The sequence below is a fragment of the Dipodomys merriami genome, unplaced genomic scaffold (assembly GCF_024711535.1).
Source record: "Dipodomys merriami isolate MVZ:Mamm:240054 unplaced genomic scaffold, mDipMer1.0.p SCAF_10, whole genome shotgun sequence".
NCBI lineage: Eukaryota > Metazoa > Chordata > Mammalia > Rodentia > Heteromyidae > Dipodomys > Dipodomys merriami.
In genome coordinates, this window is record NW_027202271.1 from 16539218 (window position 1) to 16818029 (window position 278812).

The 278812-nt window shown below is 48.5% G+C and overlaps 13 protein-coding genes, 1 long non-coding RNA gene, 1 other non-coding gene and 1 pseudogene across 16 annotated transcripts; 5 read left to right on the forward strand and 11 right to left on the reverse strand.

Moving 5' to 3' along the window:
- Nucleotides 1-7589: 7589 nt before the first annotated feature.
- On the reverse strand, nucleotides 7590-32603 carry Krt80 (keratin 80). Its single transcript, XM_070041466.1, has 9 exons — nucleotides 32197-32603; nucleotides 24912-25120; nucleotides 20169-20229; nucleotides 19476-19571; nucleotides 11569-11733; nucleotides 11006-11131; nucleotides 10171-10391; nucleotides 9625-9689; nucleotides 7590-9497 (listed from the first exon to the last, which is right to left on the reverse strand). Exons 1-9 carry the CDS (start codon nucleotides 32494-32496, stop codon nucleotides 9373-9375), a joined length of 1368 nt encoding a protein of 455 aa, XP_069897567.1. The 5' UTR covers nucleotides 32497-32603; the 3' UTR covers nucleotides 7590-9372.
- On the forward strand, nucleotides 19504-38988 carry LOC138841034 (uncharacterized). Its single transcript, XR_011376305.1, has 3 exons — nucleotides 19504-19589; nucleotides 33568-33786; nucleotides 38918-38988. It is a non-coding gene; the product is annotated as an uncharacterized lncRNA (long non-coding RNA).
- A 29167-nt stretch (nucleotides 38989-68155) lies between these two features.
- On the reverse strand, nucleotides 68156-68644 carry LOC138838193 (thiol S-methyltransferase TMT1A-like; annotated as a pseudogene).
- Nucleotides 68645-76813: 8169 nt separating this feature from the next.
- Nucleotides 76814-94520, forward strand: Krt7 (keratin 7). The gene is made up of 9 exons (XM_070041482.1): nucleotides 76814-77219; nucleotides 78923-79134; nucleotides 80707-80767; nucleotides 82158-82253; nucleotides 83806-83970; nucleotides 85348-85473; nucleotides 88607-88827; nucleotides 93845-93879; nucleotides 94217-94520. The coding sequence occupies exons 1-9, from the start codon at nucleotides 76896-76898 to the stop codon at nucleotides 94372-94374; spliced, it is 1398 nt and encodes a 465-aa protein (XP_069897583.1). The 5' UTR covers nucleotides 76814-76895; the 3' UTR covers nucleotides 94375-94520.
- Nucleotides 94521-95704: 1184 nt separating this feature from the next.
- On the reverse strand, nucleotides 95705-102360 carry LOC138836868 (keratin, type II cuticular Hb1-like). The gene is made up of 9 exons (XM_070035492.1): nucleotides 101986-102360; nucleotides 100417-100625; nucleotides 99745-99805; nucleotides 98848-98943; nucleotides 98205-98369; nucleotides 97892-98017; nucleotides 96994-97214; nucleotides 96801-96832; nucleotides 95705-96345 (listed from the first exon to the last, which is right to left on the reverse strand). The coding sequence occupies exons 1-9, from the start codon at nucleotides 102358-102360 to the stop codon at nucleotides 96170-96172; spliced, it is 1461 nt and encodes a 486-aa protein (XP_069891593.1). The 3' UTR covers nucleotides 95705-96169.
- Nucleotides 102361-113239: 10879 nt separating this feature from the next.
- LOC138841046 (keratin, type II cuticular Hb1-like) lies at nucleotides 113240-118413 on the forward strand. Of its 2 annotated transcripts, none has more exons than XM_070041497.1 (5): nucleotides 113240-113325; nucleotides 114303-114428; nucleotides 115670-115890; nucleotides 117604-117638; nucleotides 117980-118413. In XM_070041497.1, exons 1-5 carry the CDS (start codon nucleotides 113323-113325, stop codon nucleotides 118153-118155), a joined length of 561 nt encoding a protein of 186 aa, XP_069897598.1. In that variant the 5' UTR covers nucleotides 113240-113322; the 3' UTR covers nucleotides 118156-118413. The 2 variants fall into 2 exon arrangements, with proteins under 2 accessions (XP_069897598.1, XP_069897607.1); XM_070041506.1 differs by having other exon boundaries at nucleotides 117607-117638.
- Nucleotides 117248-117354, reverse strand: LOC138806488 (U6 spliceosomal RNA). The gene has a single exon (XR_011365900.1). It is a non-coding gene; the product is annotated as a U6 spliceosomal RNA (small nuclear RNA).
- A 6735-nt stretch (nucleotides 118414-125148) lies between the features above and the next one.
- On the reverse strand, nucleotides 125149-130615 carry Krt81 (keratin 81). The gene is made up of 9 exons (XM_070035507.1): nucleotides 130256-130615; nucleotides 128970-129178; nucleotides 128251-128311; nucleotides 127410-127505; nucleotides 127020-127184; nucleotides 126690-126815; nucleotides 126193-126413; nucleotides 125856-125887; nucleotides 125149-125354 (listed from the first exon to the last, which is right to left on the reverse strand). Exons 1-9 carry the CDS (start codon nucleotides 130613-130615, stop codon nucleotides 125149-125151), a joined length of 1476 nt encoding a protein of 491 aa, XP_069891608.1.
- A 9816-nt stretch (nucleotides 130616-140431) lies between these two features.
- On the forward strand, nucleotides 140432-147103 carry Krt86 (keratin 86). The gene is made up of 9 exons (XM_070035520.1): nucleotides 140432-140791; nucleotides 141506-141714; nucleotides 142369-142429; nucleotides 142956-143051; nucleotides 143277-143441; nucleotides 143629-143754; nucleotides 144032-144252; nucleotides 146302-146333; nucleotides 146480-147103. The coding sequence occupies exons 1-9, from the start codon at nucleotides 140432-140434 to the stop codon at nucleotides 146662-146664; spliced, it is 1455 nt and encodes a 484-aa protein (XP_069891621.1). The 3' UTR covers nucleotides 146665-147103.
- Nucleotides 147104-154684: 7581 nt separating this feature from the next.
- On the reverse strand, nucleotides 154685-161175 carry LOC138836882 (keratin, type II cuticular Hb3). The gene is made up of 9 exons (XM_070035532.1): nucleotides 160813-161175; nucleotides 158581-158789; nucleotides 157891-157951; nucleotides 157047-157142; nucleotides 156658-156822; nucleotides 156345-156470; nucleotides 155910-156130; nucleotides 155319-155350; nucleotides 154685-154851 (listed from the first exon to the last, which is right to left on the reverse strand). The coding sequence occupies exons 1-9, from the start codon at nucleotides 161173-161175 to the stop codon at nucleotides 154685-154687; spliced, it is 1440 nt and encodes a 479-aa protein (XP_069891633.1).
- Nucleotides 161176-170963: 9788 nt separating this feature from the next.
- LOC138838199 (keratin, type II cuticular Hb5-like) lies at nucleotides 170964-182393 on the forward strand. Its single transcript, XM_070037427.1, has 9 exons — nucleotides 170964-171389; nucleotides 174110-174318; nucleotides 175725-175785; nucleotides 176346-176441; nucleotides 176924-177088; nucleotides 178261-178386; nucleotides 180435-180655; nucleotides 180857-180888; nucleotides 182242-182393. Exons 1-9 carry the CDS (start codon nucleotides 170964-170966, stop codon nucleotides 182391-182393), a joined length of 1488 nt encoding a protein of 495 aa, XP_069893528.1.
- Nucleotides 182394-188835: 6442 nt separating this feature from the next.
- LOC138836891 (keratin, type II cuticular Hb5) lies at nucleotides 188836-196886 on the reverse strand. Its single transcript, XM_070035542.1, has 9 exons — nucleotides 196414-196886; nucleotides 194167-194375; nucleotides 193552-193612; nucleotides 193106-193201; nucleotides 191988-192152; nucleotides 191614-191739; nucleotides 190891-191111; nucleotides 190150-190181; nucleotides 188836-189786 (listed from the first exon to the last, which is right to left on the reverse strand). The coding sequence occupies exons 1-9, from the start codon at nucleotides 196831-196833 to the stop codon at nucleotides 189593-189595; spliced, it is 1524 nt and encodes a 507-aa protein (XP_069891643.1). The 5' UTR covers nucleotides 196834-196886; the 3' UTR covers nucleotides 188836-189592.
- A 12365-nt stretch (nucleotides 196887-209251) lies between these two features.
- On the reverse strand, nucleotides 209252-216992 carry Krt84 (keratin 84). The gene is made up of 9 exons (XM_070035556.1): nucleotides 216441-216992; nucleotides 214669-214877; nucleotides 214013-214073; nucleotides 213431-213526; nucleotides 212439-212603; nucleotides 212182-212307; nucleotides 211498-211718; nucleotides 210646-210677; nucleotides 209252-209592 (listed from the first exon to the last, which is right to left on the reverse strand). The coding sequence occupies exons 1-9, from the start codon at nucleotides 216990-216992 to the stop codon at nucleotides 209252-209254; spliced, it is 1803 nt and encodes a 600-aa protein (XP_069891657.1).
- An 8242-nt stretch (nucleotides 216993-225234) lies between these two features.
- Nucleotides 225235-238014, reverse strand: Krt82 (keratin 82). The gene is made up of 9 exons (XM_070035569.1): nucleotides 237609-238014; nucleotides 235279-235487; nucleotides 232721-232781; nucleotides 231985-232080; nucleotides 231488-231652; nucleotides 228163-228288; nucleotides 226742-226962; nucleotides 226507-226538; nucleotides 225235-225480 (listed from the first exon to the last, which is right to left on the reverse strand). Exons 1-9 carry the CDS (start codon nucleotides 238011-238013, stop codon nucleotides 225245-225247), a joined length of 1551 nt encoding a protein of 516 aa, XP_069891670.1. The 5' UTR covers nucleotide 238014; the 3' UTR covers nucleotides 225235-225244.
- Nucleotides 238015-242825: 4811 nt separating this feature from the next.
- Nucleotides 242826-257755, reverse strand: LOC138836905 (keratin, type II cytoskeletal 5-like). Its single transcript, XM_070035585.1, has 9 exons — nucleotides 257158-257755; nucleotides 254072-254280; nucleotides 251260-251320; nucleotides 249749-249844; nucleotides 247597-247761; nucleotides 246823-246948; nucleotides 245143-245363; nucleotides 244326-244360; nucleotides 242826-243034 (listed from the first exon to the last, which is right to left on the reverse strand). The coding sequence occupies exons 1-9, from the start codon at nucleotides 257629-257631 to the stop codon at nucleotides 242826-242828; spliced, it is 1596 nt and encodes a 531-aa protein (XP_069891686.1). The 5' UTR covers nucleotides 257632-257755.
- Nucleotides 257756-260151: 2396 nt separating this feature from the next.
- On the reverse strand, nucleotides 260152-272846 carry LOC138836909 (keratin, type II cytoskeletal 75). Its single transcript, XM_070035599.1, has 9 exons — nucleotides 272349-272846; nucleotides 271297-271511; nucleotides 269881-269941; nucleotides 268530-268625; nucleotides 267558-267722; nucleotides 264396-264521; nucleotides 264034-264254; nucleotides 262229-262263; nucleotides 260152-260446 (listed from the first exon to the last, which is right to left on the reverse strand). The coding sequence occupies exons 1-9, from the start codon at nucleotides 272844-272846 to the stop codon at nucleotides 260214-260216; spliced, it is 1650 nt and encodes a 549-aa protein (XP_069891700.1). The 3' UTR covers nucleotides 260152-260213.
- Nucleotides 272847-278812: the final 5966 nt, after the last annotated feature.

The following is a 278812-nucleotide window of genomic DNA, read 5'->3' on the forward strand; positions in this document are numbered from 1 at the left end:
CAGGAACAGCTCCCACTAAAGTACCTTCCACTACAGCCAGGCAAAGCCTATCTGTGGTCGCCTGGGGGGGGGGTCGCAAAGGTACACCTCAAATGGAGGAACTGATCAGGCAGCAGGAATGCAGGCCCTGTCCCAACAGGCACTGGGAGGGCTGAGCTCTGGGTGGCCACGTGTTCTGAGCTCAGCTTACAGCTAAGCAGCCTTGGCAAACAAACAGTGGAGACACATCGGGGTGTGTGTGTGTGTGTGTGTGTGCACGCACATGCATACACGTGTGAGCATCTGTGCCAAGGTTCTCTAGGCTCAGGGGCTTCATTGCTTCATTTGCAGATGAGGATCTACTTACTCTTTAGTCAGTCACACACAGGCGCCGCCAGTGTGGCCCACTGACACCACTGAGGGCCTGCCACAGGCGCTCACTGCTTTCGTCCTCAAGACCTTGCAGACAAGCATCCTTATTCCCATTTTCAGACTCTGAAAATTGCACAAAGTCACGGAGCAAGGAATTGGGAAGGCCAAACCAGGGCTCAAAACAGGTCGGCCTGACTTCAATCTTGCTTTACCCAGGCACCCGTAGATGTATGAGCATGTGAGCACTGACCAAGAGATGTATGTGACAGTGGACCTATAGCTTCATGTGTCTTCAGGATACCTGCACAGACATGCCCACAGACGTGCAGGCACTTATGTGACCCACACATGAATGTGTGTGTATACACATGCATCCATGCAAGAACACATCTGGGCAGATGTATGCACAGGGTGCATGCATGTAAGTGCCAGAGCCACACAGCCACGCCCCCGTGTCATGTGGTCCGATCCATAGGCTGAGCTCCCTCTTGGCTCACCCACCCTCTCCTTTTCCCAGGATGTATGTGGAACCTGTATGTCAGGGCCAGTATCATGTGGTTGTATGACAACCTTGGGTACTGCACAGAGATTTCTGAGAGCCTGAAAGAAGAGCACTTGGTAGGAACAGTACTTAAGCAAAAAATGGGTGATGGAGCTGGGTTATAGTGGCTCATATCTGTAATCCTTGCTACTCACAAGGCTGATATCTGAGGATCTTGGTTCAGGTTCAAAGCCAGCCTAGGCAGGAAGGTCTGTGAATTAAGCACCAAGAAAAAGCCAAAAGTGGAGCTGTGGCTCAAATGGAAAAGAGTCCTGAGCAAAAAGGCTCAGGGACAATGCCCAAGCCCTGAGTTCAAGCCCCAGGACTGGTGCAAAAAGAGGAGATATGAGAGGAAGGGGGTTAAGACTAGGGATAAAGCAGATGTGGATTTCTTCAGCTCCCCACCGGGACTGGACAAGGGAGCCCCAAATCCTGACCCCCCTCTACCTGCATCTTTCAAGATTCAGTCTCTAGTAGGAACTACTCAGAGAGCCCATATGGGGGAGAGGAGGCTGGGAGGACAAATCTGTGCTATGCCAGCATATCTATATGCCAATCAGTCCTCAAAGGAGGGTGTCCTAGGTGGGAATGCTAAGCCTCCCATGTGTTCATAAGAATTAGACTGAAAGGCTGAGGTCTTCCTGGGTCTAGCCCTAGGAACTTCCCAGGACTTGACAGGTTATAGCGCCAAAGTTTTGAAGCCTAAGATTCTGCCTGGGACTGTCCAGAGAGAGCCCAGGCCACAGGCTATTATAAAATGCAGGTGTAGATGGAGAAGGGGACAGCAGGGGGCGCTCTTGACCTGCAGATGATGGGGAGCTACTGAGAGGTGGGCGGGGCTGAAACTGGTAGATACCTACAGAGAAAGGGGGCAGGGAGGGAGGAGGAGAGGGAGAAGGGGGAGGGAAGGGAGAGAGACAGAGAGACAGGGATTGATATGCCTGGCTCCCCACCTTCCTTGGAGAAGCATCCCCTCTCCCTCTTAGAGGGCTGTGAGTTGGTGGAATGAGGCCCTGGTGAGCCCTGTGGAGGCCAGAGTGACCCACTGGCCAGCACATCCTTCTAGTGAGGCAGAGTGAACTGTCTGTGAGTGAGGAGGATGGGTGTGAAGCCAAGGACTTGAGTCTGACTCCAGGTGACCCTAAACAAGTCACTCGACCTCTCTGGAAATGTGGTGACATCTACCAGGTATCCTACTTAGTCCTTAACATACAAGGTCACCCTGTAGGTTGTGGACAGCTGAGCCTTTCACTGGTGCATCTGTGTGTTTCCTCCACAGATGTGTAATGAGCACCTACAATCCTGTCTCAGGGAGATACCATTCTAATGCACATGTGGCGGTGTCCTATAAAGCTTAGTACTTTGAAAACTACACCTTCCCTTGATTCTGGGATGGGAATTACAGGATAAAAGAGACACGGGCCAAGAAGGCCCTTTCATTACATTATTAGTAATCCAATGAAGGCAGAGAACATTCCAGATGCTGCTGCTCTGCTCTGGCTTCTTCACAGTTCTATATGCAGTAGAACCACATAGCTACTCTGGCTCACTGCCCCTTCCTAACATAGTGGATCCAGCCCCCCGCCCCACTGCCCCCAAACATTCATCCCATTCAATAGGTGAAGCCCATAAATTCCCTAGGAGGCCAGGTGCATCCAGAGATGCAGTCCCTGGGGAGCCGTTGCTGCCCTGACTGCTTTCTTTCCTCTTTCCCTCTTCCCTCCTTAGAGGCCTCAGCCCTGTGAGGTGACCTGCCTGGGTCTGAGCCTTGGCTTCTCTGCTAGGCTGGCTCTTTCCCTGTTGCTGGTGTTTGCTGACCTGTCCCCTGATCTTCCTATGAGATGACTCCTCTACCCCATTCCTTTTTCCCCTAGTACTTTGTTTGTGCTACTCCTGGGGCTTGAACTCTGGGTCTGGGTGCTGCCTCTTTAGCTTTTACACTCAAGGTTGGCACTCTACCACTTGAGCCACAGCTCCACTTCAGGCTTTTGGGTGATTGGTTGGTGATACAAGTCTCAGAGACTTTCCTACCTGGGCTGGTTTCAAGCAGAGATCCTCAGATTGCAGCAGCCTAAGTAGCTGAGTGGCTCGTGCTGGCTTCTTTCCAGAACTTCTTGCCATCTGGTCTGCTCCATCTTTTACACCACTACCTTTCTTTCCTGTCTTCTCTTTCATTGGTTCACTGCTGCCTTCCCAGTACATTGCAGGTATCAATGAGTGTTTACCATTTGAGTCTGGGGTGTGTTCAGGAGGGTCACCACTCTTCATGGTCGGAACTTCACATGGGGGGGGGGGTGTTGACTTCAGTGCAGCTGTGTGGTGCTGGTATTTCCTGTGGGGCCTGGCTGGGAGGGAGGATAAGTGTTCAAGCACCATTTTGCTAATAGAATGGAAGTTGAGTGGCTCTGGTGACATCTACCAAATCCACATGCCCTAGTGGGAATGTGAAAGGCTAAGTTTCTCCTTGAAAAAAATAAAAATGTGAGATGGCAGACCAATCACCTGTCATCCTAGCTACTCAGGAGGCTGAGATGTGAGGATCATGGTTCAAAGCCAGCCCAGGGAGGAAAGTCCATGAGACTCTTATCTCCAATTAACCACCAAAAAGCAAGAAGTGGAGCTATGGCTCCACTAGCCTTGAGCAAAAATGCTCAGGGACAGTGCCTAGGTCCTAAGTTCAAGCCCCAGGACTGTCATACACATGTGCACACACACACACAAACACACACACACACGTGCATGGACACAAGAAGGCCAGCAGATGAGGGAAGGCACCTATTGGTTTTGTTTTGTTTGGGCCTGGAGCTCCTTAGGCAGGTACTGTACCTCCAAGTCCAGCACCTATTGTTTCTGAACAGAGACTGGGGCAAGGGACTGGCAGCGTCACATATGTCTGTCTGGGGCACCTGTGCCAACCTCCTGGAGACCATGAGAACTTGGCCACGGGGCTAGAGCAATTGCCCAAAGGTTCCCAGTGGAAGAAGAGTCTCCCCCAGCTCCTGGCCCCTGCCTTCAAATACAAGAACCAGGGCCCTGGGTCCTGACTGGCTCCTGGCCTGAAGACTGGTCTTATTGCCTGTGCAATAAGGCCCTAGTGTGGTTTCTCTTTCTCTGATTACATGTCCACTCACACACCAGGAAAAGGAGAACTGGGGTCACACAGCATGCACCCTGATAGGGATAAGCTACTGGAAGTATGATTCCCATTAGACAGACGTTCAGAAAAGGCTTCTGTGGGTCCTGCCGTGGATTTAGAGTTGACCGATGAGAAGGAAGCAGTGGGGGGGGGGGGAGCAATGAGAGTGGGGATGGGGTGAGGGCTGTGGGCTGTGGTGTCCCCTCAGTGGAAGGTGGCTAGGGTAGGGGCAAGGGGAGGAGAGGGAGGACTTAGTACCAAGGCTCAGCTCTGGGGGTCTCTGAAGGTTGAGGCTTGAGAATCAGAGGAATCAGAGACCTGAGTTCAGCACTAAGAACAGCTTCTACCAGCTTTCCATCTTCCTACTTCTCCTCCTTCCCCACCATGGAAATTGCTGGTCCTGCTGTGGCCAGCAGAGGGCAGTGGTGGCTGTGGTGCAGGCTGGTAGGGCAGCACTGAGCTTTCCCCAGTGGAATGGGGTCTGGGCGGTCAATCAGTACTGAAAAGGAAGTAGAAAGGCTGGGCCACATACTTGCCTTCTTTAATCCTCAGCTGTCTATCACAGATTCCCAAGCTTGGGCTACAGCAGGGGAGGAGGGAGAAGGTGAGACTGATGGGTGGGGCTTAACCACTCCCAAAGTGAGGCTACCTGTGCTTGGTGCCTTTCCTTTCAATGCCACTGAGGAGGATGAGGAGTGTGTTTGCTGTTATCTATATTCAGCACTCACTTTGTGCCTGGCATGGTGTTAAATTCTTTCTTCTTCTTCTTCTTCTATTTCTTCTTCTTCTTCTTCTTCTTCTTCTTCTTCTTCTTCTTCTTCTTCTTCTTCTTATTATTATTATTATTATTATTATTATTATTATTTTGATCATGCATTATCTCTGAAAAGCCTCCCCACAAAGGGTGCCTGAGATCACTCAGAGCCAGGGTTTTCCATGAGTCCCAGTGGCTATTTCTGCTGCCTCCTGAGGAGCCCAATAAATTCACAGGGTGGGAGACTAGAGTTAAGGACTTCGTGTTCCCAAATGTCCTAGCCTGCAACACTTAGGACTTCAAGCATGAGAAGATTCGAGCCTGGGAAGGGCTCTGGGAACCACCCTTTCCTAGCCTAGGTTCTAGCAAACTCTAAAACATTGCCTTCCTTGGACCCATGACAGCTAGCTCCCACTAGCTTGCAGTCTTCTGTGTATCTCCTGGTCCTGCCTAACCCTCTGTCTCAGCAGGTCAGAAGTTCTTCTGCTTTTTTTTTCATTTCCCTTCCTCACTTTTGTTTTGTCTGTGTGACAGTATTAGGCTTGAACTCTAGTCTCCTGAATAGCTAGGATTACAGGTTTAAGCTACTGGCGCTGGCTTCTGATTGCTTGTGAGGATCCTGCGTAGGTGTAAAGTTAACAAGATCTCTGTGATTTCCCTGTTGAATCTGCCTGGGTCAATGGGGTTCCAGGCCCCAATTGAAGATTCTGCTCAAGGACACAGATAGGTCTTGGCCTCTTTACCCTCCCTGTGTGGTCTGGAAGCATCTCCAGGGTGATTAGAACTCCCATAGGTGCATCAGCCAATCACAACTAAAGGATTTGGGACCAACAGGGACCATGAGCTGGGGTAGCACTAGGCCAGCACCCCTTGAAGGTAAGGACCCATTTTGCCCTTTACTGCCCCTCATCGGGCCCTTCCCCCCACTGTCCCCATCTCAGGAAACAGCACAGAGCAGAGGCTCAGAACATACTCTAAGATGGTTGTACCTTACGCCCTTTCGTCTTTTCACTCATTTATCCAGCACCTAGCAACTACTGACCACACACAGGGCACCTGCTGGGCCTGGTCCCTGTGATGCATTGGTTTATATCCAGCCCATGCAAGGCCTGCTTCAGTAGGGAGCTGAACTCTGAAGTGAGAGGTTGGTTGAGTATGGTATGTGCAAGTATGTGCTCAATAAATGCTTGTCAAAGGGATGCCCCACATGTGGGTTACAAATTTCTCAAGAACTTATGAGTCAAAAGCAGGAGGAGAGGGATAAAAAAAGTAATAGAGGGGGTGAGTTTGATCAAAGTAGATTATATGTATGTATGGAAATGTCATGGTAATCCCCTTTGTACAGTTAATATGGTAATTTAAAAGAACTACGAGTCAAATAATAGCATCATTTTAACCACATAATAAAAGTGCTACAAGTGATAGAAAGCAGTCAAAATGATACTTATATGATCTCCAAAGAAATTTACATTGGAAAAGAGGAGCAGAATGGAAGCATTCAACTCAAGAATTGAGAAATGAGTGAGTGTTGTGGCTCATGCCTGCAAAGCCAGATTCTCAGGAGGTAGCGATAAGAGGATCAAAAGGCCATCCCAGGTATCAAGACTATTTTCAGAAGCAAAATCCAAAAACTAAAGGACTGGGCTTGTGGTTCAAGTGGCACAGCAGTTACCTAGCCTGGGCATAGCCCTAGGAGTCAGTACCTGTACAGCGAAAAACAATAGTAAAGTTGGAAAACTATTTAATTCAAAGACTCAAGGAAAGTAGAAGGAAGGAATAACAAATGCAGAACAAAGTGTTTTAACTATGAACATATGCTTCAGAAAATCAGATACTCAGAAGTTAATAAAATAGAAAAGAAAGGTAACAAATTTCTCTATGTTGCAGCTCTCTGGGGTGGGCATGTGGCTTATCAGGCCTTCTGTCCTGCATTTTGAGGACAGAGGTCAGGATCCCCAGGAGAAGGGACAAATGGGAGGCTGTGAACTTCAGTGGGGCTTGGTTGTGCTGTGCCCTTAGTAATCCAGCCTGGAGCTATCTCCGGTGCTTGAACCACATGACTAGTAAATTGTCTGCAATCCTGAACATCTAAGAGTAATGACATCATCTGCATACTGGTTGAGCTGGGCAGAATGCCAGTAGCCAGAGATGTGGCATTCCTGATAAGGATGACCACAGCTCTCTCATCAGATCCCCAGATACCTCTGAGGCAGGTGGGAGGGCTGCATGCTCTATCCATAGCCCCCGAGGAGGCTCTGTAGGCCCCAGATCTCATAGTGCTAGGTAGCTATGCCAAACCCAGCCCTATCAGGTTTCCCTTCTCCAACCTGTCACCCATCCATCTGTGAGAGCTCTCCAATCTCAGATCCTCACTTTGGGTTCCTGCAGTGGGGGGTGGGCACAGGGCAGGGCTTGCAGAAGGCCTTTGATCCTTATTTATTGATGTTGAGTTTGATTGGACAGGATTAGGCCTGTACCTATCCAAATACATGCTGGGCTTTGCCAACCCCAAGGCTGGGCAGAATGCTGGGGAGAAAAACCCTGTCACCGGCCGGGAAATCCCCCTGTGTGTGCCACTGAAATGGCCTATGTGCAGCCTGCACATGTCAGGAGGCCCCAGGAACTCGGATCAAGGTTGTTTGAATCTGTCTGGAGCCTGGTAAGATGTTCTAGCTGTACTGGACTGAAGACACAGACAGGTCTCTGCACTTCTTTCCCCTCAAAATGGACAGTTCGTCATGTGCAGTGACCAACTTGACTGGACCCACCCCAAGAGAGATGAAGATGGACACACAACTTTATCCATAGACAAATCACAACACTTTATTTGCCCCTTGGCAGGGAGAAGGGGCACTACTTCCCCGAGGGGTCAGCCTGTCATGCACGACGTGGCTGGGGTATGTGTTCTCTAGAATCCAGATATTACATACAGCATGGATCATGCAGAAACAGGAAGGGAAGCAATAAGTTAAAAGCCATATACGTTATGAAAAAATAACATATACTTTCTATATTTCATATTCCCACTGAGGATTTGCTCCCATGGAAACCAATAAATAGCCCCAAGAGATAGAGAGATAGAGAGAGATAGAGAGAGGGGGGAGGGAGAGGTAAGAGTGAAAGCAGCAATTAAGTACCCTTTTGGGGGGACTTCAAGGATGAGTCATATGGAGTTATAGGGCTGTGTCGACAGCCCATTAGCGCCCCCTGCAGGTCTGGAGGGCTAAGGCCTTAGGATACCCTGTCCTAGAAAATGAGATGAAAGGATCAGACAGGTAGTGGAGGAGACAGGAGAGGAGGTGGCTTGTGGGGTGGGAGGCTGGCGCTGTTAGGTCACTCTTAAAAGCTCAGAGGTGAGGGCCAAGAGGAAAAAAAACAACAGGAACTTGGCTGCCAGATTTTCTTGTTGGATGCAGTTTGTCTTTGTGGGATTGAGTCCCTTTAAGACTGTCCTGGGGCTCCCTAGCCCAGCTCAGGGGCTCAGAAGCTCTCAGACCTGCCTGGACTGCGCCTTCTTCATGGCCTCCTGGAGCCTGGGAGGGCGGAAGGGGCCAGAAGGGGAAGAAAAGAGGGAGCAGGAAGTCTACAGGATAAGATGTCCTGGGTCTCTAGGGTATGTGAAGAAAGGCCCTGGAAAATGGGGTGCAAGGGCAATGGGCCTGGGGTTTCCTGGCAGGGTGGGCTAAGGGATGGCCAGGGCCTGCAGCACCAGGCCAAGGATGAGAGAGGCCTAGGCTGGAGACATGGCACCCAGAACCCCAGCTGGGACTTGACCCCCAGAATGGCAAGGTCATGAAGGGAAGGCCAGTTCTCCTGCTTGTTCTCAGACTGCCATCTGGCTTCCCATGCTCGTGAGCATATAGAAACCAGAGTAGCTTCTAAAAGGTTCTGAGGAGCTGGTTGGGGTGGGGAGGGGACCTTTCCAGTTCTGACTGAGATCTCCTGGGAGGGGCCCACAGGAGGAGAGCAGGGTGCAGGTGGGTGTCTGGGTTGACCTGAGGTCTATGCGCAGGCCTCAGATACCCAGGCCTCTTTTCTCCTGACCCCCTAATACTGTCAGATATCTGGAGGGCCCAAGTTCAGGAAAGCTAGGGAGTCCTCAGCCCCCAGATCCCCAAGAATTCTAGGTATGAGATAGACTCTGAGTGTTTGCTTCAGCTCAGCTCATGGCCTGGGTGGGAATTGAGGGCTTCGGCCTCAGACCACTGGGCAGAGGCAGAGTGAGGCTTAAGATAGTAGATCAGGGCAAGCATTGGGCAAAAGAGTCAAAGCACCTCGGTCAGAGCCCTGTGTGGGAGGAGGAGGCCGGGAGGAGGTGGACAGAGACTGACCCCCAGTCCCCGTTTATCTAGCCAGGAACACCTCTTGCCAGAAAGTTGAAAGGAGAGATCGAGACACTGACTGGGAGTGAAGCTGGTGGTGCTCCCTACTTCTGGCCACCTACGAATAGGGGGTCTCCAGTTAGAACCCTTCTTTAGTTTAGCATCAGATTTCGTCTCCCTACCCAACCTGGAAGCTCAGAGCCATTTTCTGGAGTCTAGCTTAAGTCCCTCCTGCTGCAGTGGGGTTCCTGGGGGTCCAGCTGCCTTATCATTCGGAGGCCTCCGACTCCTGTGAGAGGTACTTCTCTGACATTTCTGTAATTTGGATCACGGGGCCTCTGTGGGTCTTCTTCTTCCTGGATGGGGATCTGGAGAAGCTGGACTTGGAGGCAGCTACAGGGGACACAAGAGGTGGGGAAGAGGTGTTACAGTATTGACAGCCACTTAAATGCTTTGAGGTCATGAGCCCCTATGAACCCCAGGCCCCTCCCTAGCACGAGTTCCTGGGCAGGTAACTCACCGGATGTGGCTCTGGACTGTACAGACTGCACGGTGCTGATCACAGTGGCTGATGGCAGGTCCATCCTGGGGGAGGGGGGAACATGGACAATGTATAGGGAGCCTGTGACTTTAGCAACTTTGGGATGGGGGTTTGTGGGAGTCTAGCGAGTGACAGGTGATTCTTGGTCATCAGTTCTAGCCCTGCAGTGGTACTACAGTGTGGCCAAGGCTATAGGCAGCTTTCTTTGCCTCTGTCCCTTCTTATCTCTGCAGAAAGGAACTAACATTATTCAGGACTTGTTTCAGGCAGGTGTGTGTATATATATATGGCTTTCCTACCACAGGTGAGCCGTATTTACAATCAGCCCCTCTTCCAGATGCTGAAACTGAGACTATAAAAACAAAAGCCAAAACTCCAGTAAGTGGCTGAGCCACATCTGGCAGGAAGGTGTGCCAGGTTCACTGTGTTGTACCCCCCAGACAGAAGGCAGACTCTGGGTGAGCTTGGACCTCCAACCCTTCCGCTCTCTCCGCGCCGCCCTCCCTTCATCTCCCGCCCCCTTACCGGCTCTCCTCGCCCTCCACCAGCTTGCGGTAGGTGGCGATCTCGATGTCCAGCGCCAGCTTGGTGTTCATGAGCTCCTGGTACTCGCGCAGCTGCCGTGCCATGTCCTGCTTGTTCCGCTGCAGGGCGGCCTCCAGCTCAGCCAGCTTGCCCTTGGCATCCTGGAAGGCCAGCTCACCCTGCTCCTCTGCTGCCTTGATATTCTCCTCCAGCTTCAGACACTGTAGTCAGAGGGTCAAAGGGATGGAGGTCATGGAAGAAGGGAGGGAAGAAGGGAGAGTGGGAGGGAGGGAGGGAGGAGGAGACCAGGCCAGGGCCAGCAGTTTGTACCTGGTAGTGTATGTTTGTGTGGAGGAGAGGTGGGTGTGATAATGGATTGCCATGCAGCAAGAGGGAGTTCAGTTAGACCTAAAGGGACACTTTTCCAAGGTCTAGTTGTGCTCCTAAAGCAGCCCTTGTTCTGAAGTCTTGACTTGGCTGGGACTTAGTTCTCCACTTCCTTCTCTCTTGTAGCTGGGCAGGGGGATGGGCAGTGTGTGGAGGGTTAGACCGGAGGCCAGGCCTCTGAGTGTGCCTGGTGTGTGTATATATGTGTGTGTGTGTGTGTGTGTGTGTAAGAAAGAGAGAGATTCCAGCAACCCTGGAATCTCACACAATCCTTGTTCCCCACAGTCTCGGCCAGCTCTGCTTTTCTGCCATGTGGTGGTTCAGGAAACTGAGGCACAGGAGCCTTGGGGTGTTCAGCACCCTGGACCAGGTGTGTATACTCGTGTGTGCAGGTGTGAGCTCTCTGCCTGCCCCCATGGCTGCCCCCGTGGCTGCTGTGGTCACTCACGTGGCTCTTAATGGAGAGGATCTGGGAGCGCAGCTTCTGGATCCGCACGTTGAGATCGGCGATCTCGCAGCGGCTGCTCTGGAGGCTGTTCCCGAACTCCGCGGAGCGGGCCACCCGCTCCTCCAGCTGGAGGATTGTGGAGGAGGCCATGGTGAGGGGTGGCTCATGGCAGCCCTTCCAGCAGCTCCTGACCCTCTTCCCAGCCCCTTCTTTCCACAAACTCTTCCTATCTCCTTTGCAGTCCCACCTGGATCTTCCTCCCTCTCCCCATTGCCCGCTCTGTCCCTCTGGATAGCAGCCACGGGCAAGCCCCATATCTCTGCCCACATCTGGCCTCGGTGACAGCACTATGGGAATCTCAAGGAGGCACAGACTGTGGCTTCCCTTTAGCCATCAGGTGCTCACTTTCCTCAAGGTCACCTGAAGGTCAACGGCTGTGGTCCCTTCCTTGTCCCATGCCTCCCCAGTCCCCCACTGATGAATCTCACAACAGTGAACTGCAGTCTCTCCAGTTGTTCTGTGGCCACCGCCAGGGCCATCCACGCTCCCAGCCAGCCCTGTACCTGGCTCCGGGAGTACGCCTCGGCCTCCTCCAGGCTGCGAGCCGCGATGGCGTCGTACTGGGCCTTCACCTCCTCCACGATGCCGCTCAGGTCGATGTGGCAGCGGCTGTCCAGGTCGACAGTCACCGATACGTCCTTCACTTGGGTTGCCAGGTCCTTTAGCTCCTGAGCCAAGCACAGACACACAGACAGGCTCAGGGTGGCTGGGAGGCCTCTTAGCCCCACCATTTTCCCTTCATCCCTCAGGCTGTGAAGTGTGAAGCTGCTCCTCTCTCTATCCTGGCAGAGGGGTCACGGTCTCTGTGGTGACCCTTCTGCTCCTCCCTACCCATTGTGCCTCTCTCCGAGAGAGGGGAGAAGGCTGGGAGATGTACCACAGGCATCAACCTTATCCCCCCGTTTTCTCTGCCCCTCCCAGGCCTGGCCCCCTCCTCCTCCTGGCTCATGGAGGGACCTGGCAGACAGCTCCATTCTTCTCTGGCTCAGTATAACCAATACATGTTGGAATGGAGCACCAAGAATGGCAAATGGCAGGATGGGAGCTGAGGCTGGCTAGCCAGCCTCCCTGCCCGACACCGCCCTGACTCGTTGAACATGGGGTACAGCCCGCAGAAACTCATGGCCCGCTTCTCTCCAACTGGGCCAGCTTGCTTGAAATCCTCTCCATGAAGCCTCCTGCTGGCCTGCTCATCCTCCCCGAGTGGTGGAGGGGACACTGAGGCACAGGTGTAGGCGGAGACCGTTGGAAGGGGCAGAGCTCGACCTGAGATCCTGTCCCCTTTGCTCTGGCTCAGCTGCTGACATGGGTGCAGATAGGACAGGAGCTGAAGGCTTCTTCTCCATCTTTCTATCCCAGGGCAGCCTGCCAGTTTTCCCACCCATGAAGGCCAAGGGGTGTGGAGGGAGGGAGATGGAAACAGTGTTTCCAGTGTGGCCCCAACCAAGGCTGCTTGCCTTGAATGGGCACAAACAAACACCAGGCAGGGTAGTGTGTGTGTGAGTGTGTGTGTGTGTACATGTGTGCATGCACTCGTGCCAGCATTGTGCAGTGTGATTGAATTGGCCAGGCCACCTCTGCTAGGTAGGCAGAAGGTGGGATGGCGCTGAGCTGTGGCTTGTCCTGCGGGTGTGGGGTGTGAACTGCACAGGGCTCACTGGCATTCACGAACCACCTTTTGCCTGTATGTCAATCATCGCGTGTCAGTCAGTGTTCCCAGGTGCTGACGGCCTTGTCACTGTTTACAACTCTGAACCAACTCTGATCGTCTAAAATAATGTTTATCAAAATGCACTCCAGGAAATGGAAACAAGAGGGTTTTTCCCCTTTGTGTTTCTTTTTGTCATATTTGTTCATTTAATCTGTCTTTGGGAGGATAAAAGGGGGCACAGAAATGAAGGGACAAAGGGTGAACAAATGCAGCAGTGGTGCTCACTAGACACTAGGTTGAGGTGAGGTGGGTGAGGATGGGAGGGAAAAACGGAGACAGCAAGAGAAAGAGTGGCACTTCCCAAAAAGAAATGTACTCTTTACCTGATTTATGTAACTCTAAACCCTCTGCACATCACCTTTATAATAGCAATTAAAAATTAAAAAAATAGAAATAAGTAAATAAAAAGAAATAAATGTTTGAGGGGCTAGATATGTTTAGAATGGTTGAAATGTCTGTGTGCTGTATTGTGTAATGTAAAATACCATAATAATGTGTATTTTTAGATTTTTATGTGTCAGTTAAAAACACAGCTAAAAATTAGAATAAGAAAGCCATTATGGGGAAGAAAAACAAAAGGAGCCAGGATCCAAATGGAATCTGTACATTGCAAGGGTCCATATGACTTGTGTATGTGCATGTGCATGTGTGCGTGCTGGTACTGGGCTTGAACTCAGGGTCTGGCTCTGTCCCTTAGCTTTTGAACTCAAGACTAGTGCTCTACCACTTGAGCCACAACTCCACTTTTGGCTTATTGATTGTTGACTAGAAGGTAAGTGTTTCAAAGATTTTCTTGCTGGGGAGTTGACTTTGAACAATAATCCTCAGATCTTAGCTTCCTGTGTAGGTATGAACCACCAGTACCCAACTCCTTATGACTCTTTTCATTGGTCAACACCCTCTATTTCTCTGTCTTGTGCTCCATTTTTCCTTACAGGTTTTTCTTATTGAAATCACAGCCTTGTCTGGCTTGCAGGATTCCTCATACTTTGAACTTTACCTGCTGAGACCCATCAGTGGGTGCTGTTATAGCTTATGCCTGGAGCTGTAGAATATGGGGCTCAGGTGACATCAGATGTGCTGCATGGACAGAGCGGAAGGGCACCCTTCCTGACCGCTCATCTGCCAGACCCTCTTTGCCCAGCAGCACTTCCTGGGAGAGAGTGGCAGGCACTCTGAAAACACTTCTTGGGCAGTTACTGCTGCCATGAACCTGGCAGGACCCCAACCTTAGTGGCCAGCTGTCCTGGAAGGAGGGGCTCCTGTTGAGGGGGGATTATTGATCTTCAAATGAACTGAACATCCCTTGGCTCACACCTGTAATCCTAGGCTACTCAGGAGGCTGAGTTCTGAGGGTCACGGTTCAAAGCCAGTCCCAAACAGGGAAGTCCATGAGACGCTTACCTCTAATTACCCAGACGTAGAGATATGGTTCAAGTGGTAGAGCACCACCAGCCTTGAGTGAAAAGGCTCAGGGCAGCACCCAGGTCCTAAGCTCAAAACCCAGGCTAAGTAGGAGTGTAATAAACAGAAGAAGGAAATGGGTGTTCAGAACATCCATAGATCTGTCCAGACACGCCGTTCCCCACTGGGAACAGACCACATAACAAGGCTTGCCTGAGTGGTGTAGAGGTGTTAGGTAGGAGTGGGCCCTCAGCACCCCAAGGCTGACAAGAATGACACTGTAGTCCAGCTTCCCTTGGATGCCAGGGTCCCAAGAGGCTGCTGGGTGTAGACATAGCTGGCAGGTAGACATAGCCTGGTCAGGAATAACTCAGTGCGGCTTAGTAAATAGCACTTCAGGGCACTTGACTCCAAATACCACCACTGCGTATTTGTTAAGCAAGAAGATCGGGCAGAGCCCTGCTCCAGAGCTTCTCCACAGTGTTCAGGCTGGGTGTTTTGCCCTAAGGGACTCCATTTTACAAAATAGTAATTTGCTACTTTTCTATGGTAAAAAGCTGAAGCAGAGTAACTCTTGGTCTTCTTTGTGCATGTAAACAACTACCATTTGTCCAGCACAAAGCATGGGACAGATTGCTCAGTAACTTAATTATGCAAATAAAATTACCATCTATGAACTTATCAAATGACATCAAGAAAATATGCATGCATGGTATATCAAACCCACATCAGAAAGACCAGGCTCAGAAGTTTACCTGACACATGAGATCAAGCAATGATTCACTTCTCTCCACTAGATCATATAAAAGCAAGATCCCCAACCTCAAATTGCCATTCATCCAGACCCAGTAATCTAGGAACCAGCCCTGTACCTTGAACAAGCTTCTCCTACAGCCACTGTTTTGGTAAGACCAGGCCTACCACAGTGGTAAGTTCCTTAGGTTAATAATATCTTATCTAACTACCTGCAGTGTCTTTCTTTGCAACTATGTAAACCTTTGGTTATTTCCTTGTTAAGACCTCCTGGAACCCTACAGTTGCTTTAACCCATTCTGTTACCTATCTATTGTTGGGAAGTATAATGTGTGATCTGGGAGCTAGTGTTAGTAATTAAGATTGGAATAAAAATCGCTATTTGCCAATGGATGATGACTATCAAGTGAAAGCAGGAGTCTTTAGTGAACCAATGACAATAAAATTGGTGTGGCTCTGAATTGAATGCTATTCAATAAATTGTGACACTGCAGAAAGGCCCAGGTGTGTCCCTCTATGTTTCTGACATAGCTTGCTCATGACATTAGGTAACTGTGGTCAAGTGTTTAAAAATCTCAATTTTCTCATTGGCAAAATAGATGTGATTACAGAACTGAAACCAGCTAATGTTTATTAAATGTTTACCACTCTGACTGATACTTTTCTAAGTGCTAGCGGACCTATTAAGAAATAAATCCTCACAGTAGTAGGTGAAGTAGAGCTATTATTTTTTCCCTTTTTATAGGTGGAGAAATTGCGGCATGGAGAGATGAAAGTAACCTGTCCAATTCACATAGTACTGAGCCAGGACTCAGATCCAACCTGCTCTAAAGTCAGTGCTCCTAAATTTAATCCTAATCCCTAATTCACAGGGTTGTTGTGGGGATTAGTTGAGATTAGTTCTGGAAAGACTTTAACTCAGTGCCTGGACTACAATAAATACTTAATACATAGTAGTGAAGGATATTATTGTAATTGGTAACAATGATGACACCAGGACTTAGGGTCAGAGCAGCTGGTTGCTGGCATGAGCTCCCTGCCAAAGCGGTTTTGGCAGCTGGGGCTTGGGCAGCAGGACCAGCCTCCCAGAGGGTGGGCTTGGCTGCAGGAGGTCACCAGCAGAGTTAGCAGTTAATCCCTGCAACCAGAGCTTATGGGTGGGGCAGGCTGAGTTCCGGATGGATGCACAGCATCTGGGCTCCACGTGTTCCCCTACGGGGTTGGCTTATGGCCATGGGTCCTGCCCAGATGGCTAGAAAGGGCTGTGTGCTGGGAAGGTTCACCCTGCTGTGTGCTTGTGTGTATCAGGGAGAGAGGAGGGCTGCTTTCTGGGACACAGAATGGGTTTACATAACTAGGCTTTTAAATTTTGAATCTAGTGTCCATCGCTGGTGTCTCCGTGAGACAGCTGTAGTTGGTAGCAGCCTTTGCTCTGAGCTGCTCTGTCCAGTGAGGTGGCTACCAGCAAAGTGGGCTAATGAGCACTTGGAATGTGACTAGTCTCAATTAAGAACCTGGAAGAATGAAATCCACTTCAGCCGTGTGAAGCCGACCAGGCAGGAAAGTCTGTGAGACTCTTATCTCCAATCAGTCACCCAAAAAAGCCACAACTGGAGCTGTGGATCAAGTGGTAGAGCAGATTGTGAAGATTTAATATGAGGAAAAAGTAAAATAGCTCATGCCTGTAACCCTGGCTTCTCAGGAAGCTGAGATCTGGGGATTGCAATTTGAAGCCAGCCTGGGCAGAAAAGTCCCCATGAGACTCTTATCTCCAATTAACCACTCAAAAACTGGAAGTGGTGCTGTGACTCAAAGTGATAGGGTGCTAGCCTTGAGTAAAAAGAAGCTCAGGGATAGTACCACGACTGACAAAAATAAGATAAAATAGCCTTTTAAATTTTAAGTATGATTATACGAGATAATCATAGTTTGGATATATTGGGTTGAAATAAAAGACTGTTAAATTTTATATATAAATATAAGATATAAGCAAATATAACAACTCTATAAATTATATATATAATTATCTTTTTTTAGTGTTAGAACCCAGAGTCTCATATATGCTAGGGAAGGACTCTTCCACTTAGCCACAAACCCAGACCTGCTTCTGTTGTAAAATATAAAATATGGCTGTTATGAAACTTATGAATGACATATGTGACTGATATTTGCAGTGAATTTGTGTGTATATGTCAGTATTGGGGCTTGAGCTTGGGGGTCTGAGCACTGTTCCTGAGCTTTTTTTTTTTTTAAATCAAGGCTGGACTCTAGCACTTGAGCCACATTTCCACTATTGGTGGTTAATTGGAGAGTAGAGTCTTACAGACTTTTCTGCCTGGGCTGACTTTGAACAATGATCTTCAGATCTCAGCCTCTTGAGTAGCTAAAATTACAAGGCGTGAGCCACAGTTATCCGGCCTGTGCTAAATCTTTATAGCAAAGAGTCTAGAGTTGTCTTCTCAGCCACCAGAGGCAACTGGAGAGAAATAAAACATATCCCACGGACTTCCACACCGCTGCTTGCAAAATCAGTCACTGTTAAAGTACTTGCTCATCTGCCTGCTTTTTCTTGTCATTATCCCCCTAGACAATTCAGTGTTGCTACTACTCTTTCTATAGCATTTGCACTGCATTAGTTGTTACCAGCAATCTAGGGATGATATAAAGTATTTGGAGGAGGCACATAGATCCTCTGTGAAAATCGTGCCAGTCTGCTGAACATGAGGAGCTCTGCATCTGAGGATCTGAGTGTCTGCAGGGCTCTGGGAACCAATCCCCAGGGTCTGGCCCTGCCTTCCTTTATTGCTGTCTCTTCCCAGTGGTCATTAGAGCACAAACTGTAGCCAGAGTCCCCTGTGCTCTGCCCCTGGCCAGCAGCCCCTCAGTGCCCATCGCCTTTAACTGAGGTCAAGTTCTTACCTCAGAGCCCAAGACCACACTGGATCTCCCTACAGCACAGCTCCCACCCTGTTCTGTCTGCTCTGAGCACCGTGGCTTCCTCATTTTCCTTCTGCCACCAAGCTTACTCCTGCTCAGAGGCTTTGGGTAGCTCTTTGGGCTGGGCCTCTGCTTGCTTGTACCTTCTTGGAAAAGTACCTGGACCCTCGCTTTAAAATGTCCACTTCCTCCAGCAAGATCACATCGCTGATTTATTTGTGACCTGGCTCTTATCTCCCTCTGTCCTGGCTCTGCCAGCTCTGCTAGCTTTCAGGTTTCCATGAGCATAGACTCTGAAGCACTGGCCTTCTGGTATGTGCCTACCTGGCCTCTACCAGTTCTCTGAGAACTTAGGCAGAGTAGCACCTAACTACTTCTCAAGCCCTGGGCAGTACCCCAGCCTGGCTAGGCTGCGTCAGGGCAGGATGCTTGGCAGGTCTGCTGGCATGGGTGGCCAGGAGGCTGCCTGCTGGCTGCTCCAAGGTGTGGGGCTATTCTCTCTGCTGTGCCAGATTGCATGGCTACAATCAGGTCTCAGCCACACAGACACCCCAGGAGTGCTCAGACTGCCAAAAGGTGCATGGTCCATACACAGCCACAAAACTTAGGCTCCCTTTCCACAGGATGAGGCTCTGAAGGGCAGCCCGCAATGCCATAGCACAGCTTGTTGATGGTGGTGGTCACTTTGCTCTTTGGTTGGGATTTGTGGAAGGGTCCTTTCTGTGTGTGTGTGTGTGCACGTACCTGGTACTGGGGCTTAAACTCAGGGCCTCTTGACTTTTCTTCTTTTTGCTCAAGGCTGGTGCTCTACCCCTGGAGCCACATCTCTGCTTCTACCTTTTTGCTGGTTAATTGAAATTAGAGTTTCACAGACATTTCTGCCCCAGCTTCCGCACACAGTGGGGTGGGGAGTCGAGTGGAGGGCCCAGCAGAGGGCTTGCTTGAGGGTAGTACTTACTGCACCACAGGGCTTGTCAGGCCATTGTTCACCCAGGCTCAGTAAAGGATTCAGGAGGTAGGTGAATACATGTTTTGGGGCTTTGCTGTCTGCATTTCCTGAATCATTTGGAGGGACAGAAGATGGGCTGGAGGTCTCTGCCTAAGCTTGCAGTGGGGAGGGGCAAAGATTTGAGGGTCACGGATCAAAGCCAGCCCAGGCAGCAAAGCCCATGAGCCTCTTATTTCCAATTATCCACCAGAAAACCAGAAGTGGCACTGAGGCTCAAAGTGGTAGAGCACTAGCCTTGAGCGAAAAAGCTCAGTGACAGCACCCAGACCCTGAGTTCAAGCCCTATGACTGACCAATAATAATAATAATAATAATAATAATAATAATAATAATAATAGTGGTTCAAGGAACCTGGGTAGAGTCCAGCTTCCTGATGTTTGCCTGATGCCCCTTGTCCCTTGTGTCCCCCCTCAGTAATTCTTCCAGAGAGAGCGGCCTATGAGCTCCTGCCCATGTTTCAGGAAATGAATAACAAGGTGTAGAATATCAGGACAGGGAGGGGCTTAGGAGGTTGTGGCCATAACCACAGCTCCCTTCCCTTCCCTGTGCCTCTTGTTGGTCAGCTCCGGCGCAGTGGGGTGCTGACCCCAACTCACCTGCTCATAGATAGTTTTCATCAGCTCCACAAAACTCTGCAGGCCTTTTAGCTTGGTTTCCAGTTCAGTCCGTCGAAGACACTCAGCATCCAGATCCTGAGGTTGGGAGCAGAGGTGAGAGACCGGCAGGGAATGGCCAAGTCCCAGGGTAGGAGAGGGAGTGAATGAAAGTAGGGACCAAGGGGAGGGTTCCTGGAGGCCATCTGGCTCAGGACCTGGGAAAAGGGGCAGGATGGGGATAGGCCGAGCTCTGTCTGTGCCCATTTCTTGTTCCTGGGACTTAAGCTTTTTCTAAAAGTTTCTTTTTTGAGGTGAAGTGATTACATACATTTCACAGTAATGCGGGATAGTGGTACTTAGCTAAAGTCACAAACACATTTTAACCTTCACAAGGTGATTTGTCGTGATCATGGTCCATAAAGCTTAGGAACTCTACAAACTTTGACAATACAATCATTTCTTCCAAATCAGGTGATAGGCACATTTCTTTCCTTTTGCTTAGTGTAAACTGTTCCCTCTTTCTCTCTCATTCCCTCCCTCCCATCGCTGCCCTTGAGTTGCTTAGTTCACTTTCCTCAATGGCACTTAAGCTTTTAGAGGACTGGGTGTGGGCCCAAGAGGAAGCAGGCACTCCTAAGGGAAAGAGGGTGAGGGAGCTTAGAGGAGGGCCCTGGGGTGGGCTGGCCAAGCTACCTTCTTCAGCTGGACAAAGGTGAACTCCAGGTCTGTGCGCTTGGAGATCTCTTCCTCATACCTGCGGGTGGGGGGGAGATGAGGAAAAAGGTTGCTCAGCAAAAGTGGCAGGAGCTTGGGGTTTGATTTGTTCTCTTTGCATGGCTTAGGCCTCTGCTTACCCAATCAGGGCCTGTGCCAGGTAGACACTGATCTTCCATGACAAATCCCCTCTCTCCAGTGACACTGGTTCTCATTCTCCCTCCCTCCCAGTAGTCCCCACCTACTCCCTGGCTCCAAGCCTATCTGTGTCCTCTTGGAAGCCTCTCTGATAGCAGCCCTTCCTTTCACGCTAGCTCCCTGTTCTCTTCTCTCTCCCTACCTCTTTCTGGAGAATCTCAGGTTCTGCATGGGTCAGATCCTCTCCAAAAATCCGGTTCACACCTTCCCTTCTCTCAGCCCCCTTTCTCACAGACCCACCTCCTCCCTCTGCTCCTCTAGACAGGAGAGGGCATCACATCATGCAAAGGAGGGTAGGTTAGGAAGAGACAAGTATGATCATCCCTCTTTGCTTGGCTTCCTTGTCTCTAAGAGTTCTCTTGGAATAAGGGAGAAGTATCTATCATCCAGGCAGGCAGACATGATACACTGTGTGTAGTCAACACTACAAGTACTACTCCCCCTCAGCTTGCTCTCCTCCTTACTCAAGGCCCTCTGTATTTCATCTTAGGCTTCCCACAAGGCCCCCCCCCATGGGTGGGGAACAGGCTCCTTGGGTCCCTGACTTTAGCTTTCTTCCTCCAATCAAAGTATTTGTTTTGCCAAGGCAGGCTGTGGCGACTCACACCTGTAATCCTAGCTACTCAAAAAGCTGAGGTCTGAGGATCAAGGTTTGAGGCCAGCCTGGGCAGAGAAATCCATAAGACCCTTATTTCCAATTAACCAGCTAAAAGCTTGAAGTGGAGGGGTGGATCAAGTGGTAGAATGCCAGTTTTGAGTGAAAAGTCAAGTGAGAGTATGAGGTCCTGAGTTTAAACCCTCATACACACACTGCTAGAGACACAGACACAGACACAGACACAGACACAGACACACACACACACACACACACACACACACACACACACACACACACACAGAGATGTTTGTTTTGGACCCTCAGGTGGGAGAGCATCTACCAGCCTCAGGCTTCCTACCCTAGCCCTCTGTGGTTCTTCCAGCGTGGGATTTGCCTCTTCCTTCCTCTTTAGGGAATGCCTGAGTCACTGGTGCTAATTACAGCCCCTGCCTGCCTAACCCAGTCCCTGACCTCACAGCAGGGACTTGGCCCAGTCAGTTGACTAGACACACTCCCTCAGGCCATCTTGTCCCCCAGTCCACCAAGGGGCTAAAGGCAGGGTACCTACGGGCAGTGAGGGTTTATAGATACTTGGGTCCCTGAATCACAGGGTGCCAGCTGCTCATACTACCTCTTGCTTCTAATATGGGCTACAAGGGTGAAAATCATAGTGGCTGGATGGGGCGGGGGGAGGAAGAGGGGAGCAGGGAGAACAAAATGTCCCTGAAGTCCTAACCAGAGGGGAATGTGACAGGGAGTATGCTGGTGCTCGCCTGTATCCTCTCCTGGGAACCTCACAGTCCCCTGGCAGGTCCCACGGGTTCCTTTCCACAGATGAGGAAGTGGAGGTTCCGAGAAATTCTTGAGGGTGTCTGTGATGTGCTGGTGAAGCAGGGGGCTCAAGTCTTGGTGTCCTGGGGAACTAGTCATGTGGCTTTGGGTTAAGTTACTGATGTGTGTGCCTCAGACAATGGCGATGTGTGAGAATCTGCTGCCCATAGCAGCCTCAGAGAAGGGTTGGAGGGCAGCTCCCTGCACACCCCTCCCCAGTCCTCAGAGATGGGCTGAGCTGAACAGGCTTCCCAGGGCACTCTGGGGGCTAAGGAACTCCTTGGTCAGGGAACCGGGCTGGAGACCCACTGGCTGCCTGTCACACAAAAATGGTAGATGGGTGGGTGAGCCTGCTCCTGTCTTCCCCTCCCCTCCTCCTCTGGGTTGCATAGTCCTGGCCAGCCTGGGGGGTGGGGGAGGCAGCCAGGGGGGGACTCCCAGGTGCTCAGCCCCTCTGCATCTTCTTACTGGCCCTCCCATCCTCTAGGTAGCCTTCTTGCCTCCCTTTCCCTCAGATAGCTCTGTTACTTGGCCCACTGAGTAATTTCTAATTGCATGGTGCCTGTTCCCTGATTTCTGTTTAGCTTGGGCATCTGAACAGCTTTAGGAGAGGTACTAGGCCTTGGTGGAGTAGCTGCCCACCCCATGAATATGTCCTCCATTGGGGGAAAGAAACCTATGTTTCTAGAGTGTTCCTTGTAGACCCACCCAGAAGAATCCCCCGAGAGATCTGAGGAAGAATGCAGGAGTGGGAAGGGGAGTCAGAAGGTACACCCAGGAGTGTGAGGACTGAAGGAAACCTCCTCATGTTGTCTTGTCCAGGGCTGGATCTGCCCTGGCAGGGCCTGGGCCCTCTAGGTGGGCCAAAGCCTGAGCCACAGGCTGGTGCATAGCAGGACTTCTGGGCTGAGGCCTGATGTTGGGTTCCACTCTGGGCTGGTCTGTGACTTACTGCTGTCCATTCATAGCCTTTTGTGTGACTTAGAAAGCCCCTTCCTGGGGGGGTGTGGGACCTGCCTCAGCCCTCGCAGCACTCAATTGGATTTCATCCCCTTTCACCCTTCCGCCTCAGGTGCCCGTCTACCACCCAGCTTGCACACATGTGTGGGTCGCTATGTGGGCTTGGGCACCTTGCTTCCTTTCGTCGGGCCTCTGCATGGACGAGACAGATCATGGACATCCCTGATCTCTCCACGCCCTTGGAAGCCTCCATCCTCACAGGCGACACCTTAGTCTCTCTGTCTCCTCCTCAATCCTCTGCCAGCTCCCAAACCCCACCTCAGGCCCCTTTCAGCCCGGGACTCCTGCGCCCCTTCCACTACCACTTGTTTATTTCAGGGAGCAAGGCTGATCTCATCCCCTTGCAGAGGCAGGGCATAGCAGCTCCTCCCCATCGGGGCTCCACCCAGTTTCTACAGCTCCCTCCTGGGGGCCCCCAGGCTTTGCACACCCAGGCTGCAGCTCTCTGGTGGCCTGCAGACCTAGGACTCTTGCCATTAGTTCCAGTCCTCTGCTGTGCGGACTCCCGATGCACAGACGCAAGAGAAGCCCAGAGCCTAACCCAGCAAGTCAGGCAGCGAGTGGACAGAAACCAGGCAGCAGGCCAGGTGAAAACAACAAGCCGCGATTGCACAGAACTCTTGCTGAACATGGACGCCGTCTAGCTGGGCTGGTGAGCAGCCTTACCTGGTGAGAATGGGTTTAGCATGCATGGCTGTGTGCCTGCAGCCAAGCCCCACCCTCTCTGGGCCTCGGTTTATTGCCATAAAAGGACCCAGGACCCCCCACCCCCACCCCCAAACACACACCCACACCCAGTTCTGCCATTATCTGATCCTCAGAGGGCCAAAGACCTACCAAGAGTTAGTGAACCGAGCTGGGGATTCTTGTGAACCATGGTCAGGTGGTCAGCCCCAAATGAGAGATTAGACACCCTGTGTGTTTCCTAGAACCCTAGAGGGCAGCACTTGGGGAAAGGTCCTAAGATTCTTGGACAAGCAGTCCCCATCCTCAGGCTGGCCTGGCTGTACCGTAGAATATAGGCCTCACTCTCAGTTGCCAGGGCTTGGGGCTAGGCTGTACCACAAAAAGGGGACAAGCAGGCAATCTGCTTAGTCCTCCCCTCCCCCTAGCTGGGGGTTTCTCAGAAGACCAGATCCAAGAAGAGGACACAGGGGCATAGCTTCTCTGCTCTGTCTCAGTCTCCTGGTCCCAGAAGCCCTGCCTGCTGCCTGTTCACAGAGAGACACCCCCTTCTCTGAGCCACCCAAGGGCCTTTTCTGTCCTTCAAAACTGACCAGTTCTGTCCCCTTCTAGGGGACAGGAAACTGCTGTTTACTGCAGCTGGACCCCACTTGCTAAACTCCCCATTTCCTCCTCCTGCTAGCCGGGGTGTGTGTCATTCCATTTCACACAGGAGGGAACAGAGGTGCAGCAAGGAAGCAACTAACTCCCTTGTCCCAGTTTACAGAGCTAGTGAGGGTGGAGGGAGGACCAACACCTGTTTCTAAATGTCCAGGCCAGGACCCAGAGCCACTGGGCAGTACTGCCCACCTGCTGTCTGCTCAGCATCTTCCAGGTAGAGGCTGTGTTCCTTTATCTCCTTGCTTTCTAGGTGACTCCAATGCCTAACACATAGTCCCCCGTAAGGAACTATATGCATCTTTATTCAAATACCCCAGCCCCTGTCCATTCCTGGCCTGGCTGCTTCTCTCTCTAGGTAGCTGAGATCAAAACACAAAGTCATAGCAACGCAGAAGCCCATCTGTAGCTCTTCGAATGACATGAAGTTCCATCCCAGTCAGTGTGGCCACAAGCAGGCTGCTTCCAGGCTCCAGAGGGAGACTACTCGACTCAGGTCTGTGGGCTTGAACGGTGCCTAAGAACCAGCAGGGTTTAACTGGGAGCCAGTCTCAGATTGTTGTAAGGGTCACTCCCTGGAAGGGAGCAGCTATAACTCAGTATTTAGGATAGCGTCTGGTTTATGTGACACCTTCCATAAATCTGTCTCGAGATGACAAATGTCCCATGACTTCTTTTCCTTTGCTCTATCTTGACGGAGTCCCTGCCCATGGCACCCACAGGGTGCGACCTACCGGATTCGAAACTCCTCCACCTTCTCCAGCACCTGAAGCAGATTGGCCTCCAGCTGTCCCCGCTCCTGGCTCACTTTGCGCAGTTCGTCCTGTAGCCGGCCTTGGAACGCCTCGTAGTGGTGGCCCAGGTCAAAGGTGGCCGAGTCCTGGCTCTGGAGGAAGCTCCAGCGGGTCTCCAGCAGCTGGTTGCGCTGCTCCAGGGCTTGTACCTGCGAGAGCAGGAGGGTGTGGAGTGAGTCAGGGGTGGCCCCATCATCAGCATCAGCATCAGGGGGCCCAGGCAGATTACTGCACCCCCAGGGGCTTGTCTCTGGGACGTGGTGGCTCATCTGTGTACATCCACCTGGGCTCACTGCATGCAGCGCGCAGCACACACCTCCAGTTACTGATTGAGCCGGAGATGTTGAGATAAGGAGGGAATGGAGGAGGGGCAAAGGCTTCCCAAGGAGGGCAGGGCTGCCCAATGAGGGAGGGGGAGCCAGATGTGAACCATGTGGCAGCCAAACGGTGGCTGGCTGCCTGGTGCTGCCCTGGGAGACCCCTAAGAACATGAGGTATCAGAGGCCTGCTGGGCCCTGCCCTCTACAGCAAGCTTGGTTTCTGCAAACACTCCACAACTCAGCCAGCTGGAACCTACTTGGGACCTTCATGCTAATCTTCTGGACAATCCCAGACTTGCAGCCTCTCTACGCCTCAGTTTCCCTAGCTAGAAAATGGGAGTGACAGCACCTGCCTGCCTGTGAAGGCTGTTGGGGGCAGAAGCTAAGCTGTACTTGGAATAGTTAAGTGCCCACAGCTGCGTGATGTCTCAGGCATGCCAGGCCTGGTTCTGAGTGCTTGTCTTTAACTCATTAGATGCCGGCCACGCCCCAAGGTGTAAGGTGTTCTCCTGAGCACATTTTACAGATGAGGGAACAGAGGCAGACAGCTGGAAGAAATGCCCAAGGACACAAAATTAGCAAGTCCCCAGGCCAGACCTGAATCTACCCGGTTTGCCTCGAGGTCTTTGAACTAATACAGCACATACGTCGCTGGTGCTTTGCTATACCCCTGGGGTCCTGGGACCCAACTGCCCTGTCTGGGTGAGTTCTGCCTCCAGGGCCAGGATTGGGAGGGCTCCAATTTCTTCTGTTCTCCCCCAAATTCTGCTTCCTACATGCCTCCTGCCGGACCCAAGACTGGCCACCAGCAGGCAGTCAAGGTCCCTTTTTCTGTGGTTGGTTTTGGTTTTGGTGAACATTCCTGGGTCTTGAACTCATGGCTTGCATACTGTCCCTGAGCTTTTGTGCTCAAGGCTATTGCTCTACCACTTGAGCCGCAGCACCAGTTTTGGCTTTTGGGTGGTTAATTGGACATAAAGAGTTTCATAGATTTTCCTGCCTGGGTTGGCTTTGAACTGTGATCCCTAGACCTCTTTCCTGAGTAGCTAGAATCCTACCTACCAGTATCCATCCAGGGTCCCATCCTTCCCTCAACTAACCCAGTCCAGCCCAGCTTACCCTCTTCCCTCTTCCACATCCAGCCTACCTTGGCACACTCTTTCCCTCCATCCAGTCCTATCTGCTTCCTTGCTGAAGGAAGCTCTAGGAAAATCAGCCTTCCTTCTGGTACCAAGGCTCAAGGCTGGCCTGCTCCTCTGACCTTCACCCTCCTCATTAGACTGGGACCCATCTACCCCTATCCTGGAGTCCCAGGACATGGGGAGGCCCCTAAGATCGAAGGAGTGCTAAGCCTATTCCTGCTCCTGAATGGCCAGGAATGTTCTTGTCCTACGGATGCTGTGATTTTTGGCCAGTGATGCTCCATATGGTCTCAGACAAATAGACAGGCCACCCCAGCACAATTGCTAGCACCATTTTGACTCCCTTTATAGAGGGTGATGAAGGGTGGGACAAAAGTTGAGGGTCAAGTGATGTCCAGGCAGGTCCATGCAGCAACCTGTGGCTACACTCCCCATGCAGGCCCCACTGATGCCTACCATGTACCCTGTGCCCTCATGGGGCCTTCCCCCTTTACTCTTTATATTTATTTATTTATTTTTGTACCAGTACTGGGGCTTGAACTCAGGGCCGGGGCCTGGTTTCTGTTCCTTAGCTATTTCGCTCAAGGCTGGTGCTCTATCACTTGAATCACAGCTACATTCTTGGCCTTGTTTTTTTTTTTTTTCCAATTAAGTATAATTGGAAATAAGAGTTGCGTGGACTTTCCTGCCTGGCCTGGCTTTGATCGCCATCGTCAGATCTCAGCCTCCTGAGTAGTTAGGATTGTAGGCATGAGCCACTGACGACTGGCTCTTTCTCTAATCTTGAGGGACCCCACCAGCACCTGCAGTTTCCTTTTATTATGCAGGCCCTGGGGCTTGAAATCAGGACCTGGCCACTATCCCTGGGCTTTTGTGCTCAAGACTAGCACTCTACCCCATTTGAGGGAGCCACAGCTCCACTTCTGGCTTTTTGGTGGTTAACTGGAGATAAGAGTCTCACGGAGATAAGAGTCTCACGGACTTTGCTGCCTGGGCTGGCTTCAAACCACAATCCTGAGATCTCAGTATCCGGCTGGCTCACAGTTTCCATTTTGTTCTGAGACACTCTGGCAACCTTGGCAAACTTCCACTGGGCATCTAGGGTCACTCAGCGCAGCGGGAACACTAGATGGCAGTGACATTGGTGCCTTGTCACTCTCATCTGTACACGTTCCGTGCTCTGCTCGAAGTTGCCTTAAACCTCCTGGTTGGTTGGTCGGTCGGTCTGCTGTTGTCACAGCCAAACAGGTTCAGCTAGGATGGAGCTCAGGAGGGGTTCTGCTCTGCTTTTGTGTGTGTGTGAGACAGAGCGTGGGGGGGTGGGGGGGAGGCATCTGCTCACTCCACCTTCCCTCTGTTCTGACAAGCAGGAGCTCTCTTCTGTGTTTATACTGAGGGTGGGGTGAGAGCAGAGACATGAGGCTCTTTCCTCCACCCATGAGCAACAGGAAAACCTTCACACCAGGAAGTTCTTCCTGTAGTCTTAGCATTCCATGTATTGGCCTTGGCCTGCTGGGAAGTGATGTGCATTTGGTTTGTTACTTCAACCTGAGGGCCCTTGTGGCCTAGGGGTCAGGGAGGGCTAAAGGTAGCCCCCTATCTCCCACTGCAGTTGGGGGGCAGTCTCTTGTCTCAGTGGGTGGTGATGGAAACTTGTCCCTCACCCAGTTCCTTTCCTGCACAAAGGCTCCTCCCTCTTGGAACAAAGACTTAGGGAGGGCCCATAATCCCAGCACTGAGAGGTGCCAGGCAGTGGCCCTCAGCCCATGGAGGCGGCTGAGCTCTGCCCTCCCACCCCTCCTCTCTGGTTTGTCTGATCCCTGTCTTTCAGCTCTCGGAGAGATCTGGAGATCATACACCTGATCCACTGGCCTTCCCATTTCATAGATGAGGAAACTGAGGTCCAGAAGATTGTAGGGCAAATGGAGTAGCCAGAGCTGGAACTCCTGGCTGGAGTTGGGGATTGCCTTGGGAAGGCAAGTTCTACCCAGGGCTGGGATGTTGTTCCAGGCTTGTGGCTTTCCCTCCATCCTCTCCTTGGGTTCCCACCTGGGGGCTTTGGCCCCCAAGACAAGCAGGGTCCAGTCTTTGGGAAGGACATCCGATTCCTTGCCTTCAACCAAGGCTTTGAGTCCCTTGGAGGGCTCCAGAGGGGTCAACTTGAGAGCCGTCCAGAAGTGACAGCCTAGAGGAAGGCATTATCTCTACCTCTCTGTTCCCAGGCATTCCTACCGTTCTCTGCTTCCCTCTCCACAGCCTCTTGAGTCAGATCTTGGACACTATCTGTCCACCTCCTCTGCCTCTGTTGTGTAGGTAGTGAGAAGCTGGAAGAGCGCCCCTGCTGGGTGATGTGGGTACCGCCTTCCCCCACCTCCCTTCCCTTTCCTGCTGCCACTTCTCAGTTCCAGTCTTGCCATTGGCAGGAGTTCAAGGCCACCCACAGAGCAGAGCACACATAGAATCAGCACAGAGGTGGTTAGTGTCCGAGCAAACACAGCTAACAAGTAAAGAAACAATACTGCTTCAAAGCCTGTCTACTCACATGGAAGACATTCCATGGAATCTTCTGTTGTTGTTGGTTGTGGGGCTTGAACTCAGGGCCTGGGTGCTGTCCCTGAGCTTTTTCACTCAAGCCTAGTGCTCTGCCACTTTGAGCCACAGCACCACTTCTGGTTTTCTAGTGTTTAATTGGAGATCAGAGGCTCATAGACTTTCCTGCCTGGGCTGGCTTTGAACTGTGATCCTCAGCTCTCAGCCTCCTGAGTAGCTGGGATTACAGGTGTGAGCCACCAGCACCCAGCTTCCCCTGCATTTTCTTTCCCTGCCCTTCTCCCCCAAGCTGATTTCTCTCTAAGACTTGGAGGGCCCACAAGGGAATGGGGAACCGGAGGCCCTGCCTCTGTCTTTACTTGGAGTCGCACCCCTATACTAGTCACGGCATCTTGTCCCCGAGCCTTCCCCCAGATGGCACACCTGCTCACCAAGTACCTCCCCTTTTCCCTTTGCATGGCCTGTCCCCTCCATTCCCTCCTTCCCAGAGTTGTGCCTGGGAAGGGCTAGCTGGAGTCTAGGAACTTCCCGGGCCAAGCGCATTTGTTTTATTTTGTCCTGTGCAGTTATAAAGCACTTACTATATGCTGGGTGTGTTCTAGCTACTTTCCAAAAATCATCCTATTTGATGGAGGGTCCCATTTCACCTCTGTGCATGGAGGCACAGAGAAATAAAGTCATTTGCCTGAGATCACACAGCCATCTAGCAGCAGAGCCAGCTTTGAAGCTCAGCAATGGTGTTGAACAGCTTGCTCTTATGACTGCTGTTTTATGTCTGCCTGGCCTTTCTAGCCTTCCCTAGGAGCCAGGGCTCCTTGGGGACAGACCCTCAGCAATTAAAGATATACCCTTGACACCCCTACTTAATGGATCACACTGCAAAGGGCACCCCATCTCCCAGCCAAAACTGAGGGTTTGGAGGTTCCAGTTCTGTTAAGATTCTTCTAGGACATCACCGTGGCTCTGTGCATAAGACCCCATCCTTAGGTGACCCCTCCCTGTGCCCACACCCACTGGCTGCCACCCCTTGCCCACGGCAGAGGCACAGGTGACATCAACACTGGCAATTCGAGGAGAAAAGCCACCCATCTGAGCCAAATTACATAGCTCAGTGAAGCATTCCTTTTAAGGAATTAACCAGGTTTGGCGGGTGAGGAGGCACCTCTGCAGAGCCCTGCCTCCCAAGGGTAGGAAGACCAACCCAGCAGTGGGACTCTGCACCTCCCACTGTGGGAAAAGATGCTCTGTCTGGATTGCCATCTTCTCACCTCCCTGCAGGTCTCTGTCTGGGCCCCTCAGCTGTGGGCCAGGAAGCTCCGGTCTCAGCACACGAACGGTGGAGGGAAAGACAAGATTCCTGCTTCAGGAAGGATACCAGTGGCTCATACCTAGCTACTCAGGAGGCTGAGATCTGAGGGTCTTAGTTTGAAGCCAGCCTGGGCAGAAAAGTCCCAGTGAGACCCTTATCTCTAATTATCCACTCAAAAACCGGAAGTGGAGCTGTGGCTGAAAGAGCTAGAGCACTAGCCTTGAGCAAAAGAGCTCAGGGACAGTGCCCAGGTCCCAAGTTCAAGCTCCATTACTGACCAAAAAGATAAAAAAAAAGTCCTGATTCAGAGACCACTGGTTTGTGTCTAATCTAAACTGCTCTGTGTGTGTGTGTGTGTGTGTGTGTGTGTGTGTGTGTGTGTGTGTGTGTGTGTGTGTGTGTGTGTGTGTGTGTGTGTGTGTGTGTGTGTGTGTGTGTGTGTGTGTGTGTGTGTGTGCTTGAACAAGGCCTGTAGCCTCTCTGGAACTCAGTTTTCCCATCTGCATACTCTGGAAAACAATAGCTTTGCAGAAATGCTATCCAAGCTACCTTCATCCAACTTTCCAACTGAGACCCTGAGGCACAGAGTGCCAGGGCGTTGGGCCCAGCTGGGCCTGGCCAGGGCTGCAGGGCAAACTGAGCAGTCTCAGCTAGAACTCCTGGCTGGAGTGGAGAATGCCTTGGGAAGGCACTTCCCACCTGGGGCCTGCATGCTGCTTTCCCCCATCCTCTCTGTGAGCTCCTGAGCTCCTGTCTCCGGGGGAGGCCAGTAACAACCAGAGGAATGTAGACTCTGAGGTGAAGATACAACAAGGACTGAGTCAGGATGGAAGGCTGGGCTTCTGTTTACAGGGAGGACGAGGAAGGTAAAGTTTCCTTTATCTGTAAAAAGGGTGCTAATTGTCTTTTTTTTTCCTTCTGGTACTGGGGTTTGAACTCAGGGCTTTTTGCTTGCTATGCAGACACTCTACCACTTGAGCCATACTTCCTGCCCTCAAATGTCTTCTTTTATAAGGCTCTTGAGAGAATTAGAGATAATAACAAACAATCAATGCAGAAGTCAGTCTCCTGATTCTCACTGTTGGGCAGGACAGGACACGGTGGACCTGAGAGGATCACATGGAACCTTGGGCAGGCTGGACCCAAGGAATTTCTTAGAGGAGGTAAATGGAGAGGAGGTTTGAGAGGAAATCAGGACTTTCTTTGGAGCTCTCTTACCCTGGGGCTAGAGATAGAAGAGCCCCAGACAAACTGGCATTGATGGGCAGCAGAGTCTAGAAAGTATGGGGACCAAGGAACTAGGGACTTCTTGATCTACTCAGTCAGGTTACAAGGAGACCCCGCTGGCTACTTGGTTCTACCTAGAAGCCTCCATCCCTTGCATTCCTATCTTCTGACACCAAGGCATCTTTACCTACCACAGCCTCAACAAGTCTCCTTTCGGCAGCCCCAAACCCACTCCTCCATAGTCCTGCCTGCTCTGCTTGCTGCCTTGGGAAGCTGGGCCAGGGGCTTGAGAAACCAACAGGAGGATAAGGCTCCATGTCATCTCCTTCATTCCACTGCCCTGGAGATAGGAGAGCCCTCCACAAGCCCTTCTTGTAGGAAGCATTCCCTTGCCTTCTTCCATCCTACTTTGGAAGTAGGATGCCCACAGGCCATGAAGCAGATTCATAGCTAAACACTCTTGGGAGTCCATTTAGGGGTCTCTTTCTCCTCAGACACCAGGGGCATCCCTCTCCATCTCTTTATTCAGGGTTTGCTTGCTGGCTTTGTCATGCTGTCTCCCCATTGGCTGGCTCTAGGGGTGGGGCTTGATGAGTGATGCTCAGAGAGTGATGCTCAGCCACCTGCCCTGGCCTGGCAGCCCTTCTGTTTTGGCACCTCTCTGTTCCCCTGCTTACCTTGCCAATCAAGGAGGCAAATTTATCATTGAGGACCTTCATCTCTTCCTTCTCCTGGTTCTTCTGCTGTTGGATGGCTGGGTCCACCTTGAGATCCAGGGGTACCAGGAGGCTGGGGTTGACCGTCACCTGGGGTATAGTGCCAGCTGGCCGGCAGCCTGTGAGGCTGCGGGAACTGAAGCTGGGTCCACAGGCCCCCAAACTGCTCCATCCTGAGGCCCCAGGCCGGGGGCTGCCTGCAGGAGTCACCTCACAGCCACTGAGGCTGCTGAAGCCAACGACGCAGGAGCGGCAGGCCATGGTGGCCCCCCCGGCCTGGGAGCGGGAGGGCCCTGGGGTGAACAAGCAAGCCTTGGAGAGGTGGCGGGCAGCTACCTCCTGTCGCAGCCAGGACAAGCTGGGGACTGAGGCACAAACACCTGTTGTACAGTGCTCATTAGCTGCAGGAGGGCGGGACGCCTCCCAGCCCGACCAACCTGTTAGATGACGTGAGGCTCCTGCCCCTCCCCCAGCACCACACACCTTCTGCCTCCCTGGTGCGTGTGTGTGTGTGTGGGGGGGGGGGGAATCTGCCTTGCTGAGGGGGCCATAGCCTCCTTCCTCACCCCCTAATCCAAGCCAAACCTTAATCTCAGAGAAGGGGACCAAAGCTGCCTTGGCTGAGTGGGGCAGGGATGGGAGACAACAAGAAAGCAGACTTAAAAGCAAGGAAAGAGAGAGCTTGTGGCTTCAGACCTCACCACATACCTGACCGGTGACGTATCAGGCTCACATACTTCTTCTGGAACAGATGAGGCAAGCGCAGCCCTGAGCTCCTCAGTGCAGGGCAGCTGTCCTGGGCACCGCGCCAACCGGGCGCAGGAAAACAACATTTTTATTACTTTTTTTCTTGTAGCCAAAGAGTCTCTTTGGCTTATCTTCCTTCCTTCCTTCCTTCCTTCCTTCCTTCCTTCCTTCCTTCCTTCCTTCCTTCTTTTCTTCCTTCTTTCCTTCCTTCCTTCCTTCCTTGTCTCATTATTGAAGACTGGCTATATGTACCCTATTCTCTCAGGAGCTACACAAAATAGATGGTCAAAACCAAGAGTCCTGTCCCCACCTTCCCTCCCCACACACTTTGGAAAAACAAGGTTGGGTTCAAGACCCAGGTTGGCAGCTCATCACTGCAGGGACCTGGAGCAGGTTACTAAACTCAGCAAGGAACTTACTGGAAGGAGCCTACCATGGTCTGAGGCATTTTCCTGAGCAGAGATGGCAAGAGCTGGGTAAATGGAGCTTTGCTCTTTGGGTAGAAAAACACTTCCTGCTACCTGGCTTGGCCCGGTGCCAACCCGTCCCCCCTGATTTCTCTAGTTCATTTAACTTCTTTTATAGGAAGTATGCAGAGGAAGTAGAAGATGGACTCCTGGACTGACGAAGGTCCCCCAGCCTGTCCTTCTGCACCTGTCATCCCACCCTTGAGCAGAGAGGAGAGCTTGTCCTGGAGAGACGCATAGGGTCCAAGATGGAAGCTGGAACTCCTGAAAGGGGGCCGCTTTCTCAGTCGTATCATCCACCGTGGGCCTGGGTCCTCAATCTACCAGTTTCCCACATGTGAGCACTTCTAGTTCACGAGGACACATTCTGGGGGTTCTGTGGTCCATCCTGATACTGAATCCCAGGACCTGCTGCTGGAGTGGGTGGCCAGGTCCTTTTGGCTTACTCTAATTCTGCCATGTACTGCCTCCTCAACCCAGTGGCCACCGCCACCTCTCCCCTGGCCTGGTATCCCCAATGGCATGTGGTCTGATAGAGCAACCAGATAGAGCTCCCCTCCCCTGGTTACCCTTGAATGTTTCATGAGGAGAGGAGAGGAGAGAGCAGGCAATGGCATTTGGGCTCTGCTGGTGTCAAAACAACTACCTACGTCAGGTATGCCCTGAATGTTCCCCCTGTCCCCACTACAACTGCTTATTTGAGGGAGACTCTGAATGTGTCGCCCTCACCTTTAGAGGAGGTGCTGGGAGGGTGGCATTCTTCACCTCAGGGTACCGTCGTTCAGGGATGGATGGATGCCCACAACTGGAGTAGGAGTTCTTATACTGGCTTTTGAATTCTGAGATTTCCCCAGGAAAGACTGGGGATAGAATAAGAAGCTTCCTGCTTCTTATGGTTGGGCCTCACCCATGGGTCCTCTGCCTCTGAGCTGGCTACCTAACTCTCACTTCTGCCAGGCTTCCATCTGCCCTTTGCCATTTCTTCCTTGCTTCTGCAATTCCCAAGTCTCTGGTTCCTAGGCTGGCATTTTGGGGTTTATTTCTAGGGCTTGAACACTTAGAGACTTTCTTTAGGTGGGGTGTCATGGTTTCCATGGTAGAATCGAGGGTGGGCCACCTGGGCCTGGCAGAGATATGGGGCCTTCCTGCTGCTTCTTCTCCTGCCCAGCAGTGCAGTCGTAAAGACGTCCTTGACCTTCTTAGCTCTGGCTGCTAAACAGGAAGAGCAGCAAAAAAGCCCAAAATAAACAAAACTCTGTGGACTGCCCAGCCCTGCCTCCATCTCCCTTCTCCTTATTTGTCCATGTCCGCTTCCCTTCCCCAGAGCCTCCCATGTGGGCCTCTTCCCCTTGGGGGTGGAGGTGTGACTTCTGATCCAGGCTACTATCTCTGACAGCAAGTTCCTCTTCCCCACTCGTGAGGACATCCACCCTCACTGAACACCCCAAGTGTGACTCTCTCCTGGCCTTAGTGAGCAGCTGCACCCCCTAGGGTACTGCACCTAAAGCAGGAAGTTTGTGGGAGTAAAGGATGGGGGATGGGAGATGAGAAGGTGTGTGTGTGTGTGTGTGTGTGTGTGTGTGTGTGTGTGTGTGTGTGTGTGTGTGTTTGTGTGTGTGAGAGATTTTCAGTCTCTCTGGGATGTTTGAGAACCTACATTATTGTCCAGCTCCCTCCTGCTTGTACTAACACTCACCTGGAGCTTCAGGTGAGACCAGCCTGTGTGGCATTTTGTGTGTCTCTGGATTGCTGAAGACCTGTTCTGATTGGTCCTTCCTTGATTTAGAGACAGAAATGGCAGTCTCCTTTCCCTTACCCCACATCTCTCCTTGATGTTCCCAGTCCCCAGGTCACTGAGAGAGAACAAGACATCATCCCATTCACCTAGGAGGCAAAGAGGGCAGAGAGTGGAGAGCTGGCCAGAGATGAGGGGTGGGGGAGGAAGAGGCCTGAGTGGACGCCCGGAATCTCCTAGAATTAGTGGTCAACACAGGGGGGCTTTCTCCTTTCTTTTTCCCCTTTGTCCTCCCATTTCTGCCTCCAAATTCCTCCTCCTGGACCTCTGACTCTGTCTCCCCTTGCTTCCATTCATCTCTTTGTTCCTGGGGTTGTGGGCTCTCTGTCTTGCCTCTTGTCTGCCCGTCCTTCTCAGTCTCCTGCTACTCAGAGGCCTGGTTGGGCTGTCCTGTTCCTTGGCCCTGAGGGAAGAGAAGCATCTGGGCTGAACCCCCACCTGGATGGCTGATGGGAATGGCATCCTTGTGTCATAGTTTCACTGCCTCCTCTGCCCTGCTCCCTGAGGCCTGGTCTGTGGAGCGGCAGACTTCATAAGGCAGGACGGCAAGACACACCTGCTGGATGAATGTTCCAGTGAGAACATGCTGGTCTGCTCTGGCTCTGGACATGATAGAGTTATGGAGAGCCAGGTCTGGGCTTGAAGTCTGCAGGGGACAATCTTAGCCTCACTGTAGGGCACCATGAGAAGATGAGCTTCTTCTCCAGGAAGTCTTCCCAGATGATGCCCTCAAGTTCTGTCCACTCCTCACTACTACTTCTCCCGAATGTGTCTGTGTTGTCCACGCCTATGATCATTGGCTGGTCCATGTCTGGCTTCCTTTCTCGCAGATCTTCCCTTGAGTAGGGCTGTCCCAAAGCTGCAGAACTCCTGCCCTGATCCCCAATCCTGGGAATGGGGTCTATGGGCCTTTGAACAACCTGAGGCTGGGTTATAGGACTTTCTGAGGATCCAGAGCTGGGAACTGGAGAGCTAAATATAGATTTGGGAAGCACCGAGGCCTAGAATGAGGAAATTGTCAGCAACAGGGAGACGAGGACTTCTCTTTGCACCAGGCCAAACAGGTTCCAGACACATGAAGGAGGCACCAACCCAGGTGGAGATGGCTAAGACACCTTGCCAGAGGGGACAAAGGGCAGAGGCCTAGGGAGGAGGAAGAGCTGACAGGCCGGGAGAGGGAGAGGTGCTCCAAGCCCAGAGTAGCCTCATGTTTGTGTGGGATGGTGATAATGGTGAGAGACAGCATTGCAGGAGTGTTAGGAAGCGCTGTAAAGCTCAGGGACCCGTGGCTTCCTTTGCAGCCCACGGAGGCTTCGATGAAACCTTTTGAGCCAGGCACTGGTGGCTCATACCTGTAATCCTAGCTACTCAGGAGGCTAAGATCTGAGGATGATTGTTTGAAGCCAGCCTGGGCAGGAAAGTCTGTGAGACTCTTATCCTCAATTAACCACCAGAAAACCCAGAAGAGGAGCGATGGCTCAAGTGGTAGATCAGCAGCCTTGAGCAAAAATAAAAGCTAAAGGATAGCACCCATGCCCTGAGTTCAAGTCCCAGTCCCACCATGTAAAAAAAAAAAAAAGACCTTTTGTCCTTCGGTGTCTCTCCATGGTTTTTGACACTAAAGGTTCCCCCCCCCCCAGCATGTCAAACCCTATTCTGAGGCCCTGCTGTGATTCTTCCCTTCCAGTCCCAGCTCTGCCCTGACTTCTCACTGCTTCTCTGAAGCCCCCTCAGACTTCCTCTCCCTCTGTTAACAGCCATATCTCCCTGACAGTGGAATGGGACACATGTCTGTGTTGTACAGCACAAATGCAGAACATGGCGATCATCATGTACAGCTGGCTTTTGTGAACGGCTCTGGTCTGCAAAGGAGGGAGGCATCTGAGCTGGGTCAGGAGATGGTAGACCCCTGGAGGCTAGGACCTGATTCAGAACAGGTTTGGAAGGCAACATGGGGTGGTGGTGGGGACAGGGGAGATTTGGTTTCTGGTCTAGTGCCCTACCACTCACCAGCTGTGTGGTTTGCGGGGGTGGGGGGCTGTGCTTGGTCTCTAGGACTTGACAGCTGGTAAAAGGAGGTCACAGTGGATGATATTTGTTATTTAAATTTAAACAATATTGGCCAGGTACTGGTAGCTCATGCCTATAATCCTAGCTATTCAGGAGGCTGAGATCTGAGGATCCCCAGTTTGACACCAGCTTAGGCAGAAAAGCCCAGGAATCTCTTATTCCCAATTAATTAGCAAGAAGCTAGAAGTGAAGGTATGGCTCAAGTGATAGAGTGCAAGCCTTGAGCAAAAATAAAAGCTAAAGATAGTACCCAGGCCCTGAGTTCAAGACCCAGTACACACACACACACACACACACACACACACACACACACACACACACACACACACACACACACACTTGAGTGCTATTGGATAATCATTATTTTCCTTTTTTCTAGTTTGTTTCAATCCATGTGCCTCAACTTCAATACTTGTCCCCCACTGTACTTGGCCTCCAGCGTGAACCCTGGCCCTTGGTGCTCAGCCAAGCAGCTGAGGCGCTCAGGCCATGCAGGTGTTCTGTAATGAGGGCAGGCCTTGAGGGCCGGGGGAGGCATGCACAGGCTAATTACACTTTCCCATCTTCAGAGCACTTAGCCCAATTTGTAATTATTTATTGTTGGTTGTTGACGTGTTTGTGTCTGCCTCTCTGGCTGAGCTCTGTGAGCACTGGGACAAAGTTGGGATCAGGGTGATCCAGTGTCTTGTACATAGAAGGGGCTGATGACTAGTTCCTTCTGAGACAAGTTCAGGCTATCCCTGCACACAGGACTCTGACCCTACTGAGTTCCAATGAAGGATGTGCCACCAAGCGCTTTCTGGTGCTGTGGAGGGTTAGGATGTGGGGTGTCCATCTTGTGATGGGGTGGGATGGGGTTTTCCATTTGGGGTGTCATGTAGACCACCACCAGCAAATTTCTAGAGGCTGTATCTTCCTGTGTCCCACACCTTTGGTTTCCCTCCCCTGTCTGGGGGTGAGGGGTGGTGCTGACAAATCCCTTCATAGGTTAAAAAAATGGAGCCCTACCTCCTGCAAAAGAGAGAGAAACTGATGCAGTCTCCCCACAGTGGCGAAGGCCCCTCCACTGCGGGGTGTAGACAGGTGAGCACCCAGGCAGGCAGGGACCAAGCCAGAGGCCCCCAGGTTCTGTCTTTTTGAGGCAGGACCCAGGTATCAAGCATTTAGTTCAACATCTCCTGGTCCAGGCTGCCTCTGGCCCTGCCTGTTCAGGGAACCCAGCCCATGGCTAGTTGTGTGGGTGCTGGGCCCATGCCAGTGGCTTCCTAGGCCTGCCTCTGGGTGGAGAGGAGCAGGAAGAATTGCGCATAGGGAAGCCAGCAGGAGGGCAGGCTGTTGATGCTCCTCTAGGGGGGGCCTAGAACAGCCTGGGCTGCCTGGCTTCCTGGGAAAATACCACATTCTCTCATCTACTGTTTCTCCTAGGAGGCAATGTGGGTTCCAGAGAGCCCTCTATGCCCATGCTCTGTGCCCGCTCATGTCCACTATCAGATAGTGAGGATGGTTCCTACAGCCTTGATTGCTCAGACTTCACTCTGTGCCTCTGAGCCTCCACATTGGCCCACAGCAATGACCCATATTGACTCTCTGATTCTCCCTACAGGAAGTCTCCCCAGGAGTCCCTTGCCTTGCCTTATGAGTGAGAGAGCTGTCACTAGCAACCTCTGTGATGACAAAGACTATGGCTTGTCATAGTTCGACTGTCACTGGCAGAGGAAGGATGCAATAAATAGTTGTTGAATGAACAGTGTTACTCTATTACTTAACCTTTCTTGGCCTTCTCCCATTAGGCAATCTGAAGCACTGTTTCCCCCTGTCCCCCAATCTCATTTAAGCCTCCATGTCTGAACTAGGGTCCCTGGAAAATCCAGTAACTCCACTCATCCCATCCTCTGATCTGATTATCCACTCAGGAAATCTTTCCAGGGTCTCTCTTGAGCACCAGCCTCGTGCCAAGCAATGGGGCAAATACAAAGATGGGGAAGATGGGGCTGTGACAGAGGTTTTCATCCTCTAGTCTCAGGGGCTGGGCCTGCCTCTCACTGCCCTCGACACCAGTGATTTCTGAGCTCTGGAATCTCACTCCAGCCAGCCCCAGCCTCCAGCCACCCCTGCCCAGCTAGTTCCAGCCTCCTCACCCTTTCCTTCCTGGCACAGCACACAGCTATTTAGGATTTGCTCCCGCCCCCAGGGCTGCTTTCAGAGAGGAACAAAGAGCTACTGGAAGATGGACAGCTGACAAAGGAGGCTGGGGGAGTGGTAGGGCATGTAGGATGTTTATTTGGGAGCTCAAATCATTCCATGGAGCTCTAGCTACTGCCTTTATCTGGCTTGATAATAGACCGAAACCACATTCGGTTCCCTGCTGAAAGGCCTGTGCACCTGCCAGGGTGGCAGTAGCTGGTACTGCTCTAGGTGACAGGCCAGCCAGCCCTGGGAAGTCTGGGAGCTAGGAGTCTTCAAATGGGCCATCATGCAGGGACATTGTCAGGGCCGGTAAGGAAGGCTCCCAGGACACATGTAGAGAGCTGGGGCTTCATCTGCCCCATGCTTCATCCGTCTCTGTACTCCAAATGCTGACCACAGTGCCTGCCATACAGAAGAAGCTTGATGGTTGAATTCTATGCATTCAGCAGCTGCTTTTCAGGGACCTACTGGGTCTTTTGAATTCCTTCTTTCCCCCAATGCAGCAAGTTAGAGCAGCCTGGGGCCAGCCTTGTCTACCATGTCTCAGGGAGAAAGAGGAGGAAGACTTTTCCTGTGCCCCCATAACTTACATAAGTATCCAGTGCTATGGATGCAGTCTCAGTGGCATTGCCAAGCAGGTCAATGCACTGTTGTTGTATGCCACTACAGTTCATACCCATAATTCAGTACCCAGCCCCAAGTCACATTTCCCCCTTGTGTTGTCTAAGAGCTTGGTCCTGTGCTGAGTTCTGAGTTCTGGAGGAACTGACATGAGCCAGGAGAGGTGGTAAGGGGAGATGGAGTGAAAAGCAGATGGACAATGCCTGTACTCTGAGCCATGCAGAAGACTCAGATCAGAAGAAGACCATGGTTCACAGACAGCCTGAGCAGAAGGTCCAGGAGATTTTTTAATCTCCAGTTAACCATTCCCAAACTGGAGGTGGAGTTGTGATTCAAGTGGTAGAGTGCCAACCTTGAGTGAAAAAGATAAAGGACATCCCTGAATTCAAACCCCGTACTGGCACAGGAAAACATAGCTAGCAGATGTAGGCTGGGGGTCCTGGACAATGGGTGCAGGCGGACTCAGACCAGGCATCCCAGAAGGGCTATGCTGGTTGGAGCAGGACTGGATGATGGGGATCTGATGACCTCAGCTCCTCCCTCCCTGAGTTGCCTCTGGCTGCCACTTGAGTGGGAAAACAGTACAGGGCAGGACTTGGGACTAATGACTGCTTTCTATCAAGTAGATTCCTCTATGTAGAGAATATCTTCCTGGGTCATCGCTCTACAGTCGGCACTTACCCAAGTAATAGCAGGCTGATCTGGGGCCTCCTGCCCACCCTAGGCCCCAAGGCCCTCCAAGCTGATGGCAGTAGATGAGGAAGAGGAAGGCAAGAATAAACAGAAGCGCCCCACCACCCCTCCATCTCATGTCACTGCAGGTATGTGTATCTTCCTAGTCAGGACAACTTCTGATATAGATAGGCCTCGGCACAGCCCAACCCCAAGGAACCCTAACCCCTTGTCACAGTCCTGACTTCCTGCCCAAACCCAGTGGGTCCTCTCCTTAGTCTCTGAGATCTTTCTTCCTATCTCCTTCTGAACACTATTCCTCATCCATCCTCAGGAAGCCTAAGGAAGAGACGAATCGATGGAGGCCAGGTGGGTGTGAGGACCACTTGTGTCATTGGATCATTGGCGCTATTTCCAGTGGACCATTGTTGCTGAGGTTTTTTTTCCTTATTTTTGGTACTGGTACTAGGGCTTGAACTCAGGACTTAGTGCTGATCCCTAACTGTGTTTTGTTTTTGTTTTGTACTCTACCCCTTGAGGTACACTTCCACTTCTGGATTTTTGTTGATAAATTGGAAATAAGAGTCTCAAACTACCCTGCCTGTGCTGGCTTCCAACTGCAAACCTTCAGGTCTCAACCCCACCCCTACCCTCCTCCACCAGTAGCTAAGATTACAGGTGTGACCTATTGGTGTTCAGAGTGTTTTTGTTTGTTTGTTTTTGGGGTTTCCTTTTTTTGTTAGATAAGGTTCCACTTTGTAATCAAGGCAGATCTGCCTACCTTTGCCTCCTGAGTGCTTGGATTAGATGCGTGCTCCGTGAACCTCTGTATCTTGTAACTTGTCCAAGGTCACCCATTGTGCTAGGCAGAGAAACAGCACCCAAAGATGTCTGAGGCTGGCCAGGGCAAAAGATACTTTGCAGATTTGATTAAGGGAGAATCTAGAGATAGGGAGATTATCCCAGATTATCTGGGTGAACCCAATGTTATTACCTTTAAATGTGAAAAAAGGAAACAGAGACAGATGTGTCCATGCTGGCCTTGAAGATAGAAGGAGAGCTGGTAGCTTTAAGAAGCGAGAAAATCCAAGGAGACAGAGTATCTCTTAGAGTCCCAGGAGGAGCAAGAAGTACAGCCCTGTAGACCCCTTGACTTTAGCGAGTGAGACCTTGGCTTCCAGTGCACGTCCTTTAACAGCTGCAGTGAAAAACAGCATGTAAATAAATAGCAAGTAAATAAAATGGTACTGTGTATCTGTGCCTGTGTGTGCCCATATTGAGTCTTGAATTTAGGCCTGGCACTCTTGCCTTACTATTTTGCTCAAGCTTGTGCTATCTATTGCTTGAACTATAACCTCCACTTCTGGCTTTCTGCTGGTTAATCGGAGATAAGAGTCCAGGCCGGCTTCAAACCATCATCCTCAGATCTCAGCCTCCTGAGTGGCAAGGATTACAGTTGAGAGACACCAGTGTGCAGACAAACAATGGGGTTTGAAGCCTCTGATTTCACGATGATGTGTTACTGCATCATCAGGAGACAAATAGACCCAGCTGATGAACACAAGCAAGAGGATTCAGCCTCCAGTGGCTGCCAGCCGCCTTTCCAGTCTGGTGATAAGCTCTGCCTACTCCTTGTTTGCCTGACTTCCCACCCCCAGCCTGCAGCTGGCCAGACTGCAGTCTATGGGGGTGGAGGATGGGAGAGAAAAAGCCAAACTGGGACAGAGTCTGAGGTTCAGTTGCTTCTCAACCTCCAATCCCCAGCCTCTCCACCATGGAGGTCAGGAATGCATAAATACTTGAACACAGCAGCCCATCCTTGTGGGGTTTCAAGAGAGGGGTGGTTGGAGCTGGCTTTTGAGCTGCCAATGTGAAGGGGTTGCAATGTACAACCTGTGCTTTGCTTGGTTTGTCTAGCTTGGTTATGAGGTCCTTTGAAGTAGGGGTAAAAGGATGGGGTGCATGAAGGCCCTCAAGTGTCTATCTCATGGTAGGGAGAGATAAGTGTGTTGGACTGCCTGGTTGTAGAAGGATCCAAGGGGGTCTCAGATCCCATGTACTTCCTGGACATTGTATCTGTTCAGCCCGTGTGTGTGTGTGTGTGTGTGTGTGTGTGTGTGTGTGTGTGTGTGTGTGTGTGTGTGTGACAGAGAGAGAGAGAGAGAGACAGAGAGAGAGAGACAGAGAGAGACAGAGAGACAGAGAGACAGAGACAGAGAGAAACAGAGAGACGAGAGAGACAGAGAGACAGAGAGACAGAGGAGACAGAGACAGAGACAGATGGAGACAGAAAAACAGAGAGAGAGAAAGGGAAAGCATGTGTTTGCGTCGATTCATGGCTCTGTTGTGGGTAGCTAAGTATAAGCATGTGTCTTTCATGCCCTTGTGTGTGCATCCACCCTCACCTGTGTGGGTGTGTGGCACATGTGTGTGTGTGTCCACTCATATTCTCTGTGAACGAATGCACGAGGGTGAGAGTGTGCACATGTGTGTCTAATCCCATGCTTGTGTGTGGATGTGGATGTGCGTGAATGTGTGCACACGTCATGGCCAAACACATCTATTCTCATCTCCAGCTGTGGAGCTGTGTGTGTCTACTCATGTGTTTGGTGAGTATGTGAATGTGAGTGAGTATGTGAATGTGAGTGAGTATGTTTATTTCCTCCCGTGTGTGTGTATGTGTGAGAGAGACAGAGACAGACAGACAGAGACAGACAGAGACAGAGATAGTCTGGGTGATGGGTGTGAGGATACTCAGGCTCTCTGCCCCAGTACCATCCCTGCCCCCAGCTGGCACCGCCTCACCCTGTGACACAGCCGCTAATGACTGTTTGCCATTGTCTGTGCGTGGTGGCATCACCTGCTCTAATGACAGTCTCCTTGCCTAATGACCTGGCTCCTGCCCCGTCATTTGGCAGGCACAGGGGCACTGGCCCCCGTGGTCAGAAAGATGTTGATGAGCTCAACACATTTCCTGCTGGCTGTCAGTGGGGGTGGGGGAAGCACCCATCCCACCCCTCCTCCACGGCCTTGGGGTACCCGCGTGGGCAGGAATTTCAGCTGGCAGGTGGCATTCCTGGGCGGGAAGCCCCGCGTCTGGGCCCTGCCCTGTCTCAGCAGGGTTGGATGGCAGCTGAGGAGTTTCTCAGCTGCCCTTCCTTACAAGGTGCTCTGGGCCCTGGTAGGTAACACAGATGAACATGGGCGCCTCAGACAGGGGTCTGCCTTCCCCTCAGCACACCCTCGGGCCCTCTGGCCACTGTGAGCTGAGATATGCCTTTTGAAAAGGCTTCTCTGTGTCCGAGACGCTCTGGAAATACCAGCGGGGTCTAAAACTGCTGGAGTTCATGGCCCCTGTGTGCAGTGGGAAAACCTCACTTGCACCCCAGTGCTAAAGTTTAGTTACAAGGGCCTCTGGCCTGTGAAGGACTAGCTGGGGGAGGGTCGTTGCCTCTCTGTGAGCTCACAGACCTTTGTTCTTATTCTCTTACAACTTTGCCTTGCACCCTTCCCTAGCTGTCCCCCCGCCCCCCGCCAACCTCCAGTCCTCCTATGGAAGTTTACCTTGATGGGCAGAGGCGTCCAGTATGCTGCCTAGTTCAGAGGTATCTGCTAACGGCTTTGCAAGCTCCAGGAGCTAGCTGTGAGACTTTGAGCCAGTGGTCTATGATGTCCCTTGCAGAGGGAGGATGTGTTAACACTTGCTGCTGGGCACAGAGGAAACACTCAGAATATGGCTGGGCTCAGAGCAACTCCCCAAGCCATCTTTTCAAAGTTTTGGTGGTCCTTCACTATGTGTCTATGAAGTGGCATGGCTGATGTGTCTTGGATTCTGGGCGGATGGAGAACATGTGTGGTGAGTTCCTGCTGCACAGGAGGAAGGCAAGCTCACTGCCTCTTCCTGCGTCCTCAGCGGTGGCTCTTGTCTCCCCACCCATGAGGGGTGGAGGGAGGGAAAAAAGAGTGAATGTACCAGCTGTCCTGCCTGCTGACTCAGTGTCCCTGTCCTGGTGGGAGAAGTCATTCTGTTGCCAGCTTAGGGCTGCAGTCCATCTATATCACTTAGAACAGGATTTCTTCTCTCTCTCTCTCTCTCTCTCTCTCTCTCTCTCTCTCTCTCTCTCTCTCTCTCTCTCTGTATGTGTGTGTGTGTGTGTGTGTGTGTGTGTGTGTGTGTGTGTGTGTGTGTGTGTGTGCTGGTTTTAGGGCTTGAACTCAAGATCTGGGCACTGTCCTTGAGCTCCTTTTGCCCAAGGCTAGTGCACTACCACTTGAACCACAGCACCACTTCCAGCCTTTTATGAGTAGTATGACTCTTATCAGAGATAAGAGTCTCGTGGATTTTTCTGCCCAGGCTAGCTTTGAACTGTGATCCCCAGATACCAGCTTCCTGAGTAGTTAGGATTATAGGCATGAGCCACTAGTTCCCAGCATAATAGGATTTCTTGGACTGTCACTTGTAACTGGTTAGAGGGTCATGTGGATAGAAAACTATCCCTGATGTATTACCAAGTCCTATTTGATTGAGGCATGTATATAGGTCTCTGTGTAAACATGTACTTTGTAATAGGAGCTGAGATTTCAGACCAGGAGATAGCTGACTTGTGGTTTCTGGGCAGTGGTAGGACAGCACCTTTCTTCTCTGCTTCATCATGGAACCTGTGCCCATATGTGCCATCCTGGAGTAGCTGGATTCCCAAAAGAGAAGGAAGTGGATCCAGCCAGAGGTATATCCTTTCCTGTCGCACTCATCTTCAGTGGTTCCTGGACAAGGCCTGAGCTTGGCATCCAGGAGTAACAAGAAGGGTAGGGAGTAGACCTGCACCTGGAGGGCTACAAGGCCTCCCAGCCACCACCCTCCCGTGGACCTGTGCCTGGACCAATGACCTGTCCTTTCCTCATGACCCTGGACCAGACAAACTATGGGTGAATGAGGGCATCAGAAAACACTGTACAAAAGTAGACCTTAGCTGGCCACCAGTAACTCATGCCCTGAAATCCTAGCTACTCAGGAGGCTGAGATCCAAGGATCACAGTTCAAAGTTAGCCTTGGCAGACAAATCCAAGAGACCCTTATCTCTAACTAGCCAGCAAAAAGCCAGAAGTTGAAAAGGCTCAAGTGGTAGAGCACTAGCCTTGAGCAAAATAGCCAAATGAGTGCTCAAGGTTCTGAGTTTAAGCCCCAGTATTGGGGCTTATTTTGCGCTGGCATACACACACACACACACACACACACACACACACACACACACACACACACACACACACACAGACCTTGAAAGCCAGGGTAGTCTCTTCCTCCCCTCCCTCACAGTCTCTTCCAGTAGCACACTAGGTATAGGCTTTACTGGGGCTAAAGGCGAGCTGGAGATGAGAGATATTGGGCCCCTGAGACAGCAAACAATAGTCTACCTCCTGAGTGAGGAGTGTGTCAGGAATGGCACAGGCCACTGCATTTATCAGCTCCAAACTTCACCATGCTCTCATGGGGTTCTTATTATTATGCTCATTTTTACAGGCAGTGAAATTGGGGTACAGAATAGTTACTCATATGCCATCACGAAGCAACAGAGCTGAGATTGCACTGCAGGCCAGTCTCTTTCCCTAGCCCTGTGAATGTTGCTGGGGTGCAGCATTGACAAACAGGCTAGTTCTCAAAGCTGAGAAGAGTGAGCCTGGTCTTGGGAGGGTTGGCCATACACCAAAGGTTCCCTTTGAGAAGAAGTTGATCTCCTTCTGATACCCCCCCCCCTAGAGATTCCTGCCCTGACAAGACCTGATCCAGGGCCTCCCTGACAGTCAAAGCGAGAGCGGCAGCTATTCATTGTGGGAAGTTTCACCTGTGAGTGAGATTGCTTGATTATCAAGAGGGGAAAATGTGCAGCAAGAGAGATGGGGCTGAGATTCCAGAGTCTTCCTTGGCACTCCTCAAGGGCAGGGACTAATCCTCTAGCAAAATGGGTTTAATTAACACTGGGGACTCTCACAAGGAGCAAAGTGGTAGTTTTGTGAGAACATTTGCAAAGTCACACATAAACAAGGGCAAATGAGCACAGGGTAGCTTTGGATCTGAGTGCCGCGGAGGGGACGCGGAGGAAGCCGTGGTAAGAGTTGGGTGGGGTCTGTTGGAGAAGGCTTCTGGAAGCAGAGGAGGGTGGAAAGGGTTAGGGAGAACCAGGCTTTCCCCAGCACGGGGGCTGCAAGGGGAGGGGCAGACAGGTGGTATCACGATAGCATCCATTTTTTGTAGTTTTTTTTTTTTTTTTTGGAAGCTGCCAGTCCCTAGGGGCCCATCCTAGAAGCCTGTCTCTGTGACCTGCTACCCTGGGCATTTGCCCTTTGTTTTTTTGGCTTTTTGGGTGGGGTGGGGCTTGCCCATCCACTTGCTTGCCCAGTCCACTTCGGTACCTCTTGAGATATAGCTGTCCTTTCTAAGGATTTTTTTTTTGAGATGTGAGCCATCCAGTGTCTTCTCTGTAGGATGTCGTGAGAAAGAAAGTGGAGGGGGGCAGGGTGGAGAGAAACTTCCCTGAGGCAGGGCTGAGGGAAGGGCTCAAGGATGCTCATATAGCCCATGGCCTCCTCCCCAGGGGTTGGAGGGTTCCCCCCAGTGGCCCATCTCTGTGCTAGGCTGCTTCCAGCACTTTAGCCTGAGTACGTGAACATCTGGGTAGGATTCCTCCCAGGTGGGGGTCGAGGTGGCTCTCAGCACTACAGCTGGGGAGTTTGAAGGGGGCAGGAGAGGTAGACAGAGCCCCCACCCCGTGGCCTATGGGAGAGGTGGACCATAAGGCAGTTCCGAGCTGGAAGGGGCAGGGCATGGGCAGAGATTACCTATGGGCAGAGCTCCCAGGCGGCTGAGGCCTTTGCTTGAGGAAGGAAGCCCCTGACAGTTTAACATTGGATTTAGAGGGTTAATAGGAGAATCATTTGGCAGGGGGGAGGGGGTGGTAGGAATATCTGGGAATTGCTTAGCAAAGGTCAAGATGCAGAAGTCTGGTGTGGAACTTTGAGGCTGGGGTTGACTCCTGGTTTGTCATACCTTTAGGACGCCCCATAACTGGGGCAGAGGCACCTATTTGGAGATTTGTAGTCATTTTATAACTGGCATTTATGTACATGCTTGCAGAAACCTCAGGAATGACAGCCTTTGCCCATCCATCATCTGCCCAACATCTGTCAGTGCCCGAACACAGAGGCATCTGTCCAGGGTCTGCAGGGAGACACAGAAGGAGATGGGAAAGAAGCATGAACTCTCTGTCTCATCCATCATCTCCGCAGAGGGTTCAGCCATGAGGCCATGGGCAGCACCAAGGGGCTGGGAGAGGGGCACAGGTGTGTCTGGGCCATTGCTACGGGTCATGGGTTTAGGTCAGAGGACCGCCATACCTGAACCCCTGGGGATGGTTCTGTGGCTGGATCTCAGCAGCTTTCCCGCCTTCCTGTCCCCTGGGTCCATGCCCAGGCCCTGTTGTCAGCACCAGCTCTCTGAGCCAGGGCTTGGCAGATGCAACCATGAGATCATGGGGCGGGGTAAGTTGGCAGGTCCCCGATCTCCCTGGAGCCGTGGCAGGTGCATGTCACAGCCCTGGGCCCGGCGCCTCTGTAATCTCCCTCCTGGCGGCCCTGTCTTCTTGCAGGAGGTGTCTCTTCCAACCAGCCAACTCAGCTTCCTCCTCCTCCTCTTCTTCCTCAGTCCCCAAACTCCAGTTAAGATGGCATAAAGCCTTGAGATTAGACTCCAAGAAGAACTTGAAAAACAGATGGTGATAAAGGGAAGGGGATGGTGGTTAACATCAAGGATGTGTATTAATAAGCACAACACTTGTCATTGGGGATTTAACACTTTCTCTGCTGTGTGCTTAGGGTTCTGCAAGCCATTCTTAGGTAGTCTTTGCACTGGCCTCGGAGGACACAGAAGCTCAGCCAGCCTTTTACAGACAGGGCATGGAAGGGCTGGTATCACACTTGAGCTGCTGGCTCAGGGAGAAATCTTGGGATTCCAAAAAGCTGGTGACTCCTGAGCTCTGGGGCTGTAGAGATAGGTCTCTAGAGCTCCAGCAGAGTAGTGTTTATGCTGGGCACTGGTGGCTCACACCTGCAATTCTCACTACTCAGGAGGCTGAGATCTGAGGATCACAGTTTGAAGCCAGCCCAGGCAGGAAAGACTGCACAACTCTTATTTCCCATTAGGCAGCAAAAAGCTGGAAGTGAAGCTGTGGCTCAGGTGGTAGAATGGAAGACTTGATAGAAAAGCTAAATGCAAGAGTTTAGGCCCTGAGTTCAAACCCTAGTACTCACACAGAAGCACATGTATGTGCACATGTGTGTCCGTGGACATGTATGAGCATGTGTGTGCACACACAGGGCAGTGTTCATATTGCAGAAGGCGTCAGGAGCCACGTGGAGCAGATGGTCCTATTTCTGCCTGATACACCTCCTCTTGGGGTTGAAAGGAAATCGTCACATCAGAACTATACCAAGAGAAAGCAAGGTGAGATAGCAAGTCATTCTGATTTCCATAGCTACGTGGCATTATTGGAGATGGAGGACCTAGTTCCTGCAGAGACCGCAGCTAAATACATAGTCTGTGTGTCCAGACACACCTATCTGCTTTCTGCTCCTGCTGACTCTAAGCTGTCCACAGTGTCTGTATTTTACCTTGGCAGGCCTTTGAGGGATGATTGTCCTCTTTGCTGATGGTCTGGTTTGCATTCATATTCAGGTACAGTGATGTCTTGATTGAGGACCATTTTTCAACTCTTTTCCAGTTGATCAGACTATTTTTTTCTGTTTTTAAAGCCCCTACCTAACTTCCCCCTAGGCAGTTTCCCCTGCATTTTCTTTACGAACCCCACTTCCTTCTCCTTTGCCTGAGGATAGGTTTTAGCTGATGGCACCTGCATTTCCTTCTGTCCCTGGAAGCTCACATCCCACCCTGACTCATTCGCCATCATGTTCCAGCTTCCACAAACTGGACGGGGCATGGCGAGCCCACACAAGACCACGGTGTCAGAAAAGCACAGAGGGGAGGGATGCATGACTGGATCTAATCTCCAGATTCCTTGTGCGACTCGTCTCCTGTTGACTTTGGGCTCCTGTCTGCCCCTGGTGATTCAACCTGTCCCCTTTGCCAGGGGTCTGGTATTAGAGTTCTAATGAGAGTTCTAGGAGATCAGAATCAAGAGAGATCCCAGAGACCAACCACCCAGGCTCATCTGCTCCTCACTGACAGACAAGGCATCAAGAGAAGGAAGGACCTTGCCCAAGGTCACATAGGTCAGCAGGTCCAAGGGGACACAGCTCTTCCTGTGGTGTCCCATTATCTCTCTAATTTTGGCAAGCCCCTCTTCCCCTCCCTCTTTGTGCTCATATTTTTCCCATGCTTCCCCTTCTCAAGTTCACTAGGCAGACCTGGCCCATTTTCTACATCCCAGTTGCCTTTGTCTATTCTGGAACCTGCTAGATTTCTCTCCTTTGCACTATTAGCAGCCTGCCCTATTAATTCCCATTCCCTAATTGTCTGTAACACAAATTAACGCTTTATTATTTGATGCGTTAATGACTGGGGTTCTAATCAAGCTCAATTGCTTCCCAGCTGTGTGACCTTGGGCTAGTTACTTAACATTCTTAACCCTCTGTTTTCTTATCTGCGAAATGGGGCAGGCCGTGGCATCTTGGGGAACAGCACTGGGCAAGGATCAGAGAAGTCAACTTGGGAAAGGCAAGGCTAATACCTAGGGTGTGGTGGGTGTCAGTGGGAGGGGATCTCAGCTGGGAGGGGTTATGTGGTTGGCAGTGGGGGCTTTTGGGGGGAAGAGAAATAACAACTCCCCACCTAGGGTTTGAGGGGCAACCATGACGTGGGAAAGAAAGACCATGGGCTTTGGAAACGGAGGAACTGGATTTTAATTCCAACTCTAGCAAGCTGTGTGATAATGCACAAAGGGCTGGAGCTCTCAGAGTCTCTATTTTCAGTATGTAGAATAAAGATCAACCCTATTCCCAGAGGTACAGCAAGGATTAAAGGCAGAACATCTATCAGATGCTTGGCGTGGAGTCTTAACATTGAATAATGTTGAAGGAGACCCAGCCAGCAACACAGTTGGGGGTTTCATCCCCCAATGGTGACTGCCAACCAGTGTCTGGGCCTGGCTTTGTGCTTTTGTCTTCTCAGCCCTGGGTGTCAGGCTCTCTCCTCATTTCCCAATCTGGAAGTTTCCCAAGGGCAGGGCTCATTAGACTCTTGCTACTGTTGAGAAGAGGTGATGTCATCCCTTGGGCCCTCTGAATGGCTCTGTAGAAGCCCCAGGGATCAGCAAGCAGGTGGAGGTATATCAGGCCCTCTTGGCCACCCATTGTCCTGGTACTGTCCTAGGAGATAGGGGACCCAGGGACCTTGGCATGAACATACTCTCCCCTGAGCTCTGTAGCCAGCTGTCATAGAGATAATCCTTGGGGCCATGACCTAAGGTGGGCCTGGGCTCTCAGAGTGAACTCCAGGAAGGAGGCAGGCCCTGTGATGAGAGAGGGTCCCTGGGTGGGGGCCTGGGAAGCACTGACCTGACTGCCAACTCCACCTCCCCCAGTGAGCTACTCCTTCACCTTGGGAGATGGAGAGGGGAGCCAGAAATCATTAGAGCCTAATAACCATTAAACAATAGGTATGAAACACCTCCTGAGTGTTGAGTGGTGTGTGTGGTGCGAAGGATAATCATTTGGCTGAGATCAGCTGCAGAGAGGTTATAGGCTAGGCAGAATTTAAAAAAAAAAAAGGTTCAGAGTTTATACACCCCAGGAAGAGGGCATAGGTCCTCAAGCCTCCTCCTGCTCCTGTCTGTGGCATGAAGACTTTTACACTCTCCCAGCAACTCTGATCCACAATGCTGTGAGGAAGGCCAGAGCACCCACCTCAGTGGTCACGCTGTGGTGTGGGTGAGAGGCGCTTACCCTCTGGTGTCTCTCCGTCTCCCCAACCTGTCTGCCTGGTACATGGTAAAAGCGGAGCCTGCATGGGTGTTAGAAAGATGGCGAGCCAGGCTGACAAGGGGCTCACACAGGGGGCCCCATGGGTATTCTTGCCAATAGAGTCTAGTGGAGGGGTTCTGCCAACCCCAAGAGAAGAAAAAGGGCCACTCCAGACAACCAGAGGCTCTCTCCAACAGGCTCAGTTGCTAGTCACTAGTACTTGTCTTTCCCTATGGGGTAGGTGAGACCCCCCTTCCCACTTGCAGGCTCCCCACAGTGCAGGGACCTGGGACTAGAGAAAAACAGGGCTCAGAGAAGCAGAATCTTGGCCATGTCTGTCCTGACTAGGGGCTGAGATGGCAGGACATGAGAGCTGAGTGGGTGGCGGGGTGTAGTGAGTGGTTCCCCACTTCCCCCATGCCTGTGAGGGTGCCTTCCCCTCTGCCTCCCTCCCTATACCCACCCTGTGCTGCAGGGTCCCTGCCTGACCCCTCTACTCTCCCATACTTTCCCTTCTTCCTTCTCATCTCATCTCTACTTGCTTCCTGGCATCATTCTATCTCCCTCACTCCAAGTCTTCCTTCTGTCTCTTGCTCCTCACTGCCTCCCACCTTCCCCTTCCCCCTTCATCCTGGTGTCCTCCAGTTCTCTTTACCTTATTCCCCTGCTCTCTTCGCTGGTCAGACTTCCCTCTCATGTGGGTAGGTGGTCATCCTTCACCCTGCAGGAATCCAGGGCCCCCAGGATGTCCTGCTCCTCCTTCCTCAAGGGGCATGCAGTCCTCTAGTGTCTCCCGCAGACCACCTGATTCCTCAGGCAGGGATGGAGGAGGAGGGTACGGACCATGTCATAGGCTACTTCTGTCCACCTTAGGAATCCGGCCTGGGACAGTAGATGTGGCAGCAGCCTCTAGAGGCGAGTCTGGGGATTGCAGCTTCTTAACAGGGGCATCCTGTCTCCCCCGCCCCCCAGCCCCCAGCCCCCACCCCCTACTTGCACTCTGGTTTGTGAAGATCTTTGACTTGTGAATGTCTAGGAGTGAGCACAAGCGTGTGTGGAAACCTAGGCATAGTTAGTGTCTGGAGTATGTGATTGGAGTGTGTCAAGGCAGCAGGACATGTCTATGTAAATGTGGAGTATACCTAGGAGTGCAGATGGTGTGGGTGGCATACAGGTTCCTGCAGACATGGTACACTTGTAAGTGTGTACACTTGTTGGTGAGGAACCTGAGATCCTTTGTCCCTAGGCATTGGGGGAGCACTCAAACAGCATGAAGAAACGTGAGGAGGGGATTGTGAGTCCTTGCAGAGGGGTACACTGGCACATACCCATGAGGGCTTGGCCACTGGCCTGGGTTAACTACATGCCTGTGCTTTCATGACATGGGTGAGACTCTCAAGAGGATCTGTGGTGCCACAGAGGCCACTGTGAGTTGTCACAAGGGCTCCAGAAGCTGTCTGTGTGTGTCTGTGAAGAGCATTCTTGGGGGCCGAGGTAGGGCCATGTGAAAGGTGAAGTACTTATGATTTGTAAGCTTTTAAAGATACACAAAATCAGGCCTCAGATATCACACGTGCCCCAACTCAGGCCTGACTCAGCAGGCATCTGAAACCACAGGAATGAAGAGGCTGTGTTGACCCTGGCCTCACCTGCCCACCTGCAGGGCCAAAGCCTGGGGAGAGAAAGGACACCTCTCCTGAAGTACCTGCTGGGCACAGGCCTGGCTGCCAAGGAGATCTGAGGCCATTCAAACCCTGCCCTCTAGCTGTGATGGGGTCACAGTGGAGGAGAGATTCCATTTGGGAGCCAAGAAGTAGAGGGGAGAAGCCCTCAATAATGTTGAATGAAGAAATGGTGGTACTGGCTGGCTCTAGGGAGTGTGCAGAGAGTAGGCGAGTAGCTTAGTGCCTGCAGGTTGGCCTCCAGACTCACTTTGTGCTTGATCTTTTCTCCTTTCTTCCTTTCTTGGAAAAAAGGCAGAATCCCCCATAAGGTCACTGCAGCAAGGAACTATGTCAGTGTGCCTGGTGCTATGTGCCTGGTGCCTGGTGCCTGGCACCAGGTAGATTGAGCACAAGTGTGTCCTCTCTGAGATTTAACAGTGGTAAGAGCCCCTTCCATAGCTCCCTCCTGGACCAGCTATGAGTCAGCTATGGCTGGGCAGCAGGATGCTCGGGTTCCCATTCTGGAAGCATGAGTCAGGCTCAAGTTGGGGAGGAGGGAGTTCACACAGGGGTCAGATGCCGGACCCAAGCAGGAACAGACACATGCCTGGCTGCCACCTTATCATGATGCCAGGACCTGTATCTCAGGAGCTAGGAAGGCAAGGCCTTTGGGCTGCACCAAGCACCCGGAGTGTTGTGGGTTGATGGTGGTGCTGACATAGGCTCTACGGTGTGCTTTTCAGATAAAGCTCTGGCATGTCTGAAAGACATTGCCGCTCATAACTGCTATTGAGGCTGCTGGGGACAGTGGCTTCAGCCGTAGGCTGGCCCAGCTTGGGATTCCTTCATTGTGTATCTGAGCTCCTAAATTCAGCCTGCCAGCTCAGAGCAGAGCTCTGTGTTTTATCTTGAGCTTGAACTCTCGGATCAGGATTTGTATACATTATCCTTGCTATCATTCCCTAGGATTTAGTGAACTGGAAGAGTGGAAATTCCTATCATCAACCCTTTTACTGACACCCAGGACTGTATGGAGACCTGCTGTTCCCTGGGGCTGCAAACGATGTCAGTTCAGTACAATGGACAGAGCTCATTTGCCCCATGGGGGTGAGGGTGGGTAGGGAGGGTGGTGGAGAAATGATGGGGGAGGGGAAATCTCTGTGCCCTGCAATCCTCAATTTGAACTGTATTATACACACCCCAGTGCTTAGCATCTTAGATCTAGGTACCATCCATAGTTTCTCTGACTTATAGATAACGGTGGCTATCTATTTCTGGGTAACTGAACACGCTATTCTACACAACACTTTGTGTAAATAACCTTTATTATTATTTTTTGAGGATGGAAAGGCTCTTCAGAGTCTTTTAAAGTTAAAAAAAAGAGGGCACAGTATGACTGTGGGGCTTCTCTCTTTGCCTTCCAAAGACAATGAACCCATGCCCACATTAACACAGAGAAACACAGCATTGTGTTTCTTGTTGTGGTCCAGCCCTGATTGGGCACTAGGAAAGAGTGGATAGTAAGGGTAGTATAGGGTTAAATTTGCAGAATGGCAGCTCAGAGCAGCAGGGAGGATATATGCATCCAGCCACAGTGAGTCCTTTTCAGAATGGCTCTGGGGAATATCAGAACCATTATGCCAGGCAAAAGGCAAAGCAGTAGCTTCTCTAGGTAGAACACAAGTGGCCAGACATAACTCAGTGTCCAGCCACTGAACACTGGTCTTGACAGAGCCCACTTTGGGTTCCAGTGGCTACACAACAGTTTGTCTCTGCCTGTCCCTGTTGGGGAAGCAACGTCAAGGACAAGGCAGAGCAGGCCAAGGAGAAGGGGATTTGATGACTTAGGCAAATCAACAAACATGCATTCATCATAAACACAATGGGAGGCTGTTAGCAATCAGAGGCTCAGCTCTCTTCATTCCCTCTCTCCTCCTCTCTTTCCGATCTCTATCTGCTCCAAGCACTCAGGGCCTCAGGGGAAGGTCTTGATCATGAAGGGGTGTTGAAGAAAATCCTGATTTGCTTCTCCTCCAAGCCCAGGCACCAGAGGCCACACAGATCCCCAACAATTTCCTACTAAGTGTCCTCCAGTAATCCTTGGCCTGCAGTCTCAGCCCAGTGCTCCTCCGCTCAAGCCTCGGGTCTGAACCTCTGGACAGAGAGGTCTTTGCCCAGCCCTGTCCCCGTCTGTCAAGGTGAACAGGTTTGGCTGCCTGAGCTGCCTGTAGCCTTTGTTTTGAGTTAGATAAGCAAAGAGTCAGAGTTTGGGGTGCTACTTGGCTTGCCCTCCCCCCACATTGGACATGTCAGTTTGTAACTACAATGCATCTTGAGGACAATGCTACATTCCTTTGTTCTTCCCCATCTCTTCCAACCCCCATACTCCCCATACCCTCAAGTTACCTGGTTCCATTTTCACATATCAACTTTTTGTACCTTCTTTTTGGAATCATTTCTAACATATGGAAAACATGTAGGAATAGTTCAAAGTATTTTTTTTCTGAACTATTTGAGAGGGAAGTGCTGGCCTGATGGTCCTTAGCCCTTAAATACCTCAATTTATGTTCCCTACAAACAGTAAGATAGTCATTAAAATTAGGAACCAATATCAATGTGTTACTGCTGTCTAATCCCCAGTCCCACCTATGTTTTACTAGTTGTCCCAATAATATCTCATATAGCAAAATGATCCAGTTCAGGACCATGTATTGTTGCATCTCTCTCCTCTCTCCCTCCCCTCTCTCTCTCTGTGTATGTGTGTAGTCTGGGGACCACAGGACCTTGTACTTGCTAGGCAAGTCTTCTAACACTGAGCTATATTCCCAGCCCATGGTTATTTTTCTTGTTGGTTTATTAGTTTTTCATTACTGGAAGTTGGACCCAGAATCTCTTGCATGCAAGGAAAGTGCTCTAACAATTAGCTACATACACAATCCTTTTTATTTTTAAATAGTGGGGCTCACTCTGTAAACTAGGCTGGCATTGAACTTGCTATCTTCTGCTTCAGCCTCCTGAGCCCCTGGTAATCAAATCTTGTTAGTGTTAGGTTCAAAAGATGTGGGGATAAACCAGATTCCAGTGGCTCATGCTTGTAATCCTAGCTACTCAGAAGGTTAAGATTTGAGGATTGCAGGTCGAAGCCAGCCTGGGCAGGAAAGCCCATGAGACTCTCTTCATCTTCAATAAACTACTTAGGGGCTGGGAAGGTGGCTCAGTGGTAGAGTGCTTGCCTAACATTCATGAAGCCCTGGGTTCAATTCTTCAGTACTACATACACAGAAAAAGCCAGAAGTGGCACTGTGGCTCAAGTGGTAGAGTGCTAGCCTTGAGCAAAAAAGCTCAAGGACAATGTACAGGCCCTGAGTTCAAGCCCCAGGACTGGAAAATACAGAAATAAAAATAAACTACTCAAAAAAAAAAAAAAAACTGGGCCGGGTACCAATGGCTCACGCCTGTAATCCTAGCTACTCAGGAGGCTGAGATCTGAGGATCATGGTTCAAAGCTAGCCCAGGCAGAAAGTTGGTGAGACTCTTATCTCCAATAAACCACCAGAAAACCAGAAGTGGTGCTGTGGCTCAGTGGAAGAACACTAGCTTGGGCTGAAGAGCTGAGGGACAGTGCCCAAGCCCAGAATTCAAGCCCCAGGACAGGCCCCCCCTCCCATCCCCCCCCCAAAAATCTGGAAGTGGCGTTGTGGCTCAAGTCATAGAGTGATAGACTTGAGCAAAAGAAACTCAGAGAGAGACAGGGCCCAAGTCCTGAGTTTGAGCCCTGGCACACACATGGACACACACACACACACACACACACACACACACACACACACACACACACACACACACACACACACACACACAGAGTGAGGAATAGACTAAAAAGACAACTCAGCACCAGCATAGGTTTATTTGGGAGAAAACTTGCAGAGGGAGCTTCCAGCCTAAGCTGGAGACTCACTACCACTTACAGGCTGGTGTATTTGTGGTGGCTTGGTGGGAATGCTAGAGTGATCTTGCAGGGGTTGATAAAGAAAGTAACTAATGGCGAGATATCATGAGAACTGGGTTACAGCCAGAGAAAGGGAGGGAAGAAGGAGGTGTGTTAGTTCAAGGCCTTGGTCTGACATCAACCACACAAGCTGCAGGGGATAAGAAAGTAAGATGGGAGTGTTTGTAAATCAAGGCACTGGTGGAGCCTCAGGGTAAGGGCATTTTTTCCCCCCTGCTTATGTGGTACTGAGGAATCATGCATGCAAGGCAAGCGCTCTACCACTGAGCCACCTTCCCAGCCCCAGTCTTTTTTTTTTTTTAACCTGGAACAGATCCCCAGATTTAGTTTTCCAAATCTTGACACTTTGGAGGAGAAGTCAAGTACTTTGTTTTGTCCCTCAATTCTGGCTTGTCTGATGTACCCTCAAGATTGGCTATTCATTCTGGGAGAAAAAAATCACAGAAGTGATGCTGCTTTCTTCCCACCAATGTCTGTAGAGCAATTCTCCCTGTCAGTTTGTTCTATTGCTGCTGGCGTTAACTTTGATGGTTGATTGAGATGGTGTCAGAGGAGTCTCCCAGGGGAATAGCCTGCACAGGCTTTGTAATTAAACACTTCCTGAGGAGATACTTTGTGGCCAGTCTTCATCAAATTTCCTCCCACTAGTCTCAGATAAGGGGTGCCAAAGGGCACCTGCTAGGTCAGGTCTTTTCTGTGGGCTTCCCACAGAAAGCCCCAATCACGGGGCTTGAAATGAAGGCCTGGACACTGTCCCTGAACCTCTTTTTACTCAAAAGCTAGCACTCTACCACTTGGAGGCCCAGCCTCACTTCTGGTTTTATGGTGGTTAACTGGAGATAAGTGTTTCACAAGGATGTTTCTGTCCTGGCTGGCTTCAAACCACAATCCTCAGAGCTCAGCCTTTTGAGTAGCTAGGATTACAGACATGAGCCACCTGGTGCCCAGTTCTGTGGGGTTTCTTGTTGCTTGCTTTCTCTAGGGAATGAATACTTGTCTGCATCCACATGACACATTTCCAACACCTGGAGAGTCAGCCTATGGTGCCCTCCCTTTCAGACATACTAGGTCCACTGTGTTGTGCCTTCTCCCCCAGATGTGAGTTTCCCTCCATTAAGTTTCCCTAGACTCTTCCTTTTGTTCCTTCAGCCCTAGGCATGGTTGCTAAGCTTGCTAATTCAGTGATAACTTGAGTTCGTTCTCTTTTAACCCTTCCACTTACTCAGTTAACAGCTCTCTGCCAAGCTAATAATTCTCCACATTGAGTTCTGTCTGTTCAAATAACCAAGGTGGCTATCATCTCTGCATTGGTCCTGCGGGACATTGAAGGTCTTGAGGCCATCTGTTTCATTTTTACCCAGAAAGGCAGGAGGAGCAAGTTCCTGGGCCAATGGCTTACTGCCTTGTTGGCTGAGAAAGCAGATTATGCTAGAGCATTGCAGGTCTTCTTGTGAAGTTTCAAAGAGGAAGGTCCTGTCTGGATTTTTTCTGCTGGGAGTTGATGGCTCACACCTATAATCCTAACTATTTAGGAGGTTGAGATCTGAGGATCATGGTTCAAAGCCAGCCTAGGGAAGGAAAATCCTTGAGACTCTTATCTCCAATTACTCACCCCCCAGAAGCCAAAAGTGGAGCTGTTAAATCGGAACCCTAGGGAAAATGCTGTGAAGTTTATTTCTCTATTTACATTCAATTTCCACCAGTTGGTTGTTTTGGAAATGGGAACTGGTTTCAACATGATTGATGTATTACAGAATTATGTGAGCCTAATCTAAGTTTCATGTTTGCTTACGCATAATTTTGGCTGTGAGAAATACCGATGGGAGGGTGGAAAACTAACTGCACCCAGCATAATTGAGCTACATAGGAACACAGGAAGTACTTGTGCTGCTAGGGGCCAGTGGCTCATGCCCAGCTAGTCCAGATGCAGAGATCCAGAGAACTGGGGCTTAAAGTCAGTGTGGGAAGAAAAAGCCTGCAAGATTCTATCTTAACCAGCATAAATCTGTGCTGAGATATGGCCCAAGTGATAGAGTTCCTGCTGAACAAGAGTAAACAAGCAAAAAGTTGGAAGTGGAGCTGTGGCTCAAGTGGTAGAATACCAGCCTTGAGCAAAAAGTCAAGCAAGATCTCAAGGCCCTGAGTTCAAGTCTGAGTACCAGCACAAAGAGAAAAAACCCAACAACTATATACTCCTCAAACTTTTGCCAGCGGCCTCAATTCATCACATACCCCATCTACAACAGGTGTTAAAATATTCTACAGAATTCTAGATCACCTTCCTGCTACTTTCCAATACCTCCCAAGCGGCACATCCTTCATGCTCCACACCCACCACCACAAATAAACTATTCACTTTTATTTCCCTAAAAGAAAAAATGCTTTTTTCCTTTCTTTTTTTATTGTTATTGTGTAGTTGATGTACAAAGGGATCACAGTTACATGAATCAGGTATAGTCAGCAACAATGTTTTGAACTATATCTCACCTTCCTTCTTTCTCTCCCAGTCTTTCACTCGTGTCCCTACCCATAAGATATCCAATTCATCTTTCACATAGAATCTAGTAGTAGCATTGTTGTAGCATCTTTGTTCCACCTTTTATGTGCCCTCCCTTGCCCTCCCAAATACAACCTAACAAACAAGACAAAAGGAAAAGAAAAGCAAACCCAGCAACAATGGCAACTAAAGAATGTTTCTTATTTCCTTCTCTTGGAGTTCATTTCATAGCATATCGTAGAATATTATTTTATATGACCATCTGTCCATAGCTATTGAGCCCTCTTCTTCTGGTTTAGTACTGTGGCTTGAACTCAGGACCTCAAGCTCTTGTTAGCTTTTTTTACTCAAAGCTAGTACTCTACCACAACTCTACTTTTGACTTTTTTTGCTGGTTAATTGGAAATAAGAGTCTCATAGACTTGTCTGCCAGGACTGGCTTTGAGCTGCCATTCTTGAATTTCAGCCTCTTAAGTAGCTTAGATTATAGGCATGAGCCACCAGCAGTGGCTTCTTTATTGTAGTGTTTATGTATTTCTTAACCATTTCATAACGATTTTTTCTTCAGGTTCTTGTCCTTTGTGCATCATAGGTGAAGTTTTGGAGTGTTCTGAGCTTAACTCCACTTCCCCCGCAGAAACCTGATGGTTTCCATCGTGTGTGTTTATGTAGTCTGCTGCTTTTCAGGAACTCATCTATAACATGACTGTCAGCAGTGTTTTCAGCTGTCAGCATGTACAACGGACAAAGCAAATAGCAAGGGAGCTGATTGCAGAACTCATTTGGAAACTAGAAAGTCGAACAAGTTGTAACGTAGGCCCAGGAGTGCTGAATCTTAAGCCTGCTGTGGGAAAGCCAGGGAAAGAATCAGCAATCTGAAGTTAATGCTGAATAATGAGCTGCATATGCATAAGGTGAAAGTCCACCAAGTAAAGAATAATGTCTGGGAATTGTAAGCTAAACCATTTCCAGAGCTCAAGCAAGGCTGAAAGGCATTTCAAGTTCCAACCAATTGGAAAGGAGCGTCCTTACTAAACCTGATGGGTGGGAGAGAAGGGATTCTGCAAGAACCTAGAGGGGTATGCTTTGTGTAAGGCCCAAACTAGTTCAGAAGAAATTCTGAACTCACTTCCAACAACGCTTACTGTTAAAAGAGCTTAATGCTGTGTTCCTAATCCAACACATGATACAATCTGTGGACTGATACACTCTGGTATTGGCGAAGGTTGAATGCATGGATCAAAGGAACAAGATTCAGTGTAGACGTGGACACATACGTATGTGATAAATGATATTTGAACAGAAAGAATGGGCTTTTCCACAAATGCTCCTGGAAGGATCGACTCTTCCTGATAACAAAGGGGTATTATGTCTGTAACCCTCGCTACTCAGGAAGCTGAGGCGGAGAGAACTGCAGTTTGGAGCCAGTCTATGCAGAAAAGTCCCTGAGACTCTATCGCTACAATAACCAGAACAAAGCTAGGCATGAGGAGTGGTTCAAGTAGTAGAACCCTAGCCAAGCAAGTCCAAGGCCCTGGGTTCAAATCCTAGTACCAGAAAATAAGCAAACGAAGTAGTAATTTAGGACATTCCATAAAACTTACTTAGATAAGGATCATAGGCCTCAATAGAAAAATCTCTAAAAATACAAAACTTCTAAAAGAGAATAAAGAGAAAAATCTTTGCAATCTAGAGATAGAAGATATTTAAAAGATAAAACACAAAAGCAGAGGATAAAAGAAAAAATGATAAATGGGACTTAATAAAAATACTATTTTTGCTTGTTGAAGACATCACCAAATAGAAGAAGAAAAGTCACAGCAGGGCATGCTGGTATACACCTATACTCCCAGCACTTGGGATGTGGAGGGTTGAGAGTTAAAGATGTCAGAAAAATTGAGTTAAAAGTCAACTGAAACTACTACTATTTTTTTTTTCATGAGTCTATGTCTCAGAGGGAACTAGGAAGAGAGAGTGCACAACTCATAGACCTAGAGAAAATATTCATAATCCAAATGTCTGACAATAGCATTAACTGCATAATATATAAAGAATACAATAAAAACAAAATTCAAGTTAAAATGGGTAAAATATCAAATATACACTATCATAAGATATACAAAATATCATAAGATATACAAATGACCAATAAGCATGTAAATGTGCTTGTTATCAATCAAATTATAGCTATGCAGAACTATTATTATTTTTTCATTAGAAGTACTCACAGCCGGGCATTGGTGGCTTATGCCTGTAATCCTAGCTACTCAGGTGGATGAGATCTGAGGATCACAGTTCAAAGCCAGCTTGGGCAGGAAAGTCCATGAGACTCTTATCTCCAATAAACCACCAGAAAACCAGAAGTAGTGCTGTAGCTCAAGTGGCTGAAGAGCTGAAGAGCTGAGGGACAGTGCCCAAGCCCAGAGTTCAAGCCCCATGACTGGCAAAAAAAAACAAAAAAATGAAATAAGTACTCACAATATCAAGTGCTGATGAATATATTGAACAGCTACATTGCTCACATGATCCTGGTAGGAAAGTGAATTGGTACAGCTACTTTAAATCTCTGTCTGGTCTTGAATGTACTGTATAGTCCAGGCTCAGGATTTCCCTCCCTCCACATCTTGAGTCTGTATATCACACCCAACTCTGTGATTTCTTTTTTTTTTTTTTGGGGGGGGGGGTCCAGTCGTGAGGCCTGAACTCTGGGCCTGGGCGCTGTCCCTCAGCTTTTCAGCTCAAGGCTAGCACTCTACCACTTGAGCCACAATGCCACTTCCAGCTTATTTTTTCCTGCTTATGTGGTACTGAGGAATCGAACCCAGGGCCTCATGCATGCAAGGCAAGTGCTCTACCACTGAGCCACCTTCCCAGCCCTGTGATTTCTTTTAAAACTCTACATACTTAACCTGGAGAAATGAAAGGTTATGCCATAAAATACTTGTACAAAATTGTCTATGTCAGTTTTATTCATAATAGGCAAAAATTGGAAATATCCCAAATTATTTATACCATGAAAAGCATTTATAAACAAGCTATACTATATATACAATAATTGCTAACCTGAAATAAGAAGGAATGCAACTTGAGATACACAACAATATAGATGAGTTTCCAACAATGTATCTGGAGCTAAAAAGCTAGATAGAGCTAAAAATCATAGAAAGAACAGGTTCACAAGATCCAGGACTCCAAATAAGAGTTTAAGGGGTTGAAGGCATGGCTCAGGTGGTAGAGTGCCAGCCAATAAGTGAAAGCATCAGATACACCAGTTCTGGCCTTGGACAAACAAATATATAAATAAAAAGAAAAGAAAAAAGAGGAGAGTTTCAGGAAGAGAGAACAGAGAAAATTTAAGAGAAACAATACCTCAAAACAAGAACCAAACAACTAAAACCAAAAGAAAAAAGAAAAAGAAACATCAAAGAAATAATCCCAGAGAACATTTCAGAACTGAAATGAGTTTGCAGATTGAAATAGCCCACTAAATCCCCAAGAGATCCTTTCACATCCTTTCATGGGGATAAGAAAGAGTCTACAAAGAGATTTGGAGACAAAGGTTTCATATATTAAAAAAAATCTAGATTGGGGGATGTAGCTTACATGGTAGAGTGCTTGCCTAGTAAGCTCCAAGTCTTGATTGAGCCTCCAGTATCAAAACAAACAACAAAAAATACCAACAAATTAGAATCAGAGTAACTTCAGATTTCTCAGTAGAGATGCTGACAGCCAGAAGATGATGGACTATTCCAAAATTGTGAGGGAAAATATTTTTAAACACAGAATTCTACAGCTGTGCAAACTATGAATTGGAGAACAAGGAATGTATAGTTGTATACATATAGTTGTATACTAACTATGTATACAACTATGTATAGTTGTATACACTCTGAGCCTAAGCATCATTTCTCAGAAAGCTATCACATAATATGCTCTATCAAACTAGGGAGTGAACTAAGAAAGAGTCAGAACACAGAAGACAGGGAATCTAGAGCAAGAGACACAGAAAGGAGTGGCTTACATGGTGGTGCAGGACATGACAGGATTGGCAGGGGCCTGGTAAGAACAGGGTCTGAGAGATCTGGGAAAAGTAGCTCTAGGTTAAAATCCTATAGATGGACACTAGTGGCTCACACCTGTAAATCTAGCTTCTCAGGGAGACAGATCTGAAGATTGCAGTTCAAAGCTAGCCCAAGCAGGAAAGTCTATGAGAGTCTTATCTCCATTAACTACCAGAAAACTGGAAGTAACACTGTGGCTCAAAGTGATAGAGTGCTACCCTTGAGCAAAAGAGCTCAGGGACCATACCCAGGCCCCAAGTTCAAGTCCCATAACTGACAAAAGTAATCCTATAGAAAGCTGGCCATGTTTGACCAGACTGAGAGGTTTACACAAGGAAAGGAGATTCTGGGATGATTTGTCAAGTCTGAGTAAACCAAAGTAAGAAGGCTTATTGATTGTGTGGTTCAACAAGTAAGTGGGGTATGCCATGTGGTTGTGTACTAAACATCCATTCCTGAAGCTACAGGAACAGGAAGAAGGGAGGTAGGCAAAGTGATAGCTATGAGATGTTGGGGAAAAGAGTTGAACTCTTACCTTAAGGAATGGCAAATTAATGGTTAACCTCTTATGATAGCTAAACTTCATTGTCAACTGAACTAGATTGAGAGGTGCCGAAAGGATTAGTAAAGCACATCTCAGGGTGTGTCTTAGACAGCTGTTTTGGAGATGATTAGAATGGATGGGCTCTGATCTGCTCAATGGATTAATCTCTTGATAAAGCCATAATATGATGAAATTGGGAAAAGTCGGGGTGGGGAGTGAGTTGGAAGAAGTAAGTCCTGAGCAGTAAGTCCATGAGGTATCTAACCCTCCCCATGTCTCAAGCTCCCCTTTCCTCCGTTTGCCATCTGCCACTGGATGAGTTGCTTATGCCTTGTGTTCCTGCTACCATGATGTTCTGGCATGACCAAGAACCCAGATTCCATAGAGCCAAGCATCCACAGACCAAAGCCTCTGGCATGGAAAATGAAAGCAAATCCATCCTCTCTTGTTTATGCCAAGTATTTTGTTGCAGTGAAAAGTAAAAGTCTAAATAGGTTGAGAAGCAGCAGGGTAAATGCATTATATAGAAATATAGATATGAACTGGGCACCGGTGGCTCATGCCTGTAATCCTAACTACTTAGGAGGCTGAGATCTGAGGATCGTGGCTCTAAACCAGCTAGGGCAGGAAAATCCATGAGACTCCTATCTCCAATTAATCACCAGAAAACTAGAAGTGGCACTGTGTCTCAAGTAGTAGAGCACTCATCTTGAGCTGAAGAGCTCAGGGGCAGCACCCAATCCTAGAGTTCAAGCCCCATGCTGCCCTCCCCCAAAAAAGAATTATAGATATGAACTTTTAAAGTGAAATGGTAAAATCTAAATCTGCTTCTCTTTAGGAAATAGAAATTGTGAGAAGTACTACTTTTCATCATAGACCTATGTACGTCCCTAAATCATGTATGTGTAACATTGATCAAAATGATATATTCTATCTATCTATCTATCTATCTATCCATCCATCCCATTGCTTATCAGGAAAATGGTGGTTGAACTGGAACAATCAGAACAGGTATCTCCAATTGAAGAAAATTTAGTGGAACATATAAGATAGAACTTAAAAAGTCATTTGCAATATTTCAAAGAGGATTCAATAACCTATTGCTCAAGAATGATCTGGAAAAATTTACCAAAAAAATCCCTAATTTAAAATCAAATAGAAAGTTGGGTGCAGGTGGCTCACATCTGTACCTCTAGGTACTCAGGAGACTGAGATCTGAGGATTGCAGTTCAACACTAGACCAGGCAGGAAAGTCTATGAGAATCTTGCCTGTAATTAACCACTAAAAAACCAGCAGTGGAGCTGTGGTTTAAGTAGTAGAGCACCAGTCTTGAGTAAAAAAGCTAAAGAATAGTACTCAGGCTCTAAGTTCAAGCCCTAGGACCAACACAAAAACCAACAACAGCAACAACAAAACCCTGCTACAGTTCTGGTCTGAGTGGATCATATTATTACGTTCATATGATATTGAACTCTGGGTTCAAATATAGCCTGAAAAGTAAAAGTAAGCTTGGGATAGAAAAACTCTCAAATAGCAAGGAGAGATATGTTAGTAGCAAACTACAGGACAGAGAAAAGAGTGTTGTATAGAGAGGAAGAGGGCTAACTTTTATTTTCCCCCATATCCTTCTTTAAATTTTTAAAGTTTTGAAGTGTTTTAAATTGTTATTAGAAGGTGTTACACAGAGGGATTATAATTACATACGTCAGGTAATGAGTATATTTCCTTTTGGACAATGTCACCCCTTCCCTCTCTCCCAGTTTTTCCCTCCTGTCCCTACCCACAAGTTGTATAGTTCATTTTCAATACAGTGTTTTAATGAGTACCACTGCTGCATTTGTTCACCTTTTCTTTAATTTTTGAATTCTTTTACACCATTGTTTCTGCACCAATCAATTGCCTTTAGGTGAAAAGTGATAATAAGACACACTGAAAAGTGTGTACAGAAAGGATCCTACCATCCCTTCCTTTCTCTCCCAATGTGCTTTGCTTCTTCTGAGAGACAATGAATAAAGACTGTCACTAGGGAAAAGGGCTGGAGAATGAATGTAGATAGATAACTCCAGGGGCCCCAAAGGGAAAAAACTGAAGAACACATGACAAATAAAGATGACTATCTGTGTACTTACAGGTCCTTATTTGTTGGAGAAGGGCAGTGTTCTGGCATGTCCGGTAGGGGATCCATTGTTCTCATCTTGTGAAAGTAGGCCTGGATGATGGGAGGGGATTTAGAAAATGCCAGGAGGAGCAGCATGATGAGAAGATTCCTGGCCTGGAAGCTAAGGTGTCTGAGTTTTAGTTGTGGCTGTGCCTTTTTTTATGAGCTATGTCATTATGCAAGGTGTGTGTGTGTGTGTGTGTGTGTGTGTGTGTGTGTGTGTGTGTGTGTGTGTGTGTGTGTGTGTGTGTGTGTATGCGCACATGCGCTCGTGCGCATCGAGCCCCCCTCCCCCCCCACCCTGGGACTTGAACTTAGGGTATAGGTACTCTACCAGATTTTTTTTTCCTCATACTAACATTCTACCACTTGAGACATAGCTCAACTTCCATCTTTTTGGTGGTTAATTGAAGATAAGAGTCTCACAAGTAGTTTGGAGGTTCCTCAAAAGACTACACATTGAACTCCCCTATGACCCGGCAATCCCACTTTTGGGCATTTACCCAAACAGGACCATACTAAAGCTACCAGCACAACTATGTTTATTGCAGCATTATTTACCATAGCTAAGATATAGAACCAACCCAGATGCCCCTCAGTAGATGAATGGATCAAGAAATGGAATTCTATGCCTCCATCAGAAAGAATGCCATTGCCCCATTTGTTAGGAAATGGAAAAGACTTGAAAAAAATGTATTAAGTGAAGTAAACCAGGCCCAAAGAAACAAAGGTCTCATGGTTTCCCTTATTTGCAAGAACTAGTATATGTCTGAGACAAGCAGAAAAGGTCAGATAAGATGATGTTAAGCGAAATGAACCCCAAGATAAGGACACAAGTGGTTTTTTTCTTTCTTGCTACCATGTGATTTTTTTGTTGTTGTTGCTTTGTATGTCCCTCCTCCAAGGCATAACCCCTGTTTTCACTGTATTTGATGTTGGTATAATTTGGGGAGGGGAAAGGAAAGAACAAATTGTTTAAATAAGGATACAGGTTGACCCCTTGCAACAATGAGATGTACAAGACACTATGTCAAAAATGAAGTTTACAATTTGGGGGCGGGGTGTAGTTGTGGAGAGAGGAAGGATGGGATGGTAGGGGAAAAACAAAGGAGGAGGTAACAATGCTTGATAAGAAATGTACTCATTATCTTGCTCATGTAATTGTAACCCCTCTGTACAGTATTTTTGCAATAAAAAATATATATATATATGTCTCACAAACTTTCCTTTTCAGGCTGGTTTTGAATGGTATTTCTCAGATCTCAGCCTCCTGACTAGCTAGGATTACAGAGGTGGGCCCTTGACATCCAGCTGTTTTGTATTCTCACTAACTTTCTCGCTCCAGAAGCACTGTCATAATTCTCTATATATCTCTGGGAAACATGATGACTAAATAAACAAATAAATTGACTTGCTCAAGTTCAACCTCTGGGAGCTGCATTTGAGCCCATGGGTGTGTTCAGAAAGCTGGATGTTCTGTCCTGCTCAGTGACATCCTCTTTCTCTCTCCTGCCAGCCACAGCACTCTGCGCACCTCTCGGAGAATCTGCTCGGGGTTGTGCACGGAGCACAGCACCAGCGTGCAGACCACCACGTCCACCGAGCCGTCGGCCACCTCCCGCATGTCCTCCCTGGCCGCCACCACGAAGCGCTCCAACTGCAGGTGGCGGCTCTCCCCAAGGCTCTTGAACAAGAACCGCTCGAAGTTGGGGTTGGGGTCGATGCAGGTCACCCTGCACCCGGGCGGGTAGAACTTGAAGTTGGTTCCCGTGCCGCAGCCCAGCTCCAGCAGAGACAGCTTCCCGATGGCCCCGCAAACTCCTGCAGGTGACTGAACAGCTCCTGCTGCCAGCTGGCCATCTGACTGTTGTACATCACCAAGAAGTAGGGAAACCATTTTTTTGCACATCCAGTTCCACAAGCCCAGAAACGCGATGCAGGGGGCCAAAAAACAAAACAAAACAAAACAAAACAAAGGAAACGAAATGGGGGAAGATTGTTAGGTGTACAGGAAGGAGCACCCAGAACCACCGGATGGAGAGGAGGGGAACAAGGGGGTATGTAAGGTCCTGTAATATTCCCTCTGGTAATGTCCTGTAATCTCTTGAAAGGTGAAACACACCAAGGCAGTAACTGTTCCAAGTTCCAATTTCCTTGGGCCCTCGTGAAAACAAAGAGCACAGGCATTTCCACGAGCATGGTAGATGTTCTGGTGACCCACTGCCACAAGGACCACTGCATTATGGATTCTTTGGGACACACCAGCTTCAGATAGACGCTGTTGAGCCCCTAATTGACAGATAAGCTCACAGAAGTCAGCTCCAAGGCCACTTAGCTAGGAAGACACAGCTGAGTCAGCCAGAGTGTCCAAACCTTCTTCTTCCCATGAGGCTGCTGATCCCACTTACGAGGTATGACACCCTGTAGATGGAGACTAGAGGAGTCCACATGCAGGCAAGCAAGTCTAGAGAACTTAGGACAGACCCACAAAGGAATACTGTTTCCCTTAGAGTCTGTAGACATTTCTCTGATCTAGTCTCTGCTGCCTACCTGTGATGATCTGTGTTCTTGACCACCCTCAGCTTTTCTTCCTGCATAGACATGCAGACATATCCTCTGAGCACTTGATCGCCCCCACCTGGATTCTTAGACCCAACTCTCTAGACTTTGTTCTCCCCATTCGTTTCAATCTTTTGAAACCAGGTTTTTAGACCCCAGGCCCAAAGTTCAGGAGTCTCAGGTTAGGTCCAGTCACTTGCCCTCATATGCCAAATAAAGAAACTTAGTGAAAGACAGAGAAAGGAGATTTATTACATGGCATCCAGGGGAAGATAGCACTTCAGTTTGTCTTCAGCCATTGAAAGTTAAATAGGGAGAATTGGGGGTAAGGGGTGAGAAATGTAGACAGAGTTAAAACAGTCCTAAGTCACAGGTATCACCTGGTTGACGTTTTTACTTTTTTTGGTTGTTTAAGAAAACTTCTTGTTTGAGGGGAAGTTTACCTTCTGCACAGAGTGGTTATCTGAATCTTTTCATCTTCAAACAAGGTGATTGCAAAAGGGAGGCAAGCAGAGAATAGTTCAGATCAAAGGGCACAGAAAAAAAAGCATCTTTTAAGTTGCTGGTTATACTCTTTTATATTTAAGATCTCTTGGGCTGTGGTTATGGCTAACGTGATGGAGTACCTCTAGAAGATATGAGGCCCCAGTACTGAAAAGAAAAGAAAGAGAAGAAAAGGAAAAGGAAAAGCAGGGTACTGGTGGCTCACACCTGTAATTCTAGCTACTCAGAAGGCTACGATCTGAGGATCATAGATCAAAGCCAGCCTGGGCAGAAGTCTGTGAGACTCTGGTCTCCAATGAACCATCAAAACATTGGAAGTAAAATTGTGACTCAATTAGAGTTATGCTAGACTTGAGCACAAAAGCCTAGGGACAGTATTCAGGCCCTGAGTTCAAGCCCAGAACTGTAAAACAAAATTCCTTTAACTTGTCTCTGTTTCTTCTTCTGTCATTCCACATGCCTCAGGTATTACCTGTTAAAATCTTCCTTTCCTTTAGCTTGTTTTCCGTTCAAGTTAACCTCCCAGGTCCCTTTCCTGTCTTGCCAAATGTCCTTAGAGACTGCAGTTGGTGCTTCAGTTCCCACTTCCTCATCCCATTGAAACCTCTGCATCCCTGACATGATAGCATGGCACCTCCCACAGGTGCAATGAAAATGCAGGCTGCAACTCTGCCAAGACAAAGACAAAGAGAATGGTAGCTAGAGGGAGAGGGAGCAGGGGGAAGGAAGGGTAGTGGATGGAGTTGAATGCTGGAAGAGGTGACACAGGCTGGTGTCCAGGGTACAGATGGGGACCATTTATCCTCAAGCTGGGTGGGAGGGTCAGGGGAGAAAGATGGACAAAGGAGATCAGTTTGGGTGGGACAAGAGAAGAAATGATTTTTAATAAAAAATAGTCTTGATTTTCTCAGTGAAGACCAGTGCTTCTGTGTGTATGTATGTGTGTGCACATGTGCACACACCTACAGGTGGGCATGCATGCACCAATAATGGAATTAGAACTCTGGGTCTGAGTGCTCTCCTTTTTTTTTTTTTGGTCATAGGGCCTGAACTCTGGGCCTGGGCACTGTCCCTCAGCTCTTCACCTCAAGGCTAGTGCTCTACTACTTGAGCTCAGCGCCACTTCTGGTTTTCTGGTGGTTTATTGGAGATAAGAGTTTCACAGACTTTCCTGCCAGGGCTGGCTTTGATCCACGATCCTCAGATCTCAGCCTCCTGAGTAGCTAGGATTACAGGCGTGATCACCAGCACTCAGCTCTGAGTGCTCTCCTTTATCTTTAACTTTTTTTTCTCAAGACTGGCACTCTACCACTTGAGCCACACTTCCACTTCTGACTTTTTGCTGTTATTGTTGATCAGAGTCTTCTGGATGACTTTCTTCCCTAGGCTAGCTTTGAACTGCAATCCTCAGATCCCAGCCTCCTGAGGACTATAGACATGTGCCACCTGCACCCAGAGACCAGTGCTTCTTTGACCAAAGATAGGGTGTAGGATGGGAAGTGTGCCTGCACTAGCAGCTAGGAGGCCTAGGAAGGCCTTGGTTGAGCTGGGGACAATGCCTGGCCAAGATGTCAGATTTGGGGAATACAATTTTCTTCAGTGATGCTACAGTTTAGAGGTGGAGGAGGGAAGTTCAGTGCTTAGGCTGAAGATGGCTGGGGCTTTAAGCAGATGGCAGAGACTGCAGGTAAAAGGCTGGCGAGTGACATTCTGACCAAGTTCAAGACTGAAAGAAGAGTAAGGACAAAAATAGACTAGTTGGTTTTGAGGCTGGAGGTGCTGGGGTCACTGAGGAACTTACTTGCTGACGGCAAGACACTCAGAAATGGTCCTGCAGTGTATGACCTCAGAGAAATCAGTTGAGGGTCCAGCATGTGACCACAGATGGAATCTCAGAAGAATGGAAGTGGGAAGTACTAGAATCAAACATTTGGAGGATCCTGAATAAGCTGTGGGTGGAAATAAAGCATAGGTGAGTCATAACTATCATCCTAGCTACTCAGGAGGCTGAGATCTGAGGATCAAAGTTCAAATCTAATCTGGGTAGCAAAGCCTGACTTTTATCTCCAATTAACTAGCAAAAAACCAGAAATGGAGCTATGGTGTGTGAGTGGTAGAGCATTAGACTTAAGTGAAGAAGCTAAGGAAGAGAGCTCAGGTGCTGAGTTCAAGCCCCAGTACCAGCACAGGTATGTGTGCACACCCATGTACACACTGATGTTGTGGAGCATCAGCATGGAAAATGTGGGTACTAGTGAGTAAATAAGCCCTGGATGCCAGCAGGGACCAATCACAGTGGAGGAAAGGATGCATGGAGTATATAGCTGGATGCAGGTGCCCTGGAGGCTATTATAAAATCACAGCAATTTTGCAATCAATAAGTAAGGGTTAAAAGTTCAATCAGCACATAAAGATTTTATTCATGTCTTTAAATAGTATTCCATTGAATGTAAGTAGTTCAGTTTATTTTTTCAGTTTCCATTTGACAGACATTTATACTTCCAGATATTTATAATTTCCTTGGATATCAAGAATGGCAGCGAGACTTCATGAAGTTGTGTACATTCTCTGTGAGCTGCTGTAGAATAAGTTGGCAGTGAACTTTTAGGTCAATAGAGTAGGGCATCCACTGCCCTTGTTTTTACTTATTCACATAAGAACTAAAGTCTTTTTTGGTACCAGTACTGGGCCTTAAAATCTCTGGGACTGGGCTCTCTGTCCCTTAGTTTTTTCTGCAAAAAGTTGACTACCAGCTCTATTTCTGGTTTTTTACTGATTAATTGGGGATAAGAATCTCATGGACCATCCTACCTGGGATGATTTTGAACCTTGATCCTTAAATCTCAGCCTCCTGAGTAGCTAGGATTACAGGTGTCAGGCACTGGTATTCAGCTAAGAGCTGATACCTTTTCAACTCAGATCATTTGCTAATTTGACCTCCAAAGAGATTTACTTCAGTACCTGACTTATGAATCTGTAATCCCTTGTACATCACCTAATAATAAAAAAGATATTTGTGCACATCAATAATTGCACAGGTGATAGACCAGGCTTTCTTTTACCTGCCTGGCTGACAGAGCTGACTGCTGGTAACCGTTATTTCAGGCTTTCCTCATTTGATAGAAAAGAGTGGCTTTTCATTTCTATTCTTGTTCTATTTTTTTGAATGAGGTCAAGCACTTTTTCATACTTGCTAATTGATTTTCCTTCTATCTGTTTTTATTTTTTGTAAGTATTCTAGTAGTTCCAACTGTCCAGGATCAAATCTTTTCTACGTAGGACCTGTGTGAGATTGAGTAATTTTACTTTAATTCTTAGTGCCTCCGTCTCCTCTTAACACGAGGATAATAATGCCTACCTGAATGGTAGGTTTATCATAAGAACTAACTGGCTTACAGCTTCAAAGCACTTAGGACATTATATGTATTGCCTACTTTTCTGGTGGATGGTTTTTTTATTTTCTTTTTTCCCCTCCCTTTCTCCCTCCCTTCCTTCCTTCCTATCTTCCTTCTTCCTTCCTCCCTCCCTTCCTTTCCTTTACTTTCTTTCTTCGTACCAGTACTAGGGCTTGGACTCAAGGCCTAGGCATTGTCCTTTAACTTTTTCACACAAGTCTGGCATTCTACCATTTGAGTCACAGGTCCATTTCTGGAATCTTGGTGGCTACTGAGGCTAAGAGTCTCAAGAACTATTCTGCTCAGGCTGTCTTCAGAAAGCCTCAGATCCTCAGATCCTCTGAGATCCTCAGATCTCATTTTCCTGAGTGTAAGCCACTGGTGCTTGAATTCATCTTTTTTTTAAAAAATTGATTCATATATTCAAGAAACTATCCTGCTGTCATGTAGCTGTTTCTTGTCTTTTATTATTTACTATCATCACCTACTTTTGTAGGGGATGATGGTTCTGGGGCTTGAACTCAAGGTCTTGTACTTGCTCAGCAAGCACTCTACCACTTGAACCATGCCCCTGGTCTTTTTACTTTCTCTTTTTTTTCTGATAGCATCTCTTTCTTTGTTTTTGACTGGGAAGGTCTTGGTCTGTGATATACCTACCTCTGACTTCCAAGTAGCTGACATTACAGTAATGCACTGTTTCTATGACAAGATCTCCATCAGTTTTCCCTAGGTTGGCTCAAACCACATCCTCCTAACTCCCTAACTCTCCCTCATGAGTAGCTGTTACACGACACACACACACACACACACACACACACACACACACACACACACATTATGCAGAATGTTGTATATGTATGCAGAATGCTGAATGGCTTTTGTTATAATTACAAGCATTCACATTCCAAGATAATGGGAAAAAATAGTGTGTGCCAAATTTTCCTTTAAAATGTGTCTGTGTGTGGTAGTGCAAGCTTGTAATCCCTGCATTCAGGCAGCTGAGGTCAGAGGATACTGAGTTCCAGGTCAGCCTGAGCTACATAGTAAGACCCTGCCTCCAAGCAAATGAACAAAGTAAATCAGAATCAGAGGACGTATTTTAGGGCATAGACAATGAGCAATTGTGACAGCAGGAAGGTGGAAAGCAGGTCTCCAGATCCCTGGTAGAGTAGCAGCAAGGTCCACTGCAAGGCAAAGCTGCAGGCCAAAGTGTCCAGGTCAGGCTTTGTAGAATTGAGTAGGGCCAAGGACTGGGGTCTGTGGTTGTTCCTAGCTGGGTTTCAGAAGGAGAGGAGTGAGAAAATGTGTGTTGATGGTGTGTGTGTGTGTGTGTGTGTGTGTGTGTGTGTGTGTTGATGGTGTGTGTGTGTGTGTGTGTGTGTGTGTGTGTGTGTGTGTGTGTGTGTGTGTGTGTGTGTGTGTGGTGTTTGGATGAACTCTTGCAAGGCAGGAATTTGTTTGGAGGCCTCTCAGTGTTGGCAGCTCGTAGAGCCCTCTAGAGGAGGTTGTGGGTGAGCTGCCTGGCACTGAGTGGGCCCCCAGGATGGGCCTGGGAATGTAGAGATAGCAGGAATCTGGCAAGCACTGGAGCTGACCAGAATGCTTCAGGGAGGGCAGATATGGGGAGGCCTGGAATGGGGAAGTGTTGCTCAAGGAAGCAGAACCTGAAGCCTGGGTCTGAAGAGCTTAGATGTATTTTCTCTTTTGCAAACAACCTCACAACCTCTCCCTTGGTATGGAACTCAAGGAACTGTGGCTCGGGAGTACAGTCTGGGTGACAACATGCCAGCAATGCCCTACTTCTTAGTCATCTCAGAGGCTGGGAGGAAACTGAATACTCCAGATGAAGTAGTGGGGGGGGGGCTATAGGGACAGAGAATTGAGGGGTTGGGCAGCCAGCTTCAGGACATGGGGTGGGGCTGAGAAAGCAAAAGAATTGAGGATGAGTCCTGAGAGATAAGGAAGATGAGAGAGGAGAGAGAGAGAGTATAAATTAAACAATTGGTCTCTGTTGCTTGCTTAGGGGTTTTTTTTAATTGAAGTGACAAACCAGGAAGGATATTCTACCACACCCTCTCTGCCCAGGTCTCCCCTAAGGGTTTGGCAGGCTGGTAGGAGGTGACAGTTGTGGTCAACTCATTGGGCAGGGCTGGAGGTGGGCTAAAAAGACCAACTTCCTGTTTGGGAAAAAGGAGAGGTGAGTGTAAAGCAAGTGAGTTGTGTGTTGCATGCTGGGAGCTAATGGCATGAGCCTGCATTCCACTTACTCATTTGACCCAGATTTACTGCTCTAGGTATACAACCAGGTTCCATTAGAGAAACTACAGGGAATCATTAAGTAGAGCCACCATCAGCCTGGGACCTCTAAGAGCCGTGATGAGGAATTTGTTGGAGGGAATAGAAGCATAGGCACACAGATATGCCTACAGATGTGGGCCTAGGTGCTGTTCCTTAACTTTTTCTCTCAAGGTTGGTACTCTTACCAGTTGACCCATAGCTCCACTTCCAGCTTTTTGGTGGTTAATTGGAGATAAGAGTCTAAAGGATTTGGGGCTGGGAAGGTGGCTCAGTGTAGAGCGCTTGCCTTGCATGCATGAGGCCCTGGGTTCGATTCCCCTGCACCACATAAATAAAAAGAAAAAAAGCCAGAAGTGGCGCTATGGCTCTAGTGGTAGAGCACTAGTCTTGAGCTGGAGAGCTGAAGGACAGCACCCAGACCCAGAGTTCAGGCCCCACGACCGGACCCCCCCCCAAAAAAAAAAGAGTCTAAAGGATTTTTCTGCCAGGGCTGGCTTTGAACTGAGATCCTCACATCTCAGCCCTAGAATCATGAAGGCGTGAGCTACTGGCACTAAGCTTTGAGGTGTGCAGTTACATATTTAGCCTATGAATATACCTAGACCTGTGGCCACACAGAACTGTACCCACACCACTGAGTGTCACAGATATACACAAGTGACCCTCTGCTCTACAGGAACTCATGAAATAAGTGGACAGGAATGTGAGTAGGGGCTGGAAGACACTGGCCTCTGGGTTTCAGGGCCCCGTTGGAATGGGATGGGGCGGGTCCAGAAGTGTGTACTAGTTTCTATGGAAACGTGGTATGTTTGAGTATGGCCAGGGAAAACAGCAGGTCAGGCCCATTCCAGGACCAGATTGCTCAAGACCTGAGCAGTTCTTCTCAGGGGCAGCTGTCTTGGGGAGGGAGAGTATCAGGGAGAGCCTCTCCATTTTCAGTATCCTGTGGGTTGCAGTGTTGGTCCAGCTCTTCCCTTTTGTCTTCCCGTTTGGCCTCCCTTCCAACCTCTGAAAGCTGGGCTCGTTCCCTTGTTCCCAAGCCTGCTCCAGGAAGCCTTTCCTGCCCAGCAGGATAATAATCTCTGGAAGATGTCTCCAAGAGATGTTCATGCTCCTCCTGTTCCCTGCTGTGCTCTGTGTCCTGAGGTGGGCAATGTCTGAGGATATTTCTGCAGGCCATTCCTGTGTGAACACAAAGTCCGGGTGGTGGCTAGGGAAGGTGTGGAGGAGGGTTAAAGGAGGAAGAGGGCTAAAGGAGTGGCCTGGAGGCAAAGAAAGGTGGCCTGTGGCCAGCCCGGCCCCGCCCCTCTACCTGAGTGAACCCAGCAGCCAGAGGCCGCTGCGCAATATAAGGGGAGCAGTCTGCCAGGGGTCAGTGAGTTCGGGCTCCTCCTCTCCCGCTGCTGCTGCTGCTGCTGCTGGATCCATCTGGGTCCGGCCAGGATGTCCATCCACTTGAGCTCACAGGTGTTCAGCTCGCGCTCCGCCGCCTTCCCGGGTCGCAGTCCCCAGGTGCGCCTGAGTTTGGGACGCCAGAGAGGCTTTGGTAGCAGCAGCCTTTATGGCCTGGGCTCCGCACGACCGCGCGTGGCCGTGCGCTCCTCCTATGGGGGTCCAGTGGGTGCCGGTATCCGCGAGGTCAGCATCAATCAGAGCCTGCTGGCTCCACTACGGATGGACATCGATCCCACCCTCCAGCAAGTGCGCCAGGAGGAGCACGAGCAGATCAAGACCCTCAACAACAAGTTCGCCTCCTTCATCGATAAGGTGAGCTAGACAGAGGGGAAGGAGGGAGCCCGGAGCCACGCCCCAGCTGCCCTGACAAAACTGCTTGCAGGTGCAGATTGCGCACCCCAGGAGGCCAGCTCGGCTTCTCTTCCCATCAGTACTGGGGGTGATAGCTCTGTAGCTTTCCTGCTCCCCATTAATGAACTCTGCTTGCTTCTTGGTCCCCCTCAGTCTTCAAGACCTCTCTCTTAACTCCAAGGTTTCCCAGGTTCTGGCTGCCTGCCCTGGCTGGCTGGGGCTCTTAAGCCAGTATCACAGGCATCTGGCTGGGAGATCCGGAGACCAAGGCCAGGAGTTCTTCTGGGCCTCTTTCCTCAAAGAGGCTGGCTGTGTGGAGCCCATGGATGGGGTGGCATGCCCTTCCTAGCAGAAGACACACTGGATTGTCAGAGGGTGTGGCCACTGGGACAAATGCTGGAAGTACATGCTGTGGGGGTATGGAAGGGGTCTCTAGCCCCACCCACCTACTCCTGGCCTGGTTCTCCAGCTTGCCTTTGGCCTTTGGTAGTAGAAGGTGAAGTTATTTGTGCCCTTAGTGAAAGCCTAGTTGGGGACAGTCAGGGCAGTGTGTGTTAGGAAAATGGAGGAGAATGGAAAAGGAAAAGGTCGGACTCGATCATCAACAGGCGAGGACTGTTCATTGAGGAACAGTGAGGGCCACAGACTTTCCCTTGGGTTTGCCCGAGAGTTGAGACAGGAGCTGGGTTTTTGGTCCAAGCAAGGAGGCAGAGGTGAATGAAAAAGCCACTAGGTCAAGGAAAGTGGGGGCCTTTCAGTTGGCCCCACAATGGGATGTTTACAGCTGGGCTTAGGGATTGCTCTGCCTGCACTTCAAAGGAGTTCACACATACCTGGGATTTTGCCCAGAGTCTGTATGGGCCTGGGACTACAGGGTGGGGGTCAATCCTTCAGTGGATACCCCAGAGAAGAACCATTTGGGGAGTCTTTTCCCTGTCCCTGCTACTCACAAGATCTTAGGAGCAGTGGTTGGTGGGGGATGAGAAGAAAAATACTTGACTGGTAGGTCTGGGAGAAGTGAGGCTAAGTGGAGCTGAGCCCAGGAACTAAGGGTAGATCAAAGGGACTTCAATGGCCTAAGAGAAGCGAGTTCCCTTTTTCTTTGCCTGCTATTAGGTCCAGTGGGGTTCAACCATGATATCCATTGGCTAGGTCCTCTCTCTTGGATTTAGACAAGGCCTCCCACCCTCAGGCATACTGGGTGCTCCCTCAGAGACTTTTTGCATCCCAGAGCTGGGCATCAAGAAGATGCTTCTTCTATGTTGGACTGACTTTAGCACACTGTCTTAGAGGTCTCACTAGAGGAAAAAGGATGTAGAGAGAATACTAGAAGGAACAGATGTCCCAGCTGTAAGGAAGGGGCTGGCTCAGCCATCTCCAGACATGGGGCTCTTGAATGGAGAAGGAGGGGAGGTAGAGAACTCAGTGGGAAACAAAGGTGGGTGGAAATCCTCACACATTAGCAGGCCATGCTGATTTGCTCCCTGACTTACATTTATGATCACACTTGAAACAAAATCTAGAGAAGAGGAATGGGGGCAAGTACAAGGCATTTTGGACAGGGGACCAGCCAATGGGAGCATGGGAGACTGGGCAGCTCTCTTCTATCCAATGTGGTGACATTGTCAGTCCCTCAAGAATTCCCTCCTCCGTACCCTTTCCAGGTGCAGTTCTTAGAGCAGCAGAACAAGATGCTAGAGACCAAGTGGGCACTGCTGCAGGAGCAGAAGTCAGCTAAGAGCAGCCGCCTTCCCAGCATCTTTGAGGCCCAGATTAATAGCCTGAGAAGACAGCTGGAGGCACTGCAGATGGATGGGGGCCGCCTGGAGGTGGAACTGAGAAGCACGCAGGAGGTGGTGGAAGACTTCAAGAATAAGTAAGCTCCCTAGTGCCAGGTTCAAGGATCTCTGGCCTGGATAATATGTGCCTCATCTGTTGACCTTCTGTAAGTCCCCTGGCTCAGGGGTCAGAGTGGGCAGCTGCTCTGCCCAGCAACTCCCAGGAGGGGGACAAAGAAACAGTGTGGGGAGTAAGAAGCAAGAAAGGACAACTTGTCCTGGCTAGTGATGGGCAGAGGCGCCAGGACTGAAGCCAGAGCAGAGCCAAGAAGGAGGCTACAAGAGGGTTGGAAGCCTGAGGTTTGGGGATAGTCCTCTAGATGATTTCTGGGCTCGCTTTTTCTTGTTCTTCCCATGGAGCAGAAACTAAAGCCAGAACCTTGGGTGGGCCCCACCCTGACACACCTGCCAGTGGACACTGGGGACAGCAAGTTTGCTCTGTGCTTTGCCTGTGGCTGTGTGACTAAGCAGAGACAGGCACACAGGCAGTGACTGGAGGAGAGTAAACAGCCCCTCTGTGGAGTATCCCCCACCTGCTGCTTCCTTAGAGCAAAAGTCAACAGATTAATCCACAGCAGGTGGAACCGGACAGGGGCAGGGCAGGGAGGCCTGGGGTAATCAGGCTGCTGTCAGGGACTCACTGATATGAATGTGTGCATGTTCACCCCACACCCACCTCCCCCTACCCCAAGGTTCTCAGGGTCCCTTCTGGTGGAGCCAGGCTGAGCTCCAGCCTGGGCTGCAGGAGAGGCTGACAGAGGGGTCAGGAGAGCAGGGGGAGATCTGGGCACTGCTGCTCTGGGAGCTCCAATCTTTGCATCCTCTGGGCCCAGTAAGGCAGGACAGAGGCAGGCTGGAGAGGGTGTCTTACAGAAATTTCCACAGCTTCTGTAAGGATCTAAGTGCAACTTTTTTGCATGGACACTCTAAGATAGGGCTCCTCGAGGGGTCGGTGTGTGTGACCCATAGGGAGCAGCCCATTTCCTCAACACCCAGCTCTACCTGTTGCCTCCAGCAGCTCTTGGGCACTGCTCTTTATAAATTCATTTTTGAGGGCTCACATAAGCATTGGGTCAAGACAATGCTTCCTCGTTGCTACTTGCCACGGTCCTCCTAAAGTCAGGAGCTGGCTCTTGGAAGGAAGCAGGATTTAGAAGGAATGGGGCTGGTCCATCTGGCTAGGGCCTGGTTCTTCCTGAACTCCATAATTTCCTCCCACTGTACAGCCTAACTTCACTCCACAGAGGGGTGGAATGTGAAGCATGGGCTGGACACTAGGCTGCCAGGACTCAAGTCTGGGCTTTGTCCCTTTTCAGCTTAGTGACTTGGGCAGGTTACCTTGTCTCCCTGTATTTCCAATCCTACCTCTGATGATCACAGTGGTGTCCTGACAGGATTGTGGTGAGGGTGAAATGAACTAATGTACAGGAAGTACGCAACAGTGCAGGCCCCAAAGCAGGCACTAAGCAAGGCTGTTGTTTGCCCTGCCCCCAGTGGATGCAGCCTTTGTCCTTTAGTTCACGTGAATTACTCGCCAAATTTCCCATCTGTCTCCATGGGGCTCCGGGGCAAAACTATGCCCACACCAGGCTGTTTCTCCCCCCTTGCAGGTACGAAGAGGAAATCAATCATCGCACAGCTGCTGAGAACGAATTTGTGGTGTTGAAGAAGGTGAGGTGCACCCAGGCTAGAGGCATATGGGACAAGAAACCACGAAGCCCCTCTTACCTGAGAAGCTGGTTGGGGATTTTTGGTTTTTGCCAAAATCTGGCCTGGGTTGCACAAAGAGGAGTGATAGACTTCCAGAAGGAGAAACTGGGATCTGAAAGTCAGGAGTGCATAGTGTATACGCATGTGTGTGGACAAGTACGCGTGCATGTTGAGTCAATGGACTTCTTCCTGGGGTTAGGCTTAGAACCAAGAGATGGAAGTGAGGGGAAGAGTTCTTAGTATTATCTTTAAGTAGTTGTACAAAGGGGATTTCAATTCAACATGCATGAATATACTGCATCTTGATCAATGCCAACCTTTCCAGATTCCTCCTCCCCATCTCTCCCAAACCCATCCATCCCCTGAAGTGGCTTGGCTCCATTTTTACATATGTACATGGAATATGATGTCTGTATTTACCCACTTTTCCTCTCTCTATGTGTTTTTCCCCCTAGAGAGAGAGATTTAACCTTGTATCAGGAAGTGCTCTCTCACAGGTCAGAGCATTTCATCTCAGACAGGGTGGCACCTGGTCTGCCTAAAGTGTTTGCTGAATGAAGGTAATGAACTTTCTGAGGCAGGGAAAATTCTCTGCCCCTGGAGACGTGCGAGTGGAGTTTGGAGGCCTTGAGAGTATCTTAGAAACTGTTGGGATACATGTTCCTTAAAGTTCTGTGTCTGTGTACACTTGCTGAGCAGCTCTGTTTGCTAAATCCACTCACAGAAATGCAACCTGTCTCATAACCAATCAGGACTGGCCTTTGGTGGGAATGATTGTAATATAGATTCAGGGACAAGGGAAACAAATAAAACCTAGCCTTACCCATAGACATTCAGCTCAAGGAAATACAGCCTTTCCACCTGGGCATTACCTGTGGCCCACCTGCCTTGAAGTTGCCCATGCTTCCAATTGAGCAGCCAGCTCTATCTCAGATGGCACCTGGGAATCTGGGTGATACATGCTCTCCTATAGACTGAGGAGAAGCTAAGGCTTGCAGATAGATATGTGATTTGCTCCAGGTCACATAGCTAGTTGGTGGCAGAACCAGGGTGGTGTTGAAACCATAAAGCATAAAGGTTTTAGGTTCCTGGTTGCTTTGGGTTACCAGTGGAGTCAAGAAGATGTTGCTGGACCTGAGAAGATGTCCAGATGCTGCCCATGTAGCTCACAACCTGGAGAGCCAGAGGACGGTTCTTGCATGGCTATGTCAAGCAGCCTGGAGAAACAAGGTTTCTGGATAGGCCAGGGGTATTTGGCCCAGAGGATTAGATAGGGATTGCTTGTTCCAATCACACACCAAATATTCTCTGTGCTGAAAACATGGTGTTCCTCTGCTACCCTCTCCTCTAGGATGTGGATGCTGCCTTCATGAACAAGGTAGAGTTGGAGTCCAAGATGGACAGCCTAAATGACGAGATCAACTTCCTCAAGACTCTTAATGAGACGGTGAGGACCTCAAGGGGACATGGTCACTTCCCACCCTGGGTGTGTGTTGGGGGGAGGGGAGTGTTCCTGTTTTATATCCTTTCTGGACTTGGGAATCCATGATGCATTAGGGGTATAGGAAGAGCTGGGAGTAGCCGAGAGGCTGAGTGGATCAGGTCCAGCCTATAGGAAAATGTCTGTGGGATGTCTGAAGCATTTGTCAGCTAGGGCTGACAGAAGCCTGGAAGAAATCAGAGGAGCCCACGCTGTGAGGGGCTTCGAAGGTGAACTAGAGGTAGTAGAGGGACAGAGAAGCCCAACGTAGGAGGTACAGGGTACCTGAGAGAGCCTGGGGATGTAGCCACCCATGGACCAGCTATTCTTCTCTTCATACTTGCCTTCTCATTCTCTTTCTCTTGGCACTCCTGTCTGACTGGGCTTCCGATATTTCAAAATCCCTTAAGGGGATTTAAAAACCTCCCTGGCCTTAGGCAAAAGATAGGGCGCCTAATCATCTGGTAGAGCCTGGGCCTGCTAAGTATACACCAGTTCTCAATTCCTTCATCCTCATCTTTGTCTGAATGCCTAGCCTCAATTAGCCCTTCAGAGCTAATGCCTACATTCATGTGAACTTCAGGGACCAGGGCCTCAGGGATGTTCATACAATCCAGCTCAGCCCAGGTCTTCCTGTGACTAGTATGCACATTCTACCTACCTACTTACCTACCTGTCTGTCTGTCTGTCTATCGTCTGTCTGTTGGTGTCTGTCAGTCTGTCTGCCAGTCTCTCTGTCTCTATCCTATCTCTCTTTGTCATCACTTTGTGTATCTGTATACACATATGGATACATGCTACATTTATATAACTTTATGTATGACATCTGATTGTTTCCTTGTGGAAATAGCATTGCAAAAGTAACACATACTCATTGCAAAAAAGCTGAACATTAAGTAAGGCATAAAACTGAAAACAAATCATTTATACCTGTTGCTACCATCTTTGTAGTTACCTTTCCAGTCTTTGTACACTTAAGAGTGATATGTTTTTATAAAAAGAGTCATACCATGGAAGTGGCGCTGTGGCTCAAGTGGTAGAGCACTGGCCTTGAGCTGAAGAGTGCAGGGACAGTGCCCAAGCCAAGAGTTCAAGCCCCATGACCGACCAAAAAATAAACAAACAAACAAAAAAAGAGTCATACCTGTTATGACATTAACACTTCCCACTGACAAGCTTCCCTGCCCATTCATATAGCCACTTACCCTGTTTTAAAGGCTGGAGAGAACTCCCCTATAGCATGGGCTGTGACTTGGTTCTCCATCCCCACACATATCACTGGTCACACATAGTACCACTCCACCACTTGATCCCCTTTCATTCTACCAGACTCTGACATTGGACATGCTGGGGAAGAACTATTCAGCGTGTGCTGGGTCTGTGTCCTTCCTTGCCTGGCCACTCAGGCCACCACAGCCTCTTTTCTCTTTCCCTTCCTTGAGTGGGATCTCAAGGCAGGTATGGGCACAGGGGTAGATCATGGCCAAGCCCCAGTGTTGAGTATGTGTTCTCCCTGTAGGAGTTGGCAGAGCTGCAGTCCCAGATTTCAGACACATCCGTGGTGCTGTCCATGGACAATAGCCGCTCCTTGGAATTGGACGGCATCATTGCCGAAGTTAAGGCCCAGTATGAGGAGATGGCCAACCGCAGCCGGGCTGACACCGAGGCCTGGTACCAGACCAAGGTATGTGGTCACTTGTTCCTGCCAGGGCCCTCAGTGGGATCTTCTTTTCCTCCTTACCCATCTGGGACTTTCAGAGCCTTATAGGCACCAGTGGCTTAAGGCCATTACATTCTCTGAACCCATGAAGAAGAGAATAAGAAAGCCAGGTCCCCGCCTTGGGTGAGGTCACAGCCTTGATTTGGAAACCAGACAGAGGCAATAGACATGCACTAAGAATTAAACCACTGAGCCCTAAACAGTGAATCCTAGCTACTTGGGAAATCAGTCATCAGGAGGATCATGTTTTCAGGCCAACCTAAGCAGAAATTTTTGGAGACCCCCCCCCAACAAATAGCTGGATGTTGTGGTGCCAATCTGTCATCTTAGCTATGCAGGAAGCACAAACAGGATCATAGTCCAAGCCATGACTATAAGGCCCTATTTGAAAAATGATGAAAGCAAAAGGGCCTGGAGATGTGTCTCAAATGATAGAAGAAGCACAAGGTTTTGAGTTCAAATCCCAATACTTCCAATATGAAAGAAAACATTTGGCAAGACAGTTTCAGTACTTATGCAGACCTGGCCCACTTACCTAGTGGTAGTAGGTGGTATTTCAAATGCTCTGCCTCTGTTGACTTATTTAATCTAAAAGCAGATCTATTAAGTATGCAGTAATTAGGATCACCATTAAAGATGAGGCAACTGAGGCACAGAGAAACTAAGTAAGTTGCCTAACTTTACCCAGCTAGGAGGTAGAAGAGCAGGATTCAATCTTGAGCCAAGGGCCTTAAGCCTGGAGGCTTCATTGTGAAGCATCTTTTCATGGAGGCTGACAGCTGAGGGCATGGGTACTGAGGAATAGAAGGGAACACAGAGGTGGACCAGTGTCTCTGACAGAGAGAGCCCAAGCAGGTTTAATAGCCACCTAGAGGATGCTGTGCAGAAGTAGGAATCCTCTGGGGTACATGGATGAGAGCATAGACATACCCACTGGAGAATCTGGCCCAGGCCCTTGTGTTGCTGTTGACTTGCTATGGGATCCCTGGTGGTGCTTCCCTTCCTCTGGACTCACTTTTCACATCTGTAGGTCTGGGAGAGCTAATGGTCAACATCTCAGACTTTCAGTAATTCCATAGCACTAGAGCAGTGTGAAGAACTCCAGAGTTAATGTCAAAGGGCCTGAAAGATGTATAGGTCCTCACTGTACTAGTTAGCAGGGGACAGAACCCTGTCCATCCCACTGCCTGGTAGTTTGGTCTGTGGGAATTGGGTGGTGATGGGCTTGGAGTTGGACTGTCCTTCTGTGGAATGAAGGCTGGTGGGGCTTTCCTCAGATAGGGAGAGGTTCACCCCCTTCCCCCCACTCCCCATCCATCCTCCTCTATATTGCCCTTGCAGGTTGAGACTCTCCAGGCCCAGGCTGGGGAGCATGGAAATAACCTCCGGAACATCCGTGACCAGATTTCAGAGTTGAACAGGATCATCCAGAGGCTGCAGGCCGAGATCGAAAATGCTAAGAATCAGGTGTGCATGAGCCCCCCTTCCTGCACCTCCCTTGCTCCTTGCTCCTTGGGGGCACAGGAGAGGCAGCCAACAAGGCCAAGCTCAGGGTGAGACCTAGACGCAGAAGGGGAGAGGTGCCATGCAACCCTCCTTGGGTTGAGGCTGTTTCTAGCCTGGTGAAGCCTTTAGAGCAGAATGCTCTTGTTTGGGTTCTGGCTTGAGGCCAGAAGAAGAAGAGTCCTGGCTGAGTATAAAGTCTGCAGAAGAGCTCTCAGACTGAGATCACACCACATTCACACTGAGCGTTCTACTTAGAGCTGGCTCTGGGGTAGTCTGGGAAATGGGAGTGCACATGGCTCCTAGGAGAGACTGAAGCCAGTAGAGACCCTTCATATGTCCCCAAAGCCCCTCCCTAACCCTGATCTCCCTTCCCCTGGTTGCTCTCCCTCACTCTGGCCATCCTTGCCTGCTTCCTGGATCCAGCCTGAGCCGAGCATGTTCATGCTTCAGGCCTTTGTACTTGCTTTCCCTCTACCTGCAGCTGTCCCTTTCTCATACCTAGAGTTTAGGATGGCTGGGTGATGGCTTCTTCAAACACCCAGCCACTATGTCAGCAGTCCATCGGGAGCTGTTTGAAGCACCCATCCCTTTCTGGCATGCTGTCTCATTGTGAAGTTATACGGTATACTGTCCCTTCCCCCACCCCACAGAGACAATGCCTTGAGAGCCGGATCTCCCTGCCTGGTTCACCTGTCCTCTCTTCCGGCACCTGGTACATGATAGGGACTCAGGTCCCAGACATGAGGCCCATGGAGGCATTTTGCTGGAAGCTGGATTGCAGTGTACTGATGGAGCACAGGTGTGATCATTGCAGCTCAGCCTGAGCAGTTGTTGGCCATGGAGAGAAAGGGCAGATGACACATACTGAAGCTTCAGAAAATGTGTTTCCAGATGAGATGGGGGATGGGACTCACAAACATCCTCTCTTGGGCCCTGAAGGCTTATTTACCCAAGGGTGAGGCTGCCTGCTGGCACAGAAGAAGAGCCTATGAGTCACCCCCTGAAGGGACCAGCCTTCAGGCCAGGAGGTGAGGCTCAGAAGAATGAATAATGTTTTTCCAACCTTGCAGCCTCTACCATATCCAACACCCAGTTTTCTATCTTTGTGAAAAAAAAATACCTAAGAAAATCAACACTGAGGGGGAAAGATTGGTTTCTGCTCACAGTTTTAGAGGTTTTAGGCCCTGGCTACATAGTGTTATTGCTTCTGGCCCATGGGCAGGCAGAACATAATGGAGGGTAAGCATATAGTGAAGAAAAACAGCTTACCTCTTGGAAGCAAGGAAGCAAAAAGAGAGAGAGAGAAATGGGACTGGGTACCCATATCTCCTTCAAGGCCATACCTCCAATGACTTAACTTACTTGTATTAGGCCACACCTCCTAAAGGTTCTATCACCTCCCAATAGGGCTATCAGCTAGGAGCTGTGCTGAATTTGCAAATGGATAGCAACACGCTTAGACTTCATAAATTTTACTTAATTTATTTAAACACTTCAAATACAATCCATACCAATAACTTACTCTTATGCCTAATTCCACTAAGTGTGTCCCACACACAGGGAAGCTCACAGGGCACGTCACTTGGTCGGGAGGTCAAGCGAAGTCCACCAAGGGTGTCCTCCAGGCTGCTCCAAGTCACTGAAGGGAGAAGCCACTGGCTCCAGCAGAAAGTCAGACGCGTGAGGTCACCTTGCTGAGTCTCGGATGCCCTGGGTTTTTATATGTTTTAGGCTGGGCCTTTCGTTTCTGGCTGTCTGATTATCGGGGATGCTTCAATGGCAGCATTGCTTCTGGTCACATCGATGAGGGCACAGCTGGCTTATCTCTGAGTGGGTCTGGTTATCTGGTGAACTACTTGCCTTGGTGATGGCTCTTATCTCTATCGTCCATAGTTCTAACTTCTAACTCCTCAACTCCTAATTTTGCAGCTTAACATCTCATATTAATTCACAGCATGCATCCATTCAATATATTCCTACTCAATAGCGTACTATGTCAATAACCAATAACACATTATGTGAGTATTCAATAAAACTCCATGTCAGTATTTAATAACACCATGTCAGTACTCACTAAGTCAGTATTCAATAACACACACACTATGTCAATATTCCATAATATTTACTACAGGAACCAAGCACATGGATCTTTAGGGGGAGGAGGGATTCAAGATCCAATTCAGTAGGAGCCCCAAAGCAGGGACTCTCTAATGCCAAGTAGTGTTTGGCAGCTGCTCAAGGCAGATTCAGGTCCTTTGGAACCAGACTATCCCTCCCCAAACTCATGGCCTTTGGATCATGTAGCCAGTGGCCTCTAGGGTGACTAAGTAGGGTCTCTGTTTTAAAGGCAAGTTATTGGTCCTTGTCAGCTGCCTGGCATTTGGGAATTTGACCAGGATCCTATGATCTTAGAGCCTCTAGTCACCAACACCAGTGGCTTATGCCTGTAATCCTAGCTACTAAGGAAGCTGAGATCTGAGGATCTTGCCTCAGTGCCAGCCTGCATGGGAAAAGTTTATGAGACTCTAATCTCTAATTAACCACCAAAAGCTGGAAGTAGAGCTAAGGCTCAAATGATAGAGTACTAGACTCGAACAAAAGAGCTCTGGGACATTGCCCAGACCTGACTGAGTTCAAGCCCCAGGACTGATGTGTGTTCATGTGTGTGTACACATGCATACACACACACACACACACACACACACACACACACACACACACACACACACACATGATTACAATCATAGTAGTATTTATTAAGCACTTAGTGCTAGTCACTATGCTAAGACTTCTGGCAATAGCCCTATAAAGTAGGTCTTGAGATCATTGATCTTTTAGAGAAGAGATTTGGGCTTAGAAGGATTGATTCAGCTTAAGCCACATAGTAAGTGGCAGACAGAATTGAAAGCTAGGCATTGGATCTCCAAATCCACGTATGTGTTTAACCCTTGGGATTCCCTGGAGTTTCATGAAGAAGATGGTACCAGTGGAGCCACCTTAAGCTTCCCAGGTGTGTGCTGTAGGATGAGTCAGCAGGAAGGTAGGGCTGGTTGTGGGCCCTTTCCTCCAGTTCACAGCTCACTACTGCCCACAGAATGGCAAGTTGGAGACCGCCATTGCTGAGGCCGAGGAACGTGGTGAGTTTGCCCTCAAGGATGCTGGACACAAGCAAGAAGAGCTGGAGGCTGCCCTGCAGCAGTCCAAGCAAGGCATGGCGCAAATGCAGCGTGAGTACCAGGATCTGTTGACCGTCAAGCTGGCCCTGGACATCGAGATTGCCACCTACCGCAAGCTACTGGAGGGCGAGGAGAACAGGTGAGAGTTGGAGAGCCTAGACAGAGAATCCTGGGGTTCTGCAGGGATCTAAGGCCTGACATTCACTCATCTATCTACAAGTATTGCCTGTGTGTTCTTCCACTGCAGGGCACAGGGTACAGAGGTACAGAGCTGATGCTTGCTGCTTAGCTCTCAACCAGACAATCTTCTAGAAGGAAAGGCTACAGGGTGTGATGAATGTTGGGAAAATGGAGAATGGAAAAGGAATAGGCTGGACTATAGGCGAGGACTGTTTATTGAGGAACAGGGAGGGGCACAGACCTTCCTGCGGGTTTGGAGGTTGTGCCCGAGCATTGGGACAGGAGCTGGGTTTTTATAGGAGGTCCGAGCAAGGAGGCAGAGGCTAATGAAAAAGTCACTAGGTCAAGGGAGGTGGGGGCCTTTCAGTTGGGCCCACAATGGGATGTTTACATCTGGGCTTTGGTGGATTACCCTGCCATCATATCAAACAAGTTCACACATAACTGGGATTTGCCTAGCGTCTGTCTGGGGCTGGGACAATAGGGTGGGGGTCAATCCTTCATATTACATCTTTAGATACATAAAATGATCAGGCCAAGAGGGGAGAGGCAAGTTCTTCATATAGGATCTTTTAGATAAATATAAAGAATTGGGCTGAAAGGGGAGTAACATAAGAGTTATGAGAACAAAGCAGATTCCCGTCATTTGGAACCTTGAGGGAGTATAAAAGGTGGAGGGACATCCTGGTCTTTTCTGGCTACTTCCTGCTAGCATGGGGGTGTCAAGGAGTCACTGGGGCTGGGGTCTTCAGGGTCCAGGTCTGTGCTTGGTCTCCACAGACTGGTTAAAGACATGAGGTCTGAGCAAGGAGGCAGAGGTTAATGAAAAAGCCATTAGGTCAAGGGAGGTAGGGGCTTTTCAGTTGGGCCCACAATGGGATGTTTACAGCTGGGCTTAGTTGGATTGCCCTGCCTGCACTTCAAACAAGTTTGGACATACCTAGGATTTTGCCTGGCACCTGTATGGACCTGGGACAATGGGGGGGAGGCTGTCAGTCATTCAAGGAAGGGACATTAGCAGTATATCTTTTGTTGTTGTTGTTGTTTTGGTGCCAGTACTGGAGCTTGAACTCAGAGCCTTGTGTTCTTGGTTGGCTTTTACTTTTTTCTGCTCAAGGCTGGTGTTCTGCCACTTGAACTATACCTCCACTGTTTGATTTTATTTTTTTTTACTGGTTAAATGTAGATAAGTCTTAGGATTTTTCTGCCAAGCCTGGCTTTGAATCAAGATCCTGAGATCTAAGCCTTCTGAATAGCTCTGATTACAGTCATGAGCTACCAGAGCCTGGCTTTAGCAGGGTATCTGATTTGATTCTCAGCATATACTCAAGAGAAATAGGTGAGGGAGTATTGGTTCCACTATCTACAGGGTGGGAAAAGCTAAGAGTTCACTTTTGTTAATTGAGGGAGCAGGGTAGTCAAGAATTCAATCAAGGCCTATCGGTTTCTAATCCAAGCATCTTTCTGAGCCCAGGCTGCTTCTCACCACATAACTCAGCTAAGTCACATGGTGCTGACTGCCCTGGAAGAGGACCATTTCCTTTGTCTCCAGAGAAATTTGCATATTTGCCTGCAAATCAGAAAGGAAACTGGATGAGTTAGTCCGGTAGGATATTGTTCATGAAAGACTGTTTGAGTCTTTCATGCAGGTATGCTTCATCTCTGTAGTTGGGGTTTGGTTCGTACATTCTTAGGGTGATTGATTCTTTCTGTCAACACATAGGGCTTTCCACTTGCTCTCAGGGGAGGTTAGGATCTACAGAGGTGAGAAGCAACAGTCAAAAGCTTGGGAGAGGACTTTTCATGTTGTTAGAATCCAGCACAGAGAGAGATAACTAATGTGTAAGACGTGTTTCAGCACTCAGGGAGAGTACACATCAGTTGAGGAGACAAATCACCTGCCAAGGAAGCACACAGAGACAAAGGGCTTGCATTTTAAAAGTGCTAACTGTGTGAAAGAACCTTTTCTGAGTGGTTGGGGGAGAGGATGGAGGGTGGTTGGAGCTGAAAGGAAGAGGAAGGAATGAGGGTGTTAGAGATTGGATTTGGAAGGAGAATGAGATGCAGGAGGTTTGATGGGATAGGGAGATGTGGGAAGGGTCTCTATCTGAACTTGAACTGTCCTTCTGTGGGTACATCCAGGCTTCTTTGTGGAAAGAGAAACTGAACATCAAAGACCTCTGGGAAAATCATGCTGACCTCAGGATACAGGATAGCTCTAGCCAAAATACCTCTCATTGCAACCTTCATTCCCATGGGCCTTGAGTCTCCAATTTCTTGGGAATCCATAACCTGAGCTTCATTAATTCATAGAATTCATGGATGATGGCTCTTACAGAAGGACCTGATCTGGCTTCCTCCAATGGGTTAATGAAAGGTCTAGAGCTCAGAGAGAGTAAGGGATGTGCCTCAAGTTACAACAAACACACATCTCTCCTGAAAGCTTTTCCCAGTCTGGATTGTGAGTCACACTTCCATCCTGGTTCCTGGAGAGGAAACTGCTCTCCCTACCCCAGAAGATGCAGAGAGGGATACTTAGCATTTATCCCTTACCCCTATAGTCCTACTTGGAGCCAATCCAGGATTATGGTCCTGAAATTTATACAGTTCAGGGGACATTTGAGAATATAAAGCTACAACTATAAAATTAAGCACACTCGGGAAAGTAGCAACTTGGAAAAAAAATCTAGCATGCCTAAAGTTTTCAGGAGATGCATATTTCCTTTGTCTTTCTTAGGCTGCCTGCATGTAAAAAAATAAAATAAAAATAAGCACAATAACACTTTAAAATATGGAAAGAAATCACACAAATCACGAAAACTTGGACATTTAGGTCTCTTCTTGTAAATTTGTTAAGACACTGAACCAGAGATTCTTACATAGAATTGCTGCTTCGTTATATAACCTGCTCTCACTCACAAATTCTAACAACTTCCAGAACTTGCAGGGACTGTTGGAATAAGCATTCAGGAAGCTTCTAGAAAGCCCATCTCTTGCTCCCTTCTAGGTGGGAGCTAGATTCTCTTAGCTCGTCCCCTTGCAGAACAAACAGATTCCCTAGTGGTGACAATGGGACTGTGAGTCACAGAACAAACACACCCAGCTGCTTCAGAATAGATTCTAATTTCCACTGTAATACCTGTTCATCCCCACAGGCTGCCAAAAGCTACCCCACCCACTGTCCCTCCTCAGTCTTAGCTGGATTCTCATTCAGTCAGTCAACAATTCATTAATTATTTCAACACCTATTAAATACTATTAGTTCCAGGCTTCTTGGTAGGCAGCTGGAGACACAGGAATCAGTAGTAGTCAACAACCTACTTTTAGCTCTTTATGATGTGATGAGAGAAAGCAGATTATGATAAATGATAAGTACAGCTACCAGTTACCAAATCCTGGGTGTACAGGACTTGTGGGTAAATTATATTATCTAACCAACACAGACAAGCCTCAGACTTTGGTCTTGTATCTCAAATAACGCCCCCCAAAATTTCCATCCAGCCTGATGCTGGTGTCTCCTACCTGGAATCCTAGCTAGTGAGGAGGCTGAGAGGCTGAGATCTGAGAATTGAGATTCAAAGCCAGCATTGGCAGGAATGTCTGAGAGAGAGAGAGAGAGAGAGAGAGACAGAGACAGAGACAGAGACAGAGACAGAGACAGAGACAGAGACAGAGAGAGAGACAGAGAGACAGAGAGACAGAGAGAGAGACAGAGAGAGACAGAGAGAGAGACACAGAGAGAGACAGAGAGAGAGACAGAGAGACAGAGAGAGAGACAGAGAGAGAGACAGAGAGAGAGAGAGAGAGAGAGAGAGAGAGAGAGAATTTGTGAGGAAAATGGAGGAGAAAGGAAGGAAACAGGCTGGATTCCATCTTCCATAGGTGAAGACTGTTTACTGAGATAGAGCAGCAAGGTCACAGCCTTCCTATGGGCTTTGAGATTGTGTCAGAGCTGGGACAGGAGTTGGGTTTTATGAGGTCTGAGGCAGAGGTTAATGAAAAAGCCACCAGGTCAAAGGAGGTGGGGGCTTTACAGTTGGGCCCATGATAGAAAGCTTACAGCCAGGCTTAGATAGATTACCCTGCTGGAGTCAGGCAGTCTGCACTTATCTTTGGTGGGTTGCCAGGTATCTTAGAGATATGCACCTGGGAAAACAGGCTGGGGGGTCAATCCTTCAGAGTGTGTGTGTGTGTGTGTGTGTGTGTGTGTGTGTGTGTGTGTGTGTGTGTGTGTGTGTATGAGAGAGAGGGGGCGGCGGGGAGGGAGAGAGAGAGAGAAAAGGAGAGAAAAAGAGAGAGAGAGAAAGGGGGTTGAGGGTCCTGGGCGCTATAGTTGAGCTTTTTGTTGTTGTTGTTCAAGGCTAGTTTTCTACCACTTGAACCACAGCTCCAATTCCAGCTTTTGGGGTAGTTAATTGGAGATAGAGTCTCATGGTCTTTCCTGCCTGGGTTGGCTTTGAACTTCAGTTCTCAGATCTCAGCCTACTTAGGAGCTAGGATTACAGATGTGAGCCACTGGTACCCAGTATCCAGGAGATTCTTATCTCCAGTTAACCAGCAAAAAGCCAGCAGTTGAGCTCTGGCTTAAGTGGTAGAGCACCAGCCTTGAGTGAAAAGGATGAGTAGGCCCTGAGTTCAAACTTAAGTACACACACACACACACACTATATATATATATATATATATATATATATATATATATATATATATATATATATATATATATATATATATATAATCCAATGTATAAGTGAGAAATAGCTCTAGGATGTGGCCCAGGGGTCATATGGCCAGGAGATAGAAGTGTTTAAGGGAATCCTTCCTGACTTCACTCATCCAGCATTTTGCAGTATTGAAGGCAGGCTGGAGGTATAGGACAAGAAGAAAGGGGTGAGGACCTTCCTGGAAAGTGGGGACTGGGAGTCATTGTCACCAGCATGGAGGAAGAACTACATTAATCTGTCCTTTGTCCCTAGGCTGGTGGAAGATGGAGCAGGAGCTGTGAACATCTGTGAGTTCTTAGCCCCTATCCTGTGCTATGCGGATCAGGCTGGATGTCCAGAATGGCAGACTAGTCTGGGAGCTTTGCTTGTGGGGCTAGGGTCTCCTTTCTTTCCAGAGTGCTGGCAGGTTCCTTGGAGCTGAGGTCTAGCTCCATGGTCCAGAATAGCAGTACAAGAAGGCACAGGGTGACGGGGGAGGGGAGGGTCCCATCAGAGGCTTCTTTTGGATTGGCTGATGGAGGAGTCATTGATGATGGGCAGAAGTGAGGGAGAGGGTCAGGAGTATGGGGTGGATGGGATGTGGGGAGGTCTCACACCAATAGAGCCTCTTCCTTTCTCTCCCAGCTATGGTGAATTCCATCGGGGGCAGTGGCAGAGGGCTGGTCTTCGGAGGGACCATGGGAAGCAATGCCCTGAGCTTCTCAAGCGGCGGGGGACCCAGGGCCCTTAAGGCCTATTCCATCAGGACCACATCCGCCACTCGCAGGAGCAGCCACAACTGAGCTATGGGTGTGCAGAGCTGCCTCTCCCTCTGCCCTCATCGTGGGAGGCTTATCACCACCCATCCCTGTCCTGAGATGGAATAACTTCCTGAAACTGGTATACAAATAGCTTCAATAAAGAGTCCCTCAGAGGCTTGGGTATGCAATGCTATGTATCCTATGCAATGCTTGGTATCCTGGCTGGACCAGAGAAGGCAGGACCTTCCTTAACATTAAGGAAGGCTCTGATGCAGGGAGCTGAGGTTGCATGTGGTATTTTGGGGTGCTGCTTTAAGAGGCTGGGTTAATCTTCTCCCAGAGCTGGGACTGGGGCTGGTCCCAGTACTGTGCTACAGAAGCACAGGAAGGCACAGTCAGCAAGTAAGCCCTAAAGTCCTCCTTTGCCCAGGGTGGAAGGGCTGTTGACACTTTAGGCCTTCTGCTGCCACAACACATTGTTCTTGTAATGAGAAGGCCACACACATATGGTGACCCCAGGCCTGGGCTCTGAGTGGCCCAGCCAACTTTTATGCCATCTTTCTGAGGCCTTTCTGGGTACTGGGTTTGCCAGGCTCTGAGCCCTGAAGCCATATGTGTGACTGAGTGTGTGGAGGACCCTCTGTAACTGGAGTGGTGGTAGGGGGTGGTCTGAGTGTATATGGGAAGGTATCTCAGATTGTAGGTCCTGGTAGGGGGTCTGTGCCTAAATCCTTAGGTGGAGGAACAGGCTGGGCTGTGTCTAGATCCAGTGGTGGGGAGTGGGGAATGGGGGTAGAGGGAAGATGTCTCTATGATTCCTGGACCTGCTTTATGGCCGGGGGCCTCCAAATGTCAGGTCTCCAACATATCTGGTGAATAATGGGGAGGAAAAGAGTGATCTCTATATCTGGGGTCCCTGGGAGAAGGGAGGTTGATGATGGGTGGTGGTAAGGAGGAGAACATTGGGGACTTAAAGGCTGTTATTAGAGTCTATGTATTTGACATTATGGGCCAAGGATTTGGAGCTGAGATCACTGTGTCCCAATAGTCGCAAGTAAAGAGGTCCCTACCTTGTGTGTCAGGTGATCTAGGCTTTTCCTCTCTTAAGTAGAGTCCTTCCTGAGCCCCTCAGCTCCTTCCAGGCTGTGTGTCAGGGCTTGGGGGCTGCAACTCACCCCCTCTGCCCTTCAGGATGGAGCGTGTGTACAGCAAGCACAGGATATCCAGTGACTGCCCTTCCTCCAAGTCTGTAAACAGTTCTGGGCTGGCAAGATGTCTACTTGACAAGAAGTAGGCAGGGCCAGAAGGAGGTGATCAGAACACACATCATAATGACCATGAGCTTTATTGGTAACGAGAAGACCAGGCAGAAGAGAGGAAAGGAAGCCCAGGCAGCTGGAACTTTGGCCTTTTGGAAAGCAAAAGACAGCCTGTCACCACCATAGCATGGTTGGGAAGGTGGAGGATGCAGAGCCACAGGACCCTGGGACCAATTTGTCCCTCCTAAGCTAGAGGGGCCCAAGCCTCCTGGGATTGGGTCTTTGCCCAAAACAGCAAAGAAAGCAGTCATTTACACACTTGGGAGTGGCTGAGCCCCACCAGACTTATGGTCCAGGAGCCCAGCCCTGGAAGAGATGAAGGCACAAGCGCTAATGGAGATGAGATGGAGGTGCATGGCAGTGCGGCCATGTCAGGCCACTGGTGACTCCAGCCCTTCTTCCTCAAGTCCAGGGAGCCTTTGGGGCTACAGGAACACATCAGAGGCAGGAACTGTGGTTCATGGAGTAGCCAAAGTGCAGAGACTGGGTTGTGGGGGTGGCAGGGTTGTGGGGTGGCATTATGCAAACCGCACAGAACGGCTACTGCCACAGCCCTGGCCACAGGGCGCGCACATGCCCGTGCTCACTGCCAGGTTCCCAGTGCATGGGGCACTGCACACGCTGCCTGTCACCGGCCTGGAGCCAGACACACAGAGGTCACCGCACACGACCCCGCCCCGGGAGCTGCTGACACCTGCAGGGAAGAAGATAAGTCTTAGCCCCAGACAGATGGTCACTGGCAGCCAGTACCTGGGAACCAAAACCACCTCTTGCTCTGGGCTTCTCCCCTCAGCTTCTACTCCCCTTTCCCTCTCCTGCACACCTTACGATCGTCTAATAGTTAGCCCAGGTCCCCACTAGGCAGCAACAGCAACTTAAGTTATCACCGCCTCCTTCATCTTAGTCTCTGCAAATCATGGCCACCAGCTGGCTTCCTGTTTCGTAGACTAAGTTGTACTGAAATCCAAGCAGACCTATTTTGGCCTAAGGCTGTCACAGCTTTCACCTTATAAGGACAGTACTGAGTAGTTGGGACAAAGACTGCATGACCCACAAGCTTAAACTATTTACTATTTCACCCTTTAGGAAACATTTGCCCTTGGGAACCCAGAGCTCTTATTTCAGAAGCTACAGTGTTATTTTACTTACAGACATTCACGGCACCAACACCCTCACACAACCTGGGGAGAGCAAAGAGACCAATATTAGTTGGGCCAGGCAATGCTGAGAAGATCCTTTCACTGGCAAATTCCCCTCTACATGATGCTGATGCAAATCAGATGCAAACAACATGCAAATATGCTCCTGGCTCCTCTCTCCTTGGGAAAGTGAAGAGCCTCACCTGTGCTCCTCGCCCTCCAGCAGGCGCCTGTAGGTGGCGATCTCGATGTCCAGGCCCAGCTTGGAGTTCATCACCTCCTGGTACTCCTTCAGCAGGCAGGCCATGTCCTGCTTGGCCTTCTGCAGGGCGCCCTCCAGCTCGGCCAGCTTGCAGCGGGCATCAGTGAGGGCTGCCTCACCCTGCTGTTCAGACTGGGACACTGCGGCCTCCAGCTTGGTGTTCTGGAAGGAAGGGGAGGGTTACTGAGGTCCTCTGCTTCATTCTCAGAGTAAGAAGTCTTGGCATCAGGAGAGAGCTTCCAGGAAAGCTACATTCCCGGGAATGTTAAGCCCAGTGCCTTCTCTTTTGAACATTTCCTGTAACAATCCAGATTCATAGCTTCTTGTGAAAAATCAGAGGATCTGGCCACACTAGATCTGAATTTCCTTCTGGGTTACCTGTCTCCTTTGACTCTGGTTAGCTCCGCCCGTGGTGTTTTCGAATTGGCTCGCAGATCCTTCCCTGGCCTAACCCAGTGTCCTTGCATGTAGCCTGCTGTATTCCTTTACTAGCTCTGTTGATGTTTAAGTAAGTGATTGCTGATGTAGAATGCAGGGCCAGAGAGGTCCATGGCTTACTCAAACTGCATGGCCTGCAAGTAGCAGCCCAGCTTTTCTGAACCTTTCAAACCAGAGCTAATTCCTCTATCCTTCAGCCCTTGGGACCAGGAAATCCCTCGTCACCTCATTTTCCTTCACCATCCTCCCCCCTCTCCTTTCAGACAGAATGAGAACATTTCTTATAGCAAGACTGTTTGCTGTTTGCTCCTCTTCCCACACATTGACAAGGAACTGAACTTAAATTCTTTGCTGTTTGCGGACCCCATTCTCTTCCTGCACAGGGCACAGCTGCCCCATACCTGGCACTTGGCATTCTCAATCTCAGCCGTCAGCCTCTGGATCATGCGGTTCAGCTCATTAATCTCCTCCCTGGTGCGGCGCAGGGTCTCTCCATGTCGGATCACTGTGGCCTTGATCTCCTCACACTGGAGAGAAACAGGGGTGCCCATGGGCTCATGTTGGACATTACACAACCTGCCCAACCAGCCACACATGGCAGCCCTGACCTGAACGCTGCCTGAGAGCTGTTGGCCCCTCCTTTCCCATCCCGTCTTTTCTAGGAGGCGCCTGCTCCTTCTCACTGTCTAGAAGGCAGCTTCCTGGAACAGTTACCTTGCTGCGGTACCAGGACTCAGCCTCAGCCCTGCTGCGGGTGGCGATGTCATCATACTGAGCCTTGATCTCAGCCACAATGCAGTCCATGTTGAGGTCCCTGCTGTTGTCCATCTTGACAATGACTGAGGTGTCTGAGATGTGGGCATGGAGGACACGGATCTCCTGCAGGAGGAGGTGGGCAAGTAGAGGTGCTTTTTAATGTAGAGGCCTACTATCAACTGCATCAACTCGTAGTCTCTGTCTGTTCCCTTCCTCTGCTTTACCCCCCCCCCACCCAACACACTCATAGTTGTTCCTTTCAACCTTGAGACATCAATGGCCCTATTGGGTTTAGAGTCCCAGGACTGAGAGGAGGAGGTAGAGAAAATTCATGTTTAAGGCCAACTGCCTGATTTCACTCAAGACCTTTAACCTGATCCTTAGGGCCCAGGACCTGGCTTTACCAAGTTGTGATGGGTGTTACTATCATAACCAGACATTCCGGCTGGCCTGCATATGCTCTTTCATTTTCCAAGAACCTGCCTCAGGTCTTTCAACTGCTCTGCACCCCACTCCCCCATGGGGTTCACAAGACAAATGGTGATCCCTCCTCCCACTAGTTAATATCCTCCTTGCCACTCTTTGTTCTGTGGCCCCTCACCTCCTCATACAGTCGCCGCAGGAAGTCGAGCTCCTGGGTCAGCGCCTCTGAGTTGGCCTCCATGTCAGACTTGCGCAGGTAGGCACAGTCCACATCCTAAAAGGGGAAGATGGGTGGGAAGCCTCACTAAGAGGCACACATTCACATGTCTTCCCCTGTGTGTGTGTGTGTGGAAGCCATTACATGGGAAACCCTCCTGAAAACCCTCCTTAGATGGTCATCCCTGGACCTGATGTCATGGTGTAGGCAATGCTTATTATGTAGCTGGTGGGGTCAGGAACAGATATGAAGATATGGGGAGGAAGGAGAATCCTGGGGTTTCCAAGCTCTTCCTTTAGTACCACTGGGATGATTCCTCTAAATCTATACCTGGCACTATCCCCTCAACTCAAGATCCAGTGTGAAATAGGCCCTTCTCTTTCCTTCCCTTCCCTTTTTCTTTTCCTTTCTTTCTTTCTTTCTTTCTTTCTTGTTCCCCCTTCCCCCATCTTTCTCTCAATCTTTCTTTCCCGCACTAGAATTCAGACTCAGGGTCTCATACGTGATAGATAGGTGCTCCACTAGTGTTTCCCAACTGTGGCCATCCACAGGGTGCATCCAGTCCCTGGTATTAGTGTGCACACTTCCTCATCTAGTTTTCAGATGTTCAGTCTATCATTCTCTGCCAGGCACAGGACTGAGAGAGGTGGGCAGTTATTGGCCAGATGGATGGGGGAAGACATTGCTCGGCTTGAGGCTGGCAGTGGACTCTGATGCCAGAAGCCACCCTGGGAGCTTGACAGCATCTGGGGACAGGGCGAGGTGCAGTGGAGCAGAGTGAGTCTGAATTGCCAAGCGCCCCCTGTTTGCCTTTGCCCTAAGTTCTGATCAGAGGATGAGTAACCAAGGGTCACTCACCTTCTTGAGGGCCACAAATTCATTCTCAGCAGTGGCCCTTAGTGCCACTTCTTCTTCATATCTGGGGACAAAGAATACAAAGTTTAGATTTGGAGAGAAATAAAAAATGAATAAAAGCCCAGACAAACACCCTGGGAGCTGGACTTTTTGGAGGCAGTCATAGAATCAAACAGCCTGAACTGGAAGGGGCCTGGCTATCCCTGTCGCCAGGGCACAGAAACCAACCAAGTCCCCTGAAGTACTTCCTGCCTCTGGGGTTCTCACTGATGACCTTATCAACATCCTTCTGTTTTTGTTTGTTTGTTTGTTTTGTTTTTTGTGGGGGGGGCCTAGGGGTCAAAGTCTTTCCCTGGTTCTGGTACCTACCCTTTCCCTTCCTTCCTTTCTTTTCATCCATTCAGGACCTAATTGAGCACCCAAGACCAAAAGATGTTCAATGAAATATTTGATGAATAATGAGATAAACATATGATAAAGTAGCTGGAGCATCTCAGAATTTCTACAGTCTTTAAACTCAAGGCCCAGGAGAGAAATTGCTTCCTGACCCCAGGGGGTCATGGTCACTGTCTTCTTTCTGCTGGAAGGTTCCTCCTATGCTCTACCCCAAATCTATCTGGCTTTGACTAAGACCCATTTCATTTCTCCAAACCTTCCCTTCCCCACAGCACTCACTTCTTCTTGTAGCCCTCCATCACCTCCTGCACATTGTTGAGCTCTGCAGCCAGCCTCCCACTGTCGGCCTCCACAAGTTCAGCCTCCCTCCTCAGCGTCTCGATGTAGCCCTCGAACAGAGGCTCCAGGTTGCTCTCGCAGCACTTGCGGTTCTGGTAGAACTGCCACTTGGTCTCCAGCAGCTTGTTCTGCTGCTCCAGGAAGCGCACCTGGGATGGGAGAGGGGGCAGGTCTGTGGGAGAAGCCAACATCCTTCACCCTGCTTATTGAACAGGCAGAAGTAGCAGCAGGAAGGGATAAAGCCTGATGAGCATCACGGCTCCAATGGGGCTCTCCTAGCTGAAGATGCAGTGGGTGAGCCCTTGGTTCATAGTGGCTTGTTCAGGCCTGAATGAGGGTCTGCCAATTGGGCAAGGATGAGAGGGGAGAGGGAATGGAGGATGGTGATCTTCAGTCCTGGAAAAGCGACTGCAAAGTAGAGTGGCTGAATGGTCAGGGTGGGAAGGACTTTGTAGCTATGAGGACAGACAGATGAGGCTCTGGTCAAAGCTGGAGAGGCTTGAGGTAGAGGGCGATAAAGTCTTCGGGGGCCTACATGTGTATCAGACACTGGCATACATCTCTGGAGCTACTCAAGAGGCTGAGATTCCAGGACCATTGCTGGAAGTCAGCCTGGACAGCTCTTATCCCCAATAAACCACCTAAAAGCCTGAGGAGGAGCTGTGGCTCAAGTGGTAGGGCTCTAGGTGTGAGCAAAAAAAAAAAGCTAAAGAAGAGAGCCCAAGCCCTGAGTTCAAGCATGCACACACACACACACACACACACACACACACACACACACACACACAGAGCGGGAAGGAAAGGAATATTAGAGAAACACTAAAGGCATTAGGACCCTGTGAGATTTTTCTCCACCTCTTTTTGCAGGACAGAGATATCCAGGAAAGGATAACATTTTCTCATCAGATTTTTCAATGCTACTTAGTATCACCAGGCAGGGACTGCCCAATCATCATAGAACAACAGTTTCTTTCTTTCTTTTTCTTTCTTTCTTTCTTTTTCTTTCTTTCTTTCTTTCTTTCTTTCTTTCTTTCTTTCTTTCTTTCTCTCTCTTTCTCTCTCTTTCTTTCTCTCTCTCTTTCTCTCTCTCTTTCTTTCTCTCTCTCTTTCTCTCTCTCTTTTTCTTTCTCTCTCTCTTTCTTTCTCTCTCTCTCTCTTTCTCTCTCTCTCTCTTTCTCTCTCTCTCTCTTTCTCTCTCTCTCTCTTTCTCTCTCTCTCTTTCTTTCTCTCTCTCTTTCTTTCTCTCTCTCTCTCTTTCTCTTTCTCTCTTTCTTTCTCTCTTTCTTTCTCTCTTTCTCTCTTTCTCTCTTTCTTTCTTTCTTTCTTTCTTTCTTTCTTTCTTTCTTTCTTTCTTTCTTTCTTTCTTTCTTTCTTTCTTTCTTTCTTTCTTTCTTTCTTTCTTTCTTTCTTTCTTTTTCTAAAAAGACTAGCTTGAGGTTCCCTGCCTCCCTCCCTCCTCTCCTCCAGCCCCACATCTCCCCAAGGTGCTGCTTGATCCAGGACACCCACCTTGTCGATGAAGGCAGCAAACCTGCTGTTGAGTCCCTTGATCTGCTCCTTCTCCTCATGCTTCACACACTGCGCATTGGGGTCGATCTCCAGGTTGAGGGGCGTCAGGAGGCTCTCATTGACAGACACGGTGGTGATGCATGGGGGGCTGGGCCCGCAGACGCCCCCTGAGCGGTAGCCGAAGCTGCGCCCATAGGAGCCAGAGCGGAAGCCCCCGCAGACGCTGTGGCTGCTGGAGAGGCCGCGGTAGCAGGAGATGCCGCGGTAGGGGGCGGCGGTGATGCAGCAGCGGCCTGGCCGAGGTCCGCAGGCCGAGGCGCAGCTGAAGGCGCGGATCCCGCTAGGGGCACAGAGGCGGGAGGAGAAGCAGGTCATGGCTGGCGATGAGGACGGGATAGGCTGGACCCCAAAGCCGGCGCGCTGTGCCTTATATGGCGCCCCCCTCCCCCGTGCCCTGGGGTCCGGGGAGGGAGCTCGCCGCCCAGGCGTTTATGAGCTTGGAGGGCTCGGCCCCAGCGCGCCTGGCGGAGCCTGGGAATCAAAGCTGGCCGGGCTGCCCCCATAAAACAGCGTTGGCCTCCCGCCCTTGCTTTATGGGGCCTGAGAAGCGCCTGGTCAGCTGCCGGTGCACTGCAGGCGGGGTGGGGTGGGGGGGCCTGGCCCACCACACCTGCCTTCCACCTGGGGCTCTCCCTGGCTACTACCTGGGGCTCCAGGCCTGCAGGGCCGCCAGCCTGGGCCTCGGTGTGCAGTGCACATCTACACGGTGTGGGCTAGGGGCCTCCCGAGTCGTGGGGATCATGACCTTGAAGCATAGGCTCACCAGAAGCAGGAATAGTAATGGCACCTACCTGAGTCTCCTTGGAAGGATCTAATGAGATCATGCCACCCGCCCCCCTCCTAGCATTTAGGCTCTACTTGGCATTTACTAAGAGCTCCACAAATGTTTGCTTGTGTATTTATTTGCTCTGTTTATTCTACTATCGTTTATCTGTTATTCTTCCTGTATCCCTTGGGGCCCAAACTTTCTCTTTTTCTCCTTCTGGGAACTCAGCTTCTACCTCCTCTCCTAGTAAGGTTTTCTTCCTTTCCTCTTCCCCCCTCCTCCCCTCCTTACACCTCACAAGGACTGCTATTCACTCCTGCACAAAGATGAGGGCAGGGAAGGGGCTTATGTTGGTTGATGGAGTGCCAACAGTGTGCTTAGCGCTGTGTGGAAGGCTGGCCTCTTCAAAATTAGCATATATGAGTTATGCAAGAGAGGATTTTCATTGAGATTTCTACACCTGTATACAGTATATTCCAATCAACCCCCTCTCTGTACTTCTCCCTTACTACCTCCCCCCTTTCTAATACAATGTCAACAGATTTCATTGTTTTATTGTTATACTTGCCTTTAACAATCTATTTGGATCATATTCATTCTCTTTCACCCATGTTAATTCATAGTACTCATCTCTGCCAATAGAGATTCTTTCTCTTTTCTTTCTCCCTGCAATGCAGATCAATAGCTTTTGTTATTCCCCCTCCTCTGTGTGTATGTGTGTGTGCGCGCTTTTATGTATTGTTACTGAGACTTGAACTTGGACCCTGGATGCTGTCCCTTAGCTTTTTTGCTCAAGGCTAGTGTTCAACCACTTGAGCCAAGCCTCTATTTCTGAGTGTTTGGTGGATGATTGGAGATAAGAGTCCCAAGATTTTCTTGCTGATTTCAAACAAGGATCCTCAGAGCTCAGGCTCCTGAGTAGCTAGGATTACAGGAATGCTACTGGTGCCTGGCCATTGAAGTTCTTTAAGTTGTTTTTAAATATAGTTGCAGTGGGCTGGGGAATATGGCTTAGTGGTAGAGTGCTTGACTAGCATGCATGGAGCCCTGGGTTCAATTTTTCAGTACCACATAAACAGAAAGAGCTGGAAGTGGCACTGTGGCTCAAATGGTAGAGTGCTAGCCTTGAGCAAAAGAAGCTCAGGGACAGTGCCCAAGCCCTATATAGTTGCGGTGGATCTCAAAACTATTCCCCTTTATCTTTCCTTTACCCTTTTCCTTCTTACTTAGTTTCTTATTTAGACTCATATTCTATGTTTATCCATATGTACAATTATGTATACAGGTATATATACATATGTTCACCTGGGCACTTTCCCTGTGCTCTTCAGCTCAAGGCAAATGCTCTACCACTTGAGCCATGGTGCAACTTCCAGTCTTCTAGCGGTTTATTGGAGATAAGAGTCTCACGGAGTTTCCTGCCTGGGCTGGCTTTGAACCGTGATCCTCAGATCTCAGCCCCCTGAGTAGCTAGGATTACAGGCGTGAGCCACTGGCGCCCAGCTATGTGGAAGGCTTTTTAATATATAACCTCCAATAGCTAACTGCCAGAGCAGTCTTCCTAGTGAGGTTGGTATTATTGTGTCCATTTATTTGACCAGGAAGTTAGCTCAGAGTGTTCTAGTGACTGAAGATCTTACAATCTGAAAGGAAATTCCAGTCCTCCTCTATACTAGTCTCTCCCAGGTCTGTGTCTTTGGGGGCTGAATGAGGCTGAGTATTTTGCATGGGCTCCTGGGTTTGGAACTCTCAGAGAAGTCAGCCTGATCCTAAACATTCCCCTCAATGGATGCCATTATAAAGGAGGCTAATTATGTGCCCATTATTGGCAGAAGAAACAATAGTGTGTACTCAGCAACCTGCATTAAAGAGAAGCTTGCCTGTCACCTTGAGCTTCCTTTGCTTTTAAAAAAGATGAGTTATTGTGCATACAGCAATTAAATCTTGCAACTGCAAGGTCATCAGGGCCATCCGTGGCTGCAGGCTGCCTAGTACCTCATTTCCGTGGAGTGTCCGATGGCCTCCTTTGCTCTTTTCCACACTCTCCTGAGTTTAATTTCCTTTGATCCAGCCCCGGTCTATTTTGTAGCAGTTTAAGCCCAGCTACAGTTCTCTCTAGAAGACAGAGTTCAACAGCTCATGTCACAGGTTCCCTTCCAAAGCCTCAGCATGGGTCACCAGCTGTGATTATGTGACTAAGGCTTGGCTGTAAGACCATTTCTACTCTATTTTTCCTTTTTTCGTGCTGAGATGGAACCCAGGGACTTCTGCATGCTAAAATCTTGCTCTACCACTGAATCACACCTGAGCCTTCTTTTGGAGAATAATAGTGTTGGAAGAATCTTCCCCTGGGGTCTCCCCACTAATGGAGGGAGACTTACCTTATAGGATTTAAATTAGATTTATAGTCACTTATGTGCTTGTGGCTTGGACCCTATCTGGGCATGGGTGAGTAGATGAAGTAGGCCTTCTGTGCTGTCTCAGGCAATGAAGATGTTAATAATCCATCTTCATCTACATGGAAAATTAAGTGTATTAAAAAGTCCAAAGAGATGGACAGCTGCAGGCTGAATTGTGCCACTAAGAACACAACCTAAAGGGGATGGAGTTGAAAGAGTTGGCATCTAGAACTCAATGGGATCCCAGAACACTAGAATTAATCAGATCCATTTTCATAGAACCATGCTCCCTGATAGCTCCTTCATTACTCTGGAGATTCAAGGGAGAGAGATAAGAGGAAGCATGAGACATTTCAAAAATAAACTATTAGGCGCTGGTGGCTCGTGCCTGTAATCCTAGCCACTCAGGAGGCTGAGATCTTTAGATCTTTAGCCCAATCAGAAAAATCCATGAGACTCTTTGTCTCCAATCAACCACTAGAAAGCTAAAAATGAAGCTGTAGTTCAAATGATGCAGTACCAGCCTTGAGCCAGAAAGCTAAGGGATAGCATTCTGGTCCTTAGTTCAAGCTCCAGTATGCACACATACATAACACACACACACAAAGAAGAGAAAGCATAGGAAAAGGAAGAAGAAGAAAAAGGAGGAGGAGGAGGAAGAAGAGGAGGAGGAGGAGGAAGACATGCAGAAGGAGGAGAAATAGGAGAAAGAGAAGAAGGCAGACTTTTCCCTAAGAGGGCTGCTAGTGACAGGTGCTGGGAAGAGTAGGGTTTTGCCATTCTTTTTTTTTTTTTTTGTGAACATACTGTACAGAGGGGTTACAATTACATGGGCAAGATAATGAGTACATTTCTTATCAAGCATTGTAGCCTCCTCCTTTGTTTGCCCTTCCCATTCCTTCCCAGCCTCCCCACTACCCCTACCCAATCCTCCCCCCACCCCCCATATCGAAGTTGTAAAGTTCGTTTTCGACATGACAACTTGTACTTCTCATTGTTGCAATGGGTCCACATGTATCCTTATATGACTTGTTTTTCCCCATCTCCTCCACAAATTATACCAACATCAAATATAGTGAAATAAAGTGAATACTGTGGGGGAGGGACATACAAACCAACAAAGAAATAATCTTATAAATGCGTTAGAAACAAATGCATGAAAGAAAAAAAACATTAAAATACATATCTAAGGGTTCATTTTCCTAACATCACATTATCTGACCTTTTCTGCTTGACTCATACATATACTAGATATTGCAAATAAGGGAAACCATGGGACCTATGTTTCTTTGGGCTTGGCTTACTTCACTTAATATAATTTTTTCCAAGCCTTTCCATTTCATAACAAATGGGGCAATGTCATTCTTTCTGATGGAGGTATAGAATTCCATTGTGTATATATACCACATTTTCTTGATCCATTCATCTACTGAGGGGCATCTGGGTTGGTTCCATATCTTAGCTATGGTAAATAATGCTGCAATAAACATAGTTGTGCTGGTAGCTTTAGTGTGGTCTTGTTTGTGATCATTTGGGTAAATGCCCAAAAGTGGGATTGCTGGGTCATAGGGGAGCTCTATGTGAAGTCTTTTGAGGAACCTCCATACTGCTTTCCAAAGTGGTTGAACAAGTTTACACTCCCACCAGCAATGAAGTAAGGTTCCCTTCTGTCCACATCCCCTCCAGCATCTGTTGTTGTTAGAGTTCTTGATTTTTGCCATTCTAACTGGAGTGAGGTGGTATCTCAATGTTGTTTTGATTTGCATTTCTTTTATGGCTAGGGAGGTTGAGCATTTCTTCATGTGTCTATAGGCCATCCTTCTTTCTTCTTCAGAGAAGTTTCTCTTTAAGTCTTTAGCCCATCTATTTATTGGGCAGTTGTTTCTTTGAGGATTTGTTGTTGGGGGATTTAATTTTTTGAGTTCCAAGTATATTTTAGATATGAGACCCTTGTCCATTGTATGGCTAGTGAAGATCTTCTCCCAATCCGTGGACTTTCTATTGATCTTGCTAGCTATGTCCTTTGCCATGCAGAAGCTCTGCAACTTCATGCAATCCCATCTGTCCAACCTTTCTTTGATTTGTTGTGTTTCCAGGTCTCTGTTAAGAAAATTTCGGCCTGAGCCAAGAAGACCTAGGGTTTCTCCTATTCCACCCTGTAATGTTTTCAGAGTGTCTGTTTGACTCCGAGGTCTTTGATCCATTTGGAGTTGATTCTGGTGCAGGGTGATATATAAGGATCTAGCTTTAGTTTTCTACAAGTAGTTAACCAATTTTTCCAGCACCATTTACTGAAGAGGCTGTCTTTCTTCCATTCTATTATTTTAGCTCCCTTATCGAAGATTAGTTGGCTATAGGTCTGTAGGTGCAGACTTTTCCCTAAGAGGGCTGCTAGTGACAGGTCCTGGGAAGAGTAGGGTTTTGCCATCCTTTTTTTTTTTTTTTTGTCTGCCCTGGGGCTTGAACTCTGGGGCTGGGTGCTGCCCTAAACTTTTGTGCTCAAGGCTAGTGCTTTACCACTTGAGCCACAGCTCCACTTTTGGCTTTTTGTGGTTAATTGGAGTCTTACAGACTTTTCTGCCCAGACTGGCTTTGAACTGTGATCCTCAGATCTCAGCTTCCTGAGTAGCTAGGATTATGGGCCCAAGTCACCAGCACCTAGCTTTTTGTAGCTATTGGGGTTTGAACTTAGGTCCTCATACTTTCTCAACATGTTCTCTGCCACTTGAGCCAAGCCTGCAGCCCTTGGGCTTTGCCATTCTTAACCAGTAACCAGATCTTCTAGATAGAAAGGGTCCCTGCCCCTTTCATCTGCAGCCACCAGTCTATGGGTATGGTACTAATGGCCTGCCTTGGTCCTTATATCTCTTCTTGACTTCCAAGAATCAACTTGGGGCACAAAGTACAAATCACCCGAGGGCCTATCAGGAACCAGGTTCACATTATAGTTCACCCCACCCCCTACATAGACTACATGGAGAAGCTTCATACAAAGCTACAGGGGCCTGCAGCACTGGAGTCTAGGGACCAGGCCAGGGCTAGATTTTTGGAGAATGAGACCTGAGTTGGGCCAGGGAAAGGTGTGAGGAACAGAAAGAGGGGAGGATGATTCAGGATGAGGAAATGGAGTAGGCAAAGACAAGCAAATGAAGGAGGTCAGAGCACATGTAGGAGTGGCAATCCCAATCTCCTTTGGTAGAAAAACAGGGGATAGATGAAGGCTGGGGAAGGAGCTGGCTGAGGCCAGAGAGTGGATGTAGGAGTGAATAAAGTGTCAAGCTGAGCACTGAGTGCTGAGAAATGTAGAGAGCTGTGCTAAGAGATGTGAAGGGGAATTCAGAGTGGGGCAGTGCACAGAAAGTGTGTGTGTGTGTGTGTGTGTGTGTGTGTGTGTGTGTGTGTGAGAGAGAGAGAGAGAGAGAGAGAGAGAGAGAGAGAGAGAGAGAGAGAGATTTCATTGTGAAACATCTTAACCATCAGTGTACCCATTCTTTAAATATATCTCATCCTCAAGTGTGCCCTTGATTCATCTCAGCTCTGGTACCTCTAAGTGAAATTGTACACATAAGCCTTAGTTTCCTCTGTAACTAGAACTGAGGTGATCAAACCAGCCCAAAGATATTGCAAGGAGAGTGAGGTGTATGTGAAAAGCAATACAATACCTGCTGTAAGGTAAATAACCAAAACAATGTAGCAGCTTTTATTTATTATAATTATTGTCCTGCTGCTGTTGTTGTTGGTCATGGGGCTTGAACTTAGGACCTGGGAACTGTCCCTGAGCTTTTTTGCCCAAGGCTAATGCTCTGCCACTTTGAGCCATAGTGCTACTTCCGATCTTGCTGGTTAATTGGAGATAAGAGTCTCATGGACTTTCCTGCTTTGGCTGGGTTTGAACTATGATCCTCACATCTCAGCCTCCTGAATAGTTAGGGTTACAGGCATGAGCCATCAGTGCCCAGCTAACTGCCTTTTATCACTGTTGCTATTTTCTCTCCACTGCCTGTGAGTGGCCCTGAGCACCTGCCCTGGTAACCATCTCAGAGCTCCCAATGGCCTCTGCTGCTCTTACAGGTCTGGGGCTGTGGCCTCCTGCACAAGAATGTTCTCCCCTAACCCCTGAGTTCAGGCTCTGGTGGGCTGGCCAGGCTCATCACTTATGGGACAATCCATCTTGAAGGGCATCCAGTACAACAGAGCCCAGGTTTTTGGCCAAACTGAGGGGGAGACTGTTGGGTAGGAGACAGGCAGTCTTGAAGGCACGGAGGTGAGCAGCTTGGAGACCCAGCTATTTGTAGCTTTCAAGCCAGTTGTGTACACGTGATCACCAAGTTCATGGGGCTTGCAGGAGGAAGAGCTGAACAAATAACTGTTTGGTTGTGTGGCTGATTTTCCTAAGAGTGAATATATATCCTCTAGGCCATGTCAAGGGTCAAATGTTCCAGATGACCTTGGATTTGAACTTGGACCTTATTAGGCTCTGCCTGAGGAAGTCTCTGGTAGCCTGTGTTTCTCAAAGGTGCCAGGGTGCTTTTCCCAGAATGAAGATGGCCATTTTTGTCTTTGGTCATAGATAGCCTAAACTGAGTGACAGGAAGGTTGTGATACCCCCCAAAGGGAGCATGATAACCCAGCTGCCCTTCTACTCCTTACTTACCTCACAAAATACAGTTCATAGGCATTGGCTGAGCTTGACTTGCTAAGTACACTCAGACCCTCAACAGAAGAATTCTGCTAAGGTTTCAGAAGACAAGACAACAGACATACTGAAATGTCACCTAAGAGCCTCTCCCCATCTCATTGTGAACTTCTTAGGATTACAGCTCCATCTCTCTGTCATCCATCCATCCATCCATCCTCCATCCTTAATCCCTTAACTACTTCTGGGAACTAATTCTGTTCCATTATTGTGTTAGATGCTGAGGATACAAAGATTACAAAACTCTCCATGTGATTCCACAGTTCATAATCACCACTTCCCTGGATCTAGGCTCAGGAAAATTAGTTTATTGTATTACATGGTTAATAAGAACAAAATCTTTCAATATGTAACATCTGCTCAAGTTAGAGGACACTGAAACGGGTAGGACTGTGGAGAGTGATGTTTCAGATATCCTGGGAGAGGGATCTGACACACCAGGTTGGCTGTTACTAACAAGTCACTGAATAGTTTCTCTTGTTCCAAATCTCTTTCCTTTTGTGCAGGACCCCAGCCCAGAATGTGGTCACAACCAAGCAGGTGAGTGGTAAGCATGGGAACACTTGGACTGGGAACCTGAGTGGTTCCCATGTCAGGCCATTTTTCTCTGTCCCACTAGATCCATGGGGAAAGAATTCTTTAGAACTACCTTCAGGGAAAGGCTCAAAGAGATTGAAGAATGCATCATGGTCACATAGTTTTGTCCTGCTGGAGTTAAAGGGAGAGTGAATTTATCTGACCCCCAACTTCTGTACCTATTCCTTTAACTTGCTGTGCAGGGGTGGGAATGGGAATGGGAAAATGGTGAGTAGGAACTCAACAGTCTTTTTGTGTTTCCAGGAGTTAACTGTGCCTACGTAGGCAAGGGAGACCTGAGACCAATGCCCACAGCCTGTGGACATTAGCTTTCCTTGTATGAGCAGAAAAGCACTGTACTAGTCCTGGGACTTGAACTCAGGGCCTGGACACTGTCCCTGAGTTTTTTTTCCTCAAGGCTAGTGTTCTACCACTTGAGCTACAGCTCTACTTCTGACTTTTTGCTGGTTAATTAGATAAGAGTCTCGGGGACTTTCCTATCTGGGCTGGCTTCAAATCATGATCCTCAGATCTCCACCTCCAGAGTAGCTAGAATTAATAGTAGGCATGAACCACCAGTGCCCAGTTGGCATATATGATCTTAATGAGAAAACAACAAGTGAGAATTATAGAAAATAATAAAGTAGAAATTCTAGCAGTAAAAATTATAATAATGAAACATTTAAAGAATGGATTTACATAGTAGATTAAAGGTGTCAGAGACAGGTGTTTTGAGAGCCTCCAGGTAAACTTGGTTCCATTGTACCTGACTGAGTGTTCACAGTCTTCTTTATATGGAATGTTTCCTTTACCTGGCAGAAGTCCTATGACTAGCTGTCTAACCTGTTACTGGGGGGCCCTCACACTGAAAACCTGTTTGCAGTTGCTCTTGCGGCTTTTTGTCTGACTCATGTCCAGTTTATCTGTGCCTGACCGTCACTGTGGTATGGTGAGCCTATCCTTGTGCTCTCCCCTGGTGTGTGTGTGTGTGTGTGTGTGTGTGTGTGTGTGTGTGTGTGTGTGCACATGTGTGTGCATGCATGTGAGCATGCATAAGTACACGGCCTGGAAGCAATCCTTGGTTCTTCTGATGAAATAACACAGTAGGAAATAAATTCTAAGATTTATTGATTTATTATGCACAGGCTCGAGCAGATAATAAGTAAGTAAGTAGTCTTCATTCTTTGGGTGTGTGAGATGGAAATCAAATTGGGGAGATGGAAGGAGGGGGGGAAGGAGGAAGTAGCTAGAAGTTTATGTAAGGGAATGAGGTATGGGTTGCTTTCCCATGTCAAATGCTTGAATAGTCCATCTGAAGGCAGTGATGGGAGCCCAGTCTGAGAGATGTCTCCAAGTTCTTGTCTTCCCCTAGGCTGGATCTTTGGAGGTAGGGCTTTACTTCTAATGGACTGACAGCTACCTTTGCTCTGCTCTTCCCATTACAATACAGCCAGGAATCTTGAAGACAGATGTATAGAAATTTTCCAGTCCAAAGAATAGGAAAAAATACTGAAGAAAAAAATAGCACATCAAAAACTTATGAGAGGGCTGGGAAGGTGGCTCAGTGGTAGAGTGCTTGCCTTGCATGCGTCAGGCCCTGGGTTCGATTCCTTGGCACCACATAAGCAGAAAAAAAAGCCAGAGTGTTGCTGTGGCCCAAGTGGTAAAGTGCTAGCCTTGAGCTGAAGAGCTGAGGGACAGCGCCCAGGCCCAGAGTTCAGGCCCAACGACCAGACCCCCCCCCCAAAAAAAAGACTTATGAGAAAATTTTGATTCATCTAGCATATATACAATTAAATGTTGTCATGGAAACATAAAACTAGTGTGATTCTATTGCACAGAGATTGAAGTAGGCAAAATTAGACACTGGTTTAGAGATCTATGCATGACAAAGCATAAAGGCAAGAGAATGTTTAGTATAAGAAACTAGGATAGTGGTTACTTGGAGATGGAAGAGCTAAGAAATATATGGTGTTGGGGACCCCATGGAGCTTTGAAATTACCACTGGGAACACAAAGATTTAGTGTGTGTGTGTGTGTGTGTGTGTGTGTGTGTGTGTGTGTGTGCGCACGCGCGCACGAGCGCTTCGATACTGGGGCATGAATTCAGGGCCTGAGCATTGTCTTTAGGATTTTCACTCAAGGCTATTACTCTACCACTTGAACCAGCTTTTGGTGGCCAATTGGAGATCTCATAGATGTTTTTTTGGCCTGAGATGGATTTAAACCATGATACTCAGGTCACAGATCTTTCTTAAGTATAAGTATGACCCACTGCCTCCTGGCTAAAAAAAATATTATTGTTATTTCAATCATTAAGTGTATGCTATAGATGCTCTTTTGCATGCATAAGAAATTAATAAAACCAAAGGCTAATGCTGATGGCAGCTTCTGTTCTCTAGTCCCTGCTCACTCCTCTAACACTAAAGCCTTACCTCAGCTTTCATACTGACTGGGAGATGATCTCCCTAGCCCACTTTCTCATTCTCCAGTCCATCACCCAGAATGCTTTTCCTCAATGATCTTTCACAGCACGCCATTTTTCTGCTCAAGCATATGCTGTGTCTCCCCATTGTCTCACCGTAAGCCCAAACTCTGGCCTGAAAAAATCTTCACCTTCTTCCCCTTGTCCTCACTTTCCCGTGTCAGCCCATACACTTTTGTCTTCCCCTCTGGGTTCACGGTATTGCTTTACGCCTTTCCTGTTCTCCAATCGGAACATTACAGCTGTAATTAGGTGAGGTCACAAAGCCCCCAGAAAGGAGAGGCTTTAGAAGCGAGCATTCTGGGAGCATTTTGGGCTCGAGTTGGGCTTGAAGGAGGCTATAGCTTCTTTCATCATGGTGAGAGTTGGCCACCTTTGGTCACCCAGGGGTGAGGGGACTTGGGTCCTACCCAGATCTGCTGAATGGATCCCTCTAAGAGTCTGCTTGGCCTCAGCCCCTGAGAGTTATAGAGGCAGAGGTCTACTGACATCATCTCACCCCTGAGGATAGCAGTTGCCCTTAGTGGCTTTGAGCTTGGAGATGGATTGGCATTGGATCCATCCCTGGGTTCCTACTCATAATATTAATCAAGGGTGTTTCCTCATATTCCTGGTGGTGCAGGGGTGGGGTCAGGGTGGTACTTGGATTTGAACTCAGGGCTTTTCACTTGCCTGACAGGTGTTCTACCATTTGAATCACACCCTAGCTCTTTTTTTTGCTTTAGTTATTTTTCAGCTAGGGTCTTGCATTTTTTTTTGGGGGGGGGGGTCTGGTGATTGCCTTGGATCTTGATCCTCTGACTTATACACCTGCATAGCTGGAATCACAGATACTTGCCATTATGCTCAGCTTTGTGGTTGAGATGGGTTCTTGCTTTTAGTCCTGGTTGACCTCAATCTGTAATCTTAAGAACCTCTGTTCCCAGAATAGATGAGATTATAGGCGCAAGCCACCATATCTAGCTCCACTGGATTTTATTAAATGCTTTTTGTACAACTCCAGTCACCACCTAGAACTGATCTCATAGAGATTAAATGACCCTGTTCCTGGGACAATCCTTTCTGTGGCCTCAGTGTTAAAGATCCCTTTAGCAGATGGTTTCCTGGTGAGTTTGACTGCAGGCTCCCTTTTGGCTTGTTCAGGCCTGGCTGGTCAAGTGCATTACATCCTCCCCAATAACTCTGGGAGGCAGGAAAGATCACATTTCACGCATGGAGAAAAGAATGCTCAGAAAAGCTGCCTGGGACAGCATGTAGCTGGGGTGGTCACTGAAACACCTTTTGATCTTTTCTTCTCTCCCTGCCCACTTCTGTGCTCTGTTGCTGTGGCCCCAGTGTGAGGAGATAAAGTCAACCATGCAGAAACACAGGCAGAGCCTGAGACACGGCAAGGAGGATCTGAACAGGCTTAACCAGGCCATCCAGCAGCTGACAGTAGAGAAGGATGGGGCTAAGACTCAGGTGAGCTGTGGAAGAGGAGGGCAGAGTGGCAGTGTGTGGTGCTGGGAGTTCTGAGCATACAGGAATGTGGCTACTGTGTAGCTCATGTGTATCTGTATTTAAGATTTTATGTGAGAGTAAGTAACTAACATGTATGCGTATATACATGACTATGTATGCTTGCTTGTGTTATCTTTTATATATCATAGATTTTTTTTTGCTAGTACTGGGGCTTGAACTCAGAGTCTGGGTGCTGTTTCTTAGCTGTTTTTGCTCTAGGCTGGTGCTCTACCACTTGAGCCACACCTCTACTTCATGCTTTTTGGTTAGTACTTAGTTAGAGATGAGTCTCATGGACTTTTTTTTTTTGCCTGGACTGGCTTCGGACTGTCATCCTCAGATCTCAGCCTCCTGAGTAGTTAGGATTATATGCCTAAGCCACCACCACATTTATTTTTCTTTAAGTCTGTATTAATTTTGAGCCCTGCAGGCATTTGTGTTTGTGACTCAGGCTTCTGGCTGCAGAAGGAGAGGATTCTTATGGACAATCTCTTCCTCTCGCATCATCTATTATCCCTGGAGACCCCTGTGGTTTATTCCTCACCTCCCCTTTCTGCTCTCACCTTTCAATTATCTCAGACTAAGGGCCATTCCTTAGATGGAGGAACTCTTGGCTAGGAGTGATGACTTTTTTGAGAGGGACAGGCTGGTTGAGTGTGGCCGAGTAGATAGGTGGGTCCATGGTGGCTCAGTGTCTCATCCGCCACAGCTTTGCTGATTGTCCACATAGCAGGCCTACCTCACTGAGATAACTGTTTACTATTACTATTATTCCTCAAGATCACCCACTCTAGAGTCTTATAGTGGTGATTCTTCCTGCTTATTTCCATATGAAATACTAGCCCCAGATGTACATTGTTAAGGAGCATTAGATAACTTCCCTAAACCTTGTTCCTATGATAGGTATCACCATACTAGACACAAAGGGCTATTCCTCAGCCATTCCAGGTAGCAAAGAGCAGATAGATTCTTTCAGCCTGAGGTTTACATGTACACACACACACACACACACACACACACACACACACACACACACACACACACACACACACACTGACACATATGTTTCAGAACAGGCCTGTTCAATCCATTTCCAAACCCTTTTTTGGCCTACCTGGCCTCTGGGAAAGGTCTAGATCCTTGAGGGAGAGGAGCAAAGGCCAAAGATACTCTTTTGTCCTTGGTCTTTCCTTCACTCCCAGATCTGTGAACTAGAGAAAAACAAGGACCTGGTGGCTCTCCAGGAGGAGAGGGCTTCAGGCAGTGCTAAGGGAAAGCTGGCTTGGCTGGAGGCTGCCCTGCAGAAGGCCAAGCAAGACATGGCACGACAGCTGCGCGAGTACCAGGAGTTGATGGTTGTCAAGCTGGGCCTGGACTTTGAGATTGCCACCTACCGCAAGCTGCTGGAGGGTGAGGAGAGCAGGTGAGAGGTGGAAAGTGGTCCTGATGGCTGGGTGAGAAGTGTGGGGTGGCAGGTAAGGGGCTAGGAGAGATAACCCAGGTGTCCAAGCTCTCCTTCAGCCACATTCCTACCATCTTGCAGATCTTTGAACACAAAAAAGGCCTAATTAATGGGCAACTGGGGTAGGGAGAGTCACCAAGCCACCATCCCCACTATCAGACAGCAGGGATGGGGATGCTCAGGGACCAAGGTCTGGCCAGTGGGAATAAGGTCTCCCAATGTGACATGGGGTCCCAAGCCCTGGGGAAGCCAATGTGTTTGAATTTTCCCTGCAGACAACAGTGGGATCAAAGAGCTACCAGGGAGCTGGGCACACCAGGTGGGAAGGAGAGGGCTGGATGCCCACCCAGTGGCAAACACATTGTATTTGTTATCTCCTTTAGTTATTCTGAAGCCTGGGAGGGAGGAACCCTTCAGCTCATGTTATAGATGAGGAAACTAAGTCACCAGGTGGATAAATGACCAAGGGCACATGGATAGAAAGTGATGGGACGAGGCTTGGACAATATTCTTCATTTAATTGAGCCATCTTTTCTATGGTCTCCTTTAAAAGTTGCAAATACCCTCGCCCCTCTTTGCCTCCCAGGTTTAAGTTAGGCCAAAGAAAGGGTAGATCTTTTGCTTTCAAAAAGGGAACACTCAGGAAAAGAATTTGGAGATGTAGAAAGGGGGAATCAAAAAGCGCCAACAAGCCAGGTCTTGGTGGCTCACTCATGTAATCCTAGCTACATGAGAGGCTGAGATCCCAAACTCACAGTTCAAAGCTAGCCCAATTAGAAAAGTCCATGAAACTCTTATCTCCAATGAATCACCAAAAAACCAGAAGTGGAGCTGTGGCTTAAGTGGTAGAGTGTCAGCCTTCAGTGGAAAAGCTCAGGGACTGTGTCCTGGCCCTGAGTTCAAGCCCAGTATTGGCAAACACACACACACACACACACACACGTGTACACACACACGTGCACACACTCAGAGTCATTTTTTTCTTTTTCTCTTTTTTTTATTGTGAAAATACTGTACAGAGTGGTTACAATTACATGAGCAAGGTAATGAGTACATTTCTTTTCTTTTTTTTTTTTTTTTGAGGGTCTGGTAGTGGGACCTGAACTCTGGTCCTGGGCGCTGTCCCTCAGCTCTTCAGCTCGAGGATAGCACTCTACCACTTGAGCCACAGTGCCACTTCTGGCCTTTTTTTCCTCCTTATGTGGTGCTGAGGAATTGAACCCAGGGCCTTAAGCATGCAACGTGAGCGCTCTACTACTGAGCCACCTTCCCAGTCCCAATGAGTACATTTTTTTATCAAGCATTGTTGCCTCCTCCTAAAAATATAGAATGCTTCACAAATTTGCATGTCATCCTTGTGCAGGGGCCATGCTAATCTTCTCTGTATCATTCCAATTTTAGTATATGTGCTGCCAAAGCGAGCACTCAGAGAGTCAGTCATTTTGAGGCATTTTTGAATCAAGGCAGGAGAGACACTGAGTTTAAAGCTCTGGAAGGAGTTTAACTAAACAACAACAACAAAAACAAACAACACACACACACACACACACACATGCACACACGCACACACCCACACCAACCCCTGGGAATCAGGGAAACCCATGAGTGTCTTGTAAAATGAAGAACATCAAACCTAATAGGTAGATTCACTCACTTGTTTGCTTCTTCTCCTAGCAGGCTTGGCCGGAGATTTGAGGCAGGGGATGTGGGTAAGTACTAGGGACACAATTTAGGTAGAGGCCAGCTTTTATCTCATCGCCTCTTTTTCCCAGGCATCCTCCTGAGAAGGGAGATGTGTGTCTGTGGTTGCTGGCTTTGTGCAGCTTGCATGGTGGGGTTGGGTGTGAGATGTAGGTACAGGGTGTTTCTTTTCTTGTGAGTGTGTGTGTGTCTGTCTGTCTGTCATGATCTCTTTGAAGGAGTGTAATTTGTCTACAGGTGGGGAGTGTCTGTAGATCCGGTCCCTTGCATTATGCCATTGTCAAGTTTCCTGGGTGGAGTTGAGGGGGGAAGGAGGGCTTCCTGGTCATCCTCCCTATTCTCTGTCTAGTCCTGGGCAGCCCTCCTGAATGCCTGCCCAGCTCAGCCTCGGGTGCCACCTGCCTGCTGGTGCCCACAGTGGGTTCGAGTGCCCTGAACACGAGCGCCCCCAGCGGCAGCTGCGCGCTCTGCGGCTGCCCGGGCTGTGTGGCCGGCTTAGGCTGCAGTGGATTCCGGGGATGCTGAACTCTTCCCGCTGAACTCTGGAGAAGACTGAAGAAGCTCGCTTCTGTTCCAAAGACTTGTGCTTCCTGTCTCATCCGCCCTCTGGACCCCTATACTGACCTTCACCTCACCACCTCACCTTTCCCTCTTGCTCCCACCGCAATGGGAGATAGCTAAGGGCACCCTGAGCCAGCACCCCATCCCACCCCACCCCTGCACCCCCCCACTCCTCGTTTCCAAGGATCCCTCCCTTGCAATAAAGAGTTCTATCTACAGTAACCTAGCTGCCAAACTGCTTGAAACCTAACTTCAGACCAGCTCAGCAGAAACCAGGGTGGACTAAGAAGGGGACAAAGAAGGCAGCAGTAACGGGGAAACGTCCCCAGGGATGTGTGGGTCCCTGTCATCTTAAGGTTTTGGTGACTGCTTAGGGTAGAACTAGGATCTTTAGGATGGGGAGAGTGCGGCCTGGGGTCTCCAGCCAGCTTTTCTGGCAGATTACCAAGATCCATATTCTCTCATCCACAATAATAATGGCAATAATAATTTATTAGAATAAATTATAATAATAATTTTTCAGGGCTCATCCTGAAACTTGAACTCAAGGCCTAAGCCCTGGGTTTTTGTGTTTGTTCGTTTTGTTCTTGTTGTTGCTTTGCTCAAGGCTAGCGTTTTCTACCACCTGAGCCATAGCTTCACTTCCAGGTTTTTTTTTGGGGGGGGTAGGGGGTGATTAGTTAGAGATAAGAGTCTCAAGGACTTTCCTGTGTTGGCTTTGAACTACAGTCCTCAGGATCTCAGCCTTTTGAGTTGCTAGGATTACTAGGACAATCTACCTGTACCTGGCTATTGCTAAATAATTAATAATAATAATAATGTATTATTATTGCTATACTGAGGTTTGAACTCAGGGCTGAGAAGGTGCTCCACTGCTTGAGACATGCTTCCTGCCCTCTTTGCTGTAGTTTTTTTTTTTTTTTTTTGTCAGTCATGAGGCCTGGGCGCTGTCCCTCAGCTCTTTAGCTCAAGGCAAGTGCTCTACCACTTGAGACACAGCGCCACTTGTGGTTTTCTGGTTATTTTTAAGATAGGATCACTGTTTGCCCAAGCAGGCCTGTTCTTCTATACTCCTGTTTTGCTCTCCTGCTTGGGATGGCAAATGCTCCCCCTGAGCCTAGCTATTGTTTGAGATGGGGTCTTTTTTTTTTTTTTTTTTTGAGAACATACTGTACAGAGGGGCTACAATTACATGGGCAGGATAATGCATACATTTCTTACCAAGCATTGCAGCCTCCTCCTTTGTTTACCCTTCACCTCCCTTCCCAGCCTCCCCCCTCCCCCCACCCAATTATACCCCCCTCCCCCCCCCCACACCGACATTGTAAAGCTGGTTTTGACATGACATTTTGTACTTCTCATTGTTGCAACAGGTCCACCTGAATCCTTAAACGACTTGTTTGTCCCCATCTCCTCCACATGTTATACTGACATCAAATATACTAAAAGCGGGGGTTACACTGTGGGGGAGGGACATACAAAGCAACAAAGAAATAATCTTATAAATGCGTTAGAAACACATGCATGAAAGAAACGAAAACATTAAAATACATATTTAAGGGTTCATTTTCCTAACATCACATTATCTGACCTTTTCCACTTGACTCATACCTATACTAGATATTGCAAATAAGGGAAACCATGGGACCTATGCTTCTTTGGGCCTGGCTTACTTCACTTAACATAATTTTTTCCAAACCTTTCCATTTCCTAACAAATGGGGAAATGTCATTCTTTCTGATGGAGGCATAGAATTCCATTGTGTATATATACCACATAGCAATAAGACAAGATGCAGACATAAAGGGGATCCAAATAGGGAAAGAAGAAATAAAACTCTCCCTCTTTGCAGATGACATGATCTTGTATTTAGAGATGGGGTCTTTTAACTTTTGGCTTTAAATCTCCAATCTCCTGATCTGTGCCTCCCAAGTAGCTAGGACTCCAGGTATGAGCCACCAGCAACCAGCTCCAAATAGTTCTTGAATCACATCCTGGTGTCCTACTTAAGAGGTAATTCTTGGTGCAGGAGAAAACGTAGTCACAGTGTGCAAGAGACTGTAAACTGACTCTTTGGAAATGACTTCCTGTGTATGCGTGTGGGGGGGGAGGGGAGGTTGAGGATGGAGGGAAGCTGGACACAGCAAGGAAATAAATCAGAAAGATGAGAGCACTGAGGCCACGCTCTGGACCTACACCTCTTGCAGGTTGGGCCAAGTTTTCACAAGGAAACTGGACTTTGGGACAGAGGGTTAGGACAGTCTGGGTGGTGTGACTCTTCCTCTGCTGGAATAGTCACACCTAAGCTGACAGCTTCTTGAGCTGACATTCTTTTCTGTTGCAGCAAGGATTATGTCAGTCATCAGTGTGTGTTGGGAACAATAGTTCCTGCTTTCTGTGCCCCAGGGTGGGGCTAATTAGCATCAAGAGCCAAAGGGCCTGGCTTTACCTTTTAAGGCACTCTAGTGCCAGGGTGTCTACTGTTTTCCTCTTCCCCTGCCTGGAGCACAGGTATCCCACAGGCCCCCTTCCTGAACAAACACAATAGTCTCATGCAAAAGGAATGGGACTGAAACCTGGCTGGCTGGGAGCCACCTGCCTGAAGAAGGGGTCTAACACAAGTCCCACGGGGCTCCTTTCAGCCCTATGGGGACAGCACAGACCTAACCCAGTGGTACAGACGGGTTGTTTGTTTTTTTTTTTTTTTTTTTTTTTGCCAACATTCCCAGTATCTAATAGCTGACCTAAGCAGAGCTTCCCCTTCTACCAGGTTCTGGAATCCAGCTCTGTGTTCCTTGCCAGATGATGAAATTCTAGGGTTTTCAAGCCCAGCATTTCCAGCTCCTTATCTGTCATCCAGGGACCTTAGTTGAGAAGCGCAGGCAGGATTTATGGTGGGATTTCTGCCATTGAATCAACTGCATCATGGAGGTCTGACTGTCCATGGGTTCTCTTTCCCAACCCCAAGCCAAGACTTGCCTGGTGCCATTCCAGGTTATCTCAAGGGCTTCAGGGCTCAGTTGGAGTCTCTTTCTGGGTCAGGGAGGTATGGGTCACTGGCAATTTTTGTGGTTTGGGACCCATTCTCTTGAGAGGCTCCCCAGAGCCACAAGCCACATTCCAGCATGGGGTAGGATGGAGGAAGCATCTGGTGCTTTGTGGATCACTCGCAAGCCCATTTATAGGGTGCCAGCAGAAGTGACTTCAGCTCAGTTCAGTCATAAAGGACCATCCACAGGGGCTCAGCCTTCTGCTGGCTCCAAGTGCCTGTCACACCACATCACTCCTTAGCACTCACACCTGCCAGATGCCAACTCGGCTGGACTGGCTTCTTTAAAATGATTTTATTGTTGCTATTGTACAGAGAGGCTACCATTTCATAAGTTATGTCATGAATACATTTTCTTTTTGACCATGTCACATCTTCTTTTACTTCCTCCCCACAATGGACTCACTTCTTGAGCTGAGCCTCACAAGAACAGTGACCATCTCATTTTTCTTCACATAGGGATGCAAATGAGTTAAGGATTTCTGGTTGATGTGTCTGCCTTTTCCCCCACCATTAGCAGGTCTCACTCTACAAAATGCCTCAGAAGTCTCTATCTATCTATCTATCTATCTATCTATCTATCTATCTATCTATCTATCTATCTATCTATCTGTAGTTGCACTGGGAGGTCAAATCCATGCATGAAAACCATATAGTCACTGAGCTACATCCCAGGCCTTTGAGGCATTTTAAACACTTTTAAAGAAAACCACACAAAGCCTGAGGTCAATTGAACTTCCCCTGTCCCAGTTAGAGCTAGAGTGACAGCAAGCAGGATAAACAGGGAGAGAAGCCCAAGGGTTAGAGCTACAAGGACTCTGTAATCATGGCTCCCCAGAATGACACTCAGCAGCATTGGTCCATGACCCCTTCCACTTAACTGAGTCTCTGCCTGTGACCCTCCTGTAACCAGCACATATGGGCACACGCAGGTTTCCACAAATCCTCCCTCTTCAGCAAACCTGCACATGAACACACCCATCCCATGTATATACACACTTATGGTCACCCACGTCTAATCCCCTGTGTAGCTGGGAGGTATATTCGTATTCGAATGCAGTCTGACAACTCTGGTTGTACACAGCTCCTGCAACAGAGAGCCATGAAGATTGCAGAAGCATACATACAGCATGGGACCTGCTCTCTTCCTCTTCTAAAGAATGGTACAGCTTTCAGATCCGGGCCTCAGTGGCTCCTGTCTGTAATTCTAGGTACTCAGAAGGCTGAGATCTGAGGGTCATGGTTCAAAGTCAGCTCAGGCAGGAAAGTCTATGAGACTCATATCTCCAATTAGCCAGCAAAAAGCTGGAAGTAGAGGGGTGATTCACGTGGTAGAATGCCAATTGAGAGTGCAAGGACCTGAGTTCAAGCCCCAGGAGGACAAAAAAATAACATCATGATATGGCTTACAGATGGTAAGAGACTTTAGGATTTTATTAGTGAATATACTGAAGCCCAGAGAGAGGAGGTGACTTGTAAAATCTTCCACAGGGTTTCCATTTTCGGCCTCCTCCTTCTGACTGAATCTTGTTCAGAGAGAGAAGCTTAAGGGAAATAAAGTTGTGGAGCTAGAGTAGGGAGGAGGAGGAAAAGAGTTAAAGCTCAGAGAAGCCAGGTAGGCACCAGTGGCTCATGCTTGTAATCCTAGCTACCTAGAAGGCTAAGATCTTAAGATTGCAGTTCGAAGCCAGCCCCGGCAGTAAAGTACTTGAGACTCTCCAATAAAGTACTCAGAAAAAGCCGGAAGTGGCACTGTGGCTCAAGTGGTAGAGCGCTAGCCTTGAGCACAAAGAGGCTCAGGAACAGAGCCCAGGCCCTGACCTCAAGCCCCAGGACTGGCTGAAAACAAACAAAAAACTTCAGAGAAGATGAGAGTGTGATCCAGTAGGTCACAGAGGCCTAGCTAGGCTGATGACATAGAGAGCAGTGAGACACACAGGGAGGGGCTAGCTGGTAGAGATGGGAGTCCTGGGCTCTGGATCTGTAGCTGGCTTCTGAACCAAGGCAGAATGGAGAGATGCAGCTGGGGTGTGGGCCTTAGGTCTAGACTCCTGACACAGGCCCTGCTTCTTTCTGAGCTGGGTGGTGTCACAGCACACAGAACACCCACACATTCTGCATCTTTCTGGGACTCTGTCCTGAACAGAATCCCATCACAGACAGCCAGAGACCTTGGTTTGAGTTCACCTCTAAGAAGGAAGAGGCTGTGACTTCAGACCATTCTCTTCTGGGCTTTTGAGGTTCCCGAATCACACTATTGTTTCTGTTGCCCTGAGACCTGAGACTGGAAGTTTAGAAATTCACATGCAGGGGGCTGGGAAGGTGGTTCAGTGGTACAGCGCTTGCCTTGCATACATGAGGCCCTGGGTTCGATTCCTCAGCACCACATAAGCAAAAAGAAAAAAGCTGGAAGTGGCGCTGTGGCTCAAGTGGTAGTGCACTAGCCTTGAGCTGAAGAGCTGAGGGACAGCACCCAGGCCCAGAGTTCAGGCCCCACAAGCAGACCCCCCCCCCCAATAAAAAGAAATTCACCTGCAGTAGAGATCTCTATTTAGGAACTCAACTTGATCCTCATTGCAGGTGAGCTATCCCCACTCCACTTGTCAGATTCTCATCTGGGTCCTGTGTATACTTCCCTGTATGGGGGCAAGTGGGGGCTCCATGGCCTTTCAGACAGATACCTCTATCTCCTTGCAATCTCTGATCAGGACTATGAGTGTAGCTAGAGGCTGGCCATGGCCCTCAGCCCTGGAGATGTACATCCCACTTTACATTCTGCAAAAGTGGAATGAATGCAAATAATAAATGCACTGCATAAGGATTACACATAGATGAAATTGCTTAGTCCTCCCTCTGAACCTGAGGTAGGGGCTCTTTTTCCAGCATTTTTTGGTCTCATCATTTTCACCTAGGAATAGGCAAAGCAGTTTGGATCTGGAGTCTGTGCTTACCTCTGTTACATCAACACCTTGCTGTGTGCTATTTCTGTCCTTGATGTAATGTTTCAGCTCTGGCAGGTCTCCAAACCTCAAAGGGACTCCATTAAAAAAAAAAAAACACCCTGTCAAAAGCTTTTGGAAACTTTACATCATGTTTCTGCATTCACTTCCTGAAGAATTCTAGTAAATTACTCAGGCTGAGTCTTCTGCACCACAGCCATGAGTGATGTTTCCTTAAGCTTTCAGTAATTAGGAAATCTCACACTCATCATCCATCAGTTTACAGATGTGCAAGGACTATTTCCTGGGAGGCAGTGATAACAGCAAAACAAACACGAGAGATGCTCAAACAGCAGCTGAATCCCTGAACCGAGTGAGAGGTTGGGCCTTACTTCCTGGGTTGTTTTAGGACTGGTTTCTTCATCTTGATGATGTTGAAGTTTCATGCCTAAAATTGCATCATGTAGGAGTAACATGATGTGGAGACTCCTGTTCCTGTTTCATGGCACTTTGGGGAACCCCATGAATCCTGACCACACCCCCATCCCACCCTCCAAGGAAGTTCACAAACATGCAGACAAGGCCCAGGTCTAGCTACATTGATTTATTGGAAACACAAAGCAAGACAGAGATTAGATTGTAGAGGGTACAGGTGAGGGGGGAGGGGGAGGCTGAGGCTCTAGATCTATGGAAGCCCAGGGTTCAATCCTATTCTGGTCCCTCCTAGCCCTGGGTCCCCTTCTTGTGGCTCCAAGGAGACCTCTGGAGAAGCCCATTTCCATGCTGGTAGGCAGCAAAGCCGGAGAGCAGGGACCATGGAGAGATCCAAGCTGGGGTAGACAGTGGGAGGGACCACTGAAAAGTGCAGAAGTGGCTGAGCTTCATGCTCCAAGCCCCAGGACTGAGTGGCCAGGGCTAGTTCCACAGGAGAGAGGCTCAGCAGGGGGACCTAGGCTTGATCTGCCAACTCTAACATTTCCTGCAGCTGCTTCTGCAGGAGCCCACGCCGAAGGAGCTGACGCCGCATGAAGGTCCGGACCCACAAGGCGCGCACATGCCAGTGCTCACTGCCAGATTCCCGCTGCATGGGGCGCTGCACACGCTGCCTGTCACCGGCCGGGAGCCTGACACGCACAGGTCACCACACACGACCCCACCCCGGGAGCTGCTGACACCTGTGGACCCCGAAGACTGAATCAGCATTGGAGGTTTAGAGCAAGCAGTCCCAATTTCCTAAAGCCTGTGTACTCGGGGGATTAAAAACCAGCCCATTGGATGGATGCCAGAGGTTCATTCCTACCCAGGAAGCTGAGATCCAAGGATTGTGGTTCAAAGCCAGCCTGGGCAGGAAATTGAGACTCTTATCTCCATTTAACCACCAAAAAGAGCCAAAAGCGGTGCTGCATCTTAAGTGGTAGAGTGCTAGCTTTGAGCAAAACAGTACAAAGACAGAGTCTAGGCCCTGAGTTCAAACCCTTAGACCTTCAGGTGTGTGCACACACATAGCACAAATGCACAGACACAGAGCCCATATTTTTAGTGTTCATCTACCGCCAAAGCAGTGGCCTTTCTTGATGATGTCTGATTGCAAATCTATCCTGCTATGCCACACTTCTCTGCCTCCCGCCCAGGCAGGAACTGAATCCTTCACGTTGGTCCAATAGTCAAATACTTACAGACATTCACAGCACCAACACCTTCACACAGCCTGAGGACGGACAAAGAAGAGAGAGAGGGAGAGAGAGACACAAACAGAGAGAGACCGAGAGACAGAGAGAGAAAAAAACATTAATGACACAATGGCAAAAGAGTATTACAAAAGTCTTCAGGTAGGATTCATAATTGTCAAGGAATTGGGGAGTCAATTCTCTAGAGAACCTGTTGACTTCTATAAATGGCAGTTTTCCAAAGTGACAAATAACAGAGTTTATCTGCAGCCCCAGGCAAAGAGAATGGTGGAGTTCTTGCAATAAGGGGATGGGTGATTCTGAACCAATCTAGGCTTGGACCCACCTGTGTTCCTCGCCCTCCAGCAGGCGCCTGTAGGTGGCGATCTCGATGTCCAGGCCCAGCTTGGAGTTCATCACCTCCTGGTACTCCTTCAGCAGGCAGGCCATGTCCTGCTTGGCCTTCTGCAGGGCGCCCTCCAGCTCGGCCAGCTTGGAGCGGGCATCAGTGAGGGCTGCCTCACCCTGTTGTTCAGACTGGGACACAGCGGCCTCCAGCTTGGTGTTCTGGAGGCACAGGAGGGAATAAGGTAGGTTACAAGTGCTGGGTCTCTCTGTTCATTACTGAGATGTGCATAGTTTATCTGCCCAACCGGGAACCACCATCTCTGCACAAAAAGACAAGGTCTCTAGCCCCTAAGTTGTGTCTCACTGAATGACAAAAACCAGACACTTGGCTTATGCATATAGCTTGGGGACTAAATAGAAAGCTAAAAAAGAAGGAAACATAACACACTAGCCAGGCCCCCACCTCCTCTGCTCTTGGGCACAGCTGCCCCATACCTGGCTCTTGGCATTCTCAATCTCAGCCGTCAGCCTCTGGATCATGCGGTTCAGCTCATTAATCTCCTCCCTGGTGCGGCGCAGAGTCTCCCCATGTCGGATCACGGTGGCCTTGATCTCTTCACACTGGGGAGAAACAGGGGTGCCCATGGGCTCACATTAGACAGTACTCAACCTGCCCAACCAGCCACACATGGCAGCCCTGACCTAAACCCTGCCTGAGAGCTGTTGGCCCCTCCTTTCCCATCCCACCTTTCCTTCCCATCCTGTCTTTTCTAGGAAGAACTGCTCCTTCTCACTGTCTAGAAAGCAGCTTCCTGGAACAGTTACCTTGCTGCGGTACCAGGACTCAGCCTCAGCCCTGCTGCGGGTGGCGATGTCATCATATTGAGCCTTGATCTCAGCCACAATGCAGTCCATGTTGAGGTCCCTGCTGTTGTCCATCTTGACAATGACTGAGGTGTCTGAGATGTGGGCATGGAGGACACGGATCTCCTGCAGGAGGATGGGGGTAAAGGACAGCAGAGCTTTTGGAGAATGCATCCCTACCAAACAGACTTCAATGCAACTGGCCAGTCACCCTGGTCCTGTTTCTTGCCACTTCATGCAACCCCATGATCAGAATCCACTGCCTAATCCCTTTCCCACACTCCACTTCCATCTAAACCATTGTCTTCTGTGCTGGCTGCCCTAGGCCTCAGTCCAGCCCCCACCCCTCACCTCTTCATAGAGTCTCCTGAGGAAGTCAATCTCCTGGGTCAGTGCCTCTGAGTTGGCCTCCAGATCAGACTTGCGCAGGTAGGCACAGTCCACGTCCTGGGAAGGGAGGGCAAAGAGTGAGTCTCAAGGGGCCTTGCTGATGACCCCTCAAAATTGTCTCTCTTCTCACCCTTCCATTGCAGCCCAGGGCAGGAAGAACCCCAAGCTCCTGAGGCTCCATCACAGGCAAAGGACTTACATAGATCATCTTTCCCATTACCTGCCTGCTGTGCCCAGGCAGACTCCAGCCCATAAGGACAAATTCTTCATCCACTCACAGATACTAGCTGCCTTTCAGTCCACTCCATGAAATAGTCCCCTCTGTCTTCTTGTCTATACTCTCTTGTCAGGGGAGCCTGCCCATAATTCCCAGAAGACCACCTGAACCTGACCTGCCTCTCAGCAGCCCAAGAAAAGGCCTCAAGTTCACCTAGCATGCCCACATCTGCCTGTGTTCTCTTAAACAGTGGCATCTGGCCCTGATTGATGTCAGTTATAAACAGTACTGGGTAGAACACACTGACCCTCAAGACACAGAAGTTCCCAGTTCTATGAAATTCCAGGCCAAACCACAACCTCTGAGGCAGAATAAGACAGCCAGGAGTCAAGGTAGACATCTACTGCCCGAGTAGGGCATCACTAGACATCCCAGAGCCCTGGCTACAACAGGGAGTGCCATCCTGATGTGCAAGCTGCCTGCTCCCCACCCTGAGGCTGAGCACTTGAGACTCCCAGGAAGATCTGTTTGCCCCTCCCCGCCCACCAGGGTCCCAGGAAGCTCTTCCCATTCCCTGCTACTTGCCTTCTTCAGAGCCACAAACTCATTCTCAGCTGTGGCCCTCAGGGAAACTTCCTCTTCATACCTGAGATGGGAGGGAAGGGATATCAGAGAAGGCCAGTCTCCCCCAGCCTCACTTCCTGGCCTGACTGGGGCTTGAGCAGGGCCTCCCTGTGCACTCTGTCTGCATGGGGGTGGAGAGGCTCATCTAGAATGCTCCAGGCTCTTTGCCCAGGCTGCTGTGAGATCAACTCAGAGGACAGATGAGGACTCCTGATCCCCTGTGCTAGTAGCAGCCATTGCAGCCTCTGGGCCCTGCAGTGCCAACCTCCCTTCACCTAGATTCTGGTCCCAGGTCCAGGGTGGGGGACCCAGAGGTCTCAGGACTCAGCACCCAAAATGCTGTGTCCCCAGAGCCTGAGACCTGTTGTTCCTCAGCCCATGGGCTTGATGTGATCAGGGGCTGTGGGTATAGGAGCCTGAGACTCAGCAAGGGAATGAAGGAGCTATGTGGTTCACTTTTCCAGAGAGCAGGGTGTCAGTCCAGGGTGGCAAGGTTGAGCGGGACCAGAATCTTCTGAGAACCTCAGCCTGCTTGCAGCAGTGGTTGGGATTTGACCTCCACAGAATGGTGGGTCCTGGAGCTCCCTGGGCCTGGCTGGGCTGCACACTGCCTCCCTCTTCCCTCTCCCTGTCGGTGCCAGGTTTGAAGCTAAGCCATCAGCTGGGTAAACCACACTCACTTCTTCTTGTAGCCCTCCATCACCTCCTGCACATTGTTGAGCTCTGCAGCCAGCCTCCCACTGTCGGCCTCCACAAGTTCAGCCTCCCTCCTCAGCGTCTCGATGTAGCCCTCGAACAGAGGCTCCAGGTTGCTCTCGCAGCACTTGCGGTTCTGGTAGAACTGCCACTTGGTCTCCAGCAGCTTGTTCTGCTGCTCCAGGAAGCGCACCTGCCATTCAGGATGGGGGAGCAGGAGGTGAGGGATTGCTGGAGGACTCCACCTTGAGCCCAGGAGACAGTAGGCAGAGCTCAGCACAGGACAAAGTCTCTACTTCCTGTTCCTCACTCATGCCTGCTTTCCCACTTGAACAGGACTAGCAGAGGGCTGAGCCTAGTCTCAGGTGAGCTGAATCCTTAGGTATCAAGTGTCAGGGGCTGCTGTAGGGCAAGGCTCCCTCCCCTGAAGACAGGAGAGTCAGGAGTCTTCCCAGACAGAGCACCCAGATCCCCTGCCCAGCACTGGTTCTGGGGATGGGATCAGGATTGGGTTCCCTGTGACATGCAGGGCAAGTTCAGCTAGCCTGGCCTTTCCCCATCACCTCTGGCAGGCAGGTGCCCTTCCCCTCAGAGGGAGCTCAGGCTTCAGCTCAGGCTTGAGACCCTCCTGGGTCTCAAGTGCTATAACTGAATGTCTTGGAACTTTCTCGGTGTAGCTTAGGAAGATTGTGCTCAGAGCACTGTGGCCATTCTTCTATTCCACAACTCTTCAGTTGGGTTTGAATTTAAGGTCTCTGCATATGTGCATGCTCCTGGGTCTCCTGTAAGTCTAGGCTGTTAGTGAAGCAGAGGTCTTTCTTCCTTCAATGCCCCCTCAATGCTCAGGCTTGTCTATGCAGACAGGCAAGCAGCTCCTGAGCCTATTTTAATCTTTTTGCCGATGAATATCACTGTTTTTTGTTCCTGTCCTGGGCCTTGAACTCAGGGTTTGGGCTCTGTCTCTGAGCATTTTTGGCTCAAAGCTATTGCTTTACCACTTGAGCCACAGCTCCACTTCTGGCTTTTTGGGTAGTTTAGTGGGGATAAGAGTCTCACAGATTTTCCTGCCCAGGCTGGTTTTGAGCTGCAATCCTCAGCTCTCAGCCTCCTGAGTAGCTGGGATTACAGACATGACCCATGGGTGCCTGACTATCATTGATTTTTTAACCTAGGAGCTTCTGTGGGCAAGTACTTACTTCTGACTCTCTTTTCAGTACTTAGTTCTGAATGTGCAGACAGGTGGGGACTCAGGACACTCCAGGACACCCACCTTGTCGATGAAGGCAGCAAACCTGCTGTTGAGACCCTTGATCTGCTCCTTCTCCTCATGCTTCACGCACTGCGCATTGGGGTCGATCTCCAGGTTGAGGGGCGTCAGGAGGCTCTCGTTGACAGACACGGTGGTGATGCATGGGGGGCTGGGCCCGCAGACGCCCCCTGAGCGGTAGCCGAAGCTGCGCCCATAGGAGCCAGAGCGGAAGCCCCCGCAGACGCTGTGGCTGCTGGAGAGGCCGCGGTAGCAGGAGATGCCGCGGTAGGGGGCGGCGGTGATGCAGCAGCGGCCTGGCCGAGGTCTGCAGGCCGAGGCGCAGCTGAAGGCGCGACCTCCAAATCCTGATCCACAGGTCATGGTGCTTCTGGGAATGTGTGCTGTACAGAACAAGATGGGCGATCTGGAATCTGGTGGAAACTCCAATGTGCTCTCTGGGCCTTCTTGGTCGTATTTATGCTCCCATTCTGCAGACCTGGCTATAGAGATGGGTTGGGACAATCGAGCTTTATGGGCTTGGGTGGTTAGCCCTGGCCAACCCCTCTGCAGAATGTGTTTTAATGGTGGAGTGGCCCGCACCCTCCTCTTTGTAAGGCAAGCTAGCCCCTGGGCTCTGGGACTCAGCAGTTTTCATCTTCAAAGTGCCTAGAGGCAGGGCAGGCACTGTCTGTGGACAGAGGGGGGAGGGAGAGCCATGCAAGTGTGGAGGGGTGTAGGGGGGGTGGACAGGGAAGGGCTGGCATCCAGAGAAGGGGCCTGGGTCTTGAGTGCAGTGGGGAGGGTGCAGTATTAACTTGTGACAAGAGAATGTTTCTGTTGCATAGTGGACTCTATAAAATGCAGGTCTGGGTTTCTGCACTGCTGATGGTAAGGGCTGCTGAAAATCGTTCACTTTCTCTACCTGGGCTGCACTTTGCATATAGGTACATGTTTTTCTCTTCTGTCCCTTCCTATGTTTACTGTGAGAGTTGTCAAACAGAAAATTCAAAATAATACCACAAACGCAGATTGCTCTACTAGATTCAGTGGTTATTAAGTCAATGTTACAATGTTGCCTAATGACTCTCCAGTTTCAGAAAATAGGAAGTATAATCCTGACTACTTCTGCCTGCACATCTCTGTGTGTTCTCTTTTTTCTTTTCCTTTGTGTGTTGCTAGGGCTCAAACCCCAGAGCCATGAACACACTAGGCCAGTGTTCTGCCACTGTGCTACACACCCCAGCTACTTCAGCAATGTTAAAAAACAAAAACAACCTCCCCAAAACGCACATAGCCGGGCACCAGTGTCTCACCCCTGTAATCCTACCTACTCAGGAGGCTGAGATCTAAGGATCACTGTTCAAAGCCAACTCAGACAAGAAGTTCCACGAAACTCTTTATCTCTAATTAAGCACCCCAAAAAACCAGAAGTGGAGCTATGGCTCAAATGGTGGAGCACTAGCCTTGAGCCCGTACAAATGCATGTATACACACACACACACACACACACACACACACACACACACACACACACACACACACACACACACAAATAATGTCCTTAAAAATGAGGTCAGTAGTATTTTTACATGTAAAATAATGAATATTTCCCAGAACTAGGCACTCTTCATTCCATATTTAATGTTCCCAATTGTTCAAGACTAAGAAAAAATAAATTGTAGCTGTTTTAGCCTGTGACTCTCTTTTCTCTCTTGTATTTTTTCTAAACTGGAAGTTGAACCTTGAGCTGGACTCTCCAGGATGCTAGGACAGGATGCCAGGCTATTAAAGGTTAAATTGGTTAACATTCAAGAAACAAAGCAATCTAGCCCTTTAGTTTGCAGTTAAGTCCTCAGCTACACAGGACTAGGGTCCACTTTATTGGACAGTACAGGTAAAGAACATTTATTTCCACTATCCTATGAAATGCTTTTGGACAATGCTGTGCAATGGCATGGTGGCATGGGCCTTGAGATGTGGAGGCAGAAAGATTTCAAGTTCAAGACCAGCCTGGGCTACATAGTAAGACTATGTCTCAAAAAAAAAAATAAAACAAAACAAAAGTAGTATTGGGTGACAGTGGCTAATATCTGTATTTCTAGCGATTCAAGGGGTTGAGGTCTGGAGATCAAACTTCAAAGACAGTTAAGTAAAAAAGTCTGTGAGACTTTCATCTCCAATTAATCAGCAAAAATCTGAAAGCAAAGGTGTGACTTAAGTGGTAGAACATCACCCTTGACTTGAAAAGCCAAGGGAGACTGCGAGGCTTTGAGTTCAAGCCCTAGTACTAGAGCACACATGCATCTATACATACACATTGGATTACTTAACTATAGTTCCCCCCTTACATGTAGAAATATTTCTGTGTTTACTTTTTAAAATCAGCAATCTACTATGTGCTCCTCACTCCAAGTCATAAATGATTTCTGATTCTTATATCACCATATGGATTCCATTTTAACAGATGAGAAAACAGGCTCAAGATAAGTTGCAAACCTTTCCCAAAGTTTCCCAGCTGCCAAGTCATGGAAGCAGAAAAACCATGCCCTTTCCTCTGCTATGCGAACCCATGTATTTCTGAATCTCTGGAATAGTTCTGAGAGTAGAGAGAGAGGGCTAGGAGGGGATCTTTGCCGGCTTAGGGTAAAGAGAAGGCAAACTAAAGAGGATAGGCAAAAAAGAGGGCTGGGTGGGTAGAAGAGGTCTCCAGACCTCAACCCCTTGGATCTGTTTGTGGCATAGGCAGTAGGAGCTACTACTTTAGAACTGGGGATGGATTTGCAATACTAGGAAAGTGACAGAAAGTCTTTGCTGCTTGTATACAACTGGTTTATTGCAATTGCTTTGATAGATTTTACTAAGTCCTACGTGGTGAGTGTGTGTGTGTGTGTCTCTGTGTGTGTGTGTGTTGCACATGCTGGTGCTAGGACTTACACTCAAGGCCTGGGTACTGTCCCTTAGTATTATCAACTCAAGGCTGGAACTCAACCACTTTGGAACTAAGAGTCTTAAGGACGTTCTTGCTAGAGCTGGTTTCAAATTGTGGTCCTCAAATCTCAACCTCCTGAGACTCCATACCTTAATAGGACAAGTCCTAGAAAAATGACTTCCTAAGGATGCAGAGGTTTGCATGGAACTGGAGACAATGAGATGGGAATGTCATGACAAGGCTTGTAGCACTCAGGGGCAAGGCAGGCAGACCCTTAGGGAGGAGCCAGGGACTAGGGTTGGGGGGGGGGAGGAGACGGGGGAAGGGAGGGGGAGGGGAGGAGGAACTAGAGGGCAAAGCAAAACATTTAGAGTTTTTGACAGGATAGACCAGAGGTCAAGGTCACCTTGGAGGAGGGCGTGGCACCTGCTGTCACTTTATATGTTCAGGACAGCTGGGCCAGCTCTTTGTGGCATTGCTTGCATTTTAGGCACTGCCCACAACTCAGCAGTCTTGTCTCTAGCTAACCAGCTGGCTGGTGTCATGTAGGAAGCTGAGTCAAGGTACCTCTCTCACACTTTGCCTTTTCTGCCAGTGGCACTCCTCATAAAAATGCCACGCATAAACATGAGCTAATTACAAATGGCTGGCCTTTGCTAAGCAATTTTCAAGCCAAAAGAGGCAATTTAAAACAAGATACAAGGAAACCCAAATGTGACACTACTTCATTAAACTTCAGGAATTGTTAATTACTGCCAATTTTGAAGACGTAAAAGGATACTCAACATGTTTTTTTTTTTCTTCCCAGTGAAAAAGCTTGTGGTGGGGAAAGAGGGAGGGGTGAGGAGGGAGGAGGGTTCTGGGAAAAAGAAGGAAAAGGTGGGGAGGGAAGAGGGAGGAAAATGTGGGAAAGCTGATGTAATAATATCTCTATTGTCTGGTCTTGGCTCTGGCAGTATAAAGTTAACATCATTTAACTTTATGAAAGTTAAAGTTATTTTTTATTCCAAAGTATGTCCAGGTACAGCATCTGTGCCCATGGGGAGACACAACATATGTGTGACTTAGGAGCTAGCATAGATGCTCTTTCCATGTTGTCTGGGCCATCTATGCAAAAAAGCTTTCCATGGGTGGTTCTTTAAAGCTATACACATACAGCCTGGTGTCAGGGGCTCACACTTGTAATTCTAGCTACTCAAGAATTCAAGATCTGAAGATCACAGTTCAAAGTCAGACTGGGAAGCCCATGAGAATCTTATCCCCAATTAACCACCAAAAGTCAGAAGTAGAACTGTCGCTTAAATGGCAGAGGACTAGCCTTGAGCAGAAAAACTAAGGGACCATTCCCAGGTGCTGAGTTTAGGCCCCAGTTCTGGAGTGTGTGTGTGCGTGCACAAATGCACACACACACACACACACACACACACACACACACACACACATTACACAATCATGTATTTAGTATAGCAAGTATTAATATTCTTCCAAATTTAAAAAATGAATCTTACCATGTAGCAGTGTCTCACACTTGGAACCCTACCTATTCAGGAGGCTGAAATCTGAGGATCACTGCTCAAAGCCAACCTCGGCAGCAAAGTATAGGAGACTCTCCAATTAACCACCAAAGAACTAGAAGTGGAGCTGTGGTCAAGTAGAGTGCTAGCCTTGAGCAAAAAAAAAAATCAGAAATAGTGCCCAAGCCCTGAGTTCAAGCCCCAGGGCTGGCATCAAGCTAAAATCAAGCCCCCTAAGATGAATCTCTCTCCCTCACCCTCTTCTCTTTGTGGTGCTAGAGAGGAGACCCAGGGTCTGTACGTCCTAGACAAGTTCTCAATTAACTGAGCTCCACCTTAGCCCTAAGAATCTCTCTTGAGGTTCACCTCAATTCATATCTGATACTCTCTAGGGCACCCAACATTCACTGTCAGGTAATAATTCCTACAGGTACCTCTGAGACTGATGTTCTCAGGCCTAGGGAAGTTATGAGACTCGCTCAGGAGAGAGAGTCGGAGATGATGCTCAGAGCCTGGTGCTTGACTCCAGTGGAAAGGATGTGTTTGTCTCCTGTACTCCAACCTGTCTGTCATCATCCCTCAACAGAGACAACACACATACAATAGTGTTCTATGTAGCGTAGAACACACCCACTCACTCATCTCTTCCCTCCTCTTCAAGGTCTGTAGGTTGTTCTCGGGGCTCAGAGCCAGAGGATGGAAAAGAACTCACCCTTGTTCCTGGTGAGCTTCTAGTTTTGACAGGGACAAGTTGCTAGCTGGACTTGTACCCAGAGCACAAACAGAAATGCAAACCCTGAAATGCATCACCATGCACAAATGTTTGTTTGTGGGTATGTTCCGAGGGCTTGACATATACTAGGCACTCAATAAAGTTTGTTGAATGAATACAACGAATGCCAGCTATGTATTAAGTGCTGAGTAATGGAGCCTTCAAAGCTTGGTGGCTTATTGTGCAAAGCTTTGTGGTAGGTCAGGGTGGGGACCAAATGAAGCAGAGCAGAGGATGGACATTCCTGGGGGTAGGGTGGGGAGGGTCATGCTCCTTCCTGGGGCCTGAAGGAGGAAAGAAGTGCGTGAGATGTGCCCTTGGCTAAAGTGGGCCAGTCAGTGACGACAAACATCCTAGACACCTTGGGGGTGTAGTAAAGATGGGGGTGCATTGTCAGATTGGGGAAGGAAGAAGAGGCAGAGGGGACTTCTAAGGAGAATGGAGTGCTTGATCTTAAACTTTCAAGGTCCCTTTAAAAGAGAGGGAGGCATGCTTTGAAAAATTGGGAGGGAGAGATAATGGGGAGACAGAAGTAGAGGAAAAGTAGGGGAGAGCCATGATGGCAGGGTGGAGGAGTGAACAAGGATGAGGTCAGTAGGGAAGAGGTGCAGGCATGGTACAGACTTAGCTGAAGAGGTGGAGATCCTCAGTCCAGATTATAGTAACGAACTGTTACAGGTGAGACATGGCTGGGGTCTGTGCAGGGACTCAGCCTAGTATGTGGGGTAGAGCTCATCAGGTAGACTCATGAGTGGGGGTCCCAGCCTTAACATGCTTTCCACATGACCCTCTGGCACACTCATTTGGTTAAGCATATCCGTATAATGAATTCACACCTACCCCTGTGAACTCTGATTGGTCAACCATATCTCTATCTGATGAGATCTGATGGATGATTGGCTGGTGTCCAGGGCTGTCTTGGTTGAGCATCATGACTCTGATGTGGACCTCTCTTCAACTTCCCAACTCAACCATGTTCTAGAGGCTAGAATCGTCAGGACCTTGGTTAACAGCTCAACAGCTCTGCTACTATGTAAACCACCATACTGCTAACTCCTCAACTTCTACTTTACCAGGTCTATATTGACTTCCTGTGAGTAGAATACAGGAACTGCAGAGTAAGGAAGGGTACAGCATACAGATGTCTTAGAATCCTCTACATAAAAAGTCCACAGGGTCAGGTATGGGTGGCTCATGCCAGTAATCCTAGCAACTCAGGAGGATGAGATCTAAGAATCATGGTTCAAAGTCAGCCTGGGCCAGAAAGTCTATAAGAGTCTTATTGCCAATTAATCACAAAAAAGCTGGAAGTAGAGCTGTGGTTTAAGTGGTAGAGAACTGTCTTTGAACCAAATATTTCAGGACAACACCTAGGCCCTGAGTTCAAGTCCCTAGGTTGGACTCCAGCACTAGGCATTGCATTCTTTAGCACCTGAAGTTACATCCAAAAAACTGCCCTCTCCATATTACTGGCCTTTCTCATGAATGTGCATCTTTCTTCCTGCCACATGGGGAGTTCCTGAATTCACATCTCCTTTCTTTTCCTTATTCCTCTCCTCTCCTAAATGAAGACAGAGTTCAACACTGGTGCCAGTTCCCCCCTAGAAGATGATGATATCTTGTCTCAGCCCTCCCTCATCTTGAAAGACCTCCCTCACACCAACTATAGGAACAAGAGGGACTGAAGAAAACTCAGAACAAGGAATTCCTCCTGTGAAAATGATCTGATCTGGAATTGCTCATTCTTGTCCCCTATCTATTGGCACAGGGTCTGCTTCGGCTGAAAGAGAAGACTGATGTCCAGATCGCAAGTCTTCTGGTTTAACCTCTCTGCAAACAAGGTGCCCAGTTTAGAAGAGCTGTTTTCCTTGACATAAAGCTTCCCTAAGTGGCAGATCAAGTGTCACCTGTTTTAAGAGAGTGACTACCTTCCTTCCTTCCAGGAAGTTCCTTGTCAACTCTACCTTCTGCTTGTCCAGCTGCAGTGAAAACCACCTTCTCTTGTTTTCTTTGTAGTTCTGTCAGCTGTGGATGGTTAATCAAGGGCATGACCCCTATCCCTCTAGTATCCTCTGGCTACCACCTAATCAGGAGATTTGGTGGGAATAGGCAAAAAGAAAGATAGATGGTCATGACATTGATTTATGACTGAGGATCTCTGGTAAGGCCAAATAATAAATATAGATTTAGGAAGTATTCACCAATTTCTGACTTCCCAGATTACCTAAATGTCTTCTTGATCACTAGTGTGGTTGTCCAAGGGTTGACATTTTTTCCTTTGCCTAAAATGAGAGCTAATCCCTGGGCCTTCTCTGGAGCAGTCAGGCTGTATCGGGGAGCAAATTGGACTCTTTACCATGGTGAAAAGTCTCAGTCCTTTCTGCCCCTTGGGCTGGTTGACATGGTAGAACAAAAGTAAAGAGCATTTATTGAGCGCTTTCTGTGTACCTTTGTCATTGCAGTACTGGGGTTTGAACTCAGGGCCTCGTGCTTCATATGGAGGTACTTTACTGCTTTTGTTACTTTTTTGTCAACATGGGCACTTAGGGCCTGGGTGCTATCCCAGAGCTTTTTTGTTCAAGGCCAACATTCTACCACTTTGAGCCATAACTCTACTTCCATTTTTCTGCCCTGGATGGCTTTGAATCATGATCCTTAGATCTCAGCCTCCTGAGTAGCTAGGATTACAAGTGTTAGCCACCAGTGCCTGGCTTTGGTTATTTTTGAGATAGGGTCTTACTCTCTCCCTGGCCCATCATCCTCTTACTTGTTTGTTTTTTAACCACAGTTGGGCTGACGGTTATGCCATCATGCACAGCATTTTTTGGCCCAGATGGATTAGGCCCATGATCCTCCCATTTTTAGTTTCCCATGTAGTTGGTATGACAGGAGTGAGACATTACATTCAGGTGTTGGTTGAGATAGGTTCTCATGAACTTTGCCCAGGTTGGCCTAAAAAAATGGACCTTCCTGACCTCTGTATCTTGAATAGTTTGGATAATAGATGTGAGCCATGGGTTTCAGGCTTCCAGTCTCTTTCATTAACATACAATTCTGGTTAATGCTATTGTTGATTACAACATGAACTCTGAGAAAACACCATCCCGAAGAAAAGTGCCCCTTAAAGATTATACTGAATCCCACAGTAAAGACAATGCACACCCATGTTCACTGCTGCACGATTTACCACAGCTGAGTATGAATAGAAATAGCCTAGATGCTCTACAATGGATCAAGAAGGTGTGATATATGTATATAACTAAATAATATATCTATCTATCTATCTATCTATCTATCTATCTATCTATCTATCTATCTATCTATCTATCTATAATGTTATGTGAAGTAAGTCAGGCTCAGAGAGACAGTGTGTGTTTTCTTCTCATATGTAGAAGTTAGATCTAAATTAGAAACATACTGAAAACATATACAGGGTTATATGCATAAGTACAGAAAGGATGTTATACTGTAATGGTGTAACTTCTCTGAATAACTAACGAAGAGTTTAACAAATGAAACCAGGAAGCGGAAACATTTTTTGAGGGGGGGTTATGGGAAAGGGGGCAGATGAATGGAGAGAGGAAGGGCAAGCAAATACAATAATTACATTCAATGTACATTATATAAAAATAGAACAAAGCTTGAGGGTATGATGGAATTGGGAAAGATGAGGGAGAATTCTGGCAGGGATGACTCTGCTCAAGATGCATTATACTCATAATCTGACTTGTTGAAGTGAAATTTCTTTGTGCAACTACTTAAAATAAGTATTAATAGTAATAAAGATTATACTGAAGTCCATCTGCCATGTTCTCTGGCTTTACCAAGCAGGTCCACATCTCTGAAAGTCTCCAAGCAGCAGCAGAAGACAAAGCTTAACATATTTACCCCAACTCACACAGAACTGCTCCATAACCATTGCTGTAGTTCTGGGCACACCCTGCATGGACAGCACAGGCTGACATGGAACTATTCTGACACCTGTCAAAGCTATGGACAGATTGTGTGCAAGGGTGGGTCTACAGGGCTCTTAGCATGGATTTAGGGGTGATGGCCAGCAGAAGCAGAGTCTGGAAGTTTCTCTCATATGGCGCTGTAGATTTTATAATCTGAGACAAATATTTCACAGCCTCAAAAGAGTGACACCCACTCCAACCCAGAGAAGAAACACAGAGATCTGAGGTGAAATGCTGTCATTTGAGCTTTGGTTAAGGCCCCACTGGAAATGGCTAGGCTTTCTTGGGAACCAGGGAGGCAATGTGTGTCCCCAAAGCATTGAGGAAGACTCTGAAAACAGGCATCTCTCTTCTTGGCATAAGGTGGACAAGATGGCCTAAAGATTAGGTAGGAAAAATAGAATATGCTAAAAAGGTACAAGTATGAGTTAGGGAGTTGGTAGAAGGGAGTTCATTAGAAAAGTATGTAGGTTACTGAGTTAGAGATTGGATAAATGTGTTTCTGTTGGGGTTCAGAGAGAGAAAGACCATCTAGGTCAGGGAGACTATTAAGCAAGTGCATCCTGAATTCTATATCACCTAATCTCATTCTGGCCAAATCTCCCTTAGGCAAAAGAAATCAGCACCAGGGACAGCAGCAGCACCTACCAGAGCACAGCCTGGCCCCTTTCCCCCTCCATTCCAATTTGCATCACCTTCCACCTCCTTCCCAGCCTCTGTTTCTGAGTACTGGACTATTGAGGTGACCATGGAGGAGGTGAGCTGGCCCTTTGAAGAAGAAAATTGTGTCGTTTAGGGCCAAGGACCATAAACACCCTCTGCCCCTGGGCACCAATTAAGCACATTTAAGGAAGAGCCAAGCCCATAAAGACATCTCATTCCTTCTGACCACGTGACCACAATCAGGCAGGCAGGTATATAAAAGGCCAGCAAAGGTCCAAGAAGTAAGCATCTGAACCCACATCCCCTGCACCCTCCATTTGCTCTTCACCAAACTCCGAGCCTCCTGTCCTACCCCAAAGCACCATGACTTGTGGATCTTACTGCAGTGGTCGCGCCTTCAGCTGCGCCTCGGCCTGCGGACCTCGGCCAGGCCGCTGCTGCATCACCGCCGCCCCCTACCGCGGCATCTCCTGCTACCGCGGCCTCTCCAGCAGCCACAGCGTCTGCGGGGGCTTCCGCTCTGGCTCCTATGGGCGCAGCTTCGGCTACCGCTCAGGGGGCGTCTGCGGGCCCAGCCCCCCATGCATCACCACCGTGTCTGTCAACGAGAGCCTCCTGACGCCCCTCAACCTGGAGATCGACCCCAATGCACAGTGCGTGAAGCATGAGGAGAAGGAGCAGATCAAGGGTCTCAACAGCAGGTTTGCTGCCTTCATCGACAAGGTGGGTGTCCTGGATGGTGCCTTACCTGAGTCCCCACCTGTCTGCAGATCTGAGTCTGCATTCTGAGAGAGCACCAGAAGCAAAAAGACCTTTTCTTGATTAAGAGTCTAGATTCATGCAAGAGCTAAAAGCCCTCTTACACACTCAGACCCTAAAATTCAGACGCTATTGACTGTTCAGGGACAGAACTATGAGATAGAGGAATGATCAGAACACTTTAGAGACAAGTTTCCTAAGCTAGGTTGAGAAAGTCCCAGGAGACTCAGTTATAGCACCTGAGACCCGGGAGGTCTCTGGCTGAAGCCTGAGCTCCCTCTGAGGGGAAGGGCACCTGCCTGCCAGAGGTGATGGGGAAAGGCCAGGCTAGATGAACTTGCCCTGCATGTCACAGGGAACCCAATCCTGATCCCATCCCCAGAACCAGTGCTGGGCTGGGGATCTGGGTGCCCTGTCTGGGAAGACTCCTGACTCTCCTGTCTTCAGGGGAGGGAGCCTTGCCCTACAGCAGCCCCTGACGCTTGATACCTAAGGATTCAGCTCACCTGAGACTAGGCTCAGCCCTCTGCTAGTCCTGTTCAAGTGGGAAAGCAGGCATGAGTGAGGAACAGGAAGTAGAGACTTTGTCCTGTGCTGAGCTCTGCCTACTGTCTCCTGGGCTCAAGGTGGAGTCCTCCAGCAATCCCTCACCTCCTGCTCCCCCATCCTGAATGGCAGGTGCGCTTCCTGGAGCAGCAGAACAAGCTGCTGGAGACCAAGTGGCAGTTCTACCAGAACCGCAAGTGCTGCGAGAGCAACCTGGAGCCTCTGTTCGAGGGCTACATCGAGACGCTGAGGAGGGAGGCTGAACTTGTGGAGGCCGACAGTGGGAGGCTGGCTGCAGAGCTCAACAATGTGCAGGAGGTGATGGAGGGCTACAAGAAGAAGTGAGTGTGGTTTACCCAGCTGATGGCTTAGCTTCAAACCTGGCACCGACAGGGAGAGAGAGGAGGGAGGCAGTGTGCAGCCCAGCCAGGCCCAGGGAGCTCCAGGACCCACCATTCTGTGGAGGTCAAATCCCAACCACTGCTGCTGCAGGCTGAGGGTCTCAGAAGATTCTGGTCCCGCTCAACCTTGCCACCCTGGACTGAGACCCTGCTCTCTGGAAAAGTGAACCACATAGCTCCTTCATTCCCTTGCTGAGTCTCAGGCTCCTATTCCCATAGCTCCTGATCACATCCAGTCCACGGGCTGAGGAACAACAGGTCTCAGGCTCTGGGGACACAGCATTTTGGGTGCTGAGTCCTGAAGCCTCTGGGTCCCCCACCCTGGACCTGGGACCAGAATCTAGGTGAAGGGAGGTTGGCACTGCAGGGCCCAGAGGCTGCAATGGCTGCTTCTAGCACAGGGGATCAGGAGTCTTCATCTGCCCTCTGAGTTGACCTCACAGTAGCCTTGGAAACGAGCCTGGGGCATTCCAGATGAGCCTCTCCACCCCCCAAGCAGAGTGCACAGGGAGGCCCTGCTCAAGCCCCAGTCAGGCCAGGAAGTGAGGCTGGGGGAGACTGGCCTTCTCTGATATCTCTTCCCTCCCATCTCAGGTATGAAGAGGAAGTTTCCCTGAGGGCCACAGCTGAGAATGAGTTTGTGGCTCTGAAGAAGGCAAGTAGCAGGGAATGGGAGGAGTTTCCTGGGACCCTGTGGGTGGGGAGGGGCAGGCCGATCTTCCTGGGAGTCTCAAGTGCTCAGCCTCAGGGTGGGGAACAGGGAGCTCCCACATCAGGATGGCACTCCGTCTTGTAGCCAGGGCTCTGGGATGTCTGGTGATGCCTGCCCTGAGGCAGTAGATGTCTACCTTGACCCCTGGCTGTCTTATTCTGCCTCAGAGGTTGTGGTTTGGCCTGGAATCTCATAGAACTGGGGGCTTCTGTGTCTTGAGGGTCAGTGTGTTCTACCCAGTACTGTTTATAACTGACATCAATCGGGGCCAGATGCCACTGTTTAAGGGAACATGGGCAGATCTAGGCATGCCAGGTGAACTTGAGGCCTTGACCTGGGCTGCTGAGAGGCAGGTCAGTGTCAGGTGGTCTTCTGGGAGTTATGGGCAGGCTTCCTTGACAAGAGAGTATAGACAAGAAGACAGTGGGAACTATTTCATGGAGACTTACACTTTGCCCTCCCTTCCCAGGACGTGGACTGTGCCTACCTGCGCAAGTCTGATCTGGAGGCCAACTCAGAGGCACTGACCCAGGAGATTGACTTCCTCAGGAGACTCTATGAAGAGGTGAGGGGTGGGGCCTGGACTGAGGCCTAGGGCAGCCAGCACAGAAGACAATGGTTTGGATGGAAATGGAGTGTGAGAACGGGATTGGGCAGTGGATTCTGATCATGGGGTTGCATGAAGTGGCAAGAAACAGGACCAGGGTGACTGGCCAGTTGCATTGAAGTCTGTTTGGTAGAGATGCATTCTCCAAAAGCTCTGCTGTCCTTTACCCCCATCCTCCTGCAGGAGATCCGTGTCCTCCATGCCCACATCTCAGACACCTCAGTCATTGTCAAGATGGACAACAGCCGGGACCTCAACATGGACTGCATTGTGGCTGAGATCAAGGCTCAGTATGATGACATCGCCACCCGCAGCAGGGCTGAGGCTGAGTCCTGGTACCGCAGCAAGGTAACTGTTCCAGGAAGCTGCCTTCTAGACAGTGAGAAGGAGCAGGTGCCTCCTAGAAAAGACGAGATGGGAAGGGAGGGGCCAACAGCTCTCAGGCAGGATTTAGGTCAGGGCTGCCATGTGTGGCTGGTTGGGCAGGTTGAGTACTGTCTAATGTGAGCCCATGGGCACCCCTGTTTCTCTCCAGTGTGAAGAGATCAAGGCCACCGTGATCCGACATGGAGAGACCCTGCGCCGCACCAGGGAGGAGATTAATGAGCTGAACCGCATGATCCAGAGGCTGACGGCTGAGATTGAGAATGCCAAGTGCCAGGTATGGGGCAGCTGTGCCCAAGAGCAGAGGTGGTGGGGGCCTGGTCTGTGCCACACAGCCAACTTGAGCCTTAAGTAAATCATACTATTTGGTCTCCAAGGAGACTTTCTCATGATTAGAGTCTCTACTTTTGGTCACTTTGGGTGACCCACGTGAACAAGGGAAGAGCCCTTGTTTCTGGAATGTTCCCTGCTGCTGTTAGAGAACTGGGTCCTTCCAGGTAAAGGTAGAGGAATCCAGCACTCACAACTGATCTCATTCTCTCCTGGGCCCCTAGAATACCAAGCTGGAGACAGCCGTGACCCAGTCTCAACAACAGGGCGAGGCAGCCCTGGCTGATGCCCGCTGCAAGCTGGCGGGGCTGGAGGAGGCCCTGCAGAAGGCCAAGCAGGACATGGCCTGCCTGCTGAAGGAGTACCAGGAGGTGATGAACTCCAAGCTGGGCCTGGACATCGAGATCGCCACCTACAGGCGCCTGCTGGAGGGTGAAGAGCAGAGGTGAGTCATGTAACTTTTAATCCCCTAGCCGGGCTGGGGTCTCAGCAAGTCATGTCTCTCACATTCTGAGTCCCACTCAACCTTCGCTTCCACATCTCACCGTTGGGCACCTGGACAGAAAACTTGTGTAAGTCTTTTGCCTATGATCTAGCCTCATCTGATTTCCACTTCTCCACCCATGCTTGAGATGTGATGGTGCCTTTGGAAAAATCTGGCTTCAGAGCCCAATGTAGGGAAGCAGTGATTTGTATTCTGTGGGTACATTGCTCGGGCCTGGGATCCTCTCCTTGGCCTGGTGCTTCTTCTCCCCAAACTTGGTTGCATGTATCCTTCAGAATTCTTCTCCCTCACTATCTGTTGTCCAGTTGGTTACCTGGTCATGCATCCTGTGCATTTAAGGAGATCAGGAGCACAGGTTTGGTACCAGGAAGTCTAGGTGATCCTGTAATGATTACCCCCTCTTTCCATAAAGTCAAATAATTGTGCTGAAAAGCCTGGAGGTACAGGGTGATTGCATAGCTTGGGCAGCTTCATCAGGACGAATTCTGGGTGGAGTTTTACAATTTGGGATTTGGAAATTGGAAAGACACTTGGGTACTACACTGGAAATGGAGAGCCCCACCCCTCTGGCAGAAGCTTTGGTATGGTTGGCTAGGAGACCTGGGCGGGGCATGATCTGAAGGGTAAGTTTAGTAGGCTTCTGCTTGATCCTTTTCAGGGAGATAAGTATGTGGGAAGAAAATGCTGACTTCAGTATCAGCCCTATGTTGGGAAGCAGGGTGATGGCAGATGTCGAGTTCCAGTTTTACCACTGTTATTGGCCACTTCTCTGGATCTCAGTTTTTCTACTGGTGGGATGAGAGCTCAGTTGTGGATAATCTCTAAGCCAGTGCTAAATGGGTTCAAAAATCCCATTCCTAGCCAGGTGCGGGGGCTCACTCCTATAATCCTAGCTATTCAGAAGGCTGAGATCTGAGGATTGTGATTCAAAGCCAGCCAGAACAGGAAAGTTGGTGAAACTCATATTTTCAGTTAACCACCCAAAATCCAGAAATGGAGATGTGACTTTGGTAGAATGTCAGCCTTGAGCAAAAAAGCTAAGGGACAGCACCCAGGCCCTGAGTGCAAGCCCCAGAACTGCCACAAACTAACTAACTCTCTCTCTCTCTCTCTCTCTCTCTCTCTCTCTCTCTCTCTCTCTCTCTCTCTCTCTCTCTCTCTCTCTCTTTCTCTTTCTCTCTCCCTTTCTCTCTCTCTCTCTCTCTCTCTCTCACACACACACATTTCCTCTCAAATTAATTCCTCAGCTAAGAGTAATTTTTGAGTTAGTCATTTATTTAGTTATTTTTAATTTGACTTTTGTATGGGCAGTGGGGCTTGAACTCAGGGCCTTGCCTTCTTTTTTTAAAGGCTGGCACTTTGCCATGTGAACCACAGCTCTACTTCTGGTATTTTGCTGGTTCATTAAAGAATCTTACAGGTTTATCTTCCTGGGCTGGATCTTCAGATCTCAGCTTCCTGAGTAAGTTAGAATTACAGGTATGAGCGACCAGCTTCTAGCCCAGGCATTAGTTTTTAGGGAGTGGAGGAAAAAAAAAAAAAGAATAAATAGAAAGTTCTGACCTCCCATAAGCATACAGGCTAATGACAATAATCAGACTGAATTGAGGAGGTAACAGCAGCTCCCCTCCCATGCATTTACAACTCAATCAGGACTGACACAGAACCAGAGCAGCTAATGGCTCTTAAATACATGCTTGCTATAATGCCAGGTGTGAAGCCCTGTATGATCTTCCTGGAGAGGTGACAGGATAGGGAGGCTATAAAAATCAGGTTGCACAGCTAACAAGTAATGGGGAACAGGACCCTGCCTGCACTGCCTCCAGGCCCCACAAAATGACCTAGAGCTGTGGTGTTCCTTGCATGAACCATTTCTTGCCCCATCCCATTGGCAGTAGCCTTAGAAAGAGGGCTCCATCTTACCAGTCACCTGGGGCACTAGTTCTCAAGATTCCTAGCCCACTGATATCTGTCTTTTCTTTCCCGCAGGCTGTGTGAGGGCATTGGCTCCGTGAATGTGTGTAAGTAGTCCCAGCCCCTCTCCTTTTTCCAGTAGGCTGGCCTAGAGCCTTTGGGGAGCAGGGTGGGGGGCGGCACATGCACTTGCCTTTGCAGAGCTGCCTGGCCTCAGAGGGGGTGCCTGATTTGGCTTTCCCTGTTTCTCCAGGCGTCAGCAGCTCCCGAGGTGGCGTCGTGTGTGGCGATCTCTGTGTCTCCGGTACTTCCCCTGCTGTCAACACCAGAGTCTGCAGTGCCCCCTGCAGTGGCAATGTGGTGGTCGGCACCCCCAATGCCTGTGCCCCCTGTGCAGGAACCGGCAGCCTCTGCAGCAGCGGCTGTAAGAAGTGCTAGGGAGCCGCCATCACCAGCCACTACCATGGACTCTGCCCAACCAGGACCTTGCAACCGGAATGCACATCTGCTGTGTCCACCCCACAGACCCTCAGCTCTATCTGGCCTCAAGCCCCTGAGACACAGCAGCGCTTTGGTCTCTGTCTGTAGCCTTTCCTAGTACTCATCCTTTTCTTTTGCCTTCTATTTGTTTTGATGGATTCGTTGGTCCTGCGGTAGCTTGGAGGGACAGGGCCAACTTTAGAACCCCTGCGTCTGTCCCTCTCTAGAGTCTGCCCATGGGCTTCTTCCTGGGCATGGAGGCCCAGCCAGACATTGTAACTCTGGGAGGGACACAGCCAAGAGCACCTTCCTTGCAGGGCTACCCGGGAGAAGCTTCTGAAGAGCCAATGAGTCAACTTGCCTATGTGTTTGTCTTTGTCTCACTCTGCTGCTGTTTCCAATAAAGTAATTGTAGCCAATCAGAACTATGGCTTCAGCATCTTGAAAACACCTCCTGTGATGGATATCCTTGCAATCATTTCTCAGAACCCGGGGGATCTCACTAGATGAAAACATGTTGCTGGCCTTGAGCAGCCCAGCTTTTGAGGAAGTAAAGGCTGACTCCTGAGGATGGGGACTCCTATGTGCCAAAGGGTTTCTCTAAGTAGGGGGCTTGGCCTCAGCTCTGTTGGCATTGTAGGCTGGTTAATTCTGTGGGTTAGCATTGTAACCCGAGAGAATCCTGGGGCTAAAATATATAATCAACCATTTGATGAGTCCAAATCAGGGGGAAAAAAGTTATATTTAATCCCCAGTTTCCAAGCCAATACATCTAATATGTTACCAGAAAATTTAGATCAGCAAAACAACTTTGGTCCTTGCATCTGTCAAGAGGAGAGCTCAGGAAAGATATGACTATAGTAAAGCTGATGAGAAAAAAATATTAAATGAGAAAGATGACAGAAGAAGAGAGCTCGTGGCATAGGCATGTCACAAGGAACACATGAGTCTAGCCCATTCTGCCATCTTGGTGGTCTTCTACTGGCGCACTGACTGCAGAGCTTGACTTTGGGTTACATAGTGAGAATTGGATGGCTTTTGATGGGTGAGTCTCCTTTTCATTTCCTGTAAGCTATGACACCCCATCCTGTCGTTATTTTGTCATTCTTTTGTCTTTCTTGCTTCCTTACTCTTCTGTGTGCTCTTGCCCCCATTTTGTTATCAGACGCCTTTTAGTTTATCAGCTTATCTTGCCATCTGCAAACTGAATAGGCTGCCATTCTCTGCCAGTTTTTCTACCAAAAACCCATTTCAGAATCGCTGGCATCTAGCTATCTGATGACAACACAGATCTTTCTAGACATGCCCAAATGTCTCCTCAGAATTCTCAGTGATGGTGACTTTGTCTCTTTCCCTCCAAGGGCATTGCTGAAGAGTGTGAAGGAGAAATAAGCAGGTCACTTGCCTCTGCTGAGCTTTACCTTCTTCATGTGTAAAATGGGGTGAGAATCCCAGGGGCAGTTGTAGGAAGATTGTCAGATGTCCACTGCTTGTGACACCTTACTCCTAGGGAGAGGCTGGGAGCAGTGTTTTATCATTCTTCACAACTCAACTAGTTCTCCTTCCTGTGGTATTTTTGGGAATCCTGGGGTGCCTGGAAGGTCTAAAATGGCCTCCCTCACAGAGATAGATTTGGTGCTATCTGCTAGCTGGGTAGCTCAGTTGTGGCTGTTGGCCAAGATGCATCATTCAAGTTCTGATCAGAGAACAATCATCAAACTATAACCAAAAATCAAAGAGATCAACTAAAGAATACAGGAGCTGGGATAAGGGATACAAATAGTTGAGTGGTAGGACACTGGCCTAACATGTGTGAGACCAGAGGTTTGATTTCTAGCACTGAAAAACAAAAATAACAACAAAAAAGGAAAGAAACAAAAAGGAAGAAAAAAGAACTCATACATGAGGCTTGGGTATGAGGGATGACCCTGCCTTTGGCCTTTTCTCTAAAATCTAATGGCCATTTCCTCACTTCTATCCAGACTTTACCAGTTTTTCTCTGAGGGCATTCAGGCTCAGCTTAATGCTCCAGCCAACATCATAGTTTTCAGATTTTGTTCAAGCAGCAGCCCATGACTAGGTACCAACTTCCACTGAGCTATTGTGACATAACAAAATATTCCCAAACTTAGTGGTTCTCAAAAATATGTTTTATAATTGTGTGGGGTGATGGATTGTGTGTGTGTGTGTGTGTGTGTGTGTGTGTGTATGTGTGTGTGTGTGTGTGTGTGTGTGCGCGCGCGTGCGTACATTCTAGGCTTGAGCTCAGGCCTTTTGAATCTCACTTGGCTTTTTTGTTTACGGCTGATACTCTATCATTTGATCCACACCTCTACCTCAGGCTTTTTGATGATTCATTGGAGATAAGAATCTCTTGGATTTATCTGTCCAGAGTAGCTTTGAGCCTGTATCTATAGATCTCAGCCTCCAGAATAGCTAGGATTACAGGTGTGAGCCTCTAGCACAAGGCTTATGGGTAATTCTTTTGCTTCCTGTTATTGACTGAGGTTCTGAATGGCTGGAAAGTCTGAGATGGTTTTACTTAGATGATTAGATTTAGTTCTAGCTATGGGTCAAGGGCTTAGCTGGATGATGGCCAGGAACTTCTGCTGTCTTTGTGTTGAGAATCTTCCTAAGGCTTGGACATAGAAACTCCACAGGACCCCTCTATGACCTGCTATTTGGTTGGTGACTGCAGAGACGAGCCAGCCCAGATTCAAGAGGAGGGACCTGGGCTTGAACTGTGAGGAGCCACATCCATGGGGAATGGTGAAATTGTTGGGGGACAATGGAGGATCCAATGAGACAGTACAAATCACATGTAGATGATTGTGTGGCTCATAATCATACTGGGTCAGTCACCCATGGCTCATACCTGTAATCCTAGATACTCAGGGGGCTGTGAGCTGAGGACCAAGGTTCCAAGCCAGACTGGACAGTAAAGTCTGTAAGACTCTTATCTACAATTAACCACCCAAAAGCCAGAAGTGAAGCTAGGGCTCAAGTAGTAGAGTTACCAGTCTTGAGTGGCAAAAGCTCAGGGGTAGTGCCTAGGCCCTGAGTTCAAGCCCTAGTACAGGGACATAGACACACACACACACACACACACACACACACACACACACACACACACACACACACACACACACACACAAAACACAAACACATACACAGAGCATATTGGGAGCATATGTTCTTGTTACTGGTACCACTGATGGCTTAACAGTGCAGAATTCCTAGCTTCCAAAGAGCACACACAGAATAGGATGTTGGGAAAAGACCCAGGGCTGGAAGCCTGGAGGTTTAGGTTCTTGTCCGGGCTGTGTCATCCAGAATGAGTGGTCTAGGTCTTTCACTTTTGGAATACCAGCGAAATTACTCAGGTGATGAATGGAGCAACCCACCAGCCCACTGGATGTGCAGGGGCTTCAGTCTATGTGTAGAGCAGGACAGGTGCAGCACAAGGGTCCATTATTCCAATACTGTCACTCAGTGGCTGATCTCAGGCTTGGCAGCACAGAGGGGCTGAATGGCCAGATGGCTCATATCTCTCAACAGCAGAAATCAGAAGGTCCTGCTAATTACCCAAGCCATCTACTGCTGCAAGAGGGAGAGAAAAGTCCTGGAAGTAGCAACAACAAGATGCTTTTATGGGGTAGAGTTGGAGTTGGGGCTGGAGCAGATCAAAGAGTGAGTCTTTTTGAAGCTTCTAGAAGTGCTGGTGAACAGTCCCCAGCCCTCCTGCTAACCCCATTAAATTGCTTAGAAGAGCTAGGCTCTCTCTCCAGCCCAGCCTCTGCATAGGCTACTCCTCCTGCATCTGTAATACATGTCTGCCTTCCAGCTAACTTTTTTTATTATGAAAATACTGTACAGAGGGGTTACAATTACATGGGCAAGATAATGAGTACATTTCTTATCAGGCATTGTTGCCTCCTCCTTTGTTTCCCCTTCCCATTCCTTCCTCCTCTCCCCCCTCCACCTCCACCAAGGTTGTAAAGTTTGTTTTTCGACATAACGACTTGTACATCTCATTGTTGCAATGGGTCCACCTGTATCCCTATTTAAACAATTTGTTTTTTTTCCCTTCCCCTCCACAAATTATACCAACATCAAATACAGTGAAAACAGGGGTTATACCATGGGGGAGGGACATACAAAGCAACAAAGAAATCATCTTATAAATATGTTAGAAACAATTGCAAGAAAGAAAAAACATTTGAGTCCTTATTCTTTTTAAAAAGATTTTTTATTGTTATTATAAAGGTAGTGCACAGAGGGGTTACAGTTAAATGAGTCAAGTAATGAGTACATTTCTTTTTGGACAATGTTTCCTCTTCCCTCACTCTCTCCCAGTTTTTCCCTCCTGTCCCTACATCCAACTTACATAGTTCATTTTCAACATAGTGTCTAGTGAGTACCACTGCTGCATTTGGTCACACCTGTCCCTCCATTTCTGTGCCCCTCTTTGCCCTCCGAAAGACAGATAAACAAACAAGACACAAAGAAAAGAAAACAAAAACAGCAACAAAAAAATCCCTTGTTTCTATTTCCTGGCATTCATTTCGGTATTATTGTACACGATCAGAGGCATATAGGCATTGCACCTTTGTATTCCTTTCCTAAGAGTATCCTCCTTCGGTCTCATTGTGTGTGAATGCCTAGACCTAGCTGTATAATGTAAGCTTCAGGGACAAGCACCTTTGACCATTTTCTTCTCTTGCATAAACGAAAGCTTAGGTACTGGCACCGGGTACACAGAAGATGCTCTATCATTGTTCGTGGGTTCAGTGCATGGACTCTTGGTCCTCCCTAAAGTCTCAACTTTAGTCTTTGCTTCCTCTGGTTGGTAATCTTCCAGCTGTGCTCTTTTATTCTCAGCCCCAAGATCCAGGGCTGTTAGTGGCATGGAGGAGGCTGGTCCAGGGACCTAGAGGCTCTCATGGATAGAGTGTTTGCAATGTCAGTCTTGCCTGGTCCCTTGGATTGGAAGGGTGGAAGGAAGAAGTGTCACCTTGAACTGGCACTTCCATGGTTCCTTGCCGCGGACCGGGTTCTGTCAGGACGATGGAGGATACCTAGGGGAGGAACCTGGAATACGATGGGGAGATGGCAAACAGACAACTCACACACATTAGGAGTGGATGCTGAGTGCTGAGTCCGATTTAAGGCAGAGGATAGCAAACTTTTATAACAGAAGTCTCCATGAGAAAGGGCAAAAGGTTACACAATCTTGCTGCATGGCTTCTTTCTTGGGTGGTCACCAGCTGGTCGCCTGATAGGCATTTGTCTCCGGCTTATCTCTAAGGAATACAATGGGTTTGGGTTTCGATGTTTGTCACCAATTAACCATTACCTATTTTTATAGAGGCCTTAACTTTCCCATAAGATCTTATAGTAAACTTTAAGGAGACATAGCAATTCTCTTAGTAAATAGCAGGAAATTCTCTCTCCTAAATAATTATCTCAGCAATTGCCATACATTCTTTCTGTTTTAACTGAGCCTATAGCTTCTTGTAAATCCCTTACAAATAATTCCTTCTGCTGAAGTGACTTCGTGAAACCCCCAATACTTTTATATTTACTTATTACTTGTCTCCTAGCCTCCATAAGAGGGGTTTCAGGGTAGCACTTAACTCTGGTGAGTTAGTCATATTTTTAAGACACTCATCAGATATTGGAGTCGTCAACACTCTTAAGAAAGAGCTTTGAATAAGGGAACGTTGACAATGAGCAAGTACATAACGCAGTAGAAGCAGTAAAAGATTAACAGGCACTCTTATACAGTGAAGAAAGGCAGAAACACATCTTTTCCCAGGGGTTTGCCAGCCTTTTCCCAGGAGTAGGCCTTTTAGAAGTCCTATTCTCCGAGGTAGACTTCGGTGAAGTCCCAAAACTCAGAGATAGGTCTCTGAAGCCCCTATCATGGTCTGATAGATGGTTTCCCATGCTAAGCAGACTCTACTGGAGTCGGCGTGGCAGTTCCTACCACCTTCCACATAGCACCGTGATGGTCTCCCATACCTGGCAGTCTATAAGGTCCCACTTATGTCCTCAGAAAGGAATAATAAAACCCCAGAATCACTTTCCAAAAAGGCCAATTCTGAAAAATTCATGCAGAACTTCCAGGACCCCTTCAGATGACAGCTGATCAGTGAACATGAGGCAGAAGGGCGGAGGGGCAGGGTGGTGAGGATTGGGACTGGGGAGTAGTACTGAGGGGCTACCCAGACACAGGCTTATAGGGCTCAGCAACAGACATGTTGCTCTGGTTGAAAGTCCGGATTATCTTTAGGTAAGAGGGGACCCCAGAAAGGCCAGACTTGTGTAATGGAGTTCTCTCTGGCTGACAGGACATGTGTGTGTGTGTGGGGGGGGGGGTGGGCAGTAGAGCAGGAAGCTGGAAGGGAGTAGGAGTCAGACTATAGCCAAGATGATGATAGCCAGAATGAGGTTGGGGAGGAGTGTGGAGGCTGAGGAGAAGCATACTCAGGGACTGATTTTGAGGGAGAGGCCTGGAGAGCTTGTGGGTTCTGGTCGGAGGCCTAGCTGTGGCATCACTGTGTGGTTACATGTGGCAGGGCTGGTGGGGGAGGCTCTGGCCGAGAGGTAGGAAGGAGGGAGTGAAGCTGGAGTAGGCTTCTGTGGATAGGTAGTGCTGCCAGGAGATGGTCCCATGGATTTGCGGCACAGGGGCAGTGAGGGATCACGGACAGGGAGCAGAGAGGTGAGGGGTGAGGGAAGGCCCCATGGACATGCTGGAGGAGAAGGTGGGGATGCCTGAGGAGGGCCAAGGGATCATAGGAGGAACTGAGGTGTGAGTTTTGAAACAGGGAGGAAAGGCTCAAGACTTGGGGGCCAGGGAGTGGGAGGAGAGAAGGCAACAGGGAGCTGAGGGAACTTGGGGAGGAGTTTGGAGGGGGCTTAGAAATTCCAGGAGTGGAGGAAGAGGCAGACACCGCCCCCCCCCAATAAAAACAGCTGGGAGAGTGGAGTGGAATGTACGAGGGAATTTAGAGGGAGGAAATAGAGGTGACCAGGGGGTGGTGGGCAGTTCATCCCGGGAGTGATTCCTCTAGGACAGGGTTAGGGAAATCTCAAAGTCCTATCCTTTGGGCCCTCCAGAGCACAGAGAGGTCAGGCCAAGGAGGGGCAGAGGGGCTGTCTTAGTTTTCGAGTTAAGCCTATGAGGTACTGGAGACAGGGGTAGGGAGGGGGCCAACCAGAGCTGAAGAGGGTGGAAGGACAGGGAAGAGGTAGATGTCGAGGGTCTCAATCCTGCTTGTTAGGTAGACAGCATGGGAAGGACACTGGAGGTGGGGGTGGAATCTAGTATGGTTGTGTGGTGGGGTAGAATGAAGGGGTGTGTGCAGGAAGGGACTAGAACCAAACACACAGAACACAAACATGCATGCACATGCCCACTGCCTTCGAGCAGTTCCTATGGCCTCCTCTGCTTCTTTCAGGACCACTCGGAGAAGCAAAGCCCTCAAACCAGCCCACACTGGCCTGTGGGACTCAGGCAGGCCTTGCCTGGCTCTGGGAACAGGTTTTGCAAGTGACCAAGTTGAGGCTAGCCCAGAATTACCCTAGTCCTCAGGGTATCTTAGGGTATCTTAGGGTGCTCACAATTAGACATGGGATTCAAGAAAACAAGACGTCATAGCATAGAGAACAGGGTCCCCAATTTATTGGCAAATAGGAGACCGGAGGTCAGAGAGGCACTGGAGGAAGCCCCGCTATGCTCCTTCCAGAGAGGGAGAGCCCTCTACCGGCCATTTGTTGGTACTACATCCAAAAGAGGGCCCAACCGCGCAGCCGTCCTTTCCAGTAGGGGCTGGGGAGGTGAAGAGGGACTGGTGGGAGCAGTGTATTCTCAGAACACAAGGCAAGGCTACCGAGGCCCTGCTGTGCTCAGCAAGGTGGGGTTGTTGACATCTGGCAGTGGGAAGGACTCCCTCCACACTCTCTTGGCCATCTAACACCTGCCCTGGTAGCAGGAGCCCGCTCCACAGGGCGCACACATGCCAGTGCTCACTGCCAGGTTCCCAGTGCATGGGGCGCTGCACACGCTGCCTGTCACCGGCCGGGAGCCAGACACACAGAGGTCACCGCACACGACCCCGCCCCGGGAGCTGCTGACACCTGCAGGGAAGAAGAGAAGAGTCCTGAGGCCTGGCTGGTCGCCACCCTACCCAGCCATCTCCCCAAGCCTGTGTGATTGGTCCAGTCCTCCAAGGAGCCACAAAGAGTCCTTCAATCTAGTTTTGAAGCCTTGGAGAAAACCTCAGCCCGGGAGCCAGAAGGCCTGGGCTCTGCTTTGTCATCTTGGACAAATCCTTCCCATGCTCTGGTCTCAGTTGCCTCTCTTCTAGCAGGTTGACATTATGCTGAGATCCCTTGGAGTGGCTTCTTTCCTTTTCTCTAACCTCATTCATGTTGTGAGGCTCTTCCTGAAAGCTAACTGCAGTCTCTCCAGCTGGCTGCATGAGCAACCAATTTGCCATTCTGGGGAATGATGGGGAACATACTTTCCAGGGTTTCTGTATACCCAAGCCAGGAGATTGCTCAACCACCATTTTTTTTTCCTTTTCAGGGTTCAAGATACTTACAGACATTCACAGCGCCAACACCTTCACACAGCCTGAGTCGAGGAAAAATGGGGAGAAGAAGAGAAAAGGAAACATAATGAGACTATAGACTTCCCCTAGGAACCAGCAAGGCTCATTTTTGAGATGTTCCTGATCTGTACTTCATGCCTTTGTACAATTGAGGGAAGGATGTCTTGCTGGCAGGTTAGTAATGCTGGGCATTACTATTTAGCAACTCGCTTTTGCCTTCACCTGTCTGCCTTTGTGCAGTATCCAGCTTGAACAACCGTATCTGGCCAAGCTGGACAGGCTCAGCCTTAGAAAAAGAAGTTTTCTTGAGCACACCAGGATTAGAAATTGGTCCAGGGAAAGTGACCTCCTAGAAATTAGGAAGGCGAGGATTATGGAAACATTAAGGGTGGAGGGTTCTTAGGAAGATCTCGGCCAGAGACCAAGTCCTGTAGGGCTAATCCTAGCAGGTCACTGGACTGTGGACATCACAAACTTTGCATAGTGAAAGCAAGGTGCCCCAGGTCCAACCCTGTATGAACTGGTATGAAGTCCAGTCTATCTTGGGACAGGTTTGGGGGCCAGCAGTAGGCTGGGACTCACCTCTGCTCTTCACCCTCCAGCAGGCGCCTGTAGGTGGCGATCTCGATGTCCAGGCCCAGCTTGGAGTTCATCACCTCCTGGTACTCCTTCAGCAGGCAGGCCATGTCCTGCTTGGCCTTCTGCAGGGCGCCCTCCAGTTCAGCCAGCTTGCAGCGGGCATCAGTGAGGGCTGCCTCACCCTGCTGTTCAGACTGGGACACTGCGGCCTCCAGCTTGGTGTTCTGGGGGCACAGGAGAGAATGAGGTAGATCATGAGTGTTAGGTCACTTTGTCCATTAACTAGAAGAACCCAGTCTCTGCCAACTGGGGAGACTAATAATGCAAAAATCTCATTGGAGACTGAATAATAAGAATCAACTAGGGCTCGCTCATACTGGCTGTGTGGCACAGGCCAGGCCCCCACCTCCTCTGCTCTTGGGCACAGCTGCCCCATACCTGGCACTTGGCATTCTCAATCTCAGCCGTCAGCCTCTGGATCATGCGGTTCAGCTCATTAATCTCCTCCCTGGTGCGGCGCAGGGTCTCTCCATGTCGGATCACGGTGGCCTTGATCTCTTCACACTGGAGAGAAACAGGGGCGCCCATGGGCTCACATTAGACAGTACTCAACCTGCCCAACCAGCCACACATGGCAGCCCTGACCTAAACCCTGCCTGAGAGCTGTTGGCCCCTCCCTTCCCATCCCGTCTTTTCTAGGAGGCACCTGCTCCTTCTCACTGTCTAGAAGGCAGCTTCCTGGAACAGTTACCTTGCTGCGGTACCAGGACTCAGCCTCAGCCCTGCTGCGGGTGGCGATGTCATCATACTGAGCCTTGATCTCAGCCACAATGCAGTCCATGTTGAGGTCCCGGCTGTTGTCCATCTTGACAATGACTGAGGTGTCTGAGATGTGGGCATGGAGGACACGGATCTCCTGCAGAAGGATGGGGGTAAAGGACAGCAGAGCTTTTGGAGAATGCATCCCTACCTAACAGACTTCAAAGCAACTGGCCAGTCATCCTGGCCCTGATCATTGCCACTTCATGCAACTCCATGATCAGAATCCACTGTCAATCCCTTTCCCACACTCCACTTCCATCCAAACCATTGTCTTCTGTGCTGGCTGCCCTAGGCCTCAGTCCAGCCCCCACCCCTCACCTCTTCATAGAGTCTCCTGAGGAAGTCAATCTCCTGGGTCAGTGCCTCTGAGTTGGCCTCCAGATCAGACTTGCGCAGGTAGGCACAGTCCACGTCCTGGGAAGGGAGGGCAAAGAGTGAGTCTCAAGGGGCCTTGCTGATGACCCCTCAAAATTGTCTCTCTTCTCACCCTTCCATTGCAGCCCAGGGCAGGAAGAACCCCAAGCTCCTGAGGCTCCATCACAGGCAAAGGACTTACATAGATCATCTCTCCCATTACCTGCTTGCTGTGCCCAGGCAGACTCCAGCCCATAAGGACAAATTCTTCATCCACTCACAGATACTAGCTGCCTTTCAGTCCACTCCATGAAATAGTTTTCCCACTGTCTTCTTGTCTATACTATTTTGTCAAGGAAGTCTGCCCATAACTCCCAGAAGACCACCTGACACTGACCTGCCTCTCAGCAGCCCAGGTCAAGGCCTCAAGTTCACCTGGCATGCCTAGATCTGCCCATGTTCCCTTAAACAGCGGCATCTGGCCCCGATTGATGTCAGTTATAAACAGTTCTGGGTAGAACACACTGACCCTCAAGACACAGAAGCCCCCAGTTCTATGAGATTCCAGGCCAAACCACAACCTCTGAGGCAGAATAAGAGAGCCAGGGGGTCAAGGTAGACATCTACTGCCCCAGTAGGGCATCACTGGACATCCCAGAGCCCTGGCTGCAACATGGAGTTCCATCCTGATATGGGAGCTCCCTGTTCCCCACCCTGAGGCTGAGCACTTGAGACTCCCAGCAAGATCTGTTTGCCCCTCCCCACCCACCAGGGTCCCAGGAAGCTCCTCCCATTCCCTGCTACTTGCCTTCTTCAGAGCCACAAACTCATTCTCAGCTGTGGCCCTCAGGGAAACTTCCTCTTCATACCTGAGATGGGAGGGAAGGGATATCAGAGAAGGCCAGTCTCCCCCAGCCTCACTTCCTGGCCTGACTGGGGCTTGAGCCAGTCAGGAGAGGCTCATCTGGAATGCCCCAGGCTCTTTGCTAAGGCTGCTGTGAGGTCAACTCAGAGGGCAGATGAAGACTCCTGATCCCCTGTGCTAGAAGCAGCCATTGCAGCCTCTGGGCCCTGCAGTGCCAACCTCCCTTCACCTAGATTCTGGTCCCAGGTCCAGGGTGGGGGACCCAGAGGCCTCAGGACTCAGCACCCAAAATGCTGTGTCCCCAGAGCCTGAGACCTGTTGTTCCTCAGCCCGTGGGCTTGATGTGACCAGGAGCCGTGGGTATAGGAGCCTGAGACTCAGCAAGGGAATGAGGGAGCTATGTGGTTCGCTTTTCCAGAGAGCAGGGTCTCAGTCCAGGGTGGCAAGGTTGAGCAGGACCAGAATCTTCTGAGACCCTCAGCCTGCAGCAGCAGTGGTTGGGATTTGACCTCCACAGAATAGTGGTTCCTGGAGCTCCCTGGGCCTGGCTGGGCTGCACACAGCCTCCCTCCCCCCTCTCCCTGTCGGTGCCAGGTTTGAAGCTAAGCCATCAGCTGGGTAAACCACACTCACTTCTTCTTGTAGCCCTCCATCACCTCCTGCACATTGTTGAGCTCTGCAGCCAGCCTCCCACTGTCGGCCTCCACAAGTTCAGCCTCCCTCCTCAGCGTCTCGATGTAGCCCTCAAACAGAGGCTCCAGGTTGCTCTCGCAGCACTTGCGGTTCTGGTAGAACTGCCACTTGGTCTCCAGCAGCTTGTTCTGCTGCTCCAGGAAGCGTACCTGTCACCCAAGATACAGCCCAAGAAACATTGATTGAAAGGAGCTCCAGGAAATGGAAACGTTTTTTTTTTTTCTTTTTTCTTTAGCTGTTTTTGTTTTCTTCTTTTCTTTGTTTATCTATATGTGTTTGGAAGCATCAGGAGTGATCGGGAAGTGAAGGGACAAAGGGCAAACAGGTAAATCAATGGTCCTTACTAGACACTGTTTTGAACTCTACAACCTGTGGCGGGGATGAGAGGGAAAAACCTGAGAGAGAGGGAGGGAAGGGATGACATTGTCCAAAAAGAAATGTAATCTTTACCTGACTTATCTAACTTTAACTCCTCTTTTTTTTTTTTTTTTAGCATTTTCAAATAAGAATAATGAAAAATACTTTTAGAAAAGAGACAACCTGTCTTCTCCACAGGAATCTGAATACCCAGAGTTCTTCCTGTGTGTGCTTGTCATCAGTCTCAAAAACCATGTACGTCAGGGCTTAACCACCTCAACACCTGGAAGTCCTTCCTTTCACAAACTTCTGTCTCTTCAAATGTGTCACAGGAAGTACTTGGACCAGCTGAGTCTAGATTCCTCTGCCACTTGCTAAAAAGTATGGTCTTGGATGGGCTCTAGTGGCTCATGCCTGCAATCTAGCTACTCAGGAGGCTGAGATCTGAGGATCACAGTCCAAGGCCAATCCTGGGCAGGAAAGTCCATAAGGGTCTTATCTCCAATAAACAACTCCGAAAGCCAGAAGAGGCACTGTGACTCAAAGTGGTAGAGCACTAGCCTTGAACAAAAGAGCTCATGGACAGTTCCCAGACCCTGAGTTCAAGACCCATGAACTACAAAAAAAAAAGTGTGATCTTAGACAGAGTGCTAGTGTGGCATGGGGTTCAAGTACCCCTCATTGTGAGGATTAAAGAAGTCCTAGGAGGAAAATACACCTCCCCCAGACAGACGGACAGTGATCCAAACCCAGAATGGCATGATGGAAGGGCAGTTGGAGTGGGGTCCCCTGGGATGTTTTGTACCCCACCCAGGCCTGGCAGCTCATCTGGACCTCCAAGGCAGGGAGGAGCGTTGCACTATGGGGGTCTTACTTCACATTAAATTATTGTAGACTCTTGAGCTCCAAGAAAATTCTCACATCCATCTTCCTGCTACTAGGTTGGTTGACTCAGATTCTTTTGACTAATAACTTTGTCACCCCCATCACCCATTGAAACTTCTTTCTCATGCTAGCTTTAGTTTAGTTTCTCATCTTACAGGATGTGTGTGTGTGTGTGTGTGTGTGTGTGTGTGTGTGTGTGTGTGTGTGTGTGTGTGTGTGTGTGTGTGTGTGTGTGTGTGTGTACATGTATATTTTGCAGTTCTTTCTGCTACTTCCTAATGACAATCTTGTCTCTCAGTCCTCAGACCATGGCCACAGGCTGGCTGGCTGCCGGGTTTCGAGAGGATGGCTGCAGACTTGCGTTGGACACTGCTCTGTAGATGATGCCTGCCTTGCCCCATGAGGACGAGGCCTGTGTCCACTGCTTACCCTGTGTGTTGAGCCCCAGCTGAAGTAGCTGGGGAGGGCTTACCCCGACTCTCAATGGGGGAGGGGGGTGGATCAAAGCAGCTCTCTGTGACCCACCCAGGAGAGATGCTTCTAGGCCATCTTTGGGGTCACAACCTCTGCCCTTGATATAAGGAGCTGCTTGACTTCAAATGTAGCAAACTCCATGAGCTTTTGCTCACTGGGCAGTGTCATTTGCTGTTCCAAAGGCTCTGCCTCTACCTCCCCTGTGTGTTTTCAGTTTGTTAACCCCCACACACACCTATCCCTTCCCAATCAGGCTAGCAGCTCCTGATGCTATTTTTGTCTTTTTGTCTATGACAACCACTCATGTATACATATACATACATACATACATACATACATACATACATACATACATTCCTCAGAGCTTACATGGACAGATGCTTACTTCTGACTTCCCCTATAGTATCTAGTTCTAGACAGGTGGGAACTCAGGTACTGCTTGATCCAGGAACTTACCTTGTCAATGAAGGCAGCAAACCTGCTGTTGAGACACTTGATCTGCTCCTTCTCCTCATGCTTCACGCACTGCGCATTGGGGTCGATCTCCAGGTTCAGGGGCGTCAGGAGGCTCTCGTTGACAGACACGGTGGTGATGCATGGGGGGCTGGGCCCGCAGACGCCCCCTGAGCGGTAGCCGAAGCTGCGCCCATAGGAGCCAGAGCGGAAGCCCCCGCAGACGCTGTGGCTGCCGAAGCCACCGGTGAGGCCGCGGTAGCAGGAGATGCCGCGGTAGGGAGCGGCGGTGATGCAGCAGCGGCCTGGCCGAGGTCCGCAGGCCGAGGCGCAGCTGAAGTTTCCAGCACGGAGTCCACAGGTCATGGTGGTGGAGAAAGCAGGTGTCTGAGCAGTGGAGAAGTTGGCAGAGAAGGAGCCAAGGCTCTGTGCTCCCTAGGTTGTGGCAGGCCCTTTTATGTGTCAGGAAAACTGGCATTAAAAGGGGTGGCAAGGAGACAATAGCTGTGTTTTATTAGCTTGGCATCACCTCAGCCTCTTAAGCTCCAACCCGCTTGCCTCTTCTGTGGCTGTGTCAACAATGCTGGGCCACAGGCCTGTTTCATCTTCAAAGCCCTTTACAAGCTTCCTCCAGGCCTCTCCTGGTCCCCTCCCCACCAAAGAGAAGGGAGAGGGGCTGGGCCAGAAGCATGTTCCAGGTGCACCGAGGGGCAAGGCCTCTCTCCCAACTCTTTTCCGGAAGGGGCTTAGCTGGGTCATGGATCTTCCACCTGTGCCCTGACCTGGGTTGGAGCCGAAGGACTGTCCTTCCCAAAGAGCCCCCTGTTCTAGGTTTCCTTGACTTCCCCTCTGTCTCCACCACAGGGAAATAAGAATCATCTTCAAGGTCAAGATCAGCCTGTTCCTGCCATGTTCTTGCTCAGGGCTGGGAGAAGGGGGTTGAGGATCTGAGAACGCTGGACATAATCCATGCATTTGGGATTTTTCTAGCTGGGGCACCAGTGGGGACATGGGAGAAAGTGAGTTCAGAAAGCTTAACAGGACCGCCAGGGCTGTTCTGAGTCTGGGATGTCATGGTGAACGGGAGCTCCAGGCTTGGACAGGGGGAGCAGCTTGAGGAGAGTGGAGAGCTGGGTTTGAGAAGGACAGAAGTTGGGGGGATGCTGGTACAGGATCGAGGGGACCTGAGCATCCAGTCCAGCTTGATTCAGACACAGAGTACATCTCCTCATTCCTCAGTTCACCAGAGTGCCCTGGCGAGCTCTCTCAGGCTGCTGTAGCCATGGCGCTCTGCTCTGGGATAGAAGCATGGAGCCAGGTGTTTGGGGAGCAAGGGGGTGACATGGCCTTGAAGCAACATCGTTTGGCTAATGGGGAAGGAGAGAAGCCGTGGAGGAAGGGAAAGCTCCCATGATGTCCCGGCTGAAGCACTAGGGGTCTAGGGGGCCTCTTTAGGCTCTCAGTAAGGCTTGGTGAGGGAGGTGGACTGAAGAAAGCACTGGATTGGGGGTCCTGGGGTCCTTCTGTTGGTGAAAGAGGGCTGGGATCTTATGTGGCTGTCCCTAACACCAACCTCCTTTAATCTGGCGTTCATTCCTTTGGACTAGAGCAGGTGGTAGCTTTGATGGACCGACAGACACAAGCTTTCCTCTAGCCTGAGAATGTGGGCCCATAAATCTCCCAAGTGCCTGTCTTTTGGCCCACCTTTGAAAACAACTCCTTTGATGGAGCCAAACACTGGCCCAAGGGGAGCTAAAAATAACCCTCTTTGCCTTTACCTGTAGCCCTCCCCACTCCCTCTCAGAGTACACGATCTCAGAGTAGAGGTTTGGGGACAAGAGAGAGAAGGCATCTTTTGTGATGCTATGGAAATGTCAGAGAGTTGGACCCCATCTGCCCCATAAGTGGAGGAAATGAACCCCTAGTGCCTCCGATGAGCCCTTTAGTCTTGGGCTTGGGGTACCGGCTATGGGGTAGGGACTTCCAGTGGGGTTTGGAGTTGACTCTCTCAATTCTGTGAACTTGAACTCAAAAAGAGCCATGCACATCTCCTTGGGCTGGGGAAGCCATGGCAGTGCCCACTCATGTCTGGACTGGAACGGATATGGCACAAATGACAAGGTTTGGGTTAGAGGTGCTCAGGGGTAGAGCACTTAGCTAGCATGCTCAAAGCCCTGGGTTCCATTCCTAGCACTGCAAGGGGGCAGGGGCCAGGGGCAGGAAGGGGAGAAGAAAGAAAGAGTTTGAATTCCTAGCTTAAGCACCAGCTACTTCTCAATATCTCTGCCTAAAAAACCTCAGTGACTTGCTGGGAGCTAGGGGCACATGCCTGTAATCCTAGCTACTCAGGAGGCTAAGATCTGAGAATCAAGGTTCAAAGCCAGCCCAGGCAAGACAGCCCATGGGACTCTCATCTCCAGTTAACTACCAAAGCCAGAAGCAGAGCTGTGGCTCAAGTGGTAGAGTGTTAGTCTTGAGCACATATGATCAGGAACAGCACCTAGGGTCTGAGTTCAAGCCCCAGGACCTCCCTACCCCCCAAAAAACAAAACCACAAAAACCACAACTCAATGACTGTGTTGGCATCAGGAGGAGGAAGCAGTGGGAGGGGTCACCCCGCCCTCCCTCCATGCCTATCCCATGACTGGGTCTTGGCTGCCCCTGGTCTGGAAGACTTTGCAAAGGGACAATGTCACTGGCCAATGAGACTCCAAGTCACTGTGCCGGGGTCAGCAGAAAACAGTGATGGCTTTACAAGACAGTCATTGGCCACCTCAAAAAAACCTAAATTACAGATCCCATGTGTAAGTGAGCCAGAACAAAGCACGTTGCAGGCCTAAGAACCCTGTAGACAGGAAGTTGACAAAGGGCAGTGGCAGCCCCCCACACACACACACCTTGGCTTGCCTACTCACCCTAGCTCCTGACTATGATTGGTTCTTGGCCTGACCAAGGCTTAGATAAAGGCTCTGTCCAAGTGCCCAGGCTGGTTCACTCATCAAGGCCTGGGCTCTGGACCTGCTTCTCTGGAGACTAGCCTGGGTTGGCCGTGGTTGACTTGTCCCCACTGCCTGGAAATGACTGCTGGTTGCTATCCTGGCCTTTTGGTTTTTACCTGTCTCTTTGGGCTGGCAACTATTACTTGGCTGTATTCCAAACTGTGTTTTTTTCCCCCTGTGGGTATCTGGCTGGCTGGGTAGCTCTGAGACCAAGAAGAGTTTCTTTCCTGAATATCCAGGAGCATTTGCATTTTTGGGGGGGGGTCTGGTCGTGGGGCCTGAACTCTGGGCCTGGGCGCTGTCCCTCAGCTCTTCAGCTCAAGGCTAGCGCTCTACCACTTGAGCCACAGCGCCACTTCCGGCTTTTTTTCTTTTTGCTTATGTGGTGCTGAGGAATCGAACCCAGGGCCTCAGGCATGCAAGGCAAGTGCTCTACCACTGAGCCACCTTCCCAGCCCCAGCATTTGCATTTTTTATTTTTACCTTTTGTGAAAGGAAATTTGATTAGTTACCCTGGGATGGACATTAGTGAATATTTCTTTGTGTGATTTCCACTAGTTTCCTTAAAACAAAATTGTTAGCCAGGCGCCAGCAGCTCACACCTGTAGTCCTAGTTACTCTGGAGGCTAAGATCTGAGGGTTGAGATTTGAAGCCTGTCTGGGCAGGAAAGTCCATGAGACTCTTATCTCCAATTAACCACCAAGGGAGTTATGGCTTAAGGGCTAGAGCACTAGCCTTGAACATCAAAGCTCAGGGGCAGCACCTATAACCCAAGTTCAAGTCCTAAAACCACTACAAAAACAATATAATACAATAAAACAAAAAAAACCCCTAAATTGCTAAGTGCCTAGCTGGCTGTAAGAGTAGCTTTCCTGTGGGGGACTTCTGCAGTGAAGCAGAAGGCCTTGCAAATGCTTCCTCATCCGTAAAGTCAGGGATATGACAGTGGCTCCCTATGATGATGAATGAATAGCTGATGTGTATGTGAATAACTAGAAAGTAATGACCAGAGAGACTGGACATACATCTGGTGCCCTGCCTGGAAAGGACCAGCTCCTGGGCCTCCACTTACCTCTCTTCTCCCAACCTCAACACCTTCCAGGTTTGCCTTCTGGCCTTGATGTCACAACCCAGGAAGGCTGGTGGGCTCCAGTTGAGGATGTGTCACTGTTACCTATCCAAAGTGCTTATTACAGCAGAGAATGGAAGGGGGTTTACTACACGCCCTTCATCCTCAGTGAGCGCACATGCCCCACTTAAGTGGAGATTACAGCAGTTCCCCAACGCAGGCCAATGTGTGCTGTCATGGGCTGAGGAATAGCATCCTGCTGGAGGTGAGGCTTGGAGGAAAGCCGGCCTGAGCTGTGCCATGGAGGACAGGCAGAGAGTATCAGAAGGGCAGAAAGGGGAGAGGATGCCAAGCAGTGCATGGCAGACATGTACAGAAAGGGTCACAAGCCAGTAGACGTCCTGGAGGAAGTCACTCCTGAAGGTAGAACCCCAGACCTACCTACTCCAAATGAGGATCCCAAGCAAGGCCTGTAGTCCAGACCATGCTGTCTGTAATACACTGGGATTCCTGGCCCAGAAAAGGCATCTTTGTGTTGGCATTGGAAGAAGGGAGCTAAGACTAGCATGATTTTCACATTACAGGATTAGTGACCTAGAAAACCCAACACAACTATAATAAACTTCAGACAGGGCAGCACAAGTGGAAAAATGCTGCTAGAGATATAAGGTCACTTCATAAAAATTAAAACACTTTTCAATGACCAGTGATAGCCAAACAGAAATCAATGGAAAACAGGATATCATTCCCAAGAATGCTTTTTTAAAAAAGCATGACATATTTACAAGATAAGTTTACAACTATGCATAGGATCTTTAAGGAGACCTATGTAAAACTCTGTTATTGAAAAAGTATACAAGGCGCTCTGGTTAAATGGCTTTATACAATGTTTAGGAATACTTTGGCCTAATGTCTTAAAGATTTAAAAAACTCTCTAAATTAATTTGTGAATCAGTGTAAATCCAATAAAAATCCAGCTTGATTCCTTTTGAGGAACTTGATAAAAACCAATGTAAAATGTATATGAAAGAGCTGGGTGCTATGGCTTATATCCATGATCCTAGTACTTGGGAGGACTGTGGTTCTCGGCTACCCCTACCGTCTTCTTTTCCTCTCCCCTTGCCCCCTCCCTCCAAAAAAAAACCAGTTTGTGAGATTCCATCTCAGCAGAAAAATCTGGGTGTGGTTGATGGTGCACACTTCTCATTCTAGCTATCGCTGGAAGGGTAAATAGGAGGATTGAAGTTCAAGTGTGGGGTAGAGGGATAAAAAAGCAAGACCCTGCCACAAAAATAACCACAGCAGCTGAGTACCAGTGGCTCACACCTATATTTCTAGTTAACTCAGGAGGCTGAGATCCTAGGATCTCAGTTCAAAGGCAGAAAAGTCCTTGAGATTTTTATTCTTTTTTTTTTGTTGTTCAGTCGTGGAGCTGAACTCTGGGCCTGGGTGCTGTCCCTCAGCTCTTCAGCTCAAGGCTAGCTAGCGCCCTACCATTTGAGCAACCATGCCACTTCTGGGTTTTTCTGTTTATGTGGTGCTGAGGAATCGAACCCAGGGCCTCATGCATGCGAGGCAAGCACTCTACCACTGAGCCGACTTCCCAGCCCTTTTGAGATTTTTTAAATCTCTAATTAACCATCAAAAAGTGGGAAGTGGAGGTATGGCTTGAGTGGTAGAAGGGCCCTGGGAGACCAGCTAGAGAGCCTCCCTGGGGGCCAGCTTGGGACAGGTTGTGGAAACAGAGATGCAGAAATGAACTTTTAGGGGAGATAAAGGTGTTAACAAATAGTAGTAGGAGCTGGGGGAAAGAAGACTAGAGGTCAAACTCTGCTCAGGAAGCTAAAGAAATCACAGGGCATGCTGATCAACCTGGGAGGGCTTCTTGTAGGAGAAACCCTTTCCCAGATGTTGGCACTGGCTGCCTTCTGATGTCAGGGAGAGCGCCCTCTAGTGGGACATGGAGGCAGTTGGGCAGTCTCTTTTTTTTTTTTTTTTTTTTAATTGTAAAAGTGATGTATAAAGGGATTCCTGTTACATAAGTCAGGTAATGAGTTTATTTCCTTATGAACAGTGTCACCTCCTCCCACATTTTCTCCAAGTTTTTTCCCCTCCTGATTCCCCTCCCCGCAAGTTGTATAGTTCATTTCCAACATAGTATCTAGGGAGTATCACTTCTGAAATAATTCACTCTGACCCACTGTTTCTGTGTTTTCCCTTCCCCTTCCCAAATCAGATAAACTTACAAACAAGGCAAAGGGAACAGCCATATAATTCAGTGACAAAGAGAATAAACAAAAGAAAAAAATGAAAAAAGAACCTCAAACAGTACAATAAAAAAAACTCTCGTTTCCATTTCTTGGAGTTCATTTGGATATGATCATATGCACATAGCTATTGAGCCATGTGAGCCTCTCCTAAGAACATTCTCCTTTGGTCTTACTGTGTGAATGTTTACAATCCTGTTTATCATTTCCAAGTATAATTCTTTTTTGTTTTTACTATCCATTGGGCTTACTTGTAGATTTATAGACACATTCTAATTATTACTAATGAGAGAAACCATGCAACCTATGTTTCTTTGGGTCTGGCTTACTTCATCTAATACAATATTTTCCAATTCTTTCCATTTCCTTATGAATGGGACAATGCCATTCTTTCTGATGGAAGCATTGAATTCTATCGTGTATATATAACACATTTTCTTGATCCATTCATCCACTGAGGGGCATCTGGGTTTTCCATAGCTTAGCTATGGTAAATAATGCTGCAATGAATGTAGTTGTTCTGGTAGCTTTAGGGTGGTCTTGTTTGTGATCATTTGGGTAAAGGCCCAAGTGTGGGATTGCTGGATCATAAGGGAGCTCTATGTTTAGTTTTTTAGGAAACTCCATACTGCTTTCCAGAGTGGCTGAACAAGTTTACTTGTTACACTATTACAGTGTAATAGTGTTCCCTTTTGGCCACATCCCCGCCGGCATCTGTTATTGTTACTTTTCTAGATATGAGCATCCTAACTGGATGAGGGAGAATCTCAATGTTGTGATTTGCATTTCTTTTATGGCTAGAGATGTTGAATATCTCCTCATGTGTCTATTGGCCATTCTTACTTCTTCTGAGAAGTCTTTAAGTTTTTTAGCCAATTTATTAGTTGGGTTGTTGTTTCTTTGAGGCGTTGTTTTGAGGGGTTTAATTTTTGAGCTTTAAGTATATTTTGGATATGAGGCCCATGTCTGATGTACTTAGTAAAGATCTTCTCCCATTCTGTAGGCTTTCCATTGATCTAGCTAGCTATGTCCTTTGCTATGCAGAAACTCTTCAGTTCGGTGCAATTCTATTTATCCAATCTTTGATTTGTTGTGTTTCTGGATCTTTACTTAGGAAGTTTTGTCCTATGCCACAGAGCCCTAGTGTTTCCCCTGTCCTCCTGTAATATTTTCAGGTTATGCGGCCTTACATTGAGGTCTTTGATCCACTTGAAATTGATTCTAGTGCAGAGTGATAGATAAGGATCTACCTTGTTTTCTGCACAGTGCATAGCCAGTTCTGCCAACACCATTTCTTAAAGAGGCTGTCTTTCTTCCATCCCGTGATTTTGGCTCCCTTATCAAATACTAGGTGCTATAGGTCTGTGGGTTCATTTCTGGGTCTTCTATTCCATTGGTTCTCAGGCCTATTCTTATGTTGGGCAGTCTTTTCTAAAGCCCCCACGGCACCACGGTGATTTTTTACATAGCTTCTCAGCCCCACAGAGAGCCAGGTTTGGGTTTGTGACCTCCTGTAGGTATGACAGAGCTGGGGAGCTCCTGGGAGAAGGCAGGGAAGAGGCAGTTATAAGTTTGTAAAATTTCCTTCATATGTGTCTCTTTCAACAACTTCTTCACAAGCCTTCTGAGTTATGACCAAGGACTGGAGGGCATCATGGTCCCAACCTCTCCCCCATCCCCAGCCAGGCTGCAATGGTCCTGAAAGATCTCCCCAAAGCAAGGGTGCTTGGCCAGGTTGGGCATCCTGGAACTGGCACTTAGCTGGAGCCCAAAGCTGAGTCCTTGTCACTTCAGACTGCTAGTCATCCTCTAACACTTTAGTTATATGCCACAACATTTTCCCCACCATTGATGGCCTCCATTCTGCACCCTGCCACTCCCCAGCTCTTCCAGGACTCCTCACAGGAGAAGATATAGGGCCTGGAGTGCCTATGACACCCCCCCCACACACACACACCCGGGTGCTCTCTGAGCCATCAGTGATCTCTTGATGCCTTGAGGGGGCTCATACTGAGCCTTCTTCCTTTCCTCTAGTCTGGGCAGCAGAGGGCAGTGTGGCCACTGCTCAGGACACTGAGCAGTGTGGGTGCTTCCTGAGAGTGCAGAAACAGCTTAGGCTAGAACTGTGAGTAGTTCCTGTTGTACCCTCAGAGCTTTATTTTGTGCAGATCCTGGGCTTAAAATCAGGACCTGGGCACTGTCTCTGAGCCTCAGTGCTCAAAGCTAGTGTTTACCATTTGAGTCATACCTCCATTTTTGGCTTTTTTTTTTTTTTTTTTTTGGTGGGTGGGTGGTGTTAATTGTAGATGAGAGTCTCCCGGGGCTTGCCTGTCTGGACTAGTTTCTAACTGTGATCCTCAGATCTCAGCCTCCTGAGTAACTAGATTTACAAGCATGAGCCATTGATGCTTGGCTTTTAGATTATTTTTATTTTTGCCCCATGCTTGAGAACTTTACCTGGGAGTAGGGAACTTGGGTGGTTTGACACTATACTGTCAAAAGACACAGCTCACTGGGCATCAGTGACTTACACTTGTAATTCTAGCTACTCAGGAGGCTGAGATCTGAATGTAGTGATTCAAAGCCAGCCTTGGCAGGAAAGTCCATTAGACTCTTATCTCAAATGAACTACTAAAAAGCCAGAAATTGAGCTATTGCTCAAAGCGGTAGAACACTAGCCTTGAGCAGAAAAGTTTAGGGCACACACACACACACACACACACACACACAAGACACCACATGGCTCCATTTCTGTGCTGTCTTGGGTACTACAAAAAGGATGTCGGTAAGATGGAGTGGGGGCAAAGCAAGCAATCCTAGGTAACTTGTCCAGGAACCAGGTGTGCATAGAGGCTTTGCTCAGTATGTGTGCTTCTGTTGCCTCTGTACTCTGGACAAGTCTTACCATCTATCTACTGGGATTTGGCAAAGTTCTGCCCTTCTCTGTGGCCCTCAGCCAGCTGAGAGTGACTCTCCTAAGAGAGCTCAGAGCACACATCTGTACTTCTTTCTCATCTGTCCGGTCTCCTCCGTGGACCCTGGGTTCCCCAAGGGCAGACCCCATCCACGTGACTGAACATGACCCCCATTCATATGACTGAGCATGACCCGCATTCATGGGACCGCACATGACCCCACTGATGAGAGCACACAGGGCGGCTCTTACTTTGCTCAGACCTCAGCCCTTGCTTGTTCCCAAGGCAACCACTGCCCTGGGGTCTGCGAGTATTTGGGGATGATATGGAACACCTGGTCTTTGCCATCTCCCTGTACTTCCTGGGGACTTGATATGTGCTCCTATCTGGGAGGATAGAGAGACAAACTGGCATGCTTTCTGTCCAACCTTCACACTTCAGGATGGAATGCAGTGAGGGTCGTCCCCAGATATCAGGAAAGGTTTGGGGAGCTCCTTCCTCATGAGCTGGCCTGGAAGGGTGGCTGTGTAGAACCTCCGTGGGACACAGGACCTTCCATTCCCAGGAACATGCTGGCCCAGCCTTGGCCCACTTTTGTGTGATAATGATCCCCTCATGAGCTTGATAGAGATGTCTAGGTCTGTGAAGTTGACACATTGGGGGGACAGTTTTATTGGGCCGTGGGGTCCCCTTGATATGCCTAGTAAAAGAGGCAAGTTTCAGGTCTCCTGTTAGACTGCCTAGCGGGATTCCCACGCTCATAAATGGCCTTAATAACTTTCTCTTGCCTTTTATGTGGCTGAGAGAACTGTACTCTGGCTGATAAAAGGTCTCTCAGTGAGAGACCCTGTCACTCCTCCATCTTCCCTTTGTGCTTGAGATCTATCCTACACAGCTAGAGGCATGGCCAACCGCTCCTACCGCCTCAGATCCAGCTGTGGGCCCAGGAACTTCAGCTCCTACTCTGCTGTGGTGCCCAAGCCTGGGGGTCACAGCTGTGTCAGTGTCAGGGCCTCCCAAGGGGGCAGTCCCAGGGGTCCGGGCTACAGATACCTCCGGGACTTCAGCAGCAGGAGCCTGTGTGCAGTGGGGTCCCCCAGGATGGCAGTGAGTTGCAGACCACCCCTCCGTAGTGGACGCAGCAGCTTTGGCTACCGTGCGGGAGGCATTGGCAGGCCCAGCCCCCCATGCATCACCACCGTGAGCATTAACGAGAGCCTCCTGACACCCCTCAACCTGGAGATCGACCCCAATGCACAGTGTGTGAAGCACGAGGAGAAGGAGCAGATCAAGTGTCTTAACAACAAGTTTGCGGCCTTCATTGACAAGGTGGGTGTCTGGTTCTCATTGGCTCCCAGGGACTTGGAATCTGGTGATCAGAGCTGGGCTCCATTTCTCCTGCCACCAACTAGTCCATGACCTAGAGATGTGGCTGAATTTTAGGCCTTGCTTTTCAAAGGTTGCTGTGATAGACAAGGGCAATGATGAAAATGAGGATGCCAGACAGATATGGGCGGGGGAGGGGAGGTATTGCTGATGTTCACCTATCAGCAAGCCAAACAGGTGCCTGTGGTCCATCTTCTGGATTCCAGCTTGTGCACAATACCAGAGCATGGGTGGGCACATAGGGGTTTCAGAAGACATACTGCCATCTCCAACATAGTAGAGGACCCTTGAGGACCAAGAGGGGCTGGAGACAGGGGCCTCATTGCAAGGCTTTGACTCCTCAGGACCTCTGCTCCAAGTTCCCTGCACCCCCACATCCTTGGATTAAAGGCAGTCACATAAGAGGCTGCTGGATGGCACTTGCCTGACATTGGAGTTCCATGTGCAGACCCCTCTGGTTTCCTTTGGCCCTCCGAGAACTCACAGGCTCGAGGTGTGTGTGTGTGTGTGTGTGTGTGTGTGTGTGTGTGTGTGTGTGTGTGTGTGTGTGTGTGTGTGTGTGTGTGTGTGTGTGTGTGTGTGTGTGTGTGTGTGAAACAGCCACTGAAAGCCAAGCTGGGAAAGGCCCATCTCCAGGGCTACCAGAGTCAGTGTGCCAATGCTCAGGGACTGTGTAAGAAGGTACACACCAGGGTGATGGTGTGCATGGGGGGCAGGGGACTCTGCTCTCAGACAGGCACAGTCCCAAAGTCCTCAAAATGAGCACCCTGTAGGTAAAGGTGCTGTACATCTATTCTTCCTTATTTTCCTTTCAGGGCCTGCCTGAGTGCTGTCCCTGACCTTCTTTTGCTCAAGGCTGGTGCTCTACCACTTGAGCCGTAGCTCCACTTCCCAGTTTTTGCTAGTTAATTAGAGATAAGAGAAGATTAGAGATAGGAATTCATTAGAGATAAGGTATGGTCTTTCAGAGCAGCCAACCAGAGGGCTGCCTGGGCCTGCAGTCTGAACCCCCAGGCAGATGCCTTTTGGTTAATCCTTTCTCATAAGTATGGTGTGAATAGCTGTGAATTCTTTGTACCAGACTGGTACCAGACTGGAACAGCAATCACCTGTTTGGGGGCAGTAAATGGAAGTGTGTGGGTGAGTGGCAGGTCAACAAATGAAGCCTTACTGAGCATGGTGCTGCCTGGGGGAAGGGGGAGTGGAGGGTGGAGGATGGAGGCTGCTATTCACCACCAACCACTGGCCTAACATCGCCAGAGAGTCAGCACCTAATTAGGTATCTGTAAAACTGAGGATGTAGCTCAAGTAGAAAGCACAAAACAAAGAACCAAAAGTGTGTGCAGACAGAATAGGCCTGTAGACTCCATACACAAATTGGTGTATTCTGTGCCTTACTTAGTTCATAGTGAGTGAAGCTGAGAAAGAATGAGGCACAATGAGCTGGCTGCTGGCAGAGTTAGGTAGTCAGGTCTCTTAATTCCTGGCTAGGGCAACTTTCTTCCCAGGCTCAGTGTCCCAGGATCAGAATAAGTGAAAATTATTGTGAGTGCCTTTTTTCTTTTCTTTCCTTCTTTCTTTTTCCTTCCTTCTTCCTCCCACTCTCTCTCCCTCCCTCCCTCCCTCCCTCCCTCCCTCCCTCCCTCCCTCTCTCCCCCCTCCTTCCCTTTCTTCCTTCCTTTCTTTCTTCCTTCCTTCCTTCCTTCCTTCTTCCTTCCTTCCTTCCTTCCTTCCTTTCCCCTTCCTCTCTTCCCTCCCTCCTTCCTTCTATAGTGCTGCTGAGCTGCACCCCAGCTCATCAGCAGGTGCATTTTTAAATTGCTATTATACAAATGCCCACAGACATTTAAATGGTATAAATAGGCTTTCTCACAAGCTTTACATCACGGTTTGCAGGGCTGTTCCCCAAGGTATTCAGGCTTTGGGTAGGATTGTGTTCCATGTGGTTGTAGGACTGGGGACTCTGGCCCCTTGCCGGCTGGCTGCCAGAGGTGGCTTTCAGCTTCTTGAGTCCATTCACAGTCCTTGACTAGTGGTCTTTTCTCCCCCCACTTTCAGAGTCAGTCATATTGGGTTATGTCCAAATCTCTCTTACTATTCCTCCTCCTCCTCCTCCTCCTCCTCCTCCTCCTCCTCCTCCTCCTCCTCCTCCTCCTCCTCTTCCTCCTCCACCTCCTCCTCCTCCTCCTCCTCCTCCTCCTCCTCCTCCTCCTCCTCCTCCTCCTCCTCCTCCTCCTCCTCCTCCTCCTCCTCTTTCTACCCCAAAGAGCAAAGAGCCCCCATGACTACCTTTGGCTCACCTGAATAATCCAGAAAGACCTCCCAAGCTTCAGATCCATGGCCTTCATTCCAGTGGCAAGATTCCTTTGGCTATGTAACATGACATGTTCATAGGTCCCAGGGATTTGAGTCATTACTTAACTTATCACAGCAGTTCCTTCTGTGTAGAATGAACTAACAATGGCAAATTGTAGGTTCTTTCAGGAAGATGGGGATCGATTATCACCTACCCTTTCCAACGTTACCAATGCTTTGGTTTCCTTGGGATGGTCACAGTGTACTGCAGGGCAGAGGTCAACCCCAAGAGCAGAGAGAGCTCTGAAGAGAACAGCATCTCCCCCACAGGCTCCCCACTGAGTCCTTTCCTCCATTCTGAATGGCAGGTGCGCTTCCTGGAGCAGCAGCACAAGTTGCTGGAGACCAAATGGCAGTTCTACCAGAACCGCAAGTGCTGTGAGAGCAACCTGGAGCCGCTCTTCAGTAGTCACATCGAGATGCTGAGGAGGGAGGCTGAGTGTGTGGAGGCTGACAGAGGGAGGCTGGCTGCAGAGCTCAGTCATGTGCAGGAAGCAATGGACGGCTACAAGAAGAAGTGAGCATGACAGGGCTGACATAGTTATAGAGAGTGGAGCAATTTGAGGGCATACATTCTGAGGGCTTGTATGAAGAAAGCTGGTTATGAGTTCTTGTATATCAGCCCAGCTGTGCCAGCATGGATGGATAGGGAAAGACCCTGGAGATATCTGGAGAATGATATGGCTGATGACATTAATCGATTGCAGTCACTGTAACCTTGAATCTGATCTTGGAAGATCAACATTCAAATGGGCCCATGGGGCAAAGTAATGTACACACATACTTTTCAGTGGGCAGAGGTCTGTCTAGTCCTTAGGCATATGAGAGCTGGTAATTATAAGTATTTATTGCAGTTCACATTTCCCTGTAATTAAGATGTTGTGGAAACCTACTCTGGAAACTTTACTTTTCCTTGTCAGCTGGAGTGGGGGTAGGGGCTAGGGTGGTGTCTCCCCAGGGAAGATCAGACCAGTGGGAGAAGAGTGGGGAAATGTTGATCTAGGGGCTGCTTCTGTGAATTCAAGTCCTGGAATATGGGGTGGGAATATCAGGACTTTATACGGGATGACTTCAGAGAGTTTCATGATTAGCACCATTTTAGAAGTGAAAGGCTCCAGGGAACATGTGTCTGCTTTTCACTCATCCTACAAATATTTCCTGTATAACAGACAGAAAACCCAGGCACCAGTGGCTCTTACCTGTAATCCTGGATACTCAAGAGGCTGATCTGAGGATCATGGTTCAAAGCCAGCCCCAGCAGGAAAGTCCATGAGACTCCTATCACCAATTAATCATCAGAAAACCAGAAGTGGTACTGTGGCTCAAAGTGATAGGGCATTAGTCTTGAGCTACCAAGTTCAGGGACAGCACCCAGGCAGGCCCAAAGTTCAAATCCCATACTGATGTGTTGAGATAGAGAGACAGACAGAGACAGAGAGACAGAGACAGAGAATTAGAAAGAGAGAGAGACGGAGAGATTAAATGACTTGACTCTGGTGCTACTGTGATTGTAATCCAAACTGAGTTCACAGTGAAATGTTGAATTTTTTTCCCTCAATACTGGGGCTTGACCTGAGGCCTAAGCATTGTCCCTTAGCTTTTTATCTGCTCAAGACAAGAGCTCTACCACTTGAGCCAAACTTTCACTTCTGGCTTTTTGGTGGTTAATTGGAGATAAGAGTCTCTTTTCTGGTCAGGCTGGCTTCAAACTGGGATCTTCAGATCTGAACCTCCTGAGTAGCTAGGATTACAGATGTAAGTCATTAGTGCCCAGGTCTTTAGATGAGTACTTTGTGGCTGGGAAATATAACTTCCATGGAGGCCATACCTCTTATCCAAGATACACAGAGAATAAGAGGAAGACCAGCGAGGGCTGCAGCCCTGAGCTCAGCCTGGCAGCCCTCCCCTGTGCTCTCTCTGTAGGTATGAAGAGGAGTTGGCCCTCAGGGCCACAGCTGAAAATGACTTTGTGCTGATGAAGAAGGTGAGTGTCTCCTCCCACATATGGAGAATGATGTTGTGGATACTGGAGACTGGGTGTTGTGTCATGCTCCCATGAGTCCAGTGGTTGGTTGGTGGGAAGGCATTCAGCCGCCTGGCCATTGACAATGGGATGATTTGGTTGTGGAAGCCATCTTGGCCTTTGTATAGCAACTGAGACTGATCTAGTGGAAGCCATTCTCATAGTTGGACTGTCAACAACCTGGTTAACTGAAATGTTCACTTTGAAATCTGTTATGTGACAGGCATGGGTGGGTCACACCTGGAATCCTAGCTACTCAGGAGGCTGAGATTTGAGGACTGTGGTTTGAAGCCAGCCAGGGAGAAAAGTTTGTGAGAGAGTCTTATCTCCAACTCTGGAAATGGAGTTGTCATTTAGCAATAGGTTACAAATCCAGGTTAGATTGTAAGTGTGGTATGGAAGGATAAGGCCAGGCCAGAGGCAGAGAGGTGGTTAGAAATAGCCTCAAGGCATGCATCATGCAGGGACTCAATGCATAGTATGGGCAAGTGTGCCCACCCTCTTTGCCCTATCTCTACCAGGACATCGACAGTGCCTATTTACGCAAGGCAGACCTAGAAGCCAATGTGGAGTCACTGAGGGAGGAGATTGTCTTCCTACAGTCCCTCTACGAGCAGGTAAGAGAAGGCAGAAGGATGAGAAGACATCTCTGTAGGGATGTATCTGGTCCTGGTTCTTGGATCCTGGCTACAGTTTGTGTTCCCCTACTTTCTTGCCTTCTGTGACCAGATGGGATTTCTTTCCTTCATAATCAGACCTCCTTTCAAAATGGAAGTGGGTGATGTCCTTTGTTGTAGAGAATTTGAAAGACTGTGATTCATTCTCTGCCCACTTAATATGACAGGTGATTGATTCAAGAACTGTGAAAACCAAATTGTAGCAATTCAAGACCTCAACTCTGATTGTGGTCAGCTCCAGCCCAGCCCTGACCAGGAGTTCATCTATAGATGCAGAAATCCACATACAAATGGACCCCTAATCCCCAGACCTGGAGCCATGGCCTAAATCCTTCCTTTCACAGCTAAGGTTTAGAATCCTTTGAAGAGACAGGATCAGAGGTAGGGTTTGCAGTACAGGCTATAGGTTGTGTCTCCCACAGGAAATCTGCTACCTTCAGTCCCAGATTTCAGAAACTTCAGTTGTGGTGAAGATGGACAACAGCCGGGAGCTGAACATGGACATGGTGGTGGCTGAGATCAAGGCTCAGTATGATGACATTGCCAGCCGCAGCCGCGCTGAGGCTGAGTCCTGGTATCAGACCAAGGTACATGACAGGGCTGATATGGCCCATCAAGCTTCCCAGAGTGGCAACTGAGGGCCTTACTGGAGCAGGGGTGGGGCTTGGGGCCCCAGCAAAACTATGGGCTGGCTAGTCAGACTCTACCAGGACGTCCTACTAAAACGGGACTTTTAGGCTCCGGTTCCAACCTCCAGGGTTACTGCACATCAGGTCTTGTCACTCACCCTAACATGCCAAATAAAAGGAGAAGTATTGGTAAAGGGCAGAGACAGGAGACTTGTTTGAGGCATGGGCAGCTGCCAGAAAAGGCAAAGTGAACACTGCAGGCCACCTTCAGCTCTCTTTGGGGTACAGACATGAGCTTCGGGTTTATATATAAAAAAGAATAGCCAGTTACCTGTGGTTATGCCTATAATCCCAGCTACTTAGGAGTCTGAAATCTGAGGATTACAGTTCAAAGTCAGCAAAGGCAGGAAAGTCTATGAGATTCTTATCTCCAATTAACCACCAAAAAGCTAGAAATGGAACTGTAGTTCAAGTGGTAGAGCTCTAGGCTTGAGCATAAAAGCTCAAGGACAGCACCCAGGCCCTGAGCTCAAGCCCTAGTACTGGCATACACACAACAACAACAAAAAGATAAAGAAGAAGAAAGACAAAAGAAAAAAAGCAAGGAGGAAAAGAAGGAAAGAAGGAAAGAGAGAGAAAGAATAAGAAAAAGAATTAAGGCAGGGTTGAGAGGTATGCATAAGCAGTCCTGGTGAAGGTCAGGTGTGGCCTGGCTGCCCATTATCTCAGTCCTGGTTTGGGAAGGAGCTCTGGAGAAACTGTTATAGCTGTTTGTCCTTTGAGGGGAACCATCTGGTCAGGATGAACAAGTCATTGTTGCCTGCCAGGTGGTCTGTCCTAAGGAGATCCGGCTGCTCCCTTTCTCAGAGGCAGTTTCCCCATCCCTACTTATAAACATATGGGCAATCAGTTCCGTCCCTCCTGGGTTCCAAGGTGACTGCAAGGTGAATGGCTCAGAAGAAAGACAGGGGCAGAAGGGAGACTGAGAAGCCAAGTGTGTCTCCTGCCTTTAGTTCATTCATAAGGCCCAAAGGAGCCAGCGCTTTTCAGTAAAATCAGTTGAAGTACCTCTCCCAAATACCATGATCTCAAGCCACCACCGTGTCTGTTTGTTTACCCTCCAACTGTAGTGTGAAGAGATGAAGGCCACCGTGGACCAGCAGGGTGAGAACCTGCGCAGAAGCAAGGAAGAGCTCAACGAACTGAACCGCATGATTCAGAGGCTGACAGCAGAGGTGGAAAGTGCCAAGCAGCAGGTCGGGCTGCCCAAGGCATCTCTGCTTCTGCTCTGCCGTCTGCTTTGCTCCGTTCTTCAGGGACTGCCTCTATCTTTGGAGAGGCTTATGCCTTACCTGTGCAGGGGGCTTGCCCTTCTATGATCTGGTTCTCGTGGATTTGATAGGTGTCAAGTGTCATCTAGTTAAGATGAATTTTTTTTGTTGCTCTGGTTAACTAGTGATGCAAACTATCTCTTTATGCGCTTACAAATCACTTGCATTTCCCCTTCTGAGCATGGTCTATTTGTGTCATCTGCCTCATTTTCTATTGAGACCCTGTCTTTTGTGTTTCCTCCCTCCCTTCTTTCCTCCTTCCCTCCCTCCCTCCGCCTCTCTTGCTTTATTTCCTTCTTATTCTCTGTCTTCCTCCTTCCCATCTTTCCTTCCTTCCTTTCTCTCTCTCTCTCTCTTTCTCTCTCTTCTCTCTCTTCCTTCCTTCCTTCCTTCCTTCCTTCCTTCCTTCCTTCCTTCCTTTCTTTCTTTCTTTCTTTCTTTCTTTCTTTCTTTCTTTCTTTCTTTCTTTTTTCTTTCCTTCTTTCTTTCTTCCTTTCTTTCCTTCTTTCCTTTTTTTCTTCTTTCTTTCTTTCCTTCTTTCCATCTGTGCCAGTACTGGAGCTTGAACTCAGGGCCTAGTGCTATCCCTTAGCTACCACTTGAGTCACAGTTCCATTTCTGGATTTGGGGTGGTTAATTGGAAATAAGAGTCTCATAGACTTTCTTGTCTAGGCTGGCTTCAAACCTTGATCTTAGATCTCAATCTCACAATTAGCTAGGATTACAGGCATGTGCCACAGGTGAAAGATGATCTCATCTTCTTTCCTTGGTGAACTTGTAGCCTTACCTCTTGTGTTGTATGTACATCAGAACCCTTCACCGATTATATACATGCTGCAATTAATTATCTTCTCTCAATCTGTCACTTGTCTGTTCGAATTGTCTGGTCTCTTTTACTGAGCAGACATCTTCTACCTCAGTGTGGACAAATCTTAATAGTCTTTCCTTTAAAGGATTATATTTGAGAAGTTTTTTTTTGGGGGGGGTCCGGTCATGGGGCCTGAACTCTGGGCCTAGGCGCTGTCCCTCAGCTCTTCAGCTCAAGGCTAGTGCTCTACCACTTGAGCCACCTTCCCAGACCCATATTTGAGAAGTTTTGAAGTAATAAACATGTCTATTATCTCAAATGAATGTCCTCACACTTAGAACTTCAGTCCTTTTAAGCTTTATTTTTGTCTATACAGTGCAGAGGACTCTAATTTTCCTGCACATCGTAAATAGATTGTGTAATGCATTCTCTCACCCTATTTGAGACACCACCACACTGAGTTCACACACATTCCTGCCTCAGTTTCCATTATTTTATTTTTGCTCGGCTGTTCTCAACTAGCATACAAGATGCACCCCAGGAAAGCCTTGCTACTGTTAATAGCAGAGTGATGAAACATGGGGTATTTGTAGAAGTGAAGCTGAGAAGATTCAGAGTAGTCCCTAATGTAACTTGGCTCGGGGTCCTTTGCACTGTGGGTATGCTGCCCTCAGTGAGAGGGAGGGGCAACTGCCAGCTAGTATGTTGGAATGTGTTGCAATGAACCAATGAATGAGACTCTGCACAACGGCCTCTGTCATATAGAAATACAGGCAAAATGAGCTTGTTTTTCCCAGTAGTACAGGAACTGAGTCAAGAACTTTATGCTTGCTAGACTGTTCTGCCACTGAGTCACGTCCTTAGCCTCCCCTCCCCACTTCTTTTATTTTGCTTTAGTTATTTTTCAAGTAGGAAATTGCATTCCTATCCTCTCTTTGCCTAGTCTGGGTGGCCTCAAACTACGATCCTCCTATCTTCCGACTATCTGAGATTCCAAGGCTATGCCACCATGCCTGGCCCAACAAAAAGTGACCATTTTAAATGGAAGTAAAAAAGGATAATCAAAGCCATTGGAGATCCATCAAGAACCCACATCACATCTGCGAAAGAGACTTGTCAACAATCAATGATGTACAAACTCCTTTCCTTTCTCTCCTTCCACCAGCGCTGCAAGCTAGAGACAGACATAGTGGAGGCAGAGAAGCAAGGAGAGGCGGCCCTCATGGATGCCCGCTGCAAGCTGGCGGGGCTGGAGGAGGCCCTGCAGAAGGCCAAGCAGGACATGGCCTGCCTGCTGAAGGAGTACCAGGAGGTGATGAACTCCAAGCTGGGCCTGGATGTGGAGATCATCACTTACCGCAAACTACTGGAGGGAGAGGAAAGCCGGTGAGGACAAGAGCTCTGAGATCCCCTAATGCCCACACCACAAAGCTAGAATAGTCCCTCCATAGACTAGAATCCTCTGGGTAGAGAAGATTTGAAGTGGTATCAGTTCATCCATTTTGCAGATAAGCTAAAATGACATGAGTTGTCTGCAGAAGCAGAGGAAATTGATTCTGATGGCTCACTCACTCTTCTTCCTTACAGGTTGTGTGAAGGTGTGGGAGCAGTCAATATCTGTAAGTTTTGGTGCAAGGCTCCCTCCCTCCCTCCCTCCTCTCTCTCTCTCTCTCTCTCTCTCTCTCTCTCTCTCTCTCTCTCTCTCTCTCTCTCTCTCTCTCTCTCTCTCTGTCTCTCTCTCTCTCTCTGTCTGTCTGTCTCTCTCTCTCTCTCTCTCTCTCTCTCTAATCTTAAAATAAGATTGCATTTATCTGGGAATTGAGTGTCAGTCAATGGGGCCATAGGTGAAGGACAGAGCTGGTCTCTGGGAAATGGACAGATTAATGCTACAAAATATTTGCTCCTTCTCTGGGTGCTGTAATCCTAGCTACTCAGGAAGTTACAACCATGGTTCATGGTTTGAAACTGTCCTAGGTAAGAAAGTCTATGAGACTCTTACTTTCAATTAAGCAGCAAAATGCCAGAAGTAGATCTATGGCTCAAGTAGTCGAGCACCAGTCTTGAGTGCAAAAACTAAGGAACAGCACCAATGTCTTGAGTTCAAGCCCCAGGATGGGCACGAGGAATATATATATATATATATATATATATATACCAGAAATTGGCCCTCATATGAGTTTACCTAGAAGCTTAAACCAATTTATCAAGAAGCTTAGAAAATGAATGGGTCAAGTGCTGACCCCCTAATAGCCTAAGCTGTTCTATTGGTTTCATACACACAGTATGTTCCTCATGAGGCTCTAGTCTTAATACAAAGAAGTGCTAGATTTATATTGTGATTCTCAGGGTCTCTGTATGTAGCCAGTAACCCTGGTCTCTACGTTTCCATTGTTTACACAGCCCCAGTCTTTACCTTTCTAGCAACTATATTTCTAGATGATTCCTCTAGTGTGAGACATCAGTTTTTGCTAAACTAGTGTACAAACACATCTCAAAACCAGTCAGGTTTGAATAGAGTGAGGGATCGAATTTGTTACTACATTTCTTCTAGAATCAGATGGCTGTGGGCTTAGGTTTCCCTATAGAGTGTTTTGTTGTTGTGTTGTTTTGTTTTGTTTCTAGATGGGTTTTTTTTGTACCAGTACTTGGGCTTGAACTTACAGCCTGGGTGCTGTCCTTTAGCTTTTCAGCTCTAAGCTGATGCTCTACTACGTGAGCCACAGATTTGCTTATGGCTTTTTCTTGGGGAGTTATGAGTCTCATGGACTTTTCTGCCCAGGCTTACTTCAAACTGGTATCTTCAGATCCCAGCCTCTTAAGTAGTTAGGAATATAGACGTGAGTCTCTGGCGCCCAGCCTTCCAACACACTTGCGTTGTTGGTTCCTCAGGACATGAAGAGAGTTAATCATTGTTTCTAAAAGGTTCTGGGCCTGTTATGAAAAGAGTTCTGACTTGGTGTCTCTGTTCACAGGTGTGAGCCGTTCCCAGGGTGGTATGGTCTGCGGGGACCTTGGTTCCACTGTCTCACGTGGCCTGGGCGGTGTAGCCATCAACGGTGGTGTTCTGTGCTCCCCTTCTGTCATGGGGACCTCCTTTAGTGCAAGATCTGGGAGGTTTGCATAGTCAGGGTGAGATTCTGCACAGTAGGGTCTCTTGGGGATGGCAGGGGGCCAGAAGTGGGACTGGAAGGAGAAAAATCTCTCTTCTTGTGACTAAAAGGTCAGTTTGGTAATTTTCCTTTTCAAGGGATGAAGTAAACTGTCGCTTCCTTCTTGGAATTATAATTCATTCTTTTTGAGTGCATGCCCTACTTTAGGCAGGGAGCTAGAAAAGGGGGTGTGCAGGCTGTGGGAGCATCTTTGGGCTCTGCCTTTGGATGAGGGGGGCTGGAGATGCTGCCTCAGAATTGAAGACTCGGGGAGGGCACCAGGGCTGGGTCTTCACTTGATCTGAGAGATCGAATCTTCCTGGAGTTCCCTTTCTCATGAAGATGGGAAGACTGGCTGAGGAGAATCAACTGGTCAACCAATGGACCATTGGAATTGTATTGCATTTGCATGTGATGCCTGGATGGCTCCTGCTTTCTCTTGCTGTGCTGATTAAATGTCATGGCAAAGGCTTTTTCCCAAACACTGAGTGCCTGCTTCTATTATTCTCTTCTATGCAGAGCGCTGATTATTTTGGTGCTTCTCAGGCTGTGGACCTATGGGGTGCTTCTCAAATACACAGATCCTGGGCTTTGTCTAGGATATAAATCAATATATAGTTCTAGGAACAAGTCCAGGAGAATCCTGTAGGAACTAAATTTGGAAGACCATTGGTCCAAGCAGACAAGGAGGGTCAGGTTATTTTGACTGTGGAAAATGTTTCTCCCTGGTTCTCAGAGAAATGGCTTAGTTAGCCGCTTCATTCCTTCTTTGCATGTGTGTGCGCATGTGCGCACACACACACACACACACACACACACACACACACACACACATACACACAGGGTGGTATGGGGACACAGGCAAAGAAGGGGAAGAGAAGGGATCTTGCATTCATTAAGTATCTACAAAGTGTCTGACACTTCATGATTATCCTATTTTATAGGCAAGGAAATTAAGGATCAAAGAAATGACCTCCCTAAGTAACCTAGAGCAGGTCACACAGCTGGTTGAGGCTCCAAGCTCAGGTCTAGGGTGCCAGTGTTTATATACCTTTCTACAACATTCTCTGATTGTCCTCCAGGTTCAACATGCTGGTTTATCAGATGTCCTGGACAGAGGGTTTCCTCTCTAGCAATGCTTTACTAGTTGACACTTCAGGAATAAGAGAGGGATAGTGACATAGCATCTGCAGAAACATCTCCCTGTAGTCTCTGCTTTCCTAGAGTTCTAGACAGGCCTTCTGAGTGGGGACCCAGACTTCAGTCTCATAACTCTGATTGGAGGATGTGTCCCTGATAGCCAGACAGAGGATGTTGATTTGTGAATTCTGTCCCTGGACCAGTTCTGAGCCAACAGTAGTCAGTCTAGCAAGTCCTACCTGGGGAAGCACACCTGGCAGCAATGTGAGGAGGTGGAAAGAGCAGTTTCTGGTGGACAAGTTTCTTTCCCCTCTTGTTCAGGAAAGACTCGACTTCTCATACCTTACTTAATTAGGAACCATTAAAAATATTTAGAAAGGGTCAAGTGGTGGTGTCTCATGCCTGTAATCCTAGCTACTTGGGAGGCTAAGATCTGAGGATTGTAGTTCAAAGCCAGCCTGGCCAAGAAAGTCTGTGAGACTCTCATCTCCAATTAACCAGCAAAACATTGAAAGTGGAGCTGTGGCTTAAGTGATGGGCAGCTAGCCATGCGTGAAAAAGCTAAGGGACAGTACCTTGACCCTGTGTTCAAATTCCAGTACTGACACACACACACAAAATTTAGAAAGAGACCTGGATTGAATAGAAGATATTTTGCCACAGAATATATATTTCATCTCAAGACATGGAGAAGCCTTTGGACAGCTCTCTGTGGGCAATTCAGTCCTGAGGCCTTCTGTGTCTCCTTCTTTGGTTGGTCTATTTCCGAAAAGTTCACACCTCTCTCTTCTGTGTCTCCTTCTTTGGTTGGTCTATTTCAGAAAAGTTCACACCTCTCCCCTACTCAGGCTCAAATGGAGTCTGACTAGATGGGTTGACAATAGACACTTCAATATTACAAAATCATATAAATGTATTAATGTCCATGAGAGTCATACAGAGAGACTGGAACTCATAGAACCAGATAGTTGAAACTTAAACAGCATTTAAGGTACTAGGGTTTCAACTTCACACTAGCTAGACCAATACTCTACCACTTGAACCACATCCTCAGGCCTTTTTGCTTTGGTTGTCTGTTGGGTAGGATCCTATTGTTTTTGCCTGGGCTAGCACAAACCTATCTATGATCTTCCTATCTATGCTACCAAAATACCTGGGACCACAGATGTGTACCACCATGCCTAGCTTATTATTGGAGATAGGATTGTGGTCATGTTTTTGTGCTTAAACTATCCTTGAATCATAATTCCCTTATCTCTGCCTCCTAAATAGCTGGAATTACATACAGCTACAGAAAGATGTAGGTCTTAAGGCTCTTGGATGGAAGGAGGTACCAAGTTATGGGAGGGTGAAGGGAAGAGTTGTACCTTAAATACAGGTTGTCTCACTATGCAGATAACACTTCTCAAAGGATTTCTTAGGGCTTCTTTTAGAGCAGATGAAAAGTCTGAGCATTGGTGACATTAAATTTTTTTTCCCAATGGTCTCTGGTGGTTAATATTTCCTGTCTGATTAGTGAGATTCTTAAAGATGAGGATTTAAGCCAATTACATATTCTTTCATTTTTATGATTTTTTTGGTTTGAGATGAGGTCTCAGTATGTAGCCTACTTTGGCCTGACACTAAGATGCTCTCAGCCCGGCGGCTCTATTCTAGGCACAGCATGGTCTGGATCCCACTGAGTTGGAGTAAGAGTGAAGTCAGTTTAAAAGAGACAGCAGAGACTCTCTTAGGAGGGATAGGATAGCCACAGAGCACTCATTGCATTTCAGTGGGGGAATGTGAACTGGAAGAGGATGGTGGTAACGGTGATGGTGATGGTGACAGTGGTACTGATGGCGATGGTAGTGGTGGTGATAGTGATAGTGGTGATGGTGTAATAGTGGAGATGGTGGTGGTAATGATAGTGATGATGGTGACAGTGGTCTTTGTTGTTGTAGTGATGGTGAGAATGATGGTGGTGGTAGTGATGATCATGGTGATGGTGATAGTGGTGATGGTGTAATAGGAGATGGTGGTGATAATGATAGTGATGATGGTGACAGTGGCGTTTGTTGTTGTAGTGATGGTGACAATGATGGTGGTGGTAGCAATGATCATGGTGATGGTGTAATGGTGGTGGTGATGGTGGCCACATAATAATGGTAGTGATGGTGATGGTAGTGATCATGATGATGGTGATGATGGTGGTCATGGTAATGATAATAGTAATGAGGATGGTGGTGATGGTGATAATAGTGATAGTAATGGTTGTGATGTCACTGTAGTGACAATGGTAGTAATGGTAGTAGCAATGGTGGTTGTGGGAATAGTAGAAGTTGTGATGGCTGTGGTAATGGTGGCAGTTTTGATGGCAATAGTGATAGTGGTGGTGGTTGTAACGTTGAGGTGAGGGTGATAGGACTGGTGGTGAGGATACTAGGATGCTGGTGATGGGGTGTTTGTGATGCTGGTGGTGCTGGTGGTAGTGATGGTAATGGTGGTACTGATGGTGGAAGTGGTGGGGGGGGGGTAATTATTTGTTACGTTTGTGTTTTTAGTACATGAACTCATGCTTTGTAATCTGCTGCTACTCCGTCCATTCCCCAAATGTTCACCTTTTACCATCAATATCTTAAGGTAATAGTGTAGGGCACATAGTGTTTTGAACAGAGTGAAAAATAAGTAGAGATTTCTGGGAGAACAAAGGGTGAGGTTTGGGAGTGAGGAAAGTAGTAGAAGGCAGGCAGCGTGAACTGAACTCTTCCTCCATGGGTTCCTCTGGGCAGGCTCCGACATCCGAGGGGAACAAAACTTGTTTTAGTTTCCATAATGTCTGATGACCACAACACTTAGTACAGTTGCCCTACAATGTTGCCAGATGTGAACAATGCAGATCAGGGAAATACCCACGGTCACATCCATGTTTTGGTGATTTTTCTTGTGAACCATCTGTGATTTCTGTGTAATTAATTTCTTACTATGCTTGATAATAAGGCAAAGTTGCATTTCCTGAACTCCTAAAGAGTCTAGCAGAGAAGAGTGAATGACATGAGGCCTGGAGAAGGAGCCCTCTTGGAAGTATTTGTAATGACTGGCAGGGGGAACTTGAGGCCTGGTGGAGGAGAACCAGTAGCTTCAGTGGGGAAAGGAAAAAACAATCAAGCCTGATTTATATGTTGTTTTGGAAAAACTATATTGCATATTTTCTAATCCCTTTGATATAACACTGAATATTTCAAAGAGAATTGACTACAGAGGTCTGATTTCCTCTCATAAAGATGTCAGTTTGGTTGATGGTGTCACAGGAAAAATGGAGCAGTCACCTTTATTATTTGGGACACTTGCTCTTCTGACTTTCCTTCATTTCTCAACTTCAGATCACTTGACTTCTTAAAAAAACTTTTCTAATAAAACTTCAATGATTAATGACTTGAATTGTCCTTATTGCCTCCCTCAAAATCTAGATTTTTCATAGGAAAGGCTATGGGAGTCTCAAAGTCCTTTGACCTGGAAGAGCTTGCTCTAGATCTTTGTTCTAGGCCATATGGAGGCTCGACAGGGAAGGGGGGGAGTTCCTATCTTCATAAATCTTCATATGAATCTGTTGACTGGTCTGTCTTTGCACACAAAGCATGGCAACATATTAAAAAGCTTATTAGTACCTACCAAGTCCTGGCTGTTTGACTTTTACTGCATAATCTGATTTGGCATTTTAGTATTCGTTGGCCCAGATACATGTGACCATCACATTGTTTTTCCCCTAGTACAGACTCTGTCCAGCATCTCAGAACCAAAGGAGGTAGCAGGGATAGAAAGAACTCAACCTCCTCACCTCACAGCGATGTTCAAAGCACAGAGGCCACTTCTTGTTCAAGTTCTCCCCAAAATCCATGAGTCCTCAGAATTGAGGATCACATTCCTACCTCCTGACTTTTAGCCTCAGATTTAACCTTTCCTGTGAATGAATGATATGTCCCAAAGTACACTGGCCTCTTGTGAAACACCATCATGACTTTAAAGCCCAGCGTGCCAGGAAAAAGGAGAAGCAGGCAGGAGACTTGAGGGATCCTGCCCAGGGTCACCTGGGAAACCTTAAATGGAGCAGCTGAGCACACAGAAGCAGCCAGCAACTTCCAGCCAGGCCTGAATTGAGGAATAAGCAGAATAGGCAAAGCCTTAATTTCTCCCAGAGAAAGAGGCTAGGGATTGGCAGTTCTTCCAGAGCAAGAGGCTAGGGATTGGCAGAGGGTTGGAGTCACAGAGGAGCTAGTGGACAGACAGTTGCTTGATAATAGTGAAAACTAATTTGTTCACCTAATGGATAAAAGGAGCTGAGTCCCAAAGGGCAGGCAGTCTGTAATGCTGGTTCTTCCTGCTCATAGTCTAGTCTCCAGACACACTCATTGATGTCACTGGCCCTGAGCCAAGGAGACAGAACTGGAGATCTTCAGGGTACTAGATGCTGTAGGATAGGGATACGATGTGTTGGGTATCAGTTGTTAGGGAGAACAGAGGAGAACACTGAGCAAAGGCAAATGGGAAGGGAATGTGTCACAATGTATCACTGTGGGTTGGGAAAGAGCATGGTCTTAGGAGCCTCAGTGAGTGGACTTATCTCCTTGGGCTGAAGTCCAGGTCTGGGAGATGCACATTGAGTGGAATGGCTGAATAGACTGAGGAGTAGGAAGGGGATGATGGAGGCATTAGTGCTGGTGTCAGAAGCTTATATACCCTTAGGTGTTAGTGGCTTATGTCTGGAATCTTAGCTACTCAGGAGGCTAGGCAGGAAAATCCATGAGACTCTTATCTCCAATTAACTAGCCAAAAACTGGAAGTGGAACTGTGACTCAAGTAGTAGAATGCTAGCCTTAAGCAATAAAACTAAGGGGTAGTGCCTAGTCTAGTTCAAGACCTAGTACCAATACACACACACACACACACACACACACACACACACACACACACACACAGGGTAATAGCACACACCCGTCCTGGGAAGTGATTTGAACCCAGCAGGAACCCTAATAGGTTCAGGCTGCTGGGCGCATTGGGAAGTAGGCTTGGGAAGATGCTATTGCAGATTTGGGGGTGAGGAGTGTGGATTGGAGCTGTGCCCAGGCCTGTAGGGATGGAGAAGGAACAAGTAAATAAAGCTGTGAAAATAGAAAGAGGCGGAGTCACACGGGTGGCCTGGGAAGCCCTGTGTAGTTGGACTATTCCAGCACTGGTCAGTTGTCACAGGGAGGGACCAGAAGACATGGTAGTTCACAAGATCACATACCTTTGCATGGCAACAGCATTTATTGAAACATAGATTGGTACAACCCAGAAGGCAAGGCACCCACAGTCATTAACCAGAGGAGGACCCAGGAAATGGCTTAACCTTCTCCATCCCTCCACCAGTCCTGCAGTGGACAGACCCCTCCTGGAGATCACAGGGAGGAGATCTGGAACAAATATGGAGTCTTTGAAATGTGTAAAGGTGCACTGGACAGCAAGACCTGTCCAAAGTCCCCTAACCAGGGGCTGTAGGAAAAAGCATATCCCAGACATGGGTGTTTGGGGGAGGATGGATGGAGCAGTTAGCCCAGAGGAAGTCAGGCAACCAGAAAGACGGGTTAAACACAACAAAGGAGAAACTGGCAGGTGCTGGCTCTTGCGCTACTGCGGAGGGGCTTCCTCTCTGGTTCTTGGTTGTGGGAAGACCGGGCTTGGTGGTTAGGATCACCCTTTGACTCGGGAAGGCCTAGCTCCCATACTGTGCAAGCCACCCTGGGTGACTGTTCAGAGAATGATATGAATTGACTTGCGGGTCTCTGGAGTTAAGAAAGGGCTAGGAATGACCCTCTAAGGAAACCAGGAGAGAACTAGGAAAACTAGCTCCCTAAAATGAGGAGGGGGAGGGGAGAGAGCAGCCTCTTAGGGTCCTTCCTGCTTGAGAACATCTGGAAGGTTCTGGAAGCAACCATACATTTTCCATTCACACGTCACTCAGTGCCAGGGCAGACCCAGGAGGGGCCAGCCAGGTGGCTTTTGGCAGAAGGCCCCAACGTTATGCAAAGCGGACTGACCGGCTGCTCCCACAGCTGAAGCTGGAGGAGCGGGGTTGGCATGGGGAGCAGGAGTCGGGGGCCATCACTGTAATGCTGCCCCCTGTGGCTGAGGGGCCAGAGGCGATCTGGCGCCCTGAGGTGGTACTGTAAGTGAGCCCCCCACAGCTGACTCCACCGCGGGAACTGCTGACACCTGTGGGAAGAGCAGACAGGACTGGGTGACGGGCTTGCTGGGGTCTCGCCCAGCCAAGACCGATCCAAGTGAGTAGCACTGTAGGGGCTGCCTCCTCCTCAAGGAATCCAGGGGTCAGTGCAGTCCCCGTTCCTCTAGCCTCAGCCTATCTGAGACTCCTTCCCACAGCCTGCACCTCCCTGTGTCTACCAGAAGGGGTGCTCAACTCTATTTTCTCTACCTTCTCTAGTGGTCTCTAGTGAGAAGGCTGCAGAGGAGGAAAAACTCTCAATTAGGGGAACACTAAGGATCAGGTCGGCGGGGGGGTCCAGCTTTGCCATCCCCAAAGCCATTTTCCTCAGAGTATTTCAAGCAAATACTTACAGACATTCACAGAGCCCACGCCCTCGCACAGCCTAGAGGAAAAGAGAGTTCCATTAGTTCTAGCAATGAGCTTGAGTCCTTGAGACAGATGGTAAATTGAGGCCAACCAGAATTAACCTGTGTCCTGTGTATAGAAGTCGAAGGGACTCCCTGGACTCGGCCTTGAATCTCATTTCCTTTCTTTAGTGGTTCTCCATCCATGAGGATGATTGAACCCTCCTGTTTTTGGTTTTTGTTTTCAGTTGTGGTTGTTGTTGTTTTAGCAGTGGTGAGAACCTTATCTCTATACATAGCCTCCAGTTGGAGTGCTGGACAGTTGGAGAGCTCACTGCAACCTCATATTTGAGGTGGATGAAGAGCTCTGTGTATATGGAGTACATCTTCATTATTGCACACAAGCCAGACTCAAGGGAAGATAGGCAATAAGAATGAGCTTAGAGGCATATGACTTAGGGGCAGGCCCCACTTCTATATTGTCCTGTGTAGCCACGGGAAAGGCATTGACTCAGAACTCATCTCTTATAGATGTGTTCCCTACCATAGGGAACACAAAATGATTATTTAGCCCAATAGCATTTAGTAGAATGGTATTAATATCGAAGGCTAACCTGCCCTAGCCTGCAGAATTGTAGGCCACACTTGGGCTCAAGATAGTTCACTCTAGAAGGAACAGGGTCTCCATCTTTGAGCCTATACTGATTGCCTCCCAGGATTAGGTACATGCAGAATCCTTTGTCTCACCTGTGCTCCTCGCCCTCCAGCAGGCGCCTGTAGGTAGCGATCTCGATGTCCAGGCCCAGCTTGGAGTTCATCACCTCCTGGTACTCCTTCAGCAGACAGGCCATGTCCTGCTTGGCCTTCTGCAGGGCGCCCTCCAGCTCGGCCAGCTTGCAGCGGGCATCAGCCAGGGCTGCCTCACCCTGCTGCTCTGCCTCGGCCACAGCTGCTTCTAGCTTGGCACGCTATGGGGAGATGTGAAGAACAAGTGAGCGGGGAGAAAGAGATCCAAAAGAGGCAGAGCTAGACAGAAAAGGAGACAGAGAGATAGAGAGACAGAGACACACAGAGAGATGGAGACCGAGAGCAGGACTTAGCTCAGGGCTAAATGGATAGAGATCAGGCAGGGGAGTAGTCTTCTGGAGAGAAGGCTGAGCCCATGACAGGTAAGTAGGGCTATGAACCTGGACAAGAAGGTGGATGGACTCTTCCTGATCTCTCCTTCCTAGTGCTTTTGCAGGTGGCCTAGAAAGGTTCTAGAGTCTTCTTTTGGAAGTCAGTGGTCCGGCTCATCCCAGCTCAAGTGATACGTAGTTTGGCAGTGGGAGGCTGCCCTCTATCTGGTCCCTCCTTCCTCATAGGCCCATTATGAGGCTAGATTAGAGTCAGGATTTTGCACATCTGGGCCGGAAGGTCTAGTTTTTCAGACCACCTGTGCTGCCTCTGGGAGTCATCCCGGTACCTTACCTGGCTCTTGGCATTCTCAATCTCAGCCGTCAGCCTCTGGATGATGCGGTTCAGCTCATTCATCTCCTCCCTGGTGCGGCGCAGGGTCTCCCCATGTCGGATCACTGTGGCCTTCATCTCCTCACACTGCAGGGGGTGGGGGAGGTGGAATCAGAGGCTCAGGATAGAATACTCTAGCCATGCAGCATCTCACCAGTAGTGTGCAGTGACTGTACAATGCTAAGCTCATGCAAACTCACATGGCAGCCTTTCCATACTGCTCTACTCTCAGAGCTGTTGCCCCTCCCATAAAAAAAAAAAAAAGCATCCTCAAAGTAAGAAAGGCCCATTTGGAATAGACATCTTACATTGTTCCCTGTCTAGGAGGCACTCACCTTGGTGCGGTACCAGGACTCGGCTTCCGCACGGCTGCGACTGGCTACATCATCATATTGAGCCTTGATCTCAGCAACTACACAGTCCATGTTAAGGTCCCGGCTATTGTCCATCTTGACGATCACTGAAGTGTCTGAGATGTGGGCTTGGAGGACACGGATCTCCTGTGGGGCCAATAGCCAATGCATTTGGATCTAGTGTCTGATCTCAGTCATATTTCCCACCCCTGGGGATGGTATGCACTCCCTAGGGGAGGGAAGATGACTGGTCAGAAATGTCTTGTAGCTCTTGCCACTACAACCTTCATTCACACACAGGCACAGCATAAAACAATAAAGCTGTCCAGGCACCAGTGGCTCACACCAGTAATCCTAGCTACTCAGAAGGCTGAAATAGGAGGACTACAATTTAAAGCTAGCCTGGGCAGGAAAAGTTGGAGAGACTATAATCTCCAATTAACCACAAAAAGATCAGAAGTAGAGTTGTGGCTTAAGTGGTAGAGTCCTAGCTTTGAGCCCAAAAGCTCAGGGACAGCACCCAGCACCTGAGTTCTAGCCCTAGTATTCACACACACACACACACACACACACACACACACACACACACACACACACACACACACACACAAAACAAAATGAAAAAGCTGAAAGGGGTCCTAGATTTTACCTGGGGACAGCCTGTGACTTGACACATGGGCTTAAGTGGAGTTGGATTGAATGGAAAGAAGAGTAGCTTATCCCCCTTTGGAATATACATCCATCACCTCTCAGCTCCCGTTTGGCTCCCCATCTATATACCGTTTCATGGTGAACATAGACTGACTTCCATTCAGACCAGTGCACACATGCACAGCCCAACATGCAAAGAGGTGCTTACAGACCCACACAGGCCAACCTTGCACCTACCCCTACTTTGGCACACATGTGAACACAAGTGGATGACACACAAACTCACACAACCTGTCCTATGCTGTGGCACGATCTTGCACTGGGGCTCACCATCTTTTCAGCCACCCTGCACAATGGCAAACACATGTGCACACAGACACTTTCAACCTGTTCCCATTTCTTTGCATTTCTCTCCACCAGTCCTGGCTGGGTGGGCAGGCACCTCTCACCTCTTCATAGAGGCGCTTCAGGAATCCTGACTCCTCCACCAGAGCCTCCACATTGGCCTCCAGGTCTGATTTCCTCAGGTAAGCACAGTCCACATCCTGGCAGTTAAAAGGGAGAGTTTGGTGTGTGGGAGGGGCTTGCATGTGGGAGGGGCATGCAAACAGGAGGGACTGTTTGTGGGAGGGGCTTGAATGTATGACAGGCACATGTGTGGGAGGGGCATGCATGTGGGAGGGGCATGCATGTGGGAGGGGCTTGCTGTGGGAGGGGCTTGCATGTGGGAGAGACACGTGTGGGAGGGGCATGCATGTGGGAGGGGCATGCATGTGGGAGGGGCTTGTTTGTGGGAGGGACCAAAGAAAAGTGATCCAGTGACTATATCCATGCTGGTGGTAACACAGATGAGTCCATTTTCCCTCACCTCTCAGCTGTGCAATCAGCCTCTTACCTTCTTTAGAACCACAAACTCATTCTCTGCTGTGGCTCTCAGAGCCACCTCCTCTTCATACCTGGGTATGGGGAAGAGAAGGGCTTGAGCTGAGAGGCTGGACCTTGAATTCCACTCCAGCTCTCAGTCAGTTTTTCCAGGGGTCACAAGGGTATTGACCCTCTTCTGAAGGTACCTTATCTTCTCTATAATCTTTCTGTGCATTATTCTGGGGCTAGTCCTTGTCCCAATCTGGCTTTGCTGCACCTGAGTCCTGACTCTAAGAGGAGCACATTCCAACTCCAAGTCTAACATCATCTGTGCATTTTGGTCCAAAGACAGTAGTAGGAAAAGCACAGCAAAGCAGTCGAAAGTGGATGCACACAGCTGTAGGTCTCCCCAGTGTTTCCTTCCCTCATTTCCCTGGGAGGTAAATTCAAAACTCATAGATCTGCCAGAAGGTAAAGGGGAAGGAATACAGGAGTCTGAGGAAACCTAGTTCCCACTGGACAGCCCCTCTAGGGTCCAGGAAGACCTGTTAAAGGAATCTTAAAGAAGCTGCTATAGACAGAAGCTATGGACCGAAGCTTCCAGACTGCACTCTGAGTTGCCCCTGAGGGTTGCAAATGCACTTACTTTTTCTTGTAGCCCTCCAGCACCTCCTGCACATGGTTAAGCTCTGAGGCCAGCCTCCCACTGTCAGCCTCCACACACTCAGCCTCCCTCCTCAGCGTCTCGATGTAGCCACCAAAGAGTGGCTCCAGGTTGCTCTCACAGCAGCGCTGGTTCTGGTAGAACTGCCATTTGGTCTCCAGCAGCTTGTTCTGCTGCTCCAGGAAGCGCACCTGCCATTAGGGTAAAGGAAAGAGGCTCAAGAGGGAGCCAGAAGGATGCCAGTACCCTCAGAGCTCTCTTTGCTCTTGCGTAATGACGGGATTGAGAGTTTGGGGCTCAAGATGCCCCATTCTAGCATCCCCCGCAGCGAGGTAGAGATAGTAGGAGAGAAAGCAAACCTGACTTAGCTCAAAGCCACCAAGTCTTGGTTCTGTCAGTTTAATTGGGCAAGTTATTTAACCTCTTGATGCCATATTTTCTCCCTTCCCAAACAGAGATGATTTGTGATACAATTGATGTCAAGATTGAACCAGTTCATACATGCAAAGTGCTTGTTAACAGTCTCAGTCACATAGTAAAGCACAGCAAGCTAATCTAACTAATTCATCTAATTAGTAGTTGTCCCTCAATTATTCATTTATGCAACAAACATTTCTTCAATATTTACTACGCATGTCCTGGCAGGGCCTGGGCTAGGATGCACAAACATATAGACATCTATCCTTAGTTTAGCTTTTTGTTGTTGTTTTATTTTTTTGTGCTGGTACCAGGGTTTGAACTCAATGCCTGGGAACTGTCCCTTAGCTTTTTCACTCAAGGCTGGTGCTCTACCACTTGAGCTACAGCTCTACTTCCAGCCTTTTGGTGGTTAATTGGAGATCAGAGTTTCATGAACTTTCCTACCCATGTCCAGGCTGGCTTTGAACTCATCGCAGCCTCCCGAGTAGCTAGGATTACAGGCATGAGCCACTGCTGCCTGGCCATTATCATCATTTTACTACCAGTATATTCCACATGAGGAAATTGAGACTCCTATATGAAAAGACTAGCTCATCGCAAGTGACGTAGTGATTCAGTTTCTTGAGTCCTGTCCACTGCCCTCACCTGCCCACCATAGTGAGTCTTAAAAAGCTCATCAAAACTCTGCTCCATTCATCATTTGAAAAAATGGAGATTATTAACACAACTCCCATTGATTGGGTCATTAACTAAGATCACCAAAGGAAACATGCTAAGGGGAAGTCATTGACTGTTCTAGAACTAGGATTCCAGAACCCCAAGCCTGGTCCTATTCTGGCTGCTCCCTCCCTCCTAGGGCAGACTCTCTCTCTTCCTTTGGAAACAAGTCTCCTAGCTGTGAGGACTTTTTACACTGCCCACATTTGTGGGTCCCTTCCTGCCAGCCAGGGCCTGTCCCTATCTATATTCCATCTATGATCAGACTGGTGTGGTCTGCTGTTACTCCTCCTCTTCTAATCCTGTCTTTGGAAACTAACAATAACAACAGCTGAGTGTTGTTTACCAGCAATCCTGGTTCATTCGTCCTCACTCAGGCTGAAAATGCAGGTCCTGCTCTCCAGACCACAACCTGCCTGGGGTCTCACATGGCTGAGTGGCACAACAAGGTCTTAGGCAGGCTGTGTGCCCACAGCAGCCCTGGATCCTTTCTGGTGCTGCCTGGGCCAGGAGCCACAGTGCCTTCTGTTCTCATTATTCTCCATTCATCCTATGCCCACTGCCCAGACCAAGTTTTCAGGGCCAGCTCTGCCCCTGCCATTTTGTCTTGACTTCAAGAGTACATACACACACTGAAGACCACAGATGCCATTTCCACACCACACCTGGACCTCAGTAAACTTTGCCAGTGATTACAAATGATGAGCTGGGTGCCAGTGCCTCCCACCTGTAATCTTAGCTACTCAGGAGGCTGAGATCTGAGGATAGTGGTTCCAAGCCAGCCCAGCCAGGTAGGAAAGTCTTCATCTCCAATAAACTACTCAAAAAAGCTAGAAGTGGTGCTGTGGGTCAAATGGTAGAACACAAGCCTTGAGCAAAAGAAGCTCAGGGATAGTGCCCAGGCCCAGAGTTCAAGCCCCAGAACTGGGGAAAGAGGGGAGAAGAAAGATGATAACAAATCCATCTGCTTAGATATCAAAGTCTGCATTCTTTTCCCTTTGCTGTCCCAAACTTGCCTCTCCAATAGATCAGGGACCTTCCTGAGGGAAAGCAGAACAAGGTCCTCTCTGGACCATCCCAGGCTGCACTGACCTTGTCGATGAAGGCCGCAAACTTGCTGTTGAGACACTTGATCTGCTCCTTCTCCTCATGCTTCACGCACTGCGCATTGGGGTCGATCTCCAGGTTGAGGGGCGTCAGGAGGCTCTCGTTGACAGACACGGTGGTGATGCATGGGGGGCTGGGCCCGCAGACGCCCCCTGAGCGGTAGCCGAAGCTGCGTCCATAGGAGCCAGAGCGGAAGCCCCCCACTGCCATGCGGGGCCCGCAGGATCCCGGGTTACACAGGCTGCGGCTACTGAAGCCGGTGAGCCCCCGGTAGCAAGAGACCCCACGGTAGGGAGCAGCACTGATACAGCAGCGGTTGCCAGTTTTGGGGGCTACAGCAGAACAGGAGCTGAAGTTCCTGGTGACCCCACATCCTGAGCTGATCCTGTAGGAGAGGGAGGACATGGCGAGGAGGCCTGGAGCGGAGTCTGAACAGCTGCAGAGGTGGTTGGAGGTGACTGTGGGTTGCAGAGGGAGAAGCTTAGGATCTTTCTGGTCTCTCTGATCCTCCCTGGGCCTTTTTATTGCTGGAGAGAGCTGGGATTGTTGGCTGCATAAAAGGAGTGAAAAGCCATTTTATGTTGTTTATGGGCTTGGGGAGGTTGCCAGCAACTCCCCAAGGACTCATCTTAAAGGTGAGGTCAGAGGCGACTGGAGCTCCGTAAAGTATTGAAGATGTTATTAGGGACACTATACGTTTGCACTTTTCATCTTCAAAGCTCGTTTACACACATTAAGTAATTAATTTTCTTGCAGTCTCTCTCTCTGTCTCTCTCTGTCTCTGTCTCTGTCTCTCTCTCTCTCTCTCTCTCTGTGAGATGGTCTCAACCCACACTTGGAGACCGATTTGAACTCCACAACCGTCTGGGGGTGGCTGGGTCTTGAGGGTTACAGGTGGTAGGGCATCCCTTCCAGGGAGAAGTTCTAGGGGTCTGAGGTTGACTAAAAGAGGTTGCCACTCTGTGGCAATCGCATCAGTTTCTCAAGAGCCCATAGTTCGGCAGCACCCACAGCTAGTCAGGCAGTCTCCCCGGAATATGGCTTAGAGCCAAAGGAGGTCATTTGGATCACGCTTTCTCTCCAGCACTAAGGGCCAGAGCCAATGAATCTCATGGAACCTTCTGGATTCCGGCACATCTGTTCCAGAACGCTTAACTCCTCACACAGCAAAAGTGAAAAGCACTCAAGTCTCAGTGGCCACATAATGAGCACCTGTAGATGGATATTAGGAAGACTGCTTTGGTCACTTTCTTCCTTGTGGCCAGGACCTAGGAGAAATTATCCAGGTTATTTTGGGATAACCTGGTGGCTGTAAACTCATTCTGGGCACCTTCCCTTTTCTTTTTAAAAAGAAATCGATTGTAGCTGGACACTGGTGGCTCGTGCCTGTAATCCCAGCTACTCAGATCTGAGGATGATGGTTCAAAGTCAGCCCGGGAAGGAAAGTCCATGAAACTCTTATCTCCAATTAACCACTAGAAAACTAGAAGTGGATCTGTGGCTCAAAATGGTAGAGTATTAACCTTGAGCACAAAAGCTCAGGGACTGTGCCCAGGCCCTGAGTTCAAGCCCCACGACTGACAAAAAGAAAAACAAAAACAAAAACAAATAGATCTTGGATACCTCCCTTCTGTCTAAGACCCTCCAGCCAGAACTGTAACCCACAGAGTTCAGAGTCTGCCCTGCACAAGTGGAAATGGAGTGATAACCAACTCTTCTCTGAGACCTCTGGGGGGATTGGGGGAGGGTCCTTGTCCTCCAAACACTTCTACTTTCCAGTGTGTCCTCAGGCCACTTATTAGAATAATGTTGGCTGCTCTAATAGTGACTGAGGATGTGCTTTCTGCTCTCAGGGAGGCTAGCTGGCACTTAGGGGGTGTCAGAAACTTGAAGAAGAGCTACTGAACTTCCCTCAGAGGGGATTCTTCCTTCAGGGAACCTTCTAGAATCAAATGCTGCCATTGCCATTCTCTAAACTCTCAGTAAGGTGCCCTACATTCTGTCCTGGGGCTTTCATGGCTAGCTACATTCAGGTCTTCTCCTGGCCTGAGGTTGATGGAGCTTTGCCACCGCATCCCACATCTGTTCTTCAGGAAGGAAAAGAGAGCCCTTGGGCAGCTGGCTGGGTAGGGCAGGTGCTCACCAGTGGTTCCTAGAAGACATTCGCATCATGTTGGTCCCTGGCAAAGCATCTGGGTTAGCTACCTGGGCAATGGAATCGGCGTAGAAAGACTCCCTAGCTGTGCAGGTTTGTGGGGAGCGCTTGTAACCCCTCTGAGCCTGTTTTCTTGGCCCTAAGTGGGATTCTTCCAAAACTTGATTCTCCCTCACTGTTGGGAGAATGTGAGAGGCTGAGCTTTGGGGATCATCAACTTCTGTATAAGGAAAGGGATCGTTGCTTCCGGTCATTTCCCGCCCCCCCCAGTCCCCCAGGAGAGTGGGCTTATTCCAGCCCTGCCCACCTTCCTTCCTCTGCGCATTAATGACGTTTTTACTCTTTCAAGGTTGCGTTTAATGTTTTCCTCAGCCTGATTTCACTCATATAAAAATCTTGGGTGGAGTCTGGGGGTGGATGAGGGAACACAAGAGGTGATTCTAGTCCCAGCTTGGTATGGGGGCCCTTGGTGTGCTGTAGCTGCTACTGCTCAGGGTCCAGGAGACTCACAGGCCAGGTCAATCTGGGACAGCAATCCTGGAAATATCCAAACCTTTGCTGTGAAGTTGTAGCACTAAAAATGGAAGTGACTCCCCAGCCCTGTGCCCGTGTCTAGCTATACCCAAGCCCCTTGCTGGGCAGGAGTGAGGGGTGGAGGGATAGGGGGATTCTTTGCCTTGAGGGTCAGGACCTTTTAGGGGTTGGAGTGGGAGCTTGATCTCCTCTCACTGGTCATGATCACATTCACGACCCACCTGTGTGCTTTGAATTTCCCGCACCGCACCCCTCCCTCTCCCTCCAAGCCTGCTCCCAGATCACACCTTTGCCTGGAATGTTCCAGAATAGCCACCTCCTCCAGGAAGCTGCTGTGAGTTAGTCAGGGAGGCTGTAATTTCTCCTCCTCTATGTCTCGTAAAATGTCTTCTTGGGGCTTCCCAGGTAACTCCAATTATCCCCTCCCACACCCACTCATCCCTGGTGCTGCCATTCATCACCATCTCCCTTCCTCCACATAAGGGTGGGTCCTCTGCCGGACCCCACCTTTGGAGGCCCCACTGAGTGCTAGAATGTCCATTCAAATGCCTGTGACTGCCTGGCATCACACTTATAATCAATCCTAGGTACTCAGGAGGCTGAGATCAGAGGATCCTGGTTCAAAGACAGCCCGCACAGAAAAGTCTGTGAGACTCTTATCTCCCAAAAAGCCAGACGTGGAGGTGTGACCCAACTGGTCGAGTACCACTGTTGAGTGAATAAAAACTAAAGGATCTCACCCGGCTCTGAGTTCAAGCTCTAGTACCTGCACAAAATGAAATCGTAATAATACAGATACCACAACCATGTAGAAGTTTAAATGTTCCTAAGAAGCTATTTCTTTCAGGAGGACTTAAGAAATCTTTGAAAGAAGAGAGGCTCTTGCCCATTCTAGAGCTCCTGGCAACTTCTGTGATGCCCTTTGAACTCCCTGCACCCCACAGAGTGCAAACGCTGGGGTTCTGGGAGGTTCCTGCAGTCATACCTCAGCTCTTTGCATGGCTGGCCCTTTCCACTGCTCCACTCAAGGTGGGATGCGTTGGGCTTGCTCTTCCCCCACACCAGAGCCTTCCTACCTCTTTCTTTTCTTGTCTTTTGTTGGTCAGTCATGGAGCTTGAACTTAGGACCTAGATGCTGTCCCTGAGCTTTTTCCGCTCAAGGTTAGCACTCTACCACTTTCAGCCACAACTCCACTTCCAGTTTTCTAGTGGTTAATTGGAGATAAGAGTCTCATAGACTTCCCTGCCTGGCCTTGCTTTGAACTGCCATCCTCTTGAGTAGCTAGGATTGCTGGCATGAGCTACCAGGACCTGGCGCTTCCTTTCTTTATAATGCTTAGAATCCCGCAGTGTTCAGAAAGACTTTTTGGATTTGTTCAAAGATAGGAGGGTATAAATCCCATCCCCAGTCCCGATTTGCCTGACTTTAGAGCCAGCGAATGCCTAGGCTTTTACTCTTCTTCCTGACTGGCCGGACCTTATACATCCTGACTAGTTTCTCACAGACAAAGCCCATCCCAAATAGCCACAGTGGCATGGCTGCTTCCTCCCTAACCCCCTTCAAACTGATTCACCTGAGCCTGGTCCCTCAACTCTCCCTGCCCATGCTGGAACTTGGACCTAGACTGGGAGTTCTAAGCCCTGTGACCCTTTTCTGGCATTTTCTAGACTGGAGCATGATTCAGAGATTGGCTCTGGGAGTAATGAGGGTCTGAGATGTAGGAAAAACCTGGCGAACAACTGCCCTCTTCAGGACGTCTCAGGGGGGTCCCTAACCCAGATGGCCAAGCTGCTTCCTGGCTCCCTTTTTTCTTGGGGCTTCCTCTCCAAGAACTCAAAGGGGCTGAACACTCTTCTTCAGCTTTGTCCATATGTCCTCCTGCAGGTGGAATTCCTTGGTGGCTTTGCTGTGTTCGTAGTTGCTCTGGTCAGAGAAAATGCATTATCTACAGAGTGTTTCATTTCAGAATCAGACTATATTAGTAGGTTTCATTTTTTGTGTGTGTATGAGTATGCCAGTACTGGGACTTGAGTTCAAGGTCATAGCCTTTTCTGCTCAAGGCTGGTACTTTACCACTTAAGCCACAGCTCACCTGCCTTCCTTCCTTTCTCTTTCCTTCTTTCCTGCCCCCTCCCTCTCTCCCTCCCTCCCTCCTTCCCTTCCTTCCTTCCTTCTTTCTTTTCTTACTTCTTCTTTTCTTTTTTCTTCATATACACTATCCATTGTTGTCTGTCTCTCCTCTAACCCTAAAATAAGCACCATAGAAACAGTTATTTTGTCTGTTTTCCCATTGATGTTGAACAGCATGTTTACAATGGTGTTGGGAATATAGTTGCTGTCCAGTGGGTGTTTGTTGACTTAATGTAAGTAGGTAGATATGAACGAATATCTCAGCTTCTTTAGGTAGTTGAGGTCTGTCAGAAAATGCCAAATGTGGAAAGTCTTGGCCCTTGAGCCTTAGGAGTTCAGTTTGAAAGCCATAAGATTTACAGCCCTCATTGCATTGGTGTGTCTCTTTTCTGCTTCAAGTCTGTAGCTTTCTGAGGATCCTGGAAGGGGGGCAGGGAAGATGAGCAAAAATAAACAATGGTCCAAAGAAGGCTGTGCTGTGTTGGACTGGTGAGCATCGGGATAGATTTTTTTCTTTAAAGTTCCTAGTGATATCATATTTGTGTGTCCTGCATGTAATTCTGAGGGCTGGGGGTAGGGAGGGGGAGGAGTTTAAAAGACTCTAAGCCCCACCCCCTTCCCTTCACGTACCTGGTGGTCCACTCCTGATGTTAGTTGGCTTTGAAATTTTCCTGCTTGTCTCGTCTGATGATGTGGGCCAGCAGAGGGCAGCAAAGGCCCACAGCTGGCAGAGCAAAGGCCACAGGCTCTGAGTCAAGAGCAGGGAAGATCAAGGAGGCACCTGTTGGTCTGCAAATTTCACCTTGTGGGTGGATGAATGGCTTAGAACTCAAGGGCTTTGGAGGCTGGAAACCGTGGGTGGACTCTAGATTGGGTTACGGGTCACAGCCATCCCCCATCAGTAATAAAAATTCAGAGCCAGGCACTAGAGGCTCAGACTTGTCATCCTAGCTACTTAAGAGGCAGAGGTGTCCAGTATTGTGGTTTAAAGCCAGCCTGGGCAGGAAAGTCTGTGAGACTCTATCTCCAATTAACCAGCAAAAAGCTGTTCTGGGGGTATGGCTCAAGTTGTAGAGTGCCAGCTATGAGTGAAAATGCTCAAGGCCCTGAATTCAAGGTTTAGTACTGGCACAAAAAAAAAGGGTGGGGAAAAACACTGCTACCAACATGACCTCCACTATCAAAACAGTAGCAATTATTTCGTGAACACCTACTGTGTGCCATGCTGCATGCTCAGCACTCTGTATGATAGGTCATTGTGTGTCATCTCCATAATGACTGTGCGAGGTAGGAAATACTTTTCAATTCTAGGGATGAGACAAGAGGTTTACTAGTCGATGCATCCAGGCCTCTGAGTTGGTCATCTGTCTGGTGAGAACTAAAGGAGGAATGCCTTCCTCCTTGTACAATGCCTGGTCACCAACAGCATAGACAGTCACTCATAACCCACCGATTACCTTCTCCATCTGTCTGATTTTGGATTCACTCATTTTTCCTTTCTTGTCCTCTGCACTTACTTGAATAATTGAAAATATTTCATTCATTGTGTCTATTGTGATACAGTGTACCTCATCTAATCTTTCCCAGTGTTCTCAGAGAACTGCTGGGTATCACTTATAGTTGTCATGGATAATGTGCGTATGCTTGGCAACCGCACCTTTTGAGGTTACTGTTTTTTGTTTGAACAGTCATAGATTTTTAAAGGATATAAGAGGATCACATGGTCCTTTACATTTACCCAGGCCTTTCCTCTTTGGTTAATCTTCCTTTATGTTGGGTGTGGCCTGCTTCCTTCAGAAGCCTGCCTTCTGGACAGATGTGTGGGAGGCAAATTTCTTCACATTTCCTCCTTTAAAGAACCCCCCCTCTTCTTCTTCTTCTTCTTCTTCTTCTTCTTCTTCTTCTTCTTCTTCTTCTTCTTCTTCTTCTTCTTCTTCTTCTTCTTCTTCTTCTTCTTCTTCTTCTTCTTCCTCCTCCTCCTCCTCCTCCTCCTCCTCCTCCTCCTCCTCCCCTTCCTCGTCCTCCTCGTCCTCCTCCTCCTCCTCCTCCTCCTCCTTCTTGTCCTCATCCTCCTCCTCCTCCTTCTTCTCTTTTTTGCTGATACTGGGACTTGAACTCAGAGCCTGGGCACTGTCCCTTAGCATTGTCACTTAAGGCTAGTACTGTACCACATAAGACACACAACTTCACTTCCAGCCTTTTGCTAATCAATTAGAGATAAGAGTCTCATGGTTTTGTCTGCCTAGGCTGGCTTCAAACCACAATCTTCAAATCTCAGCCTCTTGAGTAGCTAGGAGTATGAGCCACCCGCCTTATTTTCTTTTTACCTTTGCCTTTGAAAGGCATTTTTGCTGGCTGTAGAATCCTGTTTTATAGGATTGCTTTCATAACTCAGTGTGAGAGAATTCAACTAACATGCTTAAGGCCCTGCTTGAATCTCCAACATTAAAATTTTTTTTTTTTGCAATTCTGTCTCTACTCCTCCACCCCAGCACTTTGAAGATGAGGCTCAAGCCCAGCACTGGTGGTTCACACCCGTAATCCTAGATAATTAGGAGGCTAAGATCTGAGGATCGCAGTTCAAATCCAGCCTGAGTAGAACAGTCCATGAGATCCTCTCGAATTCACCACCAAAAAGCCAGTAGCAGAAGTGTGTGATTCAAATGGTAGGAGTGTCAGCTTTGATTGAAAAAGCTAAGTGATAGCTAGAGACTCTGAGTTCAAGTCCCAGTACTGACACAAAAGACAGGTTTCTACTGTTTTCTTGCAACTTATATTTTTCTCTACCTTAAATATATTTGTCCATGGGGTTTAAAGTGTGGCTCAGGAGTGTCAGCCAGCAAGTGTAAGGGTCAGAGTTCAAGTCCAGGTCTTAGACAGTCAAAAAGAAAAGAAAAATATCTGTCCAGCTTTCCTCTCCCTTTATTCGCACAAGTGGTTAAGTGTAGACTTCAAGATAGTGATTTTCCTTGATCCAGTTCTTGGGGATCTGGAACCCATTAGTGACTTTCATCATTTCAAATATTGTATTTTTTCAGTTCTAAAATGTCCATGTTGTTTTATTTTTGATAGTTTTTTATGTTTTTATTGTAAAGATACTGTACAGAGGGGTTACAGTTACATGAGTAAGGTAGTGAGTACATTTACTATCGAGCATTGTTGCCTCCTCCTTTGTTTTTCCCCTACCATCCCTTCCCTCCCACCTTCCCCACACCCCCTCCCTCCCCCCACAAGTTGTAAAGTTCATTTTCAACATAGTGTCTTGTATATCTCATTGTTACACTGGATCAACCTGTATCTTTATTTAGCATTTTGTTATTTCCCTTCCCCTCCCCAAATTAGAAAAATGTATATACAAGATGCAGGGCAGGGCTGGGAAGGTGGCTCAGTGGTAGAGCACTTGCCTTGCATGCATGAGGCCCTGGGTTCCATTCCTCAGCCCCACATAAGCAAAAAGAAAAAAGCTGGAAGTGGCGCTGTGGCTCAAGTGGTAGAGCGCTAGCCTTGAGCTGAAGAGCTGAGGGACAGCGTCCAGGCCCAGAGTTCAGGCCCCACAACCGGACCCCCCCCCCCAAAAAAAAGATGCAGGGCACTGGATACAGTAAAAGCAGGTGTTATACCATGGGGGAAGAACATACAAAAGAAACAAAAAAATCATGTAGTACATTAATACATAAATACGTTAAAAACAATCGTTTTGATAATTAGAAAAAATTCCACTCTTTTTTTTTAAACTCATTTCAAATGTGCTTCTCTTTGTCTCATGGATGACATTTTTGGTAAAGATCTGAGATATCTTTTCCTTCAGTTCTGGTTTGAACTCAGAGCCTTGCACTTGCTAGGCTGGCATTCTGGTACACAAGCCACACTCTCAGCCCTTTTTTCCGCTAGCAACAGCTAGAGTCAGTTTTCATAGTTTTGCCCATGGCAGGCTTAGATTGATGATCCCCTGTAGCCTCCTGCATAGCTGGAATGACAAATAGGAAACACCACCACAGTGAGCCTGCTGGTTGATATGGGGTCTTGCTAATGTTTTGCCAGGCTAGCCTTGAATTATGATTTTCCTGATCTCTTCCTCAGAGTAGCTGCGATTACAGGTGTGAGCCACTGTACCAGGTGGCTTTTAAATGCTTATGTGGTATTTCTAACATCTTTCATTTTGGCATTGACATCTGTTGTCTCCTTGGAAATTGCACATGTTTTCCTGATCCCTTGGATGTCAAGAGACTTTTAGCTTGTATCCTTAATATTTTGAAGACGATGTGTGGTTTCAGGCTCCTGCTAAAATCCCCTTGGAATTTTTTTCATGGAGGAGGGAAGGGCCAAGAATGGTTTGAATCCAGAATCAGCCTCACTGGGCTCTGCCCCTTCTTCTGAGGGCTATGATGTCAAATTGTGTTCCATTTTCCTCAGTCCATGCTGGCTGCTGTGTGCCTGTCCTGTATCTACGCCACTTTGGGCTTTGTGTGCAGAGGTTCAGATCTGCCTTTAGTTTTCACCATCCTTGGAATAGGACTTTGGGTCTCGTGTATGTGATTGACATTCAAGGCGAACCTGTCTCGGTGGAGTCATACACCCTTTCCACCTCTCCTCTGCCAGTCTGCATCCCAACCTACACAGAAACCTCTTTTCCTGGTTCCTCATGCCAGAGAGATCAAGAGTTTCGGTCATGTGCTGCCGCTGAACCTGCCTCCAGAGAAAAGCCATGAGAGAAAGCAGCACCGGAGACTCACCCCCTCTCCATGTTTTCTGACCCACAGGAATCTCTTTCTGCAGTGCCTCTCTCTGGGTAGAAAAGTGAGTTTTCTAAGCTGAGGCTTTTCAGTCCACAGATGACATCTACCCTCAGTTCAAAGCCATGGGAGCAAAGAGGGAATAAATACCTGGTTCATTTTTGGCAACCTCAAAAGAATTGCTTTATCTATTGGAAGCAAGGCCTTCAAAGTGGTATGGGTCCATCAGTCAGGGGCCAATCAGGAGTCAGCACCACACAGTAACTGAAACGGGGAAAGTGTGAAATAAATAGTTTGGGGGGGGGTTGGAGTTGTGGGGGATGAGCTCGTGAGAAGTAAAGAGCACACTAAAGAATATAGAAATGTTGATTGTAAGAACCAACTTCAATCTCCAGGGCTATTGTGGAGAGCCCAAAGAACAGCCAGGCCGGGATGGATGCCTCACTAGAAAGTGTGGCTGCTGTTCACAGTGGGGCATGCCAATGGAACTTGGAAATCGTTAACCAAGGTGCACCAAAACTCCATCTGCTTGGGTATTGGAAGTTTTTCATAGTTATTTGGTAGGAGGCACTAGGCTTTGGAACTATCCAAGAGGGTGTGGCAAGTGGAGAAAACTGGCTTCGAGGTACTGCCAGCTGTAGGGTGCTTCCAGCCTCTGGGAGCACTGATTGCTGGATTTGCTGGCAGCTAGTGCTGCTACTGTTGTGTGCTATATGTGTCTGTTGCTATAGAAACCATTTGTGCTGCAGGAACCAGCCACTGGAGAAAGCACATGCGGCCTGCAGGGAAACCATGAGGAAGAAAAGTCCCTTCCTCCCACAATGTCTCTCTAATACCCACCAAAATGCCTGTTGAGCTGAGTGCCAGTAGCTCAAGCCTGTAATCCTAGTTACTCAGGAGGCTGAGATCTGAGGATCAAGGTTTGAAGCTAGTCCAGGCAGGAAAGTTTATGAGACTCTTTCTTTTTGGCGGGGGGGGGGGGGGGGGAGTCCAGTCATGGGGCCTGAACTCTGGGCCTGGACGCTGTCCCTCAGCTCTTCAGCTCAAGGCTAGTGCTCTACCACTTGAGCCACAGCGCCACTTCTGGCTTTTTTCTTTTTGCTTATGTGGTGCTGAGGAATGGAACCCAGGGCCTCATGCATGCAAGGCAAGTGCTCTACCACAGAGCCACCTTCCCAGCCCAAGTTTGTGAGACTCTTATGTCTAGTGAACCACCAACAAGCCAAAAGTGCAGCTGTAGTTTAAGTAGTAGAACACCAGCTTTGAGCAACAACAACAAAAAAAAATCAGAGATAGTTCTCAGGTACTGAGTCCAAACCCCAGAACCAGCAAACATACCTCAAAAAAATGTCCACTGACATAGCTCAGCATTAGGTGAACTCCTGAAAGAGAGAGGAGGCAGAGAGAGAGAGAGAGAGAGAGAGAGAGAGAGAGAGAGAGAGAGAGAGAGAGAGAGAGAGAGAGAGAGAGAGAGAGAGAGAGAGAGAGAGAGGGAAGGAGGGAGGAAGAGAGAGAGAGAATATGTGTGAGGAAGAGAGAGAGAGAATATGTGTAGGGGGATAAGATCCATTTTCACAGAGCAGACAGTGAAAGGTGAATTTGGGGCTGAGGCTATATATGATCACTGATGGCAGAGAGGTCAAAGTCTGACTGAAAAATGCATCAAAGTCACATGGGGGTGTTGCTGCCCCATGGGATGTGTGTGTGTGTATGTGTGTGTGTGTGTGTGTGTGTGTGTGTGTGTGTGTGTGTGTGTGTGTGTGTGTGTAAGCATGGGAAATAAGGTGGAATGTCAGGAGTCCCTCAAAGCAGAGGGCAGGAGTCTAGGGCTGGGTAGGCCCAAGACATGAGTAAAGTCAGCTGCAGGTCCTCATGTTAGCTGGGCCAGGCAGAGTATGTAAAGATACAAAATATGCTTCTGCTCTTTAAAGAAAAGCTCACACCTGTAATCCTAGCTTCTCAGGAAGCTGCGATCCAAGATAGTGATTTGAAGCTAGCAGAAAAGTTCTCAGGATTCTTATCTCTAATTAACCAGCAAAGGACCAGAGATAGGAAATGTGGCTTAAGTTAGAGTGTATCGGCTTTGAGCAAAACAAACCTAAAGGAACCACTGAGGACTCAAAGCAAGGAGCGCCATAAGCAACTTTTTACAGGAGGAAAAAAATCCTCCCTAGCAGTATTATTGATAACCCAGTTGGCAGTGGAGCAAGAACAGGGGCAGAAAAACCAAGAGGTTCCTGTAATGATTCTAAATGATCGGGCAAGGGGAGGTGGGACCCAGGAGCAGTGGGAGGGTTCAGCTGGGGCACCTCAGAGTTGCTAGGCAATGCCTAGAGAGAAGCGGAGAAGCAGGTTGCTTGCTTCAGAGCCTCTGGTCTAAATCTCCTCTACCTTCTGCCACTGTGACCCTTCCTTAACTGAGCCTGCACTCTTTCCCCAGTGTCTTCTCTTCAAGATAATAATTTCTCTCCTGGGCATGATCCTAGAAGGGTCGGTTGGTGGGTGTGGCTCAGAAGGAGAGGCTGGAGAGTCTTTATGAAGTAGCTTAGTAAGTTTATTGAAAACCCAGCAACACAAAGAACAGTACAAACAGGCACCCACCCACCCCCAGCTTTCTGGAGCAGCTTGTAGACACAAATACAGCTGTGGCCACAGCTGGTGGTTATCACATCTCCCCACCCACACCCCACCAAGCCTCTGGGACTCACAAGCCGCAGGGCAACCAACAACCAGCAAAAACAAGTAACTAGGACAGGCCACTGGGAGAAGAACCATCACAAGGAATTCCTAGACTACCAGGACTGTGTGTCTACCTGGGACAAGAAGAGAAGGAAAGAAGGGATCTCTGCCTGGGAAGGGAGGAGGGAGGAGCAAGGGGAGGAGAGGGCTGAGGATGCTTGCTGGGATGTGGGCCCACTGCCTTCTCCAAATGACTCCAAAAGCTATGGGGGACCATGGTGTCCACATTCATGCTTTTTGGGGGCTTTGCATGGCCTATTTTGCCCCCAGGTTGCATTTCTTTTTGCGACTGTACTGAATCTGTATTTCTCTAGGTTGTGGCTGAGGAATAAGAAGGATCCAATGAAACACAATTGGAAGTCAGGAAAAGTTAGGGCTGGGATGAAAAGATCTTTCAAGAGCCCTGGCTTGGCATCCTGGCAGAAAATGTGGCTAGAGACTCCTTAAGCCCAGGCTCCGTGCTCCTCAGCAGACAGAAATGGGATGCTCAGCTGGTTCTTCTTGGCTTCGTGGTCATTCAGGCCTCGGCTCTCAGTATCTGGCCCGGCGAGAGGTGGTGGTAGATGAGAAGCGGACACTGGAGCTATGATTGCCCCGGCCACCACTGCAGCTGCTGAAGCCACCTTCTGTGGGCAGTGGGCAGGGGACACTGGGGATGCAGGCATCACCCACCAGCACCGAGCCCCCTCTGCTGCCTGCACTTAGCAGCTCCCCACTAGCCAGAGTGCTCCGGCCTCCGCCTAGGCTGGAGCCACAGGAAGTAAGGACCCCGCCAGTGGCCCGGATGCTGCTGCTGCTTCCTCCACAGGAGAAGGTGGAGCTGGCGAAGGGCTCAGGGCCGCACACCATGCCACCCCGGGAGCTGCTCACAGCTGTGGAGAAGACACAGCAGAGCAGTTAACTCTAGAAGTCAGTGTCCACTCAGTGGCTCAAAGATCAACCGCATCAGCACACATCCATATATGATCATTTACATATGGTCCAGGTCTGTTGGGTTGTAGGAGGTGGGTAGTAGGCCCTAGAAGGCACAGCTTTTGTGCATTATATAAAGTCACAGAGCAGCCATGGCTGGTGGCTCATGTCTATAATCCTAGCTATTCAGGAAGCTGAGATCTGAGGATCAGAAAAGTCTGTGAGATTCTTAACCACCAAAAATTCAGAAGTAGAGGTGTGACTCAAGTGGTAGAGTGCTAGCTTGAGTGAAAAAGCTAAGGAACAACACCCAGGCCCTACATTTAAGCCTCAGTATCAGCATATGCAGGCACGTGTGTGTGCACATCCATACACACACACACACACACACACACACACACACACACACACACACACACACACACACACACACAGCTTCTCTCTAACATCTTTCCCCTGTGCCAGAATACACAAGAAAATAATTTACATAAGTCCTTTGTTACCTCTCTGTTGCTCCAGTGGAGACTACTCTATAGTCCAGTGGGGAACTTGCACAGACCCAAGATGCAAGACTTCAGTTTAGCTAACCAGTGCTAAGTCCAGGCCCACCTGTCTACCGCACTCCTTGCTCTCAGAAACTGCAAGACCAGGAACTTCTACTCCACCTGGAGAAGTACCCTTTCTGTAGCACAGACCTTCCCATATCTCTAAGTCTCAGAAGACAGGCTACTCAAAGCAAAAAGAACTGACTCTCTTCTACAACATTCTCCCACCTGGGATGCCTTGCAAGCCCTTCTTAGGTGATCCATGCCAAAGCTCAGGGAGGACATGGGAATCCCAGAGCTCAGGGAGGACATGTTTCCAGGCCAGGGGCACCTGTACCCCACTCCCTTGAATGACTTAGACAGTGCAGCCACCTTGAGAGTCTTCTGATCCCAATGTCAAACCTCCTAAGTTTAAAGAAAATTTGAAGGTCAAAGAAATGTGAAAAGGAAAAGACATAAGTGACTTACATATATTTACTGGTCCAACACCTTCACAGATCCTGGTGAGAGAGAGAAAAAGAACTAAATCAGTTCACATGCACTATCCTTCCCTGAAGTCTGAAAGATGGGTGTCTGGCCTGGGTGGACCAGTGGACCATTGGGTCTCATCCTGGCTGTACATACATCTGAGGAGCATTGAAAATGTCATGTTCACTGGGTGTTGGTGTCTCCTTCCTGCAATCTTAGCTACTTAGGAGGTTGAGATCTGAGGGTTGCAGTTCAAAGCCAGCCCTAGACAGAAAATTCTGTGAGACTCTTATCTCCAAATAACCAACAAAATGACAGAAGCAGAGGTAAGGCTCAAGTGGTAGAACACCAGTCTTGAGTTAAAAAGCCAGGTGAGAACATGAGACCCTGAGTTCAAGACCCAGTACCAACACAATAAAAAAGGAGAAAGAAAAGGAAAATACCACATCTCTAGAGCTTCCTCTGACAATGTGGAATTAAAATATTTGAGGTATGTTATTTTTAGTTTTCACAATCTCACGAATCAAGTAAAATTCCTTATGACCTGGTTCCAGCTTGTATACAAACTTGGATTTGAAAGCACCAATCTGGATAGCTTTGAACTATCATCCTCAGATTTCAGTCTCCTGAATAGCTAGGATTATAGGCATGAGCCACGGGGTAGCCGGCTGGAGCCACTTTCTAATCTTCTGTCAAGGGCAACCAACTAATGTTTGCAGGAAATGTACTGTCATCTGTAGAGACTGCTCATATCAGCATTTCTTCACCCAGTTCCCTCCCCTGACTTGGTTCATCATTCTAGATACCTAAATCTGATCTCACCTCCTCCTACTGCCTTGAGAGAGCACTCACCGGATCTCCTCCCCTTCCAGCAGCTGCCGGTAGGTGGCGATCTCGATGTCTAGGCCCAGCTTGGCGTTCATGAGCTCCTGGTACTCCCGCAGCTGTCTTGCCATGTCCTGCTTGGCTTGCTGCAGGGCGCCCTCCAGATTTGCCAGCTTGCACTTGGCATCATTGAGGGCTGCTTCACCCTGCTGCTCTGCCTCAGCTACTGCTGCTTCCAGCTTGGCACACTGCAGGGAGAGTGGGGGGGGCGGTCTTCATGCATTTTGGTAGGGGGGAGGCTCCCATGTGGGGTTAGAAACACTACCCTTCTTGGTGAGGGAGGGGAGGGAAATCGGTGCCATGCCAGAGATGGAGCCTCCTGTGGCTGTTTTCTCAGGGGTAGGAACCCCATAGTTTGCTGCAGGGGAACACTATTCTTAGTTTTCATCCCTTCTAATTCTACCCTTCCTGATCTCTGCTGTCCTGAGACCCATGGAGTATCGTCACCTGCTCTTTCTGTCTCCTCTGTTCTCTGAGTCAGCCCTGAGCCTTTCCTTCAGCATGGAAAATTCTCCCTCCATTCTGTATTTTTTTTTCCTCACAGGAATCCTTCCTGAGCAAATCCTCCATCATCAAACTCAGAGCTCCCCCTAACTAGGGGCCCTGCCTTGCCTCCTCCCTCTGTGGCTCCCTCTCACGTCCTTTGCCCACCTGAGCCTTGGTGTGCTCCAACTCTGCCTTCAGTCTCTGGATCAACCGGGTCAGTTCGTTGATCTCGTCCCGTGTGTGGCGGAGGTTGTCACAGTGCTGGCCGGCCGTCACCCGCATCTCCTCATACTGGGGGAGCCGGGAGGGGAGAAAAGGGGGATTTTGAGGATTCCAAGACCTGTGGTTCAAGACCACAGGCCCTATTGGATTGGGGAACCTCAGCCCTCCCTAGTCTTCCCCCAAGGCTTCTTCTTGCCCACCTTGGTCTGGTACCAGGACTCAGCGTCAGCACGGCTACGCCTGGCCACCTCCTCATACTGGGCCTTGACATCAGCAATGATCCCATCTAGGTTCAAGTCTCGGCTGTTGTCCATCTTCACAATGACTGAGGTCTCTGAGATGTGTGACTGGAGCAGCTGGATTTCCTGTGATGGAGAACCGGTAGGCAGATGGCTAAGAGTGCCATCAGTAGCTGGGACTCTGCCAATGGGTCTCCAGATTGAGAGGCCAGGGGCAGAGTGGTTTATGACAAGGAAAGACCATTCAAACAGCGGGAAAGAAAAAAAGAAAAGTCTGAAACCCTTGGTCATAACCTTGGAGACATCTCTCTAACACTCTACCTGGCATAGGTGAGCATCAAACCATAGAGACCTAGGGGCTTAGTGGGGAGGAATGGGAACTGTGGGAAGCTTTAGCTTCTTATCCACAAAGTGGCTGTGCTATTTACAGTCCACAGAGAGCTGACAATATTTTAGAACATGATAATCTTGGGATTCCTATATCCCAAGTCCCTCATGGAACCAGAGTAGGGGTAAAGTGAAGGCTCTGGTAGGCGTTTTTGGCCTTAAAAACCATGCTCCAGCGAGGTCTACTCCAGATGAAACAGATCACTGACAAAGCAAAAGAGAGCCAGTTAGTCTGGCCAATGAGATCAAACACAATTCTTCTCAGATCCAGAAAGTCAAATTTCCAGTGTTCCTTATCCCGAGGTAGGAAGGCCTAAGGACTAGGCCTTAGTCCTTAAATCTAAGGACTGAGGAAGATTTGAACCATAGATACAAGGCCTGAGTCAGAGAAGCCAGTTTTCCTGACCTTTTCCATATGTAGATACATCCACATAGACAGCATATAGGTTTGAGTGGGAGTAGGACATGTGATGCCAGTGTTTAAAATCACCCCAGCCTGACTAAGCCCTCAGGGAGTGTAGGCTAAGTGCTTATTTCCTTGCCTGCCTAGAGAAGCTGAGTCTTACCTCCAAGTACAGGACCTTCAGGAACTCGATTTCCTGACTGAGAGTATCTGCGTTGGCTTCTAGATTAGATTTATTCACGAAAGCAGTATCCACATCCTGCACGAGAGAGAGCGAGAGCAAGAGCGAGAGAGAGAGAGGGGGGAGGGGAGGGAGAGAGAGAGGGAGAGAGAGAGATATCAGATGCTCATTAGTTGTATGCTGTTACCTTTCCTACCTAGGCAGGATCTGGAGACAGGTAGGAAGCCATTGGGTGGAAATGAAGCCTGGTACAACATGGAAACTCCCCTAGTGGCTGCTGGATATTTTCCTGTCCTTCTTTAAAAGGAAAGAAACTAGATAATTCAAGACAGAAAAGATCATGTTTTTTTGACCTCTGCTCTTGCAGAACCCAATCTTAAATCATCAAAGCTGAATCAGAACTTCAGAGGGGACCTAATGTGATGGTTCTACCATTCTGAGTACTTCTAGGCACCCCAGAGCCAGGAAGTTGTTTTTTTATTGAGGGGGGGGGGTGATGGGGATAAGTAGAGAACTTGTGCATTCCTAGAGGAGATGTTTGTCTGGACCTTTGGTCTCCCTTACCTTCTTCAGGGCCACAAACTCGTTCTCAGCACTGGCTCGGCATCCTACCTCCTCTTCATACCTGGAGTGGTAATGATGAGGAGGGTGAGTCCTCACTTTGAGTTATAGCCAGTCTTCTCCAAGTCCCCAGAGAACCTCTGAGAAGACACTTGGTTTTCTGAGTATGGGTCTCTGTTGCCACCCACATGCTAATCTTTGTCTCAGTCCCATCTTGAAAACCTTCCCTGAGCCTGTGGTCCTCGGGTTCCTCCACATCCCGTTCACTTTCTCAGCTTGGCTTTGGAATCTGAAAACCTGCCCATTGCTATGCTTCTTTGTTAAGAAACAACTTAAGGTCATTGTGTTTGACCCCAACAGGAGTTAGGACCTAACTCAGTGCTGAATGTGGGCATTGTTTTCAGGACCAGAGAAAGGCTCCTGTTTCTGGGGTCAATTCACTCATCAACAGTATTAAGGATACACTGCCCAATTCCAGGCCTTCCTCTTCCTCCCCCTTCACACATTCCTACCACCCACCCTCTCCAGGTTTTCCCAGGCTGGGGTTTATAACCAACATGTGATCCCAGTCCTTCTAGCTTCTCTCGGTTGCCTGGGGCTGCTGCTCTGAGGACAAGCCCATGACTGTCCTTGATGCGTATAGCCCAGATGCCACTCACTTCTTCTTGAAGCCCTCCAAGACATCCTGCATGTGGTTCCTCTCTGCCTGCAGCCGTGCCTGGTCACTGACTAGTGCTTCTAGCTGCCTCCGGAGTGAGGTGATGTAGTTCTCAAAGAGAGGATCCAGGTTGCTCCGGGCACATTTTTGCTCTTGGAGGAAGCTCCACTTGGTCTCTAAGAGCTTGTTCTGTTGCTCCAGGAACCGCACCTAAATAAGTAGGAACAAAGCAATGGCATTTGAAGTGTCACTTCCTCTATTAGTTAATAAGTGCCCACCATGTGTCCCCTCTGTGGACTCTAACTTAGGAGACTCTGAAAGAGCATGTCTGTGACCTCCCTGTAATCATCCAGGCTTTGCTACTGTTAAGATACATGTCAGTACCATTTCCACCCCCTACCCCCAAACAAGGTATAAACCAGGTCATAGGGTAGTTGGGAAGATAGATGCTGCTTGTGCCTTCATATTTCTATATCTGAGGATGAGTGGCAGCCACCTCTAACAGAGCATAAGGAACAGAGGGAAGAACATTTGGGGTGAGCTATGGTGCTAGGAGGTAGGATTCTGGAATCATAATCCAGCCATACCTACCATCTCAGATATTCCATCAGTGGTGATAGGTACAGTGGAAGAGAATCTACAGCTCCTTTGCTCCAACTTTATGTTTGAGAGAACCAAGCTAGCTCACCGGCGTTCCTCACCAGCTATAGACACAGCCCACCTCCCATATGCCTATGGATGTGGCCTGGGGGGATGAACCACCCCTCTGTTCACCTGAACAGTAGCCTGAAGATCAAGAATACAAGTGACTGTGCCCATATTCTCCTATAGCATTCTGAAGATCAGTGACCATCAGAGGCTATTCCCAATTTGGGCCATATCTTAGTAGCCCATGGGACTTAGTTTTTAGGCAGTACTTCAGCTCAAACTCAGGTCTTTGAGCTTTCTGTTAAGCAACACCCCTCAGCCCCATTTGGTTATTTTATTTTTTTAACTAAAGTCTTACTTCCTGAGTAAGTGCATGGCTAAACCATGATCTGCCTACTTTTAGGTTTTCTCTTTCACTGGGATCACAGCTATGTACTGCTATATCTGGCTTCCCTCTGTGAAGATAGAGTCTCATTGACTTTTCTGCTTCAGTTGGACTGGTACTTGGATCCTTCCCAATCTTAGCTCCCATGTAGCTTGGATATGTGCTGCTGTGCCCAGTTGAGAAGGGAATCTGTGAACAATTCTTTTCAGACTATCCTTGGGCCAGGATGCTCTTGTTTTCAGCTTCCTATGGAGCTATGATGACAGCTGTGAGCCACAGCATCTGTCTGAATCCTTTGCTTTTTATATGAAAATTACTCAACTGCATTCTTTACTTTCCTAAGCCTGAACAGACCAGGCCACTAGCCTCAGAAACTCCGAGACTCTCATAAAGGGCATAATGATCTCAAAGGAGAAACATAGGCTTGTGTGGGAGTCATTTCTAAGTGAACAACTCATGGGTTTCAGTTGGCCCAAATGCCTTCAGATTTGTCTGGATGTCCATCTTTCCTCTGGAAGACATGACCAGTGTCTTAATCTATCTTACCATGCAGCATCTCCCCTGGCTTGTTCTTGCTCTGCAGCAGAGCATCTGGGGAACCATCCCTCAGTGCTTCTACTAAAAGCCTGCAGAATTTAGGTCAGAAGCTATGTCCCAAACCTAGATCTACTCTTATTCAAGGGGAAAAGCCCATTTACTTCTCAGCATCCCCAATCCAGAGGTTCAGTTGACATCAGTACCTTGTCAATGAAGGAGGCAAACTTGTTGTTGAGGGTCTTGATTTGCTCCTTCTCATCCTTCTTCACCCTCTGGACATTCGGATCAATCTCCAGGTTGAGAGGTGTCAGCAGACTCTGGTTCACAGTCACAGCTGTGATAGATGGAGCCGCTGGGCCTCCAACTCCTCCAAGTCTGTAGCCAAAGCCAGGGCCACCGAAACCATAGCCAAGGCCACTGCCAGCTCCAAACCCCAGACCCACATTATTGCTGGCTCTAATGCCCAGACCAATACCATGTCCATCACCAAAGCCAAAGGTCATCCCACTGCCAGCTCCAAAACCAGCTCCACAGCGGATGGGACGAGGCCCTACAGCTGCCATTCTAGGTGAGCACGATCCAAAGCTGATAACGCTTCGACTACCAAAGCTGCCAAGGCCCCGGAAGCCAGACCCACTGCTGCAGGAGACAGAGCTCGTCCGGAAGTGGTTCAGGTTCTGGGGGCTCATCGCTGAGTAAGAGCTGAAGTTGCCCACCCGGTGGCCAGAGCGAACTCTGTAGGAGCGACAAGACATGGTAGCTTTTCTGGGTGAGAGCTGAGGAGCAGTTGCACAGTAGAGCAAGCTAGAGCTGGGAGTCCCTTTGAGACTAGTGGATCCTTCTTACCCCTTTTATGTGTGTGTGGACCTGAGGATTAGCCCCATAAAAATGAAAAAAAAATCCATTTGAAGGCATTTATGAGCTTGGGTAGTTAGCAGAAACTCTTCATGCCTATAACCTCCTTCACAATGAGCTAACTGGACACACCTATTCTCATCAGGATGAGGACTGTACCATCAAACCTATAAACATTAAAAACACATAAACACATCGATATTATAGTCCTATATTTCCCCCATAAGTCCACCACAATTCCCATTATGGGGACATTAATTTGCTTTGCCTATAAATCCAAAACTTTTCTTTTTTCCCACTTCAATTCATTGCAAATGTGGCTAACCACTAGAAAGTTAGGATGGTGACAGTTCCAGACAGAGGTTCACAAGCAATGCATCTGTGCAGGTTGAAAAGATAAGGAGGTGTGCAGAGGAGAGATGGCGTCTTCTAAGTTCCAAGTTTTAAAAAATGCCATGGAGAGACTGTAGCTTATTGTAGATAGATTAAATAAGCTGAAAGGACTTTGCAGTATTTTATATAGCCTCCATGAGCTGGTTTGGTTGTTTACATAAGAGTTGAATCTATAGCAAAAGTCATCTGGACTAGTGTAGACACACTTCTGATTTGAGACACTCAAAGGAAATTCATTCACTCCATCATTATTGAGTACCTAGTCTATACTCACAGTGTGTCTTCTAATTAGCTAGATTTCAAACCTGGTATGGGTGCATGCCTGGCCTTGATATTTAATCAGTATTGCCACTGGGTATCAAATAGACATAACAAACCTAACAAATTCCAAAATGTTCCCTTAATTGTTCCTAACTAATATTGTCCGCATGCTAACCTTATTCTTACAGTACTTACAGTACTGTACTCTTACAATAGTTCAGGTCAAAAATCTTGGAGTCATCCCCACCACACCTCCACATTGTCCATATCTCTCATTTATTAACAAACCTACCTTAAAAAACTACCTACCTTTCTTAACCCAGTTACTTTCTGCCATCCCCACTGGTACCGTACTGAATCAAACTTATCCTTCCTCATTCAGTCCACTGAGTCACCGTACCAGTTTGCTTCCCAGCGGTCTCCTCAGCCCCTTTAGATTCTCCCAATACTACAGATAGGGAATTTTTTAAAAAATTGGAAATTGCTAAAAAATAAAACAAAAGAAAACCTATTAGAGCTGGGTGCTGAGATCTGAGGATTGTGGTTTGAAGCCACCCTGAGCAGAGCTAAGTCCATGAGACTGTTATTTCCAATTAACCACCAAAAAAGCCAGAAGTAGAGCTGTGGCTCATGTAGTAGGGTGCTAGCCTTGAATGAAAATGCTAAACACCCAACCCTGAGTTCAAGCTCTAATACTGGCACAACAACAACAACAATCCAGCTCCAGATCCTCTCTTCTGTGTCCTCCCCACTTCCCTCCAGTGAGTGGCCCCAGCCTTCTGCTTGTCCACCAAGCAGGCAGACACTTCCCACTTGCTGTTTTCACTGCCTGCCACATTTGCCGCAAATTGTTTCTTGGCTAGGTCTCTCAACTCTTCCTCCCTTTGTTCACAGGTCATCTTTTTAGCTTCTCTAGAAGCTCCTGGCCCCATACACTGCCCGTCTGACACCCCAGGTGCAAAAACTCAAGAGCTTGCAGGGGAAACAATCAGGTCTGTCTGTTTGGAGAAATGTACCCCACTTCTATGAGGGCAGACAAAGGGCTCCTGGAGACCAAGAGGAGCACCGAAGAATCCCTGCTGGGGGTGAAAGGGGAGGGGAGAGGTGGCAGAGAGAGCACCATTGAGGACAGGAGAGTTGGTACAGCGAGACTGTGTTTGATCACAATTGACCACCTCCTGCAGGATGACCTTGGACAGTGCCACACTGAAGGTCAGGTAGGGAGAGTGTTCTGCTCCTTATGGATCCAGGCAATAAGGAGGCATGGCTGGAGAAAGCTTTAAAGACAGACACACAATCAACTAGTAACTCTGATTTGGGGGAGGGAGTAGTACTGGGGCTTGAACCCAAGGCTGACTAGGCAAGCACTATACCACTGTGTCATACCCCAACTCTTCTTTGCTTTAGTTATTTTTCACCTAGCAGCTCCTATTTTTCCCTGAGACAGACCTCAGACCATGATCTGCCTTCTAGGTAACTGGATAATACGTGTGACTGGGATAATACGTGTGACTCACCATGCTCACCTTACTGATTGAAATTGGGTCTTGCCAACTTTTTGCCTGGCCTAGGCTAAAACCATGATACTTTCCATCTTGACCTCCCAAAGAGCTAGAATTCCAGATGTGAGTTACCGTGCTCAGTGTCCTTTGACAATTCAACCGTATTATTTGGGGGCAATACTGAGTTTTGTTTGAAGTCAGGACTTTATGTTTGCTGGGCAAGTGTCCTACCACTTGAGATGTGCCCCCCACCCCTATCTGCTTCTAATTCTCACCACAGCCTGACCATTCTAAATAACCTTAGTAGACAAATACTACTCTGCTCCCATGGCATACCAGTGATCTATGGGGAACCATTTAACCTCTCTGAGCCTCGGTTTCCTTACATGTGACATGGAGTTATTCAATGTGAACGCTCAGGGATGTGCAGTGTGTGGAGCTTGGCAGTTGTTCTGTGTGCTCACCTTTCTTTTCTCCATTCTTCCTTCACTTTTGAGCAACCCTGCAGGATCTCATCCTATCCCCCATTCCCCTCCTGCTTCCATGGCTGAGACACCAATTTCTCCATTAGGCATTCCCAGGCTCTCCCAAATCTGGGTTTCCTTGGTCTCTGAGCAGGCTTGGCGGGTGGAGGGTGATTGGGAGCAGTCAAGCATAACTGTGTCACCATCAGCACTTTATAGTTCTGAGACATGATTTTGCCAGACGATGCAGGACAGCCACTTACTAAGGGGTGGAGGGTGGGGTGAGGGGGAGGAGTTGCCCTGGCAATTCTGGGCTGGAGGTCTGGCTGCTGCCAGTTTGTCTTGCTGTCTTCAGTCAGCCTAAGCGTAATCCCTGAGATCTGCTGGCTTTGCATGCCCTGCCACTGCCGCACTCCTCTGAGTTGTTACCATGCCCTAATTGCTGGGTCATCATGATGCTATCTGTGCAGAGGGAGGAAGAGACAGGCTGAGCAGGAGGGGAGGGAAACCCCATTTCTGGCTGTCCGAGAAGCCTGGGTGCTCTGTGTCTGGGCGTGTGGGTGTGTGGGAAGAGGAGTAGCAGGGGAACCCCACATGCTGTTGCAAGCTGCCTTCTGCAAATTGCTTCTGTTCAGCCTGAAGATGAGTTTATGCTAGAACAGGATACTGGCCAGGGCAGCTCTCAGGCTGTGACTTGCCCCTGCTGGGAAAGCATGCTGGAAGTCCCCTAGCAGCAGAGACTGGGCAGGGCGGGCAGGAAGGCTGAGTCCATCCTAACCAGCAACTCGCCTCTCTGCCCTGTCAAACTGTGGTAAGGAAAGCATTATTCAGGTTCCAAAGGCCTCCAGAGGGGGAAGTAAAGTGTCCCCAAGGGTCCTTCTTGTTGAGTGGCCCCTCCTCCCAGGAAGGATGAGTTTTTCAGGTTGTCCACAATACAGCTGTTGGCCTCCACAAACCTTCATCATGTGTTCGTGTATGCTGAGCTGACTGGCAACAAGAATCTTCTTTCTCCTTCCTCTCCCTCCTTCTCCTTCTCCTTCTGCCATTATTGAGCTTGAACACAGAACCTAGGCACTGTCCCTTAGTTTTTCACTTAAGGCTGGCACTCTACCACTTGAGCTCTACCTCTACTTCTGGCTTTTTGCTGGTTAAGTGGAGACAAAAGTCTCGGGTTTATCCACCTATGATCTTCAGATCTCAGCCTCCTGAGTAGCTAGGATTACAAGTATGAGCTACCAGTGGCCAGCCAGGGCAGCCTGTTATTGCCATCAGATTCAGTGACCTGGGTCTCCACCTCTGCTCACAGTCTCATTCCCAAAGCTATTGTCCTCAACCTTAATCCCTACCAACCATCTTTCTGCACTCTGGGGAGCCCTTGCTGGGGAGAGACAGCAATTGGTGTGCTGTGGGCCTGGGACCAGGAAGTGACTGGGAAAGGAAGGTCCATTGGAGGGGCAGAAGAGCCTGGGAGGGGCCACTGGAGCAGGGCAGTCATGTCGGGGAGGAAGGACAGGGGCTCAGGGAACTTTCTGAAGAGACAGAGCTCCATGCTGAGTCCTTCACCCTCCCCAAGCCTCTTTTGGCTATTCCAGTTCTGTCCTAGCTGGGGTGCTCTGTGAGAGGTTGGGGTGAAACTTGGTGCATGAAAGTTCTGGATTTGTGTAGACACTCCTCTCCCCATTCAGGAAGCTTGGAAGTGTCTCAGTGCGGACCCTCAGGTAGCCTTTGTGACAGGAGTCTCCCTGAGGCCCACTAGCAGTCCATTAAAGACTCCAAGTTTGGCCTCTCAAGTGGTGACTTCTCTATTCCCCAGACTGGATCTACCATACAATATTTGACTGAGTTGTATGGCATGAGGACTACCAACAGGGCCACCACCAGGAGGCACTTTTGCCCTACCCTACCTGAGTCATCGCTCAGTGGCGAAGAAGGGAGAATGGGCCACTATGGAACTGAACTGAGGCTGCAGGAGGCTCTGTGGATCTAGGAATGGGCATGTCCAGGCCTCTGAGTTTGTGTCCAGATCTGAGCAGCTACACCCCTTCTGGGATGAGTAATAGTGATGGCCCCAGACATTGTCTCTTCCCTAGCAGATGATCACTAGGGCCAGGGTGCTGCAGAACTCAAGTCTCAAAATGATTGATGGTTGTCAGGCCCGGTGCCCCTTCAGGGAGGGAATGAATCTTTACCCACTTAAGTGGGTTCTTTCCTGAACTTGAGGTAGCTGTCTGTGGGACAGAGATGGCCAGCCTTCCTGGAATCTCTGTGTCTGCCTGTCTCTAGGCCACACTGTCCCTGTCAGTTCTAGAGCTGTAAGATAGTAATCAGCCAGGGCCTTCGCTGGCTCTTGCTCCTGATGGGGGATCCTGGGCAGGTTCCAAGCAGACTCCTAGCTGTTGATCTCCATATTGAGTTTCTTTCCCCTTCATAACCCTGCTAACTTTTAGAATTCAGTCCTGCCTGTCACCTGCTCCTCCTACTGGAGGCCCACGATTCAAGTGAGAGCCTCAGTTCTGTTCCTCATGATACTCTATGCCATCACCTTCATTACAATCCTCACAGTTGTAATTACTCTTCCAGGTTTCTGCTGGGGGGCAATCCCCTCCCCCAACAGTCTTATTAGAATAAGTCGTATTACTATACAATTTGCTCATTTGAATCCAATAGATTTAGCATCATTTAAGCCTATTTACTCAGAGGCTCATACTCTTGCTTAGCTTTTTCAGCTTGAGTTGACATTCTACCACTTGAGCCATACCTCCACTTCTGGATTTTTTTTGCTGGCTAATTGGAATAAGAATCTGATGGTGTTACATTTCTTTTCTGGTTCTGGGACTTGAACTCAGGGACTGGGTGCTATTCCTGAGCTGCTTTTGATTAAAGCTAGTGCTCTCTCTACCATTTGGGGAAAAAAAAGAATCTGATGGTGTTTCCTGACCATCTTGGTTTTAAACAGTAATCCTTAGATCCCAGCCTCCTGAGTATCTAGGATTACAGATGTGAGCCACAGGCACATGGCTATGTGGTAACTCTATGGCAAAGATTTCCAGACACTTCCAGACTGTTTTACACAGTGATTTTACATTCTCTTTCTCAGGCCCTAGGTATTGGGCATACTGTTCTTGTACTTATGGGACTGTCTTGTTCACTACTGTCCTGACAACCCCAGGGTGGCCTGATCCAAGCAGATGGTTCATGAGTACGTGCAATGTGGATGAAAATGGGAATGAAAAGGGTCTTTTGAACACTGCCCACAGATCTGCATCTCCAGACTTCCGGTCAAAGATTCTGTTCTTGTGCTCTTCACCAAGAGTTTCTCAACTCCCTTCTCCACCTAATAATTAGCTGCTCCGCGCTGCCCTCCTAATCGCTGACAGCATTAGTTATGACTCCTCTGTGTGGCCAGGGGTTGTTCTGGGATTAAGAGGGCATCTTCATCACCCTGCGATCACCACTGACCTCTAGCTCAGGGCTTGGCACAGGACAGGGCCTCTGTGTGTGTGTGTTTTGGGGATCGGTGAGACAGCTGGAGGAGTACTGGGAGGTCCTCACAGAGGATTAGAACCACTTCCCTCCAGGTCTTGGGGTTCTCTAAATGGTGAGAAGTGACTGGAGCATCCTGGTCTTCCATTGTGAGAGTCTGCTGCCATCTCTTCACTGCTTTTTCCAAGCCAGGGCTGCCCAAGCCCTGGGAATGGTCTGGAACAGGATCAGAGCCCCATAGCTTGGGTGCTGCTAAGTTGAGATATGACAGAAGACCCCATGGAGTTTTTTTCCCTAGAGTACATAGGGCCTCATAGAATGAGGATGCCTATGTATAGCAGTCCTAGGGTTTGTCACATGATAGGTGATTTATGAACTATTGGGGTGGGGTTGCAGGTTTGCAATATGATTTGTATAGAGCCATTTTTATTCCACTTGCCAATATGTAGATGTGGTTTTCTACTGATATAACGAATTTTATTTCCATCACCACCCTCCAGTCTCCAAACGCTGCTTCTGGTTCCTCTCCACTTTATGGTACCCCTCCCTGCCCTTTACCTGCCCACACAAAACAGAGTGAGTTGCCTATATTCCCATGGTAAAAACAGAGTCAGTTTATTAGGAATAGGTAGAGGCTCCTGGCAGAGAACTTGGGTCCCAGTTGGCAGGGATTGTAGGAGGGCCTTGGGAGGTGGAGTCCGCTTAGCACTTCCTCCAGTCTCCATGTTATTGGGACAGATCCAAAGCACTAATGGGGGTGGGGGGTGGGGGAGTACATGTATAAGACACCTAAAGCCCCAAAGCCAGAAGGAACTAAATGGAGAGGGAGCAAGAAGCAGAGGCAGTGTATAGAAAGTGAGATGAGGGTGGGTCTTCATCCCACTAAACAAATTTCAGCTCTTGGTTATCTGTCTAGTAACTATTCTGTGGTCCTGAAAATGTGAGACTGGGAAATAGACTTGTTTCTTTTGCTAGTCCTGGGGCTTGAACTCAGGGCCTGGGCACTATCCTTGAGCTTCTTTTGCTTGAGCCACAGTGCCACTTCTGCTTTTTTTATGTGGTACTGAGGAATTGAATCCAGGGCTTCATGCATGCTAGGCAAGCACTCCTACCACTAAGCCACGTTCCCAGCCCCACTAGACTTATTTTCATAGCTTAAGTTCACCATACCTGAACCAGTAAATCTATTGTCCAAAAACCCACTCTCAGGTCTCTGGGTTGGGAGAGACTAGACACTGGCAGTTCCAAGTGAGCCTGGAGTCCTGGAGATGGCTTTGAAACTTAGAATGGGACTTGCAGTGTCTCTCCTTCGCCCCAGCCCCTCGGCCCCCAGTATCAGGATTTGAACTCAGGACTTGGCATTTGTTAGGCTTGCTGGGTTGTTAACCACTTGAGCCATACCATCAGTCTGGCATTTTGCTGGCTAATTGGAGATTAGCTGCATGGGCTGACTCTGAATCTTGATTCTTCAAGTTTCAGCCTCCTGAGGATTACAGGCATGAGTCATCAGTATCGGGGGAGGGGTGTCTTTGGTGTTTGCAATAGTTTCTGCTTCAGGTAGATACTGAGGAGAGCTCACTTTTCTTGGGAAGTTTGGGTGGGGTGATGAGGGCAGGGCTGACATTTTGAGTAAACTGGCTTGAGACCTTCAACAAAGCAGAAGTAATGTGCCCACTTGGCCTTCTTATCTGGAAGAGAAGCGGTAAGGGGGCTGCATTCTCTCCATCATACTCGGCTGTCCGTCACCAGCCTAGAGGACAACAGTTTAGCAATTTCTTTCTCTGCACCCACCTCAGTCCATGGTCTACCTCAGGGCCTGTATCCAGCTATGTGAAAAGTGGCTCTTGAAGATAATGGTGGGCCTAAGGGGGGGGGGGGTGCAGCTCAGCTCCCTGGGGGAACCCTAGGGGAATCTGGAGTCAGTGTGGGGAACTAAGGATTTGGAATATTCTCATCTGTAGCCATGTGTGTGTGTGTGTGTGTGTGTGTGTGTGTGTAAGGGTGAGGCATCCTGGGCTCCGGTTCCCAGCCTCTGGTCCAGGGTTCATTCTAATGGCCTGAAGAGCTTCTCCCAGACCCCATTTTCATGCTGGAGCTCCGCCCACTCCCACAGCTCAGGAGCCCCTGGGGCTCGCAGGGGATGTAGAGTTCGCCCGAGCCCACCACGCTGCAGCCCCCGCTGCTCCTGAGGACTCCAGCGGGCCCCGTGCAGTACTCGGTCCTCAGCATGGGCGTGCTGACCACACACGGCTCGTACAGGGCGGCACCCTTGGAGCTGCTCACCGCTGTGGGAAGGGGAAAGGATTCTGAGGGCCCCAGCCTGCAGGCTGACAGGGCTTACCCCCAGCACCTCAGCCCTGCCACTCCCCTCCAAGGACACCCCATTCCAGCTGCCCACTTCCATGCCTCCCCATCTAGCCCATGTCCATCTCCCTTTTCCCAGAGCCTTGATAAGGCCAGGCCTGATGCCAGATTCAGGTGCTCTTAGTCTCAACTTGTCTTGTCTCTCCCTTCTAAGACTGCTTTTAAGCATCCTCTTAGAGCCTCTGAAATTGTGATGCAAGTCTGCTCCCCTTTTTTTTCATTCATTGATACTTTTGTTTGTTCCTTCCTTCTCTTTCTTTCCATTCCTGCCTTCCTTCTTCCATTCCTTCCTTCTTTTCTCCTTCCCTCCCTCTCTTTCTTCCTCCCTCCCTCTCTTTCTTCCTCCCTCCCTCTCTTTCTTCCTCCCTCCCTCTCTTCCTCCCTCCCTCTCTTCCTTCCTTCTTTTCTTCCTTCCTTCCTTCCTTCCTTCCTTCCTTCCTTCTTTCCTTTCTTCCTTCCTTCCTTCCTTTTGTTCTTTCTTTCTTTCTTTTTTCTTTCTTTCTCTCTCTCTCTCTCTTTCTATATGTGCCAGTACTGGGACTTGAACTCAGTGTCTACACACTGTCCCTTAGCTTTTTCACTCAAGATTGGAGCTCTATCACTTGAGCCATAGCTCCACTTCTGGCTTTTTGGTAGCCAATTAGAGATAAGCATCTCATAGACTTTATTGCCCAAGCTGACTTCTAACTGTGATCCTCAGATCTCAGCTTCCTGAGTGGCTGGGATTACAGGCATAAGCCACCAGTGCCTGGCTTACTCTCATTTCTAACCCTTAAATGAAGTGGACAGGCCAGCCAGAGTTCTCCATCAGTCAAAACTCATGGCAGTAAGGGCTCTTCCTGTGGAATGGAGACAGCTCCAGAGGTCTGAGTGGGTGGTGTGGACTTTAACATGGATTGATCGACTCCCAAGACCCAGAACCCTGGTAGCATGGCTCATCTACTTACAGATATTCACTGGCCCAATGCCTTCACACAGCCTGGAGAGAGGAAGGAAAGGAAGACAAGATTAATTGTATTGAAGAGAACAAGGTTGATCCATGTAGTACCTCTCCCCCTCCAGCCTTCAGTGCACTAAGCAGGAGAACTCCTCTGTTGTGTGCAGTCTCGACTATTCCATGAACTACGGGATGGGTAATAGAATAGGTAATAGGTAGCACCTTTTCCTCATTTCTCAGCTCACCTGTGCTCCTCGCCCTCCAGCAGGCGCCTGTAGGTGGCGATCTCGATGTCCAGGCCCAGCTTGGAGTTCATCACCTCCTGGTACTCCTTCAGCAGGCAGGCCATGTCCTGCTTGGCCTTCTGCAGGGCCTCCTCCAGCCCTGCCAGCTTGCACTTGGCATCCGTGAGGGCCGCCTCACCCTGCTGCTCCGCCTGGGTTATAGCCTCCTCAAGTTTGCAGCGCTGGGGAGGACACACACACACACACACACACACACACACACACACACACACACACACACACACACACACACACACACACACACACACACACACACAAAGGTATCACTGGACTGTTGGGGCCCTGAGCTACATCCACACAAGACATAATAGCTGCCGGATTTGCGTTTGCAGTGGATTTGAACCTAGGATTGGGCCATCTGCTCCTTCTGGTAATGGGAACTATGTTCTGTGTGAGAGATGTGAGATCTGAGAATTTCCTCTTGAAAATATTCAGCAGTGAGTGTGTGCACACACATGCCTGTGCACCTGAGAGCATTTGTGCGCCAGCACTGAGACTTAAACTTTGGGCCTGGCACCTGACCCTCTGCTTTTTTTGCCCAAATGGAGCCACAGTTCAACTTCTGATATTTTGCTGGTTAATTAGAGATAAGTGCCTCGTGTTTTATTTATTTGTTTATTTATTTATTTATAATTCTGTCAGTCGTGGGGCTTGAACTCTGGGTATAGACACTGTCCCTCAGCTCTTCAGTTCAAGGCTAGCACTCTACCACTTGAGTCTCAGCACCACTTCTGGTTTTCTAGTGGTTAATTGGAGACAATATCTCACAGCCTTCTGGCTTTGAACCACTATCCTCAGATCTCAGCCTTCTGAGTAGCTAGGATTACAGGCGTGAGCCACAAGCACCCAGTTTCATGTTTTTATTTTTTTGTTTGTTTGTTTTGTTTTTTTGCCTGGGCTGGCTCCAAATCACAATCCTCGGAGCTCAGCCTTCTGAGTATCTAGTATGACAAGTGTGAGCCTTTGGCACCTGGCACTAATATAGTTTAATGCCTGGTCTTCATTAGCCTAGGAGAACAAAGGAGTTCTGATTTTATGAATACCTCACTTTGGAGCTCTGGTAGGATCACAGGATTGGGGTCTGGGTTTGAAGGAGCCATAGAGAACATGGTCCCTACTCCCCTGCTCTTTCCTCTCTGCCAGGGGTCACCTCATCTCATTGGGGACCTGGTTATATCCCCAGGCTGCTCATCTGATGAGCAGCTCTTACAGAAAAGGTTTGCTTCCTGGTAAGCAAGGTGGTACATGTCTGTCTCCTCTTTGGTGGCTCACCAGGAGGTTGGACTGCCCCCACTTCCAGTGGACCAGTGGCTTCTGCTCTGGTCGCTGGTGGACTGTCACAGCCAGAGGTCCTGCCTTACCTGAGCCTTGACTGTCTCAATGTCTTGTTGCAGCCGCTGGATCAGTTTGTTCATTTCCAGAATCTCATTCTTACGGTTTCGAAGGTTGTCACAGTGGTCTCCAGCTGTCATCCTCAGCTCCTCATACTGCCGAGACAGAGGAGTCAGAGCCCGCGCCCAGCCCATGGCATCTCCTAGCCACCTTTCTTGGTGATGCTAGGCTTTAGTTCTGCTGGGGTGGCTTTCCTTCCCTTCCTTCCTTTCCTTTCCTTCCTTCTTTCCTTTCCTCCTTCCTTCTTTTGTTGTTTCTTTCCTTCTTCTTTCCTTTCCTTCCTTCTTTTTCTTTTTCTTTCTTTCTTCTTTCCTTCCTTCTTTTCTTTTCTTTCTTTCCTTCTTCATTCCTTCCTTTCTTTCCTTTTTCCTTTCTTTTCTTTCTTCACTTTTCTTTTTTCTTTTCCTTCCTTCCCTCCTTTTCTTCCTTTTCCTTTCTGTCTTTCTCTCCCTCTTCCTTCCTTCCTTTTTCATTCTTTCTCTTTTCTTTTCCTTCCTTCCCTCCCTCCCTTCCTTTTTCTTTCTTTCTTTCTCTTTCTCTCCCTCTCTTTCTTTCTCTCCCTCCCTCCTTCCCTCCTTCCCTCCCTCCCTCCTTCCCTTCTTTCTTTCTTTCTTTCTTTCTTTCTTTCTTTCTTTCTTTCTTTCTTTCTTTCTTTCTTTCTTTCTTTCTTTTACTTTCTTTGCCTTGCCTTCCTCCCTTTCTTTCTCTCTCCTTCCTCCCTTCCTCTCTCTCTCCTTCCTCCCCCCCCCCCTTCTTTCTTTTTTCTTTCTGTGCTGGTGCTAGGGTTTAAACTCAAGCCTATGCACTGGGCCTTTACTTTTTTGCTCAAGGCTAGTGCTCTACAACTTGAGCCACATCTCCCCTCTGGCTTGTTACTGTTTAATTAAAGTCTCTTTGAGTTTTCTTCCATGTCCTGGCTTCTGTGATCCCAGATCTCAGCCTCCTGAGTAGCTAGAAGTATAGGCACAGGCCACTAGCATTGGGCAATGGTATCTTATCCTTATCCTGCCTTCCATCCTCTTTCCATTTCCAATTCATTTGAGTGCCCATGTATCAGGTGCACTTTACTCTTATCTTACCCTCAGCCAGCTCCTCTAAGCTCTGAGCTCTGCTTCTCTCCTATATCAGCTATTTCTCTCTGCCCGGAGCTGTACCTCTCCTGAGGATCCCTCCCTTTTATTTGTCCCCCTTTAACCTTGACAGAGGCTCCTGTGCTCAGCCTGAGAGGCTCACAGATCAGTGACTCTAACAGTCAAAAACAAAATGCAATGTTATATCCGTCTTAGGATGAACAACTTTCAGCTTGAGTCCTATTCTTGAAGAGGAAGTCTGTATAGATTACATAGATTTAAAAAAAAGATTATACAACTTCTGGTTTTCTGTGTGACATCTCACACAGAAAGGGCAAAAGGAGGTAAGTACAACATCCCTCTGTGGTTCATTTGCCTGTGGGTAAACCTAATGAGAATCTCTGGCTCAATAGGAGATCACTTCTTGGCCTGATCTGTAGGATCTGTGACCAATGCTGGGTAGAGCTTCTAGGAAAGCTCTTTAAGTGGGGCATGACTCACTTGGCCTGACAGTTTTTTCTCTGTTCATCTCTTTCCTGCCTAGCCAAGTATGTGATATTGGAAATCCTGCAGCTATCTTATGATATGAGGCAAACATGAGCATCTTTTTTTTTAAGTTATATCTTCTGGGTAGTGATATACATTTAACTTCAGAAAACGATCCAGAGTAGCTAGGGCAGGCCTGCAGAGCTGTGGACCAGCCCCAAGATGCCTGTGCAACATCTGGTTCCTTAGGAGCAGCTGTTTCTCTCACCCTAGGACTAAAACGGCCTGGCCATTGGGATCTTCAATATTACAGTCTTCCCTGCCACCCTATCTAAGGCCACATGCCTCCAACACCCTACCCTTCACCTTGATTTATGTTTTCCATAGTACATGTCACTTCCTGACATGCCTCTCTACTTTTATGTGCATGTGCCTGTATCAGGGCTTGAACTCAGGGCCTTGTGCTCTTACTTGTTTCTTTTTCTTGCTCAAGGCTGATGCTCTACCACTTGAGCCATACCTTCAGTTCCTCAGCCTTCCCTTTCAATGACGTGGGAGAATTCTTCCTCCCTTCCCTCCCTCCGTCCTTTCCTCCCTTCCTCCCTCCCGCCCTCCCTCCCTTCTTTCCTCCATCTCTCCCTCCCTCCCTACCATCTTTCCTTCCTCCCTCCCATTCTTCCTTCCTTCCTTCCTTCCTTCCTTCCTTCCTTCCTTCCTTCCTTCCTTCCTTCCTTCCTTCCTTCCTTCCTTTCTTCCTTCCCAATGTTATATGTGTTCATACCAAGGCTTAAATTCGGGGCTTGGACACTCTCCCTTAGCTTTTTGCTCAAGGCTGTGCTCAACCACTTGAGTCACTTCAAGGTTCCCTTTCCAGCTTTTTGATGGTTAAGAGATAAAAGTTTCATCAATTCTCCTGCCCAGAGGGCTTCAAACTGTAATTCCCAGTTCTCAGCCTCCTGAGTAGCTAGGATTATAGATGTGAGCTTGGCCTCTGTACTTTTTTTGTCTTATTGATTGCCTGCCAACCTCTCCTGACTCTAAGATGGAGGAAAGACAAAGCCAAGGCTGTCTGTCCTGTTCCAGACTGGCTCCTTAGCATCTAGCACAGTGCTCAGCACACTATGGACCCTCCATAAACAGTGCACCAGGGAATGGGAATGAATGCAGATGTGGTGCCTTGCATTTGATGATAGCATTTGTTAAACCAGGTTTAACCCGGAGGGTGTCCCCATTCTCCCAGAAAGCCCCTAATTACTGAATCTGGGGCTACCTTAATCACTGTTTCTGTTCCACCATTAGTAACCACCCATGCCACCGGCCACCTCCCACACTTTGAAGCCCAGAGTCCTCTTTGCCATCACCACCAATTAGATTTATTGGATGCTGCCTAGAGGACCACTTCTGGTGAGTCTGTAGGTAAATATAGCTAGACACCTGGCATTCTGATGACAGGCCTGGCCCATCTGGGGGTGTGGGGGGAGTCCCTACCATCTGCCCTGCAGAGACCTGGTCTAGGGCCTAGCAGAAACAATAGGGCCAGCGTCTACAGAGTTCCCCAGCACTGTGGCCTAGCTTGGTCCTCATTAGCTTCCTATCTACTTCCTGATGTGGAGAACTGGGGCCCTCCTTCCTCCCCTGCCTCCTTCCCTTCCTCCTTCCCTCTCCCTCTCTCTCCTCTCTCTGTGCTCTGCTCTCCCTCCCCACCCTTCCACCCTGTCCCTCTGCATTGCAGCCTCACCCGGCACTGGTACCAGGCCTCTGCTTCAGCTTTGCTCCTGCTGGCAATGTCATCATACTGGGCTTTGATCTCAGAAATGATGCCATCCACATCCAGGTCCCTGCTGTTGTCCATCTTCACGATGACCGAAGTCTCAGAGATCTGAGACTGCAGCAGGGCCGTCTCCTGAGGAGGCCAGGGTGGAGGAATGAGCTCAGAGGCTGGGGGAATGGTAAGTGTCCCACACGAAGTCTGCTTGGACTTCTCACGGCAGATTTACCCACCAGTCTGCTACAATTCTTCTAAGATTCTCAGTTACCAATGAGCTCCCTCTAATAACCCAGAACTTTCCCAGAGAGACCCAAGAACCAGGAGCCTGGGTAACCCCTCTTCAGGAGACTCACTCTACAAGACTGTGGGGATCTCTTTCCACAACTGCCTAGAAATACACCTGCTACCCCTGCACCCTGGGAACTGGCCCTAACCAAACCCATAGTGGGCAGTGGGGCTGCGGCTACCTCCTCAAACAAGGCTTTCATGAAGTCCATCTCATGTTCTAGAGCCTCCACGTTGGTCTCCAGGTCAGCCTTTACCAGGAAAGCGGTGTCCACATCCTGCAGCAAAACACTTGTCACTGTGGGGCCGTGGCCCCAGGTTAAGGGGAGAGCCAGGGTCACATTCTCCATATTTCTGACACCTGAGCAAGCAAGCTGGTAGCCTATGTAGAAGGGAGGCCTGGGAGAAGGGTCTCCAGTTCCAGGACCCTATGACTGAGCCTGACATCTGGCTCTGAAAGGAGCAGAGCTTAGAACTATCTCACGCTCCTTTTGTCACCTGGAAATGCATTGTTACTTGTCTGAGGGACCTTAGCAAGCGTTCTCATATTTGGGGCTTACGTCAGAGTGCTTGTTTTGTTTTTGTCTTGGTATTAGCTGCTTCTCCAGCCACTTGGGCAGCCTTAGCCCAGGTGAGTTGGAGGATGGAGGCCAGGCCGATCTCAGCTCCTTGGCAAAGGGGATGGTGCATGTGTGCATGCATATGCACATGGCATATGTTAAGTGTGTGTGAGAGAGAGAGAGAGGGGGGAGGGAGGGAGGGAGGGAGGGATCTGGATTTCTCTTTCCAGGGTCAATGGGGCTGGCACAGGATCTTAGGGAAAGGGTCCCTTTGGGAACAGATGGATGGTTCCAGGGTGTGGCACTAGGTATCGTAAAGTTAGGTAGGGGACCTCTCTTTTCTACACACCCTTCTCACCTTCTTTAAGGTGACAAACTCATTCTCCGCACAGGGGCGCAGGGAGAGTTCCTCGTGGTACCTGTTGGGATGGCAGAGAGAGGCCTTATTTGGTCTGAGGAGTTTGGAAGCGGCTTGGAATAAGGGGTCACTCTGCTTCTCACCCCTGGCCCAAGGGAGCTGCAAGGGCCTGCTTCTGTCTTCAGGCATCTCTAGCTCCTCCCCCACCCCAGACAGATAATTATCACCAGTGCTTCTCACAGCTGCCCTTCACCCTTACTTCCCTCTGTTCCCCAGTTGCCTGTTTTGGTGATGAGTCATTCTCCGAAAAGACCTCCTGAAGTCTACCTTCATTCTGGCTTGTGGTGGACGAAGTACCCCTCATCTAACTAGTCCTTCCCTTTTGGGAATTGGAGTCAAGTTGTGCTGCTGGCACTCCATCTTCTCTGAGCTGCTCTAGCTATAGTTCCTGAAATTTCCAGCTGACCTTGTTACCTCCTTTTCACCAGGAGGGTGAGTCTGGTCCCTTCCTGCAGTCCAGTAGAGAGGTAGCAATTACCCACTTTACCAAACACAAGGAGATAGCCCAATTATTTCCCCACAAGCTCCCTGGGTGCTCCTTGATCTACACACTGCTCCCTAAGGCACAGGGGATCAGAGTGACTCAGTCTGATGAGCAGCATGGATCCATCAAAAGCATCTCTGGGCTTCCTGTCACCCATCTCCCCATTGTCCAGCAGAGCTCTGTCCAGCCCTGGCTCTGGGCTATGGAGCCTTCTGCCAGATATGTTACTGTAGCCCAAGTGGGAGAGGACTAAGCTTGAGCAGAAAAGCTCAGGGACAGTGTCCAGCCCCTAAGTTCAAGCCCCAGGACAGACACACACATGCACAAAACTTCTCATTTTGAGCTATAATCTGTCTTCTCATCTCATTTCTCTGCTTTTCAAAATTGGCATGGCTGCTGCTCAGGTTTTTGCCCTCCCACAGTATATCACAGTTAGCACTTGACATACCCTATCCTTCCTTGTCATCTGTTTCTATAAGAAGCTATTAGAGGGCTGGGAAGCTGGCTTAGTGGTAGAGTGCTTGCCTCGCATGCATGAAGCCCTGGGTTTGATTCATCAGCACCACATAAACAGAAAAAGCCAGAAGTGGCACTGTGCTCTAGTGGTAGAGTACTAACCTTGAGCAAAAGAAGTTCAGTGCCCAGGCCCTGAGTTCAAGCCCCAGAACTGGCAAGCAAAAAGAAGCTATTAGAAGAACCTTTATCCTTCAAGGCCCCAAGCAAATGGTGCCTCCTTCAGGAAGCGTTCTGGAGCCCCTTCACTCGCCCACTTAGGATTCCTCTTCCCTCTGTCAGTTCCATTCTGCAGCCATGCACATGGAAGGGCAGGTGATTGTGTTTACTGTACTGGAGTATGCAGTGTACCACCCCTCCTCCAGAGCACACACACGTCCTGCACAGGGCCTGCTATTGAGAAGATGAATCGTTAATCCCTACAACATGGTTCTACTCTACTCACTGGCCCAATGCCTTATGAGCTGCTGCTCTTGGTATATTCACACTGTTTCTCTTCAATGGAAATGCCTGCCTCTACTCCAGCCCCAGCATGCATTTCCATGGTGCTATGGACTCAGGAAGATCTACCCAGCACCCCAACTTATCTGGACTTCAGCCTCTTGCAAGCATTGAAATCTTCAGCAGCTTATGCCAAGCTAGGAACCTGAGGGAGGGCATGTGGGGGTAATTTGATAACATCATAGAGCTCCTGATTATGGCCTGATTATGGAAGTTGGGTGGAACCATGATTATGTCCAGCTGTGACAAAACAAGATGGGGGAGAAGTCCAAGCTGATGAGCTGAGGGAAATGCTGAGATGGGTTATTGGGCGCAGGAGACAGCTGGTATACTAGCATGGGATGGCTAGTCCTAGTGGTCACATCTGTAATCCTAGCTGCTCGGGATGCTGAGATCTGCGGTTCTCAGGTTCTCAGCCTGAGCAGAACAGACAAATGTATGGGACTGTTATTTCATTAACCACCAAAAAGCTGAGAGTGGAAATGTGGCTCAAGTGGTAGAGTGCTAGCCTTGAGCAAAAATTCTAAGAGATCGTGTCCAGGCCCTGAATTTAAGTCCCAGTATTGAAGCATGCGCGCGCGCGCACACACACACACACACACACACACACACACACACGGATGAAGATAAGAGTCTTGGCGTTCTGCTACGGAATGAAGAGGTCGTTCCTGCTCTGAGGTCTACAAAAGGGTCTACAAAAGAACAGGTAGGTAGCTTGGAGCAGACATTTGGGGCTTCTGAAATAGTAGGTGGAAAAGTTTCATAACAAGAGAGATAACAAAGGTCTTATGTAGGTGAGGAGATGGAAGACAAATGGCAGATTTCAGATCAAACTATAAGATAATGTTGATGATCTATCAACTTTCCCCCACTGGTTTCTGCCATTTGGTTGAGCTGTTTTGGATATCCCATTATGTATCTGGGGAAACTCAAGCCCAGGCTGTGTTCATGATTGGCTTTTCCTACGTTCCCTTTTTGGGGGGAGGCAAAACCCACTTACTTTTTCTTGTAGCCCTCCAGTGCATCCTGGAGGCTACAGAGCTCCGCCTCCAGTCTCCCATGCTCCCCGGACACGCAATCCAGCTGCCGCCTCAGCGCACAGATGTAGCCCTCAAAGAGGGGCTCCAGGTTGCTCTGGCAACATCTCTGCTGCTGCATGAAGTTCCACTTGGTCTCCAGCAGCTTATTCTTCTGCTCCAGGAACCGGACCTGTAGCCAAGCAGGGAGTGTCAACAGGCGGGGGGGAGCCCTGGGGACCAGGCCTTGGAGAAGGCAGTGGACTGACTTGAGGTTCTCTCCCAATACACCCCTGTCAATGCACTAGAATTTGCAAGTTAAGGTCACTGTGGAGACTGGTATCTGTGGGTATGTGTCTTGGTGTTGCCTGCATTTGGGGGAGTTGTAAAGGATCCCCTGCCTTCTACTCAGGGGCTGCATGTTGTAATTGGGATAACCCTTCTCCAATAGGCTGGGGCAGGTTCATGTTTCAACCCTGTCTGCCTTTCTACCTGTCTCCCATGCGACATGGCCTTGATTAAGCCTCCTACCTCTTCTGCTTCCCAGAGCAGAATGGATGGGAAGCTCTGAGCACACTTGCATAGCCATGAGAGACGATGATGTTTGAGCGAATGGGCACTCAGGGCAGAAGATCAGATCAAAGGGTACATGTGATCTGGGTCCACCTGTGCTTCTCCATATCCTGATCAGCTGCATCTGGAAGATGCTCAGGTCTTAGAAGTAAGGATAGCTAGGCAGCAAGTGAGGGAGTTGATTTTGGTCATCCAGATAGTCATCAACACAGAGCTCATACTCTCTGATTCTTGCTCTAGAGTTTTCTATAGTATGCCTTGCCCCTCAAGAATGCTGCATGCAAGTAACATTGCCCTATTTCTAATCAATGGTCTACTTTGAAGGCTAAAAATTAGGGTCCAAATTACTGAGATGCTTACCATCAGAATTTAAGAAAAACTGTAAGTGGAAGTGAGCCAATTCCTTTTGGAAACACTATTGTCTTTCCTCTTTCCTCACAGACAGAGGAACCATGCCAGGATCCAGGACCCAGGACCCAGGACCTCTGACATCTGACATCTGACATTTGATTCAGAAATGTTATACCCTAAACTTTGAGGTTACCGGAACCAACAGCTCAGCCTTATGCAAGAATCCTGAGCTCCAAAAGTCTACCTGGGATATGGGGACAGGCGCAGGGACAGCTGAGGGATGGCAGGCCAGTTTGGTGCCTCTTAAAAGCAGGCAACCTGTCACTCTTTCCTGTAGCCTCTCACTCTGGTGTTGGCAGATACAAGAAGTGGATAATTGCCACTTTGTGTCCTCCCAGCTCTGATTGCTCCACTTTTTCTTCATCCCAGGCCTAAAATGATAGCAAATTTAGGGGTCATGAAACCCATTTCTGCCTTCAAGCCCAAGAGTCTTGATACAGTTTTGGCATACAGAATGCAGGTCTATTGGGAAAGGGCTTTTCTCTGCATCTTTGATTATTCACTTTGAAAGTTCCTCTTACAGTCTACCCTCAGGTAACCTTTGGGTTTTGTTGTTGTTGTTGTTGTTGTTGTTAGATGCTGTCCAGAGAGAAATTACATACTTAACACAAAACAACAACAAAAAATGTCAGGCTTTGGTGGCTCATGCCTATAATACTAGCTACTTATAAGGCTGAGATCTGAGGATCAAAGTTCAAAGCCAGCCAGGATTCTTGCATAAGGCTGAGCTGTTGGTTCCGGTAACCTCAAAGTTTAGGGTATAACATTTCTGAATCAAATGTCAGATGTCAGATGTCAGAGGTCCTGGGTCCTGGGTCCTGGATCCTGGCATGGTTCCTCTGTCTGTGAGGAAAGAGGAAAGACAATAGTGTTTCCAAAAGGAATTGGCTCACTTCCACTTACAGTTTTTCTTAAATTCTGATGGTAAGCATCTCAGTAATTTGGACCCTAATTTTTAGCCTTCAAAGTAGACCATTGATCAGGAAATTCTATGAGACTCTCATCACCAATTAAACTCTAAAAAGCTGAAAGTGGTGCTGTGACTGAAGTGGTAGAAGGCCAATTTTGAGCTAAAAAGCTTACAGACAGTGCCCAGGCCCTGTGTTCAAGTCCCAGGCTGGCACATATACACACACCAAAGGACTAGGAAACAGAAACATTCAGTGTTGACACAGATTTAGTTAACTTTCAACCATAAGCGGTTGCGGAATGTGCTAGAAGCAGAACAAGGGCTTTTCTACCACCAACTTCTTTCTTTTCTCCCACAGACCCAGGGGTTTCTCTACCATACGTCTCATCCCCAGCCTGGGCTCCTTGGCCACCCTCTTACCTTGTTGATGAAGGATGCGAAGCGGTTATTGAGGCTTTTGATCTGTTCCTTTTCATCCCTCTTCACCCTCTGTACCGTTGGGTCGATCTCCAGCTCCAGGGGGACCAGCAGGCTCTCATTGATGGTCACAGGGGTGATGCAGGTAGGAGGCCCGCAGGTGGCCCCTGCTCGGTACCCAAAGCCAGGGAGGCCACACTGGGAAGCCACCCGGGGCCTCCCAAAGCCCACATTGCACAGGCTCCGGGAACCCAGACAGCCCAAGGCTCGGAGGCCCCCGCCTGCAACTAACCTGCATGGCGCCTTGCTTACTTCATAGTGGGTGACCACCTGGGGCAAGACAGCGGAACAGGAGCTGAAACTCCGACTGCCACACCTGGCACCCACCTGGAAGGAGCGACACGACATGGCAGAAGAGAGAGACAGAGAAGAAGAACTCTGGAGGGGAGCACAGGAGACAGGATTGACCAAGCCATGATTTCGTTCCCCCGCCTTTTTATCTGGTAAGGAGATGGAAGGCTGAGCTGGGTCAAACCCCCTAATGACCATTCAATGGGGTTTTATGAGCTTGGAATATTGGCAGTTGCTAAGTAGCAAGATGGATAATTAGGGTAGCAAAGAGCAAAATGGTTAATGCTGGTGGGTCCTATAAAAAATCATATTTGTCCTCCTTCCCTGTTTATGGAGGTAATAAAGGAGCCAACTGGACAGAGATGTTTGTGTTATCCAGTGGCACAGGCTTGAGGAAAGGGGGAATGAGTCTGTGTGACTATCTCTGTCTCTCCACAGATCCTTCAGACCCAGGTGCCCTCCATGGGCTCCTAGTAGCAGGAAATGTTCCCTAGAATGGAAAGCTTTGGGGGGAGGGAGAAGCCTCCTTACAGCCAGCAGGGCCTTCTTTGTCCTCAGAATAGGTAGAGCCCTGAGGCTGGTACAATTCTCCACCCACCCTCCCCCACTAAGGGTTCTGAGGGTAAGTGGACTGCTCTTTAGGCCCATTAGGCTAAAAAAGGCCGGAAGGGACTCAAGAGGTGAGACTTGACCTTCAGGACTGGAGAAGAGATGTTTTCCTCCGTACCCTGTGGTCTCCTGAGCATGGTTGCGTTGAGTTTGGGGTTCTGTGTTGCTGTCCAATGCCTCACAGAAGAGGCACCAGCTCTGGCTGGAAGACCTCTCTGGAGACAGTTTTACTGTGAGGAATGTTCTGAGTAGAACTGGTATTCAGACTTACTTCTCAGTATTTGTCCCAGATGTAGCTCCTTGGAGATGCCAGCAGCCCCTCTCCACATCTTTTTTCTCCTCTTTCTGTCTGAGCCACGTAACATCTGCTGAGCTAATTGGCCTTGTCCTATTACTCTGAGATTTGTTTCTAGGTCAAAAACAATGCTAGCACAGGTTTACAATAATAATAACCCTGAAATGGAGTTTGCTATATGCGAGAATCGCCCTGGGCTCTTTTTAATTTCTTTTTTAAAAAGTATCTTTAAGTAGTTGTACAAGGAGTTTTAACATGTCAGTATGTGAATATAATTCATCTTGATCAATGTCACCTCTTTTATCATTCCCCCCATAATTCTCAACCTCATCCCTCCCCTCAAGTTACCTGGCCTGATTTATGTACATTGAATATTATTATTTCATTTGCCCAATCTTCCTCTCCCCTCGAACTTAGTCCCTTTCAAGAATTCATTTGGGGAGCTGGGAAGGTGGCTCAGTGGTAGATCACTTGCCTTGCATGCCTGAGGCCCTGGGTTCAATTCCTTAGCACCACATAAGCAAAAAGAAAAAAGCCAGAAGTGGCGCTGTGGCTCAAGTGGTAGAGCGCTAGCCTTGAGCTGAAGAGCTGAGGGACGGCACCCAGGCCCAGAGTTCAGGCCCCACGACCGGACCCTCTCCCCAAAAAGAATTCATTTGGTTAAACTGCAAGTTAGTTGTTTAAAGGATTTGTACCATTGGAATCCTCCCCCCAGACTACACAATACTTTAGGCATATGATTGTGTATGTGTGTGTACACATGTGTGTGTGTATATATATGTATATATATATATATATGCCCTGTATATGTTTACCTATATATTTATCATTTTGATCTAACTACCACATATGAGAAAAAACATGTGTCCTTTGTCTCTCTGAGCCTGACTTGCTTCACTTAACATAATTTTTCCTAGGTCCATCCATTTCCCTGCAAATGACATAGCATCATTCTTCCTGCTGGATCTAGAAGGAAGACTCAGAAATAAACACATCTACAGCTATCTAATATCTGACAAGCAAACCAAAAATATATGTTGGATAAAATACAATCCCTGATTTGTTCACTTTGTTTGTTTTGTTTGTTTGTTTGTTTTGGTCAATCCTATGGCTTGAATGAACCCAGAGCCTGGTTACCGCACCTGCTCAAGGCTAACACTCTACCACTTGAGCCACAGCTCCATTTCTGGTTTTTATTAAAAATAGTTTTTATTGGTGATAAGAGTCTCATGGACTTTCTTGCCCAGGCTGGCTTTGAATCCTGATCCTCTGATCTCAGCCCCCTTAGTAGCTAGGATTAGAGGCATGAGCCACCAGTGCCTGGCCAACCCTAGGCTCTTTATATCCATTGTCCCATTGAATTCTTAAGAGAACCTCATGATGAAGTACCCTTTTTATAAGTAAGGAGAGTGCAAAGAAATGTGTCCCCAAGTCACCCAGCTTGTCTGTGTCAAGACTAGGAGCGAACCCTATTCTTTCTGACCATACTATGTTCTGCTTTTGCAGAAAACAGAAGCTTGAGTTAGGAAAAGGAATCTGCCACCAACAGGTTTTATATTCCTCTCCTTTCCACCCATGGATTAGGAGACTGGCTCTCAGAAGTTTTTTGTGACTTGGAAGTTGTTCTACTGTGTCATTTTATACTGACCACTTTTTTCAAGTCTTGATTTGGGGTGCTAGAATACGAGGTATAACAGGAGACTAGACATGTGAAGGCAGAGGCTGGAGTAGGCATGGTTGTGGCATGGTGTGTGTGTGGGGGGAGGGGAGAACATGTTCACTCTGCAATAGAGAGCCCAGAAAAATGTTCATGGTGATACCCTACTGAGAATCCCAATGAAAGAGAAGACACTGGCTACAGACTTAATAGTAGGCAAACCTATACGGAAAGCTTCACCAAAACCATGTGGATACAGGGGAGAGCTTTACATCATCTTTAGGGCAGATGATGGTCTCAGTGACTGTGTATGTGGCTCCCAGGAACTCAGGACCAGAGCCTCAGGAGCAGGAGGGAGGTCAGTTCACAAAGTTCCTGATGGACAGAAAGCTCCAGTTCCCAAGAATCCACCCATTCTATGGTTGTCCTCTGAGTAAAAGACAGAACAGACTCAACCACAACTTAGCATGCTCAATGATCTTTTATTGGAACTATTTCAGGAAATAGGCAAACATAAGAGGTGTGGGACATGGGGAGGTTTGACTGGTGTTCTAAAGTGTTATGTCTTCGCACAGCCCTGCCAGCAGACAGCTCCATTGCCCTTGAGATGCATGTTGGTCTTGAACTCATGGCAGGTATATAAGGATATACAATTCTTCAGATGAAACAGAAAGATGGCCATGAAGGCTAACTTCACAAAGATTACAATGTAGTACCGTCTGGGCACAGGTGAGGCCCCCCAGTACAGAGGAACTTCAGAGGCTGGGAGAAGAGGAGAAGGAGCAGGAAATATTGGAGAGAAAGAAAAGGAAGGAATGAAGAGCACAGACGAAAGGTGGGCCCTTAGAGACCAGAGATGCAGTAGTGACCGAGCATGAATAGAAAGTGAAGCAAGGGCCAGCAAGTAGGTGGAAAGGGGCAAGGGAAACAGAAAAAGAAGAACTTTGCAGAAGAGAGATGCAAATAGCACAAAGGAAAGTGAAAGAGACTGGAGCTTGGAGCATTCTGGAGAATCCAGAGGCCTGCAGTAGCTCTTCACACAGGATGATTAACTTCTTTCTCTGCATATATTTTGGGGTTCCGTTTCCTCCCCATACTCCCAACTGGAATCTGACTTCCACCTCCCACCACCAGGACATTTCTGTTAGGATTAGGGCTTCAATAAGGCTGATTTGGGGAGGAGCTTGGCTATGACTTACTAGTTGATACAGCCAAAGGTCTGGAGTGTGTGTGTGTGTGTGTGTGTGTGTGTGTGTGTGTGTGTGTGTGTGTGTGTGTGTGACAGTACTGGAGCCTAGGCACTGTCCCTTAGCATTTTGCTCAAGGTTGATATTTGAGTTGCAGTTCTACTTTGGCTTTTGGGTGGCTAAGTAAAGAGTCCCATGGATTTTTCTGCCTACACTGACTTTAAACTGTAATCTTCAGACCTCAGCCTCTTAATAGCTAGGAGACACAGGCTCCCAGCAACTTTTGAGTTTTTGATAAAATTACTCCATTCTATCTAGTATGAATAATCGAGAGTTGATTTTTTTTCATTACTCTTTTGGAGCTATTGAGGATTCAACCCAAAGCCTTGAAAAAGCACTCTGTGTCTCCAGTCATAACCCTACCACCCCTCCTCTTTGTTTCTGATAGTCTCACTAATTTTGTGCTTCTTGTCCTTGAACCCTCTATCTTTCTGCCTTTGCCTCCTGTAATCCTGGGATTACAAGCATGCACTACCACTCCTGACTAAGAGTTGATAGTATTTTGAAGAGGATGGCTTCAAACATTCTGTTGGTGGGGACTGTCAGGGAAATTGCCTGGGGTAAGGACAACACAGGAAGGGAAGAGAGAATGTGTAAGGCAAGGTTTGCAGCCATCTTTCCTAGTCTGAGGGCCCATAGGAAGTGTTTGGTCTTCTTCGATTGCCTTTGACTTCCCTGAGGGGCACTGAGGCCAATTCTAAGGCCCCCGTGTAGGACTGAGCAAAAAGGACATTTTGTGGTTTCAGGAATCAGACAGGGAGAGAAAGACTCTAGGCCCAGCCCCTTGAGGGAAAAATCCTAGCAGAAAGCAGTCTAGTCAGTGTGGGTAGGAATGAACCCAGGAGGGTTCTGAGATCAGGACCAGGTGGAGTACTTCTGCAGGGAATCTGTCTAGAGGCAAAGAGGCTGACCGAGACAATCTTAAAAACTGCAGGCCACTTACATGCCCCATGCCTCCTGCTATGAATTTTGCACATGGGGTGTTGGCAAAGCATCAGGCCTCAGGGCTAGGGAAACTCATGGCATCGGGGTAGGGGTGGCAGGCAAGCCAGGCAGGCCCCTTAGCTTCTGTAACTCTTCTTGGTGGATGACGTCTTGGAGATGATACGCATGCTAGAGCTGCTGCCACTGACACTGCGACCACTAGTGGAGCTGAAGCCGCTGCTCCCGCCACTGTAGCAGAGGCCACTGCCACCACTGTAGCCACCCCCACCCACACAGAGGCCGCCACCACCACTGTAGCCCGTGCCCCCGGAGGATGAGACCACAGCTGCAGAGAAAAGAAGGACACAATGAGCATGTACTCAGGCACCACTGGTTCCTTAGGTACCCTGATCCCTCCCACGGCATCTGGCTCCAGGCAACCCTGTCTCCCCCAGGAGCCTAGGACAGCAGTCAGCTCGGAGACAGCAAAGCACAGGGGTTGGCCTGGATGTATACACCTGTCACAAACTGCCTTAGGGCTTTGTGACTTCCACAGCTATAACCACATTGATCCCAACGGGCCCAAGGGGATGCCATTATGACACTGACTCCTGCCACCCCCTCCCCCCACACTGTAGAGAATGAAAGATGGAAGTACAAGGAGACCAGATGATATGTCCAAGATCGTGCCTGCCAGAAAGCAGGGCTTTAGGCTCCTGTCTACCAGTGGCCTCTTATGTTGGATGGAATAGAAAGTTTCAGATTTAAAGAAGGGAACATCGACTCCCATGTTGAAACAGGTCCAAAGGCTGTCCTGATGAGCCTTCCTTCAGTGCTGACATAGAGAGGCAACTCTCTAACATTGGCTCCCTGAGGCGTTTGCTCCCTGGGAGGCAGTACCCCCGGCCTGTCAACACTCGGAGCCTTTGCCTGACCTTTCCTGAGGGTTTGAGAAACTTTCCTGCTCCTATTGCTAGTCTGACCCACTTGGGGCCGAAAGTGTTCACATGTATGGTCAGAATTCAACACTCCATTGTGCTACCTCAGATGCCAGGCTTTCCCTAAGTCCTTCCCAGCCTGGGGTGGGAAGATACACTAGGATTATTCCTCCTGCTCTCTTCCTGGTGGTCAGTTGGGGCTATTCCATGCCAGTATCTGTTCTACTTGTCCAATTCATTGGCTTCAGTTCTAAAGGTGGTGTTTAACCTGCTTCGTAGCCTCCTGTTAGTGTGAATTCTCAGCTGCCAGATTAGCTGAGAAAGTCGGGTACTCTAACGAAGGCCTCCAGGCTGTTGGAGTAGTCTGATCCCATGAAGGATCTTTGGGGTTAGGCTGGAGTCACATTCCAATGGAGTTCCCTAAGAGATCATTCCAGAAGGAAAGGAAGTTACTGAGCTCAACACCTGCTCCCCACTTAGGGACAGTGAATGTTCTTGTCCTGAGTTTATTCTTGACCCCTCTGAGAAGATGGGCCAAAGAAGACAGAGGTCTACAGAGAACCCCTAAGAGGACTTTCATGACATCTGTGTCCCTTGTTAGCCATTCTATTAGTGATTCCTTTAGTGAATCCTTATTAATGATTCTACTGGATCCCATGTTACTTCTGGATTTTCTATCCTCCCAAGACATTTACTTACAGATGTTCACAGCTCCAACGCCTTCTCCTGTGAGTCTGTGGCATGCAGGGAGAGAAGAAGACATGTCATTGTTGGGAAGTTAGAGAACCCTGCGTTCTTTGTATGGGCAGTGTCAAGTACAACTGTGTATGTGCCTAACCAGTATCACACTCATCAGCTTTACAATACTATGCAAATTATGTGAGGGGAAATGTACAGCAGCGCACAAGTCAAGATACACAGAAAAATTCCTGTAATCCTAGCTACTTAGGAAGCCAAGATCTGAGGATCACGGTTCAAGGCCAACCAGGGAATTAAAATTCATGAGATCTATCTCAACTAATGGCTAGGTTCGCTAGCACATGCCTGTCATCCCAGCAATGAAAGGAAGCACAAATAAGAGGATTGTAGACCAGTTGGCATCAAGGGAGATCCTATCTCAAAAATAAACAACACATACAGCTATAATAATAGAATGACAGCCTAGCGACTGTGAGGGCCTGAGTTAAAATCCTAGCGCCCCACCAGAAGGAAAGATACATCAGATTGCCAGCATCTCTGGGGCGAGGACTTCATGAGCCCTGGCTTTCCAGAGGTCACAACCGGCAGGCAATTCCTGAACTTTGACCCTGGCCCTGCTCTGAGTGCAGTGGGAGTTGTGGGGAGAGTCGTGACCAGAGAGAGCCTCTAAAGGATCAGCCACATTCCCACCTGTTTCTAACTCTGGACTGTCTACCCAGAGGCCTGACTGGAGCCCTGTGAGCTCCTGTGGCCTTGGGCATGCTATCATTCTCTGGTGACAACAATTTGGGCCATGGTGGGAGCAGAGGTAGCCCACCTGCACTCTTCGCCCTCCAGCAGCTTCCTGTAGGTGGCAATCTCAATATCCAGTGCCAGTTTGACGTTCATCAGCTCCTGGTATTCTTTGAGTTGTCGTGCCATGTCCTGCTTGGCCTTCTGCAGGGCCTCCTCCAGCTCTGCCAGCTTATTCTTGGCATCCTTGAGGGCCAGTTCCCCGCGTTGCTCAGCATCAGCAATGGCCGCCTGGAGTGAGGCACACTGCCAGCAGAGATAAGAGTTTATGACATTGGGGCTGGGAAGGTGGCTCAGTGGTACAGTGCTTGCCTTGCATGCATGAGGCCCTGGGTTTGATTCCTCAGTACCACATAAGCAGAAAAAGCCAGAAGTGGCACTGTGGCTCAAGTGGTAGAGCACTAGCCTTGAGCTGAAGAGCTGAGGGACAGCACCCAGACCCAGAGTTCAGGCCCCATGACCACCACCAACAACAACAAAAAAGAGTTTGTGACACTTCTCACAGAGAAGGCAGAAAGATGTGGGCTTTAGGTTAAAATACAAAGAATTCTCTGAAATGGATTTCATGGCACATCATATTTTTTTAAAGAACAAAAAAGCCTCATTTCCATGTCTTGGAGTTCATTTTGCTTAGCCTCATCTTATATGGTCCTATGTACATAGCTATTGAGCTATTCTGCTTATCTGCTAGGACTATCCTAGACATATACTAATTATTACAAATGAGGGAAACCATGAGATCTATGTTTCTTTGGGTCTGGCTTACTTCAATTAATATGCTTTTTGCCCCAAGTCTTTCCAATAATATCTTTTTTCTTTTGTGTTTTTTTCCCCTGTGGTTTATACCCTGTTGTCATTGTATTTGATTTTGGTACCCTGGGTATATATAGTTATCTGAATTAAGGAAGGAAAGGGAAACAACAAAATGCTGAGACAAAGACCAAAGGGTGAACCTTGCAACAGCATAGTCACAAGACAATGTGCTGGAAATGAACTGTACAACTTGGGAGAAAGGGATTGGGAGGAAGGGAAAGTGGGAGAAAAATGAGGGAGGGAGTAACAAGTTTGATAAGAAATGTACTCATTACCTTACATATGTAACTGTAACTCCTATGTACATCACCTTGACAATAAAATTAAATTTTTAAAAAAAGGGAGAAAAGAAATTGCTCACTATATTCCTGTGGCTCATACCTGCAATCCTAGCTACTCAGGAAGCTAAGATCTAAGGATCATGGTTCGGAGATAATCCTGGGCAGAAAAGTCCATGAGACTCTCATCGCCAACTAACCACCAGAAAACCAGAGGTAGTGCTGTGGCTCAAGCGGTAAAGTGCAAGCCTTAGACAACAAAGGTCAGTGATAGCACTCAGGCCTTGAATTCAAGCTCCAGCACCAACATAAAAAATAATAAATAAATGAATAAATAAATAATCACTTCTGTCCCTCTTGGATAATTTAGCCCTCATCAGGATGGAGTAGGGGGTTTTCTGAGGTCCTTCCATGTTGGCCTTCTCTGAACAGTGGGTAATTAAAGCAGGCCAACTGTGACCTTCTGGGGCTCTAGAAAAAAGGGTCACTCTTGGAAGGGCACACAAATTCACTGTCAGAGAGATTTCTCTTGCATTAGGCTAAGTTAGGCCCAGACCAGGTCTGGACCTAAGGTGGGGGAAGGGATTGGATGACCTTTGGGAACTCAGCTGTACCTGCTTCTTCAGGTTTTCAATCTCAGAGCGCAGCCTCTGTATGGCTCGATTCAGCTCCGAGATCTCTGTCCTGGTGGTGCGTAGGTCATCCCCATGCCGGCCAGCAGATCGCTGCAGCTCCTCATACTGGAAGGATGGAAGGAAGGAGTAAGGGGATATGCTCAGCAGGTGGGAATAGGCAGGCAGGGGAAAGAAGGCTGGGTATCACTAGGGCCCTGCAGGCTTTGGATGTGCTACTTGGAGAATCTTGGCTCTGCCATTCTCCATCCTGTCAAATTCATCCTTATTGTCTCTTGTTTCCCCCTTTTCCTGGGCCTGGCCTGGGTTCCCTTTCCCTCCATTCTATGTATTTCACCCTCCCAAACCAGCAGGAGACTCATCCTTTTCACAATACCCGATCAGGAAACTCCTTCATAATTGTCTAGATACTGAATTCATCATCCTCTGTGACTTGCAACTTAGTGACTGCTCTAACCAGGAAATCTCATTCTGTAATCTATATTGAGCCTTTGCCTCTCCGAGCCTTAGCTCCAGTCTAGTGCTTTAGAAAGCACTAGCCCATCTTCCTGACCTCCCAGCCTTTCTTCCTCTTGCTGGTACTGATGGCTGGAAGTGTCCAGTTGTACCTGGTTGTCAGATATAGAGCAATGAGTGTGTGCCATCCATCATGGCAGAGTGACAGATCATTTGCCCATGCCTGCCTCTTCCCCTAGCTCCTGAGGTGCCTGGTCTGGTCTCTGGGCTGGTTTAATTAATTTGACCTTGATGTCTCACCTTGGTCTGGTACCAGGACTCAGCTTCAGCCCGACTACGGTTGGCAATGTCCTCGTACTGGGATTTGACCTCTGCAATGATGCTGTCCAGGTCCAGGTTGCGGTTGTTGTCCATGGAGAGGACGACAGAAGTCTCAGAGATCTGAGCCTGAAGCTGAGCCAGCTCCTGTGATCAGAACCAAAGGGGAGAGTTAAGGAACGGCAAGTGTGTGTTTGTGTGTGTGTGTGTGTGTGTGTGTGTGTGTGTGTGTGTGTGTGTGTGTGTGTGTATAAAACACATATATGTATTGGGAGACAGTGACCCATCCAGAACAGGCCCTGGCAGGTAGGCTTTTGCACTGTTGGAGTAGAGCTTAATGCTTTGGCCTGAGAAGCCCATAAAAGAACATTATTTTGCAGTTACCCTGTATCATCAGCTCATCTACCCAGGAGAGCAGTAGTACAGGTAATGAAAGCCAGAATTATCCAGAAGCTACTGACATTCTGCCAAGGGAACACATCATGGCAACAGTCACTGCTACAATGTCTCACTCTAAGAAAGCTCAGCCCCTCACACCAAGTAAGGACATGATTTGTCCAGAGGGGCGGCACAGATCTGCAACATCCCATCCTGTTCCCCATCCCCCTAACTTCAGTGTTCTCTGTTCATCTGGGATGGGAAAAGGAAGGGCCCCAGACTAAATGTTGAACCAGTTTAGATGGTGTGCTCTGAGTCTCAGAGTAGCTAATCACCATTCTGGGCTTGAGCAACTTCTGTGATGAAGTCATGCTCAGACAAGATAGATTTTTTTTAACAGCAAACCTATGATTAATTTGTGTGTGATCTCTTTTCAGAGTTACCCAAGGAGTGGTTCTCAAATATAACCTTAGATTGGCAGCAGGAGCCTCCCCTGCCCAGAAGCTCAGTTGAGATGCAACATTCTGACCCCCAGACTTGCTTCATCCTAGCAGGTTAACAGAATGGCCAGAGCATTTAATGCTATGGAGACTGGGAATGATCAAAGTCAGAGTATCCTTTGGCCCTCCTTATCAGGAATTGGTTGATCCATTTCCTACAGTTTCCTTCTCCCAGGTAATTTCTTCCTGCAAGGTCTTAGAAAATGGGCCCTGCTGGGTAGAGGACCACCACAGAATTAGTCAGTGTCACACTGATTATCACAGTGAAGAGGGTATGCAGGATAAAGAAGCCATTTTTCCCTCCCTATGGGTTGTGAGTTGTTCACTGAGCCCACCCAAGGAGTCAGAACCACCATACCTGGTCCTGAAGCAACATGCCAGAATTCAGTTTGGCACTAAACATAACTAACTCTATGGACACATCACCTCTCCCATCTGGAGGTACGCAATCCAACCTACATCCTACCTCCATACCACTGTCCTATCTCCTCATTCTACCCCTCCCCTCACCATGCTAACCATGCTGCCTGGGTGGGGAAGGGGGAACAATACTAGTATTACAACTCCTGTGCCTCATGTCTTCTTGACTCATGGCCTAAATTCCTTCAGATTTCTTGTCACATGTCACACACACACAGCTGTCTTTTCTATCTCTATTGTCAGCTTTCTTCATTGCCATCATCACAGCAGAAATGGAATCATCTTTGCCTGTCTCCACAACTACCGTGAAAGACCTAGGAATTTAGGAGCTTCATTGTGTATGTTCAGTTCTGTTCCTGTACGCTGAGCATCCTCAAGGCAAACAGGCTGCTGTACCAGGCACTCCCAGAAGCACCTGCAAGGCTCACAAATTGCCACTTGATTTGCATAATCGTTTCGCTCTGCGGTTGGTCGTCTGGGAAGAGCTGCCGGTTGGCTTAGGCTAGGTGGGGCTGGGCTGAGGCAGCCAGGTGTCTCAGATAGTTCTATGGAACTACATGCATTTGGATGCTTTGTCTCTCTTTATCCAGCACTTGGTCCTAGTGGGCAAAGCAGCTGTTTGTTTGTTATTTTACCTTTTCTGATCTGCCAGTTACCCCCAGAGTATCTCATTTTTCTCCCTGGTAGGGAAAGCATCCACTCCATCAATTATAACCTGCAGCTGTGATGAACAGCTAGGTGCAGGACAAGGAAAATCCCAGCAGCTTTTGTATCCCCCTCCCTGCATTGCCCACCCCCACCAACCCTCATGACCAGGGAGCCCCAAACCCTCTCACCGCCTCATAGAAAGCTCTCAGGAAGTTGATCTCGTCCACCAGGGCATCCATCTTGGCCTCCAGCTCTACTTTATTCATGTAGGCAGCATCCACGTCCTGGGCACAGAATATACCACCTGTTCATTAGCTACATGGATAGATCTCCTTATGTTACCTCCTGCACTGTCCATGCTAAGCCTCTGGGCTCCAGTGTCTTTGTCTGCCATAGTGTCCTACTCTACCTGGATCCCTTTCAGAAGCTGCTTCTCTTCCTCCTCCAATGGTGTCTCAGAGTATATTCTTCCCTCTCTTTGCTGGTCCCATCAAGTAGGAAGACCCAGACCTCTGTGGCCTGGTCCCTGTTCTGTCCTTGTCCCCTGAGCTCAGGCTAGGTGCATGGCTCAAGTAGCCTCCATGTCCAAGGGACTAAGTTCAGGACAAGGCCCACATTCCTGTCCCCATCTCTCCAATGGACTCTGTATAGGGAGAGGCTGGTGCCATAATCCACAGTTCAGTATAGGAGTCCTGGATCCTGATCTGTTCTGATTATTTGAGTAACCTGGGCAAACCACTTGATCTGCCTGAGCCTCAGTTTTCTGACTTTTTTCTTAAAGAACTCTGGCCTTGGTCATTATCCCTGGGTTCCTCTTGCTCAAGGCAAGCACTCCACAACTTGAGCCATAGTACCACTTCTGGATTTTTCTGAGATTTAATTAGAGATAAGACTTTCCTGCCTAGGCTGGCTTTAAACAGTGATCCTCAGATCTCAGCCTCCTGAGTAGCTCTGATTATAGGCATGAGCCACCAACGTCTGGCAGTTGTCTGACCTTTAAAGTAAAACTTAGCCAAGCACTAGTGGCTCACCTATAACTAACTACTCAAGAGGCAGAGATCTGATTGCAGATTGAAGCCAGCCCAGGAAAGAAAAATCTGTGAGACTCTTGTCTCTAATTAACCTTCAAAAAGCTGGAAGTGGCACTGTGGTTAGAGTGCTAGAGTGCTAGCCTTGAGGAAAAAAAAAGCTCAGGAACAGTGTCCAGGCCCTGAGTTCAAGCACAAATAATGGGAAATAAGGAGAGAGAGGGGGGGGGATAGGAAAGAAGGAAGGAAGGAAGAAAGGAACAGAGGGAGAGAGGGAGAGAATGGAAGAAAGAAAGAAAATAGTAAAACTTGTTTCCACAATTTCTTGTGCAAATTAGACTCTTGGTCAGCCATGCTACTGGCTCAATTGACAGCTCTGTGCCCTCCAGAGAGCCTGGAATCAGGGGGTGCATCAGCCGCCTCACCTTCTTTTTTTTTTTTTTTTTTTTTTTTTTGGGTCCAGTCGTGGGGCCTGAACTCTGGGCCTGGGCGCTCGCTGTCCCTCAGCTCTTCAGCTTGTCAAGGCTAGTGCTCTACCACGTGAGCCATAGTGCCATTTCCAGCTTTTTTTTTTCTTTTTGCTTATGTGGTGCTGGGGAATCGAACCCAGGGCCTCAGGCATGCAAGGCAAGTGCTCTACCACTGAGCCACCTTCCCAGCCCCCGCCTCACCTTCTTGAGCACCACAAACTCATTCTCTGCTGCGGTGCGTCGATTGATTTCCTCTTCATACCTGTAGGAAGAGCAGAGAAGAGTGGGTATCTGTGAGTGAGGTCAGAACATGAGATTGCAGGTGGACAGATAAAGAATGAGGCTTCTAGAGCAGGCTTGGACTATGTTCACCCTGTACATATATGTCCTCAAATTCCAAACCAACAAATAGCCCCTACTCCAAACCAAACTAAGCAGAAAGCAATGCAACAGACCCACCTCTGAGATGGATTCTTCCTGAAATGTCTTGGACTTCCTGGGACCCCCAAAGAAGCATGCATGCTTCCTGTTTTACAAAGAGACTTGTCCTGTCTCAAACAGGTAGTGAGAGGAAGAGCAGGGAGAGCTGGGGAGATTGGAAGTCCCTGAGGCTGGGGACCTCATGATGCTCTCTGTCCACACACTGTTCTCAGACACACCGAACTACAGCCTAAGGTTAATGGGAACCTCTCTTCTTCCTCTTTCTCCTCCCTTCTTCCTCATTCTTTAATTTGCCCTAGGTAGCAATCCAACTAGGGACATATGGCAGTGCCCCTGCTTGCCAGCCTTGGAGAAGAAAGTCTACTCTTCGCTCCATGTGACCATACCCCACCCACCACCGGGAAATCCCACCCCCTTCACTGCACTGGGCTCCTCCACCTGCAGGCTGAGTAACCTTGCCAGGTCCTTTAGCTTCTCCAATTCTGTCCCAGTTAATAAAGCAGCAAGGTATATTCTTGTCAAGCCACACAGTACAACATGAGTGCATCATGAGCAGTCAGGATCACTCTGCTTTCCCATTGTCTCTATTACCCAGTGGGTCTGTGCAAATCTTTCCCATCATCAGCCTCTCAATTCTGGGCCTTGTCCATGTTCTCTGGGAAAGCCAAGGTGGCTGTCCTGGTTATCTCCTTTTAAAAAGGAAATCTGAACACGTTTCTTCTTCACCTACCTTCTCACAGCTACCTCGGCCTTTTCTGTTTCTCTGTTCATGCTCCCCCTGATACACAGGACTTAGATCTCACAGGAACACTGCCTGGTGGTGAACCAGGAGCACCATGATTTAACAGAGCCTCCCTCATCTCTCCCCTGTGCCTTCTTATCTCTCAGCCTTAAGCTTTAGACTCCTTCTCCAGGAAGCCTTGTTAGATAGAAACACTGTCACCCTGTGTTTGCATGTATATTATAAGTTACCCATCTACACTCACTTCTTTCATCTGGAACTATATCACACACACACACACACACACACACACACACACACACACACACACACACACACACACACACACACACTGAGAAACTTCCTACATGACAGTCATAGTCACCTAGCAAGTGCTTCTCACAATTTTTTTAATGCTCTTAACCCCCCTTATGGGGTGGGCATTACTGATATCCCCTTGAACAGACCAAGAAACTGGGGCTTAGAGCAGGTGAATATTTTTCTTATGGTTATCTCGCTGGTAAGCACCATGGACTAGGTTCTGTGGCACTGTCTGATAGAATTTTCCTGCAACAATGGGAGCACTCTATGTTTTCATTCCCTACAGAACCCATTTGTAGTGATGGAGCACTTGAAGTATGGCTAGTCCGACTGAGGAGTTGGAATTTAGGTTTTATTTGTGGCACCATGTTCAATAGTGTGACTAAGCCTGGAGCTCTTACTGCATTATACAAACTGTAACTAAGGCTAATTACCAAGTTACTAATTTTGGTTGGGTCAAAAGAATTAGAAGTCAGTTAGAACAAGGAAAAGGAGTAAAAAAGCAATAAAAACTAAAAAGTTATGATAGCCACTAGTACAGAAGTATACATGCTTCATGCAGAGTTTGTGTGCATACACACTTGTGTGGAACTGTGCATGCGTGTATGGGAGTGTGCATAAGTGAGTGCGTGTAGGTGTGCATGTGTGCAAATGTGTATGTGTTGCTGTGCTGTGCACACGTGTGAGCATGTACAATAGTGTGTATGTCCATGCATGTGTGAGTGTTGCACTGATGTGCACCGGTGAGTGTATGCACCCAGTGTACATGGTGTGAGTGTGCATATCCATGAGTATGTACATGTATGTGCTTATAAGTGCACATCTGTGCATATGCGCATGGCTGTCAGTGTGAGTGTGTATATCCATGTGTCTTGAGAGAATGCACACAAATGTCTCCCTCTTCTCTGCCCCACACACCTTCTGTTGGGGTGCATGCATGCTCATGGCAAATGAGCATTTAATTGACTAAATGAGGAGTGGGATTCTCCAGGCCTAATGTTTTACTTGTGAGTTGCTACATTGCATAATTGACTCCTACCTTTCCTGACCTGCAGAGTCTGAAAGGCTGTGGGTGCACACAGCTCTTGGATGTTAGTCATCATCCTCAGAACCCCTTGCTTCTCCCTAAAGCCTCAACATTTTTTTGTTGGTCATAGGGCTTGAACTCTGGGCCCAGGTGCTGTCCCTGAGCTCTTCAGATCAAGGCTAGCACTCTACCACTTGAGCCACAGTGCCACTTCCAGTTTTCTGGTAGTTAAAGCCTGCCTGGGCTGGCTTTGAACTGCGGTCCTCAGATCTCAGCCTCCTGAGTAGCTAGGATTACAGGTGTGAGCCACCGGTGCCCGGCAGCCTCAACATTTTTGACCATAGGGTCCCAAGTTCTATGTAAATGTCTGTTTGAGGTGTTCCATTTCCCATTACACTTGGCACTTCTGAAGAGCAGAATCCATTCTTCCTCTCTCTCTGGCCTCCCCACAGAGACAGGTGCAGGACTCTGGCCTGCCAGTGGCTAGCCCAGCACCCACTCACTTGTTCTTGAAGTCCTCTACCACATCCTGCATGTTCTTCAGCTCCGTCTCCAGCCTACCCCGCTCTCCTCCCAGGCAGTCCAGCTGCCGCCTCAGGTTGGTAATGTAGGCTTCAAACATGGGCTCCAGATTGGTCCTGGTGATTTTGTGCTCTTGCAGGAGGCTCCATTTGGTCTCTAGGACTTTGTTCTGCTGCTCTAGAAACCGTACCTGTTCAAGTCAGAGGTAAGAGACTGTGAGGGCTCCTATGTAACAGTGTCTGAGATTCTCCAGGATATCAGCCCCTGCCCTCTTCCCCCCCCCCACCCCCCTGCCCTGCCCCACACCAATGGTGCAAATGGCTCTCCATGATATCAGATTCTAGGTGTTAGATTCCTCCTCTTCTCCTTGGCTGCAAGGAGTCCGCAAAGAAGACAGACAAGTGAATGTGGGTACAGTGATCTTTGGGTTTTGTTTTTGAAGAAGTAGAGAGGACTAGGGGTTCTTTATTTGAACACACCAAACCATGCCAGTATGGGATCAGTTAAGAAAACAGCACTCCACCATCTTGTGACTGATGAAATTTTGATTTTTGTTAAATGGGTAGAAGGTGTGTGTACAGAAAATTCCATCCGCTCATTTTCTCTCTGACAAAAATCTCTCCTAACCCAGAATCTGGACTCATTGGCCTGTACACTGGAAGGGGTCACTGAGATGTGTGGCTGAGACACAGGCACAATCTCAGCTGTGTCTCTCACCATGAACAAACTCTCTCCTCTCTGTATTTTCTCAAGTCTTGTGGTGGTGTACTGTTAACTTGGTTTTTGTTTTGTTTTTACCTAGCCTGGATCTGCTCCTGAGTCTGGGAAGTATGCCTAATCTTACCCCCATCCATGAAGTCCCTCCACAGGAGGGCCTGAAATGCCATCCACCCCCCGGAGAATAAAGGATCAGGGCTTCCATGACTCTGGAGATGGCAGTGTCCCCATCACTGATGGCAGTTCTCAGGACAGTCTTGAAAGTGTCTCCTTTCCTCTCTCATTGTTAGAGGAAGAAAGATGTCCTCGCTTCATGTCCTTCCTACCCCACATCCCCTCCTGGTTAATCAGGGAAAAACAAGGTTCAGGACCTTCCCTTTATAGCAAGGCTCCTAGAACATCTCACCTCTGTTGATACCATCCAGACTAGGTAGAGAGGGACATGTGAGACAAAGCTAAAAAGCATTGGTTGGGCAAGGAGATGCACGCCAGCAATCCCTGAAGGACTTGCCTCTCCCCTCTTGGCCTGATCATTTTATGTATCTAAAGATGGAATATGAAGGATTGACCCCCCCACCCTCTTGTCCCAGGCCCATACAGAAGCCAGGCAAAATCCCAGGTATGTGTGAACTCCTTTGAAGTGCAGAAAGAGCAATCTATCTAAGCCCAGCTGTAAACATCCCATTGTGGGCCCAACTGAAAGGCCCCCACCTTCCTTGACCTAGTGGCTTTTTCATTCACCTCTGCCTCCTTGCTCGGACCTCCTATAAAAACCCAGCTCCTGTCTCAACTCTCGGGCACAACCTCCAAACCCACGGGAAGGTCTGTGCCCCTCCCTGTTCCTCAATAAACAGTCCTCACCTGTTGATGATCGAGTCTGGCCTATTCCTTTTCCATCCTCCTCCATTTTCCTAACAATCCCAGCTACTCATGAGACCTAGGTAGGAGGATTTTGATGCTAGGCCATCCCCAGGGAAAACCATGAGACCCTGTCCAGAAAACAACTGAAGTAATAAAAGGCCAGAGGTGTGGCTCAGGAGGAAGAGCATCTGCCTATTGAGAATGTATCCTTGAGGGTTGTTTTCTTTTCCTTTCTAAAAAACCAAAGAACCAGTGTCCCTGTGATGTCCTTGGCTATGTCTCTAAGTCAAATGATCTGCTCATGTGATGAAGCTTTTATAATCAAGGGGCCTGTGAGTCTATCTGTCCATCTGCCCAACTCATATGAGAAGTTTGGTGGGGTTTCCCAGCAGGAATGGAACCGGTGCTGTACTTTCTCTTCCAGAATGCAACCTGGGAGATTAATTTTGATTTATTTTTAGGTGCTGATCCGGGGGCTTGAACTCAGGGCCTGTATGCTGTCCTTGAGCTTCTTTTTTACTCAAGGCTAGCACTCTACCACTTGAGCCACCACTCCACTTTTGGCTTTTTTTGGTAGTTTAGAAATTAGAGTCTTGGGCTGGGAAGGTGGCTCAGTGGTAGAGCATTTGCCTTGCATGCATGAGTCCCTGGGTTCGATTCCTCAGCACCACATAAGCAGAAAAAAAATAACCGAAAGTGATGCTGTGGCTCAAGTGGTAGAGCAATGGCCTTGAGCTGAAGAGCTGAGGGACAGTGCTCAGGCCCAGAGTTCAGGCCCCACGACCGGACCCCTCCACCCCCCCAAAAAAGAAGAATCTCATAGACTTTCCTTCCCCTGCTGGCTATGAACTGTGATTCTCGGATCTCAGCCTCTTGAATAGCTAGGATTACAGAAGTGAGCCACCAGCGCCTGACTTGGTCTTGATCTTTTGCTCCTCCCAGGCAAATGCACTCAGCTGAGAGTGCATGACAGAGTCTCTCCCCAAGCTGGGACTTCCTAGGACACTAGGTTTCAGGCAGGACTGTAGCTGAAGTCACAAGTTTCTGCTCACCAAAGGATACATGTTAAGTGCTCTGAGTGCCTCCCATTGTCTTTCAACTCCCCAGACATAGTCTGTCCCAAGAGTAGGTCACCAGGAGATGCCCTTATCTTGGGAAGACACAGTTAAAACTAACTGTGCCAGAGATGCCAATGTCCATGAACTTGGAATCTAATTTTTTCCCTCTTTTCCTCAAGATTGATTCCCTCTGCTGTCTAGTTGTCAGCCAAGTTCACAATCACCGGCCATTAGGATTTTCTAATGGGTCACAGAGCTCCAGGGTCTAGGGATGGACATTTCCCTGCTCCCACCCCACCAGCAGACTGCCCAGCCTCCAGCTCGGCAGGCAGGTTTTGGGAAATCACAGACAAAACTCAGGAAAGTACAAATAAGCCATAGACCCTTACAGAGCAGCTGCTTTTCAAAGGGGGTCCACACGTGCCCCTTACCTTGTCAATGAAAGAGGCGAACTTGTTGTTGAGGGTCTTGATCTGCTCCCTCTCTTCCTTGCGCACCCGCTGGAGAGAAGGGTCGATCTCCAGGTGCAGGGGGGTCAGGAGACTCTGGTTGACCGTGACTTCTTGGATGCCCGCAGCTCCAGGCACCACTGCACCTCCAAATCCATACCCACCATAGGCTCCTCCCATTCTGTACCCTATACCACCCAGCCCACAGGCAGCACCCCCAAAGCTGCCCCGGCTGGAGCGATAGCCCCCACTGACAGAGATTCTTTTGCTACCCCCCATGCTGTGCAGGCTCCTGGTCCCAAAGCCACCCCCAAAGTTGCCTCCAAAGCACTTCCCACTCTGGGATACAGAGACAGAGCTGAAGGCTGGCCGGCAGCCTGAGAGGAGGCTGGCTGAGGAGGCACTGAAGTTCCGTGTGCCCCCAGACTTAATGGTCACAGAAGATCGCTGGGCCATGGTAGGAGCCGGTGCCAAGAGAACGAAGATGCAAAACTGTCTAAGGAACGAAGAGCCTTCACAGTTTAGCTCTCTGGGATTCTCCTTGTCTTTTATTCCTTGCAAGAACTGGGCTTGGTCAGAGGACATCAAAGACCACTCTGTTGAGTTCACCTCAATGGCATGTCTGGCCACAGTCCATTTTCTTACCCCACTAATCACTGGTGGAACACCCTACCCAGGGCAGGATCAGGCCTGGGGAGTCCAGCCTGGGGCAGGCCTTGGTGCCAAGAGCCTCACCACCACCCAGAGTCCCTTTTTTCCCCTACAGCTCCCCCCTCTAGTCTCAGGTCCTAGACTCGGACCCGAGCTATCTGACTGTTCCATTCTGGGACTCATGATTCTTTTAAGAAAAATTAAATCTGTTTGTTGAGGATTGATCTGTGTCATTCCTGTGACATGTCTGCTGCAAGCCTTATTTCAGCTAATTCTCCTACTTCATGAGGGTAGATGATCAAACTAGTAATTACCAACATTTTTTTTGGAGCAGGTAGCTCTGATGAATAGTTGTCCAGTAATCCAGCAACCATCTTCTTGTTTACCCTTCAACATTAGCTATTTTTGTTTCGTTGGCTGGTTTTGGCTTTGCAGGGGGGGGGGTGTGCATTCGTGTGTGTGTGTGTGTGTGTGTGTGTGTGTGTGTGTGTGTGTGTGTGTGTGTGTGTGTGTGTGTGTGTGTGTGTGTGTACATGCACATGCATACCCTTTTTTGTATATTTGTTGTGTGTGTATGTGGTAGTATTGTGGCTTGAACTCAGGGTCTCACTCCCCTTTGGCTCTTTTGCTCAAGCTAGGATTCTAACATTTGAGCTATACCTCCCCTTTCAGCTTTTTATTATTTAATTGGAGATAAGAAGATGAGAGTCTCTCTGGATTTGTCTGTCCAGACTGGCTTTCAGCCTTGATCCTCAGACCTCAGCCTCCTCCGTAGCTAGGATTACGGATGTAAGCCAGTACTACTGGGCAAACATCAGCTATTCTTGTTCTTGTTTTACATGTGAGGGAATCAGAGAACAGAGTAGCAACACAATGTGACTAGTGAATGTTGGGACTAATATTAAACCTGCTTGTCTGACCAGGTTATGTGCCTGGAATCTTTGTACCTCATGCAGCTGGGAAAATTGGGCCTGCAGAGGAGAGGCAGCATAGTGGGAAGAAGCAATCAGAATGTCACTCCACATTCCGTTGCCTCTATTCCTCCCCTCCCTGGTCTCCATTTGCCTTTCCCACAGGACCAGAGGATTTAGCAATTGTTGGTATCATTTCTTTCCTTCCTGTCACCTTCACCTTGTACCATTCTCAACTTCTGTCCTCTAGTAGCATACATACTGCTCTTCTGATTTGGGGCCCCTCCCTTCCCTGCCATTCAACCCCCCCGGAGAGTTTGAGTTTTCCTCTCCTGAATTCTCGTAGGTCTCATCGGTTTCTTGTTCTGTCTTGAGCACTGAGCCCCTCCTTCCAAGCCAACTGGGACCCTACTACTCAGGCCCAGCAGGAGGGATCCAGGGGACTCATAAACTCAGGAATGTGGGAGCTTCCCAAATGTCTCACTACTGCCTGCAATTATAGGCTAAATTGCACCTTGCTTTGGCCCCAGGGCTGACTTTTAACTTCTCTCCTGTTATTTCTCTGTCCTGGTCTGCAAGTTTGAAATTGTCAGGGAACAATTGAGCCCCTTTGGCTGGAGGAGGTGGGGAAGGGCTGGGCTACCTTCTCTACATCAGTGTCCCATGTCTCAGGAATGGCCTGGCTTTGGGAGTGGATGGGAGGGGATAGCTTAGCCCTCTATGTCATACTAAGGAACAAAGGAGGCCGGGCAGGGATTCTGCCCAGGACTAGAGCTTTCCAAACAAAATGTTCTGAGGAGAGGTAAGAGGAAGTGAGAGAAGGGGGAGAAAGTCTCTTTAATCTCCTGCTCCTACACCCACCCTCCTCCCACACCTCCCTCTTGGCTCCAAGGGAAATGGGCAACAGCTGATGTGATCTGAGGGTTGCCTGTGGGGAATCCGGCAGTGGGCAGCCTGGTAGAAATGGGCTAGGCACACCACCACCACCACCACCACCATCATCATCATCACAAAAGGGCTAGATGCCAAAGACATTACGCATGCATTTATTCCAGGGAGGGAGTAGAGGAGCTCTCATTCTAACAGGCAGTATATAAGCAGCCTGAGACAGACAGGGACAGCCTGGCAGTGAGATGGCCTGGGAGACACAGAGCTCCATCCCTAGCCCCATCTCTCAGCACTGCATCAAGAGGAAGGGAGGTGGGGCTGAAGGATGTTTACAGACCACCTGGGCCTGGTGGATCCAATCATCTGGCTGTGAACCCTGGAGGAAAAGAAGCTTTGGATTTGCATGCCTAGCCCAGAGAGGTGCCAGGAGCCACTTGGGGATTTGTCAGGAGTGTAGAGGAATGGAATTTAGCCAGGATGCCAGACTCTCCAGCAGTACAGGTTTACAAGGAGAAAGGCCCAGGTGGTCAGGTATAAGTACAAACAGGCTTCAGGAAGGGGTTGGGGGAGCCAGCTGGCTGCCAAGGCTTAGTGCTTGTAGGTCTTCCTGGATGTGGTAGATACAAACTTGACGCTGGAGCCACTGCACCCTAAGCCCCGACTGCTACTGGTAGTGAAGCCAGAGCCCCCCAGGCCTGAACTCAGGCTATGCCCACCACTGGTGGTAAAGGAGTAGCTGCTGCCCCCATTGAGACCCAGATTTCCACTTCCAATGCCGCTGCCACCACCATAGCCACTGGACACGGTGTTGGTAACCACAGCTGTAGGAGAAAGGAAATGTCAGAATCACAGGCTGGAGAGAAGACACTATTTTATGCCTCAACTCGTAACACCAGCATCTTCCCAGGTAGAAAGGGCCTTTGTCTCTCTTTTGCTAACTCAGTGGCCTCTCTTTTCTTTCCAGAACCTTCTGGAAAGGAAGCTGTTTCTCCAAGAAGCTGTTTCTCTGTGACCCTGCCACAGTTTCCCTGCTGTTTTGTCTGATTCCCTCTTCCTCCTCTCCCACTTTCCCTCACTCTTTGGGCCTGGATCTAGACACTCCCCTCTGGGAAGCCCATATTCTTCCATTGGTGTCCCCTAGTGTCAACAGTCTGAATCCCAGAGTTGGGATTGGGGGAGCTAGAATATTACTTAGACACCAAATATAAATCTTAACCCTTTTTCTCCTACCAATCTCTCCTTCCAACTTACAATCTCCTTGCACAGGCTAGTGTCTGACTTTGGTCTTTGTGGAAGAAGGACAAATGAAAGATGGTTTCTGTTATATATGAATGGTGCTCTCAATAAAGCTATGTGGAAGTCCTAACCCCAAATACCTGTGACCATGACCTTGTTTGGAAAGAGGGCCTTTGTGGCTGCAAGCAAGTTAAAATAAAGGCTTTCAGGTGAGCCCTAATCTAGAGTGAACAGTCCTTATAAAAAGGGGAAGGCATGATCAGGGATAAGGTCACAGGGCCACAGGGACAGAGACTAAAGGAAGGCTACTGGAAGCCAAGAAAGATCGGGACTATGACCAGAAGCCAGGGAGAGGCCAGGCAATTTCTCTCTTACAAGTTTCAGAGGGAGCAGAGCCTGACACCTTGCCCAGAGCCCCTACACCTGGGCGACCATATTTCTGTTAAGCCATCCAGTCTACCCTAGGAAGCTAGCTTAGACCTCCAGGTGTCTTCAAAGAGCAAAGAAGCTTCAAGGTTATACCATCTGCTTCCCAAATTGGTTCTGGGGGGCTCTCTACAACACCAGACAAGATAACAGTGATTAAGGATACCCTGCGACTCTGAGAGTTCTGTCCTCTAAAATGATTGGCTAGAATAATTAATGCATCTACCATCAAGAAAAGCAAATGCACTTGCACAGTATATGTTGCCAAAGTCATTTCTGTTGGCCTCACAATGCCAGCACTGAGATCTAAGTGGCACCCACTGATCTGACCAGCCTAGTAGCCTAGCAGCCTAGCACGGCAGAGCACAGCAGGCTAGTAAAACCCCTCCTGTCCCATACTGTCCTGTCTGCCTTGATAACCCCTGGCAGCTTCTTGCTGCCATTCTCTGAAGAACTGAGCTATGTGGCTCTTCTCAAAGTGTTGGAAGGAAAAGGAGCCATCTCACTGTCCACCTCCTGGGACCTCGGGTGTAAATGCTCCCTCCAAAGCCCCAGTAGTTCCCCAGCATTTATAAGTATTGTCTACATGTGCTCATCTCTGAGGTGTCTGAGCTAGACACTAATTCCATCAAGACAGCAAGACAGTGTGAAATCCCAGGAGGTGGCAGGGACTTCCTAAACCTCTACAGAACAATTACAGCCATCACCTCATCACCCTTTCCAAGGCATGGCATGATACTCTCACTCCCAGAGACAAAGAATTGTGACATTAAAGTCTGTTACCAAATACAGCTTTCTTTGACTTAAAGCCTCCAATTTTCTTAACATGAACCCTGCCTATACCTTCAGGATTCCCACTAATGCTTCCTCCTCTGGGGCAAGCCCATGTTCCCTCCCCAGCCACACACCTCCAAATGACACAAAAAGGGGGTCATACTCACAGATGTTAACTGGAGACACCCCCTCTCCACTCAGCCTGTGGGGGAAGGGAGGGGAAGGAAAGTTACTGTGGTGGCCAGTAGCTTATGAGCATTTGCAATAATATGTGTGTATGTGCGCGCACATGCATGCACGTGTGCATGAGGACGCACATGCGCACATCAGTACTGGGGCCTAGAGACTGTCCTTCAGGTTTTTTACTCAAAACTGGCACTTTACCATTTGAGCCACAGCTCTGCTTCCTAGTTTTATTTTATTTGGAGCGGTGATGAGTGATAAATTAGAGATAAGAATCTCATGGACTTTCCTGCTTGGGATGGCTTCAAACTATGATTCCCAGATCTCAGCATCCTGAGTAGCTGGGATAATAGGCATGAGCCACCAGCAGCTGGCTGCAATGACATTTGTTGTTGTTGTTGTTGTTGATGATGATAGTTTTCAATGCACTGAAAAACCCTGGTTGTTTCTATTGTAGGTTGTAATGATGAAATCATTTTCAATGATGAAAATGCTAGTAGTCTCAGTAATAATAATAATAATCTAATGAATGGAATAATCTAGAGTTTGGGATCCATAGAAGTAAAAACCTATCATCTCAGGCACACATTTTTGGCTTAAACTAGACACCTTAAGGAAAAGAAAGGTAATCACCGACTGGTGTCTATTGAAAAGGGAAGGCTTGTTCTTTAACAAGATTTTTCTCTCAACAAGGGACTCTTGTCATATGTTACGGTTATTACAGGTGTGGAGAGAAGTCTGTCATAAAAATAACAATAGCAACAATCAGCTTATTATTGTCCTAGCAACTAGCATTCATTCTTAAACACATGCTTGGAACAAGAGCTAACATTATTTGAGAACCTGTTACCTACATTATACCATTTAGTTCTCTCAACAACCCTATTAGGTAGGTATTATTATCTCAATTTTACAGGGGGGGAAATTGATGCTCAGAGAGGCTAATTAACTTGTCCACAGTCACAAAGCTGAGTTGTCTTTGGCTGAGTTGTCTTTTTTGAACAGTTGTTACATACCATGCATTAAGAGCTTCATGTATAGTTCCCATTTAAGCCCTTTTAGTAGCATATAAAGTAGGACTATCATTACCTCCATTTTATAGGTTTGAACACTAAGATGCAAAGAGGATAAGGAATCTGCCTTCAGTTACATAGCTGGTAATTGGCAGAACACCAAGCACCCACAGATTTCCCTGCCTGAGCTAGCTTTGAACCTCGATCCCCGACTCTCTTCCTGAGGAGCTAGGATTACAGGTATGAGCCACCAGCATTCATCCTTAGGCCACATTTTGAGATGTTCCATGTAACCATTTTTTTTCCTTGATAGAATGTGATTACTTCGATCTGCTCAGGTCTAGATTTCCAAAACAATTGTACTTCAAATGGTTTGCTAGTCCGGAAGGAGATCACATCAGTACTTTTTGTTTTTGGTCCTGGGGCTTGAACTCTGGGCTTGAGTGCTGTCCCTCAGCTCTTCAGCTCAAGGCGAGCGCTCTACCACTTGAGCCACAGCACCACTTCTGGTTTTCTAGTGGTTTATTGGAGATAAGAGTTTCACAGACTTTCCTGCCTGGGCTGGCTTTGAACCGTGATCCTCAGATCTCAGCCTCCTGAGTAGTTAGGATTACAGGCGTGAGCCACGGGTGCCCGGCCACATCAGTACTTTTTGTCACAACCGAGGACACCTGTGGTTTGCTTCTTCTTCCCGTGGAGGAGCTGCTGTCACCTGTGCACTTACAATGCCCAGGCATCTGATGCTTTGGGGATGAACTGGCACACCCTCTCCTCACCTGCACTCCTCGCCTTCCAGCAGCTTGCGGTAGGTGGCGATCTCCACATCCAAGGCCAGCTTGACGTTCATCAGCTCCTGGTATTCGCGAAGCAGCCGCGCCATGTCCTGCTTGGCCTTCTGCAGGGCCTCCTCGAGGTCTACCAGCTTGGCCCGAGCATCCTTGAGGGCCAGCTCTCCACGCTGCTCGGCATCTGCAATGGCTGTTTGCAGGCTGGCACACTGAAAGGACAGGAGGATGTCATCAGCCCTCTGGGCAGTCCCTGGAAGTGGGGTGTTCCCCTGGAGCTAGCTCCTCTGAGACAGCAGGTGACCCAAAAGAAATGGGTGTTGGAAGAGCTCTTGGCCTCACCAGCGCATTACCTGTTTCTTGACGCTGTCGATCTCAGCTCTCAGCCTCTGGATCATCCGGTTCATCTCGGAGATCTCTTGTTTGGTGTTGCGAAGATCATCGCCATGTCTGCCTGCTGTGACCTGCAGCTCCTCGTACTGATAGGACCAGAGCAGACTCAGTCACCTACTTAAACATCTGGTCTGGGCATGTTCTGTGTGGCACAAGCTGACAACTCATTCACTGGTCAGTCTCTCTTGATCTTAAATACTTATAATTAACTAAGCCTACATTTTAAATATAGATACATATATTATTCATGAAAATTCTGTAACTTTAAGCAAATACAAGATGAGTAGGGTAGAGCTGGGTGTCTGTAGCTCACACCTGCAATCCTAGAGACTCAGGAGGCTGAGATCTGAAGATTGCAGACCAGAGCCAGCCTGAGAAGGAAAAGTCCACAAGACTCTTATTTCCAATTAACCACTAAATAAAAGCTAGAAATGGAGGTGTGGCTCTGGCAGAGTACCAATCTTGAGTGGAAAAGCTAAGGGACAGTACCAAGGCCCTGAGTTCAAGCCTCAGTACTGATATAAACAAACAATCCAAAGTAAGAGCCTGAGATGATAAATTCAATCCCTAGTAATAAAACAAAAAAACAAAGAAAGAAAGTATGGTAAACACTGTTGAGAGTATTTTTACCCGTGTTATTCATTGTAAATTAACTATTCCCAAGTGCAAATATTTCATTTTGAAATTTTTTTTCACCCATGGTTATCTAACAAGCCATCTCTATTGCCATTAGCTAACACACAAATAATACCAATTAATTCTATTAACCTGAAGAAACTAATGATGATGCACAGTTAAAAATAATCACCCTGCATTTCCAAAACAATTAGCAAGTTATTTGTGATTCAGTCTACTAATATTTATGCAGCGGCTCCTATTTTCTGGGTCCACAAACATGTTTGCTACTTTATAGAATTTGCAAAGCCATCCTGGAAAGTAAATAATAGTACTTAACTAAGAACCAGACAAGTAGGAACTTGCACAACATTACTGGCAAAAAATTTGTGTTCAGTTATATGACTGTATTCTGGTGGCACTTCCTATGTCCAGGAGCTGGTGGGAGGGGAGCAAGCAGGGCTTGCAAATTATTGTGGGAGAGAGGCACCCATCCAATCAACACATCACTGAATTTGTAGGTCCAAATGAAGGTGAGGAAAGGAACGAGGTCCTTGAGAGTGTTACAAAGGAGCTCGCCTTGGATTTGCAGTGTGAAGGGTTGGTAAGGAAGTTTCTCCAGGCATGGAGGTACTCAGTTGTGGCTTGAAGGTTACAAAGGAAGGATTGAAGTGGCTAACTTGGGGAGAATGTTCCAGAAAGAGCCTGTGAGAAAAACCAAAAGGTCTTCTGAGCTCTAGGAGTGAGGGGGGCCACTGACACTGGTCACTGTCACTGAAGGTTCCTTGTCTTGAGCGTGGCTCCAGACCAACTGTGCCTAAAAGTTTTGGTAGACCTCCAGACACTAGTGCTGAGGACTGAGGAGGAGCTGCAGAGGAACGGCATTGGATGGAGGCACTGGCACTACGATTCTGACCTTTCCTTAGAGCCCTTGGTCTCGGTGATTCTCAGTCTAAGGCTGAGCATCCAGACACAGTGATTTAGGAGGAATCATCACATTGTCTCTCTAGCCAATGGAAAAGGAAGACACCTTCCTGACAGAAGATCCCTCGCCTGAGCCGAGGTCTGTCTAGTAGAAGTGTTAGACCGCTCAACACCTTCCATTTCTGGACACAATTAGGAAAAAAAACCAGACCTGCAACATAGGGAATTGTTGGCTATGAATTCGAACCACTTCACTTTGGGGCTAAGGGCATTCCCCACTCTGCTTTCTTTCAAGGAATTATACAGTGGACCCCTGGCTCCTGACACCTTCCCCTTTCTTTCCCGCACACTGCAAACCAGAGGGGATAAAGGCTGTGTACAGAAAAGGGCATGGGGTGTGAGGCCAGTGCACTCATGAGCAGTGGTTCCTATAAGGGCCTGGATTTGGCAATTAGCTGAGCCCATGGGTCTACTATTCTCCTCAAAAGCCAAGCCTCCAAAGCAAACCTTCTCTGTGGTAGTCTCAACATCCTTCTTCAGTAGAAACTCTGTTGTTCTACAAAGTATGCATTCCTGCCTTCCAAATGTTTGGCCTTAATCATTCTGTCCTCCTTACAATTTGTTTTTAATTTGTCCTGGTATAGGGACTTGAAAGCAGAGCCTGAGTTCTAGCTCTTAGCTTTTCTACTCAGGGTTAGTACTCTACTTGAGACACAGCTCCACTTCCAGTGGTGAAGTAGAGATAAAAGTCTCCTGAAGGGGCTGGGAAGGTGGCTCAGTGGCAGAGTGCTTGCCTTGCATGCATGAGGCCCTGGGTTCAATTCCTCAGCACCACATAAGCAAAAAGAAAAAACCAGAAGTGGCGCTGTGGCTCAAGTGGTAGAGAGCTAGCCTTGAGCTGAAGAGCTGAGCCCAGGCCCAGAGTTCAGGCCCCACGACTGGACCAAAAAAAAAAAAAATTCTCATGGACTTTCCTGTCCAGACTGGCTTTGAACTGTGATTCTCAGATCTCAGCCTCCTGAGTAACTAGGATGATAATAGTGAGCCACCAGCACCTGGCCCTTCCTTCCAATCTTTGTTTTACAGTTTTTCTACTGCTCTAAAAACCTGGAACTAAAGTTCATTGAAACTTTGTGTTAATCTCATTCTTATTTTTCCCTTTTGTGATTGTCCATCTACAAATGCCCTGCCCCCAGACCTTGGGCCCTCTGCTGACAGTCAATCATATATAATCCCGCAACCCTGCCTGGCAGACAGTAGGGGCTCAGTGCATATGCATGGACCTCATAGGTCTCTTAAGATCTTATGACTGTTTTCTAGTTGTTTTAGAGTCTTTCCCAGCCTACTCAACCTGTGAGTAACATGGGGACTAAGGCTATCTTTCTGTACCCAGAATTGCCCGGGCAGCATATTAGTTTGTGTGCTTGAATTTTCACATGCATTTCAAGCTAGCTTTTCAGAGCAGCAAAGATGTGCTTGGCAAGCTGAAAGCAATGGAAATCCTCCAATTTCCTGAGAGATCTGATGATGTGGAGATTCAGAGATCCCTAAGCCGGGACCTGTCCTGGGTCGCCCATGCTCACCTTGGTCTGGTACCAGGACTCTGCCTCGGCCCGACTGCGGTTGGCAATGTCTTCATACTGAGCCTTGACCTCAGCGATGATGCTGTCCAGGTCCAGGCTGCGGTTGTTGTCCATGGACAGCACCACAGATGTGTCACTCACCTGGTTCTGCATCTGGGACAGCTCCTATAAAGGCATGAAGGTGTCACACAAGCACAACTTAAGAAAGGACTGTGAATTCCTATGGTGGCTAAGGGTCTAGCTCAGGAATCCTATTCTTGGTATCCATCCATCCTCTAGGCACTCCCAGCCAAGTAGGAAATCCTGTCCCATCCTGGGAAGTTTCTGGGCCACTGAGAGATATGTGGGAGTACACCCCCCCGCCGCCACATGCAGTATCACCTCTCAAAATTCCCTTTGGTGTGGGTGGGAAAATCTGATCCAAGCCACATAGACTTGAATGCGATGTGTTTGTTCATACTCTACATAAAAGGTTTGTTCAGGACTGATGATGTTTAGGATTCTGTCACTTCCCCTCTCCTACACATAGCATGACCTCATGACTCCTTTCCCCTCTCTCCCTTTCCCAGACCCAGGTCCCTGCCTTCCATGGTACAGGACCTAGAAGGAACTATCTTTGGAGAGCAAGAAGCCCTCATCCAAACAGCTGAGGGACAGCTCTGAATTTGCCTGGGAGAAGGGAGCTGGTGATTCTTGATTATTTGAGAACAGTAGCCAGTGACCTAAAATGTGGGAATAAGCACTCTCTCCTTGCTAGGGCTGTCCTGCTATGGAGCCCCAGAGCCCAGACAGTTTGGTGTGACAAAGTTCTATGAAGTTCTCTCTGGCCCTCAGACTCCCTAAGTCCCCAGCTTGGGATGTCTAGGACAAGGTGTAGAGTGGAAGCATTAAGTAAATGACACCCTGCAGCATCCATTTTTTTTTTCTAGACTCTAGACCTGGGGAGGGCGGGGTACAATTGCAGATTCTTACTGCCTCAAAGATCATCCGGAGGAAGTTGATCTGGTCTGTGAGAGAGCCAACCTTGGCTTCCAGTTCCACCTTATTCATGTAGGCACCATCCACGTCCTGAAACAAAAACCCAAGAGTCTCCTCTGAGCCCACAGCCCTGAGCAGGAAGGAAAAAGAAGCTGGCAAGAGTCTTGCCTGGCCTTTCTAAGCTGGGATTCTAACTTGGGAATGGAGAAAGGAGATCACTGAACTAGAGCTGGAGCTCCCTAGGCTGACAGAAACCCCAGTGGGATCTTCAACCAGAAGGAGATGTCTTGCAGCTATGAGCTTTCTGGATAGTCTCAATGTTGATGTTATATTTCTTGGGTGGCCCATGCTCATACCCCACAAAGATTCAAGTGTCAAATCTTCCAGAGATGTTTCCGTCATTAAAAAATATTGTTTCTTTCATTAATATATATAGCTAGGTGCCAGTGGCTCATGCCAGTAATCTTGCTATATAGCAGGCTAAGATCTAGGATCATGGTTGAAAACCAGCCCAGGAAGGAAGGTCTGAGACTCTGATCTCCAATTAATAACAAGAAAACTGGAAGTAATTCAAACTCTTAGAGCACTAGCTTTGAGTCAAAGAGCTCAAGGACAGCGTGCAGGCTCTGAGTTCAAGCCCCATGACCGACCAAAAAATAAAAAAAACTAAATTAAAATTAAACATACATAGTAATGTTCATTTTAAAATAATCAAGTTAGCATCATCCTAATACTTTATTAATAACGTCAACTTTAGCCAATCAGTTCCTAGATTGCCAGTTACTGTTTGGCAGAAGTATACTACCAGAAAAAAAGGCATTGAAGTACAACCAAACACATATATGAGCATACAAATCATGCATCCTAAATGAATTGTGGATCAATGTAAAATAAAATACAGAATATTTCTACCACCTCAAACACTTTGCTGATGCTGTTCCTTTATGGATGTTTTCTCCAGTCCTCTCTTTTGTCCCCCTCCTTCTCTTGTCAACCACAGACTAGTCTTCACCAACCTCAGTTGTTGTTTTCTAAACTTACTTTATTTTCAAAAGCACCATATCCAATATAATCATACTTTATATAACTTTTATGCAACTGATTTTCTTCTTGTTTTATTTGGCATAATGCCTTTGAGATGCAATCTTTTCATTAGTAAATAGTATTCATCCACAATCCTTTTCAATAGTAGGTAGTATTCTACTGCATGCACAAACTATTAATTGTGTGTCTGACTCACCTAGTGAAGGTGGCTGCTTCCAGTTTAAGCAAGTACGCAAAGAATTGTTATAAATATTCACATGCAGCTTTGTGGATGAATATGCTTTCCAATATCTCTGCTCACCTTTTTTAGGGCCACAAATTCATTTTCAGCAGCTGTGCGCTTGTTAATCTCATCTTCATACCTGTAAGGATGGGGGGGGTGTAGAGGAGGGAGGCTGTTGAGCAAGGCTTAGATTTAACTCTTCCCAGGCCGGTGTAGCAAGAATTAAGAATTTCCAGCTCTTCCACCGCTGACCTATGTGTGACCTGGAGTGAGTCACTTAACCTCTATTTCTTCCTCTATAAAAAGGGGATAATTTCTTTTGCCAGTTTTTTTTTTAACTTTTATAAGACTAGAAGGTGTACATGGAGCTTAATGGAGTCAAAATACATGCTTAGGCAATGCCTTCTCTTTATAGATGTGCAGTTCCAGTCATCAAAAATCTACAGCCTCCGGTTTCTGTGAACTGTGGGGTGACCTTCATTTGTTCAGTACACTGGCAAGTACTGACTACACTGGGAAGTACTCTGGGAACTACTCTGCACAGTATGCTGTTTGTGACTAGAAGTGGCTCCAGCTCAGAACCAGAGGCTGTGTTAACTAAAGAGCTAGCTGGCTGGGGCTAGCTTACTGGCTCCTTCTGCAGCCTAGAAGATATGCAGCTGAAGATAGCCTCTGAGATTGGCATTGTCCTATCCAAACTCCAATTCTCTTCTTTTCTTTCTTTTTTTGGGCCAGTACTGCAGCTTGAACTCAGGGCTAGGATTCTCTCCCTTAGGTTTGTTTTTTTATTTTGTTTTTGTTTCTTTTTCTCAAGGTTAATGCTCTATCACATGAGCCACAGCTCCACTTCTGGATTTTTGGAGGTTCACTGATGTTAAGAGTGTCACGGACTTTCCTTGCCTGGTCTGGCTTTGAACCCCGAGCCTCAGACCTCACCCTCCTGAGTAGTTAGAATTGTAAGCATGAGCTATTGACACCTGGCCAAACCCCACTTCTTCCTGGTTAACTCCATGCACTCCAGTGCAAACGCCATCTTGGAAAGTCAGTCCATCTGAAACAGAGCCTACATCCAATGGAGCTAAATAATATAACCAAGGGGTATTAAATAACAGTATGATTTCTAGAGTCAGTGGCAGAATTTGCTTAGATGATGCTGGTATCCTATTATAATCATATAAACAGATAAGACTAGGCTGCTTGGAAGTGGAGCTGTGGTTCAAGTGGTAGAGCACCAGCCTTAAGTGAAAAAGCCAAGTAAGAAGGTGAGGCCCTGAGTTCAAGCCCCAGTACCACCACAAAAGAGAACAGACTGTTAATGTTACATATGAGATGAAGTCTCTGTTACTCCCTACCTGTTGTCTTCACCTATTGAGATCACAGGTTTCAAAGCTCTCAGCTGACACTGTCCTTGGCTCCTCAGCACCTCTCTGGTCCTCAAAGATTCTCTAGAGATCTAGGAGGCTATGTCTATCCGTAAGTCTGTCTCTCACTCACCTGACTTTGAAATCTTCTACGACCTCCTGCATGTTCCTCAGCTCAGCATCCAGCCTGCCCCTCTCCGTGGTGACACCATCCAGCTGCCGCCGGAGGTCATTAATGTAGGCATCAAAGAGGGGTTCCAGGTTCTGCCTCACGGTCCTGGAGCCCTGCTCCTGTAGGAGATTCCACTTGGTCTCTAAGACCTTGTTCTGCTGTTCTAGGAAGCGCACCTGAAAGGGAGCAGAGGAAATGAAATTCAAGAAGCTGGAGAGGTATGCAGCCTTTTCATCCCATGCCCAAATGGCAACTATGTAATTGACAATTTCATCCCTCAACAAATAACAACCCTCCCCCCCCAAAAAAAAACCCTGTACAAAGACTGGTGACAGCAACTCAATGCCTATAATCCTAACTGCTCAGGAGACTGAGGAGGCTGAGATCTGGCTTTAAACCAGCCCCAGAAGAAAAGATTGTGAGCTATATATCACCAATTAACCACAAAAATGAAAGGAAAAAAAGCTGGAAGTGGAGCTGTGGCTCAACTATTAAGAGCAACTTCCTTGAGCAAGAAAAGCTAAGGGACACTGCCCAGGCCATGAGCACAAGGAAGGAAAGAAGCAAGGAAAGAATGAAGGCAGGCAGGCAGGCAGGAAAGCAGGAAGGAAGGGAAGAAAGGAAGGAAGGAGGAAAAGGTGGGGAGCTAATGCAGCTTGCCCCAAACCCTCAGGTTTCCTGAGAAAGGGTTCAGAGGCCAACAGCCTCTATGGGGGGGAGCCTTGGGTGCCTGGGGACACTGCCTGCTCTGGGTTAGGGGAGGTGATTCCATGAAACTCTTTTCTTGATGTTGACACCAGCCCCTGAGGACGTCAGAAAGAACAGGGAGGATTTCCACCCAGTCTTGTGGTCACCCGCCTGGCTCAAAAATACCTTCACGCATGGCTGGAATTAGTTGCCCATGCCCGTTCCTCCCTGGGGACCTGCATTAGTGGTACTGCTGTCCTCTCCAGGTTGGGTTTTCCCAGAGTCTGTTCACCCCAACACTGGAATGGATGAAGGGCCTACCCCACCTTGTCGATGAAGGAGGCGAACTTGTTGTTGAGGGTCTTGATTTGCTCCCGTTCTTCTTTCCTCACCCTCTGGATGGTGGGGTCGATTTGCAAGTTGAGGGGTGTCAGGAGACTCTGGTTGACAGTGACTTCTTGGATGCCTCCCGATGGGCAGGACGGCAAGCCCGGTCCCCCAAAGCCCCCACCAATGCCACCCCCATAGCTGAATCCACTGTTGACTCCAAACACACTGCTAGCCCGGCCACCAAAGCCACTTCTGAAGCCGCTGCCACCACACCCACCAACGGAGACTCTCTTGGTCCCTAGGTTGTACAGGCTGCGGCTTCCAAAGCCAGCCCCAACACTGCTGATCCTGCCTGGGCCCCCACTGCTCCCCACAGAGCGGGCCACAGAGACAGAGCTGAAGCGGGAGCGGCCTGCAGCAGGGGTGGTGGCTGAGGTGGTGCTGAAACCCCTCCGGCTGCCTGTGTGGAAGCTGATGGTGGACTGCCGGGACATGGTGGGCAAGGATGGCCGGCCAGAGGAGCTCCTGAGGTAGGCGGTGGTGAAGGGGATGGAGAAGCCAGGCAGCTGGGGAGCTGCAGGGGCTCCTGGGCTTTTATGGGACTCCATGAGGGGCGGGGTAACACGAATGGAGGGGGCCCTGCTGATGGCATCCCCCAGGCATACTGCAACCCTGAGCTCACACACAGCACCCCCGGGGGAAATGGCAAAATGAGCCACTGGTTGGTTCCCTTCTTTCCCTCCCCCACGTGGAAACTCCTTTCCAGTTGCAACTTGATCAGCAGACCAGTGAGAAGCAACGTAATTGCTTTCAGTCATGTCCTAATCATGCGTCTTTTAATGGACTCAAGAAACACTGCCTCATTTCTGAACCGCTTTCTTAGGCCCAGGACCAACTCCCTCCTGTGCAAACATCTTATGTCAATACAAGCCACAGCCATCTACTGTTTCCTGTTCCCTGCTACAGCTTCCTGTGTCTGGCGATTTTCTCAGCAGTTAAGGCCCATCCCTTCCCCATTCTTGGCCATGAGGTGGGTCTTCTAGATCTTGAAAATCCTGTTTCACATTCATCATCCACCCAGCCTGGATGGACCCTTTCTTTTGAAGTGTCCATATCTGTTGGGTAGGTCATGCATGCTTTTCTGGGGTCACAGGTATCTATATTTTTGTGCACACATGTGTGTACACCGAGCCTACTCCAATATGTAACTTTTTAAGGCCAGCCAGATTTCTATCTTCTGTGGTCAGAAGTTGTGAGAGTAAAAAGACATGAGTATGAATCCCATCCCACCAATGAGTAGCTGTTGGACTTAGGCATGTTTTGTGACTTTGCTGAATCCCAATGTGTATACGCTATAAAATAGGGCTTGTGATGAGTATGCATGGTGCAAACTACTTTTGCAATGCCCATGACCAGGTAAGTGTGGAGCAAATGTTCATTGAGTCTTCTCTCTTGCCAGTATTCACAAGTGAGTTTCGAGCCAGAGGTGTGGCTCAAGTTTTATGGTGCTTGCTTAGAAATCACAAGGCATAGAGTGCAAACTTTAGGGTCACTACCCTCTCAGCATTACCAAAAGACAAAAACAAAACAAGAAAAGAAAAAAGAAAAAACACTCCAAAAACCAAAACCAAAAAAATAAACAAGTATTAACCGAAAGTTAGCTGTTTATTCATCCTTCAATTAGTCCCATGCAGATTTGAGAGAAATACAATGCACATTCTTTTCCTTAGTACCAGGCTTCTTGTTCTACTGGAAAGATACATTAGAAGGATATTTGATAACTTCTTTTTTTTCTTGGGTCTGGTCGTGGGGCCTGAACTCTCGGCTTGGGCGCTGTCCCTCAGCTCTTCAGCTCAAGGCTAGCGCTCTACCATTGATAACTTTTGAATAAGGTGGCAGACAATAAAACATCACAGATCACTGTCCAGCTAACTTTGAGGCTGCCTTCTTCCAGACTGTCAGCCCCATTCTTAAGGACAGGGACTCCAACTCTTCTTCCTGATCAAAATAGCTCTAATGTTGCATCCTGTAGAGGCCTTGCCTCCACAGCTTTATTCATTGTCCTTCTGATTCTTCCTTCCTCCTAATTCCCTCTGTCTCTCCATTCCTTTGCTTCTGCTTTTCTTTTGTTCTTTTTGACAAGGTCTTACTATTTAGCCTTTGCTGGCCCTTGCCTTGGCCTCAGGAAGTGCTGGGATTACAGGCATGCACTATCATGCTCTACCATCCCTGCTAGTGTACAGATGGACAGGGTGTCTACAGGGCCTCTACCCCTCTTCTTTTATTTTTCTGTATTCCCTCTTCTCATCAGAGAAATGGTTCCATCTTTGCATCTTGCTGGCTTTCACTTCCTGCTGTGGTTCTGAAGGATGGCAGACTAATAGAGAAAATGACAGGTCATCAGTCTCCATCACACAGATGAGGAAACAAGATCAAAATGATTAATTTGGAGATGGTCAACACAGATTCACAGGTGAAAACCGATCCAGGTGCCATGTTTCTTCCCTACAGGTGTCCTTTGGGAGGCAGCTGGAAGACTCTCTCACCTGCCTGGAATGGAAGAGTGGCACTTGGATCAGCAGTCCTGGGCCTCTGAACCACCTCTGCCCCCTGGGGCTCTGGCCAGGGACTGGTCTCTCCTTTGGCTGGAGTTTATCTGAGAGAGTCTCATTTGCACAGGGAATTTGTGAATCAGAGCTTTTGTTGACACAGGCTAAGGAGAGCCCAGGCGTCTCTCCCTAGGGTGCCAGGGCAGCCAGGCCCAGCCTGGGTGGTGCATGCATGTCTTCTCAAGTGGAAAGAATAAACATCTTTGTACTCTGTACTCTTCATTACATGATAATCAGTCTCCCAGAAGAAGAGATGTTTGTTTGTCTCCTAAGCTTGTGTAGTAAACCCTGAAGAGCTTTCAGCTGAACAAAAGCTGGCACTAGGCTGAGCACAGAAGCAGCTCTTGGGACAAGCCCACAAGATAGGACTGAGGTGCTGGTACTGTCCCTCCCTGCTGCCTGAGGCAAAGCCAGTTCCTGCCTGCTTTCCTTCCTTTCCTTCTCCCAGTCCTCAACCTCCACTTACTGGAGCTGTCATCTCCTTGTTCCTTTCCCTGCTTCATTGCAGCTGCCACCTCTCACCTACAGGTGTTCACTTGCTCTTTCTACCCCACCTCTCTCTAACTTTCCCACCAGGATGGCGAATTCCCAAGCTAGCTTAGATCACGTACTCATGTTAGTGAACTACATTGAGAGATGTCTTTCATCTTTCTTCCTCTGTCTCCCTTCTGTGACCTGTCACCTGCACAGTGACCTTGATCCTAATGGATGGTGAGGGCCAAGGACACCTGGCCTCCTTGACAGTTTGTGTCACTACCCCCTTTCCTTTTAGTAATTTTAATTTATGGTGCTGAGGCTCCAAGCTGAGTCTTTCCACATGCAAGACCCATCTTCTATAAAATATCAATATGACAGACTGAGCTGGGCTCCAGTGGCTCACGCCTGCAATCCTAGCTACTCAGGAGGCTGAGATCTGAGGATCACGCTTTAAAGCCAGCCCGAGAAGGAAAGATATCTTCTCTCAATGTAGCTCCCTAACACGGCTAAGACTCATCTCCAATTAGCCAGCCAAAAGCTAGACATAATGCAGTAAGGGCACTCACTGGATACTATATTGAAAATGAACCATACAACTGTGGGTGGAGATGGGAGGGAAAAAATTGGAGAGAGAGTGAGGGAAGGGGTAAAACTGTTCAAAAGAAATGTATTCTTTCCCAACTTCATAACTGTAACCCTTGTATTCATAACCTTTATAATAACAATTTAAGATTTAAAAAAAAGCTGGGGCTCAAGTGGTAAAGTGCCAGATTTAAGCAAAAACAGGAAGGGAAAGGCCCTACAGTCAAGTCCTACTACTAGCATGCATGCATGCATGCGTGTGTGTGTGTGTGTGTGCGCACACGCACGCACGTGCACACGCATGTGCACACACACAACAAAAAACAGGCCAAGCACTGGTGGCTCACACCTGTAAATCTTACTATTAGGAAGTGAGATCTGAGGATCACATTTTAAAGCTAGCCAGGGTAGGAAAATCTGTGAGATTCTTATCTCCAGTTAACCACCAGAAAACTAGAAGTAGAACGGTGGTTCAAAGTGGTAGAGCACTAGCCTTGAACAAAAGAGATCAGGGACAGCACCCAGGCCCTGAGTTCAAGCCCTATGACCTGTAAAACAAAAAACCACAACAACAAAAAAACACCACTGACTGTTAATCCCCTTATTTTTTTAAAGTAGTTGTACAAAGGGATTTCAATTCTACAAGTCAGGTTCTGAGTACAATGCATCTTGATCAATGTCATCTTTTCCATTGTTCCCTCCCATGTTTCCCCATCCCATCTCTACCCTCAAGTTACATAGTTCAATTTTACATGATGTACAATGAATATAATGAGTGCATTTGCTCATCCTTCTTCCCCTCTATTCCCATGCCCCACCCACTACCACCTGACTCATGTAACTCCTCTGTATATCATCCATTTGTCTCTCCCCTCTCCCCCTCCCCACCTCCTGGCCCCCAAACATGTTTCAGCTTCCTGGCATTCATTTCGTTAAATTAACCTCTTTATCTTTGCTTTCTGCAATGGCAAGTTTTCTCTGTGTGTTGTTTTTAAATTCCTTTGTAATTGCACTTAAAACTCACCTCCAGTGTTTTTTGTTGTTGTTGTTTGGTCATGGAGCAGGCTGGGCACTGTCCCTGAGCTCTTTTGCTCATGACTACTGCTCTACCACTTTGAGCCACAGCAACATTTTCTTTTCTTTTCTTTTTTTTTTTAACCATCCGGTGTGTTTACTTGTAGATTTATAGACACATTCTAGTTAGCACAAATGAGGGAAACCATGCAACCTGTATTTCTTTGGGTCAGGCTTACTTGGATTAGTGTTATTTTTTTCCAAGTCTTTCCATTTCCTTACAAATGATACGATATTATTCTTTCTGATGGACTCATAGAATTCCATATGTACCACAGGTCTCTTGGCATTCATACAGAATGAAACCATTGGAGAATATTCTTAGGAGATGATTGCATAGCTATGTGCATCTAACCATAAAAATTAATATTTATCAACATGAACTCCAGGAAGTGGAAACAAGAAGGATTTTTTCTTTGCTGCTGTTTTGGTTTTCATTTCCTTTTGTCTTGTGTGTTCATTTATCTATCTTTGGGAGAGTAAGGGGTTACACAGAAATGGGGGGGGGAACAAAGTGTGAGCAAATGCATCAGTGATACTCTCTAGACCTTATGTTGAAAATCAATTATACAACCACAGGTGGGTACAGGAGGGGAAAAACTGGGAAAGCGAGAGAAGGGAAGACATTGTTCAAAAAGAAAACTATTCTTTAGCTAACTTATGTAACTGTACCCCCTCTGTACAACACCTTTACAATAACAATTATTTTTTTAAACCCCTCATCTCCAAGAAGCCTCTTCAGGTACAGTGGGCCCAAGTGCTAACCCCTACCACCTGTCCCTGGGGGTGGCCACCAGTGGGTGGCATGCACTTTAGGAAGTTGGATTACTGGTGCCCTGGAGTTAGTCTACCTCTGTGATTTGGGGTGTATCTTATCCTTCAATGTGCCTCCTAAGCTCTCTAAATAGAACTGGGGTAGAAGGTCATATGATGGTCTCCTAAGCAGAGCTACAAATTCCCTTACAGCATTCATGAGTTTCTCTGACTCTATGACTGGACCCATCTGGTAGGAGTTTTCTTGAGGTTTGGGGGCAGAGAGTGGGAGTGGTGAATCCAAGGACACAAGGTCTACTCTGCTCTCAAAGATGGGGAGAGCCAAAACCTGACATTTCCCTTCTACTCAAGGGAGATGGACGGGAGGCCCATGGGGGTTGGTTGAGTCTAAGGATGCTGGCTGGATGATAACTGGTGCTGTGAGGTGCCGGAGGAGATGAGGAAGGGAGGATCTGTGTCTTCCCCTCCCCCACACAGATAAGGAGCCACAGTTGCCTTAGGGAGCTTTAGGAGCTTTGGCTTCAGCCAGGCTGGGGCAGAGGAAGAAACCTCAAGACCCAGGGGACGGCCACTCTAGAGCAGACTGGGCCCTGCCCACAGCATCTGAGGACCAGCTCCTCCACTGTCCAACACGGCAGATCCCTCCTGGCCTTCTGCTCACTAGGGGAGCAGTTGCCTGCCAGCACCTCTCACATGTAATTGTACTTACATGTAATTGTCTCTGTTCTAGATGGAGTTGTGAGAAAATCAGACAGGGCTCCCCTCTTTCCATGAGCTTACACTGGAAGAGAAAGGGAAGCTGAAATGGTCTAGGGGTACAGTCACTCCAGGGTCACCTGGCCGACATACCCCTTAGGCCTGGGGGTGATGAAGGTGTTTGGATGGTACCTAGGGTAGTCAGGCCAGAAATACTTTCTGCCTTGACAGTGTGTGGGAATCTACTT

Excerpts from the sequence above, each read along its gene's own strand:
- Krt80 (XM_070041466.1), bottom strand. The coding sequence starts at position 32,496 with ATGGCCTGCCGCTCCTGCGTCGTTGGCTTCAGCAGCCTCAGTGGCTGT. Across the intron at positions 11,734-19,475 it reads TGAAAACTATCTATGAGCAG|GAGCTAAAGGACCTGGCAAC; the intron begins GTGAGTTGGGGT and ends TGCTTGGCTCAG. Across the intron at positions 11,132-11,568 it reads AGGCGTACTCCCGGAGCCAG|CTGGAGGAGCGGGTGGCCCG; the intron begins GTACAGGGCTGG and ends ACAATCCTCCAG.
- Krt7 (XM_070041482.1), top strand. The coding sequence starts at position 76,896 with ATGTCCATCCACTTGAGCTCACAGGTGTTCAGCTCGCGCTCCGCCGCC. Across the intron at positions 80,768-82,157 it reads AATTTGTGGTGTTGAAGAAG|GATGTGGATGCTGCCTTCAT; the intron begins GTGAGGTGCACC and ends CCTCTCCTCTAG. Across the intron at positions 82,254-83,805 it reads TCAAGACTCTTAATGAGACG|GAGTTGGCAGAGCTGCAGTC; the intron begins GTGAGGACCTCA and ends TTCTCCCTGTAG.
- LOC138836868 (XM_070035492.1), bottom strand. The coding sequence starts at position 102,360 with ATGACCTGCTTCTCCTCCCGCCTCTGTGCCCCTAGCGGGATCCGCGCC. Across the intron at positions 100,626-101,985 it reads TTGCTGCCTTCATCGACAAG|GTGCGCTTCCTGGAGCAGCA; the intron begins GTGGGTGTCCTG and ends CTCCCATCCCAG. Across the intron at positions 96,346-96,800 it reads TGTTGGTGCCGTGAATGTCT|GTGTCAGCAGCTCCCGGGGC; the intron begins GTAAGTAAAATA and ends TCTTCCCTGCAG.
- LOC138841046 (XM_070041497.1), top strand. Across the intron at positions 115,891-117,603 it reads CTGGAGGGTGAGGAGAGCAG|CAGGCTTGGCCGGAGATTTG; the intron begins GTGAGAGGTGGA and ends TTCTTCTCCTAG. Across the intron at positions 117,639-117,979 it reads ATTTGAGGCAGGGGATGTGG|TCCTGGGCAGCCCTCCTGAA; the intron begins GTAAGTACTAGG and ends TTCTCTGTCTAG.
- Krt81 (XM_070035507.1), bottom strand. The coding sequence starts at position 130,615 with ATGACCTGTGGATCAGGATTTGGAGGTCGCGCCTTCAGCTGCGCCTCG. Across the intron at positions 127,185-127,409 it reads TCAGGAGACTCTATGAAGAG|GAGATCCGTGTCCTCCATGC; the intron begins GTGAGGGGTGGG and ends ATCCTCCTGCAG. Across the intron at positions 125,888-126,192 it reads CTGGAGGGCGAGGAACACAG|GCTGTGTGAAGGTGTTGGTG; the intron begins GTGGGTCCAAGC and ends GTCCGTCCTCAG.
- Krt86 (XM_070035520.1), top strand. The coding sequence starts at position 140,432 with ATGACTTGTGGATCTTACTGCAGTGGTCGCGCCTTCAGCTGCGCCTCG. Across the intron at positions 141,715-142,368 it reads ATGGAGGGCTACAAGAAGAA|GTATGAAGAGGAAGTTTCCC; the intron begins GTGAGTGTGGTT and ends CTCCCATCTCAG. Across the intron at positions 143,052-143,276 it reads TCAGGAGACTCTATGAAGAG|GAGATCCGTGTCCTCCATGC; the intron begins GTGAGGGGTGGG and ends ATCCTCCTGCAG.
- LOC138836882 (XM_070035532.1), bottom strand. The coding sequence starts at position 161,175 with ATGACCTGTGGACTCCGTGCTGGAAACTTCAGCTGCGCCTCGGCCTGC. Across the intron at positions 155,351-155,909 it reads CTGGAGGGTGAAGAGCAGAG|GCTGTGTGAAGGTGTTGGCG; the intron begins GTGAGTCCCAGC and ends TCCTCGACTCAG. Across the intron at positions 154,852-155,318 it reads TGTTGGCGCTGTGAATGTCT|GTGTCAGCAGCTCCCGGGGC; the intron begins GTAAGTATCTTG and ends TCTTCCCTGCAG.
- LOC138838199 (XM_070037427.1), top strand. The coding sequence starts at position 170,964 with ATGGCCAACCGCTCCTACCGCCTCAGATCCAGCTGTGGGCCCAGGAAC. Across the intron at positions 171,390-174,109 it reads TTGCGGCCTTCATTGACAAG|GTGCGCTTCCTGGAGCAGCA; the intron begins GTGGGTGTCTGG and ends TCTGAATGGCAG. Across the intron at positions 175,786-176,345 it reads ACTTTGTGCTGATGAAGAAG|GACATCGACAGTGCCTATTT; the intron begins GTGAGTGTCTCC and ends TATCTCTACCAG.
- LOC138836891 (XM_070035542.1), bottom strand. The coding sequence starts at position 196,833 with ATGTCCTCCCTCTCCTACAGGATCAGCTCAGGATGTGGGGTCACCAGG. Across the intron at positions 191,112-191,613 it reads TTGAGAATGCCAAGAGCCAG|CGTGCCAAGCTAGAAGCAGC; the intron begins GTAAGGTACCGG and ends ATCTCCCCATAG. Across the intron at positions 189,787-190,149 it reads CGTGGGCTCTGTGAATGTCT|GTGTCAGCAGTTCCCGCGGT; the intron begins GTAAGTATTTGC and ends CTCTTCCCACAG.
- Krt84 (XM_070035556.1), bottom strand. The coding sequence starts at position 216,992 with ATGTCTTGTCGCTCCTACAGAGTTCGCTCTGGCCACCGGGTGGGCAAC. Across the intron at positions 214,878-216,440 it reads TTGCCTCCTTCATTGACAAG|GTGCGGTTCCTGGAGCAACA; the intron begins GTACTGATGTCA and ends CTACTTATTTAG. Across the intron at positions 213,527-214,012 it reads AGTTTGTGGCCCTGAAGAAG|GATGTGGATACTGCTTTCGT; the intron begins GTAAGGGAGACC and ends TCTCTCGTGCAG.
- Krt82 (XM_070035569.1), bottom strand. The coding sequence starts at position 238,013 with ATGTCGTGTCGCTCCTTCCAGGTGGGTGCCAGGTGTGGCAGTCGGAGT. Across the intron at positions 231,653-231,984 it reads TGAAAGCCTTGTTTGAGGAG|GAGACGGCCCTGCTGCAGTC; the intron begins GTAGCCGCAGCC and ends TGGCCTCCTCAG. Across the intron at positions 226,539-226,741 it reads CTGGAGGGCGAGGAGCACAG|GCTGTGTGAAGGCATTGGGC; the intron begins GTGAGCTGAGAA and ends TCCTCTCTCCAG.
- LOC138836905 (XM_070035585.1), bottom strand. The coding sequence starts at position 257,631 with ATGGCCCAGCGATCTTCTGTGACCATTAAGTCTGGGGGCACACGGAAC. Across the intron at positions 245,364-246,822 it reads TTGAAAACCTGAAGAAGCAG|TGTGCCTCACTCCAGGCGGC; the intron begins GTACAGCTGAGT and ends CTCTGCTGGCAG. Across the intron at positions 243,035-244,325 it reads CGTTGGAGCTGTGAACATCT|CTGTGGTCTCATCCTCCGGG; the intron begins GTAAGTAAATGT and ends TTTTCTCTGCAG.
- LOC138836909 (XM_070035599.1), bottom strand. The coding sequence starts at position 272,846 with ATGTCCCGGCAGTCCACCATCAGCTTCCACACAGGCAGCCGGAGGGGT. Across the intron at positions 268,626-269,880 it reads AATTTGTGGCCCTAAAAAAG|GACGTGGATGGTGCCTACAT; the intron begins GTGAGCAGAGAT and ends TTTTTGTTTCAG. Across the intron at positions 260,447-262,228 it reads GGTGTCTCCAGTTAACATCT|CTGTGGTTACCAACACCGTG; the intron begins GTGAGTATGACC and ends TTTCTCCTACAG.